The 288,358-nt window shown below is 40.5% G+C and overlaps 1 protein-coding gene across 10 annotated transcripts; it reads right to left on the bottom strand.

The window, feature by feature from the left end:
* Positions 1 to 135,787: 135,787 nt before the first annotated feature.
* LOC311203862 (transducin-like enhancer protein 4) lies at positions 135,788 to 234,434 on the bottom strand (the record flags this gene model as incomplete). Of its 10 annotated transcripts, none has more annotated exons than XM_084278633.1 (19): positions 234,333 to 234,434; positions 233,792 to 233,889; positions 232,454 to 232,517; positions 230,961 to 231,005; positions 202,928 to 202,990; positions 192,555 to 192,629; positions 178,075 to 178,296; positions 148,224 to 148,343; positions 147,605 to 147,658; positions 146,822 to 146,974; positions 145,418 to 145,554; positions 145,005 to 145,218; positions 144,744 to 144,820; positions 140,899 to 141,148; positions 139,568 to 139,815; positions 138,495 to 138,642; positions 137,739 to 137,889; positions 137,347 to 137,423; positions 135,788 to 135,895 (listed from the first exon to the last, which is right to left on the bottom strand). In XM_084278633.1, the coding sequence occupies exons 1-19, from the start codon at positions 234,375 to 234,377 to the stop codon at positions 135,788 to 135,790; spliced, it is 2,349 nt and encodes a 782-aa protein (XP_084134759.1). In that variant the 5' UTR covers positions 234,378 to 234,434. The 10 variants fall into 10 exon arrangements, with proteins under 10 accessions (XP_084134759.1, XP_084134762.1, XP_084134761.1 ...); XM_084278636.1 differs by having other exon boundaries at positions 145,005 to 145,198; positions 145,422 to 145,554; XM_084278635.1 differs by having other exon boundaries at positions 145,005 to 145,198; positions 145,422 to 145,554; positions 178,075 to 178,293.
* Between the last annotated feature and the right edge of the window lie 53,924 nt (positions 234,435 to 288,358).

The raw sequence follows: 288,358 nt of genomic DNA, 5'->3' as shown, positions 1-288,358 counted from the left end.
TATGTATCAAGAACTTTCCCATTTTCTGCCAACAGTCTCCACCCCAAGTTGAGAAAGCAGCTGTCAGGGTGGAAGGACATTCTAGTTTTTGAAATCTATTCTGTCCTCAGCAACATTACTGCTTATTTTGCTATTAAGAATATCAAAATTAAATAAAATTATTTTTTTACTTCTTGTGAAACCACATAAACCAAAAATATTTAATAGAATCATTGCACTTAATCTTTTTAAGTATTTCTTTACCTTGTGTCTTTGAGTTTACTTTATATGTATATGTAAATGAACAGTAATAAGAAAATTGGGAAAAGAATCCAAACAAAATTTTAAAATACTTACTGAAGAAAAGTTTAGATCTCATATATGACATATTATTCAAAATTGGATCTAACAGTGATGGTCATCCAATCAAACCACAAGTGATCCCATATGTCTGATCAAAGTAGCTTGAACATTGTCACAAACATTTGATAACAAAGACTCTAACCTCTGCCTGTAATAATACACCACAAATAAATACTTAGGTTTTCTTAAATGTTTTAAGTTTTGTTTTACAAATTCACAAATAAAGAACAAATCTTACAAACTATATTCCACTACGTTATGTCCCAAAACCTAGCAAGCTATTTATTTGTGATTAACATGCAAAACAAGGACACTTAATCTGTAGAAAGGAAATTTCTACTTTTTACCAACTGTGCCAAAAGTGGGCTGGATGAGAAAGTAAATGATCCTACTGCTTGCTACTGGCTCCCTTGACTAGCAGGTCTGTGTAACTCCAATTGTCCTTTCCTACTGGTAAACAAAAGATATTAATTGTATCTTTTACAAGTTATGGAGAATGTTGAAGAGTTCAAGAAATTAAAAGATTCAAATAATTAATTGTTATTGTCAAGCAAACACTCAAAAGATGTGTTCTGCACGAATTAATTCATGGCAAGGTTTAAATAATACTTCTTATTCAAAAATTATTATCATTAAAATATCTGTTATGTTTTGCTAACTGTGGTGGGTTCTGTTTCTGCCTCTTCTTCATGCTCTTGTGATGGTTTCAGTTCATCATCTTTCACTAAGCAAACTGATTTTTCTGAGTATTTGTTCTTCTGTATAGGGGCAATCGATACCCGTACTGGTTGGTTTTCTGGCTCAGTTACAGTGTTCTTCACTGGGGTTTGAGTAGCCACCATGCCTGTTGTAGAGGTTCACGTAGCCCCTGTGCCTTTCTGTTGGTTTCCCTCTTCCCTCTGGTGACACTTCCAACCATACAGCAGGGTTTGGTAGACAGTGGCCAGGGCCCAGACCAGTGCAGTAAGTCATGCTTCCTTGGAATAGCCACAGCATTTCCTTTGAAATCTTATATCACTTTTTCAGGGCTCTGTAGCTGTTTGGGGGCGAAGCTCCAAACCACCGGGGGTGAAAAGGTCTCTAGATAGCTGTCCATACTCTCCCACATGCCATGTATCCTCAACCATTCAACTCCAGGGAAGATCTCTGGATGATATTCTTAAAACTGGTTTTTGTGAGGCTGAATAGGACTTGAAAAATATCCAGGAGACCAAGCAACAGGAAAATACTTGCCTAAACATCCCAAGGGTATTCAAAATTATCAAAAGCAGTATAACAAGCCTGAAGGGAAAAGGGGAGGAGAAAGAGTGGGAGAAAGTATTTTCCCTCCCATTTCCACACCCCAACCACCCACCCCATCTTCCCAATGTGCAAGTGTTAAAAAATGCTGAGATGTTGTCCCAGATAAGGATATGACAGAAATGCCACATGCGAATACCAGCTAAGACTCGTGAACACTAACGATATCATGTCATAGGCTGATATTACACAGTACAACAGATTGACAATCCAAACTTCCTTCCCAGAGGTGATAAACAATAAGAAAAGGATTACATAAAGCAAGTGGGGGTTTACATACTACGTCCACGTGACCAAAAAAAACATCATTGTGATGAGCAACTGCTTAAATAAACTTTCTTTTTAATGCCTTTGGGACAGATCTATCATTATCCATTAACGTTATCATTATTGAGCTCCATGTTGGAAGACAGAATGCACTGTCATGACTTAGACCCAGCAAGCATCTGAGCACCATATAGCCACTCCCTCATGCCTCTCCCAGCAGGCCAAGGAGGAGAACAGGTAGACGAAGGCTGGGATAATGACATTTTATTGAGATAGCACAGGGAGAGGGCAACAGCAATAGGACTTACAATAGAATACACACAATGGTGATAACACAAGGCACATGCTCAACTCACTCTCAGACCATCTAGGAGACTTGTGGAGACACCCCTCCCTTCCAGATTAGCCGCCTTTCATGGGGAGGATGATGTCATGTGGTATGGAAAACACCCTTGGCCAACTCTGCTCACATGTACTGGCTCCTTGTGAAAATTAACTCTTATCATAGCCAAAACCAGGATGCTAACAAATTTCAGGCTTCTTATACTGCTCTATTACTAGCACCACTTTTAGACAGCATTAGACGTTGTTCACCATTTGCTAGTCATCAAGTCTATTACTAAAAAAACATGAAGCAGATGTGGCTCTCAAAGTGTGATTACTTGTAAAACCCTTCAAATCTAAACTCAGTTACCCAGTCTCCCTATAGTTTTACTCAATTGATTAACTTCAACGTGTTTATCACTAATCCACTCATTTAATTTAACAATCCATTAAAGCGTCAGTTAAAATGCATCATGTGTCCCTTCCTTGGGCCTTGAATAATTACCCATTTCTACTATGTCCTCTAATCTCTTTCTTAATGGATATCTCTAACCTTAATAACTTAAAAGGATGTCAAGATGAGTCTTAATAGAAAAATGGAATGGTTTAAAAGGCATAAACAATGGAAAATGTTTAGATAGTGGAAAAAGAACAGTTACTTTTCTGCTGTCAGACTAGTTACTATCAGCCATCAAAATTAAGAATGGAAAAAACTCATAAAGCAGGGGATTTAGTGCCAGATCTACTAAAGAATTTGGTTCCACAAGAAGTAACATTTCCAGAGCTCAGGGTAGACTGCAAAAACTGGCTTACATGCTGCAGTGCTGAGCATCACAAAATTTTGTGTGAGGTGGCTGGCTCCTAGATGGGATCTAATCTAATTGACTCATACCTAGTCATCCCAGTTTGGTAGCTTAAGATGGGATTAATAATAGCCAGCACATTGACCTCATTACAGAGATCTTAACTGGTCATGGTAGCAGTGCATGACTGGAGAGAGCTTACACTGAGGCCTGATAAGAGTCACGCAGAAAAACAACTATTTCTCGCTAATGATTGGACTAAAGCTGTTCAGTGTGTGAGACAAAAGTAGCTCTGGATATGTGCAGAGTGCACATTTCTAGGCATTTTTCCAGGCATCTAGATTATTTCTAAGGAAGAAGGAATATTTCTAAGGAAGAAGGAAGGTTTAGGGGTAAATTTTATGCATCTGAATGAGCATTTCCAGGACCACAGTTTGGCTGTAAGCACCATATTCTATATAAGTGCAAGCTTAAATATTTACTTTTATATTGTTCATTTTATTCCTCCTTCAGGAAGGAGGGAGTTTTTCAGAGAGATTAGAGAAAGATTTATTTGGGTTTTATTTGAGTTTTAATGCATTTGCTTAACAATGGAAGTTCATTCCTCTTATTGTACAAAGTGTTTTGCTCTTCAGAAAGTCTCATTGACTCCTTCTTCTCCATTTTTAAAATTTAATTATTCTTTTTGTATATCTAGACCCATCATCCTAAATAAATTACCTCCCTTTTTAGGGCCACATTGTGATCAACTCTTGCATTCTGTATAAGAAAAAGACATATTGAACATAAATGCTGCCATCTGTGGAATGTTCTTCAAAAGAGCTATAAGTACAAGCAGTTCTGCTTATCTTCACATCAGCTATCAGAGAAAGCCTAGTCATTGACAGTACACTGTTTTTCTAAAGGTCCTGGTTAAGGAGCAGGACACAAACTCCCTACTTTTGAGTGAGACCCTTAAGCTTCAGAGAGGTCTTAAAGGATCAAGATGGCCTGAAAGAAGTATGAACCATTTTAGTAACTATATTACTTACTGCAGGCCATTTCTGTCAGTATCATCCAAGTGGATTAGTGATCCTGGCAAGCTGGTATTTTTGTTTGAAGCAGTTTCTTTCTTGAAAGTATCCTTTGTTCTCAAAGCAGGAAAAACCTGCACAATGGTTCCTTTGTTTAGTTGGTTTTGTGCACATGAAGGAAAAAACACAGTCACTGCATTGCCTGAAGAAGATGCCAAAATGTGACCCAGTGGATATTTCAGTTTCCTCTTTGCTCACGTACTGCATATTGCACAGACTAGAAGTGCTTTGCTGTTTTAAAATGGCTAAATGTCTTGTGGGTTGCACAGAGATGCATTTGCTCCAGGTAGTGTGGGAAACAGCATTAAGAAGATGGTGAAATTGTAGCATTCCAAAACCTCCAGGCAATCCCTAAGAGGTAGGACCATCTCTTTGGATCACCTCAGCTGGAACTACAACTTTGGGAACCGAAACCAGAAAGCTGGAAAGGCATCTGGAAGTCTGTTACATTAGACTATCCCAGGATATGCAGGATTAGGCAGAGACAGCTCAAGCATTCAAACTCTTGTAAAAGTGTTCACATAGCACGTTTGAAAGTACGTTTTTAGTAAAAGATAATTAAATTGCAGTACACACTGAAACAATTATATTAATAGAAGTCAGAGGGGAAAAGAAGTTAAGGAACAACCCAAAGAACAGCAAGGTCATTGGAGAGAGAGGGAGGAGGTGCTACAGACAACAGAGAAGACATTCCCATGCAGCTTGTGGGAGAGACAACAGTGGAGAATGTATTTCCCTGTAGCTCATGATGCACTCCATCAAGAGGCAAGGAACAGCACAAGGGGGAACAACAGAGAGGAACTATTATGAACTGACCACAACCCTGCATTCTTCATTCCACCTTGCACTGCTTGGTGTATGGGGGCAGAAAGTAGAGGACTCGGGAGTGAAAGAGTGAAGTTGAGACTGGAAAGAGGAAAGCAGAAGAAGTTTTAGGTTTTATCTTTGTTTCTCAACATCAATAATAAATTAAAGTATTTTTCCCCAAGCTAAGTCTCTTTTGTCCAAGACGGTAATTGGTAAGTAATATACCTGTTTACATCTCAATTCGCGAATTTCTTCATCTGATTTTCTACCCTTCCTCCACCACCTTGAGGAGGAATAGTAAGAGTGGCTGAGTGGGTGCCTTGTAACTGTTATCAAAGCCCTAAAAAGCACTATCTAGATGGAACAGCTTCGGATCCTATCTGTGAGGAATAAGAAAATGGGCTAGCTGAAAATCTAGTGTGTTTCAATGAGACAATAACTAGGTAAAGACCTTGTATTTCAGCCTCACAATATAAGAATTACAAAACTTTCCGTGCTATTCTAGGGTATGCAAACCAGCAAACAACTCTGTTAAAGTTGTTGGACTTGTAGGGAGGTCCAGAAATTTTAAATACTGTTTGGAACTGACTGCGAAGGAGACTAGGTGACAAAAGATGAAAGCAGCTCAATAAACTGATGAAGGAGTATATTATGTCCTCACATTGGTATTCCTAAAGGAAGAAATACCCTGACTGAGGCTCAGGTTTTTATCTGAAGGTATTTCCCATCACATACCAATTTTTTCTGCATAGCATGGACCACTAAGGCACCACTCAAGAAAGCCCTGCACTGCCCCATTCGTCTTGCCCATGGACACAAGATCGATCTGAGAACCCAGTAAAGACAGCCAAAAGGTTGTCAAGAAAACAATCTAGATTAAATACAACGAAATTCTCTCCCCTCTTTTAATAAAATGCCTAAGTATTAAGTCACTCGACATTCATACATAACTCTTCAATAACTCATCCACAAGTACTTCCAAAGAAAGGAGAAAATAAATCAGTAAGGAAACAGATTTCAATGTCAAGCATTAAAGGGGTAATTATAAACAATAGCAAGCACTTTTTTAATTATTAAAAATACCATGACAGTATGCTCTTAAATTATATATAATGGAAAACAATACTCCTTTTGACACATAACAATCTTCATCAGCAATCTTCATCCTGCCCTCATGTCAAGACTGTATAAAGGGGGCAGGCTCCATGAAGTGTGTGAATATGCATCTAATCTAGTACACTGAAAATCCTTATATGCTCGCTCTCAAGAACTGCATCTTTTGAACTACTTGACTTACTGTAGAACAACTGCCAGATAAGATATTATAAAATATTCAATGAATATCTCTTAGTCTATTTAAGAAACTAGCATACAAGATTGAAGACCTCAGAGATAGAATACTTATGAAAAAATCCTAAAATCCTTTCAGATTTCGTCAAATCTAACCTGAGATAGCTGATGTTCAGTGTTCTTGTGCTCTGATTTTACATCCTGTAAAGTCATCTGTGGTTCAAGACAGAGTATTTACTTTAGGGTTAGGGATTTTTGTGTTGGTGCTTTGTTTCATTGTTGGAACATATTGTAAATTCCAATAAACACTTTTGTATAAATTCTTGTCCCAAACCCAAGTCTCCGATACAGGAGTGGATATTTGTTGTCTATCTTGAATTTTCCTTTCTTTTTTTTTATATATTCTTCTGCTAAACATGTATTGTAGCACAGGAGCTCAGATCTAAGAATGGAATTTGCTGAGAAATTTAAGACACAAAACCAAAAATGTATAACAAATGACCACCACTTTTTTGCAACATGCACAGCAAATCAGTAAAATATAAAAGCAGAGGAAATGGAACTAGGTTGCTTTTTATATTTCAGGAATGCTGTTTATTATGCAAAACTATCAGAATAATAACATTTTATTTTTCTGAATGCAACTCAGCTGATGGGTTGGTGGGTTTCTTTTTCCCTTTCCTGATAACTTAGATAACTGATATTTTTATAGCATAATGTTGCCAGAAAAGGCAACCAGTTACATTTTTCTACAACCATTAAACTGGACCAACTGAGGACTAGAAAAAATTCTAACATGTTTGTAAAAGGATCTTGGTGATTTTACTTGCTTTGAATGAGGCTTTAAGTCCTAGCCACACAACAAAAGTAGAGCCCATGAGCAGCACAGACACGATGTGATAACCTTAACCCATTCCCATTACAGGTTTAATATTTCTGATTATTGTGGGCTGCAATAGAGTGATAGAGATTAAATTAATAGAATTAAAGTAATTTTTTTCTTTTCCCTTTTTTTTGCTGTAGCTTCATGCTGAAAAGCAAAATAAAACATTTCCCTTACAACTGAGGTAACTATGAGAAATAAGCAAGGATGCTAAATAAAGTTACTTATATAGGTATAAAATGTGTCCTTGGGAGAACACAATTGTGTCTTTCTAAAATAATATTACTAAGGGCAGATCTTGATGTATTCAGAACCATATCAGTGTCAGTGTCTGAGAAACCATCTCAGAACTTAGAGATGAGATTGTCAATATAAGAAGAAACATTAAGCAAATGGATGTCATGAGGTGAAAGTCAAGGGACTCTGGAAACTGAAGGTCCTAAAGAGCAATTGCACCTTTCATTTCTGACTGGATTATGGTTTAATTGGGATGTCAGAATTTATTCAAAACCATAATTTTTTATAATACAGGATAATTCTTGGTCCTGATAAAAGAATCATATTTAGATAACTGGATGGACTAGTTTTTTTCATTAGATCATTGCTGTAAGCAGCGGTGAGCACTTTCTCCACAAATGAGGAAAGACCTTTGTCAAAGGAAAGATATAAGCCCCATGAGCTATGATTTCTGTAACTCGAAAAACTAAATTTTACAAAAGATTTTTCTAGAAAGGGTCATATTTGTGTCAGTTCCTTTTTTAAGAGTTTTAAAACCTGTTCAACAGTTTTGATCTTTTCTGGAAGGATTTTTTTTAGAAACACTGTCCTCACATTCCCTTCTTCATCCTTGTCCCACCTGCTGCAACTATCATAGAATTCCAAACACAGCAATTAAACTCCCAGATGAGTCAGATTTGCTTATTGTATTGTACTCACATATGTAAAAGAAATTGTCTTCTCTGTTCTCATTAGTTTTTAATGTCAAGAGATACAATTTACAATTCTTATACAATTTTTGTCTATGACTGTCAGAGAAAGTTTTTGGGGGTTTTGGGTTTGGGGAGGGTGGGGGGGGGGGTCCCTATAACTTAAAAAACATTCTAAGCACTAAGGCATAACAATTTCTGTCCTGTAGCTATTTAGAGAAATCATTCTGGCTTAGTATTTTATCACTTATTTCTGTCTTTTGGATAGGAAAAAAAATAAAGCTATATTCTGACCACAAGCAATTCTTACAACTTCCAGGTTATATTTCAGAGTAAAACCTTGCTGTATAATGCTATAAATATACCCATTTGTGACATTTTTTAATTTTAATTATCTTATATATTAAGTCAACACAATTTTGACATTGTCTAAATAATTTAGGATTCTAAATCCTACTTTCAAAATTACATTGACGCTAGTGTTACAAGGAGATTTAAACATTGCAATTGGGATTTAGCTCAGTGTGTGTCTATTGACACAAAAATCATGAAAGCAAGATAAATACAAACAAATTTTCTTAACTATTTCCGGTATAAATGAAGTTATGGAAAATCATGCGGTTAATCAGGGAGTGGAATTAAGAATGTGTATTCAAAACAGTTATGCCATTGGGTTAAATGGGATATACAATGTCCTGAAATCTGTTCTATTTTGGAGACAACTGAGTCTAAACAATGCACTCAGTCACATGCTCTGACTTCTCTGGCCCTGTGTGCAGCCAGGAGTTGGACTTCATGATCCTTATGGGTCCCTTCCAAATCAGGATATTCTATGATTCCATGATTCTATGTTCTGAAAGTTTCAGAGAAAGGGCAATAGTTGATTTTCAGCTGACATAGTATAATTTATAGAGATGTCCTTATATATGCTCTTACATCCCTCAGAATGCAGTTTTAGTACCTCCCAAAATGTTTGGCTGTAGTGATAATTAGAACTGTAAGCATTTACATTTTTCTATAATTTCAAAACCCTTTTAGATTTAATAAAAAATTGTTGTACACAGGAATGATGTGTGGACCACTGCATTCATAAATATGTATTAATGCTTTTAACTGACAATTTTTTTTTCTTGAATGATCCCTTGTTCTTGAGCTCTGCAATGGGGAACTGAATGTCCTCTGCTATTTCTTCTCTAATGTTTACTATTCTTTTCAATTTTTATCCTGTTTCCTCTTCTTCATTTCCTTTCTAAGATTAAAAAAAAATCCTTTTTCAGTCTCTCTGAAGTGTTTTTCAACTCCCTTAAGACTCCTCTTCATAATCATTTCCTTCATCTTTCACTGAACACTTTTAACTTTTGCAATATCCTTTTTGAGATGGGACACTCATGTTATTAGAAAAGTGGAATTTATAGTTGAGGGTCCTAGTGCTAATTTTTTACAACTATAAGATACTATCTATAACATCCCTATTACGAGACTGAAAAGGTTTTTAAGACAAAAGGTGGTTAGCAAGTGAAGTTTTTCCTTGGACTGTGGCTTCCTAATCACTGGGTTTACTCAGTACAATCAAATAAAGTTTCTCACTGTCCTTAAAGACACTTGAATTGTGCTGTTTCATTAATCACATTCACTTTTGACTGTGTATCTGCTTAAAGCATTGAAGTAGAAATCCTGAGGTGCTGTGCTATCAATACCCACTGTCAGTCTCCCTCTTTGCTTGCTTTCTTCGAGCTGACGTTGATCCATGATCTTGTATTGTTTTTCACATTGTGACTATTTAATTTCTACAACAGCCCTTTTGTGTGACATCTCTCAAATGTTTTCTTGCATATCTCACTAAATCATACCTGGTTATTGTTCCGTTCCAACACTTCAGAGAAATTTCCAAACAATTCAAATAAGGAACATGTAATTCTTATTGGCATGAAAAATAGTGTGCATTGCAATCCCCTAACAGAGGATAATTTCCAAAGTGTTGTTTGTATCACAATTAATATGTACAAGTATAAGAGAGGAGGGTAGAGAATTGCCACTGAATGGGACTTAACAGCACACATTTTAAGTACTTGGCTGGTTCAAGTAGCCAACAGAAACTACTCCTGATAAAACAGTCACAAATCTCATACTTCTGCAACTCTTACTCCATGTCAGTGGGCTTTATAGCACTAAATGCCCTTCCCAAGGAAAATACCTGAACTACAGATTTCAAGGATCAGGAAGGTCAAATCTCTCTAACAAAAGTTGGAAAAAGATGTGGTTCTCTACTCAATTGCTTGTTATTGAAAAGTTCAGGGAATATGTCAGGTTCCGAGATCTGGGAAAACTCTCTGGTGACATGTTGTAGGGAGACTAGTTTGAATGAGCAAAACGAGAACTGAACTAAAGGCAGTGTATTCATGTAACTCAGGAGACCTAGCACACATCTGGTATACTCAGATAGTCCACCAACCCTGAGCAGCACATAAACTTCAAGTCAAATAGGCAGATTCTGTGCTCTTGAAGCTCCAGTCTGGAGGGAGAATCTTAGTAACAAACAGAAAGTTCCAATTGAAGCAGGGAGTCTAACTAAGGCTAACAGATTATCTTCCTGTTAAGATTACCTCAGAACCTTAAATGCTTTTATAATTTGTCTTTTAGGAATGTAAAAATATGACTCTTTCTCTCAGACTACTTTCAGAAAACTCCTATAGTTCATTAGCTTTTTCTTTAAGCAATGTAATTTTGAAGCTAGGGGAGAGATATTACCAGAAGATGCTCAGAGTGCAGTCCAGTGAATCTGTCATTTTAAATAGTTTGAAAAATGTCTAGAAGAAGGGGAAAACAAACTTCCTCCAAACAAAGCTCAGCTCCATTCTATGACTTTCCTGCAGTACTAACTTTTCATTTGCTATACCGTAAGTTCTTTAGTTAATATAAATATTGCTTCAGGATTTGAGAGCAGATAAGGCTGACGTTGGAGAACAGTGCAGGAAGGAAGCACATAGGTATCCCAGAGACGTTTTGATTTGTGAATAATGATGATGATGATAATTAATAATTATTCTCTGCCATCAGAGAATTCCACTAATTGGTAATCTCCTGCTTTAAAAGTCCTAATATTTTATTTCTGCTTATTGCTAACTACCAAGTAGAATGCTAATGGAAATGTGGACGGCTGATATTCTAATAATCATAACTGTAATCACATGAACTCTTCTATAGCTAACCTTTAATTATAATACTAGAATGTAGAAAACTGGTTGCAGTCAAAAACATGTTATGATGGGAATTATTTTTCAATATAAAACTTGAGCTTCTAACATTTCAAAATGAGTAAGTGTTAAAAAATTTTATCATGAACTGAAATTAAAGTCCTTGGGATTTTGATAAAATTGGTGCTGTATTATTGCAAAACATAGGGTTTGAAGTGCATCAGGGGTTGGACACGATGATCTCTCGAGGTCCCTTCCAACCCCTATGATTCTATGATTGATTCTATGATGAGGAAGTAAATTATTACATTTACAGAAGTACACAATCCAATAAGCAAGTAACCGTAACCATTTACTCTTACTTTGTAATTTAAATAGCAATAGTTAAACCAATTAGGTGCTTTTGAAAATTTTACTCAAGTAGTTTTGTAAGTTAATTTCCTACTCAATTTCACTTAGGATCAGGTCTTCAAATAGAAATCATATTTGAGGATCTGAAAGACCTTTTGTCCTGTCTGCTTTCACACCAGTTGCATGAAACCCAGGCACCTCATGCACTCACTGTTGCAGAGATCATTACCTTCGCTGCTGTATTTAAACACAAAATTCAAGCCATTTATGTTAACTTTTCTATCCATTTTAGGAAATTTTTAAAACAGCATTTTTGTCCTTACAGCAGGGTGTTTGGAAAGTTTGGGTTTTTTCCTTGCAAAACTGTGATGCACATTGATTCTGTTACATAAATATTACAATAAGATTTCAGGGTCTGTATTTGTTGAAGTTTTCTTTATAAGTTTCAAATATTTGGGACCAATTACCCATGTCTGAAACAGCATGTTTAAGAGCATTTGCTAATCCTCGTAACAACATATGCCTTGTTGTATGTGACTTATTGATTAAAGACCACACACAAAGTGCCATAATGAGACAGGAAGGAGTGGAAATTAGGAAAGAATTGGAAAATTAGTGAAAACAAAAGTAACAATGACCTCTTAATCAAAATTTAGGGCATAAAATAAAACTGGCTGGATAGATGGGTGGAAATTTTTTAAACAGTGGCATCTTCACAAAGTCGCAATTTGTGTAAGTAGCTAAAAAAAAACATGTGTGAGGTTTTAATCTTCCTGCTCTCCTCACTCATACTGTCTCATTTTGAGGCAGCTCTTTATTTTTACCCTGGAGATCATGCTGAAATAAACTGCCAAACATCCCTTACACCTCCATGCCATCTAATTATAGCCTGTAACACTCGAGAATGCTGACAGTGCTGAGCTATTGACTCTTGACACTCTCTAAAGCACTTAATTATCTTTTCACACAAACCCCTTTCAGACCTGTCAACTTCTTTGTATTGTTTATGAAAAAAGTTGCATATTAAGATTTCAGGATTACGCACCTGAAGTCAAACTTGAGCATATACATGGACCATTAAAAGGAGAATTTAATAAATGACGGGGAGAGTTGAAAAAATTTGACTTGATAAGACTTCTCAAATAAGTCAAGGAAGAAAACCAGCACCTTTTATAAAGATTCCTGGTATAAATGGAATTTGAAGGTTTTGATTAATTTCACCAAAGACTAAAAGGGAAAAAAATATCACAATAGGCAAGTTTTTGTATCATTTATTCTTATTCTGTGATATTAGGATCCAGATATGGAACTTTGTCTCTTTCTACTGAAAACTGCATTTAAGTATCCCAGGAAAAAGTAGGTAAAAGGAGCTAAACTTGTCAAGAAACTCTGTTTCCCAGGGCCCTACAAAGTACTACTAAAATCTAAATAAAGATTCCCTAATGGAATTAAATTTTTGTGGTTAGTATATACCAGATTATGTAAGCAGTATAAGTGGTTTTAAGCATTTTGGAAGTTTTTCAGAACGTTTTCTATCTAAACCTGTTGAGGTTATGCCTCAAGTGTCACTGAGAAACAAGATGTCAACCATGATGTCTAAACTCATGTGAAACACTTCCTGTCCCATGAAATTGTGGTCACTTACACTGTATTTAAAATAAGACAGCCATTAGCTACAACAGTTTAATGACTAGATGTATGGAAGGCAGCATTTTCAACACTTGTATTTGCCTATAAAATTAGAAGATTTAAACTCAGCCTTGTGATACAGCATGATTCTATAGGAATACATAGAACTGACTTTTTGGCAACAACTGTGTGTTGCCTTTCTATAGCACATTATCTTGAAGACAGTTAAACACATGTCCCATTTAATAAGTCAAGTAGTCACCAGACTGGTGAGGTAATTAATCTAGTAGTGACAAGTCTCTGAACATCAAATATGTCTGCAATACTTATTAACTATCATTTGTTCTCCTATGTAGTAAACTAATTTTGAATAGTCAGCACACTTGTGTAAAAGCAGCTAGTTTGAAAGCATTTTCCAAATGATAAAAAAAAAAAATTCTCCCTAATTTATCAGATTCTAGATACAGGGAGTACTTTTGGAACATAGGAACTTATAAAGAACACAAAAATACAATTTTTAGTTTAAAGCCAAGAAAAATCTGTTCCAAAGATTCAGCAAGACACATTAGAATTCTCTTAGGTATAAATGGACTACTGATCCATTGGACATACACCCTTGAGAAGTTATTGCCTATCATACCATGCACATATCAGCTTCCTTTATCCCAAGACTTGTTAATCATGCTAATTATGTACGTGTGAAATGCTGTCTTATGACTGAATGTGGAGCACTTAAAAGTTGGCATTAAGAAGATTAACTAAAATAGCAGCTGCATACCTCACATGTAGGAGGTGTCAGGGCACCAAGGTTATCCTATGGTAGTGATGTGACTAAATGTGTGTGTGCAGACAATCAGATGGTCAATATCATTAAGATTTTCTCTAGGTGACACCACATAGGGCACCCTAAAGAGGAAGAGGTAGAGTACAACAGCTAAATCGCTTTTAGCTGTTTTTCATTACACTGGCTTAAATTCTGTATGTGTCAAGTGACCCCTTCTTTTAAGTATATTTGGAAAGCAAGCTACACAAAACCAAGCAAAGTTCTTAACTTCAAATACTGATCTCCAGAAAGAGGGAACCCAATGAACCTGAAGCATCAGAGTAACCATTTCTAGGTCAGATGCTCCTCCACATACTTTATGCTCATCTATTTATTTGCTCTGCACATAAAGCGAAAAGACAGGTAAGGATATAAGAAGCAATTTTATTAGGCTGTTCTAATAATACAACAGCATACGATTTGACATCCACAGCACCATCAGTAATTATGGTTTCTGCCTTTATAACTATTTTAATTTTGCTTTGATGGAATCACATGTACTCCGTAAAAATGATTCCATCTCTACATCTTACATCTGCCTCATTTCTGATCATGAACTCTCACAGAAGCTTTCTGTCTTTCCAGTCTAGTTTTCCCTCACATTTTGTGCAATCACTTCTTAAACTGCTTTGCTGACTTGGAAGGGTGCTCCTCTTACTGCTCTAATGACTGCTCGTTTGCACTGTTTCAGAGATACACTCCGCTGCTCCAGTGATTTTTCCCCCCCCTTAGCATCACTACCATGGCTTTGCCTTTTGCTCTGGCACCAGTGATTGCTTGAAACACATGCGGTAGCACACCACTGAACTATGAGATTTGCTTTACCTGGCTTGTCAAGCAGTGAGTGATATTTTGTCAATCAGAGCACCCGAATTTCTGGACGTTCCAAGTTATAACAAGCAACAGCCTGTACAGGGCATGGATATGTGTATTATACAAAACTGTCACGCTCATTTCTTTCATCAAACCTTTATCTCATCTAGCTGAAGCTTGCTTACCTGCCCAGGTAAACACAGAAATTAAGAGGGAGAGATCGGGTTGGCAAGGCTTCACCTAGTATACAAGGAGAGGTTTTTCTGTGGAAAAATTTAATTGTAGTATAATTATATGGTTCCTAGCTTTCCTTAGAATTAAATTATAAGATGTCTCTTATTTGTAGTCAAGCTAGGGGGGTGAGGAAAAGCTCAGCTTTGTTCTATGGTTTCCCAACCATTCACTAGGGTCTATATATCATAATTCAATTATAAGCAAGGACCACAGAACTACATATCACAAACATTTATTTTAGAGGGTTATACATCCTCCATAAATATCTGCAGTGGGTCAAACTTAAAACATTCTATTTAATTATTTTTTCTTCAGTAATTGCCACGTAAATTCATCCTGAATGTGAGCCTTAGGGAAAAAAATTGGTTACTTCTTTTCCTGTATTTTGAAAATATATTTAAAATATCTTTCCTCCACAATTAAACTATCACCTTTTTACTTTCCCATGCTCTGTAAGTTCTTCTAATTCTATTTGTAGAGTAAGCTGAAAAAGCAGGTAGTGACAATGTTCTTCCTTTTTGAGAGAGAAGCAGATTGCATTTGAGGCTATTCTGGTTTTTAGTAACCCAAATTAGAATTCTCAGTCTTCTGTGAAAGAACAAAAAGCTCTTTTCAACAACATTTCACATACAATTTGTTGATTTAGTTCTTGTGGTCATTTAAAAACAAAACCAAAATGTGTTCCCCATTCCTGAAAGACTCACTAATATTCTGAAAGACTCACTAACATAGATATTACATTAAGATTCTTACTATATTAGCTCATAAAGAGAAATACTTTCATAGGCACATACATCCTATAGTGCATTCTATCGCAGGTATGAGACAGAAGGGAAAGAATAAGAAATATAATAGTCTGCATATCTGTGTAAGTATTACATAAATTTAAAGGCAGAATTATATCAGAACAGTAATGACAAATGATCAGCTTTACCCATTTTTCCTAAAATTTAAAACTATCATTTATTTATAAAAATAAGATAATGTCAACATTGTAGACAAAATTTAACAAAAAGGCAAAGGACCACCTCGACCTAACATGCAACTGAGTTTTAACAAAAGCCATCACAAGGAAGCATTTCTTTTCGTTATGGTTTTCTCTAAGCAGCTCTCTGTCCTGTAGCACGCCTACTCTCACTTTTTCTGCTTTCTCATCACTTTTCTGAGCCCTTTTCTTCCTTTCAGCTGCAACCCATCTGGTGTAGAACAAGAAACACTGCACTCTGGTGTCAATCTTCAAGCCACAACTTGATCTGTATGTCAGGAGATCTTCAACTTTTTCATAGATTCATACACTGTCCTGTTTTTACTGTCTGTCATCCTCTGTTAGCCTGTTGAGCTGTTTGTACTTAGAAAAAAAAAAGAAAAGAAGCAAAGAGCAATCAAACAAAAAAACTATTTTGCTAGCAATCTGTAAAGAGTTAAAATAAATAAAAGATAGGGATAAATTTAGGACTATCTGTCTCACAATGAAACACTAGAGAAGCCTAATCAATTTAAGTTCATGACAAGTAGAAGTCTCAATTCAGCTCTGAATAATCAATAAGAAAAAATATAATTTTGTTTTAAAAAAAACACATAACTACCAAAGGCATAACAGGAAGTGGAAACTGGAAGCTAAAGCTACTATAGAGATAGCATTTCTATAGTGGAGGTAATTAAACAGCGGAACATTTCACTGTCTTTGTCAGATGATATCTTTATATTAAACCTTGATTCTTCTTCTAACAGCCATGCTCTGGTCCAACAGGAAATTACAAACCTGAAATAGAAACACTTGAGAAAATTCTCTAGTTTATCACTGTAGCATCTTCTGGCCTTGAAATCTATTACTTTACCTGCCATCTACTTCCCTTAACTATATTATGTTGCTATGTCTGGGACAGCTGAACAATACCTTTTATGATAATATTAGCAATGTATTAGATGCATTACACATATTTTGATGTAACCATGGGGAAAAGGAAAGAAGTTAGCAAATCTTGAACAGATATCTCATAGAAAATAAACAGGATTACCTTCCAATAGTCCACATGCAGTGATTATGACTATGCTGTGGAGTTTAGGAGAAACAACAGCAGACAGAGATACAGATGCTCGAGGTCTATATTTAGACCACCTCTTGCTCTACATGGTTAATATGTAGAGGTATGTGACCCTCAGCAGTTTCTGCAGTACATCTATCCCACAAATAGAAAGCATATGTCATAAGAAACTTTAGGTAGCCCAAATTAGGTTTCTTTTGACAACACTGACCTATTTTCACGTAAGTTTAAAAAAATAAAAGATTAATAGCTTAATATCCTTGCATGAACAGTAACTATGTATGTTTCTCTAATGTATTTTATTGCCTCTCTCTTCCTTGTATAACATTCTTCCTTTGATTTCCTTAAGCACTTGAAACAGCCCAAGAAAAACAAATAAAGATGAATACTAAAAGAAAGAAGACAAAGACCAGACACTAAGCATGGCCTTGGTTTGCGGTTTAATGCATTTATGAAGAACATAATTGTCTATTTCATCTGGGGTCTGCTGCTTTTATGTTATGTTTAAATTAATTACATATGGAAATACTGGGACTCCAAGGCACAACTGTGATTCTCCTAGAGCAAAGCTTGCTGAATAGAAACTCAAGCCTCATTACTACAGACATGGGGACAATTTTTTTGCAGCTTTTCCTCATTTTTACTCCAAATATTTGTCACAGAAAAGAAACACAATTCAGTTTTAAATAGAGGGGTAGGGGAGATGGGAGAGGGAATCTTCATGGAAGGTATTTGAATGCCATTTAAAAATGCAAAATAGGACCACAGACTTTATATTTTTGTTTGTGTAAACAAATTCATGATAGCATTAGTTTGAACCTTACATAAAATTTTGTTTTTCTTTTCATTTCTTAAGAATGTGTTTTGTCTAAACTTTGAATTATTGCTTATTGTATTAATTGATGCAGCTACACCAGGATAGAAAAATATGTAAACTTGTAATAAAAAGTTACTACCTAAAATTACTGCCAAAGAAAGCTGGAATTTATGACAGAGAATCCTCTCCCAATTGCAGTTAAGTTTGTATCAACACACCCGTACCTCTCTGAACTCGATTATTTTTAAATTTAAATAAAGGTTTCTGTAATATACTCAGCATTTACCTATTTTTACTCTTCAAATGAATGACAACTCACAAGATAACATAAGTAGATATCAAAAAAATTATATGCCTTTCCAATAAAAATTAAATGCATATTAGCCCATGCATCAGGTCATATATTCATTATATAGTTTGTGGCTGGGGTCTTTGAAAATTACATGTGGAGTAGTGTAAACTTTAACAGTGCAGTCATGCATTCTGAATGTAAAAATAAAGGAACAGCAAAAATCTTTCCCTGTCCTTGAGTCAATTGCAAATCCTAGAATTGACATGTTTCAAGGTAAAATACCCGGAGACTGTTTACTGCTGCAAATTCCAGTATGAGTTAATTCACTGAAACGCTGTGCTTCAAATGGAATTTGTAAAAGTAGGGAATGTTAGAATCTATGTAATTTATTTTTCCTTCTCCAGAAATGGAACATTCTAGAAATACTTCAGGAATGACCACTCCTGGTAAGAATTTCTTCTATGTGCAAAAGGCTACCACTACACTTAAACTTCAATAAAGCCTTCTAAATAAACTGCAAACAAGGAGAAGCAATGACCTCCTTTGTGCAAGAAAGTCAGATTCTTAAGCATGTGTTTGCACATCTATTGCTTTATAAAGGCTTCATTTTCCCAGTCTTGGTGTTTAGCAAGAAAATGAACTCAGCATGTTTTCTAGAATCATCTGTTTTCAATCTTCTAATTAGGTAATGACACTGCATAGGTTTGTTCTCGATTATAGTACAAAAAGAGCAAACTGAGGTTTTGGGTGTGCATGGACTAAGCAAGAATTCCTAGCATCAAGATGTTAGCAAAGAATGAAACTGTTAGATAGAGATAGAGTTGCACGCAATAGCAGTTTTCAAGGGGATTAAACATGCACTATGCTGATAGCACGCAAAGAAGTGAAGATCATTCTTATGTATTTTTTCTGTCAGTATATATATTTATCTCAATTGTAGTGAAACTGATTGAACATCTGAGAAAGGATTTGTATTAACTGGAGAGGATGCTTATTATTCTGTGATTTGCTAGGCCACTTGGGTAGCTTTGGCAATTCTTAAGAGCAAACAAGCGTTCTAACCATTCTTCCCTAGATCTGATATTTCAAAAATTCAGTTGTTGTCCATCAAAATAAGGTCTTCAGAGGGTCCAGAACAAATAAGGTAACATATTCCTGAAATCTCAAAATTTGTTTAAGAGATAAAAGCTTCATTTTCCAAAATATACCTTAAATTTTAAATACACTGATCTGTTATTAACAATATGATTTTAACATAGTAAGTGCAATAAATTGGAAGATAGACTGTTATGAATACCATATGTAGATGATATTAATAATCACAACTCACATTGTATTTTTAACACCACAACCCATCAAATGTAAATTAAAACCTCTATATATAAATAATTTTGTAACAAATCACCACAAAAAAATGCCATTTTAAAACCATCTGCTGTTGAAAACACTTTACATTAAATGTAAATTATTTACTGTCTTTAAATACTGTATTTACATTCAAACACCTCTGAAATACATACATACCGTTTTAAAAGTATCTTATATGGTCACTTTCTACAGAAGAACCAAGAACTACATTCACAGACATCTGTTCTACTCATAGTAGAAGTATAATGCAACTATTCTGAAATACATGCCACACAACTTTTAATTACATTTATTGGAGTAGTATTTGATAACATACATTACTTCAAGAATCAGTTTCACATTTTATTTGGAGGGAGCCAGCTTTATGGGTTTCAACAAGGCCAATTGACTGGTTCCTACACTTTGGTCATAATAGCCCCAGACAACGCTACAGGCTTGGGGCAGAGTGGCTGGAGAGGTCCCTGAAGGAGAAGGACGTGGAGGTGTTAGTTGACAGGTGGCAGAACATGAGCTGCAGTGTGCTCAGGTGGCAAAGGCGGCCAACAGCATCATGGCCTGTATCAGGAAGAGTGTGACCAGTAGGAGTAGGGAAGTGATAGTTCCATTGTACTCAGCTCTGGTGAGGCCACACCTCGAGTACTGTGTCCAGTTCTGGGCCTCTCGCTACAAGAAGAACATTAGATGTTGGAGTGTGTCCAGAAAAGGGTGATGAAGCTGGTGAAGGGTCTGGAGCACAAGTCCTGTGAGGAATGGCTGAGGGGAAACCTTATCACTCTCTACAACAAAGAGGGTGTAGAGAGTTGGGGGTCGGCCTCTTCTCTCAGGTAACAAGCAATAGGACATGAAGACATGTTTTCAAACTGCACCAGGGGAGATTTAGGTTAGATATCAGGAAGAATTTTTTACTGAAAGGATACTGTAGTACTGGAACAGGCTGCCCAGGAAATTGGTGGAGTCACCATCCCTGGAGGTATTTAAAAGGTGTGCAGATGTTGTGGTTGAGGATGTGGACTAGGCAGAGTTAGGTTGTGGTTGGACTCAATGATCTTGAAGGCCTCTTCCAACCCAAGTGATTCTATAATTATTTGAGTTGGATAATTTATACATGCAAGTGCTGTGGAATAGAAGGGAAGAAGATTTTTTCCAACAGAAATTTTGCAGCACTAGTGAAAACTGCTGCAGCAAATAGTTACTAACATTAAAAAGGCCTGATTCCTGTTTTGGTAGTAGGCCTTGCACACTGTTCTTACCAAAAGGCGTCTCCTCTTCAGTTTTAATGGCTCTGTGGCATTTAAAGCACAGAAAAATGGAACACAATACCCTGGTACTGCTCTTACTTCTCCATCTGTGTTCTGTGAATATATCCTACTATAAAAAATTTGCTGCTTTACTTCAACCTACAAAGCAGATAGTAGGAATTAAATAGTTGTTGAAAATGGTTATCCATAAGCAGAACATGCAACAGGGTGAGTTTTGATATGTAATTTATGTTCACTTATTCCAAATGACCTTTCTATCTCAATCATTCTGCCACTCATGAATTATGGAGTCATTAAAGCTTATGTAAATAAGATATTTTACATGCTACTCATATGTGGATTCAAATGGCAGCATAGGATTTAAATAACAAGGCCTGGAATCAAATTTCAACACTTCTATTTCTCATTAATTTCTTTGACCATGATTTTTTCTAGGGAAACTTAAAAATTTCATATCTGCTTGTGACTTAACCAACACTCCTTCCTATCCTGCCCATTCACTCAAGATACTAGAAACTGGTATCTATCAATGTGTACATGCTTATATGTGTGCAGAGGTATACTTAGATGGGTGTAAATTTATTTTTAAAATAGAAAAAAAAGACCTTTCAAGGCTTTGGACTACATCATTTTTACCTCCCCAGAATTTGCAACCCTGACAGTAGGAGTTCCCTGAGACCTCTTAAAGGGATAGAGTAAACCTTTCTTTCTTGATCTGTCTTTTGACTTGCAAGATTAGATGCTGCTCAAGACCTAATACATCCCATGTTTCAACTACCAAAGCATATCAGTATTACTTATTGTCTACTTTTATTTTTTTAAGTTTAGAAATCCAGTGGGCTTGGTGTTTTTTACCTATGAGTTCTAACTTGTATGTGTCAATGGAAATAAACTTCTATACTGCAGTGAGGGAGAGCAGAAAGTAAACACTTAGACATCCATTTATTTAGCTGAATTACTTCCAGATTGTCTGAGAAACAGTCAAAGGACTTCTTTATATTTATGATCCCATTTCCTGTTATTGTGTACATGCATCTAGATGATTCCATGATGATTGCAGAATAGGACCTTGAACAGTTTGTACTGATTATATTACACAAGAGAAGCAATTTATTATAACAAGAGTCCTTCAAGAGTTACTCTAGGTCTTGTTTCATTGATCAATATATGAATGAGCTTGATTTATATGGAGCCCTCAAAGCTCATTCCATTGCTATCCTTAAGAAGACATACCAGGTCATACAGTTGGGTAGTACCAAATTTATTTATAATAAAAAATACTATTTTTCTGTGTGTTTCCTCCCATTTGTGTTATTTTAGGTCACCGTTACATAACAGCAACATAAGCAAAAAAGTATCTCTGCCATTTTTGCACGTCTTTAATTCATATTGGTTTAAGTCCAAGGTTCTTTTTCATTTAAAATCAAAATTGAATAAAATATGTCAGCAGATAGTCATCCATCAGAACAGGTCTTTAATTGATTCTGCTTTGATCTTGGGCCAAAACAAAAATATCTCTGGAAATCTTGTAACTGTAATTTTGTTCAGAATATTTTCTTGATATATAAAGCCATGCAGCTAGAAGGAAATGTTGAAATACATCCATCTATTGCCTTCTTTGGGTTTTTCTCAGGAAATAGCCCTTGGTGTATTTAATTTAAAAAAAAAAAAAAAGTCAGGGGAAGAAAACAAAAACACTAAAGTAGGAAATCTCATGCAAATTAATGCTCCAGGGATTTAAGAACTTATTTATAAGAGTTGGAATGTTTGAGTGAGCACAGGAGAGGAAAAACATCCTGTTTCCTCTAGATAATTTAAGCATGGCTTTGCAACATGATAAAGTTACTATCTTGGTTTCCTTTGGCAGGTGAGAAGTGTTTAACTGCACCTGCCAAAAGTCCCACTTCTAAGACCTTAAGAAAAATCAAAAATATGTAATACACTTAATTAAATTCATACTTGAGTAAATTCCACTTCAAAAAAAAGCTCATGTCCAAATATTTTTGCCAAATTATGGCAATATCCCATTTAAAAGCAGCATGAAAAAATTACTTTCTAGTGCAACTGTGCTATAAAATTGTTTTAAAGAAGTTAGAATTGCTGGAAGCTACTCAAACTTAAGTATTTACATGTCACATTGAGCAAGGAATACGTATTATATTCTTCACAAAATACAGATACATTCAGGATGTTTTCTGGATTGCCATGACTAGATAATTAACAAAGAAAACTTCACTGCTATATATCCAATTTTATGTCATAACAATGGGAAAATACTTTCAATGGGAAGAACTCGAAGAAGCTTTTTACACCAAATTTATTTATACAGAGAATTTGTCTTCTTTGTTTAAAATACATGGCTGTACGTATTAAATAGCATGGACTAAGCACAGGAAGTTAGTTCAGTCCTGTACAGTCAAAGACATGCTCCCTTCATCCCTCTTTTGATTTTGACTTGATCTTATTCTTTCTGCCAGGATCTCATGAGAAACTTCTTAATTTATTATCAAGTTCTCTGATTTGAAGAGCTGAGTAGAAATAGTTAGTTGAAACTGCCATGAAGTGGCCATTCAAGACTGCAATGTATGAGGAGCAATCAGTTTATAAGGAACAACATGGCAGCAAGGATGCTATATGTATGTGATTATGAATGAACTTTTGCTAAATGCAGGATCTAGATTATGATTTTATAGATGAGAGGAAAACAGAGCTTTTTAAATGCCTGTTTAATGAAAATATTTAATCTTTTGAGCGTGAGAGCCTCTCAAAGACCAGTGATGAATGCTGGCAACAGACAGACTGGGCAAAAAAAAACCCCTATAGCAAGCAGCTTTAATTAAGCCTTCCATCAGCTTGAAACTACAGCATGCCTAGAGACCTTCTTTCTCATTTAATATTTTACCGTTTTTCAAGCAGATAAATAATATTATATCATAAATACATATAATAGAAATTACATAATGAACAATGTATGACAGATTGCTTGCTAAGATTTTCCCATCTCTCACAACTTAGTTTATCAGGCTTCATACTGACATGTTGGATAAGCCAAATAATTTCAGCACAATGCTTGCAAACCTCCTCCCTGCAATCACAGTCATGAGATGTCTTTTAAGAATAAGCAAATTCTTACAACAATCCTAAAAATACTTTTATTCATTTTCAATAACTCAGCTGAAGCCTCTCTTTCAGTATTTGTGCTAGACAGTGGGACCTGAAACCCAGCTGAGACCACTTGTGGTTGTAAACACCACCTTGTTTGGATGCTTGGTTACCAGTCGGGCCTATGAGCAAATTCAGCATGTAGCCCTGTCTCTCCATCTTTTTACCACCAGGTCCATTGTATTTGGAAGTATCTCAGCAGCCACTGTGTTTAGACTAGTGTATCATCCATCACTTGTTTGTTCAGGTGAGAATGTAAGTGGAGCTACACTCTTAGAGATAGCAGGGAGTAAATTAGTTTATTTACCTATGTGTATTTATTAGGTTGGTATATTCATTAGGCTGATTTTATACATGTATATTTCTTCTGAAGTAAAAAAAAAAATCATTCCATGTATATACTATTTTGCTGAGGAATAAAATAAGCATTTATAATAAAAAGGGTGAATCTTTGAATGGAATGATTACTGGTAGATTAAAAATATTTTTCCTATTGGCTACATATAAATGCAAGAAAGCTCTTCTAATTTATAGCAGCTCAAAAGTCAAGCTGCAACTGATGTTCAATGACAGCATTGCCTCCACAATTTTATTGATTTTACTATGCAGATTGACAACAGTAATCCTCGTGTGGCTACAGCAGAATTTATCTTGGAATAAGAACTGTATTATCTAATCGTTTTCACATAATTTACTAGAGTACATGAAAATCTGCAACAATAACTACATAAAGCTGTTAGCCCGAGCTTAGAAATAAGACAAGAAAATTCTTTTAAAATAATAAATAGAAATTAGAAAATATAGTTTATCCCAATGGCATTTGACTTAAAACACAAATAAAAAATCGACTTTTATTTGCTTTTTACTGAGAAACCCAAAATAATGTAAGAAGGGCTAGAACATAGGAAACCACATGGGAACACAGAAAATACATGTCTTTATTAATTCCACTTGCTTGTTTCACATGTTTAGACTAAAATCTGGCCTGTGAAAAACCTGTGAAGGTCTGATTAAATACTTTTTTCATGATGGAGCCACGGTGCTTACAAAGGTTTAGAGACTAGGCAGACAACTAGGTTCAGAAAACATGCATTGACCTAGCTGATTTCAATCAATTAAGAACAGCTTTGAAGCAGGCACATGAGCTAATAAACTTCAAAGAGTAGATAGAGGTGCACAGTAAAGAATAAAACCCCAAAGATAGCAGCATCAGTGATTGAAATCGTTTAACCAGAGTTGCTGTAATCAAGGGATTTTCACTGGGCTACCTCTTTGGGTAAGATACCATGTGCAGAAAGCCCGTGTGAGTCCTACAGATACTTCACCTAACTGGGTGAACGCACTGGATTGCTTAAAGTACTAGGTGACTTTTAACTACCTTGTTAATTTAAGATTCCAAATTCTACAAAGTATTTCTAAATACAAATCTATGCAAAGTAATCTCAGCTTCACAGCATGATAAGTTAATTTCAATTTGCTTATTTAACTACTTTGAATGTTTTGATTTATTGATTCGATTTTCAATTTTGGCTTTTAATTCTGTAGATTAATCACATATGTGTTTAATTGTCTACTTGCTTTTTAATAAATTCCTGGAAAACACATGCACTGATTTACTCCACCAAACCCCAGCAAACTCCAAAGGCACAAGTTCACTCAGATATTTGTATTCTTTTAGGCCCTGTTCCCAACCCAATACCAAAGTGAAAATGTAGCTAATTTAAGGAGAACTCAGGAAAATACACTACCAAAGGAACTGGAAAACCATCACCACATTTTCCTTCCTTAGCCAGTAGAAAAAAGCTGTTAATATTTTTAGACACTCATATCATCTCTGGACAAGCTGAGATGGTTTCTCATCCTAGAGAAAGACATGTGAGATTAGATTTACACATGTGGACTTTAAGTCTACTCTTACAGTACTGTAATGAATCTTTCCAAGGGTCTGAGTGTTGAACTTGCCTTAGTCTCGTGAAACACTACAGTAGATTTTCTTTGATGTTTAGTTATCTTTGGGAAACACCATGCTCTCAGGTGGAAGGTGTGAGAATTAGTGAGTGATCCACTCAGTTTTCCCATCTGAAAGCACCAGCTGACTTTGATGCTAGAGAACAGTGAAGAATTTGCTAATTTTTAGAAATATTTAGAGTCTTATGTCAAATGAGAAAGTCCCTATATGCCTCAAGCTTGTGCTTCCCTTCCCAATGCTGCTGCCCAGCTATTTGTGTTTAAGGAGGTAAGTAGTGATGCTGAATCCCATCAGCAGCTGCTGTCTGTGACACATGCCAGACTGGGGTGGCAAGAGTCTCTGCGATCTTCACAGGGCCAACCCAGCATCAGCCTTGGTCTCTGGCCAGCACTGCTAGAGAGAGGGGTCTTTGATTTTAAATCCCATCACCAAATGTCGCCTCTGGCACGTTTTGACTCTGGGCAATTGGATTACAGAACGAGGCCCAGCTCCAACCTTTGCTGCCATGCCATTTATTTAAACAGATTGAAACTGAGATAGAAGGCTAGGACAGAGCCTCACAAAATCTTATGTCCTTGGAAATTATTTCTTCCCTCCATCCTTCCACTTTTTCATACAGCAAAGAAGGTTAAAAAAAAAAAAATTAAACAAGTCAGTCGCTGTTATTAAAAGATAAAAGGGAACAACAGAATTTCTGAGCACTCCAGTAAGTTCTGGGACCAGGGTAGAGCAAAGGGCCTGAATGCGATCAAACGGTATTACAGAATTGTTGGCAGTAGCTGTCGGTAGCAAAAGCTTTGTCTTTTTCCCTTTGCCATCTGTTCCCAGTCCAGGGGAGGGCTGGCTGCTCCTCAGCTGCACCAGGGAGGAAGGTCGTGTTGCAAAGTGCTGCCTGTGGCGTCTTCTGCAGAACAGCAGTCATTTCTGCTAAGCTAAGTCCATCAATATCCTGTCTGATGGCAAGTCTGAGGCAGATGATTCCAAACATCTTTGGCCACAGTGGAGCTTTGGACAAACTGTGTTTTGGCTATAGTTCCCTCTTTTTTAATATTTCATTGTCCATTGTGAAATCTGATGGAAAACTGCTCAAAAATGAACAAGTCTATGAAGAATCACTGATGTACAACTTGCTTCCACTTGACCCAAAATGGCACTTCAAGGGAGACAGTGCATGTCTTGATTATCTGAAGCCACTAGGAGAAATCAAAATCTTAAAACAATTAAAACCTATTAAACACGCCAACAACTACTGCCACCTTAGGTGATGTGTAAGAAAAGTCTAGTCAAATAGACTAGCAAATAGTGGTGAGCAAAATAGGAAAGAAAGAAAATAAGAACTAAAGAAGTAAGATATTTATTGTAAGTTTCCACTTTACCATATCTGGAAATTAATGTTGGAATTGTAAAGTAGAGAGTAACTTCAGGATTCCTTACAGAGTGGAGAAGACAACACATTCAGAACCTTTTTTAATTCTATTTAAATATTTCTACATAAAGTATAGAAATTCTGCCTGATTTTTAATAGACTTTCACTATCCTCCAATTGTTCAAAATATCTCAGCAAGCTTACAGATCGGAAGCATATTGAATGATTGGGAGGTGACTTCTCTGAGAATGGAAAAGCTCCTGTGGAACTAAGACTAATTACGTTTGGAGTTTAGAGACTGAAAGAAATACCTAAAAGATTGTTGTCTTTCCAGACCTGCTCATATCTTTTAAAAACTATTCTATTGTTCTATTCTTTGTGAAAGTTTGTGTAGTTTCTTAAACATCTCCCTGAACCAGCCTCTTTAAAAATAAGCACAGAGACATGACATAACAACATAAACATAAAAACATTTAGAGGTTTCTATTTTTCTTTTTTCCTTTAAATGGCTCTCTATGAACTCAATAACATCCTTCAGGACACAGGAATCAAATCCTGAAGTGCCTGAGTTCCTCTTCATTTTTTGTTTTTCAACATATTATTTCTGTTAGCTTTCAAGATTTAATTTCATGTGGCCCAGCTAAGACGTAATTCAACTAGGAAGTTTTCCAACAAATATGTATAGTACCTTTACACTTTCAGCTATGATGTTTGAGGAAGACTGTGAACTGAATCTCATGATAATGGTGACATAATGTTTTTTCTGTATAATTGCTTATTCTCTCTATTGCCCAAGAAATGATAATTCATAACTCTTGTCCATTTCTAGATCTACTGATTTAATTAAATTTTCATATTTATTCTTTGGAAAGTTAGTTCTGAATGGAAAAACTTTATATTCTGTTAATTCAATTTGTTTCCACCTTACATTCTTCTTTTCAAATGTCTCTTTTGTCATTAAACTGTTATTGCACTCTTTAGTATGTAATTACCTAGATTGTTAACACAAAAATTGGGATGTGCCTATAACTCAAAGGAATGGAATAATCCAAGTGTTTTCTTTCTAGAGAGAAATTAAAATCCCAATCCATTCATTCTTGCACAACAATTACAATTACAACAGAAGTGTTTAAAGTGAACTGTTAAGTCTAATAAATTCTAAAGACTAGTGATACATTAAGATCGGAATTTGCAGTAGATCTCTGTTGTCCTCTTTCCTAACTACATCATAAAGCATTCTTCTTTCTTCTGATTTTTTCACATTTGCGTACATTTACACACCCAGGCTACGCTCTTCACAGCAATGCTTACCTAAAACAGAGAAAGTAGACATGGAAATTTACAGGATCAAGAGTTTCCAGATAAGAACAGCCATCTCTTGGATCAAAGCTCCACCTAGCCTAGCATCCAGACTCTATTGGTAACCAGGAGCAGACAACAGAGGAAAAAATAATATGAAACAAAGAAAACATGAATAATGTGATCCTTTTTCCTGGCATATATCTTAATGACAGGATGACTATGGTTTACACACTTGCTGATTCCTGCATTTAATAGCTGTGTGGGGCTTATCCTTCATGAATTTCTTTAGTCTTTTTTCATAAGTGTGTGCATTCTTAGCATCTATCAGAAGTGTTGAATTCCGCAGAATAATTCTCATGTCAATTATTTTAATAATTATTTAATTAAATTTTTCCAATTCATTTTTTTCAGAACTTCTATTTGCTAATGAGATTGGATTAATGTGTTTTACAAGTGTTCTTTTATGTCATTACCTTGTCATAAAACTGCTACCCCAACACCCCTGTCCACAAGCTCATTATTTTATTGAATAAATTTCTGTGAAAAAGTTAAAAACAGACATAACATTTGGACTCAGAGACAAGTATACGCAACAATTTTCATTTCCAGCAATGTTAGGACTTTCACTTGAACCTGTCTTTACTGAGTATAATACTTAGCAACAATATCATCCGAAGTACTGGACTAGTATCTCAGTCTAAAATATGCTGGTATTTCCCATGACTCAAAGGCATTGGAACTTCCTAAACCACTTCCTTTACTTTGATTCCTTTCTACCAAGAGGCAGTGTCATCACTACATCTTGAGAAGAAATTATGAGCCTTCACATAGACAGTTATAGTATCCACTGCTTTAACTAAGATTGAAGTAAAATTAGATAAGAATTAAAATATGAGACAAGCAGGGTTGCTGACCTAATTTGAAATTTTCTGAAGCCTCAAATATATATTTAGCAATAGAATATGAGTCATAATTAAGATTTTCTGAAGTGTCAAAAGGAAAAGAATACTCTAAACCATACATTTAACATATTAGTTCAGGTAGATTTTCCTTTTCTGAATTATGAAAAGCTACCAAAACTAATATAGTTTTAGGGATATTATTTTGTCAGTAGACTTCATAGAAAATATAAAAAGATAACACACACCTTTAGAACTACAGAGATAAGATGTATAAAAATATGTTATTTGCTTATTACTTCTGAGAAGTATCTTCAGAGGCCTTTCAGAGTAATGAATTATTAATTACGTAGACGCTGCAAGGAATCCATTTTATTATTCTTTCAAAAGTCCGCAACAACTCTTACTAAGTCATTTCATCTTATTGGGTCAAGGCCTGTTCTGAGAATCTTAAGCTTATGGATCACTGATTTGGCAGACTGTAATAGCTTCAGCCTGACAGGTCAAAATCAATGTATCATGCCCCTTTATATCCACCTCTAGGAAAAAAAACACCACTATGCCCAGGAACAGAAGCACTGATTTTATCTGGTTATGTTCTTCAAGTATTTAAACTGTGTTTTAGCTTGGAGCAATATTACTGCAGCTCATTTGGTGACGGTTCACCAGAAAGACATTTTATAAAAGGAAAAGCCAAATTTGGCATTACAGTGCTAGTATGCTAATGCCAATACAAGGACAATGATTTGTTTACAGAAGTGATGCCAAACAAATATGTTGCCTTTAAAAGAATAGATACAAGGCTTTGTTTAGTTAATGTCATATAAAGTTGTTTTGTTTATTTTGGTACTTACTGCTACAAATAATAAAATGTAATTTGGCCTTATAAATTACTTAGTGATAAATTACCTACTAATCAAGGAATGCATTTCCCACTCTCTACTGCAGACTTGGCATTCTTATTTGCTAAATGCAACAGTAATACAGCTGTTCTTCAAGGATCATGGCAAATATTTATCCATATCCACCCTTTGTAGTGATATACCAGAACAGTGACCTAATGCAGTTAGCAGCCACAAGACCTTTACATAGCTTGCTTTCCTCTCTCTTGGAATGTCACAAATTACTGGGTGTAAAACATGACTTTTAGAAGAACCTCTGACCCTTTCTGCCCAATCTGGCTAGCAGACAATCACCTTTGCAGAATATTGTCTTGCTTCTCAGTCCTGCAAATATCAGGACAGCTTTCAGCCCCTTGTTAAACATTTTACGAATGAACTGGCCTAGAAAACACGCATGCATACCCATTATATATGTTTGCCCTCTAAGCACGAATATGTATATAGCTGCATCTTCTGTGGATTCCCATGCTTTGCATTTAAGAAATGATGCCTGCATTGCTTTCTGATTTTCCTACCTGCATGAGACCATTTCTTGATACCACTGTGTATTTAAAGAAAAAAGAAAATATAAAATTAAGCATCATCATAAATCATTTAGCAAACACCCCAACTCTATTCATAGCCATACATATGTTGCCAGTAATACAGATAAATATAGAGCCATAGAAATATACACACAGACTTTGAGAAAATATGCCTCTAGACAGAAACATATTGTGCATATGCAAATAACTGTCTGGCACTGAAGCTTTGCCCTTTAGCATTCACTTAACGGTATCTCTTTCGTACGCCTGCACCCTCCCGTTTTTCCATCTGTTTATTTTTTTCAAACCTTCACTTAAGAATACGACACAATCTCTCAAAAATCAAGAAATATGGTCCTGCAAATATAACTGCCAGGTATAACATACAATATTGCTTGTGGGAGGGAAAAAAGAGATACAGAAGAGGCTACATTCAAATTTTTCTACAAAGGTTACTGGAAATGGGGTTTATCCATTTTATCCAAACAACATTCATTCCTGGTTAGATTTCAGGTCTGGTTGCTATACTTTAAAGAAATTGTATAATCCAGGCCTTGCGATCAGCTTTCTTAATTTATTTCCCGAAATGACAGGCCTGGCAAAGGCAGGCTGGCCTCTCAGATGTCTGGATTACACTGTAGCTATGGAAACAGGTGTTAAAGTGCTATGAATTTCAAGTTACACTGATATTCTGCACATCACGTTCTGTACTGATGACAGGTTATTTTACATGCTGACCAATACAACAGCATCAATCTTACTGATTTATAGGAGACCCTCAGGTAAGAGAGTCTCTGTGATGAACTAGGGTAGCTTTCTCTAGGTTTTACACTCAGTGTGCTCCTATGCACGTACAGGCTAACAAACACAGGATCAGTACCTGCTACCATACTCTTTCCAAAGTCTTCAGGCCAAGACGTACAGGTACCTGATGTTGTCTTACAGTAGCCTTCCCAGCTTAAAGAGTTTTTACTTTTCCACCCCCTACTATGACCTCAAAGGAAACCAGCTTGTGTTCCATGCTCACACAGAGCGCTGGCTCAGGGATGAAGCCCTGAAGTCCTTTCTGTGGGTTTGCATCAGACTTTATAGAACAAAAACCAAAGCTGGTATAAGGGAGAGGAACACAACCAAATAAATTCATTTTGCTTTGGTACAAAATTGTCAGTGCTAATAGTGGCCACCCTCCCTGTCACCCTCAATGACTTCTGTAGCAGCAGCAGCATGAGGGACCAGACAGGAGCCTACTACCTCTTCCCATTACCCTGAAGAAAATTCTATTTAGAAAAGCAGAATATTGCTCTACTAGCCTTCCTCAGCAAAAATGGTGAAGAAGTAGTTTCTGTATAATTTTGTATCTGGACACATAGCTGCCCAAGTCACAAGTTTCCAAAGAAATATGCCTGGCCTTCCCCGTGCTGGATATCACCATCTTTTATTTTGACGTGCTCTGTGCTGTCATTTACTTTTTCTCTCACAGTCATGTTGTTTTCATGATAAATGTATGATGCTTGTGCATGGACATTCCCCAAGCAGCTCAACACCTGCTTCTTCCTTTGTGGCATGTAGTCAGTCCAATCCCTCCTGAACTTACCTCTACTGTCTGCAGAGCCTTTTTTCCTTTGCCAGTAGAATTGTAGAATCATAGAATCAGAGAATATACTGAGTTGAGAGGGATCCATAAGGATCAACTCCTGGCTCCACACAGGACCAGCCAAGTCCGAGCATGGAACTGAGTGTATTGTCCAGATGCTTCTTGAACTCACTCAAGCTCAGGGTTGTGACCACTTCCCTGGGGAGCCTGTTCCAGTGCCTGACCACCCTCTCAGCAAAGAACCTCTTCCTAATATCCAACCTAAACGTCCTTTGTCTCAGCTTCATGCCATTCCCTCAGGTTCCATCACTTCTCACCAACAAGAGGAGATACTGACCCTTAGCAGTATTTTTCATGTTTTGATACCTCTTATTCATAGCACTACAAACAATGATAAAGTCAGATTTGGTGTCAGAGTGTGGTTTTTCTCCTCGAGGTTTTATAAACTGACTTTTTTTCTTCTTATAAGAACTAGAAAACCTCTTTAAAACTAAGATTATGTAGGTTAAAAATGTACACTATATTATTCATGTGAAAAGATCTTGTCGAAGTTTAGACTTAGACTTTTTTCTAAAGTATGATGAAGCAATAATCACCTTGAAGAATGCATGAAATGTGAAGATTTTGCTATGCAGTTTTAAAATTCCTATATCATCAATTTCTATAGCATTAGTGGGAAAATATAAGTGCAATTCATTCAAAGAAAAAAATGAGTGTTCCAGAAATAGGGTAGAAAAATGTGTAAACCACTTTGCTAAAGATGATATGAGCTGCAGTCTGAAATCCCCTATTGAAAACCCCGAAGAGAATACATAGCATGTAGAGCTATGAGTGTTTGTACCACTTCACACTGGTTCCAAGACTACATAGTGCTTTTGAGCAACACAATCCTGTAACAGCTCTCTTGTCTAGTTTACATAAACACAAATGAAATAACATAGAAGTAGCTTTTTGTAAAGTGGAAGCCTCTTCACAGAGAACTGAAATAATGCCAAAAACAGTCCCCAACCACATCCTTATCTCTAAATTGTAGAGAAGTGGATTTGATGGGTGGACCATCCACTGGATAAGAAACTGGTTAACAGACCGTAGCCAAAGGGTGGTGGTCAATGGGTCTATGTCCAGGTGGAGGCCGCTGACAAGCGGGGTCCCCCAGGGGACTGTCTTGGGACCGGTGCTCTTTAACATCTTTATCAATGACATCGATGATGGAATTGAGTGCACCCTCAGCAAGTTTGCGGATGACATCAAGCTGAGTGGTGTGGTCGACACCCTAGAAGGAAAGAAAGCCATCCAGAGGGATCTTGACAGGCTGGAAAGGTGGGCCCGGGGGAACCTAATGAGGTTCAACACTGCCAAGTGTAAGGTGTTGCACTTGGGCTGGAGGAATCCCAGCCATAGATACAGACTGGGAGAAGAGCTTCTTGAGAGTAGCCCTGCTGAGAAGGACTTGGGGATTGTGGTGGATGAGAAACTTAACATGAGCCAGCAGTGTGCTCTTGCAGCTCGTAGGGCGAATGGTATCCTGGGCTCCATCAGGAGAGGAGTGGCCAGCTGGGACAGGGAGGTGATTGTCCCTCTCTACTCTGCCCTCGTGAGGCCCCATCTGGAGTACTGTGTCCAGATCTGGGGTCCCCAATACAAGAAGGATGTGGAACTGTTGGAGAGGGTTCAGAGGAGGGCCACAAGGATGATTAGAGGGCTGGAGCACCTGCCCTACAAAGAGAGGCTGAGGGAACTGGGCTTGTTCAGCCTGGAGAAGAGAAGGCTGCTGGGGGACCTCATTGCAGCCTTCCAGTACCTGAAGGGAGCTTATAAGCAGGAGGGGATTCAACTTTTTAAAAGAGCAGATAATGGTAGGACAAGGGGGAATGGACTAAAGCTAAAGGAGGGAAGGTTTAGATTAGATATTAGGGGGAAGTTTTTTACAGAGAGAGTGGTGAGGTGCTGGAACAGGCTGCCCAGAGATATAGTAGATTCCCCGTCCCTAGAGGTGTTCAAGGCCGGGTTGGATGGGGCCCTGGGCAGCCCTGTGTAGATCCAGGCCTGGAGGTTGGAGTCCCTGCCTGTGGCAGGGGGGTTGGAGCTCTATGATCCTTGGGGTACCTTCCAACCCAGACCATTCTATGATTCTATGATTCAAAGACTTTCGTTTATGGTGTAGCTTTACTATTACATGAAAACATTTCCAGGTATTAGTGGTCTTGGACTTATTTCAAGGCAGAGGAAAAAGTCTCTGCACACCAATAGAGAATATCAGAGTTACCTAGCTCTCTGAATAAAATATTTTGTAAATTAAATGCAAGAAGGATTATTTGAAATACGTGTGCTGGGAAGTCAAAGTTAAGGTGAGGATAGTCATTATATTTCCCCCTCTAATTTTCAGAAGGATAATGTCTCAGCTAAAAGCAGAAAGAGAGAAAGAGAAGTTGGTCCCTCTTGCTCATGTAAGCAACATCATGCAAGCAAATTGAAGGTATAATTATTGAATTCCGACTCTGTTTATATTACCATTCGCATTATGAGATGAAAGATGCTTGAAGGCTTTTCTTGTTTTGCCTCACTTTTAACCCAACTCTGTTTTTACACGAACTGGGGTATCCACTTTAGTATAACAGAAATAGTATGAAGACTGCATTAACTAAAAGTAAGCTAGAGAAACACCAGTTTTCAGTAGTCACAGCCTTGTCTGGTGACATCTGTGAACTCTCTAAGCTAATGACACTGTTTTTTCTAAACTATTCAGATTTTAAAAAGCATTACCCACATGACACAGCAGGGCCTGCTTTGACTGATCGCAGCAGGAACAAGCATTTAAAGGCCAGTTCAGTTTTCAGATTCTTTCCCCCATGCAAGGTCTTAAGAGCTGATGTTTCAAAAGATTTCCGTCTGCAGACAAAAGATCTTAGATCCACTGCCTCTATGGCAACTGAAGTCTTAAAAAGCACTCATTTCTTCTAGACATAATCCATCTGAATGGCACTTTTTGCATATTATATCAAATTAGCCTATCCCTAAGGAAAACCTTATTCTGTTACATCCAGTCAAAATAACTACACCACATGACACATGGTTTGCTCCAATAATTCCCCATTAATCAGCCTGCATTGGTTTTAGGCGCAGGTCCCAGAGGCTAATGAATGAATCATTAAATCTACTGTGCAATCAGTCCCCCAGAGTATGCCCATTCTTTGCCACATCACTTGTTTAAGGAAGCATTCTGCTTAATGGCAAAGGCAGAAACGATAAGCTTGGGAGCAGATGATGCAAACAAATAGTCTGCTTTTTTTAAGAATCCCCTCTGCCAAGTATTTGGCAACAATATGAGAAGGGTGAGGAAAAAAATGTCAAGAAAGAATTGTTTTGAAAGCCGCATCATAATAAACAGGTTTAACTTTTTTTCTTTCTTCTTTTTTTTTTTTCCAAATGCGGTTATTTGATCTCCTTCAAACACTCACACCCATTCCCTGTAGGAAACTAGAGATGCCCATCTGGGTTGTGAGAGATCTAACACACACAAGAAGTGTTAAGTATCACTGGCTCCCGCACAGAAAATGTCATCATTCCCACCTCCCAGTTGGCATCTTTAAATAGCTCACTTTATTTATGGTGTACATAGTGTTAATGTCCTTCAGTTGCTCTATTTTCAAGGATGGAAAAGCAGTTGCTAAGCATTTCTAAATGACAGCCCCAGGGTTCATTAAAAATATGGCAAACATTTGCTAAGCTCATTAAGTGCAATTTTTTTGTGTGTGTGTATCAGATTCCTCCTCTGCATGTTATGCGTGACCAAACATCTATTAACCCTAATCCCATTGATGAGTCTGATACATTCAAACCAGCAATTAGACAAAACAAAAGGGATATTTATTGAGAAACTCATAAATGGGCTTTCATATTGGTCTAAGCTGTTGCAAAATGACAGTTTAATTCCCTTCTGTTAATCCCCACCTACTAGAGTACTCCCTTTGTTTGATTATAGGGTGTCAAATTTAGGGATTCTGATTGAATCAAAATTTGAAGTAAACTGGAAATACACAATAATTACGCTTGCTAAGCGCAGCTGCCCACTGTATAAGCAGAGTAGATGCAACACAAGTTTTAAAAAGAACCAAAGAAATATGGATTTCAAGAATCAGGCATTTATGGAAATAAATGTATATATTGTCTATACAGTAAAAAAGTCACTTCTAATTTCCTGTAACATAACACCTTTTGATACTGCTACCTGCTAAACGCAATTTTTCTAGAACCAACAGCATTTTTCCCACAGCTGCAGAGGAGGCATCTCACTGTCCTTAGACAGAATGACCTTTCTAGCCCACGGGTCTGTACTTCCCATGTGTAATTTCAGCCACTGTGAGGCACAGACATTATTGTGAACTCTGCAAAATATTTGCAGCATAAGCAGCCAAGTAAAGGGTCCTGTATAGAAAAACTCAGAAACATCTGTTAAGAAAACGTCTGCCTGTTGATTAAGCAGTTTTTACAAGAGTATTACAAGACTTGTCAGTAACATTTAAGAGGCCAGTAATTGGTGCTGGTCTATAAAGCACGAACTAGGCTGCTGTGAATTAGTAAGGAGGGAACATCCTGTGAAAAACTAATATGAACATTTTCACAGCACAATGACGATGTTTTGTAAGTGAAAACTTCTGAAACTTGCATAGTATAAAACAACAGCAAAGAAAAACTTATTCAGTAGCTTTTTCTTAAACTTTTTGTCGAGAAAAACCTGGCTTTCTACTGAAATGATTTTTCTTGAGGGCACAAATGTTATGGATGTATTTTATGTCTACAAAAAGAAAGATCATTAGTAATATGAATTGAATCTCAAATAATCTCTGATTTTCCAGGAATCCCAACTCTTACTAATCAAAGGCATCTAAAAAGTGATCTCACAAGCAATGTTCAGAGGGAAATACTCATATTCAGCAAAGATTTTTAAGTCTCATTAAAGCAGAAGGAAAGCAGCTCCTCATGTCAGAAGAACTATAATAATTATCTACAGAAAAAAATATTTTTTTATCTATATAAATAAACACAGAGGCAACTTCATTCAAGTATTTTCAATTGCGCCTTAAAATAACCTTTTTCCCAAAAAAGCTTGAATGGAAAGAAAAATAATTTGCTTTCCTCTAGAAGATGCTGTTTCGATAAGATTTAATGCTATGAAGTAGTCCTTTCAATCTACTATTATGCCGTACTGACCTAAATCTTCTATTTAGTTATTCAAAATATGTCTGACAGAAAAACACTTCCTGACACTTCTGTTACCCACTCTATACTGTGAAACTCATTGATCTATCTCCTTTTTATGCTAGTAGTTCTGTGATTTCAACAAATCACCCTATACAGGAACACCTTCCACATAAGTGGCCGGCATCTCTATCCTTCAATACAAACTGTATATCACTATTTCATCAGCATATTTCCAGTAAATATGATAAAACTTTCCTACACAGCAAAAAGGAAGCAGAAAGGTCCACAGTGTGAAGGAAGTCCCTGGTGCTGAAGTGTGAGTATGCATGGATATATTTCAGCTTTAAAAAAAATTGTAGCTTCAGATTGTCCCACTTCATAACTCAACAGGAAGGAAAACAAATCATCATGGATTTTTTAATAACGTAAAATCAATAAAATGCAGTGAGCATTAGTGCCTTAACATTTACTGTATTAAGTAGTAGTTCTTGTGGCAGAAGAGCACACTGCATTTATAGAGGCATATGATGAAGCAGTGATAAGTAAACAGCTCATTAAAAGCACAAGCAACAAACCTTTAAGCCCCAGATTTTTTAAATGTTGAAGGGATTTTTTTGGTGGGTTTTTCCATTAATTAAGGATTTTTATTGTTAACTTGTTCATTATTCCTTGCCTGAGGGTTTAAAAATTGTCTGGGAGTGCTTCTACTTAACAGGTACTAAGTTATATACAAATGAAAACACATCATGATTTTTAGGGCTGGAGAGTAAACCTGAACAAATTTGGGTCTAAAGATGAAGAGACTAATGCTGTTTTCTATTCTTGCAATACGCTATTGCTCCAAATCCACTGCTCAGAAAAATCTGTCTTTGACATAACTCCTAGTACAGAGAAAGAAATTCTGACTGGTCCACAGGAAAAGAGGTGTCAAGGGTGATCAAGGTCTCAAAAGCAGTGAAATTCTTTTTTTCTGGTACTTCTGGTTTTACACTTTTAGAGCATGGAAACAAAACTGGAACCAGAAACTTCCCTGCATATTCTTTACCATTCTTGACCAATGCTTTATGCTGATTTTACCTTAGGTAGAAGTTTCAAGCCAAAGTTGTTTACTAAGTGGATTATTGCAAAGTAATAGAGGTACGGTCACACAAGGTCATGTCAGTAGTACTGAGAACAGGATGCATAATTGTTTTAAGAGTTCAGATTACAGTTCAGATGTCTTCAGTTTGCAAGTCTAACTAGCCTTACCCACATCTCTTAGTTTTTTCTTTTTTTTCCAGTTTTGTCTTTTTATAATTTGAAGGAGGTGGGCTAAGAAGGAGGAAGCCCTCAGCCAAGCAAAATTGCTTAAGAGCAAAGTTCAAGTGACATAACAGCATCTGTATTTGTTTGAACAAGTACTTTTTCAAATTGATTACCTGTACAAATAAATGCATTACTATGCACCAAGGGATAAGCAAAGCTTCCAAAGGCTACACCCTAGCAGACAGAAAAGGAACTATTTTAAAATCAGAAACGATAGAATGCAGAGAATTTTTGTGTACAGAACTTTCCTTTCAACTTTTTAGCCACAAGCAAAACATTCCTGTAAGAAAAATGAAAAGCAGATTCTCTGTCTGTCTTTACCTGTAGAAATCTTGCAACCTTGGTTGTTTCTTCTGTCAAAAGCATAAAGAACGGAGACAATGTAATTAACAAACTTACTATCTGGAGGTAATAAATAATTAATGGGCCTAAATTATCTTACCAAGAGATTGTCCCACAAGGAGATGGCATATCTAATCAAATGTAACACAAAAAAATTAGTAAACTGCTTTTCTTCATTTTTACTACCTAGTTAGGTTAATATAGATATAAGATGCAGAAAGATTGGACCATAAGTTTGTTGTCTCCTGTACTTCAGAAGATTATTTATAAAATACAATCTTAAGAAAAATTGTTTACAGACACACTTTCTCCCAATTATGACATTTTAACAATTGGAAAAAACTTTTTTTAGTTGTTTATAAAGTCAGAGTTGGTTGGGGGTCTCTCTTGCCTCACTGTTTCATTCTTTCCTTTGTTTTTCTTACTATACATCATTCCCTTGAAGTATTTTCCGTGGGCATGACTCACAGAACTACCACATTAGACATTCCTTTCCACTGAGTTTGTCCTTAGACCCTTATCAAATTGCCAACACTATCACTTTATGGGCATTTTCAGAATCCAAATCATCAAAGTATATCACTTTGAAGCAGATAGCTTCTCAGAACTAAATATTTGAAAAGGTCTGGGTTAATGTGTTGGATATGTCCTCCTGTCCTACTGAAGATTTTATTTCCAAAAATTTTGTGAACTTGCTTTCAAATATTTTTGAAGTACGAGGCACTATTCCTAATCTTCTAACAGAAACAGGATTCAAAAATATGAGCAAGAATCTATTCTGATGTTTTCTACCTATACACAGGTGTAAGAATCACCACCTAGGATAAAAGAAAGAACTATTTCTGAATTCTTAAATTTATTTGAACACCAGTTTCTGTGCCAGAACAGTGTTCACTAGGCTACTATACAGGTTTCTCAAGAAAAATTCCCACATCGTGTAATATCATGTTTGACACTCTAACTCCATTATGTTTCAGTAATGGAAGCTTTTCAACAGGTTTTGTAAACTCTTAAGAGGTGGTCCAATACCAAGTGGAACTTCTGTACAGAAAGCGAGGTTTGGGAATGCTGCAACAGTAGGAGAACTCTCTCCATACATAACTCACTTGTTCAGCAAGTGCTGAATTCAAGCTCTCACTTCTACTGCCTATCATTTTCCTTCTTTCTTGCATGTATAAGACCCCACCTGGAGTACTGCATCCAGCTCTAGGGTTCCTAGTACATGAAAGGCGTGGAGCTGTTAGAGCAAGACCAGAGAGCCATCAAGATGATGAGAGAGCTGAGGCACCTCTCCTATGAAGACAGGATGACAGAGTTGGAGTTGTTCATCCTGGAGAAGAGAAGGCTCTGGAAAGACCTTATAGCAGCATTCCAGTACCTGAAGGGGCCTACAAGAAAGCTGGGGAGGCATTTTTTAGAAGGCCGTGTAGTGATAGGATGAGGAGGAATGGTTTTAAATTGGAAGGGGGTAGATTTACATTGGATATTAGGAAGAAATTCTTCATTCTGAGGGTGGTGAGGCACTGCAACAGGTTGCCCAGAGAAGCTGTGGCTGCCCCCTCCCTGGCAGTGTTCAAGGCCAGGTTGGATGGGGCTTTGGGCAACCTGGTCTAGTGGTGGGTGTCCCTGCCCGTGGCAAGATGTTGGAACTAGATGATCTTTGAGGTGCCTTACAACTCAAATCCTGTCTGTGATTCTATGAGTCTTCCCAGATAGATGTGGGAATATTACCTGAAAGTACCTCCATTAAGTGTTGTAATGGAAGAGGGCCTTACTTTTAATGGAATAAGTTGAAGGCTTCCGATACGTCTTTCTGCATTAGCAGTGAAGTTATATTAGAAATATATATGAAACAGATTTTTTTTTTGAGGGGCTAGTCATGACCTACTGAAATGACTTTACAATACTATTCATAAAACCAGTTAGAAATAACACAGCAGAAAGTAAAAGATCCAGATCAATTGTCTCTAGAGGGAACATACCCTGGAGCGGAAAAGTCCTGCTTTGTATCTCCATATTGATGTGTTGATAAAACACCATGTGAAGTCTAGCTAATAGAATTTCTTTTTTTGTCAAATATTAAAAAAAACAAAGCAAAACAAAATAAAAAACCGAACCCTGAACTCAAAAGTTATATTGATCTAAAATAGCAAAGATTGCCTAACCAATATTCCCATGTGTTTATTAAAATAACAGAATTTTACTTTCTTACATTGAGGCATGTAAGTTTTCCTTCCAAGAACTGTTTCTGTAATTGCTCCTCAGTAATCTAGTTTGTACCGAACTCTTTTAAATTCTCCTTGACATTAATAAGTTATAAGCTTCTCTTTCACAGCACCTCTCACACAGTGCTGCTTGTCTTGAGGCACTTTACAAACTCACAGTAAAAAAAAAAAAAAAACCCAAAACAAAAACCCAACCCAAAAAAACCCACTAGTTTACTAAGATTCACGAAGCATTCTGAGCATGTCTAACTTGATTACATGACAGAGTTAAGACATTTACTTTTTTCCTCCTTTCCAAGAAAAAATTCATTTCAGAGAAGAAAAAGAAAAAAAAAAAAGGAAAAAGAAAGAGACAGAGAGAAAAAGCTTCTTGAAAAATTCAGATTTACACACTGAATCCAAAGATAAAACAAGTAGTATTTCAAGAACTAAGCTGCACATGGAAATCCACTTTTTTATATACAATAAAACATTAATGATAATAATACAAAAAATCACTGAGAAAGGTGTCATCCAAGAACTGTTAAGCTTTAAACACAAACTTTGGAAATAATATCTTTCTGAAATCATAAGTGTGGAAATAATACGTTAGAAAGGAAGGAAAAATAATAGGATTTATTTGCAATGTTTTACTGCTTCTGGTGTGGCAGAAACAAAATATCTACATTAAATATAAAGTATTCTTTGCCAGCCTGCATCCAGCCTCTAAGCCCTTCAGGCTCATCCATTCAGGCAGGGTTTGCAGATTTTCCACTGCATTACTGAAAATGATGCTATCGTGAGTATCCTTCAGCCCACAGAGCTCTAATTTAAATGCATATCCTATTACAATGGAACAGCAAGTTTCTAGATCTCGACCATGTTGGCATTTGCTCTAGAGAAAGACAGAACAAAACGGTCCACAAAGGTCCCATTCATGTTAAACTGGCTTCTGCTAAAACCACAAGTGGCTTGTTAGTAACAGAGTTACGCCACGGGAAACACACAATGAGCTTAGACTGCATCAGTGTGTGTCAGGACCACAGCATTCAATCTTTAGCTACGTGTTCTAGAAGCCTCAGCTAATCTGGCCAACCTAATAAAATAAGATTTTTAAAAAAAATTAAAAAATAAATAGAATTAGATACACTCACGGAACAGGTCTGGAATGTGGTTGCTCTTCAGATACAGATGTAACACTTCAGACTTACACATCTCAGGTTAAATTTTGCTCAGAAGCGTGCACAGGGAGGGTTAGACATGAACAACCAGTCCCAGTTATTCCTAATGGGATTTACGCACCCTGCTTTGAAAATCCAGCCCTTTAGGCAGCTGTACAGTTAGCATATCAACTAGCTGCTACAAACAGCCAGGAAGACTGAATATGCAATTAAATAGCTGCGTTTTCTGAATCAATAAGAATTGATTGAAAAATAAACACTTGAGCTTAATCTATTACTGTCATATAAAGTTGACCTTCTTTCTAAGTAGCTTTATGAAATCTGGCCTGACTTTTTACATCTACGCAGGTAAGTGTCTTTCAAAAACAGGAAAATCTGCAAATTCTCTGTCTTCCAAAGTTGAACAACAACAAACTTTGCATCATTTGATTGGATTCAGGTATGTGTTACTAAGCATAGTGCATCCACTTTGTGGACTTCGATTAACTCTGAGCCGCAACAGTGTTTCACTGTGACCAGCATATTGTGGCTACCAACCTCCCACTGTCTGAAATTTGTATAGCCCATGCGCCGTACAAATATTTGTATGATGTTCAAACCTATCTTACAGAAACAATGGACATGCAACAATTAGCAAAGCAAACATTATAATTTTGCTTCATACAAGATAAAATACACGTAGAGAAGGAGAAAGAACCCCTAGATTCACTTAAACAGGCAGCAGTTTCTTTATGAGATTGAGAAAGTAGTAATTTTGTGCTCTTAACTGGTTTAAAACATCCAAAGCACATCCAAAATGAGCCTGGTATTTTTGAGGATGCAACAGAGGCAGGGAATCAAATATCTTCTCTTTCCTCAAGATTTAAAAAGAAAAAAAAGCTCTAATTACACTACATGACCAACTAGCTTTCTTTTATCTGTGTATATAAAATAAAAGGGAAATGATAGTGAATTAAATAGTGTCTGGCAACAGAGTCAAATGAGCACATCAGCATCCAGAAAAAAGAACTAATCCTACATTAGAAACATCTTGAGGAGAATAGAAATATCTCACAAAACAAAAAATTGTGTCAAAGCAAATGAAGGTGGAATAGCTCTAAGACACCTGTGAGACACATCAGTAGTAAGTAGCTGAAAGTCAGAGGATCTTTTTCATAGCTATGGGGTTAAGGTAGTACAAACAGGCTAGGGAATGAAAGCTTTGCAACCATGGACTGATGACAGCAAGCCCAGACCACAGTCCTTATGATGGCTGGTTAGAAAAATGTATTCTTCCTCCAAAAAGGGGCTTTTCACCTGTTCTCACAAGTCAGCGGCCACAAGAAAGTCTGCATCCCAGGCTGGGCAGCATTCGACTACCCATCGTACCTGTCAGCCAAAAGATTTGTTTTGTGGCATATGTTGCACAGAGCTCTCCCACTGGGTCAATAGGATTTCACAGCCACTGTAATACAATTGCTGAATTGAAGCCATAAAGTTAATTAAAGTAAAAATTATACTGTAGCTGTTGCTGGGGGTTTTTTTGCAGGGTTTGTTTGTTGTTTTTTTTTTTCTGAATAAGGGTGGTAGATTAGGTTTAGAAGGCAAATTACATTTTTTTTATTTTTCTATAAAATCATTCCAGCATTTTAAGCCTTTCTTGACTTAGGTGCCAGAGACTTAGGATTTCTCTGCTTGAGGCTTAGTAGCACAGATTTCCATCCTTATTTATACTTTACAGAAAAGAGATCCTACAGAGAGAAATTAATGCTTGATTTATTTTTAAAAACAAAAGAACCCTTGCTCATCCAATCCAGTGCACCTGTTTAAATGGAAACAAAAAGGCTGTCAGACTCAAACCTTCATCCAACACTGAATTTTAAATTATGGAAGCCTTTGTAACAGTTTGGGTTGTTTGTTTTGCAACTGGATAGGTGATTACAAAGCAGAGTAGTGGCCTATTATGTTTATTATGCTTACGTTTTTCAAAGTGGCTGACAGGCTTTAACGGCTTCATTACTTCCTTAACTCCACAAACTCCTATCTGCAAAGGGAGTTTCAGAAAATACAATAAATGTTTATTAATATGCATGCAGTTTTAATATAACATCTGAATTTGGATGAATGGCTAAAAATAGAGCAATAAGAAATATAAGTATGGATAATAAGAGGATGTTTTTCAGGCCTCATAGTGAGATTTTCATATATTTGTGTCAGTTATAAAGTGAGTCAACCTCAACATTTACGGTATAAAACTGAGCTATTTTTTTGATTCATCAGAGAGGTAGTAGGAAAGGCGGGGGGGGGGGGGGAGAAAGAAAGAAAAGGCAACTAAATTTAAGTCTGGACTGAATCAAATTACTTTTTTTTTTTTACCAGTGCCATCCCAGGAAACACGGTGCTCAATAACAACTCTTGTAAAAGCCTATGGAGCATGAAGCTGCATCTCCCAAAGAAAACTCTCTTTCCCTTCATGTTTGCACTTAAATATTTCCAAGTGGTCTTATATCATACAAGGAGATACTTGTGTAAGTATGAACTCTTATTGTATAAACACCAGACTTGAGTACAATTTTCTTTTAACTGTTCCTCTGCAACAATTCCTCCAGAGCCATTGACAAGCTTTCCCAGTGGATTGTGAGGAAGTGATCAGGGACAAGTACTAGCAGGCAGGCAACAAAATACAACAGTTAAACGGCTGCAAACCCTTGCACTTCCCCACAAGCAAATCTCCTGCAGTCCTTATTCAGATGAATTCCCATCAAAGCCGATTTGCATTTTGCAGATCAGAGATATAGCTGTACTGAGGTTAAAACAGAAAGGAAGCATCTTGTCTCTGCACTCTGAGACTACCAGACAGGAACTTTACCCTTCGTATAATCTCCTACATTGGTCTGTGTGATGTTGGAAAGAAGATGTGGAAGGAATGTCTGTGCCAGCTTTCCACATGGTGTCTCAGACTAACTGGAGAATGGAGCTTCAGGAATTTGTGACAACCTTTTTTTTTTTCTTTCTCCTTAGCAGCAAAATCCAAGTTGGTTTTGCAATCTTTTAAAGCTCAAGTAAATTTGAAGTATGCCAGAATCAGATGTGATTTACTACTTCACTGGGAGTAGTATGTGCCAATCTGAAAATAGAGAAGAATTATTGTTTAATTAGCAGAAAATGCAGAAAACTAGTGTTTTAAATGCTGGGCCGAAGTGTTATTATATTATATTATATTATATTATATTATATTATATTATATTATATTATATTATATTATATTATATTATATTATATTATATTATATTATATTATATTATATTATATTATATTATATTATATTATATTATATTATATTGCTGCTCATACCTATATGAAAGAAAAGGGCAGGAAAGGGTATGGTCAAGCCAGGGCTCATCTGGCATAATCATACAAAGCTGAGAAGCTGTAAGGGACAGTAGGATTGACCATAGTTTTTGGCAGGTGAGAGAAGGCTTCAGTAATGGTCCCAGGAGAGTGCAGGAGTGAAGTCAGGACTAGGGGCTCAGAGAAGCAATTTGGTGTTTTTTATATACACATGATCTTTCACAGTCAGCTGCTTTGTATTCCTGGCTTGCTATATGTGTAGTCTTCTTGCCAAACACTCTCTTCCCCTTCCAAATGTCTGAGGTTTTGGGCTCTTTTTGGCTTACCTCTTATATAGAGAGTTCCTCTGCATCCATTTCCAAAGCCCTACATGACAGAGTCCTTACTGTTAGTGACTCAACTATATATACCCTTATAAAGCAGTTATTTTGGAACAGATTTTACTAATTAAAACAGGATCACAAGAATTTATGCCATTTTATTACGTAACTAGAATCTAAGTTTTATTTACACATTGGCAAAGGTGTTGGACACTTGTATTCCCTGGACAAACAACATTCTCATGAATATTAAGATGTTTTTGGAATGTTTGGAATGTGTGTACTTAGAGACATTTTCAGGGAAGGTATGTTTCAAGGAGTAAGCAACTCACTGGTGAAAAACAAAAAAAAGAAAATGTGGAAAGACCACACACAAAAAAAGATTGGATTATTAGCATCATCAAAATATCAAAGACAATATTTTTATTTTATTTACAGAGGAAAATACAGATACAGTGCTAAATTGGTTCCCATACCAGATAAGTGTTAGTAACATAGTTTTCATAACTGTTGAGAAGAAATTTTCTAATGTAATAGTTTTTCTGATAGTCATTGTGGGACATATAGATAGAAATCATAATCAAGTATAATGATGATAACTTTTTACCATGACATATACATCCAAAGTATTGCTCATCCTTCATGACATAGGATTTTGCCTGATTCTACCAAGTCATAGAATGATAGGGTGATTTGGGTTGAAAGAAACTTTCAAAGACCTTCTAATCCAAGCCCTCTGCAATGGGCAGGGGCATGCTTCATCAGATTACGTTGCCCAAAGCCTCATCCAACTTGCTTTACAACACTTTCAGGGATGAGACACCCATAACTTACCTGGGCCACCTGTTCCCGTGCATCACCACCCATATTTAAAAAAAAAATACTTCCTTATGTCCAGTCTAAACCCATTCTTTTTCAGTTTAAAACTATTGTCACTAAAAGCCTCATAAAAAGTCTTTGTCCACCTTTCTTATAAGCAGCCTTTATATTTTGAAAAGCCGTGATAAGGTGTCCCTGGAGCCTCTCCAGGCTAAACAACCACAGCTGCTTCATCCTATCTTCACAGAACAGGTGCTCCAGCTCTCTGACCATCTTTGTGGTCCTCCTCTGGTCTCACTTCAATAGGTACATGTCTCCAACAGATCCTGTACTGGGGACCCCAGAACAGGTTGTCATAATCTAGGTGGGGTTTTACAAGAGCAGAAGGGGAGAATTGCCTCTCTTGACCTGCTTGTCGTGCTTCTCTTGATGCAGCCCTGAACACAGATGGATTTCTAGGCTGCAAGTGCATATTGCTAGCTCATGTCCAGCAGTATCCCCTGAGTCTTTCTCCACAGGGCTGCTTTCAGTCTATTCATCCCCAATCTATACTGATACTGGGAGTTGCTGCAACCCAGGTGCAGAACCTTGTAGTCATTGAACCTCATGAGGTTTGCATGGGCCTAATCCTGAAGCATGTCAAAGTCCACATGGGTGACATTCCTTCCCTGCAGCAAAGAACTGCATCGCTCAACTTGCTGTCATCTACAAACGTGCTGAGAGTGTGCTCAACCCCGATAGCTATGTCACTGATGAAGACATTAAAGTATATTGGTCGCAGTATGGACCCTTCAGAAACACCACTGGTTACTGGTTTCCACAGGGACACTGAGCCATTGACTGTAATTCTTTAGAAAAGGCCATTCAGATAATTCCTTAGGTGTCTCATACTCCATCCATCAAATCCACATCTTTTTAACATACAGGCAAGAATGTTGTGGGTGGGCAGTACCATAAGCCTTTCAGAATTCCAGGTAGGTGACATCAATTGCTCTTTCCTTCTCCAGTCACTCAATCATAGAAGCCCTAGTTTACTTTCAATGAAGCAATCATGGCTGTCTTTCTAATCACCTAACTGTCTTGCTTTTTTTTTTTTTAATGACTTTCAGGAAGATCTGCTCCATCATCTTGCCAGGCACAGAGGTGAACCTGATGGGTTGGTAATTCCCAGGGTCCTCCTTTTAACCATTTGTTGCAGTTTTGTGAGGCTGTGCTGCCGAGACTGGTTTTGTAAGCAGCAGTTACAGTTTTCTGCCAGCCTAAACTATAAACAATGAGCAATTCAAGGCCAAAGTCACAGCCCGAGAGACAGTCGAGTGCCTCTGAGAATCACATATAGGAGAAAACAATCCGGAAGTAGCTGCATTTTGCCACTGGAGAAGGGAGTGAGAAGTTGTACTGAGCTGTGCAGACACCAGGGCCAGGAAAGGGTGGGGGGAGGAGGCGCCCCAGGTGCTGGAGAGAAAGATGCCCCTTGCAGCCCATGGAGAAACCCATGGAAAAGGCTGAGAGCCCACCTGCAGCCTGTGGAGGGGCTCCACGCTGGATGGAGCAGGTGGAGACATAGAGAAGACACAGTGACCCTACGTTGGAGCAAGCCCCTGACAGCACTTGCAGCCATGCAGAGAATCAGAGACACAGAGATGAGACAGAAATATTTGCGTTGGAACAGGTTTGCTGGGGGGAGGCTTGGAATCCTGTGAAGGACTGGGACAGAGAGACATTGTGATAAAGAGATACAGCCCTGTGGGAAAGGATTCATGTTGGAGAAGTTTGTGGAGGACTGTCTCCTGTGGGTGGGACCCTAGGATGCAGCAGAGGGAGGGTGTGGAATGAATGTCCCCCACCTCACCCTGGCCAAGAGGGAAACCAACTTGCAAGGGACTGACCAGAGCCCCCATCTCCCAGTCTCTGCCCCCCTGTGCTGTGATGGGGGGAAGAAGGGAGTGAAATCACGACTAGAGTGAAGTCTGCTAAGAAGGGAGTGGGGGGAGGGGGGTGGGGGTGTTAGAGGTGTTTTAAGGTCTGGAAAAGGAAAACAGCTCATGAAGAAGTAACTCAGAAGCCCATTTTTTCCCCAGTCCCTGCCCCCCATGTACTGCAAGCTGGGGGAAGAAGGGAGCAAAATTCTGACTAAAGTCTGCTAAGAAGGGAGTGGTGGGGGGAAAGTGTTCTAAGATGTGGTTGTGTTTGTTTTAAGATCTGGTCACACTTTCAACTCCTGTTTTCACTGTTCTTTGTAGTGTAGTGTAATAAATGAGACAGTTTGTCTCTTCTTCACTGTGTTGAGTCTCTTTTGCCTATGTCGCTGATGACAGGATGATCTCTCCCTGTCCTTATTTTGACTCCTGAGCCTCTTAATATATATTTTCTCCCCTGTCCAACTACGAAGGGGAGTAATAGACTGATTTTGGTGGGCATCTGGCCTCCAGCCAGGGCTAAACCACCACACCATTTTTATAAATGAATGTGTTGTTTCCCTTTTTCCAGTCACTGGGTACTTTGCCTGGCTGTCACTTTTCAAATGTGGTAAAGAGTGTCTTGGGAACTATGTCAGCCAATTTTCTCAGGGGCCTAGGAGGCATCTTATCAGTTTCCATTTCTTGAGTGTGTTCAGGTTCCTCAGGTGATCTTGAACTTGATCTTCTCTAATGATGCCAGAGGCTTCATTCCCACAGTCTTTGTCTTGAGTTTCAGAAGCTTAAGAGATGTGGGAAGAGAGATTATCATTAAAAGTTAGCATAAAAACTTTTTATTATCTCAGCTTTCTCCATGTCAGTTGTCAACAGCTCTTCTGTCTTGTCTACTTGCTGGGGACAAATTTTCTCCAATCTTCCTTTCCTGGTCAACATATCTGTAAAATCATCATCATCATTTAGCTCCAACTGTGCCTTAGTTTTGTTAATCCCATTCCTGCACACGCAGGCAGTCCCCCAATATTCTTCACAGTTCACACGTCTTTGGTGCATTTCCTTCTTAGACTTGAGTTTGACTAGAAGGTCCTTACTGACTCATGCTGGTCTCCTACCTACCTTGCCTGATTTCTTACATGGGGATATCAAGACCTCCTGTGGTCTAAGAAAAATGTCCTTAAAAGAGGTACTAGTTCTGTTCATTTCCTGTGCTCCTGGAGGCAATTTCCCAGAGGGTCCTAATCCACTAATTCCTTAAAAAATGGAAGTATGCTTTCCTAAAATCTAACACATTGGCTGTACTCTTCAACTGGCCCATTTCACTCAAGACTGTGAATTTCACCGGTGCGTGATCACAACAGCCCAGGGTACCACCAATCTTTTCATCCCTTGTTCTTCTACGCTGGTGACCAACAGCTCCAGTAACATTTTTCCTCTGGTCAGGCCAGGTTGAGGTCTTCAAATTTGAGGTCTTCATTACTAAAAATTTTATGAAAGCACTTAAAGGTATTATTTTAGGCAGATTTTTGATGAGCCATTTTTTACAGTAGTTTGTAACATGAGGTAGATAAGGACAGATTTGGGGGATTTTGTCAGTAAAAATCGATGTACAAAATCACTTGCAAAAGGTTATATTGAATTATTGTCTGCACTTTTAATTTCCCTTTTCAAGTTAATTGAATTTATAAATCTGAATTTTAGGATTTTTGCATTTTCCTGATCTTACAGCAGCTACTAGGCACAGAAATCACAGGCCTTTTGTGCTGACTGACATCTGACTTGCTGATTTACAGTGCCTTTTCCAAGAGCCTTGCTGCTACAGAGTCCTCCTGGAAAGTATGGCCTCAGGGCATATACCCTAGATGTTTCACTCCTGTAAAAGATGGAAATGCTACCACCTTCAAATTAACAACCTTCTGGCAACAGAATCAAGATAAAGGCCAACATTTTGTTTCACTGGGATTTTTTTTTTTTTTCTGGTGGCAGTGCAAGTGCTTTCATGAACAATAAAAGCACAGTCAAAGTGAAGTTCAGTCAGCTTACAAGAATAAGGTATTTTACAGTTTCACAGTGAGTTTTCTTATTTTTTGATGTTTGCTTGGTGCAAAACTGCACTATATGAGGTCTCATACACATGAGAATTGGTGTTGCAGCGACAGGAAGGCAGACTGTGACTTCAGGAAGAGTGCAAGGGTATAAGGACAACAGCTACAAAACAGTCTTTGGAGACTGTTGAGAAATTGAGACAACTTCTAGAAGGGAAGCCTTTCACCAATGTCTAAAGTCCCACCTACAGGACTTCACAGACCTGTTGAACAAGAGTAATAGTTAATCTTCTCTCCACAGAACTCGACTGACAATAGAGTGGCAAGATAGATCAAGATTTAGGCTAGAAGAATTAAAAGTTTGTTCTCATTTGCATTATTTATGTTTTTTTCCTTGTCTTGAAAATATTCTTGCTTTCACTCAGCTTGTTTATTTCTACAGTAAATATCCAGGCATATGCATTTTGAAAATTATGAACATATGTGTTTGGAGTTAAATGAGAAAAAGAGAAAAAAGAAAATATATAAAATAGCGGTTATTGTAGGATCTACCTCATCATGTTTGCCAGCTTCTCAAGTCTGGGAGAGCTTCCCATTTCTGTGCCTACTGGATATTCTCCAAATAGGCAATTTCAGCACACACTCATTTGAGAGCAGCAAGTCATCCAAAAATGGGAGGATGTTATTAAGTCTGACAATCACATGTACAATGCTCTCAGTTAAAAAGAAATGCATACCAAGTCCTTTTGTTTCCCAATGTTTTCCCCACTTCAAATAATTTCTAGGAAAATCAACTGTAGAAAGCATTGCTACGGATCAGGTCTCCTTCCTCTTTCTCTTTCTTTCATGGTGCCATTTGGAGGTTTACCTGCTGTTCCATGCCAAGGGTTGGGAGCAGCTGCAGCCATGGAGCAGAGGTGGCTGGGATAGTTCTGCACGCCTGGGATGGATGGCAACAAGATGCTTTGCAGGAGGATCAGAGAGGGTGTGACTCCTGCACTTTCTCTCCCTTCATAAGGTACACAGCAGCCGTCAGTTGTTAGGGGAACATGTCTCCAGAGGTCAGGGACCTCAATTTCACTCTGAGAGAGTTTTACTTTTCCAAGGCATGGGGAAAGTGCAATGTCTGCCCATGGCCAGTAGTGCAGGAGCTGAAGAGGAGGCAAGACTCTGGGAGCCCTGCACATTCCCTTCTTCATCATGTCATACAGGAGAGTTTTCTTGGAAGTATCTTTTTGCATGTATCCTGCTTTTCTTTTTTCAGTAGGAGGAATTAGCTGTAATTTGAATTGATCATTTAGACAAAAGGAATTTATATTGAATTTTGCCCTGAGCTTTAGTAGCTTCAGGAAAAAAAACCACAACAAAACAAGAAAGAAGAGACTATGTGTTAGATCACCGTTATTATATTTTCTAAGAAAAACATTTCTATTTAAGTTTGAAGCTAGTTTTCAAAGTCAGATTAGATTTTCTTTTAAGAAGTGTTAAAATTGCAGAAATACAATGCCTTATTTTATTTCATATTAAACAAAACATTCCTATTGGGTGATTAAATTTCTCTTTGGCCTCATTTGTTTGTTTATATTTCATTCAGTCTACTTCACAAATAATAACTCAATAAATAAACAACTGAATTTGCATGGGTCTTGAATTCTCCATGACTAATTTGGTTAAGAAAATAACTATTTGGCAACTTTCTTGGAAAGAAGGCACGCTAAATGCCACCACGCATGGACACCAGCTTGTATCTGATTCGAATCAGGAAAAAACATATAGTATGTAATAATAATAAAAGGACTTGCTATAGGTGTGATTGTCTAAGTATAAAAATGAGAATGGGTTTACAGCATCAGGGACAGAGGTGGAGAAGGAATGGATTTACAGCATCAGGGACAGAGGTGGAGAAGGATTGGGCATAGTCCTCTTCCCTGCCCACTCCCTCCACAGCCTAAGAAGCCCCCCCCAAAACCACAGCCTGACCCAGGGACCACAGAAGCCTGGGTACCTTTGAAAGCAACCACCAAGGCTGGGGGCCTGGGCAGCCTTTGGGCAGGTGAAATGCTGATGCCTGGCTGAGACTCGCCTGCATGGCAGCCCGTGATGCTGAGCCTCACCAGAGCACCTTCATTTTGGAAGCCCCCAGTACTACTTGCCCCCTACCAAGATTCTCTCATTGCAATTTTAAGTTCAGCAATAAATCTGTTTTTCATTAATGAGAGAATTAACAAGAGAGAAAGATCTCATTTCAGACCTATTAAAAACAAAATTAGGTATATTAAACAAGGTATATAAAGTGCTGTGGGAAACTTTTTTCACCTATAACTATGACTGAACCCGGAGTAATCCAATCTAAATTGCTATTGAAAAACTGCATCCCACAGTTTTCCTATTTCTGAAGGTCACTGGCTCCCCCCGCCTAGCTTTACCTTAATTTCACTTGCACTAGTTTTACAACAGCACAAGTGAATGGCCTTTGAGAGCGTTACTTCTTTTGTAAACTCATTTTAACACAATCAGGATCTGGTTAAGTAGGTTTAATCACACAGACTCAGTTCTTGTCACATTGACTCGGGTAGAAGTTAGTGGTGTAAAGCAATGCAAGAAAAATCAGAATCAGCACCGCTGCTTGCACCGTGGTGTACGGAGTGTCTGGTTATGCTGAAAGGACTTGTAGTTTAGGTAAAATATGCTAGATTGCGAGCGGAATCTTACGTCTAAACATGACATATAATTCATTGCACTTTCCCGTATCTCACCTACATCTATAGTCAGCTTCTTTTTTTTTTTTTTCTTTTCAATTTTCCTAGTTAAAAAAAAGAAATGAAAATGTGGTAAAAGTCAAAAGGTTGAATTTTAAACTTACAGTTCTTATGCAGATGTGCTCATTTGTTAAAGCTTAGCATTTAACCACAGGCCATGACTGGAATTTATTAACTCACTAAAAAATGATAGTATTGGGTCCTCAGCTATTGTGTAGCGACTGCTTGCTTAATTATCCATATCTAAAGAGTTAAAATGGTGGCTTTTGCTGATTTGATATTCTTCCAGCTTTCTGCTAGTGTGCAGTGTACTGTATATTAACAACACAGGTCATTGAGTACCCACTGAAAGCTCACTCTGGAAATACCTGAAGGACACATTGAACTCTTCAGAAACTGTGTCATAATACTTCATGTGTTAACAGAATATGTGGCACAGTGATGCATAGCAAAGGATCAGCCTGGGGTGGGCATCTAAAGTGCTCTGTCTTGCTGCTGAATGCTAGAGTGAAGCATTGTAATTTTATTCCAATTATACTTTTAGTGCCATGATGTCACAGCATAAATTTGTACTTTTGCATGCAGCTCATGCTGGTGTGATGACAGCTCTTAAAATATTGAGTGATTGTGGGCCCGTCAGCATAAAATTATTCTAACATGGTGCCTTTATTAGTGCTTCAATAAATGCCTTTCTTCTTGTGTTCCAAGGTGGCATTTGCAAATGAGCTAATTTCTCGGCAGTAAAATAATTGTGTTGCATTTATTTTGCAAGGTGGGGGTGGAGGAGGGAGAAGAAAAATGCTGTTACATAAAAGGGGCTCTTTTGCCATCAAAACTACATTCACCGTAGTTAGGCAAGTTTAAAAAAGAACACATTAACTAAATGACTGTACAATTATTTAAATGAGCTTGGTGCTTTATAAAGCCATAGAAGGGTATAAACACTTTTTCAAGCCATATAACAAAAGATGTGACAGCCCTCTCACAAGAAACGTTTCCTGAAAGTCAAGCGCAAACTATGTTTGCTGACTGATGGCAGATATTTTGGGGTTCAGAATGCATCTCTTTCAACAAACTAAATCCAAATCAAATGTCAGCACACCTAATTCACAGGGCAAAACAGATAAGAAGTTAAGATAAAGGGAAAAGCAGGTTTTAAATTGTACCTGTTGGCTTTTACTGTCTGTGTCATCTAGAAAATAGACAAAATGATGTGGAGAAATGATGCATAAGTGGAGCTGTGCAATCATGGTGCTAACTTAACAGAAAAGCCTTGTATTCACTGTTTCCTTGATGTACACATCCAACAAGTTATTTGATAAGATTTTGTGACATGTTATACACTCACTTTTTCTTATTTAGCCTCAAAAAAGAACTTACTTCCCTAAGTGGTGCTCAGTATGCATCGCTTATTGTTCACAAACCTGAAATCAGTACAATCATTAAAACTATTTAAATTTAAACATATCACACAAAAGATCTCACCACATGCACGTTTAACTTAGTTATTCCAGAAGATAAGCTACAACTTTTTTCAGTACCATAAGCCCCCCTTTCTTTCTTTCTTTCTTTCTTTCTTTCCTCCATCCCCAACCAAAAATAAAAATAGTTGTTAAACTTAGAATTTCTTCAAAGTCAACAAGATCTCTTACCAAATATAAGTTAAAGGGTTTTGAAAAACCTTTACTAGAAACAGACTGTTATCCAGCTTCTGAAAACTAATTATTTAATATCTGTTCCATTGTCCTAAGTGTGTGAATTTCAAGGATCTCAGGGGTTTCAAGACACAGATTCTCTGTACTACATAGTAGTATGTGTAGTACACAGCCACATCTGCAGTAAATGCACAACAAACGTTTAAAATGGAATACATCTTAAAAATAAAACCAAAACTAACTTAGAGAAGAAAGCGGAAGCTCAACAAGCAAGATCTCCTATTTCTCTTAGTGAGGCTTAAGGTGTATCTTTGCTTAAAGCATCCAGTGGTGAATAAGGTTGGATTTAACCAAAGTATAAGACAGTGGGTTTTGCTCTATGAGAGTCACGTATGTTTAGACACAACCAAGCACAGGCATAAAAAGCAGATAAATGGGAAGAAAACCAACACAGTGCATCTATTGCGTAATCCCAAAACTGCAGCAGGCCTTTTGTGAAGGAACATAGCAGTTAGCTAGCACATTTTATTTCTTTAGCTGCATGGTATATCTAGCTACAGCAAGGTATCAGAGTGATTTGCACACTGTAAATACCTGTGTACTATAAACATAAAAGCAAACCAATCAGAAACTTATATTACTGTTTAATTAAATTGTGAGGCTTTTCTACTAAATCTGAAATAACACAGGATGTTGATGACATCTTTTACAAAGAATTTAGCTTTCAAATTAGTGTATCTGTTTCATAAATAGCTAAAGTATTTCAGTTGCTGGTAACAGTAGTCTGAATGGCTCCATAGGATACAACAACTGGCCTTGAAACAGTTTTTCAAAACTGTTGATTTGTGACTGATATGGACCTAAAAGTCTTCTAGACAGTAGCAGAAATATCAATAAAGAGTGACCTTTCTATTAAATATGAGTAAAAATACATAGGTAACTATCAGTCAGCCCAAATAAATCTGTCAGAGTTACTATAGCATTGGTGATATTCCCTCCACCAAAAGGGTAAATCTTACTGATTAAATTGTAAGGAACCAGGCTATATTAAAAAATCACTCAGAAATTTTCTGTCTACAAACTAATGCAATACCAGACTGTCTCGCCTCTATGATCTTGGTTTAGATGCCTCCTAAACTATTTTTGTTTATTTCTCTCTGCACTTAACAATATTATAGAGCTGAGTTTACATACAGGTTTTTTCGTATCCAGACTGATGAACAATTTGAATAGTGAGTAAATTGCTATTTTACTACCTGGTGAAAAGATCAGAATAGGTATTGTTACCTTCCATAGCTGAGCAAAACTTGGAGATGAGGGTACCTGGGACATGCAAAAAAACAAAGCAAAGACAGGCTACCTCTCAGGGCATAGAATTACATTAGAGCCGTTTCTGATCTTGTTATTCATACACTCTGTTCTGCAAACTACTTAAAAACAGGTGAGGCAGCATTAAGGTCATCAAAGAAACATAGATAGGGAGAGCTTCAGTCAACAGCTTTTTGTAGATAGGGAGCAGGGAACAACGAAGAAAACAAACATAGAATATACAATTGGCAAGGTGGAAGTATAGAATATCAACACAGTTAATAATAATAATACAGTAACACAAAACTTATGTGTAGTGCATAATGATGGTGTATATAGAACTAGTTAATACATTACTTTAAAAAAAAAAAGAAAATCAATAAAAATTAACATTTTACTTGGAGTTAGAAGGAAAATATGAAAAAAATATTCTTCAGATGAAACTAGATATTTTAATCAACTCATAAAGAAAAATTTAATTTAGCTTTCCTTTTTTAAACTCCTTATTTACAATTAATTCCTTCTCAAATTTTGTTTGAAAAACTGTGACAGGCTTGAAGTTGTAGATGCTAAAATGAGATCTTCTGGCCTTTTGAAAAGAAAGTCAGAGCAATTAGAACTATATGCATTGATTTATACACCTTTGGGCCATATTTTCAATGGAGTTGAATCTATGTTTTTTTGTTAAATACACTGTCCTCCTGAAAATGTTAGTGAGCCTTGATTCACAGAAAAATCACACCTTTCAGGACAAAGGTAAGGGGAGGAGCAGCCTTAGGGAACACAGCCTCAGCTATGTAACCTTTATCACAAGAGCCACAGAGACATTGTCCATTTTGAAGGCAATATGATACCATCAAACTAAATTTAGCTTTAATGAGTATTGTAGGCCATTTTTCCAGCAAAATACAATTTTTTTTTTTTTTTTAAAAAAGAGCTCTGTATTGTAAGTAGTAGGAAGAGAGCAGGAAGCTGGTTCTCAATCAAATTCTTAGTCTCATCTTCTCAACTGAACATCTTAGGTACCCACAAGTCTCTCCTGACCTTAGCGGATATAATCCTTACACCATTTCTCATTTTACTGCCACTTATTCCCCTCTAGTACAGCTATGAAGGATTGTCTTCACAGCAGAGTTGCACTTTTCTAAAGTTTTCTCCCACCCAACACGCAGAACTTGCACACCCCTTTTACAGGTTGGATGGAAGAATGTCTGCTACCAAACTACACTCCATTCACTGAGCACATAAACAGAGACACCTGAATACTGACATCTTCCAGAGTTTTTTCCTTCAATCTTGCCCCAGGAAGAACGAAACTATTCTCCCAAGACTCTAGGTAAAGAAGTATAGGAGCCATTGAAACAGGTTCTTCAAGCCCAGTAACATGTCTCTGACAACAACCAATACTGGATGTTCAAGGAGAAGTAAAATAATGGGGTAAATAATAACAATAATCCCCCAATTCACACTTACTTTGTAATCTCAAACCTTCATGAGCCAGTGGTGGTGTCCTACTCTTTCATAACAGAGATTTTTTTTTTTGTGGACTAGTAGTGCAGACGTAGTCAACTTACTAGATCAGCAAGATTCATGAGGTAGGACCCTCAAAAAATCACAAAAATAATCCCCCCACAAAAAAAAAAAAAAACAGCAAAAGACAAACCCACAAGACATGGGAGCATGGGGTCACTGAGAAAAATGCAATTAAGATATGGTTTCTTATATCCATGTTAAGTTATTTTGACAGCTGACTGCTTATCTTAAGCCTGCAAGGTAGATACACTCTTTTGGCAGCCACCGTTAAGCAAACAAATTGTGACATTCAAAATAGACTGTGGCATCTATTTAAGGTTTGATTTGCAAATGTAGAACGTTCATAAATATCATCCAAAGCAGTATGATCTACAGTTGTTGATAATTTACAAAATAGAAGTGTCCCTACCCCTGCAGACTTTCATACCAGCCTTCAAAAAACAAGCAGAGAAAATGCAGACAACAGAGTGCAGAAGAACAGTTGAAAAAGTGAGGATCAGCAGCAGGCAGAGAGGAACTTGACTATTAATTTACTAATGAAAGCCTTTGATGTGCTACCTCAGAATCCATTCCAGTCTTGTATGTGGACCAGTTTTCCTTTTTCCTATCTACCAAGTGGCCTCCGCCTTCTTTTTCAAATTTCTTCTAACACGTACCTCTTTGTGCCATTCTTCCTCCTTAATTTAAATCATGAATAATAATCCTTACATGCTGCCTTTCCTGAACTGTTGTCCTGTGTTTTGCTGTGAATTTCTCATATCTCATTTAGACCATAAGCTTTTCAGATAGGGCATGCATCTTGTAAATTTATGGTTCTGCATGTGTGTTTAATGCTAATAATGTGCAGTGACAGGGCAGGGCAGATTCATAAGCAATGCCCTGAAAAAGAGGCAGCTATTGAATTCATAATCTGGCACTTCATATTCACAAGAGAGGAAAAAGCTGTCATTTCAGAATAGGGGATCTGCTATAAAAGGAATGTTTTTTTGCACTAATGGTTATCAAGAATTCAAACACTCCACTTCATTATCATTTCCATATAGTAGTGACTATTTCCTAATGTTCCTCATACCAGAAAGCTGTTGTTTAAGTCCATTTGATCACCTCTATTTGTTAAAAGAAAGGTTTCCCAAATAAAAAATAAATTAGACTTAAGGCATATGAACATAACGCCCACACACTCCTGCCCATCAAACTTCATAGTGCAGGGAACAAAACAACTTGATATGTAAAATGAGGTAGACAAGTACCTCAGTGACACTTAAGAAACAGCATTTGAGTCATACAAGGAGGGAGAAAGGAAGCAGAGTGCTGGGTGGGCTAAGCAAGGGAAATGCTTGGGAGATGTAGTTTTGGAAGTAAGATGAAAGATTCCATCAAACAGAAGGAGGACTTGTAGAAAAAGTAATCTCTATACAAAATTGTTGAGGGCCACAATACAATTTTCAAAAAGCGCATTTAATTACAGCTCTGATCTTACAGTAAGCTGAGTACTCTTGGCAAAGCATTCACAGTTTTGCTCATTTGGCAGTGGGGTTGGCAGCATTAGGGGACTGCTTTTTCTAAGGGCAATCTAAGAATTTACTTCAGGATACTGGGATGCCTTGCTGAGTGTGCTCAGATGCTTCTTAAAAGCAGTAACTAAAAGTAGCATTAAAACAAATGACTCCCAGAAAAAACATGATGAAAAAAGGCTTGCATTGATCCAGAATAACATAAACCACAGACAGAATTTACGTGGGGTCTCCATTGCAAAGAACATGGAATTTGGTATCAAAAACATCCCCAGATACTCTCTGTTTCTTGCTTCTGCAGAAGCACGGCGGGCTTTCTTACTGGGGCTCCAGGAGGAGCAGATACAGCAAAACCCTCATCTGCCAGCTTGGGCACCTGCTTGCAAGCCCAAGGGAAACCTTCCTCCAGGTTTCTCACTCACACCACCATATCAAGCTGCTTCTCGAAGGAGAAGGTCCCCATAGCCTACACTTCCCTCAGTCCTTCTCCCTGTTCATGTCATAACACGGATCCTGAGACCGAATTTGCCAGTAGGCAAAGCTGTGGTAATTGTATTGAACATCACATCTGTGGGCTTAATGTAATCTTTTCTTTTAATTCCTTTCCACTTGTGGCGGTTTGGCCCTGGCTGGAGACCAGATGCCCACCAAAGCTGTTCTGACACTCCCTTTTCAGTTAGACAGGGAAGAAAATCTATAGAGAGAGACTTAGGAGTCTGGATAAGGACCGAAAGAGATCATTCAGCAATTAACACCATGGACAAAACAGACTCAACATGGAATAAAATACATCTAATTTATTAATCAAAACATAGTAAGTTAACAAGAAATAAAATCAAACCTCAAAACACTTCGCCCACCCCTCCCTTTTTCGCAGGCTCGACCTAATTCATGATTTCTCTTCCTCCTTTCCCCTCAAGTGACACAGGGGGCTACAAGGAATGGGGGTTTTGGTCACTTCATCAGGAGCTGTCTGCCATTGCTTCCTTCTCAGGGGCAGGACTCCTCACTCTTTTCCTGCTCCAGTGTAGGGTCTCACTCTGGGGAGACAGTCCTCCATGAACTTCTTGAAGAAGAAGTTGTTATCTATGAAGGTCTACAGATGCTAGGGTTAGCGCCACACAGGCTAGAACCCTTTTCTTATCTAACTCTGGCAAAACTGAAGATGTACTAATAGATAGCTTGTGCTTGATGCTACTCTAGGAACACTTGTCTTCCAGTTCAGCACAACCAGCCTGTACTCTTGAGCATAACCAGAGGAAATTTAAAAGGCAGCATAAGCATAGCTAAAGAATGAGGTAAAAAAGAGCGACTCTGTTCAAGAGTAGAAAAGTCATAAAAGATACTTATTTTAAAATGAGAGATCAATATTTCCTTCTTTGGGAGTTTAGAGGAGGCCAATGAAATGCTTTGTGAGCAGAAAAAATCCAGCAGGCAGTGGACAAATCCCATCTTATGAGACAGGTTTCTTTAAAAGGGGGAGAGCTTAAGGACGTGTTTTAGAGCATGTTTAGGAACTGCACTAGGATAAGTCTGTAGCATTGGCAAAGAAAGGCTTGTGGTCTGAAATATAAATCAAGTAGAAGGCTCTTGACATCCTAACTCTCTTATTTTGAAGAATAAATGGAGACAAAACAGCTGAGGTTTAGTATATGTGACAACAACTATAGGCATTTTTACTGCAGAAAATTTCATGTGAAAGTTTTATGACCCTATTCACACTAAAGATTTTTTTTTTCAAGGCTGTGGTAAGAAATTAACCACGGAGTTTCAGTCAATGCCAGTGGAAGCGGAGCAGCTGCTAGTAATTTCCAGTTAGTCCTCACTAAATGTTCCTTCTGTAGGAGCCACTTCCATCTGCAGGAGACCACAGAATTAACCAGTTCCTTTTATACTGCAACAGAGCAGGAAACATTGATTTGTTTTCTTCTTTTCAAGGAAAGGACTTCTCTCAGAAAGTTAAAAAAGGAGCGAAGGTTTCTTGGCAGTGTGTTTTCTTGCTCTGTTAATAGTCACCATGTTAAACAGCCTATAGAAAACTATTACAGAAAGGCTTCTAAAGAGCTAAACCAGCCCAGTACAGATTTCAGCAACATAAAGTTCTCTTAATAGCAGAAACTCAAAGGAGGGGGTAGATTAAAAGTCCTCTGAAGCAGCTCAGCAGTACAGCACAGTCTGTGCTACTCCTTCTAACTGTCCCAGACCCCACTCCATGCCACTGCAGCTTTCTGAGTTACATTTCACAGGGAACACCTTCTCCAATCTCTCTCCTTTATGGTAAGGAACCTTCCACTCTGATAGCCTCTGTAGACTAGCCCACATACTCAGTTATTTAATAATTAGAAATATAGACCAAAAAACCTCCTAAAGTAGGCAGATGGAGTGTTGAAATGCAAACTTTGCTACTTGTAATGATGTGATTGTTTATGCCTTCATAGGAGGATACCTTCATGAGTGCAGTAGGGTTAAATAACTTTTTTGTATCATTTTTCCTTTCTTTTAGTATTTTGTCTCTTCTTTGTAGTCCTACCTGCATCTATTTTAACATAAGATATGCAACCATGAGCTCATTGTGGGAATAAGACTGCACCATTGTAAATATTTGGGAATCAGCATAGCTTACAGAACTCATATTAACAGTTATTTGAAATCAGTGTTGAACTAAGCTCTAAACTTTTCCCTGCAGCCCTGACTACAGCACTCCTGTGTGTCCCACAGGAAATGGCATTGTATTTCTCATCTAGCTAATTTCATGTCATGTTAAAGGGTGGTTTAGTAACCTGCTGATGGAGATGAACCGTGTAATAAGACGACAATGATGCACCAGCCTAAAGAGATGCCATACTGTAAACTTTCGCCTGAAGTCATTCATAAGGATTGTGCTGGCAGTGAAACTGCCCCAGAGATGCTCTGCTGCCCTGGCACAGCAAAACTTGAGCCACGGATTCAGGGCATAAACTTCAGCTCAACCCCACTGAAGTTCCTATTTGCTGTCATCATGGAGGGTTATGATTGCTATGAGGTCACCTCACCAACACTGAAAAAGTGTCTCTTTCTTTTTCAGTCTTCTCACAAATGGACTAAAAATAATAAAAAATAAATAAAAGTGTTCAACTACCTGGAAAGTAAACGTGTTTCCAGTGCAGCGGAGTATATGGCACTTGGGATTATATCTGAACTGAAAGTGGGAGTTGGGCCTTGACAAAGTGAAGCTTCTATTCTGCCATTTGCCACCCACCTCTTTTTTATCCTGTTTGAGTGATGGGGTTAGTATTGAAATGCGTCATCTCACACTATTATGAGCTCCATGATGGAGTATTTCACTAAATTCTTAATTGCTAAAAACTTACATTTCAGTCCCTCATAAATACAGCCTAAAATCAATTTGTTGTCAGGCAACAGCTACAACATTCACTGTAACTATTTCCCAGAAAAATAGTTAATTCTGAAAAATGTTAATAGCTTTAGCCTTCAATTGAAAGATTTAATAATCAAAATTTTAATTTACTCCCCCTTTCTCCCCCCAAAAAAGTTTTAAGTCATGTTAACCTGTCAAGAGCAGCATCACTACTGATACAAGTGAGACAGAGAAGGAGGTTGTACATCCTCATTATTACCATAATTGGCATCTGGAATCTATTCAAAAATTCTGACTTACTTTGTAACAGAGGATTATGGCTGAATTTGGAGTTCTTTATGGTCTGCAGAGGCTTGTGAAATTCAAATATAAAAACTGTCAGTTAAGCATTTCATGAAAAGCCCTACCTTATACTAATCCAAAGAAACATGAACAAGTGCTTGAGGGGATGAAAATCCACAATATGTTTTGGTAGCTAACCACTTACGGAAACATTAACATTCTTGGGCAGGGTCACCCTTGTGAGCTTCTGAAGTAACTTAGGAGCCAGAAGGATTCAGTTCACAGCAGACTTCCAATACCCTGAAAAAAAAAGTCAGTCAGAAGCCTCTAGTATTTATGAATTATTAATGCTGGCTTTCTTGGGTTTTTTCCTTAGTTTTGCTTTTGTATGTATGTTCAGCTGAGTAATTCAGTAGACTGATAGAGACATGAATAGATATGCTAACTAGTATGAAGCACTAACCTTTAAAGTTCGTTAAAGCTGTCAGCTTTCAATGAAATATTTTCATTTTTTTTCTTCTGAACTGGAATACAAACATTATTTGTACACTTGGTGCCAGCAGGGGTGCCCCTAGGAATCAGCTTTTAAGATACCTTTTTTCAATGTAGAAAGTATGTTCAAGAAGGGTGTCAGTTTTACAATCCTCATTTACAGTCCCTGTCACAGGAGTGTGTTCATGTTGTGCCACTAGCTTCTCTCGGTTCTCATTACAATCACTGTCATCAAAAGGAGCTACTAAGATTTGAATACCTAACACATTGTCTTCCTGAAATCGCAAGATCTGAGGGCATAAAAAAGAGAGGGAAAGAGGAAGGTTGGGGACCTCAGGATGCTACACTAGTATTTGTGTTGGAAGTGGAAGAAAAATTTCTGACATTTGAACAGTTCAAGACTATTTTTGACCAACTAAAGAGAAGGCAGATTCACTTTAGAGTTCCCACTTTACTCTTCTGATAAGTTGATCCTTTCAAAGATTTTAATGTGTGAGAAAAAGATAAGGATCTTGGCAATCCAGAAGTTACTGTGTTGCATCCTTACTAATCATTGCTAAACTATAAAAATAGCTACCCATGAAGCCAAGTATTTGAACCTAGAATATAAATGGATACTATGACACTAAATTCACTACCTGCTTCAAAATTTGAAGTCACTCAGTCCTGTGAGGGACTCAGACCCATCTGTTTTGATGATGTCTATACTTCAGAGCCATCTCAAATTGCAATTGCAACACTTGGAAGGAAGACTGAATTTTTGTTATAAACCTGTGCTTCTGATCAGGTTCACAAATAGGCTTCCTAAAGCAGCTAAAATTTGGATCTCTGTTGCTTGATTTTGGCATGACAATTTAATATTTGCAAAATGGGGAGTTCGTACTCAATCTCAGTGATAAAAATTATGGTGGCCCTTTTCTTTTTTTTTTTTTTTCAATAGAAATTAATATTATCCTAGCAGGGTAACCACACCAGAAAACTGATTACTACTTCAAATGCAATAGTCAGATTTTCAAAGTATAGCTTACTTGATTTTGATCATAGTTAGGCACAGCAATCAAACTTCCTAGGGTCAGGTACTATAAAGACCTCAGATACCGACACATCGGGCAAGGACTAAGACCTGAAGTAACAAGTAAATAGACAGACTGGCATAGTGGGAAAACAGCAAGCCTTCATTGACTCATTATAGTCTGTGTGCAGCTTTCCTGTTGCAAATGTTTTTATGTTGGTTTCTGAGAAAATGGCTCAAAATTGAATGTCAGTCCTGGCTATCTTGTAATTTGATGACCAACTAGCATGTTTTACAGAAATCAAAAAGGCAGTCATTACACACTGTGTGGCACAATGTTCTCATCCTGAACAAGTCTTTCAATCAATGAACTGTGCTATAAAATGGAAATGCAAAATGTGCATACTATATCACATAGAAAAAAAATCTTAGGAAAAAAATGTGTGATACCAAACATATTAAATATATCCTCCAACCCTGAATTTCTTTGTATTCAAGAAAAAGCAGTGGGGCAGACCCCAAAGAAATGAAGGTTCTGCTGATGCTCAGGTCATGAATCAATGTTATTCCTACTGCTATTCACTACAAAATTACTATTGCAGTGAAGTGAAGGTTTGTAAATTAAAGTTACGCGATACTCAGCTAGTTGGTTGTTTGGTTTTGGTTTTTGTTTTAGGTTTTGGGAGGTTTTTCAACATTATTAGTATCACAAAGACTCCTCTTGCTCAGCACAGTTTGCACTTTATCTAACTGCCACTCAAGTCAAGTTTGGCTAGTAATTGATTCTTGACCTTTCCTCCAAAACAATTTTAAAAGTTCTTTCCTCATTTTGCCAGATGCAGGGCAGTAGCTTCTGACTACTTGTTTGTAAAGGATTTCCAGTTTGCTTGCATTTAATGTGGTTAAGTGAACTGAGCTGAAAGAATCTCAAAAAAATACCTTTCATTTCATAAGTGATGTCCAGTGAACAGCATGTCTGTCTGCACATATCTCTGATCAGTCAGCTGGTTCAGCAGACAAATTTTCCTCTCTTCTTCCCACATATTTCCTCTACATCTGAAGGAACAATTCGGTCCAGAACAGTAAACCCCAACCTATTTTGACTGCAATTGACATACACACTTAGGAACTAAGCTTGGGTAGCACCAATCAAGCTTTCTAGAGATACTCTGCTGATGTATGAATCCTTTTTTGTTCTTTTTGTGAAATTAATATGATTTAATCTACTCTCCCTGCCACCATAAGTAATATCTAAACATACTTTATATTATTGGATCAGCTAACTGATTTATAAAAGTTTCTAGGCAATTATTTCTTATTATGCCTTTATTTAATTTTCTTCTTTTACACACAGAGGGAAAAAAAAAAGGGGGGGTGTGCAGGACACCAAACAAAAAAACCTAACAAACCTAACAAAGAACAAGAATATTTTCAGTAACTCTAACGTACATTTTGCTATTTTTATAATAATCTTCAGAGCATCTCAGGGGTTTGGCAAATTTTGTCTCTGAAATTTATGTATTAGTAATATTTCCAACAAATAAATGACTTGTTGAATTATATTCTTTCATCCAAACAGTCACACCAGGCTAGGAAAAAATATTATTCTTTGAAAGCTGATAGAATCTTCTACAAATCCCACATTGCGCCAAAGACCCGACAAGGTCTTTAAAACTCCTTCATGCCCCTGGTATGAGAGATGAGGCCAGAAGTGGAAAGACAAAGAGCTGTCACAGTGCAACTTACTTTGGTGCACAGGGACAATATAAACACATTTGAAACTAAAGGAGACAACTTTTTTTATCCCAATAAATTCACAACATTAGAAGTGACTGACAAAACTCATAAGAGAAAACTTGCACAAGAACGGAAAAAGAGTTTGATCAAGACCACACACTAGCCAATGGCAAAGCCAGAAACACACTGAACAAGCTTGAAATCAAACTTGCAAACATTTCAAACCACTACTCCAAACAGACAGTTGTGAAATATGTCTAAAACTTTCACACTGCCCTTCCCAATGAAAAGAGTAAGACTATGCACTTCCTTTACAAAATAACAAACATAGCCTCTTCATGTAAAGTTATAAAGTTCCAAAGTTAGAAAGTATTAGTTGCCATTTTTCTAAGTAAGATCAGACACTAGATTATGTCCCCACTTACTATACTATTTAACTGCTATGGTATCTACTATGAATTTACACAGATCACAGGAACTTCTGTTTTTGAACAAGAAATAATCATTTATCTGTGTGCTATACTTACATGTAAATCTTAACATTTTTATGATAGCATGTTTTTTGGAGAAAAGGTCCCACATCCACAGTCAGACATGTAAAGTCATTGCTGATTGTCTAATATGGCATGAACTCTTGGCCCTCCAGAGGCCATCCAAAGCTATATGAGTTAGGAAGTAGGCAACAGTGAATGACTAAGAGTTGTAAAGTCACAAAATCCAATACTGGTGTGGAATATTGGAAAGTTGCATAGATATATGTAGGTTTCACAGAATCACGTATTCACAGAATGTTAAGTATTCACTCCCCTGAACTGCTGCATTTCTGGAAGTCTGTAGACCATGTTGGTTACCAAAGATGTAATTTTTAAGGGCTACAGTCCTTTGAACAATGAGTCTGTCCAACCTGATCCTTCTCTTGGCCAACACAGAATAATTCGCTCTGTTCCATAGAATTTACACAAGACATTATGTCAATGAAGAGCAAGTTGAGGATGGATTTGTCAAGAACGAATAATCACTTCCCACTTTCTTTTTCTCAACCTTTGCATATCTACTCATGTCTGGGAGGATGCATCGTTTGTTTTGATATATGGTTTCTCATCTCCCAGAGAAGCACTGTGCTTTGGGTGTTTGTTTTTTTCTGATAGAAATGTTATCAAAGGGAAATTAAAGAGTTCACCTCTGTCATTTGTGGCCAGGAACTTGTGTTCAAGCAGAATCATTTGAAATAGAAATTGCTAGTTTACTATGCATAGTTTTGAGCAATAATTTTCAGACCCCACAGTAATCTTCTTCTACAAGTTCCAGATGGGCACACAATATTGGAACACTATGACTCTAATACAGAATTTGCCAGGTCTGTAAATCATCATAAAACCCTATACATACTTAGTTCTATGAAAATATACTGCATTAGGGGTAAGGCAATGTATAAATAAATATATTACACTTAAACTCCATCACAGCTGTGACACTTCACATCGCAAGTCATAAGAATGAGCAAAAATGCTTGATTGCTAGAATGCTGCTAGCATTTGACTTATCCAAGAAACTGCATATTCACACATCTCTCTGGTTAACTCTGACCTTCCAGATATTTGTTTCAAAACAAATTGTGTTGTTCTGATCAGGCTATCAACATCATTATAAAGAAAAGTCATTAGTCTGACAAATTCTCAACATTAAGATCTCAAATCACACATGCTTTGTACCTCTCTTGTGTGTTAAACAGTATTATTTATTATCATTCATATCATATACTACAGTTATACTTTACAGTTGATATGGACATGGTAGCAACAGACAAGATGGGTAAGATTAAAGGATGAAAGCGTTCCGGTATCAGTAACAGAACAAAAATTGCAATGGAAAAAATGTTACTTCCCCTTCCCCCAAACCTACAGGCTAATTATCCTTTGCTTAATGAAACTTTCTGTTGCCTGTAGCATCCAGTCATGGAACAGGGTGGTGTTTATGTGGGTAACAGACTACCAATAGAGAAAATGTATGGACTTTTTTGTCCAAGGAGGGCTGTATTGGCAAGACAAGTTTTGGACTGGTATGTTAGAGGTAGGCATTTTCACAAAAGAACAATCTATTTGAGAAAGAGTAATCTGGGCTTCAGTAATGAAAGGGGAACTTCTGCTAATCAAGCTAAAAGGGCTTTCTCCCTGAAAAAGGATATACAAAATGCACTGAAGTCTTCGCATATCTTCTTGTGATTTGCACTGGTAGGTAGATAAATTTCCTAGGTAGGTAGATAAATCTGAACAATTACCTTCTGTCTTTCTGAAGCCCTCAAGAGTAGTTTCACTTAAATACAGCAGGAATCTTCCTGGCCTGTCTCCGGGAAAAGAGTGCATAGGTGAACAGCTACTCTGTTCCACCCAAGCAGTGGTTGCACTTCACCAATCAGTAAAGCAAATTGCTGAACGTTCCTAATTTTCTAACATTTAGTTTTGTCTTGGAAATTGCTTTAAAATCCTACATACAAAACATGCTGCTTTAATGTACAGGAAAACAGGAGTGTACTGGGTACATACAACCTATGACTACAGGTCCCTTTAAGCAGAAAAACACTATACAATGTATACATTAATGCATATTACTCAGTTTCAAAATCCTATGTGGAAAGAAAAAAAATAATAAATGAAAATTAGATAATAACAACTTTTAATTAAAGTTACATATCTAATTATCCCAGTGTATTTATCCATAGAAATCTCTCTGTAAACTAGTAAACTGGAACAAAATACTGCCTAACAAGAACAGCATAGTTTATGCATATTTCTGTTCCTAGATTATCTTTTTTTCACACTCCTTTTGCATAGGGCAACAAGAAATGGAATGTACAGAGATTAATTTAGGTAACAATTACCAGAATTCACAATTGCATTAGCACCTATTAAGATTCATTGTTCTGTGGAAATTTTAATGATACATTCCTGAGTGAATAAAAGCAGAAGATGATTAGAAATAAAATTGTTTCTATGTATGCTGACAGGACTGCTGAGTGTAATTATACATTTCTAGGGCGACCTGTTTGGAGTTTACTCCATAATTTTATGTAAATTTTAATAACTTCATTTTTTCAGGTTAAATGCTAATATGTTATTTCATTGCACAGTTGAGTTGTATGAGTACTAATGGACACATATTGCAATTGATGGAGCTGGCATCAGATAAAAGTCTAGAGCATTTCGGAATGATGGACTTTTAATTCATTGTTTCTTCTGCCACATTCTTGCTCCTGAACGAGCTGCCAACAATTTCAATCGGTTACTCAATATTAGCAATATTATCTGTATTCAGAACAAAAATCCATTCAAATAAAAATATTCTTTAGTGGGGTTTTTAGGGTGGGTTGATTTGTTGATTGGGTTGTTGTTTTTTTTCTCCTTGTTTTCCTCATTTATTCACTGCATGATGCAGGCTTAAATCAGCTTACACAGCTCCTTGTAATACACTTGTAGTAAGCAGAAAAAAAAAATCAAATACACTGAAGCTAAATATATGGGATCAGGGCTGTATAAAATCTGCCTGCTTAGATTTGTCCTGGTTTCAACGAACCATACACCAGAAATCCTCGGAGAAGTGGTTGATTCTCTTGCAGGTTCATATTGGAAGCCAAAACTAAATCAAACTACAAGAAACTTGCAGGGATAGGGAAAGAGGAAGGGAAGGGAAGGGAAGGGAAGGGAAGGGAAGGGAAGGGAAGGGAAGGGAAGGGAAGGGAAGGGAAGGGAAGGGAAGGGAAGGGAAGGGAAGGGAAGGGAAGGGAAGGGAAGGGAAGGGAAGGGAAGGGAAGGGAAGGGAAGGGAAGGGAAGGGAAGGGAAGGGAAGGGAAGGGAAGGGAAGGGAAGGGAAGGGAAGGGAAGGGAAGGGAAGGGAAGGGAAGGGAAGGGAAGGGAAGGGAAGGGAAGGGAAGGGAAGGGAAGGGAAGGGAAGGGAAGGGAAGGGAAGGGAAGGGAAGGGAAAACATCCCACTTTGCAGCTATTTTCTGTGTTAACTCCTGACCCTATCTTCACACTTTTGTTCAATCTCCTCCACACCAGGATTAAATCTGCTTGAACTGAGCATTGATGCTCACTGTCAAGGAAGATCACACTCTCATCTGCCACCAGGAGATATGTGCAAATTTTTTTATGATCATGTATCATTCTTGTTTGTCCATATCCACGACAATTTGCTCATCTTGTGCAACTGCTTTCATGGATGGAGAGGGAAGAGAAAATGTGCAGTAGCAGATTTAAATTTCCCCATTATTATTTGATCTTAAGAAGTTCCAGTCCAAGTGCAACAGCATAGCTCAGATCCCCTGTAACCTGAATTCTTTATTGGATATTATTAATTAACACACAAGCCTTTCAGCAATATAAATTTTACTACAATGAACAAACATAAGGGAACTGAGTTATACCTTGACAAAAAGATACTGTAAAGAAAATAAGAATTTAAAAACTGTCAAATATTAGACTACAAAAGGACACCATGTGAAGTTTCCACAGTAGATGTTGGAAAGGAAAGATCAGTCAGCTGTTCTTTAGTCCTTCATGAAAAAAGGCTTGATCAAAGTCACTGGACAAGGAGGCTGCTGGGAAGTGGGCTTGTGCTGAAACTCAGTGATTTCTTTGCAAGATTTTACCTTACAAGCTGTAGGCTTCTGATGTCTCCCAATTATGTGCTTGTCTTTTCTTTCCCCTTTTGCTACAAATGAATCCCAGAAGCTTATCTGTCCCAGTAGCAAATAGGCAATGGTTGTGGTTTTTTAAGACTCTCCAGCTTGGATTACATATTTTACTGGAAGAGATAAGAAGACATGAAACTAGTCTGATAAATTGTATGTGTGAATAAATAAGTGTAAGAGTGTAAATATGATACCTACTAGAGAAATCTATTTCCCCCTAGCAAAGGTTAAAAAAACCCCAACTATCAGCTTAGTCATTAATGGCTACAACTGCTCAGTAAATGGGAAAACAATTTTGCTTCCTTACACCATATTTTTTGCCTTGTGACACAGGATGGCTCTGCATCCAACATTCAAAGTTGAAATCTATCTTTCTCTAGCAATTAGATTTTAACCCATCAACTATTCACATGATCATAGAGTTTATCTTCACAAGTGCTGAACATGACTAAGACAGTTCAGTTGAAAACCGAAAAAGGAAAATATATAAAATGAGACTGAAGTTTTCTGTTCTTGACCCAATTCTTGTTAAAGAAATTTTCAATGTAAGATATGCTAGGTAGAGGACAAAATTGCTCCATACACAAAGCCTGTTTCAAGGGAATTCATTTCAGATCAATCACTAAATTTTTAATAATTTCTCATTCTGAAAATTATGTGTTCTGATATCACAACAGTCCCATAACAGGAATTTCTAGCTAATATTCCTACCTCTACCTCTTAGTGGTATCCATATGTACCTATCCCCTTTCTTTAATTCTGCTTCTACTGTACTCCATAGAGTACTTTATTCTAAGTAGTGAAACATGTTTACTAGCTCTGATGATTTTTAGTGATAATTAGATTTTACATTTAGTCACAAACAGAACAGCTTTATTGGTATGACAGTTATTATGGACCATAAAAAAAACCCTAGTTCATGGAATCATAGAATCTTCTGAGTTGGAAGGGATCCAGAAAGATCATCGAGTCCAACTCCTGGCTTCACACAAGGCCAGCTAAGTCAGAGCATGTAACTGAGGGCATCCTCCAGACGTTTCTTGAACTCAGCCAAGCTCGGTGCTGTGACCACTTCCCTGGGGAGCCTGTGCCAGTGCTTGACCGCCAGTCAAGTCTCTCAGTGAAGAACCTCTTCCTATCTAACTTAAACCTCCCGTCTCATCTTCATGCCATTCCCTCGGATTCTATGACTGGTAACCAGAGAGAGGAGATTTGTGCCTGCCTCTTCACTCCCTCTCATCAGTAAGCCACAGAGTGTGGTGAGGTCTCCCATCAGCCTCCTCTTCTCCATAGCTGAACGAGTGTAAGAGGAACACACAAATTGATGTAACTGTCCAATTGGTTTGAAGCCTGAGGACACATATTAGAAGAAGCTAAGGTTTCTAGGACTTTAAAAGCCAGAAATAACTTTTTTAATTATTTAACAAGTATTTCATCTCAGTAAGAAAAGAAAAAAATCCAAATACAATAGCCTGAATGCCCATCACAAGCCTGATAAACAGGCTTTTTTCTTCCCTTTACCACCTCACTCCTGAACTGCTATGACAATACAAATTAAAATAAAGCTCTTGGTTCCATTTTATATCCATAAACCATTTCCCTGTATTTGCCACTTTGATCAACCCATCTTCGCACTTTTTTTGGCCTCTAGGCACAGAGTCATCAGACAATCCTAGTGTGAAAACCTCCATAATTTTCTAGTCCATCCCTTTTCCTGGTGATAGAATCAACTATACCAGTGTTCTCCCTGAGAGACTTTATTTAATCTATTTAAGAGTAGTCAGCGAAACTTCAGTTTCTCTGGGATGTAGTTTGGTCTTTTCTGACATCCAACCTGAATCTTCCTTGTTTTCAATTCAATTCAATTTTCAATTCACTACAGTGCTAGTCTACTGTTTCTGAGTCTGCCTTTCCTATACATTGCTAACAGATTATTCAGCCTCAGGAATATAAAGACTATTGTCACATCTTCCCTCAGCCTTCTCCTCTGTGGGCTAAACAGACCACCTCTATGGGCAACTTGTTACAGTGTCTGATCACCATCTCAGTAAAAAAAAAATCTTATGTTTAAATTGAATTTCTTCTATTCAACTTGTACCTATTGTCTTGTGTCCTGACACTGGACAGCACTGAGAAAAGCCTTGATACATTTCCTTTAAACCCTCCTACCAGAGGTTTATGCACTCTGTCAAGATCCCCCTGAGCCTTCTCCAGGCTGAAAAGCCCCAGCTCTCTTGACTTCACTGCAGAACGTCCATATCTTTCTTGTATTGGTAAGCTAAGACCTGGAGAGAGCACTCAGACATGTCTCACCAGTGCTGAGGAGAGGAGGGATCGCCCACCACCTGCTGATGAGGCTTATCCTAATGGAGACCAGGAGGCTATTGGCTTTCCTTGCCACAAGGGTGCATTGCTGGCTCATGGTTCACTTATCCACCTAGATCCCAAGGTCTTTTTTGGTGAGCTCCTTACCATACAATTTCCCCCAAGCTTGTATGGGGGCATATTTCTCTGCAGGGGCAGGACTTTGTTTTTTCTTTTGTTGAATTCCATGAGGTTCTTGTACAGCCTGTTAATATCCTTCTGGATGGCAGAAAAACCATCTGGTGTATCAGTCACTCTTTCTAGTTCTGTGTCATCTGCAGACTTTCTAAGGATGTACTCTGCATCAGCATCCAGCATATTAATGTAAATGTAAAACAGTATTGGATCCAGTACTGACATCTGGGCCACATCACTGGTGCCTGGCTTCCAGCTGGTGTTTGGGCCACGGATTGCAGCCCTTTGAGCCTCACAATTCATCCAGTTTTCAGTGTACCTCACTGTCCACTTATCTTATCAATACCTCAATATGAGACACAGTGTTGAAAGTCCTCATTTCAACTTCTGATCAGCTATAATCGCTACCCTTCTTCTGTTTAATAATTGCACTATACAGCTTTTCTATTTTGTCTATGTACAGTTGACCATTCCTGCCCATTGTTTGGCACCTTATATTTTCTACCTGTTCATCCACATCGACAGCAGTGGATTGTCTCAGGTCCATGGTTTAACTGCAGTTTACATCTCTTTTCACTAGTGTCATCTAGGCCATATGTACCCAACTTTTTTATTAAAATGTGATGTAATGTGTCCAAAGTCTTACCATTTCATTTTATATGTGGATTTAAGAGTACTTCTTTGTAGGTTTGATCATTACTGACTCCAGATAGACAGAGTCAAAGACTAGCAACTCTGTTTCTCTGTAGGATGATCTAAAACACAGAGTCAAGCTCATTTTGGTAAGACAGTTAAATTGCAACTTTAAAGACAAGCAAAAAGTAGGTCAAGAAGAAGGAAAGTGGGTAAAATATTACACAATAGAAGTGAATACAAATTATGGGATGACAGTGTGGGTTTTTTTCATTGAGAAAAGATAATGTGGATAGTTAGAAACTGTTTGCTTTCATAAAGATTTATCTCATATTATATTTCTTACCTTGATGAGATGACGTGTTGGCAAGATGCAGCATAAATGGGACGTAAGAGAGGCACAAGCCTGCCCTTCAGATGCAACTTTTGAAAAATAAATAGAAATAGATGAACCCTCAGGAATATTCAGATGCACTAAGATAAAGCCACTACTGCTAAGTGCTGTAAAACAAATGAGGACAGCTGCAGACACAGTCATTGCTGTCATTCTGAGCCTACCTGCCTTTCTACATGGTTTGGTTGTGCCACAACGCCAGAGCTGAAACATGGCACACAGATTGCCAGCCAGGACAATATTTTCTTTGAACAGGTCAAGTGGATTTATTACAATGGACTTGCCTAGGGCCAAGCTCTGTTAACAGTGCAGAGTTAAGAAGTGTTCACTCATGGGTGTAGATTAGGAAAAAGATTACTACCAAGTAAAACGTAGTGGAAGGAACAGAGTGACTGAGGATCTCAGTGACACAAAGTTGTGTGTAGCAGCTCATCATTGCCTGGGAACACTTGTCTTTGTACCACGTCTGCTTGGGCTGTATACAAGAGATGAGGTGCTAGAGACTGGGTGAAGGACCATCTGCAAGCCTCTGATTGTTGTATAGGTTCAGCTTACACATACCCAAATTTATCAGTGTCAGAAGTCAAACTAACTTCAACACTTCCAAGTGGAAGGGAAGAAAGTTTGTCTCAAGTTTCTCAAAAATGTGTTTTCCAGTTTTTTGACAGAAGACAAACAAACCAACCAACCAACCAACCCAAACCCTGAATTTGTTAATTTAGTCAATATGATGATTCAGGCAAAGGAGGAAGGTGTGATGTTTTCCAGTAACATTTACAACAGTACAGCCCTGAGCACGTGTTCATGAAAAGGACTACGGAATTGTTTATAGTGATGACATTTATTGCAGAGGAAAAATGTTGCAAAGTAGTTCAGTGGATTTAGACACAGGTAGCTGCAGCACATCTGTGTACTGACACTGTGGAAATTTCACCAAAATTCAACCTCTGGTGATTTCAGGAATTTCTATAAGCAGGCTTACTCCTATATCTATACAGATTGTATAAACCTGCACAGTTCTGAGTAGAGACCATCCTACCTCTGATGAGGAGACAGGCATTTGTTGTTCTTGACAAAGAGCCTTATAATATCATCATGCTTTGTAACATTTTTTCAGGCTGCCTATGGACCAAAATGTTTGATTCTAACGAATTACACTTCACAGGCCGTTAGGCCACAGAGTAAAGCAAACACCACCTAGTATTACACTACATATTCAAATAGCCATTTCATCTGAAACACAACTATACATAGAAACTGATGTTTGTCAAATGTAATGCACATAAATCCGTGAGGGCATGAAGGAATAATGAGCAGAGGAAATCAAGGCAGATCACTCTACCTTCTATCAACTCCACTTGCACTAAAAGGCATGAGATACCGTTGTGGAAACAAGACCCTCCAAACAATAAATACAAGTTGTCCAAGTTTGTCCACCTCACTTTGCAAAGAGGCTTAATGGGTAACCCTCAAATATAAACTAGCAAGGAAGCCTTAACACCGATATCATTACCTCATGTGACCAGTGCTAACTACTCAGCTGTTTAAAGCATGATGGGGAAAAGGCCAGCATTATATCGTCACTTATGGAAAAACTACAACAGGCAGGTTGTAGAGAAGAGTGGGGAGATATAAATTATGCTGACTAGAGCCCAAGTGACGTAACAGTGAACTGCCTGGGTGTAAGGGAAGAACAGCTTCACTTTTCTCAAGCTGGAGGAGAGGAATCAGCTTTCAAGCCTTGGGAAACACTAAGGATATATTTGAGGTAACTTCAGACAGGACAGGACAGCATGCCCTGCCCTGCACAACCTCAGAGCTAGCAGTTTCTGGTGCTCAAGACAGCATTTCGGGTATATATTCTTCCACAAGTTTGTATGTGGGAGGTGATTCACCTCCTGGTCATGGAAGCAGAGCAACTAAAACAATTTAATGAAAACTGCAAACACACTGTTTAGCAGCTCAAGCATTATGATTTCTTCAGAAAAGTGTGGGGAACACTGACTGAACTTCTATTTCCCTGTGGCACAAGCCAGCTGAGGCTCTTGGCAGTAAACTGGTGGTATTTGCACTTCAGTCTAATTTACATTCCCTGGCAACTGAGCCTTGTAAGAGCCCAAGAAAACATTATAGCTTGACCTTGCTCACACCAGAGCTCAGAGTGCACAACCTGAAGAAAGAAAGGGCTCAGCTGGGCTGTAGCTTAGTGTAGAGAGCCAAGGGACCAGTATCTGCCTCATGCTTTCACAGTGTCACTTAAACTTCTCCTTAAGAAAGCATTCCTGGGAGAAATGAGTGAAATGTCTGTTCTCAGTGTTTGCAACCCTGATATTATTCCAGACCCTGAGCAGTCCAGCTTTGGTCCCTTTCCCATACTGTTCTCTTTACAGCCTGATGAAAGGGAGAGGGCTATCCCATTCATGAATCAGGGCAGTGTCCTTCACTCCATTTTCCCTGCCCTTGCCTGCACAGGCACTGGGCAATCTAAAATGCTAAAAAGAAGGGGGAAAAAAAATCAAACAAGTATGACCACATTTCCTTACCAGTTATCAGGGTACTCAGGCTGGCCAACATTGGCTGCGCTTAGGGAAGAGGATGGAAAGACTAGGCTGACAGAGGATGCCGGAGCAGGCAGCCTTTGCTGTAGATGGTGTGAGTTGGCAGCAGCAGCAGCTGATCACTCTTTCAGCAATGGAAAAGGGGGGGAGGGGGGTTGGGAAGAAGTGCCATATCAGATTTCTTTCTACAGGCTCTTTAATAAACAGACATGTCTTTGTTGTCAACCAGCAGTAAACATCCACTTTCACTGCTTCATAAAGGGCCTTATTATGTTAAAATAATTTAAGCAAAGGTTTTTGCTTTGGTTTGGTTTGGTTTGTGAGGGATTGTTTTGTTGTTGTTGTTTTGTTTTGTTTCGTTGAACAATGCTTAACAAAACAAAAACAGAACAGGAAAGTGTGAGTGAGAGGAGAGCTTTGCTGCAGGCACGGGAGCAGCGCAAAACACAGCTAGAATAGCAAAGATCCACCCATTTCAAACAGTGCTATCTTTTGTCTGCATAAGGATTACGTGTTATTTTAAGGTTAGCCTCACACAGAGGATAGGTAACAAATTCGTTCATCCTCTCACCAGACTGGTGCGCCTGAGTGCATATTCTATGAGGAAGTTTTATTGAGGTTAGACTCAGGATCCCCTGGTAAAAATAAGTAATTAAGTAGTTAAATAAATAAGGAAATAACATAAACAAATAAAAAATAGTGTTATGCCTTTTTTTTTCTTGGGAGATTAGTTTCGCGGAAGTGGAAATTAAACTGTCATTTACGTGTGGGTGCATGGGGGGAGCAAAATGCAAAGCAGGCAAACAAAAAATAAAAAACAATTGATCAGATTTTATCGGTATGCCTCCGTAATTGCCTGACCTCACTTCTGTTGTGCATATCTTCCCCATGTTATGCCTTCTATTTTTATTATCAATATGTTATACACAAAATATTATATGCAGTCCAATTTGAGCTTCTAAATGTGTGCTTGGGTACGATGACTGTGTCTATTGAGACTCCTAGATTACTACTATTAGGGGGTGAATGTCATGCTATTTGTCATCCAAAAGGTAATTTTCCCTAGACTTATATTAAGGTCTCATATTTTATGATAACCTCTGTATTATGTTGATCTGGGCATTTTTCATGAACCCATTCATCAGACAGGTATCTCCAGTGGTAACTGCAGCCTTGCAAAATTTTACTCACTTTCTGGGTGAATAATTTTTTTATTATTATTATTATTGATACTTTTTCTTCAGCTTCATCAGTGGTACCAAAAGAGCGTTTGAGTCCCTGTGAGCATGCCAGTAAAATTCCAGGACAAGCTTTGCACATATTAAGAAATATGTGTGTGTGTGTGTGTGTATGAGATAATTTATTGATCTTAGAAAATACTGTATCAGAAGGGAACCAAATTCAGCCTGGACTGAATGTTATTATCTGGCATCTGTCTTGTCAATGATCTCAGTCACAGAATTCAACACCAATACTGCAAAAGAGTTAAGAAGTGCAGTGTCTGGGATTTTTTATGCCATTCACTATGATAAATTTGTACATGGATGTAATAGGCAACTGTGTGAGAAGGATGACTGGGTTTGAATTAACTGCAAATTCTGCTTTAGACCTGGCATAGCATGAGAAGGAGACCCATTGAAAGATAATAGTGTGCATTTTCTAATTAATAAGCATTAAAACAATTTGCAAGACGCCATATATTGTTTAGAAATTGTACCAAAAACATCTCAGGATAAGGGTCAGGGACTGGCTCCAAGGATGGCATACTCAATGATAATTAACCTTTCAGATTCCTCTTAGGTTTCAGAGCAACTTGTGATCCTAATTGAAATTAAATTGGGGGAGGCAGAGAGAGATGGCTCTTGCTAAACTATAAACTGCAATAAAATGCAGCAGATTTAGCTGTGTGTGTTAATTTCTTCTTGTGGAGCACTCTGAGGAGCTGATACAGACACTAAATCAAATCCACAGCTTTATCTGACTAGGTGAGGCCTCAGCACTCCAGTCAAGAAGCAAAACAGATGCAGATCCTTTTGCCAACAGCATGCATTTCCCGTGGATAAAGGGAGCAATTTTCTATTCCCTCAGGTGCTGCTCTACACTAGCATTCAGTGAGCCTAACAAAAAATCCCAGCTGCTCTCACCTCGGAGGAAGAAAACACAAACAACTCTAAACAAATCAATCTAACATTTCCTATAGCCTCTAATGTGGAGCACAGGCAATTCTTTTCTGCCTCCTCTCCTTTTTTACATAATAAAAATCTACCGTTCCAGTCGTCCCAAATATGTCAGAAGCCAGCAACTGTAAATGCAGCCATTTGTATAATTTGAATGATAATCGAAAATAAGCGGAAAAGGAGGATAAATTTATCAAACTTGTGTGAATATTCCAGGAAAAAAAGGAATTTCCTGAGGTAACTGTCCTTGACCTGGCTCTTTAATCGAGTGAAATTTCATCACTTTATCTAATATCATGCTTCATGCTTCAGGCTCCCAGCAATTCTATTTTAGTGTGGTCTAATGGGCAGCTGACACATCCACTCAGCACCAGACTGCATAATATGTGCTGACACACTGTGTGGTGAGCACCCTATTGAGAGCTGTTTATTTGTGCCTGGCAAGGAAAAATTTCATCCAGTAAAGTCGCTTCATAACAATTTCAGTCTCAGTTTTCAGGGCCTCCATGGACTCCACATTTCGAGAGGTTCAGAAGCACTCATAGGGAAATTCAGTAGCTTATTTGGGTGGTTGTACATTATCTGACTTTAGGTGAGAGGTTGTGAAAGCACTGGTTATGGTTGTCTGAAACCTGAATCTAGATAGTGTAATGAAGAGTGTCATTCTAACTGCTTTGGAGCCAGCTCTTCTCAGAACCCCTGATTCAATTTGATATTCTGAGGTTAACGCACTGTATTGGGACTGAAAATAGGAATGCACATGAAAAGCTTTTATATTTATTCAGTTCAGTAAGCATGGCAAACTCATCAACAGCTATTTGTACACTGTAGCATGGTGGGACTTACTTGGATGTTCTGATTTATGCTTTCTATTTTTCCTGCAGAGTAGAAATGGACTGAAGAAAAAAAAAAAGGGGAAAAAAAAAAGCTGACGTGGCTCTCAGCATAATAGCAAAGGGCATTATCATAAACAATGCAACACGAGAAAATAAAGGAATGACACAGCCACAGATATTCCATCCTTGCAACTTCACATAGCAATCAAATTCTCTTTTTGAGAACAAAGATTATACATTTCCTAGACATGCACAAAGAGCTAACATATTAAGACAGTTCCTTTACTTATTAGCTATGGAGAACATAGGTAGTCTGTAAAGCAAGCTATATCCACACATGGATAACAAAAGAATAGGTGTACATGAATTGAACTGATTAAAATCTATGCCTCGTCAACCCACCCAGACTGAAAGGTATACCCAAATTATATCTAGACATACAATTACTGATCACCTTAGTACTTGGAGTGGAAATAAAATTCATTTCAGAAAGATCGGGGGGAAATGATTCTGTGATTCTAAGAAAAGTTATTTCTGATCTTCTATCTAGCCTTAACAGGTATTACATAACACATGCATTTTCTGAAAGGAAATACATGACATGAGCACATAGCGAATCAGTGTGTACCATCCTCAAGTGTATCTTGCAGTAAGTGTGTTTTGACCTTGATACTGTTAGAAAACTAACCTTGGCTTTTTCAGTTTCTTACTTCAGAATATTCAAAGTCAGAATTTTTAACAACTGTCTCTTTAGGGAAAAAATCACCAAAAGAATTCTGCAAACGGGAAAAAAACTTAGAGGCATCAGTTATATTTGCCATTGATACATACAGATCTATAGATTTAGAATTGTTGGGTTTAAAAAGTGCTTTCCTAGAGACTGTCCAGAGACTTTTGGTGAAAAATCTGTGTACATTAATAATGCTTTACATTTGCAGCTACCAAGGAGCCAAATACAGAAAGACTGGTGGGGGTTTTTTGTAGTTTGGGTAGGGTTTTTTTTCCAAGAAAATGAAACTCTGAAGGGCCAAACCCAATTTTCAGTGTTTCAGATTGTATCAGATTCAGGTTCATTATTATCAGTTCCAATTTTTGTTTGTTTGTTCCACATAATTGAGCACTTTCTTGAAATACTTAACTTTAATTCTTCCTTTTCCCCCAAGAAAAAACAGGAGCCAAGAAAATAATTTGTGCCAGCACAGTGTTTGTTCCAGTTTCCACTCTCTCAAACTTATTGACATGTAAGAAAAGATAACATAACTAACTAAAGACAGGCTTTTCTTTTAAAAGATAATACTATGTATCACTTCCTACCAGCATAGTTGATTTAAGCACCTAGTAATATATGCTTATTTGCATCTACGCACCTTCATGCATATAAACACACAAGTGTGTGTTAATCTACCAACCTGTGTACAGCCTAGTACATGTACAAATGTGAATGTCTCCATTATGAAAAAGTAAAATTAATCTCTTAAAAAAAAGGAAAGCATTGGAAATGCAGTAGTTTCAGTCCCTACAGGAGCATTAACTTTTCCATCTTGTACAGACTAGGAGCTGCAATTTCAGTGCATGCAAAATGCTTGCCAGTCTTCATCAAAAACTAGATAGGATGCACCATGAGCCAAATAATATTATCAAGAAGAATGTAAGCCTCTTAATTTCTAGACATTTTATTTTACCTGTGTAAGTTTCCTTGCAAATTAATATAATTTCATTTCAGTGTGATCTCCAATTATAGAGAGAAACCTTTCAGGGGAACTGGAGGAAGGAAGACCTAGCTTTTAATGAAGATTGAAGCCATATGCCATGAGGTCTGCAGCAGTTTTTCTGTATGTGCTCTGGAGATAAGCTGCCTCTTTTGCTACCGTCCTTGGTCTCACCTTTACTTCACAGTTGTCATGCACAAACTACTGCAGCATCAGTGTGGCAACTAGTATATGGTGGAGATAGTAAGGTGACGTGAGGGAAAAAAAAGATAATCAGCCAGAAAAGATTCTGGACCATTTCTAAGAACTGTCCCTTCTTCCAAGCAATCACCTCCTTATCTGTAAGATATGGAGATGGTTTAGCTCAGTCTTGGGGGTCAGACCATCCTTTCACGTTAGTGGAATTTTTGTTCCAGTTCATCAGCTTCAGGACAGCAGCATGGGATTTCACATGCCCATGCAGCAAGACCACTTCCCAGAGACTATTCCCAAACACTGTGATAAATCTCATGAAGATGCAGCAGCTGAACACAAGGCAGCAGTACATAGGTTCAGCATTAAGCAAGGAGGCTGACCTTGAGGTTACTGGGTGGACCCATTTAGCCATGAATAACTTCCTATAAAGAGAAAGATTAGGAGCAAGCACTATCCATGCGCAGTTTCAGCTCTACAAAGCAGCCACCAGTGATATCAAACTAGTATCTCTTCCAGTCTTTAAAAAAGGGCAAGAAGGAGGATCCTAGCAACTATAGGCCAGTCAGCCTCACTTCTGTCCCTGGAAAGGTTACGGAACAATTTGTCCTGGATGCCATCACTAAGCAACTGGAAGAGAAGAAGGTCATGAGGAGTAGTCAGCATGGATTCACCAAGGGGGGATTATGCTCGACCAATCTCATAGCCTTCTATGATCCCATCACCGGCTGGGTGGATGGAGGGAGAGCAGTGGATGTCATCTACCTTGACTGCAGCAAGGCCTTTGGTACTGTCTCCCATGACATCCTGATAGCAAAGCTGAGACACCATGGGATAGATGAGTGGACAGTGAGGTGGGTTGAGAATTGGCTGTCGGACCGAGCTCAGAGAGTGGTGATCAGTGGAGCAGAGTCTGACTGGAGACCTGTGACCAGCGGTGTTCCCCAGGGCTCAGTGTTGGGTCCAGTCCTGTTTAATATCTTCATTGGCAACCTTGATGAGGGAATAGCATCCACCCTCAGCAAGTACCCGATGATACAAAGCTGGGAGGAGTGGCTGACACGCAGGAACACTGCGCTGCCATCCAGAGAGACCTGGACAGGCTGGAGAGCTGGACAGGGAAAAGCAGATGAGATTCAACAAAAGCAAGTGTAAAGTCTTGCACCTGGGGAGGAATAACCGCTTGTATCAGTACAGGCTGGGGTATGACCTGCTGGAGAAGAGCTCTGTGGAGAAGGACTGGGGGTCCTGGTTGATGACAGGTTGGCCATGAGCCAGCAGTGTGCCCTGGTGGCTAAGAGAGCCAATGGGATCCTGGGATGCATCAGGAAGAGTGTGGCCTGCAGGTCAAAGGAGGTGATCCTCTGCCTCTACTCTGCCCTGGTCAGGCCCCACCTAGAGTATTGTGTCCAGTTCTGGGCTCCCTGGTATAAAAAAGACAGGGATCTCCTGGAGAGAGTCCAGAGAAGGGCTACAAAGATGATTAAGGGCTTGGAGCATCTCCCCTATGAGGAAAGACTGAGTGAGCTGGGACTGTTCAGCCTAGAGAAAAGAAGACTAAGGGGAGGACCTTATTAATGTTTGTAAATATCTTACGTATGGGATGCAGGGGGAATTGGCCAGCCCATTCTCAGTGGTCTGTGGAGACAGGACAAGAGGCAATGGCTGCAAGTTGGAGCACAGGAAGTTCCACAACAACATGTGGAAGGACTTTACACAGTGAGGGTGACAGAGCCCTGGGACAGGCTGCCCAGGGAGGTGGTGGAGTCTCCTTCTCTGGAGATATTCAAGACCCGTCTGGACGCCTCTCTGTGCAATATGAGCTGGGGAGCTGCTTTGGCAGGGGGGTTGGACCCAATGATCTCTCGAGGTCCCTTCCAACCCCTACGATTCTGTGATTCTGTGAAGCAAGGTTTGCCTTTCCACCTGCACATGCTCAGGAGCAGCCTTCTGCACTGTACTTCAGGTTCTCAGGAGGCATGAGCTACACTGGAACTATTTTTCTCTCTGAAGTAATCATTCCACAATTGTTCAGACTTACATGAACTGAGAAAATCCTACCAGGAGAAGACACACAGAAACTTTCAGAAGATTCCTCAATAACCTTCCACTAGAAGAAAGGTACATTTGTTTCAGACTTCTTCATATGTAAAGGTGAGTCACAGCATGCTTCAGCCTCTAGTCAGATAATGTATTGATCTTTGCCACTCAGCCAGAGTAAGTATTTAGCAATAAATCACAGTTTTCAAGGTAGAGAACAGTAATTGTGGACATGTGGTGTGATCTTTGGAGGATGAGGTAATGCAGAGAGGTCTTTTAATGAGGTTGGAGAAGGAAAGAGGAACTCCAAGAAAATAAATGTGTTGTTATAGTTCAACAGTAAGCTCTATTCATGCACAGAATCCTAATAAAACCTACATGCTATTTATCCAAGTGCAAAACCAAGAAACATATTAAGCTGTGGAAGAAGAGCCAAACCAACAAAACAGTCAGCATCCAAATAAAAAAAAGAAAAAAGACAGAAAATTCTAAGACAGAAATTTCTAATAGTATCTTCACATGAGATTGTACATGAGAAAAAGTGGAAAGACTGTATAGAATTAATAAGCTTAGAACTACCAGGAGAGCTTGCATAGAAATCTATTTTTATGTATGTATATGGGTGTATATAAGTGCATATATATAGAGATATATCTATTTATATACATTTTTTATAGATGGATGGATGGATGGATGGATGGATGGATGGATGGATGGATGGATGTTCATATTTCTTTTGTTAGGTTAAATACTTGCTAGCTTTGAATTTTACATAAACCTTGTAATTTGAAATGTGTTATACAGAGCAATTTCTAATGTCTGATTAACCTTGAAATTATAATAATTCTCTTGCCCTTGCTATGGAAGTTATAAGCAGCATATGGTTTGGACTGCAGTCTCTGAATTCGAGTCATAAAAAGACTCATGGATTATTTGCAAAGCTACATCTATTTCCTCCAAGAATAATTAATAATGCAAAAACCTTGAATAATGCAAATAGGACCTTCCTAAAGGAACATACAGCTTAACAAGGGCCAGCGAAAAATTCATTTATTTGGCGTTGAAAGCATGTTTCATAGCAACACACACACATTATATTGCTCTGCTTTTTGGCTAACTAATTCCATAAATAATGAATTTAAATTACACAATTAATTAACGAGGCCTAGGGTTCAATGTGGAATCAATAACAATCTTTCCTCTGTAATGCTTTAGGTTAAGATCCCCAAATAAACATTTAATTTAGATTTTCATAAGGGAGTTACTGTGTATATACCAAACGATTATTAAATGCTTTTACAGAATGAGAGATTAACTATATAATAGATGTAACATCTGTTAAACAGGTTTTAATTCCAATACCCATTCCTCTCCATTTTTAATTCTAAAATCTATTTCAAGGTACTAAACGTATTTTACAGGAGCTGTATTAATATATTTCACATGGTATGTGATTGTAAAGAGCTATTTTACTGTATAGTTAGTAGCATTCTTACACAAACGAAGCTGTGTGAATGGATATGGTCCACACACAGAAGCACCAGGCACTCATACGAAGTACACAAGAGGATGGTGTAAGGGTTTCTGCTCTGCTCTACATGGGACAGACTGGAGAGAAGTCTACAGATGCTTATCCCCTTGGGATGTTGCCAGGGGCTGTGCAGAAGGAGCAAGAGACATGGCGTTTGGCCAGCCTGTTGCAGAGCACAACCACTTCACAGGTTGCTTCAGCCCTTTGCTCTTCCACTTGAGACAGGCAGCTCTGAATAGCGGGACTGTTTGCAAAGGCAAAAGAAATTGAACAGAAATATAACTGTACCTTTCTCTAGGTGGTGAAGAAAACTGTGTTTTGGTAACTACACCCCCACGCTCGTCCCGCACTGCCCCAGCCTTGTCTTTTAAGAAGCACCACCACCATTGCTTTGGCCCCAACAATAAGAATATGCCTGTTGAAAGTTTTTTAATATTACTGGTAAATGATGAAACAGTAACTAAACAAAATATTACCCGAGTTAACAACTAAACAGAAGTGTTTGTTTGATGTGGAAAGAGAAGGAACAAACAAGCTTCCTGGTCCTTTATCAGGCAGGTGCATTTAAACAATGCAAGAATCAGGCTACAGATCTCCAGGACAAGTTTAACTTTGTCTTGTAGTTAAACGTACTGCTAAAGCTGTGGAAGTAATTTGTGTTAAACGAAAACACTTGGACATGGGTGATGGGTCTGACTGCCCTAGCCAAATGGTTATTTCTGAATTGTCCACTGTGGGATTTCTTGCAGTTTCACTGAAGCTTCTGGGACTAGCATTGTCTAGTGTAGAATGCAGGGTTGGATGGAGCCAATATTCTTGTCAGGTATGGGTACTTTCCTGTGCTAACTGAAATTATCTTTTAATTAAAAATAATTTCAATCCTTTACCTCCATCTACACCCAAATTTTTCTCAGCTTTTCTGAACAGTTCGGTACATCCCACTGGCTCAGGCAAGGTTTTAGAGATAGAAATCTCTGAAGCATTGTGGATAAGCAAACAATTCACCAGCATGAATATTGCTGACAGTCCAGAAAGGTATCATTTTTTTTATATATATATGTATAAGAAAACTTAGCTCCTCTTTTAACGTAAGTGCATTTTTCGGACATAAAACCCTAACCCAGAGAAATGCAACAGAATTTTGTCACTTACTTCATCACAGTATCTTCAGGATTTATTCAGGGAAAACAAACTATTTGCCTAAGACATTACAGTGAACCCATGACATGGACCCGAATGGTGCCCAGTTACATGAAGTCCCAGTGCAATGCTTGAATGACAAGGACACATTTCCTAGTGCAGCTGCTCCCTGGCTCTGGGTGAAGTCCTGGTGCTTTAGGTTTTCTTTTACGTCGGATCAGCAAAACTCACCTATATTTCAGGGGCTTGATGGACACAATTAATAAAAGTTCATAAAGCACTGCAAGTACCTTTAAAGAAAGGTAGTAGAGAAGCATAAAGAATTACTGTTTCCCACATGCATTGTGAATTAACTCAAATGCTTTAGTGGAAATTTTCATCTTCACTGAAATTATTGGAAAAAAATCCCTACTTCATTGTATAAAATATTTAGCGGGTATTTCCCCTCTCCCTCCTCTCCTCCTTAGAATTCAGTACCACAAAAGCATTTCTATTAATTTTTTACAGATAGTTACCATATTGAAAGAGACAATGGAAAGGGTGAAGGTCCAAGGAAAAAGCAACCTTTTCCCTAAGATAAGCTCTGTAAGTGACAGTATTCTAAAACTAACAGGAGTTTTGTTCCTCAGTAGTTATGCTCATGAGTTCATCTGTAAGCCATATACTAATAGGGTTTTATGGAAAATAACATATTACACCCAAATTTAGCAACTCAAAACCTGTGGGAATAAAGAGGAACTGCCAATGTTTGAGACTTCAATCCTGTTTATGTTTGCCAGTATAATAGCAACTGCACAGAATTTGACCACAGGCTACTTCATAACATGCAAGTGCTCTGAAGACAATTCTCTGTACTGAGATATATTGTTATAGGTTGTCATCCTTTCTTTTTTCAGGATATAAAATATATCTTATCCTATCACCTAGGAAGGGGCATCTCCTTTGAAATTTTGCTTAAATCTAAGTCTGATGGGGTTTTGGGGATAGGAGTGAGCGAGGGCCCTTGGAGCACCTATAATTTATTTCTGCTTCTAGCATACACTTTGTGATTCAAAGCATAGACTTCCTTTCCTTATATTACCATATGTAAACCTCCACTTACCTGAAACAAGATCTTCAGAGCAAGCACACAACTGATACATTCTTTACACCCATATAAAGTGACTGGGAGAAATAATTAATTTGTACACTGCCATTCATTGTAAGGTTTTACTTTTTTACCATGTTCTCACCAGTTACAACCAGATATACTCTGAAGATGTCTAAAAGGTATAGTCAAGCACAAATATTACACTGTGCAATTTGAGTGCACCCTCTTTATCTTCAGGGAGCTGCTCATTTTAAGCTGTCTTCAACTTTACTGTGTTTTATGATAATTTTAATTTGGAGATACATCAACAAAATTACCTAAGATGTATCCCACAATCTTAACATATATTTAGCAAAATAGAGAGAAGGCAAAAAAATACAGGTTCAAATCCCTTGTCTGCCTAAAAGATTCAAATTACGTCTGCCATATAAGCTCCTAACAAGCATACATTGTGATTCGGTGACTGCTTGTTACCTCCAGGTATCACATGTCTGGGTTTTCATGAATATACTATGTTTTAGAGGAAGATGAACAAGCCAAAGTAGATCATCAAGACCAACCAGTCAGAAATTTGAGTTAGGGCAATGTCTTGGGAAAAGGTAGGTATCTAAATCCCCTCAAGTCAAGGAGTGACTCATCCTGCATCTCATCCCAAAAGCTGCTGTCACTTTTTTCATTCTTAATTCAATGTTGAACTTCACCTGTTTGCTAATAATTTGAGGACAGCTAAACTACCTTCTTTTTCCTTTCCAGTGAAAAAAATGTAAAGGTTCAAAAACATAACCACTGATATAAATTACACTGAAAAGTAACTATGATGCAGTTCATTTAAAAAATCAAGACAATCTGGTTAACTAGACTATGAAGCTAGAAAGCAATTTCTCAGTCTGGATCCATTCTTCTCATGTATCAAGAGTGAAAGAAAAAAGGCTCAGTTAACTTTGCGATCTTCCCAAAGCCCTTCTTAAGTTTCTTAGCTATCCTCATTGTGCTTGTTGAGGGTTGTTGAGCAGCTAGAGCTAATTCTAAAGGGCCTGACACAGAAAAGGGACTTGCAAGAGATGCTTGTAGGGCCACAAAGAGAAACTGAACCACAGGCAGCTTTCCATGCTTCTGTGTTCTGTGGTCAGGGACATCTTTGCTGAAGGCCTTGAAGAGATGTCCTGTAATAAGTAGGATATCCAAATTTATATTTAAAAGTGGAGAAATTACATTACCATAACATTTGTTAACCTGGAATATTTCTCTTTCAGAAATGATAAGGCTCCTTGGACTGGTCCAGGTTTATGTCTATTACTGTATCTTACCCAGAACATCTTAATTTTTGGATGTGAAGAGAGACAACTTGACCTACAAAAATCAGAAAAATGTGTGAAGTTTTAGAAAGGATAGGTTGTGAAGAAGTGGAGGAGGAAAGTTGATGCCAAGAAATGAATGTTCATGTTCTGAGAGCTCCTCATGTGCAAATGTTCAATGTGATGGGGGAAGATGTGAAGAGGCATAAAAGAGACTTCAACCTTTACGCTTGAGGTCACTTAAAAAAAATGGAGTAAAACACCCCAGTGGTCATACCACGAGGACTGGAATTCATAGGAAGTTTAAGAATTCTTTAGACAAATTATTAGAAATTTCTGTTGCCTTTTAAACCATTAGATTCACCATGGGTAACAGTCTGAAATCTTTAATCCTGGCAAATTACAAACCACGAAAGATACTGATAATATCCAGCAGGGCTGAATAAAGGAAAAATAAAGGATCTTTGTTCTACAAAATGTATGCAAGAGCTATAGGATTTGGTAGATACACAGTATCCCTGTATCAAACTTCATAGGTGGGACTAAGACAGGTTACTGGGACAGCAAAGAGAGGCAGAAATAACAAAAACAGGACTTCATAGCAAAATACACAAAACTGGTGATAGTGTCTCACCAAACCGTACAACTCAGTCAGTGAGCTCAGAGCAGTCCCAAAGCCAGGCCACCCCAAACCCACGTGCCCTGGAGCCCTGCCACCCCTCCCTGCCTGCCCCTCCTTTTATACCGAGCATGATATCATACGGTATGGAATACCCCCTTTGGTTAGTTTGTGTCACCTCCTGCCTGTGTCCCACCCCAACTTCTGGTGAAAATTAACCCTGCTCTAGCTGAATCCAGGACACCCTGCTCTCATCCTTTTTCTCTCATAAAATGCTTCAGCACTCATCATGGCTCTTTTCATGTTAAAATAGTAACAATAGACACAAAGCATGATCAGCTACAGTGGCATTTCACACCACCCATCAGTTACAGAGCCTGGAACAGGAAGCACCATTTTCCAAATTGAAAATGTTTGAATGGGCTGTCAAAAAGCCTCTCAGTAAATGTGTTCCATCCAACAGAAACAAACCCTGTGCAAACAAATCAAGTGGTGCAGAAATCCTTTGCACAAGATGATAGGCGAGGCCTCCATGCTGACACTGTATGCAAGCCAAGTTTTCATGTACTTTGATGGCTGACCTCCAACTTCTGACATATTCATTATATTCCAGCATGTTGGGCGCAGATTGCATTGAAGTGATGACAGCTACAAGACAGCCAACGAGGAATATGGGCATTCTGGCAACAGGTGGCCTTTCATTTGTACTGGGAAAGTTAATCTAGTTTATCATCAAAGTATATTATGTTCAAGGAGTGTCATGTTTTGAGAAGTCTAGTGACAGATCAAACAGAGGAAGCATTCTTCCATAGACTGTGACATTTTTGTAGACCAAACCTTTCAAACTGCTCTATTGTTTATGCTTGATTTAGGTCAGTTAAAAGTTATTCCATTGTCTCGGGGTTTACACTGCTGACTCCAAATTACACTTTCTGTCCTGTGTCAAAGGCTGATGGAGGCATGCCATAAAGTATGCAGCTCTGGGACCACCATCAGCCACATGCTGGGGAGTACTTGATTACCTTGCAAAAGGTGATTTTAGAAAGACGATACTCCTCAAGGAAAAATAACAGACAGAAGTACTTCTGGGAATGTGCGTGTCTTTAGCTCTGACAACCACATTAGCTGCAAATCCAGTCCTGAAAAATCTTACCCCCCTGCCCACTTTGCTTATCTATTTCAACAGACTGAGGAAAATGATGTGTAAAATTGAAATCATGTCAAAGTCTCATAACTCAAGTGGTTGATAGGAACTCCTGGTTTAATTTCACTTCTGCTTTTGGAGGTAGGTCAGAGAAATACTGCACTACGGTTAAAGCAAACCATTGATTTTACATGTGAGAATATAGCCACTGAGCTGGCACCAATTTTTCTATCAAAACTATTTTGGGGTAACAAAGTATTTTTAACTGAAAATTTTTCAAAAAAATAAATCCACTCGCAATGAAGGTTAAAAAGAAGTATACTGAAGAGATACAAACAAGCAGAATAGGCCCCAACACCAAAACACTGAAAGAGGAAATAGAAATGTGGAATTCCTGGTGCAATCTCCAAATATCACAGGTTTAATAGCCTAAATCTTTTTTTTTTTTCTTCTCTCTTCCTGGGAGACAGGCTTACCTGAGGATCTTGGAAGTGAAACTAAGCACATCAAGAGAAATGTGATCTAACCAGGGAAACTGAGTCACCAGGAGAACTGGCAGACCAGCAAGGCTCAAGCTACAGTTGTTGTAAGGGTACCATGACAACATTTCCAAATCAAAATATCAGGCTTTCAGGTCAAATATTTTTTAATTAATTTCCGTAAAAAAAAAAAAAAGGAAAATGTAAATCGGTGGCTTCACTTCATAACATAAAATTTGCCAAATAGAGAAAAAAAAAAAATCTTAATTTTATACTTTTTGTTGCTAGCAGTGTAGCTAATCTTAAAGTATAGCTAAATAATATCCAAATGTGGTTTGACCGAAGAGCATTCTGAATAATCCAGGCATGTATGTAAATATTATTTTTGTAAAGGTAAATGTTAATCAGGAATCTCATAAGAATATTTGGCTTTTGCATTCATTGAACATAATATTTGAAAGATTTGAATCAATACAGGTACATTAATCTTTTATCTGAGGCAAATGTGTTCCCTGAAGTCATCCCCATCTCTGGCACTCTGGCTGTGTTTGAGTACATAAACCAAACTAATGTGAGGTGCAACTTTATGAGAAAACATGTTCCAGAAAAACACAGGTCAGTTAGATCCGTGCAACCAGACCAGAGCTAGACCAATGAGGTTTGTCAACAGTTTCAAGCTTTCCAATAAAATAATTTACTGTCATATAAGTTTTTTTTAACTGAAAGATGCTAAGGAAAAGATTTCTCAGATGACCATACCTTTAAGACATCTCAGTAATGTCCAGAAACTGTGACAGAGCTGTATAATATTTATGACATTACTAATAAGAAAACTGAGTCACTTTCTCATATACTTGCTAACAAAGTAAAATATTTTAATATGAGTCCTGGGAAAATATTGGAGTCTGACAAACAAGGAGTCCTCTTTCAAGTTAGAAGAAGCAAAAATACACATCAGTTTGAAAGCTAAAGCTAGGTAAGAAAAAGAAGTGTGGGAAATAAATGACATGAGTTTGCAGAAAGTGACAGATGAAATGGAGCTCAGGGTGTTATCTAATAAGGAAAAGCAGACAAATGAACAGCAAGCATTCTGCCTTTCATAGATGAATACACCCAGATCACCACCTCTCCCTGTTACTATGGCCATTGACACCCATTAGTTGACAGCTGTGAACATCTTTACTTCTCTAAGAACTTCCTTAAGTCCTTTCCTGCATACATCAGTGGCTCGTGGTTCGTCAGCTGCTTGCCACAACCTGTCTAGTGGATTTATAGCTTCTGATTATGATCATCTTTACAATGTTGTATGGTTAATTAAGATATATGTGCATTCTACTCCTTGTGTGACTGAGAGCAGAATCATGCCCACGGGCTCTGATTTCTTTCACATTACTACAAAACATGTTTCTATCATCTTTGAGCAGAGATGCCTGGTTTTGCCTCATGTTGTGTGCCTCTTGCTCATGTTGGACTAGCTCCTTACAACTGATTTTATAAACGGCTTTTAATTAAAAAAGATATTATGCAGTTCCTTGTGCTGCTCTCTTATCATTCCCCTGTGATCCTAGAGACAGAATGTTTTGGAATTTTAATTTAATTTTATTGCAAAATTCTTCCCAATTTTGTCCTTAATCCCTGTAGCCAGTTATTGAGTATCTGGAAGATGGAAATAACATGTAACTTGATTAATCAGATGATTTTGAAAGTCTCCTGCCTCAGATTGCAGTTATGCCCTATAGTGTTCACTGAGATAAAAGTTAAATAACAACCATTTGAAATAATTTTTTGCCTACATTTTCTTATGGAGACACTTCCTCTTCTCTGCTTGGTTATCTGGGAAAGCAGGTATCTAGCCAGTAAGTTTTATAATGGCTTTCTGCTTCCTGGAAAGAAATGTGTGCATAAGTATGAAGCTTTAGTGTCTCAAGCTCAGCTTGCTTGTTCTGAAAGAACATTGCAGACATAATAAACTTAATTTGATGTATGTTCCTCCTTCATATGAAAGAAAGGTTTGAGTCTTGATGCACAATATTTTAAGAAGACACTTAAAGGCAAAATTTGCTTCCTTCATCACAGCCATCTTTTCTCTGAACCTCTGGATGCTTAGTTCAAGGTGAAAAAACATTAAACCATGTTTTGCCATCTCACAAGATGTAGGAGCAGTACTGCATGACTTTCAGTGTTGCATAGAAGCATATTAGCTTTCCGTGCATGACTAGGCTTTTCTGAGTATTTACCTTTGCAAAGCATTCCACCAGCAGAAACAAGACTCACAGAAGTAAATTGTGTCATACACATCACATAACGTTACGACTTAATGCTTTTATACGTAGACTAACAGAATAGGGTTCTGATTCACAGAGAAGGCTTGTTGACATCATTCTAATAAAGCAATAACCAATAACATTAAAAGACAGAGGTACATTGGCTGCAGACAGACAAAATAATCATTGTGAATTCTCAAAAGTGCCTCTAGAATAAATACAGTTGTTTCTGTCGCCTTTTATCAAAAAATTTATTCTCAACCCAAGTTATAATTTCTTAATTCATCATTATTTTTCCTAAATCATAATTTCTAAGAATAACAATTAAGTCTGAAATAGATCAGAGTGGCTCACTCAGAGCATTTGAAAACTGAGAAATCCTGGTTAACAGGACAAAGGAGTCATGGTCTTTAATTATGGGAATTAAGGGAAGTAACTCTTAACCACAGGCTTCTAGTATAAACTCTAAGGATCAATAACTATGTTTCTAAGTGTTCTTTTTTTTCATTGAACATTACATGCATTTTTTTAAAAATCACTTTCAGAGCAATTGTTTCAACAAGTGAATTCCTTTGAGAGCAAATTGTAAATGCAAACACTGCTCACTTTTCTGCAACTAAATAACATAAAACCCCAACCAACCAACCTAAACTAAATAACCAACCTAAATAACCAACTAAACCAAACCAACCAACCTAAACTAAATAACCAATCTAAACTAAATAACAAAAAAACCCCAACCAACCAACCTAATGTTACCTCACTCAAGAATCCCAACAGCAGGAAAAATCTTTTCACTGTTTCCTGTGAAGTACCCAAGTGAAGTCAGATCTGTACCCTACCCCTGCAGTTGACCTCATCTGATGGATCTTGTGCTAACTCTGAGAATGCTCTGTTTATGCTGTATTTTTCACACAAATCATTTAGTACCTAGCAGCTATCTCTGTGCAAAAGACTTCTTTGCCAGGAAAGATAACCACTGAAAAAGGGAGCCTACAGGACTCATCAAGTTAGAGATGCCATCAGACTGCCCCAAGAGCAAAGAATATGTGTTAGACAATGGTACTTGCCTGTCCCCTTATGCTGATGCTATAAAGCGGTGTCAACAGAAACAACTGATGGCAAGACTAATATAGTGGCACCTGTAACAGCAAACTCCTCTGACATCACTGTGGGGAATGAATCACAGAACCACAGAACCACACGGGTTGGAAGACACCCTTTAGATCATTGAATCCAAACCACAGCCTAACCCTGACTAGTCCACCTCTAGATCATGTCCTTAGAGACTTCATCTACACGCCTTTTAAATACCTCCAAGGATGGTGACTCCACCACCTCCCTGGGCAGCCTGTTCCATTGCTTGACAACCCTTTCAGTAAAGAAATTCTTCCTGATATCCAAAGTGTGTTGCCTCCCGCAGTCATCCACAGAAGTGAAAACAATGCAAACTATGGAGAAATAATTTCTTTTCCCTGCAGATATTTGGGACATGTTTAGCTGACATTCTCTCATTGCCTACACTACCTGGCCTACATTTAGGCTATGGTAGATATTCATTCTCTAGAAAGGTGTTTCAGATGCTCACACACATGTAACAAACATCCCAAAAGCTTATATTGCAGCCTTCTCCCGATGCTGTCACACATCAAGTAGTTAAGACTCTGAAGACATCAACAAAACATATATCAAGTAACTAAAATTCATTATAAGGTATTGTCTTTTACAGAATAGGAGTGCAGAAAAAGAGAAGCAATAACCTTTTCACGGCAAAGTGTGTGTACATCCTGTTTGTAAAATGCAATTCAGGTATCAAAATGCGTGTTAATATGTCAAATGTCTGCAGTAATTTCATGGCATGAGATTCCAATGAGCTTCTGTGACATTGCCACTAATTTTTCTTATTAAGAAAAATTACTTCTACATTCCATCCTGCCAATTTCTGGAGGTATTCACTACAGAACTACTGTACAGTAACTCAAATTAGATACAGCATGTCTCTGCTTAATTTACTTCATGCTGTTAATTACCCATCTAGAGAGATTTTAATGATGCCACATTTAATAATCCAGATCTGTCTATGTATAAGCACACATTTAAATGGAGTAGAACTTATTTTGGTTTTGTACATGACCGGCAACAATAACCTGGGAATTTCATTTAAGAGGATGTTGAATAAGCTGGTATTTACTAGTCCTGCTGCATGTAACAGATTGATAGTGTAGAAGCCTTCCTTAGAAGGCACTTTTTCTTGCTGAGACTCTTCTGTGGAGAGCAACATCACTTAATTCTTAGGTCCTTTTCATTTTGCAGTTCAAAACAAAAGGTCCAGTCACATTTAGTCATGGACTTAATATGTACTCTACAAAGACCTATAATGCAGAGGCAGTTCCTACGCTTTTCTCACCACCCACCCTGAGCTGCATTTCATCATCCTTTGCTGGAAAATAATGTTGAGTGATCAGATTAAAAGGTGCCTCCTGTTAAAGGAGTACTGGCAAGCTACAGGGGATCTGTCTGGGGTGAGAATCCCCTGCCTAAACACCACAGCTGAAGCAGGATAGATGTCAAAATTTTTAAACCATGTTTCAATATGACAGTGCAGTTCTAGGTGGACCATCTCCATGTTTCAAGTTAAATTCATGTTCTAATTCCTGCTGAATTGGAGCCGAGGATTTTTGTCTGTCTATAAGATATTTTGCAAATTCACATTGGTGATGATTTCACTCATCTTTCAGGTTGTTTACTTACACTTGGTGCTCTACTGGCAGCCCTGAGGGTGCAGTAGAGCACCCTGCTTCAGTCTACCCTCTCCACATTCAAGAACTGCAACCCAGAACACATTTCTTCAGCCAGCCAGTCATGTTCAACATGGCCTATTGCCCTCCTTACGTCCTGTAGACCACAGACACTTGGTGAAGTGACAATTCCTGCTGCTTTCTATCATATTGCAAGATATCATCATGTAGGGATATTTTTCAAAGATCATAGAATCATAGAACCTTAGAATGGCATGGGTTGGAAGGGATCCCAAGGATGACAGAGTTCCAACCCCCCTGCCACAGGCAGGACCAACAACCTCCAGGCCAGGATCTACACAAGGTTGCCCAGGGCCCCATCCAACCTGGCCTTGAACACCTCCAGGGATGGGGCATCCACCACCTCTCTGGGAAGCGTGTTCCAGCACCTCACCACTCTTTCTGTAAAAAACTTCCCCCTAATATCTAATTTTAAACTTCCTTCCTTTAGCTTTAATCCGTTCCCCATCTCTTGACATTGTCTACCCTTTCAAAAGGTTGATTCCCCTCCTGTTTGGATGCTCCCTTCAGGTACTGGAAGGCTGCAATGAGGTCCCCCCACAGCCTTCTCTTCTCTAGGCTGAACAAGCCCAGCTCCTCCAGTCTCTCTTCGTAGGGGAGGTGCTCCAGCCCTCTAATCCTCTTTGTGGCCCTCCTCTGAAGCCTCTCCAACAGTTCTACATCTTTCTTGTATTGGGGGGGGCCCAGATCTTAGGGTATTATTCATAAAATAATGCCTTTTAAAATACAGATAAGCTGCGCTGAATTGAGGAAGATAGTTGTTCGCTTGTGGTTTTAGAGGCTTAGCCTGGCAGGGCAGGAAACTTGCTGCCTTTCATCAGTCATAAAGATGAAGGTGAAGACTATGCAGGGAGGAGTATTTTAACTGCTGCGTGAGGAAAAGTGCTCAGCTTTGTATTTAAATGCAAATAAGCAAACAGTAGGAAGACTTGAAATTAATTTTTAAAATTTCACAAATAACTTCACAATAGTGCTAATCTATCAAGTTTTCCTTTCTTCATGCCCTGTACTTTAGAGTCCTATTTAATATACTGAGATCGATCCACAGGGATAGAGAAGTGTTTGGACAAGGAAAATAAAAAGGTTAGGAGTTTAAACTGAAATGATGCCAGTATACAAGAGGGTTTTGCAAAATACCAAGAAATCATTGTCACTTCTTTATCCAGAGTATTGACACTGCAAACATCTTGCAGTACAAACTGCTCAACTGGCACTTTTTGAAAGCAATAAGAATTATTATTATTTGGAACTTACTTCAAAAATCTTATTAATCATGATAAACTGACCACAGAAACTGTTAAAGAGAATGCAGCTGTTCACACAAAAATCTTTCACAACACTCAAAAAATAAGACTATAGTCTAATAAGTCTTACAACCACTTAGATTTCCCAGTTCCTTTACCTATCAGTTAGGAGAAAAGTTTCTGCTCTTTCATTATTAAGTAATCTTCAACTGCTTTGATTTTAAATTTCTAAGGTAACAATTTAGCTTGCATCAATTTTGAGACATTTAATTTTTCCTTTTACATTAGTTGGAACATCTCCCTTTTAATTCCTCCGCAATGACATCTTTTTGGATCTCCTGAGGACATGAAATAGAATTTTTGTTCACATACTTCCTCTTTGAAAGGATATGCCTGTCTTTATGTTTCTTATCTGTGAACACTCTGTAACCTGTTCCTAATAAACTCGACTCGTTTTCACATGTAACAATAGTCCATTGTGTCCAGTTCTGTTTTTCTTGACCTTGCCTACTGAAGTGTACCTTAAAAGTGCAAATGAAATTTAAATAGTCAATGAATAAGGTTCTGTTCTATCCTCTGTGGTCTTTTCTTTTTAAGGTTTTAATTCAGCATTTATTTCAGGACCCTTTTGTTACATTCAGACATTCTACTTGTTTAGTCATCCATTTGTATTTGAGGAGAAAAAAAAAAGAAAGAAAAAGTCCTTTTATGGATTGTACCACTTATAGTCAAGAGGTTCTCTGACTTTCAGGAGGTCAGTAGGAACTCATTGCCTCTTAGGTGCTCTGATGACCTTTTATTTCCAGGGGAGGAGCAGAACCAAACCCAACCAAAAAACCTCATACCACTAAGTAGGAAACTATGTGACCACTTCCATGCTAGAGAAGATTGGTCTGTGTATTTTAGAACTAGTCTCCTCCAGAGTAATGATAGAGTCAAGTTCTTAGACTGAAATATATCCAAACATATTCATAGTTACTTTCTTATTCAAAAGTGTTTGTATCAAAAACAGTGTGGCCAGTAGGTCTATGGAGGTAATTGTGCCCCTGTACTCGGCATTGGTGAGGCCACACCTTGAGTACTGTGTGCAGTTCTGGGCTCCTCACCATAAGATGGACATTGAGGTGCTCGAGCAAGTGCAGAGAAGGGCAACCAGGCTGGTGAAGGGTCTAGAGGGCAAATCATATGAGGAGCGGCTGAGGGAGCTGGGGTTGTTTAGCCTGGAGAAGAGGAGGCTGAGGGGAGACCTTATCACCACCTACAACTACCTGAAGGGAGCTTGTAGAGAGGTGGGCGATGGTCTCTTCAGCCAGGTGACAGGAGATAGGACAAGGGGAAATGGCATGAAGCTGTGCCAGGGCAGGTTTAGATTGGATATTAGAAAAAAAAAATACTGAAAGAGTTGTCGGGGCCTGGAACAGGCTGCCCAGGGAGGGGGTTGAGTCACCTTCCCTTGATGTGTTCAAAAAAAGGGTTGATGAGGTACTTAGGGATATGGTGTAGCATAGGATGGGAATGGTTGGACTTGATCTTCAAAGGTCTCTTCCAACTTTGTGATTCTGTGATTCTGTGATTCTGTGAAAGTACCATAAATGGTACAATGTTCTCTTTTAACATTTATTTTGTTAAACAAAATAGTCAAATTGTGTTACTAGGTCTTGCAATAGCTTGGTATTATGATTCTTTTCCTATGTAGAAAGATGAGACTCAGTGATATTACACAACTGTGAAGACAGGGAAAAGATCCATATTTTATTGGCAAGAAAGAGCTTGACATACAACCTCAATCTTGAATTAATCAAACATCATTAAGCAACCGAAAACACTTTTGTACAATTAGTACAGATGTGAAGCCTGTTTCCAATCTCATTCTCTGGTGTAAAACTCAAATTCAGTAACCAAGGTGGGAAGTTTGGTTGATGTCTATCCTTAGCAGTACCTTATACACAAAGGGCAAAATTTTAACGCAAAACTTAGGCAAAACTTCCTTTACATTTACTGTGGGCACATTTACACATAAAAAGTACCACCAAGGAATCTCCTAATTTTTGCAATTGTTTATTTTATACACAGACTACACTTAACTAATAGGAATAGGCCTTTACCATGTGTCTGTCTCTTTTCTAATAATTTATTCTTCAGCATCTGAAGGGCTTGACTAAATTAAGATGTAATGTCCCAGACGTTGTGCAAAGATATGTTAAATGAGAGTCCCTGACAAGAAAAACTTAACCTTGTACATCAGAGGTTCAAAAGAGCCTGCAACATTGAATAGTCTGAGTTTTGTACAACATTCAGCTAAAGATACCTGATTCTGTGTGGACTATACACACAGAAGATTTGATCCGTCTGCCTCTTACAGCTGGCAGAAACTAACTTATTCTGATAAATGCAAATATGTAAGCTTTTTAAGTCTTCAAGGCTACACCACTATCAGGTCTTTGACCCAAGATTAAGATACCTGTTCTGAAGAGCAGCACAATTTCATGATTTATTCATACTTTACTCTCTCCTTTTCCCAGCAAAGGGCTGCTAAGAAAGTATACATAAGTCTTTTTGGAGAAGGGAAGGCCTTCCGTGCTTTGAATGTGGTGAAATACCACTCATGGTTCTTCTAAATGCATGCAGTCTGAGAGAGAGGGGACATCACTGTGAGAATGTTCGCATCGACTGTCTACACCCATAGCAATTGATAGACTACCCTGAATGACAGGAGATGCTCGATACCTTGCAGTGTCAGGACATACAGGCAGCATTTCAAAAAGGCACCTGTACCAAACTTAGTTGTTTGCCATGGTTGGCACAGAAGAGAGAGAGAAAGAAAGGTGAAGCAGTTCCAGCCCTGTGATTATGTGAAACAGATCTCTGCTTTTCTGCTTTCACATTCTGCTCTGCTGACAGACCCTCTCAAACTGTGTTGCGGGGAATAAAGACCTTCATATTTTCTAAACAATGATGAAATGAGTGATTAAGAGTGAAGCTTTGCCTTTCCTCGTGCAGTGCCACCTGTTGTATAAATGAAGGTCAGAAGACATTTAATAAAACTTTCCTTATGCAGGAATTTCTCTCCTTGTAGCCTGACTATTACCTTATTCTGCAAAACTGATGAAATATTTTGCCTTTTCCCCCCACCCCTTTCAAAACAAAAAAGCTCCCACAGAAATAAACACATCTTAGCAGAATATGGAAGATTTGTATCGCTTATTTTTGCCATATGAGGTGGGGGGGTTTTGAGTGGAAACAAATAAAAGTTATTTGCAATCATGGTATACAAAAGTCTTAAAGAAAATAATAAACTTTCTCACAGCATGCAAAAAAACCCATGAAAATCACTGGGTTTATGGCTTGTTACAAGCTTCTCAGATGTTTCAGATATGAGAGCCACTAACCTGACCTATGATTTCATGCTGACATCATACAGATACAACAGTTTCCCGTGAATGGGAACACAGATAAAACTCAGCACTGGCAGACCTGACATTCAACGTGCAAGATGTGGGAAAGAAAATCCGTTTCTCCATAAATCAAAGAAAATGTTTGCAACAATGTTTGGGTCATGAAGCTTCTGAGTTATGCCTAGGCTGATTCAAAAGTCCATTACTTCTTTCATGTCAACCCCACTTACAGTTTTGATTCACCACTGCTGTCATGGAGAATATGTCATTCACACATCTTCCCTTTTCAGTCACCTATTTAAAATAGCATGCAGAATGTTTTTTTTAAATGGATGTTGAATCCCAGTTCTAGCAGTAATCTGGGGACAGGTCACTTATTTTAACAAAACAAACAAACAAAACCCACTATCCTTGTGGTAGTAGAATGGGAAAAGGGTGTTCCCAACAGGTAAAGTGAAACAGAATGAATGGTACTGGGGAACACAAGGCAGGTTACTTTCCAGCCTCTCAAAGCTTTCAAGATTTCCCGCTCCATGAAGCAGAAGCAGTCTCATTCCACCACCCCCTGGAAATCTCCTTGGTGATCCTACCACAAAAGACCTGGGGAAAAGTTTGCCTACACTGACATGAGTTCTACCTGACCAGACAGAGGGGCCCTAAAAATGAGAATACCCCTCTGCCGCCCCGGTTTTTCAAAAGGAGGGTCTTCTCTCCTCTGCTTATTTGCTCTCTGACAGATGATGCCTTGCCCTCCCTGTGAGCTGCTCACACCACAGCAACTTTGCTGGGTGAGCTGCAGAAATGGGACAGGTGAAAGAAATTTGAAACACAGGGACCAGGGCTGAATCAACACCCATCAGCATTTCTCAACTCTTTCTACACATGCAATTTACAGATCCCAAACTGCCCTTTGAGCTACCCAATTAACAGTCAAGACGAGTCAAACATCTCATTCATGCTTGGTGCAGATGTAAATGAACTTTCCACTATGAAGAAAAACACGGCATTCAAGCTAAGCAAAAGCAGATCAGACAACCTATGTAAGGAGCAATTTCAGCAAACCAGACCAAAAAATTCTATTCATGATGAGGCAATAAATTAAACTAAATGAAATAATGCAATTACAATTTTGCTGGCTATGTAGAAAGAGGTTTTCAGTCCCGATTGTTTTATTCATGTGTTCGACTATCTGGAGAGTGTAGTACCACCATGTACCCTTTGAAAGCCTGTGAACAGTTAAACCTGACTAATTTTCAGAGACATATATGTCAACATATTGCAACCATATTTTCAAACTCAGTTTAATTCTTCAGCACAGATGTCAGACTTCATCTGGTATATCAGATGATTTTCACATTTAGATGTTTTTATCGTTATTTGCCAAATAAAAGTGATGACCCCACGATACAGTTGTCTGAAATGCAACTGATCAGTTGCATCTTGGACAACCCTCAAAAATAGAGTGATATTTTCCCAAATTTGAAAGAGTGTTCTACAGTCCTGCTGAGATTCTGCCACAGATTTTTAACTTATTTTTTTGCCTATAATCAAACAGAAATAAAAACCTGTAATTTTCTAAGTTCTTGTAATTTTATCATTTACAAAATGCAAGTGGTTCACATCAGTTTCTGATGATAGATGTTTTGAGGGAACCTTTAATGTTGAGAATCTTAATTATCAGTGGAGAAAGAGAAAAGAAATTCATAGTTCATAGCTGTGTTTTATTTCTTTTCTTTTACAGTTAATGAGGAGCATAAGTCCAGCCAGAAAACTATTTTGAACTGAAGAGTGAACAATGACTCACAGACCATAACTTGAGCTTCTGTGACAGTTTTCATGTCACCTTGACCTAAAAACCTAACGTAACTTTTGAAAGTCATTCCTCCTTTATTGTTACAGAATCCTGAATCTTATTCTTTGGCCTACAACAAATTCAAGCTTCATGCCCTTGTGTGGTTTTTAAGTGCTCAGTTTAGAGAATAGGTTTTCCACATTATTAAAAAAAATTTTTACAAGTTTTTCTGGAAATTGTTTTTCTATTGAAGAGAAGAACTTACTTCATACTCCTATGGATTTAAATTAAAAAAAAAAAAAACACACACCTTTTTCTGTGGCAACTAAAATACCAGTTTTGTGTACAAACACATGCTTATAAACGACCGTAACACCTTGGAAGGGCAAAAATGAATATTCCGTATACAGTAGTTAAGGTTGAACCCATGCCACAAATTGCCACTTCTGAGGATTATTTTTTAATATTTTAATTCAGAACATTGCAGTTTAACAAGTTTATTTATTTGTTAGGAATTTGAAACTGAGGTATATTGAGAACAAGCAAATTCATTGGCTGTTTGTAAGAATTTAAGCTGAATGCTTCTTGTTGCAATCAGACACCTGACTTCAGAGCTCAGCTCCCTCAATGCAGCATGAGGTCTTTATCTTAATTATGGCTGTGTTTGTATTAATTGATTATTTAGGGATGTCAATGAAAAAAAAATAGTTAAAATTAAAAAATTCGTAAACATCAGACTTACTCTGAAAAACATATAAGGCACTAGCAGTGAAATAAAATTGTTCACGAGAGGATTTTATTTTATTTTTTTAAGCAAATAAAACCCCAAAACACTTTTTTTTAGCATAAAACAGTCCACTCAGCTGAAGTAGTTACACTTTTGAATACAGCAAATCCTTAGATTTTCCAAAATAATGAAGAAACCCAAATTTAACAACTCATTCTCCTGAAACATAGAAAATATGGCTAGATTATTTCTCTAATATTCAGTTGGTCTTGATGCATAAATGTAAGGTTAAGTGTTTCCATTTATGCTAAAAATAGCACAAAAGAGTTTTTATATATTGTCATTCATTGTCCCTGTGGTCTGTTTTTAAGGCATTTCTGCAAATTGGTATAGCTTTCATCTTGTTTTTTCACCACATTCTTACAAATCTGTAAGGCTAACATTACCAGAATACCTGAAGGAACATATTTCCTGAAGCTCGTCTCCTACTTATTAGTAGTTAGAAAATTCAATACTTGGGTTTGTTTTAATGGTGGGTTGGGTTTTTTTTCATGAAGTTAAATACTCAGTAACGTAATTTAAGTGATAAATTAAGTTTATGTATCTCTTTGCCCAGTTATTGTACCTCATTTAGTGATTTCACTGATGACTTGGTATTTCCTGAGAGAGCAAAAGAACTCTGACCAAATTTCAACTATTGGATCGCAAATCACTTATCTCACCAAAACTACCTGTATGGATTAATCCACATAATAAAGTTAATATACCTGTCGGTCCTTTCTTGAAGACTATACAGTTTCAGACAGAAATGGTGATATTCTGCCATAACATCCTCCATCAGGTCAAAGACTTCATCATATTCAAAAGTAACTTAGTCCATGGAACCCTAGGCTAAAAGCACTGGTCCTTTGGATCCTAAGCTGTGAAGAACCATTCCAATCTGCAAGCAATGAGCTGTGGTATGTTCCAGTGACTCAGAAAATTCAGCTTCCAAGGGTAGAAAAGTAACGAGAGTGTTACAGGATACATGGAGAAAGACGAATATATGAACAAAGGCTTCCAACACAGTACAGAAAAGGAGGAATTCCTGTTGCATTCAATAACAGTGAAACAAGTATTGCAGTGAGGAGGTGAGTCTGTTTGCACTGCACAATCAATGCTGTGGGATTTTTGCACACTCCAGAGAGAGGTCTTATTCTGAATCACTCAGTGAGGTTTGTTCACCAAACTGCTGACTTTATTTGGTATAATATAAAATTCCATATTCTAATTTCATGATGGTTATAGACCAAAAAACATAGGTTAAGTGTTCATCTGCATGCTCACATCTGTTATTTTTCTACACATATTTGAATGAAGGGATAAATAAAATGGCAAGACTAACACCTTAAATACTTTGCTATTAAAATGCTGTGCTGCAGTACAGGATTTACAATCTGTGGCAATTAGTGGTTGACCAAAAAGATTAACAACAGTCATTTTTTTTCCAATGTTTATTGGATGGAACTTAACACTAATATTGATTTTGAATAAGCATGGCAATGTAGTAACTGTAAAAATACTGAAAGGAAATTTATTAGCAAATGATTCAATGAAGTGACTACCTGTTTGCAAGCATTTCTTTTCTAAGTATTTTTTGAGAAGTTTATAAATGGGTCATATGAAGCATGTTTCTGATGGAACTCAGAGTGCCGAAATTGTCTAATAAATTCTAATGATACATCTGATAATGTTGATCATTATTGTTAATATGTTTCATATTTTTATGTAAAGACACAGTGCAAAAGTGTTCTTTATACATAGACATACATCACACACAGACACACTGATGCTTCAGGATTGTTTTGAAGTTTTGATTAATGAATACTTACCTCCAAAAAATAAACAGCAATTTTTGCAATATCTATTAATGAAAGGAAATTATTTTTGTAGTGTTACTGTGTAGAAAGCTGGTCTCTTTTTTTTTCCTGGAAATATAGGGTGTTTATTTTATTTGGTAAGAAGCAATTATACCTCTATATAAATTTTTGGAAATTTAACAGATGAACACAATGCTTTCCCCATGTAATGCCAGCATTTTTTGGCAGAACTACATAAGTCAATATTTTTCTTGAAGTTTCAGGTTTTTTACAGTCTTGCAGAGATTACCTGAAAGCTTAAAAATAAAATTACTTTCTCATAAACATGTAGGAATGCTGATGGAAAGCTAAGCAGCATATAAAAGTAGTTTATATGTACTGTTGTTAAAACCATGATGAATATTTTAATCTGGTGTGAAATAATATTACAAATTAAAATAAAACCCAACCAAAAAAACCCAAAACAAACCCACCCAAAGCAAACCCAACCTAAAAACCCTAATCAAAACCAAAACCTTTTTGCTAGAAAAAGGGAAAATCCAACCTTTTTGGAGCCATATGGGAAGTAGACAATGTTCTGTCCATTTGAGAGGCTTTGAGGGATGTACAACAGTGGGATAAGCATCCAGCAGAGAAAATCTGCAGAATGTACTGCTCCAGGCACACAGCTGCATCCTCAAAAGGTGGGCATTAGCTATGCCATTGACTATGCATCTCTGAGGCCAGCAGCTCTGGAGGCACCTGGCCTCTTTTTTGCCCATTTCCCTGCAGCCCTGATAGAGACCAGTGCCTTTGCACGACGGTGCTTTGTTCGCTCTCTTTCTCTCTCCACAGTCCCATGCTGGGGTTGGTTAGATCTGGAAAGAAAATGGTCAGCACCAGAAAACATATGCCATGTCCTGTTTACAGTCACATACTGCAAGCCTGACCTCATGCTTCAATCCATATAGCAGCAGTGACCCCACCTCAGCCACCAACCATCCCTCCTGTGCTAGAAAGGGGACTGGATCATACATTCCTACCAAGTCTGCTGCCTACTGTTTTAAGGACAGCCTGTAAGGATTTGTCTATAATGAGAATTTCTGTACAAGTTATGTAATATTGGTGAAATACATATCCCTGTGGCTAAGGTGGAAACCATATTCTCACAATCAAAAGTCACAGCATGACGACAAGACCTGTCCTTCCTTAACAAAAGTATTTGTGAAAAAGATGAATGTTTTACAGGGGGGACCCAAGCAAATGAGGGTTGGGGAGCTATAAAAAACATGCATTGAAGAAGATTCTTCGTTAAATAAACATATTAATGGGTGTGTATCATGAACCAGATCCAATAAACACTGGAGCACAAGTTTAAATTTAAGCACTGACTGCAAAGTGTCGTAGGTGCGTGCTTAAGTGCTATGCTGAACAGAGATCTCGCAAATGAAGTTGTCCTTGCCCGCTTCACTGAACCACAACCTGTTATATTTTCTGCAAAGAACAAGAATATCTCGCTAATGTTTTACACTCAGATATTTTTCTTATTGCCATCATTCATTTTTAACAGTGGAAATGGACAATTAGAAAGGAATCCTTGGCATAGATACAATGTTGGGCCCATGAAACCTTTAAAAACATCCTGTCGTGCTGCTTGGGAAGAAAACCTAAATGAGGACAGTAACGGTAATACTATACTATTCTGCAATGATTAACAAGGCTAAAAGGATTAAAATCTAGTATTTATTTTATGAGGGACACAATGGTATTCTGAAAGATCACATAGAGAAATCACTTGCAAAAAATCTGGATTTTTTGACGAATGAAGGTTTTCATTAGCACTATTTGTAATTTCAGAGAGTATGGCTGCTGGCAACTATTGAAAAATGACATCATCTCTGACCCCAGAAATACAAGTGATAAGAGGATTATAAACCATTTTCCATAGAGCTTTAATGCTACTTCCTAGCTTGTCAGAAATTATTGCCTTAGAAGCAAAGTAGTAAATATTTAAAAGTCTCCATTGTTGACAGACTTAGCTTGTTAACTGTGAAGACAACATTAGTGTAAATATCTTCTAAACAGTACCACTACTTCTCTCTGGCTGTTCATATGACCAGGCCAGAGCTGAACTGATCTTGCCACCACTGACCACTGGGAGAGGGCTTGTTATACATTTTTGAAACCACTTTGCAGTGGTTGTGGCTTACCCCCAAAGCTTACTTTTTCTCCAGGCTACCATTCCCATCCTTTCATGTCCAAAGTCTCATGGCTATGGTGCAGTATACTCTTAATGCCTGTCAAACACAGACCTCCGTTCATTCAAAGGCCATAATCCGGATTGCCCCCGGAGGCACAATGCCACCATGGAGCCATGCTTTGCACACACTGGTTTGCCAATGCAAAGCTCTTTATCTCTATGCATGATGAGCATTAAGGAAGAGATTAATATCTTTATCGTCCATCTTAAAGCATTTTGAGAAAGTAGGCATTGGGGGTTTTGCCCCATCCAGAATGCCTGGCCTTTCTTCCACCTCCTATAAGCTGCAGAGAGCAAATGGCAGCAGCATTAGAAGAAAGCAGGTGTCTGACAAAGTTTATGGCTTTTGTGAACTGTGCAAAGCATTTGCCATTGACGTCCTGCATGGCATTGTTGTTGCTAAGTTGGATGCAATGGATGGACTGCTTGGTGGATAAGGCATTACTAGATAGTCACACTCAAAGAATTGCAGTTAACGATTCAGTCTCCAAGTGGAGACCAGTGATGAGTGCCATTCCTCAGTGGTCAATACTGAGACCAGTGCTGTTTAACATCTTCATCAGTAACATGGACAGTGGGATAGAGTGCACCCCCAGCAAGTTTCACGATGACATTAAGCTCTGTGGTGCAGATGACATGCTGGAGGGAAGGGATGCCATCAAGAGGTACCTTGACAGACAGGGTTGAAAGGTGAGCCCATGTGTACTGCGTGACATTCTGCAGGCCAACTGCAAGGTCCTGCATAGGGTTGGTGCAATCCCAAGCACAACTACAGCCTCAGCAGAGAACGGATTAAGAGAAGCCCTTAGGAGAAGGATATGGGGAAGTTGGTGGACAAGAAGCTCAACATGAGCCAGCAGTGTGTGCTCTCAGCCCAGAAAGACAGCAGCTTCCTGGGCTGCATCCAGAAGAATTGTGACCAGCAGGTCAAGGGAGGTTGTTTTGTCCCTTTAGTTTGCTTTTGTGAAATCCCACCTGGAGTACTGTGTCCAGCTCTGGGGTCCCCAATATAAGAAGGACAACGCCCTGTTAAAGAATGTCCAGAAACAGACTATGAAGATGATCAGAGGGCAGCAGAACCTCTCTTATAAAAACAGGCTGAGAGAGTGCAACCTGGAGAAGAGAAGGTTCTGGGGAGAGCTCATCGCAGCCTTCCAGTACCTAAAATGGAACTACAATAAAGCTAGAGATGGACTTTTCACAAGGGTCATGAGGCACTGGGAGAGGTTGCTCAGACAAGCTGTGCATGTCTCCTCCCTGGAAATATTCAAGGCCATGTTGAATGGGACATTGAGTAAACAGGTTTAGTGGAGGGTGTCCCTGCCCGTGTGTGGTAGGTTGACCTTGGCTGGAGGCCAGCTGCCCACCAAAGCCGCACTGTCACTCTCCTTCTCAGTTGGACAGGGGAGAGAAGATAAAATTAAAGGCTCGTGGGTTGAGATAAGGACAGGGAGAGGTCATTCATCACGGGCAAAACAGACACAACTTAGAAAAAAATTAACCCAATTTATTTCCCAAACAAAACAAAGCAGAGCAATGAGAAATAAAACCAAACCTCAGAACACCTCCTCCCATCACTCTCTTCTTCCTGGACTTAAGTTTACTCCCAAATTCTCTACCTCCTCTCCTCCAGTTGCACAGGGAGATGGAGAATGGGGGTTATGGTCAGTTCATTAGACATTTACTCTGGCACTCCTTCTTCCTCAGGGGGAGCACTCTTCACACTCTTTCCCTGCTCCACTGTGGGGTCCTTCTCATGGGAGACAATCCTCCACCAACTTCTCCAATATGAGTCCTTCCTATAGGCTGCAGTTCTTCACAAGCTGCTCCAGTGTGGGTGCCTTCCACAAGATTCAATCCTTCAGGACCAGACTGTGCCAGTGTGTGTTCCCCACCAGGTCACAACCTCCTTTGGGAATCTACCTTCTCTGGTGTGGAGTCCTCCACAGGCTGCAGGTGGAACCTCTACTCCCCATCATCTTCCATGGACTGCAGAGGGACAATTCGCTCCTCCATGGTCTTCTCCATGGGCTGAAGAGGAATCTCTTCTCTGGTGCCTGGAGTACCTCCTCCCCCTGCTCTTTACTGACCTTGGTGTCTGCGAAGTTTCTTATATTTTCTCGCTTCTTTCTCTGGTGGCAAAAAGCTGCTGCTAGTTTGTTGGGTTTTTTTTTTCTCCTTCCTAAAGGAAGGACTATGTTGTGACAGCCACCGACTGGCTCAGCCTTGGTCAGTAGGAGGTCTGTCTTGGAGCCACCTGGTGTTGGCTTTGTCAGACCTAGAGGAAGTTTCTGGCACCTTGTTGCAGAAACCACACCTGCAGCCCCCTCCTGCTACTAAAACTTTGACACACAAACCTAAAACACCATGGCAGGGAGGAAGGAACTAGGTGATATTTAAGGTGCCTTCCAACCCAAACCATTTTCATGATTCTAGAATTTTACATTTCTAAAATTAATGCTGTCCCATGAAATGTTATGCCAGAGTATTAGATATATGAAAAAAACCAACACAATGAATGAAAATAAAAAAGTACATTTAATATGTTTTTATGTATAAAATATATATAAATCTCTCATTTATTTTCCTTTTCCATAGGCTGTTAGAATTAAAAGCAGAGGGTTTTTTTAAAAATTTAACAGCAGGATATTTACATTAGAAACATTTTCTCTCCAGGGAAAAGGAGAGAAAGCCTAATACATTCCTTCATTCTTGTATAACCTTGCTCTGATTATTTATTTATTTATTTTATTTCACATGTATTATCAAGCAACCTAGTATCTGCAATAGCATAGTTTTGGTGTCTAAAATTTCAAGCATGTAACATTTTGTTCTGCAGTCCTATGTGTAGGAGAAGAGCCGTGGAATCAAACCTCCAGGATTATCTACTATATTTGGGCACTACACCACATTTCATTAGCTATGTGGCTGCCCTGTGCAGAGAATTTGAATGAAACCAGGGTATCTATTATACACTGCAATTGTTGAGCACTGAAAAGAGTCACTCTTACAAGGCACACATACTCATTTTGAGTTTAAAGAAAGAGCCTTATAACACTGACACCACTTACATGAAAGCAACAGCAGGATCAAGCCTCGTATCAGGAGAAATCTAAGTGATGTGGTTGTACATCTGCTCAGACACATTCATGGTGCCCCTGAATTCAGAACTAATATATCACAGAATCACAGAATCATTAGGTTGGAAAAGACCTTTGAGATCATCCAGTCCAACCATGCCTGTTCAGTACTAAACCATATCCCGAAGCACCTCATCTACCCATCTTTTAGATACATCCAGGGTCAGTGACTCAATTGCCTCTCTGGGCAGCCTGTTCCAATGCCCGATAACCCTTTCAGTGAAGACCTTTTTTCCCAATGTCCGATCTGAACCTGCCCTGATGCAGCTTGAGGCCATTCCCCCTCATCCTATTACTTGTTGCTTGGCGAAAAGACCAACAGCCATCCATCCACAACCTCCTTTCAAGTAATTGTAGGCGGTGATAAAGTCCCCCCTCAGCCTCCTCTTCTCCAGGCTAAACAATCCCAGTTCATAGAATCATAGAATGATCTGGGTTGGAAGGGACCCCAAGGACCATAGAGCTCCAACTCCCCTGCCACAGGCAGGGACACCAACCTCCAGGCCCCAGGACTGGGGTCCCCCGAGAGCACTGCCAAGAGGGGGACTCCTGTACGCCACATGGCCTGCATCTTACCATGGGGCAGGGACTTGGCACTGGGCTGGTGTATAAAGCATCTCTGCAGAACAGGAATTGCATGGGGTGGACTTTACAAACTAAAACCATCTGCTTTGTGTCTGTCCCTGTTTAAGGATAACTTGTACAGGTAAGGCAGCAGAAGGCTGAATAGCTATAAACCCAAGACATCAAAGTATGCACCCACACTTCCCAGGAGAAACAGAGGACCAGTAGCTGACCTTTATATTCCTACAAAGTCAGTTCAAAATAAAGCAACTCACTAGCATTGAATGAAAGGAGCTTCCATAAAGATTAATTTTAAGTAGGAACCATACTGCTCAAAATGCAATTTCAGGTGAAGACAATTTGAAATAATTAATTTTCTCACATTTTGTGTTTGAAACTGGGAAGGTATTGCTGGTTTTCACTGAATTATTTTAAATAATTGATGATTGTTTACCAGTGTCAGCTTACCCTTTGATGTTTGTCGTATTATTTCTCTTTTAGAAAGCACTTACAGCTGCATAGAAGGATTGTTTTATTGTCAGTAAACTGACATATCATAGATTATTGCTTACACAGAGCTCCACTCCTGATTTCACCAGATCAACAGGAAATATCACATTAAATTTAATAACACTGAGATGAACATTTTCAGCTTCTTTCAACTTTTTGGCCAGAAAGCATACAGAATCCCCATACCCACCTGCACACAGCTCTGGGAAATTAAAACACTTTTTACTAACTAACTCACACAATCAACTATATGTCCCTCTATCTGTGAAAGGGAAGAGAAATCTTACACTGTTGGAATCACCATTGTTATACTATTGATTATACCTATACCAAATAAACTGGTGACTCAGATGTCAGGATGTTAGGCAATCAATTGCCCTGTGTCTCTGCCTTTCCTACCAAAGGAATGCAGACTGGAAAATGCTTTGATAATCAGGGGCTTTTTGCTTTGTTTTCTTTTCATTTTTAAGTCAGCATACCTAAGCACCACTTGCTGGATTAAAACCTGTCTCAAATTCAAGAGAAATACGTATTTTGTAATCATTTTTTCGCAAGGGACCAAGAGTGTCCTAAAAAGAAAATGCTCAAGCCCAAACAGCACAATGCAGAAACCAGAAAGGAAATAAAAAGAAGTCAGTACTGACTGCTCAATATTTATCACATGGTATTTTGGGGTCTAACTTATTAATTTCTTTAACCTTTGAGAAACTCAGTGTACAGTTTTTATCTGAAGCACTCCTTGACACTTAAATTCTTCTCTTTTTTCTTTTTTTTTTTTTTTTTGAAACTTGTTGGAATTTGTGGAAATTACAAAAATGCCAAACAATAACACTGCTTCAATGAGGTTGCCTTTTCTCAGAAGAGAGATGACCAAGTTACAAGACCCAGCCGCACTGAAGGGAAAGCTGCTGTGCTCATCTTCCCCTGGCTGATCCTCACCTCCTCCTGCTGAGAGCTACCATCCCTCCAAATTTTCCAGGTGAGCTTCCTAACACGTCATTTCCAAAATGAATCAGATTTTTGTACTGTTCTGGCTAACCTGATGCATTTGGGCTGGAGCATTTTAAAGAACATTCAGATAAACAGCTTTTCCATCAGTATAGGAGGTGTGAACCTCCAGATGGAGGTAAAGGAAAGACACAACGCTCAGTACAGGCAAGGGGACAACTTTGTCGGTCCCTGTTAGGACTGCTCATAGAGCACATTTGTCTTTCTCTGTCTTTCACTTTTATCACAATCTATGTACAGACTCTTTGGAAAAAAAAAGATATTTTTACGTTGGAGTAACTGTTTCTCTAGATAAGAAAAGATGGTGATACATTAAAGAAAACAACAAATGTTTCAATTCAAGGGTCTGAAATTATATTTGACATGAAAATAACTTTCATTAATATCTGTCAAGTTAGTTTCCAGAAAATATATACATATGTGAATATTTAGATGATTGAAAATGATCCATTATTATAGATACAACACTTTCAACTGGAGCAGATCCTTCTTCATGCCTGTCTGTGATGTACACATGCAAGCTTGAACATTTGACTACGTGTTTGCATCTCCATGATCAGCCATTATGATACGGAGGCGCTTCAGACTAGAATAGACAGGAATCAGCCATATGAGGAGGAAGAGCTAAAGGATCTGAAATTAGCATATGCTACATCGTGTAAGGGTTTGGAAACTTCACAAAGAACCACAGATGATGCAAAATATAGTGCATGTTTGAAAGAATTAAAATTAAAAGTTATCCCCTCAAAGCTAAAAAAAAAAATAGTGTATGTGTATGTCTGTACACAAGTGGTAACTGTAAGAAAGCCAAAAATTGTAAACGGGAATAAGCTAAGAACAAGATCAACTGTCAGGAAGATTTAAACAAAACCAAACCCCAACAGCAAAGAATGCATTGAGACAAGTGAGAAATATCTGATGCGGTTGCCTGATTTAAACTAAAAACTAAACTGAAAACGTGCAACAGCAATGCCTTGTCAACACTAAAACAGAACATGGAGCAAAATGCACAAAGATAATTAGAGGTTTTCAACACCTCTTGCCTAAAGATGATTTTCAGTTGGCAATACCAAAAAGGCTGTGGTGATAGCCAACCAGGCCTATGTATAGATCACCATCTGGAATGCTAAGGCTTGTGGGAAACTTGAGAGCAGATGATTACGCTCAGATCTTACATAGCAACTTTATAAGCATGAAACAAGACTGTTACGGACCTTGTCTATTATAAGCTCAAAAAACATCAGCAATCTTCAAACCAATTCCTGTGAAGAGCTTCAGCTGAAGAATGAGATGGACTGTTTCAGGACAGATAGAATGAATGAAAGAAGCTGAGCGCGACCCATCTATTCCCCACACCTCCTAGACATCTATCATTCCCATCTCAAAAATAAGAACACAAATATGAAGAGCATGTCACTGTAATAAGGACTGTTTATGGGTTGAGGTCTTCTTCATGCTGCATCTGGCTTTCCTGAGTTTTCAGAACATAATTATGCAACTTTGCTTTGCTCATATATATTTTCTGAGTTACATTTTTTAATGGTAACATAGAAAGCTAGTGAGAATGAAAATGTAATATTGCTGTCTTGGAAAAGGGATTGGCAGCTTCAGTCATGAAAATAAAATTCTAGCATTTCTGACATTTTTATTTTGATTGACTGACAAATAACTTCTTATGGCTTTAAAGCAAAAATTATATGTATGTATTTGAGATATAAAATATTCTGGCTAAGTGTTTGAAAGAATAAACATGTGACTCTGCCAGAATCTCATGTGACCAACTATAAGGTCTTCTGTAAACAAACAAACAAAAATTCCCATTCAAATGTAAGAAAAAAAAAATAGAGATTTCATAAATGGCCAAGTGGTTAGACAGTTGCCTGGCAGAGAAGGACCTGGGGGTTGTTGGTTGACTGCAGACTGAATATGAGCCAGCAGTGTGCCCAGGTGGCCAGGAAAGCCAATGGCATCTTGGCTTGTTTCAGAAACAGCATAGCCAGCAGGTCCAGGGAAGTGAATGTGCCCCTGTACTTGGCATTGGTGGGGCCACACATCAAGTACTGTGTCCAGTTCCGGGTTCCTCACTACAAGAAAAACATCAAGGTCCTGAAGTGTGTCCAGAGAAGGGCAACCAGGCTGGTGAAGGGGCTGGAGGGCAAATCATATGAGGAACAGCTGAGGGAGCTGGGGATGTTTAGCCTGGAGAAGAGGAGGCTGAGGGGAGACCTTATCACCACCTACAACTACCTGAAGGGAGGTTGTAGAGAGGTGGGTGTTGGTCTCTTTGCCCAGGTGATAGAACGGGCCAGGGCGAGGGGTGGGGGGGGAGGGGTTGACGGGGGAGCGACTGACCTCAGGCTGCAGCAGGGCAGGTTCAGATTAGACATTGGGAAAACGTTCTTCATTGAAAGGGTTATTGGGCACTGGAACAGGCAGCCCAGGAAGGTGGTTGAGTCACTGACCTGGATGTTTTTAAAAAATGGTTAGACAAGGTGCTTCAGGATATGGTTGAATAGAGGATGGGTATGGCTGGACTCAATTATCTCAAAGGTCATTTCCAAACTTCTGATTCTGTGATAAATACTACAAATAAAACTAAGAACAATTTACTCATCTAATGACAGAACAGCAATAAGAGAAGAAAGGATGACAGGCTTTTATATGGCTGTACTATTTGAGGAACCCTTTACAAAGAGCTGCACTGTGTTTATCCTGCTTGTAAGAGAGCTCTGGACCTACAAAACATGATGGCTGGGCCAGTAGAAGATGCAGCTACTTCCTGCTTCTCAGTACTACATTTTGCCAGATGACATTGTTGCTCCTGGATGACCATCTCATCTGAGCCTAAATGACATAAATTAGCTGCCAAAACCAGGATCTATAGTAGGTCTTTCTGTCATTTGGCTGAAACAAGTTAGAGAATATGCACCGAAACAGCTGTGCCAAGAAATTTCAGGGAAAAGTCACTGCTGCTAGGGAGCTGGCAATGACAGTTGATAGGATGAACCAATTCACCTGACAGAGATGCATTACAAAGAGGATGTATTTCTACAGAAAGAAAATACTTGTCTTGGAAAGCTGGCAACGCAAGCAGACCACACAGAAAAAAAAGGGGATAGAAAAGGATTGGTATATTTTTCCTCATTTTTTAATGTGAGAGGTTAAGTAGCAGCGGGAACATTCTCTCTGCTCCAAAAAAACACATGTCTTGTCATTACTGGGACATAAATCTGTGCTCAAGCTTTTTGCCAAAATGTGACCAGAGCAATCTGCTTGAGGTTATCCCTGGCATGGAGAGAGCAAATGCTGTGTCCCAAACCTCATATCAGTGTCTTACTGGAAACAAAGAGCTCCTCTCGCCAAAGAAGTAGCTGAGCATTGTGCTAAACATCTTCTAATTTGACTATCCATACTCAAGATCTTGTTAACTGCTAACACAGGCACTGGTGGGCTTTACCATTCTTTAGAAATGTTGGCCTCCTTTAGACCAATCTTCACTTGGAGAAAAGAACTGGAGTAATTACTGCAGGACATGTCCCTCCTTTCCCCCCCTATCCCTTCCTCCCTGCCTCAGCATTCATCTCTGGTACAGCACGTTAATCTACCTTACTTTATTCTCGAAATACTGCAATTTTAACAAAGCAGGGATACCATGCTCACAGGGGCAGCCTTTTTCCAAAACAGGGTGAATAACAAAAAAGAGGCTATTCAAAGAATATTCCCATCTGAATCCATATTAAGATTCACAAAGTCTATTTATCTAAATATTTAAAAGTCTTTTCTCAAGATCCAATCCACACTCTTTTCATTCAGAAATAACACAGTATCTATGGGGATTTGACAAGCTTATATTCAGTGTTAGACAATTCTTGGTCTTGCAGGCATAAGTAACATCTGCTTCATGGCCATATTTTTCATTCTTGTTTCAACAGTCATGAACACTTTCTCGAACTGAAAAAGAACAGGGCTGCACTTCCGATAAATTAAGATTTCTGAACTCTGAACTGTACTTATAGTTATTCACCAAATCAGGAGAAAATTGATCTTATTCCCAGAATGTCACACTCTATACAAGTACTAGAGAAGGTTTCAGCAGTTTTGCTCATCCATTTGCTTTTGAGTTTTGCAATCCCAAGAACAGCAGTGATGATAAGCATTCAGGACTACACAGTTTAATCACCTCAGCCATCTGTGCCACATAAACACTCAAAAGACCTGTTGAAATCCAAGAATTCTTCATACTAAAAAAACCCCAAAGCCCCCAAAAAACCCCAATAGTAAGTTTATCAATGATGTCTCAGGTATACAGGACCTTTGGGAAACTAGTCCTGAGCATATCTTCTCTGGATACTCACACTATGGAATATTATATTACCAAATATAAATGAACAAATTACTATCTCCCTTTTCAGTTTCAGGAGATTGTTATCTCTCAGGTGCTCCCACCCTAAGAAAGGGATTACATATATATTTACATATCATATACAAGCACTGCAATACAGTATCAAGGAACAAATATAATTGCCAGGCAAATTAAGTGATGTGTAAAAGGACAAGTTCTGTAGAACATATAAAATCTTCCTTCACATATAAGTACAGATCTTCTGGACAGAAAGGGATCAAAATAAATACTTGTGTGATTTTCTGAAGCTGTTCCTTGTATGACTCCTATTAAGAAAAAGTGTACAAACCTTTCTCTATTATAAGAGATACAAAACCAAAGCCACTTCTTTTTTCCAACTTAAAGAAATCTCTTCTCTCCTTTATCCAACATAAAGAAAGAAAGGAAAAAATCCTGATACTTAACTTTTCTCATTAATATCAGACTTTTGTTTTAAGAACTGTTATCACATCAGGCTCACCTGAACTTCAAGTGACACTACTTTACAGGACTTAGATATCTAAGACACAGTTCTTCTCTGAAATGTTTCACTTCCTCTTCCATTTTGCAACAGATGGAGCAAAAAGATTGAACCAGAGAACCAGGCAAAAGTCTCAGGAAAGCTAAAAATCTTCAAATTAGACCTCAACCAGTATAGAAATGTATCCTGCAACAGACCCTTCTAAGCAACTAGAGAATTTGGATTGTGGTCAATTCAGAAACCCCAACTAGAACGTGACTGACAAACAGAAATTCGTCCCAGACCCATCTCCTTCACACACCCCCAGTTTACCTGCTGTAAAGCAACCTAAACTTCAAGACTGCAATCAGACTTCTTCTGAACTAGTATTTAGGAACTTCACCTACTGTAGGTGCTCCTTCTTGTTAATTTAACCAGTTTGATTATCAGGTTTTCTGAAGAGTAATCTGGCTGCTAGAAGAGAAAGCTCTGGAAGCTTCCAAAGATTCAAAGAGAGTGATAGGATGGGAAGAGTGAAGGAAAAAAAAATTCATTTCATACACAAGTTATATTATTCTCACAAGACAATAAAATTACATCATTACATACATGAGTTGTCTGAGTGAGAGCTAGGTTGTAGAAATAAATCATCTCAGCAAGGTCATACCTTAAAAAAACCTTTGATGACTTTTGCCAATAGTCAAAAGCAAAAAGCAGCCATCAGAAACCCTAAAAATGTGTATAAAAGTTGACAAACACACACACACACACACACACAAAAGGTCAAAACTTTTAGGCAGTCACAGAAGACTGGGAACATGCCTGGCATGAGATACCCCCAAAGAGCACTAAGCCTCCTATGATTTGAGAAATCCAAGGTATCTAACCTATCCTTTAAGAAAGCAGTCAGAAGGAGTATCACTGCCACCAAGAATTGCACACAGCTTTATTTATCACATGCAGCCTGTATCTGTAATGCATCTTACTTGACATCTCTGTTAAGCAGTTAAAGACACTTACTAACTTCTCATGGAAACATGGTTTCAGACCACACAACTGGCCTGGTACAGTTCAGCTTTCCAAAGAAAACCAAGTCAGCGTCTGTCAACTTTACCCAAATGTCTAATAATTCTCTTCCAGACTGCAAGAACAATTCAATAATGCGATATAGCAACACAGCATACGGCTCTGGAAAAAAAAAAAAACCCAACAACCAACAACCCAAGCAAAACTAACAAACTGAAAATAAAAAGAAAATAAAACCAAACAAACATCCCCCCATTCCCCCACCCCACACTCCCCCAAGCCCAATCATAATGAGTAAAGAAATCTGTTGCCCAGAGTAAATCCAGACCCTAGGGCATACTGGAAGTCCATCCAGACTGGGATCTCTTGTATCTCTAAAGACCAAAAGGTTGGAAAAGTTCAAGTGAAGCCATTCAACCTTCCACTCTTTTCCTGATATGGGAGAAGGAGTGAGGGATACACTCTCAAAGCACAGTTTAGTAAGGTACTCCAACTGCCAAGTTATCCATTGTAAACTGATGGGACTGAGGTGGCCGAGTGCCTTTGAAACTATTCCCACTAATTGCTTTCTTTTAATTAAGTCTTACCGTGAGTAATACTTCTTATGTCTTATAAGTGACTAATACTTTTTAAAAAACTAGTAACAATCCAAACTCAGGTAAAAGAGTATTTATTTCATTTCCAGAGTATATTGTAAATATTTTTAGACAGTATGAACAGCATAAAACAGTGCATGACCACAGTTAAGTCTGAAGAATCTCATTCTTTCTCATCAGCAAAAATAAAGTTTTTACACTTTGAAATGTTGTTAATGGAATCCATGAAAAATTAAAATAAAATAAAATAAAATAAAATAAAATAAAATAAAATAAAATAAAATAAAATAAAATAAAATAAAATAAAATATAAAATAAAAAAAAAAAACAAGCCAAAAACACTAAAAGGACTCAGTGACTGTATTTAATTGGTTTTCCACAAACTAGGATATATTTCCAGGGGCAAGTGCTAGTCTTTCTTGTGGTAACAGATTTCCTTTTGTGGATCCTTTTCCTGAGCTGCCAAAAACATTTGCCCCTTGGCAGGCAGCCAGCACTGATTTTAAGCCCATAGCAGGAGCTCTTCTCTAACATGGTTGCTTCCGCTGAGAAGAGCTTTCTCAGCGTTGTCCTGGTGGTTTCTGCAACAGTCAGCGCATTCTTGGAAACATGCTTTAGCTCTAAATTAGGGATGAGACGCTGTAATACATTGCTCTAAATTTTGCACACCTGTCAGCAGTAGCTTTTGAAGCTTTGAAAGTGCTGCAAGATGATCCTCCTTCTCCATTGCCTTCTTGCAGTTTAAAGTCTCCTTGAAAGTGGCAGCAAATGGCACCAGAGCCAGGTACCACTCACCCAGTTGGCCTCTTCTTGCTCTCACGTTGCATTTCCCCTAACAGTCAGTCCCAGCCAGAAATACTGGCTGAAAATCAAAACCCCAAGTGATTTTCACACCCACTGTGGATTAGTAAGGAATAGACTTCATCAGAATAATTTCTTTCTTTTTTTTTTTAGTGCAGAAAAGAGGTTCTTTCCATTATGGTGAAGAGCAAACTGAGATAGAAAATTACCTTTTACACTTGTTTATTGCTCTTGCAATGGACAGATTAGTGCTGCAACACATGAGCCAGTTACATGCTCGTAACTCGTGATTTCAAGCAGCTAGGTTTACCAGGATTCCAGTGTGACTTCTAAAGCATGCCTCTGTATATTTGGGAAGATTGCTTAGCGTTTCTTCACAACCACTCAAGCTCACCTAATCACTCATCACTAGCAACCACTAGGTCCCTATTGTCCCAACACAAGAAAAGGACAACAAAAATTATGAAATACCCTTTTTAAAATAAGTGTAGTGTGGCCAAATTCAATCCTCATAAGCTCCAGCCACTTGTACCACAAGTGTGGCTTTGCATGACTTAGCTCTTGATCTTCTGCTGTTTCTGAGAATTACTTGATTTGACCTAAAAGCATTTCAGGTTAAGTATCTTGGTGAGTGCACGCAACAAAACACCGTATCATAATCAATAAGTAGATGTCTGAATGCTGAGATAAACCTCAAACTACGCTCTTTAAGACCTTTGGCAGGAATTCTCAGGGAACAAGATCAGATAAGTGGCATTTATCCTTTCTCCTTCTGCTGAAGTAAAGAACACCTCCATGAAAACTGTTAGAGAAGAGCTATTTAAGTTCCTCTTTTTCTTCCTCTCTTTCCATCACCACGCACAAAAAAAAACCAAAACCAAAGAGCAACAACAAAGTGACAGTAAAATAGCCTATTAAAACATGACTGTTGACAATACTGCAGGGAGAAGTGACCAAATGAGGTCTTTATCTACTTAAGCTTTTCTGCAGTATTATTTTCTTTAAGCACAGATGCTTAGGAAAGAAAGGCAGCTTCGAAGCCACACTTGTCTGACAGTTTTCTTTGGACATTTGAAAGGGAAGAGCAGAAAAACAGAAAAATCATATTCCAGCCTTTTTTGACTTAAACAAAGAACTCCTTCTTTAACTGTGTCTCCTTTTGTAATCTGTATTTCAAGTATTTCCTGACAAATTGTACAGATGGAGCTATCTTGAAGACTGTTGGCCACCTTACAACTGGTTCAGTCGTAGTAATATTTTATTTGTAGTATCAGGAATCTATCCTGGCTGTTGATCGCAATTAAATGTTCACCTATTTTCTGGAGAGCACAGCCCTAGCTTTTTGTGTACTGGTTTTAGTCTCCAGATCCATCTCTTTGCATTTCCAGATACATATTTACTTAACACATGGATTGTGTTTTTGAGCATACCTTTCAGCAGCATACTGTTCATAAGAGAAAAAGGGGGTTTTATTATCATCTTTCCCACCTATGCTGTACTTCACATATGACTTATTTTAAAGAAAATAAATCAAAGCTCAGAGTATTTTTCTACCATTTTTTGTTTGGTGAAGATGAAAACAAGTTGGGTCATGTTGGAAGGGGTGGGCTGACTGTTCGTATTGCAATTCAAAGGAGGTGCTTTTCAAAAGCATTCTCTTACCTCAGGTATTAGTTGCAGAGCCGTAGAAGCTAAGTTGTTAAAAAGTACAACTACAAAGCCTAACTGTACAAACTCATCTTGGCTCTAGACCTGAGGTTTTCTCCTGAAGCAAAAATACATGGAAGTAAAAGGTAATTTGCCCATGCCAAGGCTAGATGAAAATCAAGGGACTGTCCCTTTAAGAAAAATATATCATCCTTTATCACTCTGAATGGTTGCATTACAGCTCTGCTACTTTTGTGCTTCAGTTGAGCAAGTTACAGATATTAAACAGAATGGCACATCACAATAGGACATGAAATGAATTATAGCATAATGAGTGAACACATCTACTGCATTATTATACATAGTCACCTTTTATGTGTTATGTAAAAGAACCCAACTTGAGAGATCTAGCTCATTTTTCATTTCAAAAGAATTTTGTTGAGAACAGTTACCATGTCAATTACATCAGTATCAAATAGCAGCTTTTTTTTTCTTTTTTTTTTTTTTTTTCCTAAAGCTGCAAAGTGCAGGAGAGTCCAAGCAGAGGTAAGTACATCACCAGTCACTGGGGCAATGCTGGTCTTAAGGCACGATGACAAAAAGCCGCCACAGCAAATACCAGCACCGTTTTTCTATCTGGCAGCGTTAATTGCTCTGCTTGGGATAAATGGCAAAGTGGTGTCAGGACTCTTCACAAGCTACCCAGTGGTCTTACTGGTGCCTTGGGAGGTTCTTCACAGTTATATTCACCATTCCATTTTGCAGGTAGCTAGCTGCTTGCACTGGTGAAGGGGTTTTATTCAGTAAAACTGATGTCCCGTGGAAAATAAGGCAAAGCAAAGTGGAACAAAATGTTCTTTTCCGGAAGAAAATACTATTCCTGGCAGTAGCTTGCAAAAATAAGGTTGCCTGCAGCAAAGAGGGAGGCAGGTTAAAAACCTATTGCATCTTCAAAAAGAGATGACAACATTTTCAGGATTTTGCTACTTCTTCTCAGAACAAAGGAGCATCATGTTCTTCGACTGTCAGACACATGTACAAACTAATGGCTGGGACACACATAGACCATCCTTGCACAAGCTCAAACCTATATCCATCAAAATTAACAGATGCTCATACAGAAAATAATTTTATTTGGCTTTAGCTTTGTGAATTACCTTGTGGTGTTTCAGTTGTTAAAAAAAAAAAATAAAATAAAATGAATTTGTCCTTAAACAGGCCATCAGAAAAAAGACAACAGACAACGGAGGCTCTACACGTGGAGCCTCCAAATTGAAATGATACCTTTTTCTTTTGTTGTTCAAGATAAACTGTTTGGCTTATGCGTGTCATTCATGTGTAGCTTATCTGCATGCAACTGAAAGGACAACCGGATAGGTGAAACACTAAAAGAGGCTAACGGGTTTTATACAGCTGATAGCGGTTTAACAACTGCAAGAAATATAGTCCTCTTTAGAGGAATAACTTCATAATCTTTTCTCTACTGAAAACCAAATACGTTTTAGGGAAATTATAAATATTCCTTTTATCTTACCATGATGAAGAGATTTACTGCAAACATTAACATACCTACCCACCACACATAATTTATAACAGACGAAGAGCTTGAAATGCTTTTATGTAAACAATCATAGATTTTTCTATGGTTACTAAAAGGCTGTTTAAAACTCTTTAGTAGCAGGGGACCTTGAAAAACACTGTTTCTAGTAAATCTCAGGGTTTCCTTTAACTTTTGCAAAATATTTACCTCGCCGACACCATTTTTGTCTGAAATCCTTACATAAACAATGTGTGTAATAAAAGCAAATATATTTTTACTGGTTTCATAGAAAGCGAGCTTTGGAATAGAAATGCAAACAGAGGCACTGGTGTAAATTAATGGAAACATCTCCTAGCTCCTAGACCTCATCAAGTACCTCCAGCCACCACCATTCACTGAAAATGGCATGTGTATCCTAACCAACGGAACAAGAAAATGCACAGGGCTTCAAATCCCATACAGCAACCACACTTCCACAACTACCACCACCTGTTATTGTAACTGATGAGCAAGGATGCACTTGAAAGATAAAGAGAGACATGGTTACGCACTTGCTCTATGCCCTCTATTCACATAACAATGTCTAGAGAAGGCTTTCAACTGCGACACAGTCTTTTGTCAAAGTTCACCCATCCAGAAACTGGGTTCGGAAAAGGAGAAATAAGACTCCAGTTGTGATAATCTATTTATTAGAAGGATGTTTAGAGGCTCAGAGTGAGCTTAATATTTTAGGTTTCTAGCTCTGCCTGGGAAACTCCTGCAAGCCTCCCGGTTACATTAAGTCCTCCTCAGATTCTAGTACCTCCAAGAGTAACATCACAGTGTGCAGCAAACAGCAACTGACAAACATTATGATACCCCTCAGGGACATTCCTCATTTTATACATGATTCTGCATAATGAGACACAATGTGTAAGCATTCTGGATTTTGGAATATCTATAGACGTGTCAGGCTTTCACACTAGCTTGTCTTTCGATCTCAGATTTCCTGAAGCAGACCAGTTAAAAACATGTTTCTGGCCTTTATGTAATCTTTAGCAGAAATAATGTTTCATGGTTTATAAATGAATGTCTAAATAAAAGGTAATAGTTGCACTTCCTACTTCTAATCCATAGGTATCAAAGTGTCTCATAAAGAAGCATATTTATCAACTGTATTTTAATAAGGGGCAAAAGCTAAGTTAAAGCATCTTCATAGAAAAATTTCCAAGGTTTCAAAGGAGGACATTATCTGAATATTTGATTAGGAGCAACTGTGGAATAATTGATCCGTTATGGCCATTACAGAAAAAAAAAGAGACATGATTTACATCATAGTATAAAATCCCATATTCCAACTGAAGTCACAGTTGTAGTTAATGCAATAGAAAGCAACATCAAATATGCTTTTAAGATCTTCTAGCTTGACCAGAATAGGATTGTCAGAGTTGATATTATGCCTCCTAACCACCAAGACAACAAAAAAGAGTCCCAGGCCCACCATAAACAATTGATGTGAAAGTTTACTGTAACAATCAACTGTAAAACAGATTTTTAGATCTCTAGAACCAGCAACTAGGACACAACTTATTTATGTTCTGGTAAAGCACAAGGATCTCAGAGAGTCCCAGGCAGTGCATACACAGAAGAGAAGGCAATCCTCACACTGGAAGAGGCTGCAGCCTAGGAAACAAGATAGGAAAAGAAGAGACACATGGGGATGTATCTGATGGCTAGTGTTACTAGCCTGCAACAACGGCAACAGCCAGCAGACAACTCCCAGTAAAGCAGAACAGGGGACTGGATGTGTGCCACCCACCTCAACCAGGGTGATGCCCAGAGTGCCCTTCATGTGGGAAGGAAGCTAGTCATTTCAGCACAGAGCTCCGAGTCATGAGAAAGCTCCCTGACGAGAATTTGTCTAACATCAAATTTTCTGCATAAACAGTGAATTATCATCCATTATCTGAGGTTTTTCTGTCTCCCCTGCTTCTCTTCCAACACCAGGATAAAAGTGAAAGGGTGGATGGCTTCACTTTTCCATGAAGAAAACGCATAACACTTTTCTTGCAACACTTTTAGTTTGCTTGGGGTCCTTTATTTTTTTTTTTTTTTTAAAGTTTTTAACTAGCTGTAATTTAGAGTCAGAGAATCATAGCATATCTGAGTCAGACGGACCCACGAGAATCATCAAGTCCAACTCCTGACTCCATACCAGGCAACCTAAAAGTCAAACCATGTACCTAAGAGTGGTGTCCTAGCATCCTCTAAACACTCTCAGGCTTGGGGCCACGGCCACTTACCTGAGGAGTTTTTTTCCAGGGCTTGACCACCCTCTCAGTGAAAAAACCCTTTTCCTAATATCCAATATGAACTTCCCCTGATGAGCTTTAAGCTGTTTCCTCATGACCTACCAGTGGGCAACGGAGAGGACATCAGGCATCTTCCACCCCACTCTGCCTCTGCTAATAGCTGCCTCATGCCAGTCCAGCAACGGCTGCAACTCAGGGACAAGTGAGTTTTCCCTGGACTCCACCTATGGTTTGTCAAGTGCGCTGGCAAAGGTGCTATATAAATGTCACTGGTTATTTTAGGCGACTGCCTAAGGGAAAGCTGCTATAAATGATGTCAGGAGTGAGTGTTACCACATAGTGAGCAGTAGCCATGTATCCTTTTAGGTCCTCAAGAAACTCTTCAGCAGTCTCCTCTCACAAACCATTGCAACAGTGTGATGAAATGTTACACAGGTGGGACAAAGCACCTGGGTCTGGAAAATGGGGTTGATTTCTTGGGTGCTTTTTTAATGGGGCACGTACAGTCAGCCTCACGACTGTCTTCTGCTTAAAAAAATCCAGCTATCCATTTGTTTTCATTTTTTTCCTGGGTGTTCCCCTTCTGACCTGGTGCGTTCCAGTTGGGTACAATTCCAGGGACTTCAATTGCATCACATTGCTTTTTTTTTTTTCATACCTAGAACTGGTGTGAGGCTGCACAAAACTCAGTTCACATATGGTGTTTGTTGGTAAATTAGCTGGGTTCTTTGAAATGTCTGCAGGTGGATGGGTGTTCAGCTTCAGGAAAAAGGAAGGGAAAAGGGAAGGGAAGGGAAGGGAAGGGAAGGGAAGGGAAGGGAAGGGAAGGGAAGGGAAGGGAAGGGAAGGGAAGGGAAGGGAAGGGAAGGGAAGGGAAGGGAAGGGAAGGGAAGGGAAGGGAAGGGAAGGGAAGGGAAGGGAAAAGGGAAGGGAAAAGGGAAGGGAAAAGGGAAGAGAAAAGGGAAGGGAAAAGGGAAGGGAAAAGGGAAGGGAAAAGGGAAGGGAAAAGGGAAGGGAAAAGGGAAGGGAAAAGGGAAGGGAAAAGGGAAGGGAAAAGGGAAGGGAAAAGGGAAGGGAAAAGGGAAGGGAAAAGGGAAGGGAAAAGGGAAGGGAAAAGGGAAGGGAAAAGGGAAGGGAAAAGGGAAGGGAAAAGGGAAGGGAAAAGGGAAGGGAAAAGGGAAGGGAAAAGGGAAGGGAAAAGGGAAGGGAAAAGGGAAGGGAAAAGGGAAGGGAAAAGGGAAGGGAAAAGGGAAGGGAAAAGGGAAGGGAAAAGGGAAGGGAAAAGGGAAGGGAAAAGGGAAGGGAAAAGGGAAGGGATTAGTTGATATGAAGCAATTCCACAACTCTCATGGTAATCCAAGCCTGTAAAGGCACGCTCACACTCTTCCAACTGCAGACTGGCCCAGGCCAATGTATACAAGTTTGTGTGAGAGGATCAGAAATTTTCCTCTCGCTAGGCATGGAAAAAAGGAATGCCTGATCTAGAAGGCAAAGTTGATAAAATTTAGTGTGGTGTGAGAAGGCTGCCTATGTTTCACTTGCAACAATTTGGCTTCTAATACTATTTTCCCTTCCCCTCCTGACATGGTAAATAAAGGGACTCTCAACAATCCTTGTCCTCAAGCCACATCTCTCACAGCAGTGCACAGTAGCAGCCAGTACAACTGACTATGCTGAGCTGTAATCATCTTGCCTCCCTCCTGTGCAGTCAAAATCATACCCCCTCCTCTTGCCTCGCTGTTACTCTGAGCAGCTTACAGCTATCAGTCTGTAGAGCTGCCGTCTGGGATACTCCATTGATCCCAAGTGCTACCAACACAACCACTGACAGACATGGAGGAAAAGCATTGGCCGGCTGTATCTCCGAGCTCAAAACAAATCCAAACACTTTGACTTATGAAGGAAACCATGCCACCTGCCACAGCTGCTGGAGTACAAACCCAGTGCCTCTAAGTAGGCTGGAACACGCTGCATTAGAGCTTGAATAATGCGACATTTTCTTTTTAACTATTGTTTTTAGATAAGCAGTGTCATAATAAATAGACCTAGGGAGAAGCGCTCATTTTTCAGCTGCAGAGAAACACTCCAAATGAGTGTTTTCTGTTTGACAGCCCTTCTCTCCCACTCTCTTCACTCACCTTCCTCTTTTCCCTCCCTCACACCAAACCTTTTTTTTTTTTTTCCCAAATAAACATTCCTTAATTCCATCAGCATTATACACCCTTTTTAAATGCAGGTCAATCACGTAGGAAGGACTGGAAGAGACCTTATGGGCTGTGGATGCCCATGCATGGTGCTCAATCTTACAAGCAGCCCGTTTTCTCAGCAGGCTCTGGATTACAAACCCAGTCCAGAGGCCCCTCTGCCCCAACGTGAGCCTCTTAAATTCCAGGCTACACTGTTTTGCCTCACTTGTTTTTTGTGCTAGTACTTTCTTTCAGTTGCAATACCTTTTCACCCTTAATAGGCATTTGCAGCTTTTTTTTATATGATGTCTGTGTCTACTCTAGGTCTGACACTTCGCTAGATTTAAAAGTTGTAGGCTTTTCCCTACGTGACATGTCCTCCATCCCCTTGGTTTTCCAGTCTGCCCAGTAGACCCTTCTCCCTGTCAGTCCTGTTACCGATTAGTTCTTTTGAACACGGGTGGCCAGGTCTGTACTCGCTATTCCAGGCAAGGTCTTGCCCGTGCCTTGTATAATGGCAGCAGTGCTTCCCTATCTCTGCTGCAAATGCCTCTCCTGACACTTCCGAGATCACATTTGTCTTTTTCATGGCTGTCTCCAGCTGGCACTCTGAGCCCAGCTAGGACTCTCAGCTCCTTCTCCTCCTCTGGCATTTCCAGCTGATAAGCACCTGTGAAACTTGGTAAAGCAGAAGGGTCAGCTAGGCAGAGGACTGTTCCAACTGCAACTCTTTATTTAAGACTGCTCAGAGAAAGAAAGGGGTATAAATGAGCCTGTAACAGCTGTCACAGCAGTTGTTACAGCCAGCCAAACCCTGAGAATGCTTTCCATTCCTGTTTGCCGAGCAGCTCCCGAGATCAAGACCACGCCACAAGCAACAGCATCTCTCAAGCTCTCAACACCAGGTTCTCTGTCAGGGAGGAAGGAGTGAGAAAGTAACAACAGTGTTACACGCAACCCCCAACCCCCCTGGAACTGACACGATGTAGAGAAGCTCTTCTGATAGTTTCTCAGAAGTCTGAATGAAACGCGCTGATTTGCAATGTTGGAGGGGGGTGGGGGGTGAGGGGTGGAATTTATTCTACTCAGGCCAGGCCGTGTGCACAGGTAAACTGGAGGATGACATTAATATTGCTTTGGAAAAAGTATTTTAGTTAAAAAATTAACATCACTGTCCACACTTAGATTAGTGTAAAATGAGCAGACTTTGTGTGTGTGTGTGTGTGTGTGTAATATGACTTCATGTGTTGGAGAGGAGAAAAGCTTGTAGAAGCCCTCATTCTTGTTATGTCACGGTTTCTTGTAAGGTCACTAGCCACACCATCATTAGTATCACAAGCTGATTTGCATCTGTTTATTCTAAAATGAAAGCAAATTGGACTTCATGCTCAATACCTTAGAGCCATGCTGGCACAAAAGAGGCCCATTATCTTTGTACCATCTTTGTAATTTGGGATTTTTTTTCCTCCCCACTCCAGCAGAAGGATGACAGTTCACAGCACAGCAGCGGAACCACCTCGTTTGTGCACTTGTAGTGCTTGACGAGGGGCTGAAACATTTGATTCCCCAGAGGTCCTCCTTGTTCCTTCCCCAACAGAAAATGCCTCCCTGTATTTCAAGACGGCTGCAAGAAATTCTTCTGAATAACGCTCAGCCAGCCTTCTGACAGTGCTTTTCATACCAGAGAATGTAAAAACACTTTACCTAGGGCTCATGCACGTCATTTCGCTGCAGAATCAGAAGGGCCTGTTCCACATGGCACTTCCTGCACACGGCCCTGGGACCCAACTCATCCCTGTGCACCATTTCAGGCATCAAATGCATCCTATGTTAATATAAAATGATGAAGACAGAACTGCTGAATCCCCTTGAAGGTTCCCTATACCATGCCAGACAAAAATTCGTGCTGTTCTTGCTCAGGAAATAAGGTTCCCACCTTGGACCCCCAAGTGACATTTTATTAATGTGAGCAGCACGGTCTAAAATGTGGCTTTTAATAGCAGCTGTATCACCTGTCCCCATTTATACAGTCACTGCGGATTGCACTGCAGCACATTTCCTACAAAATTCTTCAGGAATAATGACAATAAAACCAACACAATTACTCCTCCAAGCACTAGCATTGGGGTATTTTTTCAAAGAACAGATTTGATTGAAAGGTAAGGATTAGCTTTAAATTCCTCCACCCCTTCTTTTATTTGAATATGAAAAGAAGGTGTAATACAGATGCTTACCTTGATATGACATTAAAAGACAGTTTGGGTCAATATAATTACCGTAGAAGAGCAGAATTTAAAAAAAAATCCTTAAATATTTGTACTTGCTGATTTTTACCCTTCAGATGCATTGTAGCATTCTGGGGTAAATCAGCCAAGTCCAAACCACAGATGCAGAAGTGACTACTAGGCAGACCCTTGCTTAATGCATAGATGATGCATACAATATCACAGGTCAATGCTGCCCCAAACTGCAAAACCCCACTATTTCTGCCAACAACATTTTAGGACATAACCATGTGAGTCAAAGTGACCCCCCAGAAGAGCTTCTTTGCGCTTGACAGCAGGTTTATGGACATGTTGTAAATGTCAGGCTACACCATTTTTAATAATAAAAAAAGACACTATAATACTGTTTCCTTGTATCCAGGACAGAAAATCATTTGGTAAGAGTAAGAACATTTATTGGTTTTGACATAAAAATTTCTTGCTGTGAGGTGGAAACGCTGTACTCCAAATACCGGAAGAAACGTGAACTCTCAAGGGTTATGTTCAGTAACTCCTGGTTCAAAAGCAGACGCTGCAGGTGCATTATTTAAGAGCTTGTCAGAGATGTTCTTCTGCAGCACACTGCTCCAGGATTCATCTCCTGCTATGGCTGAGAAGGGGATTCTCATGTAAATATACAGCGGAACTGGCTAGCTGCAGGTCACACCCACACTGCCCAACCCTCCCCAGCACCCATGTGGTCACTGCGAAACCCTCGTGTCAGCAAAGGTCCTCGGTACCGAGAGGCCACCGCTCCTCCCACGCACGCCACTGCGGAGCGGCTCTTTGGCTGAGCCCTTCAGCGTCTGTTTGCACTGGGGAAAACGCAGAGCGACACGTTTCATCTTTCTCAGTAGCCGCCCCTGAGGTTCTACAGCGCGTTTTGTGCTGCCGCGTTCAGTGCCAGCTGGGTGACACACGGGCCCAGCACGCTCAACACAAACGAGAAGCACTTGCAGCCCAAACCACAGTTCTGAAATTCCCGACTCCTGCACACAGAGAAACTCCAGCATATTTTATTTACCGATTCCTTGGCTTTTTTTCTTTCTTTTCATTCTGTCAGAGCATAAAACCTTGAGTAGAAGGTGGTCACATCAGGATTTCAGTAGGGATGACCACAAATATCCTGGTAGAAGAAACAGAAGAGGCTCGAAGGACCAAACTATTCAAAACAAAACAAAACAAGAAAACCCAATCCAAATGGGTGGATCGGGTGCTCTATGCCTATAGCACTATGCTAGACTTTCACCTGCCTGAGCCATGGGAACATCGTCTTCAGCACAGGTGAGCTCATCTGCCGAAAGGATCTGACCTGTGTTTCTGAAGAAGATACTCCAGAGGCAGACCTGCATAGCTACCTGCCCATCTCTCTCACACACCCGTCAACATTTCAGGAAGAAGGAATTTCCTATGTCTTTTGGGTGCCAGAGTGAAGACAAACAAAAAAACCATTTTGAACTATTCCACTACAGACTTAAAAATCCCTCATAGCAGAAAATCACGGCTGGGAAAATATTTCTTTTTTTTTTTTTTTTTTTTTTTTTTTATGGAACCGAGTAGCTTAAAAAGAAATAAGAGAGAAAAATCACTTTCAGCCAGGAACAAGCAGCAGAAACACAATTTTAAATCGCATATTTTTAGAAAATACTGTTTTGATGGAAAGTGCTCCCCTTAAACGTGTCTATACCAGCTGGTCAGAAAGGATACAAAGATTAGAGAAATGGCTTTCCTAATGTATCATTGCACCAAACATTTGAGAGGGCAAGAGCACAGGGAAAGCAGTGGCGGTGTGTTGCATATGGAGTATGCTGGCCACGTTTGTGGCACAAAAACACCTGTAACAAACCATTTTGCACAAAATTGTGCTCTACAGCGGCAAGGGAAACTCAAAATGAAGAAAGGTCACCCTATGTGTGCTTAACTGAAAGCCAGAAAGTAGCTCTGTACCATCTCTCACTTGCACTGAACCCTGAAGGGGGAAAAAAAATTAGGATGATTACACATTTAACTGCACTAATCCTGGATTAAAGCATTTAATTCCTAGGCTGTTTACAAGCCATCAATACAAACATTAATAAGCAGATATATGGCAGGCTGCTTTAAAAGTATATTACTCTGCTGTCAAAACTAGCTGCGGTACAAATTCAGGAGTATGCAATGTTTTATTCCTAGAGAAAGGGTTTATCTAAGGGGTTTTAAGTAATCTCTTATGCCTGAACTACCAAATAAAAATATTACATCCTCTGCAAACACTAAGTAGGTGTTTTCTCTTTTGTTAGCAAATGGAGTACACCCTAGCCTTTTAAATTTTTGAATGGCTTTGAAAATAAAAGGTGTCTCCAATATAATATTTATAACAGGTAAATTATATCTCTTCAGACAAGAGTAACAATTAACGGAAAGCATCTGTGCCGTGTTTACCTTTATGAAGCGTTACTGTACTTAGTAGCACAGAGCCTGAATACAAGCGAACACTTGCGTTGTTCTGGGGGGCACCCAGGAAGCCCTTCACCATTCGCTCGAAGGGAACTGACAGCTCCAAGGGGAAACTCGCCCCAATTCGCCTCTACGCTCTTCTCCATCAGCAGGTACCACAGGTGAATGACCTCACCAGCGTAAGCCTTGTTTTAGCGTTTAAACCAAAAAACAACCCACAACGAAATCATCCTCCTCAGCCTGTGTTGGTGCCCTGTCAGTCACCACGGGCTGGCACATCACAGCCGGACAGGCTTACGTGCCTGGGAGTTTCCAACATGCACAAAGCCGCTTTTCAGAAACGGGTTATGGGATAAAGATTTATTTCCAGTTTCTTCTCACATTTTTTTCTATTTCCATTTATCCGGCTGTGAAAAGCACAACTCCTCCCATCAAATCCCACCCCCCCCCCCGGCCCAGTAGCGTATAAATTAGTTTCCCCTAGTTCTTTTTAGCTTGTGTCTTAACTCAGTGGAAGCTGGGTTCAATTCTGGATCTAAACCCAACTGTAGCCAAGGGAAGCCTTTCCACAGGCATGCACAGGTTTTAGCTCTGCACAGGGAAGCCTAGGTACATTGTTCAGTGCAACACCACTGAACCCCGTGTCCTTCAGCAGGTGTGGGAGCAGGGATTGTACCCAGTTTAACTCTCCCCGAGGTTTGGGATAACACAAAGCCTTGTATCAGGATGGAAACTACACAAACAGGAGGTGTCAGTGACTCCTGGGTGGCATGGCCAAGTGTCTTGTGGCTGATACCTGAAGAGTTCAGAATCATTGCAGTCAGCTAGCTTGGGAAACAATAAATTCACCCATTTTGCTAGCTCAGGGAAATTTTGTGAAACTTTACCTTGCCACTCAGTGACAAAACCATAAAGCACCTGCAGTGGCACGCTCTGTGCCTGAATGCCTGCTGTCCTCACAGACGGCGTTCTGCACGCGTCACCGGACTACTGCACGCAAAAAGAATGAGGGAGGGTAAAAAATAGGAAAAAAATCATCTTAGAAGTTACTTATGTTTAATGCTTAAAAGTCTGAATGCACAAACAATAATCTACCATTATAGAAGTACTGGTGGTCAATACAATGCATTAGAACTATGTACAATGACACAGTTTAGTATCAAAATCTTTCTACAATGTAGAGTATTACGAAACTGTTAATGACATCAAACACTAAGCACTTAAGACACCATTATTTGCTACCACATTTGGAACTTCAATGAACAGTCCATTTTAACTTGCAGCATCAATCCATTTCTAGTATGAAATTAAGTAATTTTCTACTTATACAATAAGATTTATCTACACGGGTCTTTTGATTTTGATCCATAGCAGCAAAGGCACTGTACATCAGCAGATCCACAGACTTAAAGATTTTTTTTTAAAGCATTCAAAAAAAAAAAAAAAAGTCACAGATCATAGTTTAACAGCAACAACAACAACATAAAAAGATAACACGTTGTCTCTGGCACAATGGCTCAGTCTGCGTCCGTTTTAGGGACATCCAATCAAGACTTGGATTGAACTGCTGGCGAACAAAGCAAGTCCTTATCCCAATGAGAATCCATTCCTTTTTGTATGTCGGAATGAGTACTCTTGTAAATCCTACCTTGGAGGTCATTGCTTTTGTAGTTTGTATATTGGTAGGCATCCATTCTTATTTCAGTGCAGTTTCCAAAGAACATATCAAATATTTTTCATAATCTCTTGTAATTGAAAAATTGCCCAAAGACACATATCCCCATTTTCAAGGAAACATTGCAAAAGTTTCCAGAAGTAACAAAGGTGATTCTTTGAGGCAACTTATTGTACTCTCTACAATATAACAAAGAGAGGTGTTTATATTAAAAAACCTAGCTTGACACCAAAATGCTTTATGTTTATCAACAGGAAAGCATTGAGAACAAATCTGTACACAAGATGCAATATTAACATTGCAAATATATAAATTAGCACATTCTTACTTAAAGTGAATTTAATTTAGATGTGAACTGAATTCGCCATTCATCACAGGTATGTAGATTACTGGCTACAGTTTGCGATTTCCTAATGTTTCCAAGACTGTCTAAAATAGTTAAGATACAGCATCTTCCCACCAAATAATTATACTGTAATAACACTTAGAGGTCTCATCCAAGAACAGGACTAAAAAATATAACAAAGTTTATTTTTTTAAATAGAAACTACAAGTCTATTTAGTGTAACTTTTAGCTATCTCCTGAACATCCTTCTCCAAGATCCCCAATTAATCCACCTGCAGAAACACAAAAGTATACAATGCGCTTTTCAAACTAAAGCCGGGCCAGACAGCTTTATTTAGTCAGTTCATTGTTAGAAAGCCTTCTTTAAACAAAATAAATACATTACAGCTATAATACATAATTAAAGAGTCAAGTTCACTGTTAGGTATGCTAATCTGATCTTCTTCCAAGTGGATAACTGACAATTTGGTATCACAAGTTCTTAATGAGCATTCACAAGTCAACAGCAAGTTAAGAAGGTAAAAATAAATTCCACAACTGTGATGAGCATTTATGTTCTCAGTTTAGAAAGAAAGAAAAAAAAAAAAGAAAGAAAAGAAAAAAAAAAGAAGAAACAAAAAGAAAAAGAAAGGAATATACAGCAAAGTGCTAGGAGAAGGAGTTCTGCCTGCATTCAGATTTGTCTCTAATAAATAACTTCATAGACTGTAGCTTTCTTGTCCCCAGAGCCAGTGACAATGTATTTGTCATCCACAGAGATATCACAGCTAAGCACAGATGAGGATTCTTTGGACTACAAGAAGAAAAAAGAAAAAAAAAAAGAGAAAATTACGTCTTTCCAACCTGTCAATCGAGAATGACTCGAAGATTAATTAGAAGAGTTTATTGAAATATACCAAAAGATCATTTGAAATATCAGTACTGTAGACAGCTTTGGTTACCAGAGTGTTACTCCAAGCTTACTGCACCCAAAGCACTATGGCAACAAAACCAGCAGCAGAAAGGGAAGTGAATGCTATGGACCTAGGCCTAGAGATAACCTATCAAACACAAAGCAGCGGTCTTTTCCATATAACGTACAAGCAATGAGCACTTACTAATAATTTATTCCTCAGTTTTCACATAAAAATGGATGAAAATTCATGTTCTTTCTCTCCTTTTCTGCCTTTTTTGTTGTAAACCAGAAATCCATATGGAGAAGCCCTACCCAGCGACAGGTATGAAACAAAGAGACTCTACAGAAGTACCTGTATCTCCTCTCCTGTAATCCACATCACAGACAACTAAAGCCTCCCACAAAGGAATTTACATTATCCAGGAGGATGCAAAAATGAAAAACCTGTGGTGGAACAGGATGCAAAGCAGCATACAGGAGATGAATGGGAGACAGGATACACCAGGATGCAGTAGCTCTAGCTCTCCCAGCTTTTCTGACTTTTCTGAGATGATGTTTACATCTCACACACTGTTTTGGTGTCAGTTTACACGACGTTTGTCCACATTCTTTTTCTGCCTGTCACTGCCAGGGACAAGCACTTCCCAATCACGTGACAGCTTTGCCAAGAAACCTCTGGTGCACTGCACAGGAAGTTCCTTTCTCCACCCCCTTCATAAAGTTTCACAGGGGTTTTAACACCACCTGTGTTCTTGATTTGGGCTTTCAGGTGAGACCTGATCATTTCAACCATAACAACAGTTAGAATAATTACAAAATTCCCAGCCTAAAGGTACCTGGAGGTAAAAGAGGAGAGGGCATGCCAAAAAAATCCCACTTTTCTTAAATGGCACTGAAGTGCCACTAAAACTGGGCACTGAGGGTTTAAAGACTACAGAAAGGTTACAACTTCCAGTTGCACCAGCCTTCAGGTCCGTCCACTGCCTTCAGGCATCTCATCCAAGACAAATACACTTGTTGAATAGGACTTTCACTGTTTTGGCTACATTTTGCACCTTCACCTAACAACATGACTCAGGTACTGTATTACAGCAATATGCACAAGGTGAGAAAGAAGGGTATTAAAAACAATTTAGGATTAAAGGGTTCCTTCATTCTAAGAGCTAAATTGCTCAAATGTTAAAGGACAAAAGCGTGTATCTCTTTAATTACAGACAAAGTCTTAAAGAAACATAGCAATTAGCCATGAATTTCCATTTAAAAACTCCTTAAGCTAATGACAGACCCTGAGATGTGCAGCTCTACTGCGCTGTAATGTATGTGGAAAACAGCTTTTAAGAGATTATTACCTGGAATATACTGGCTCCATAAGGTGTTCTCCAGGCATTAAGAAGATTATCTTTTCCAGTGCTTACAAACCATTTGCCTGCAACAGATTGTTTAAATATTACTGTTGCATTTTCCTGCCAAGGACTGCACCCCAAGAAACAGATTAATGATAAGAACAATGCATTCACACATTAATGGAAAACAGAATAGTCACATTTTCATCAGGTTGCACTGTGGTGTTTGATCACAGTATAAGCAGTCCACACAAAAAAACAGCCATATAAAATTCTAAAACTGATTTTAATACTTAAATGTAAGATCTGATTTTTAACTGTACCCCTAATTTCATTTAAAGGTAATCTTGTACAAATTTCTCAGGAAGGAAAACAGTGGCACAGAAAGATTTGCTTACCACAGTGAGCAAATTTGAGTGACAACACACAGCTCTCATGAAGATGCAGCTGGTACTTGTCCGGCTTAGTAACATGCAGCACCTCGACATTGCTGTTCTCCATTCCTACTGCCAGCCACTCACCCGTTGGACAGTAGCCCAGTGAGAAGATCTGGAATCAGCACAGCACATGTCTCAATCATTAAAGGAACGAGCTTGAGATATTCAAACCTGACTCTTGCCACACTGTTCACACTAGGCAAAAACACATTTTGGTCGTCTAAAGTTTTAAAAACATGATGATTCAATTACTACAGTAATCAAGATGAATTTGTAAACAAAGCTCAATTAAAAGTGTAACAGTAAAGCACTGAGTCAAGCTATAAAAGTTAACGTCCTTGCTTATCTGACAGCATTTAAAAATATTTTCAGAAAATATTTTTGAACAAGAATCTACAGAAATGGGAACAGACTGCACACAGGAACACTTTCATTTGGCAATTCTTTTATAAAAAGGGTTCTCCAGCTGCTCTCAAGGGAGAAGTATTAATCCATCAAATTGTCATAATCCAGAAAGATGTTTATCTGCTCCATCAAAAAAAGAAGAAAAAACAGAAAAAAAAAGAAAACGAAGAAAAAAAGGTGAGGCTAAGTGAAAAGTTCTTTGGAGTTCTCTTTGAGTCTGCTTTTTTTACTATTAACCCCCCACCCCAAAACTGAAAGTGCTTGTTCCAGAAAACCATTTTTCTTAAGATGCCAAAACTTTTGAGACTGAACCTGTGATGTGAAATCATGTTGCTGTAGCTGTCTCCCTTCTCTGAGATCCCAGGATCTCACTGTATTGTCCAAGCCTCCCGTCCATAGTTTTGTGCCATCATTAGAAATGTCGATACAGCTCGCTCCATCTGTGTGGCCCTGGAATTGCCTGAAAGTATTGAAAGAAGATACACATGTTCTCACACGGGAAAGAGTTGGTCCAGAGCACATATACAAAATACCTCCTTTTTGTTTCAGCTCCTGACATGCAGCCATCGCAGACAACAGAAATGTGGGTTCCAACAGCAATCTGAGATTAACGGAACCTCTGGGACAACTAGGTGAACTCTGTGACAAACCAATGAAGCCATCAGTCCAGACATCCAAGTGCAAATCTGACTTCAAAAAGCATGCTTTATGAGTCACACAGTCTGGGGATCTTTGCTGCTGCCTGTGTGATGCCCACTACTCAATTGAAAATACCCTGCTCCCTCTGAAAAAATACAGCACGATCATCAAAATTCATGTAGTTTAAGAAGAACCTGCAGGTCAGCAACCATTTTAGAAAATAAAGAGCAGTCTAAATGGTAACATGAGGGAGTAAAAGGCTGTCTTTACATGCAAAAATAAAGTATTACACATAATCACACACAGTACAGTGCACAGAGAAGCTCTGTATGATTGGTTGAGCAGCAACCCATACTCCTAAGAAGCTAAGTTTGCAATGCAGTAATTTACACACATCTTTACCCAAGACATATTTGCTAGAGCACTGATTAAAGAGATTGGAGTGTGAGCACAGTGTATTGCATGGAAACAAAGAAAACCATCTGTTCAAAGAACCTACAGCAATGTCAACACCAGCTGATCTTAAGAAATTACAGTTATTGGGGCTGCTCAACAGGCCTGGAATTCTGAAATTCTCAAAACCTATAAACAATTATACAGACTTTTTTCGAGGTATTACCATGGCTATTGCCTAGCAATGAAATACTGGAAGCAGCTATGCAGACACCATGGAGAAAACAGCATACGTACGCAGAAGAGCACGTAAGGCCTCGTCTAATTAATTCTTCACAACCTGATGAGCCTACCTTACTAAAGTCTGGTTATGCAGATCCCACACTGCGATGTTCCCATCACTACAGCAAGAGAAGCAGACCTTGGAATCAGGGCTGATAGCTAGGGCATAGCAAGCCGGAGCAGAAGATGTCAGCTCTGCTTTGATGCGAGGAGTTGGAGCTGCCAGGTCCCAAATGGATAACGTGCTGGCTTCCCCACCAACAATCAGGGTGCGGCCGTCGGGGAGCAATCTGCAGGAACGGATGTAGTTATCTCTGTTCTGTGGAGACAGAAGCCATCAAGAGATTACTCATGAGGAAAGGAAAACAGCATTAACATGAGAGCAGAAATCCATAAAAGTATTGTATTCCCTCCTGGTTTTAATGAGCCATTTATACTTATGACAATGATAAAGTGTATTAATGCCAGAAAATTACATGACATTAGGGAAGTACTTAAACTTGATCTACAAAATTCAGTAGTGAGAGATATTTAATCTTAATTAGCATCAAAACGCAAAGACCTGAACCCAGCCCAAAACAATTCAAGATAGCTGTATTCGACAGCTTGTGCAGAAAGTTACATTTTCATACTCTGTTTATTTCAGCACATTAACCTCTCGGCATGGGAGAGTAACAAATTCCCTGCACGCTCCCCCCCCTCTGTTCCAGTGAGACTTGCTGCCACCGTCTAGAAGATGTCAGAGGAAAATATTTGGGCAATTTTCTTCATTTGTGTAGCAACTTGTGTAGCAATTCATTATATGTCTACATGTGCTGCACAGTTCTCATTTTACTGCCTCTGTAACAAGAAGCAACATTTTACCAAGAACTGGTAAATGACACTAGAAAAGCTGCTAACAATGGTTCATCTTGTTAGCACATACAGATAATTTGTGAATAACACTCTGGGATATTTTTAATTGTCACATTAAGACAGGGTAATGCATTCACACACATACACAGACACAAAGTAAGTGACACAACCTTCAAATATTCTCAGAGAATACAGCTGCAAGACAGCAATTTTTAGCATGATAGGATATCAAGCTTTAAGATTGCCAACAAATGTCAAAGTTTATAAACCATATTTGCTCTACTGTCTTTGATCTTTCTCCCTTCCAATATAATTTTGGGATATTAAAGATTTTTTGCTTTACTGGGGGGAGAAAACCACAAGTACAACCAAGAAAATACTTCAAACTCAGCTCTAAAAGAAACAACAAAATTGCAAATGAAATATCAAGCTTTGATACCAAGGACAGTACTCAAATAGCCACTGTTTTTTGTATCTTAATGGTATCACTTCAATCTTAACATGATCTGGTATCTTCTTCTAACGTCCTATGCCCCTGTTCACCTACCAGGCAGTCCAGCTGAGAGACAGGGCTCTTGTTGCCAGGGTGGCTGATGTCCCAGACTTTGACGCACCCCTTTCCACCCGTGTACACGTGTCTCGTGGGGTTGCTGATGGTTACTGCACACACAACTTCCCCGTGGTTCAGGGTGTTGATCTGCCGGGCATGGCGGGGGATTCCTGGACCGATGAGGGCATCAGGAGGGAAAGGAACTGGCTGCATTTGACCATCTGCACTTACATGAAATGAATATGCTCTGAGGGGGAAAAAACAAAATGGGGTGGGATTTAAGAAGTTTTTCTACAAGCCTATTTAGAAACCAGAATTAACGGTGTCCTTCATTCAGGTTGTGCAATCAGCTCTTTATGATGTGAAGAAGTTATTTATTAATCTATAGCATGGCCCTCACAGCATAAACTTAGGTACTCTAACCATGGAAAGGCAAGTACCATCCACTGATCAAATGAGCTTTTACAACTCATGTCATGATAATCACTGGCATGAGTGAGGATACAGGATGCTAAACTTGGGGCACAGGGAGTCCACCATGTGCAGAGAAGGGAAGGAAGGTCATGTCAGGGCCCCCTGGAAGGCAGCAGCAGTTGGCTGGCTGCTGCAGAGCACAGTGGGTAGCTGAATGCCTGAGGACACACTTGTATTTGGTTGCTCCCTTACAGACCAATGTGCAAATCTCAGCCTGACTGCTGACAAGCTGCCCCAAATGCACCAGGGGTCCCACGCCCCTCAAGTTAAACAAAAGGAATACTTCCTGACACATGACATGACAAACCAACAAAAATGCACTGGAATTTTTTTCCTTCTTTTGGGCTTGCTGTCTTTTTTCCTTTTTTTTTTGCTCCCCCCCTTTTTTTGTGTGGACTTGACACAACAACTAGAAATCCCATTTTTTCTTGCCAGAATCAGGGCTCTCACTGAGAAAGAATGTGTTGTGTGACTGCCAGCTATGCCACCTGTGAATAACCTATCAACAGCTTCATCTCAAAATATTTTCCAGGGAGAACAGTTAAGTTGCAAAATTGTCTTGTTCTGAGATGCTACCTGACACATCACATCTATTACAAGAGCACAAACTTTGTAAGAGGGTTCACATACACATACCGAGCTATGCTTAATGGAAAGCTTTAATTTCCTTAGGCCTTAAAAATCATCATAGTACTGATGACAAATCCACTGTCACAATGGTGGGATGAGAAGAGTTCACCAAAAAGAAATCATTTCATGAGAATACTTAGGGAGATCACCTGATTAATTGTTGCTTCAAAGTCACTGAAGAAGGCAGTCTTCAGGACTCAACTACTAAATTTAAGATTCGTAGTGCATTAACACTAGAACAATAATTTTCAGTGGGACAAAATGGCAATTGCATTTTCACCTTTCTGTCCTATTCCCAGAGCTTTACACACTCCTCTCATCCTGCACTCTGTTTCTTGTGCTGGCAGGTCTGAGTGACAGATCATATCATCATTCTCCATTTTTTGACATTAAACACATTCAGAAAAGGGTAGGACAGATTCCTGTGGTTGTCAGGAGCAGCAAACTGCCAGTATGAGTAGAATTAGGGTTTGATTATCACCGCAGAAATTGGAAATACCTTCTTTCTTATCACCCCTAATTCCTGTTTGCTGCAGTACGGTAATGAAAAAAGCATCTGAAATCTCTAACAAAACAAGTGCAACTTCATCATCGCTCTTCTGACTTCTGTATGCAGTCACTCTCTGCAGAGAGAGGACAGCACTGAGTGCAAGATGCTTTTATCAACCAAAGTGATTTTTAGCAGGCTTGCAACATACGCTGGGAACACATGTAACAATTACAGAAACACCACTTAGCTTTGCAGTGTTCAGTGACTACATTATTCTCACTCTATCCCTTACTCCATAGCAGCATGTGTGATTAAACTGTTGCTTTGCTATTTGGTTTTGTGGTGCTTGAGTGTTTTCGGGGGGTTTTTTCCCCACTCTGAGAACTAACACTGCATGCCGCTCACTTGAAGTACTCTAAATATCTTACAAATACCTGACACTATAAACACCTGGTGAGCACTTTTTTTCTTCTTTTCACATTAGCTACCTTCTTCTATTTATACATCGCACAACCCTCAGCGTTTTGATGTATCTCCAAAGTAAAAAGAGAGTTATTAGGGTCCAGATCCCTGATGTCCCACAGGCTGCCGGCTTCATTTCAATAGACACTCAACAGTGCAGAGAATTTATACAACTTTTGCTCCAAGGAAAAAGGAAGAGTAAACGAGAAAGCAACAATCCTGAATGATAGCTGTGGAAAGCACCGCACTTAAGATGAAGAAAAATCAATATAATCATACTAAAACAACCACAGTTTTCAAAGGTTTTAGGCCCTACGGCAGACAAATGACAGTTACATTTAAATGTTTAAAACAGTCATCAATACATCAACAACAGTCAAAAACCTTGAGATGCACGACAATTCAACCTGTTTGATTTCAGTTTGCCTCATATTCTATTCCCTCATCACATCTAACACAAGTGAGATGTAAGCAGAGAGGTCTCTATAGGTACTGCCATTTCTCAGACAACAGCAAGAAAAGCCTGGTAGAACTACTCATCCTTCCTTCCTTCCAGGTGACCAACTCCATCAAGGACGAACTTGTAACCAGTGAACATCTGAACATTATGTAAAGCCATTTCTAAGTGCTGCTGCATGTTGTAGGATAAAGATCTGCACCCCACAGAATTTTTAATGCAAGCAGTTGGTCCAGAAGCCACTGCTCACCCATTTCCAAACTTGCCTTACGCAGCCACATAATAACTACCAGAAGAGTCACCATGAGGCGGTAAACCAGTGTGTGAGGTCTGAAAGAGATGGGCATGGTTTATGATACACATGACGCAGACAGAAGAGGACTTACAGGCACTAGCACTGATTGCTTGTCACCATATGTAATGTTATTAATCCTCCATGTCCACAAGCTCACTAGCAGGTAAGCACATGCATTTACTCGCATGCATGCAAGTGTGTGACTAACCCCAAACACCCCTCTGCAAACACATTTACGTATGCGAGAACAAGAGAAGAATGGCACAAACACCCCTGCCCTTCAAACTCTTCAGTATTAACTGGTCACAGTTTCCTGTAAGTGTCACGCAAGAAGTGGAACTGGAGGACCCTTACATAAAATCTGGATCAATATGGTTTGCATCGCTGTTTTTTTCCCCTCTCTAACTCAAGAGGGATGTGAGCACAGAGTTCTTCATATCTGTGTAATTCCTTTTCTCAGACTCACAATAAGCAAAGCCTGGTAGCGCAGGTCACCTTTTACGGTCAGTTCCATCAAGGATGAATTTGAACATTATGATACAATAATTCTTTCCAGTATTTTCAATCAAACAAAACATTCCAGTGTTCCTTTCTCTGCACACAGCTGTTCATAGCAGCTGATAAGTTTGCAAGTAATTGCAAGGCTTTTGTGAACAAAGAAATCATTTTTTAAAAACTGAGAAGCAGAGTACAGTGAAGATGGAAAGCTGAGATGCCATTCTGGGTTTCATTTCCATGTAAGACCAACCAGTCAGATTCAGCCTGTAATGCCTCAAAGTTCAGCTCCTTTTTTTTTCCATTTATTTCTGTCTCTTTTACTCTGTATCACCAGTCCTTGTCAGCTGCTATTAGTCTTCAAAACGAATTTACAAATGCAATGTTAAGATTAAACAGTGGTTTTCATGCCCTTGCTAAATAGCTATATTTATTTCTATCCTCACAATAGTTTTCAATAGCTAAGGGGAATTCCAACTGGCAAGGGAACACAACCTCAACAGAAGACTGGCTTTTAAAGTTGAATGTTTTATACTCACGGTTTTCCTCCTGGGATGCCTGTGAGATTGGGAGGGATGCCTGGGACTCGCATGTGATGATGTGGATCAAATCCAACCTACAGTTTTCCCCAGGTAAAAGAAAAAGGTGTATTAAAGATGGAATTATGCAAAGGAAGTAATTCATGTTCTCCATAGCACACTCCCCAAATTACAAAGAGACTGAACTAGATTTAACTTTGTTGATCTTACAGTTAATATGAACTGCTCCCAACACAGAATGCACCGGCAGCAAACACTTACCACTGGAGATCTCCCATAAGCTGCTGCTGCTGCTGCTGCTGCAGCTGCCGCACTCATTTGAGGGGAAATATTGTGCAGACCGGCATAGGCAGCTCCAGGGCTGGTCAGCTCCCCATTCATACCAGCATGGGGCACGATGCCAAATGGAGTAGGGTAAGGACATGGCACTGCCATAGGTGTCCTTAAACCTGAAGCTATTGAGTGGAAAAGAACAGAGAAGTCACATGGCCAGCCCAGAACCATCAGGTGTAATATGGGTTTATGTGTATATATATATATATATATATATATACACACACACACACACACACACAGATACACACACACACACACTGCCTTATTACTGTAAATTTAAGGGGAGCCTTGTTAGGGACAAATGACCACTGTTTCACACCACTGAAATACATGGACACTAACCTAGCGGGTCCACACCTGGGGGTTTGCCAGGCACTGGCCTCAGCCCGGGAGTGGAGTTGCTGCCTGGAGTTGGGGCATCAGTCCGTGGAGTTGGCGTATTTGATTTAGACACAGGAGTGGTAGATTTCTCATTCTAATCAACAGGGGAAAAAAAAAAAAAAAGGAAGACAGTTTATTAGTTATTTTAATTTTTAGCTAGCCATTGGAAAGAGAGTCGTCAACAACAACCAGAGTGTTTGTGATTACTGGTATTTAGCTTTTGGGTTTCTACAGTCCCTGGCAATGAAGAGAAGCTGCAGAGACACTGAAAAAAGGCAGACTGGAACTCGGAATTAATCACAACCTTCACAGCTTTCCATGTTGGGGCCATCCATATGATTCAGAATGAGGTCAATGACTGAAAATCATTGCCATCTGACAATCACATTAGCAATGTATGTGAAATCTGTTGGTGGTCTCACTCTGCTCAGGGAGGACTTGCTCCCATTACAATTACGAGTTTCTGTGAGAGGCTGCTGCCGGGTGGACAAAAAAAAGGGAAAAAAACCCACCACCACTGACCAACAACTCATGCCCAAATGAGGTGCTGGAAACACAAGACAGAGACAGTGATGGGTATGAAGTCAGGAACTGTGTTGTGCTTTTCTTGTGACAAGCTTGTTCATCAGACCAACCACTGACTCCTGGGCCTGAACCTGTCATTCCATCACCTTTCCTGAGCACTACATTCACTTCAAGCTCTCTTCTTATTTATTTTATTTCTTTAAATAATCGCGTACCCTGACCTGTGAAGAACTGAGAAGGGAGTACTGTGCTGCTCAGGAAGGTGATTAACTGTGGTCACAAACAGGAAAGGAAAGAACATCTCCCGACTTGCAGGCAGCTCTTTTTTCTGCATTGTGATTTGCGATGCAAGTCAAGGAAGGCTCTTGTAAATGACAGATTACTTTTTAGATAGAAAATAAAAATTATTGTTGTTGTATATGGCCTGGTAATTCAAACAAAGCTAACAACCAAATCACATCCAAGCAGGGAACTGAATTTGCTGTAAAGCACAGCACAGGAAAACAGCTCAAGGAACCCCTGTGTACTTTTATTTATTCTCAGAATGACAGTTTTTCATATGGGGGAGGAGGAAAACATCTCTTGGCACAGCACATCTATCATCTACCCACACCACAACTGAAAATAACCTCTTCCTATCCCAAAAAAAGGCTGTGGACTTTCTCCTTACTATTTTATCGAATTTCCTTGAAGAGACAAATTAAACAATATTTTAAACTGATGCTTCATAGTGCTTTACTGATAGCTGTGGAAATCCAAATTATGTCCAGACAGAAATCCAGTAAGCCTGTGTTTCAGCATATAATCATGGGTCAGGAGCATTCTGAAGCACTTACAAGGCTAAGTTCTTTGGATTTGGAGGAAGGAGTACTGCTGGAGGATGCAATAGATGCCGGACTAATTGGTGCATCTTTCTTCAGCAGTCGAGTCTTGTCCAAGCCATTCTCTCGTGGAGAGTGTGCTGGGCTCCCCCGAGGAGAGGAAGGATCCTAAACATGAGCAACGTGGTTTAGTTTAAAAACTTCATACTAGCCACTAAGGCTTGTCTTGAGCAATTTTCACTTTGAAATGAAGATGTGTCCTGAAAAGTGACATCTTCCTACAGTTCTTAATTGATTTAGCTGATAAAATTGTAAAATTGCGATGGGTAATAAAAGAAAACCTTTTTTTTAAAGAAAGTTTTAGAATTTGATGACATTGACCAGGAAAAAAATATTTAAAATCTATGGATATTAAAATAGGCAAGTAAATCATATTTTTCAGGTAACAGATTGGAACGGTTTGAACCTGATAAAGTTCACAAATGAAGTCACGGCCAGAGTGACAGAAAACAGACACCATTACAAGCTGCATCCTATTGCTGTGCTGGACTGGCTTCAAGTATCTCAAGCAGACTTTTGGTTCATACAAGAAACAAAAAGGTGCTTTGTAGAAATAAGTGTTACAGATCTGATTTCCATTCAAAAGAAAGACAATCTGACTGGGTTCCCTCAGGCATTTCAAGCTCCTTTACAAAGATGAAGGATGTAATCTTTTTCATATACCCAACAAGCACAGAAACCACTGAAGACACCCCCACCCCCACCACTATAATACACAAAAACCACCATTGTGTTTACCTCATTGGAAACATCAACCACTAAGTTGTCATCACTCTTTTCACCATCGCTGTCCTGCAATGACAAATCACAATGTGTTAAAAAACATTTATTTAATATTCTAATGTCTCTTAAGTACTACAAAAAAACCCCAAACCAATTAAATTGAAGGCTGCTCGTAACTATGCAACAAAGCACATACGTTAACCAAGATTTATGTGGTAATACAATTACAATATTTACATCAACTACAGGGATTCTGCTTAACAGGTCATCAGATCTGAAACATTCTTCCCAGTTTTCACATTCATGAATGAGGATACAGGATGAAGATCCTCACACAGAGTTGCACTGCACTGAGAAGTGGAGCCAAGCTACAGGCCAGATCTACTAAGTCTCAGCCTAACTAATGGTCAGTACTCTTCTCACACACCTTCCACTGCTCTGTATTTATATTGTTAAAAACACTATCAAACCTATACAGCAAAGCCTTCCATGCAGCACAGATGTTAGACACAGGCAGTAAGAACCTGTTAAAAATTTGACTCTCAATTTTAAAATTAGTTACACAGCAGGAATCAGGTGAAATTACAGAGAAAGACTTAAGTTTGACAATGCACCATATAGACAATTTACTCACATAACGAGCTGCTATTTCCTTCTCTTCTGTTTTTTGTTTTTTACTATCTGAAGAATAATCTGTTGAATTTCTGTGCTTTTCTGCTGTTCTGAAACTGGCTGAGGGAGATACAGAAGAGCTCTGCAGTCAAAAAAGAAGAAAACATCATTAGATGCTCATTCAAAACAGTAGTTCATTTGTCACTATCCCTCAATACAACATAACCAGGTAATATGGTTTTAACCCAATAATATGATTTGGAACTATTCTCACAAAGAACACTTTGGGTTTTAATCAGTTATAGCTACCAAGCAAGTGTCTTGTATTAAAAGTGTACGAAGCATTGCAAGATACAGGTAAAGGCAATCGGCCAACGGATCACAGTTGCTATCTGTAACACCAACAGTATGAATGCAGATCTACGTTGTAGTTTTGCATGGCTGGGTTCTGGTGGAGAAAGGGGGCGGCTGCAGGGGTGGCTTCTGCAAGAAGCAGCCAGAAGCTGTCTGCAGGCCTGAAAGACAGTAAACACAAGCAGCTGCTTTTGGGCACCAGAGAAGGGAATGAGAAGATGTAAGGAACTGTGCAGCTACCAAGGTCAGTAAAGGGGCGGGGAGAGGTGCTTCAGGTTCCAGAGAGATTCCTGTGAAGGCTGTGGAGAAACCCATGGTGGAGCAGGTTGTTCCCTTGCAGCCCATGGATGATGACAGGGAGCAGAGATCCCATCTATACAGCCTGTAGAGGACCCCACGCTGGAGAGTGTGGAAACGTTTGAAGGATGCTGTGACCCGATGGGAAGCCCGCATTGGAGCAAGCTGTTGTCAGGACCTGCAGCTTGTGGAGAGAGGGGCCCCTGGCAGAGCGGGTTTGCTGGGGGATGTGGGGGACTAGGCTGGAGCAGTCTGGGCCTGAGAGACATTCTATGATTTATGACTGCACCCCACAGAAGTGACCCACGCTGGTGCAGCTGGTGAAGAGCTTAAGCCCTGTGGGAAAGGACTCACAATGGAGAATTTCACAGAGGACTGTCTCCTGTGGGTGGGATCCCATGCTGGAGCAGGGGACGAGTGTGAGAAATGCTCCACCCATCACCCACCCCCAGATAAGAAGTAAAACAACCTGGGCGGAACTGTTCGAAACCCCCATTCCACACTACAGTGTGTGTGTTGTGGGAGGGAAGAAGGGAGTGAAATCATGACTGAAGTGAAGCCTGCTAAGAAGGGAGGGGTGGGGGGAGATGTTTTAAGATGTGGCCGTGCTCCTCATTACGCGACTGGTGTCACTGGGTGTGCAGTGAGTGCAGTGTAATAAATTAGAGTTTTCTTTCCTTTATTCTGTGCTGAGTCTGTTTTGCCCGTGGCGCTGATTGTGGGATGATCTCTCCCCATCCTTATCTCGACTCCCGAGCCTCTCAATAAATATTTTTTCCCCTGTCCAGCTGAAAAGGGGAGTGATAGAGCAACTTTGGTGGGCATCTGGCCTTCAGCCAGTGCCAAATCACCACAAGCTACTTTGGACGATTTCATGAGCACTGTGCATTGGCCTGGTTTTAGTTTGTTTCCTCTAAACACAGGCAGGGTTAAATCAATACTCCCAGAAGAGAGGGGTGGGTGTGTATGCATGAGTGCTTGCTTGTGCAAATCAAGAATAACCAAGTGGCTAAAGGGAAGTCACACTTCAGAAAATATTTGAATGAAAATCTCTAGCAAAGAAAAAAACAAGCTTCTTAGCAGTCATACAGCAAGAAAGAACATGGGGAAAAACACCTAAAATAATTTCATTTTGGCACATTTTACAATTACAGGCTGTGCCTGCAGTAGACGGAAACTCAAGGCAATGGCTCAGGAGTCTCTTGCCATTCTGCAGCCCTCTTAGTAATCATCATTAAAGAGCCTGCATATGGGGCAGGAGAGAAGTAAGATACTATATACTATCATCCAACTATCCTTCTTTGCTCCTTTAAACATGGCAGGAACATTTATCAACGACGCCCATATTTCCAAAGCTTGGTGGAGCCTATACCTACAAAAAAGGAAGTAATGAAAGATGCGAAGTTCCCTCTAGGACTGACTTTAGCTGCAGCAGCAGCTCCTGGCCCTGGTTCAAGAAAGCATTTAAGCATGCGCTAAACTTTATCTCTCACTGAAGTCAACAGTTGAACGTACTTAAGTAAGGATGCGTTCAGGCATTTTGCAGAATTGGACCTGACAGGAATGAAGCTGAAAGTAATTCTCAGGTGAAACCCTGCTGACTTGTTTCCAGCTCTCTTACATAAGGAGGTGGAAGGAACAGCAATCAAAGAAGGCCTTACTGCTGGATTTTAGATCCTCCCATTCATCCAGAAACGGTGGGTTTGGGGTTTTCCTCCACACGCTATGGACAACACTGTTGTTTGCTTTGGGGGGTTTTAGTGTGCACCTCCTCCCTAGGTTTTTTTTTATAGCTACTACCAGGAATTTCAACCAAGAAATGGTGCAACTTCTATTCCATCACTATTACCAATTTTTTTTTCTTCTAAACTTGTTACACTACAAACTTCTGGTAAGTATTAAGAACACTTAACCACAGAAGTTAGGCTGTGCTTTTTGCCCAAGTCACATGAGAGAACATTTCTCCCTGCTGAGACAGTCAGGTCCTCCTTTCCACTTCTCTAAAATTTCCAATTTGTGTCTACAGCAGCTCAGATTAATGAGTGGTAGAACTTGCAAAACTCTTCCATCTTTTTGAATAGTAATTCTTAATTGCCCTCCAAGTACACTGAGTGGAAATAAAAATGTTAAAACTAAACTAGTGCTGAACACAGTCTCTGCCTTTCCCATTTGCCTGCCTGCCTCTCCCTTTCTCCCTGACAGTATCACACAGGTAGGCAAGGATTTCCCACCCTGACCAAACAAAATACTTTCGCTGATTTAGCCTTAAAGAAAACCATTAATCACCTACTATAGTAAAAGACACAAACTAACGTTATTTTTTTGCTCTGAAGAGACAACATATGTTAAGGCATTTGGAGAGAGTAGTGGCAGTAGGAACATAAGCTGCTAAAATAAAGGCCAAGTAGAAATGCAACATTAAATGATGGCTTCAAAAATGTTATTTGTTTGCTGCAACGATAGAGCACAGTCTTTTGTAAAATATTTTAATAGTATGTTCCTATTACATTTATATTCATTTACAATTTGGGAGGCTGTAGCTTGAAATGTGAATTCAATTCATTATTTCTCAACTTCACCCTACAGAAAGCAATTTGCTTTAAAACGAAGAAAAATAATCACCAGTAAACTACAAATTAGAATGGTGTCTAAAGAATTAAACTAGTGCACTTATTTAAATAGAAATGTTTATTTTCATAAATTTGAACCCATATAGATTCATTTTTCACAATCTAGTTAGCTATGTGCTATAGATACTATTTTAATCTTTGATTTCACTGCTTAATAAAGTAATAAATTAAAGCTCCCTACTAGAATGATAAAGTAGCTAATTATCACTAGCATATAAAGGATGAGCACTGCATTGGAGCAATGCACACTGCTTAATGGGTTTATTGCTTCAAAGATGGATCAGACCTGATACCAATACGAAAAGACCTTGCTGTATGTAGTACCTGACCTGACATTAGCAGACTCCCCTATTGACAGCAGGCAGATTCTCATTTCCCAAATTGAAATTTGGCAAGTGTACTAGGACTAACATTACTTTTCCTCAAAAGTCAATTAAAACAGAACAAATCTAACCAGCCTCACTTTTAACTGTCCTACCCCTTTATTTGAATGGAGCCAGTGAATCAACACCCTTGCCGTACTAGCTTCTGTTCACTTCGACACGTAGAGCACCTGCTACAAAAAGATCTCTGACTTCATGGGATCTCTGGTCCTGGTGCTGATAGACCTAAATTTATCTCTTTACGCTAGTAATAAAGATGTGCCACGTATGAAGCTATGATCTAGATATTCCTATGGACTTAACAGTATTCTCAGTGTGCAAGAGACAACATTATTATACTACTACTGTTTGCAATAGTTTTTCAGCCTATAAACATTTGTAAGGATCGATCTTCAGCAAGAAATGCCGGGACGTAACAACGTCCTCGTGGTTTCCACTGAATTTGGATTTCTACATATAACCCTGTACGCACCATGCCTTGCTTCCCGCACGTGCAAGTCTACACACTCCAAGAGAGGACCCTGTATTTACAGACTGTGCAAGAAAGTCTCCATCAAAGCACGCTCTTTAGTTGTCAGACTCTGCCTTGTTCCTTGAATAAAACATTGGTGCTCTCCTAACAGCTGCCTTTAAGAAGCTGGAGTAGGATAGCTACTTAGAGAAATTAAGTGATTCAGCATTATGACTTGGCAGGCTGTAACTTAATGGGCTGGAGTCCTCATTTTAGTAACTATTAAAATTTATAGAGAAATAAAGCCTTTTCACACTACTGTTTTCTTCAATCAAATGCGTTAATCTACTAGAGAGTAGCACTTTCCTAACCAACACCGAGCTTGCTCACATATAATAATTAGATCAGACATCGGAAAAAATACTCTTTGGTGAAAGTAGGTTATATTTAGTTTCTGATTTAGCAAAATGTACAGGTTTTTCACATTCTGCTTAGGTAGAACATTTTTATTCGTGTTAAATACACCACAAAATGCTGACAAAAAACAAGTGAACACATACATTTACTGAAAGGCTGAGAACCTCGCCTTGTTCGCATAATTTGTTTAAGAAGTGGAACGGCACATTTCTAGTGCTGGACCCACAGCGTATTTTGCATTAGGCTGCGAAGCATGGCATGCTATTCTTCAGTCTCTGTTTTGGGCAGTGAAGAGCACAGTGCTTAGCAAGAACATCTCTCACCAGTAGGACGACTCTGCTTTCTCTCCAGCACTGGCAGGGTGCTGCTGCTGGTGGAGTGCCAGTGCCACACAGGTGCTACATGAACATGAAGTTAATGAACGCAAAGAGGGCCACACAAGCCTCTTAGGCAGCTGCAAAAGTCACACCAGTAAAAGAGCAAATATTGGGGTCTTCACTGTCTATCTGGGAAAACTGATACTTCAAATTGCTAGTAAAAGGGAAAAAAAAAAGTTTACCCATTTACCCTCAACTTCCACCGAAAGTTACTTGCATGAACACAGATGACTCACATTGTAACATGACAGAAAATAAATCAATACAGTCAGATTGCACAGCCATCTCACTGCTCTCAAATCCTGCTTCCCAGCCCCCCATAGGCTAACTCCCACAGATGAAGACCTGGCCTAAGCAGACTATGTGATAATTAAATGAAATCAGTGTTAAAAGTAATGACTAGAGATGACAGGATGAAAAGCTCTCCCACATGATAAAGCTGGTAACTCTAAAGCATTCATGAGTATGACCATTCCCCAGTGTACCCTTACTACTTTGCCAAAATGATGTATTTGGAGTGTAATAATTAAAACAATAATTCCCAACAAAGTGGGAATTACGAGATAATTGACCATCCTGAAGTATTAAGCAAACTGCAGTAAAAGCCAAGGATGCTCAACGCTAAGGTCAATTACGGTATAATTATCTGAATGACATTACTGCTATTATAAAGTCTGCTGAAAGTATAAAAGAAACTATAAAAATGGATACAATATGCATCGCAGAGAAACGACCAGGCAGTACTGCCGCTTGGTTGGCTGATGCCAATGTTATAGATGGATGTACCTGAGCAAGAGCTCAGCTCCCCATGAGAAGTCCGTATGCTTAGATTAGTAAGTAGAAAAAAAAAAACAGAAAGAAAACTCAACACAAAAAAAACCATGCTGCAACTTCTGACATGCCAGGGATGAGACTGAGACCACTCTAGTGAGCAATGAGTGGTATAAGGTAGAAGTCCCACGGGAAAGGTGGTAGGACAGGGTGTAAGAATTACTCACGAGAGAGTGACGGGCAGTCTAGCACAACCCAGTGAGACCACGTCCCTGGGAAAAAAACCTGCAACCATGAGCTCTCACGCAGCAAACCTTCTGCAAGGCTCCTAACTATAAGGTAACAACCCACTCGTCTCAAAAAACACATTAATTTACATACACCCATAGGCACAGGTACATTGCTTTTATTAAACTGAGGGAGATTGTATGAAATGCTGTGGGCTGTTCTACAGACAACATATGGAGTGCTGTGCTCTTGAGGTCACCCACACCTACACTGCTGCTATGGCTTTTTGTTGTTACTACTATTGCTATTACTACATGCCAGTATTCACTCCAGCCTCACAGATTTTATGTTCTTTTCTTTAATTTTCCAACATCCTCCCTTTTTTTTGTACTTAGGCAAGCAGGTACTCCTTACCATTCTGTACCTTTCATGTATATGCAGTGGGTCATGATCAGGCTGACACAGATCAGGCTGACACAGCCCAGAGTGCACCTCTTCAGGAATGGCTTGCCAAAGGCGGGGGGGCAGCAGCTAAGTATTGTTCCCACATAAGTATTGTCGGTCATGGTGAACCTTTAAGATATTTTCACCACCCCCTCTTCCAACTCATTTCTCTATATAACCAAATTGAAATAAAACTTCCACTCAGCCATACCACGAACGATTTTTTTTGGTGTGTGCCTCATTCACTGCTTTTTTCCCTGTAGCAGCATTTTCACATACCAAAGTCTCAGTAATTGTTAGTGAAAAATGCTACTAACTAGCTTGGAAAGATACACAACAAAGCTGGTTTTAGTATCACATGACCCTGCCTGAGCTAACTGGATTGCGCTTAGTAATCAAGCGTGTGATAATTATTTTTAATACAAACTATGATTAGAATGCAAACTTTGAAGTTTTATATAGCATTTTTACCCACTAATTAACTTCATTAATTGCAAAATTAATGAAGTTAATTAGTGGATAAGAGTGTCATAAAAAACTTCAAAGTCTAGATGTGCAGTGCTGCTGCAAGAGCAATGAGACAGTCATAGAGAAGTCCAGAATAAAGCGTGTACGCAGGCTCAGCAGACTGTATCTGAAATACAAGTGTTCTCAAAAGTCTCTGTGAACAGAAGGATAGAAGTGTGCATACACTACTGTGTGTCACTTCTTTAAAAATATCCATGTAACTTTGTACACTGGTGATCTGCTTTGCCCTGGTGGTGCTACTGCAATATTTACTCTAAGCTAATTGAAAGCATCAAAAAGTCTAGATGTTATGAAATGGGTGATAAAATGAACAATAAACTGTTACGGTTGTACATGTTAATTCCAGTCATGTATTTCAACATACTCTTATCAAATTGCTGGAAAAGCTAAGCGGGCCACACAGCAGAAGTTGGAGATACCTAGCAATTTTGATGTCTAATCCTATCAGCATGTGCTGTTGTTTCTCCAGCCCCTCCTGGTGTAGAGGTGCACGGTGACGGCAAGAAAAATAGGTGTTTAGAGCAATGGTGAGGTCTGCTGGCTAGCCTTTCGCAGATGGATTTTTGCAATAAATCCTTTAAAATATAGCTTCTCCAGTAATCACTGGCTGAGGGACATAACACACATAAGGCCTAATCACTACTGACACTGTGAGGGTCAAAGGATGGTGAGAAGAACCGATGCAGCTTAAGTACAAGCAGTGAAGCAGCAGAGGAACACAGCTGTGAGGCAAAAAGGAAAGACAGGTTTAGGTTAAAGTATATCTTAGCACAGGCACATGAAGGTAGTGAAATCAACGAGTGTGGCAAGAATAACAAGCACCCTTTGGTAAGCAAGACAGTTTGAACAAAGGACCTCGTTTCAGCAGGGAACAAAAGAAAAAGAAACAGATGGGCAGGAAAAGGAGTTAAACACTTCCGATAGGTTTACAGAAGCTTCAAAGTTCACAGATTACATTTACCATCAAGTCTGTTCTTGTCCACATCTGCCAACTCGTAAATATTGAATTTAATTGATGGTAACACAACTCAGGCATTGTCAAACATCTTCCCCTTTAATCCACAGGGCAATTCACCTGATCCATTCTCCATTCACAGCCCCCAGCTTCAATCTCCTCCCCTTTGAACAGACCCCAAACTAAGACCATATGCTTCAGCAGGCAGCAGAGCAGGTAATTCAGACGGAGGGAGAAGATTTGCGGGAAGGTGTTAAAGCACTAATTGCGACTGGTATAGGCAGTACAGCGGGTGAGCCTCAGGGCATACGCAGGCTGCAAAGGAGTTCTGTCCCTAACGACACCAGAAAAGATACCTGCTCTAACTGCAGAAGAGTGCAAATGCTACCAGACAGAGAAAACCACACAGCTGGCATTTTAGAGAATAAATGTCAAAATCTGGGACAAACCTGCACGTTGGTCATCTCAGCATGCAAACCCCTAAATGTTGCTTCAACCAAAACCAGACACGCTGAAACGGAGGGTGAAAGGCCACTGAGTTACATAGAGTGATTCAGAAGGACCGAGGGCAAATACACAATCATCTTTAGAAATCTGAGGAACACAGCAGTGCCAAGGAAACGCAGAACTACAGCTCTCCCGCTCCTCAAATATTTATTTGGGGTTCCAATTACTGATCTTTCATGCTATTTCCTTCAGCAGAGACCTGAAACAGTTTGAGCGGCTCTAGCAAAATAGAAACAGAGAGGAGAGTACTGGGAGTTGGCGAAGGAGAAGGAGCGAGGCAGAGCACGCAATCACAGGATAAGAGAAAAAGCTCAACCAGCCGGAGCATTCAATGCAACAATTTAATTGTGGGCTCACCACCATGAAAAGGAGAGAGCAGGATAACCACCAGCCTGCAGTTAAGGGCTTTGATTCAGTGGCGTGCCAGGATGCAAGGGAAAGCAGCAGCAGCGCTCCGTGAGCCTTCTTCAAAAGCCGATGACAGACGAGCACAGAAAATTCCCAGCATACAACGTATCTCCAGAATATTAACACTAATTACATTTTCATAACGACTGAATTTAAACGGAACATGCAAGTTAATTCGTTAAGTTTTTAGAATAGGAAGAAAACGCTGAAGAGGGAATGTTTTATGACATTAAAGCCATTAAAGGCCTGTGTCAGTATGCTTTACACTTTGTTAAAGAAATATCTGCAAGAATCATGAAATCCCTCTGCAGAGTAACCGGCTTTTGCTCAGAGCCCTCTTTGCAGACCGCGCACCACAGTAAAAGTGTTACCCTTTCACTTTGCACAGTGATTAAAATGGACTGTGCGGCACTGAGCCAAGCTGAACGCAAACACTTTCCTGCAGCGGCTCAAGCCACAGGGGTTATAAAAATCTCGTCAGTACCAGCAACAGAGGTTAGGAGGTAAAAAATACACACACCTACGCCCCCCAGATTTTTCATGTTGAAGTAGTAATGATCAGGCTTTAAGCATTGGCTTCTCCAGGGATAGCTAAGTGGATTCAGTTTTCACGTGACAGGTCCTAACAACTTTCTCCTGGGATTTATGTTTCCTATCTAATTCTTCATTTTGACCAGAAGGATATAACCTAGTACTAATTAGCCTTTTTTTTGTTGTTGTCACTTTAAAACCACGGAGATTATGTCTGAAGACAGTCCCATGAGACACTCCACTTAGCTACTTCCAGTCAGGTACTGTGCCCCAGTGCCCCACATTTTTAGTTTTGGTTACGTTTAAGGTAGGCTACATTCATGGCAAAAGCACCAGTTCTGAGTTTTCACATTTCTGTTCCTTTCCAATCTATCCATATGTATCAACCCTACAGGGAAAACCACTTTCATTTTCCTTCCTTCTGCCTGTTTGTCTCTGAAGGATTTTATAGTTGTTTTGCTGCAGAGATGACCTAGGAGACGATAAGAAAACAAAGCGAATTATTGCTTTAACTGAATACTTCACAGATAGAGCTGATGATCTCTTTCCACACTTTCTGATTTGTTCCCTCCCTCCCCCTCATTTTTAATCCTATTTGTTCCTGACTTGATCAGTAGAGAAGCGACGGCAAAAAGAGGTAGCCTTCGAGAGACTACCACAATTACAAAAACACCCTAAAATTCAATAGAAACATTCGCTCCAAATCTCAGCTGCTTCAACAAGCAGAAATATGTTCACATGTTTTTCTCGGGTATTAACTAAGAGACTGGCAATTCTCTCGTCTCCTCCCCTAGCAGATCTTGTGTGGCTTCTGAAGACTCGGTGTTATTTTATGTTTTTCTAGTACCCTGCATGATTTAGGAAGCCAGATCCACTAAGCACACAGTGAAAACAGAATTCTTTATCCAACCAGCCTCTTAATTGGGCAGGTGGATAAACCATGGCCAGGTGCTATAAAATACTTGCAAATTCCAGTTCATGCTGATTCTGAAGGAAAACATTCTCTCAACCATCTATAAAAATATTTTCCAGAAAGAAACCTTTGAGCACTACTGTTCGCCTCTCTGCCCAAATAACATCCAAGCCCATTATATCTGCCTCACTTCATCTACACTCACTTACTTGTGTTCCCAAGACCCTTGTTCAGGAAATTATCCCATTTCCTATTCAGGAAAGCACTCAAGCAGATGCCAGATTTGAGGCACATACTTTGATCTCAGGAAAGTCACAAGGCAGATAAAGAAATCAGAGGAACGTACATATGTGCTGAACTTTAGATGCCTACGGCACACTACTCTGAATCTGGACCTCAGCCTGCTGCAAAAATAATTGTCCCCAGTCTCATTCTTCAAATCAAAGACTCTGGTAAGTGGAATGGATGGAGGAGCGGTGGGAACACAGATCCTGCAGTTTGCCTTAAAGCAGTAACATCAGTATATAATAGCACATTATATGTACAACACCTACTTTGATGACTGGAAAAATAAAACACACAGTCCTTTCTGCCAGATTTTTAGATGCATTACAACTCCTGAACATCCTAGAGCTTTGCCAAGAGAAGCAGCAGCAGCTTTTACTTTTCTGGGCCTTTCATTATTTATATTAGACAGGTCACGCTGTTAATTTTTTAAACGTTAAAAGCACAATCAAATACTAACTTCAGGCTAGCTGGAAATGTTTTGATGTCAGCAATGAGCAGCCAATACATTTTTAATTCAGGCTAGAGGAGAGGAAAAGCAAAAATCTCCCTCTTGTACTCTCCCTGCACTTTGCCAAGTAGTTAAGTGTGATAACTGGCATGCACATGCATGACCTTCTGTTCTATTCAAATGAGTTATCTTAGATAATTTGTGAAGACTGTTCTCTCTCATTTAAGTACTACATCATACAATCCATCTTTTCCTTTGCTTTTGTTAAGGGAAGACTACAGTAATCCCCCTAAACCAGCATACTGGCAAATGCTCCTAAATGATGTAATTCACCAGGTTCAACTCTACTGTTACAATCATTTTCAAGGAAGACGGGTATAATACATTATCATTATAGCTATACAACCCCGAGTTGAATTTTCCTTGGCTGAATTCCTAACCCTTTAATGCTGAAATTGATCTGTTTTAAAAACATCATGTGAAAGGTTTTTTAAATACCATGCATGCTCAAGCTCTTTATTTTAAATGGTTTAGAAATGAGCTGGTGGAAACAGAAGGAAAAAAAAAAAAAAAAAAAGAGAAGTCTTATGTTCTCTAATCTAGCATTAAGTACATTTAAAAAAATAACAGGCATGTTTCCAAACAAACTATTGCAGTGTACAAATTACCCAGCAGGGATGGAGATAACAATACCTATGGTGTGGGTTTAGATCTGAGAAGAAGTTGACATTTCATCAAGGTTGTCTAGGAAACCATTTTTAAAATTTATTTATAAAACAAAATGAAAGATGTTTATTTCCATTTGGGATGCCTCTAGAGAAGCTGGCAAGCAAGAAGTTTATTAAAATGACAAGTTCAAGGTACTTTTCTTGTTGACAGTAAATAACCTCCCTGTGAGTCAATTAAGAGTGTGGAGATCAAAGGCCCAAGCTCCACTACAAACCCAGGAGTTATGGAGTTAAGGGAAAGCCTCCCCAAGCTTCCTCAATAGGGAAAATTTCCTCCAACCACCATTTACTCTGCAACAGCAAAGACAAACATTTTTAGACTTTATTCGGTGTATTTTGAAAAACAACCACCATATTTTAATGGACACTTAACCAAGCATCTTTATTTTATGCACGATCAGGAATTATTTTAGCTGTAAAGGCTGACTCAGATGAGACTGAAGCAGCTAGGTAGTGAGAAGGCAAAAAAGGAGTTGGGAAGGATGCATGGGATAACTCATCAAATGGATTCCTCAGTTGGGAAGGGTTATTAAATTCCAGATTGCAGCTGTTTGTCAGGGCATTTCTTCTCCTTAGGAGCTGTCAAGACAGTGACTTTTCAAGGCAGAAGTCAGAATAGCTAGAAATGTGTCTTCTAATGCAAGGCTTGACTACTATCATGATCTCTGCACACACCATTTTAAAATTTGACATCAACGTAGGGCATTCTTGTCCTGATGAGTGAGTTTGAGGATCTTACATGGAGTACACAATGCACTGCCAGCAAGTATCCAGTTATAATCTAAGAGGCTGAATTATAAATTACACTGCTAGTTACTAACTAACATCTGGGCTGCTTGAATAACAGCACATTCTGTTTCCTTGCAATGCCACTTTGCTTGCTCTCAGTCACAAGTTAAATCCTGCCCTGAGATACACAAAGTCTTTAAAATTAAAGTGGGCCTTCATTACTGCTTCCAAGTACAATAGGGTCCATCCTCCTCTCTTTCACTTTCCTTTCCTGCCCCTTGTATTACAGGGTGGGAGGTGAAGGAAAGACCTTCAGCATTTGCTGTGACTTCAAAGCCCATCAGACTGCTCATTGTGCATAGGCTTCAGCTCTGACACTAAACGTAAATTTCCATTTAAAGACACCTAGAGCACCAGATGGAGCCCTTACAGTGAGAAAGTGTAACAAGCTCTTTCACAGCAGGCACAATTGTATCAGGAGCTCCAGCCCGCAGACGGAAATCCTTCTTCCCTGCCTACACGCTCTCCCCACAGGGCACTTTCACTGCTGACAAAAATCACATTCTCTATCCACCTCTGGGGCTGTCCCCTCCACAGCAGCACCCGAGGAAACCAGGGAGCACCCTCCAGCCGCGCAGCAGCCCGCACTGGACACCTTGCTAGGCTGGAAGTGGAGCACTGTGCCGACAATCCCAATCTGTAGCTGAGTAATTGCACTCCAAGCCCTGCTAGCATGGCCCGGGGGCCAGCGGTACGGTGATGGGGAACAGCTCAGGCACAGTGCTGGGCTGTCGGAGACACGGGTGGTGTGCTACCAAGACAGGTTAGCGTTAGCCCCCGGGTTTCAGCGGTGTGTTTCGTGGCAGGGTGTATATATGCTGTGTGACAGCTGGTTAGCCCATGGGGGACGTGGTGCACGTGTTCCCCTTGCTGTGACCCTCCCAACAGCGCAAGTGGGCTTCCAGCGATGCTGCTACAGCTACAACCCTGTGTGGTATTGAAGGATCCGTACCACACACAAGAACAACGTAATCAAACCCCAAGGAAGGATGAAAATTCACCCAAAGCTTCTCTTCTGAAAAAAAAAAAGAAAAAAAAGGAACTGGAATCAGCCCAAAAGGACTGAGCTGGCAAACCAGCCCACACAAACTACCACCAGAAAGAAGCATGAACAGGGCTTTACTGAGGGGTTTCAAAAGGAGCAATTAGGTAAAACCGGAGCTCAATGTAACGCTGATGCCTGAGCAAAAAAACCCTAAAACTGGGAAGGATGGAAAACTATGTTTATATTTGGGAAATCTGCTCTTTTATCTGATTGTGCAAAGTCAATTAAGCCTCTTCTTGCCTCAGTTCATTATCTATAAAATAGGGATAACTTCAGAAGCCTAGAGAGCGTTTGTTTCCCTTGCAGGGTTATTGTGAGGATTAATGTATTGAAGATTTGGAGGTACTCCAGTACAAGAGGGATGGATCCACTGAATATACTAGACTGAAATGGAAAAAATAAAGGGGGGGCGGGGGGGAGAACCCAAAATTCGGTCTTCCTTGTGTCAGCAAAAATACAACTAGGTAACTAGAGCAACCCAAGTACTGTATATAACAGAATGCAGGCCTATACCGAACTGCAGAAACTACAAATAACAACTTTGTCCCGTTCTCAGTTTGCATAAATCTGTATCACACAGACAGAGACAATGTGGAAGAGGAAACACCTCTTCATTGTATGTAAAACTGTCATCAGCTAAACTCACGAGAACCAGAAGCCACTACATCTGAGATGTAACTAGCTTAATACTCTGAACAAAAATTGAGGAACAAAATACCACGAGTGGTTGTTGTTTTTTTAAATTACCCATGGGTAACAGAATTAACCAAGAAATGTGCTACCTGCAGGCTTGTCTCTGAAATTATTTTTCTCAAATTAACCTTATGTATTTGAAATGAGAACAAAGCCAAACTTGCAGCTGCCTAATAAACTCAAACCTGTACTTCAGAATGTGTAAGGCCTTCTCAAAGACAGCCAGATGTCAGATAAACCTCCCTGATTTCAAAAATGCAGAGCCAGTCTTCCCATCATCACTCCTCTTACTATAACCCAGCAAGTACACAGTCTTTTATTGCTTTGTGCTATGCAGTGTTTGCACTTACAGCACTCCATAAATAAGAAAAACAAACAGGGTGTGTGCTTATCTGATTAAAATCCAATGTAAATTATATGCAAAAGAGGTGCAGCCCACTGGCTCATGGCAACTTGCCAGCAAAGACATTCTGTGCTGAAGGTTGTGCACCACTGATTTAGGGCATCATCTCTCTGTCATACTTCTACTTCTGCCTCATTATTTTACAATTTCCTATGCTATGTTATTGAATGCTCTTTCCCACCTCCGCTCCTATCCAGCCAGTTTAGAACTCCATTTTCTTACCATCTCACATTAGACTATGCAAAAAAATCTTGCACCGTGATGCATAATCACTTTGTGATCTGGGAAGTCCAATCCAATCTCAGACTGTGTAGTATGCCACTTCTCTCTCTCTCTCTCCTCTTAATCACTCCAAACTATTGTTACTCCAATGCAAATTCTTTCCAGAATCACTTGCCTACTTCCAGGTTTTGGCTTCCTGAAACTCTGCCTTCTCCTGGAAAAGCACAGCTTGGGGCCTCCTCACAGGTCTGTAAGCAAAGCAGAATACCCTAAAGAGCTGACTCTGTGTGACCAAGTACAGAGGAAAGTGCATTTCACATGAAATCAGGAAACTATCCAAGCTTGATTAAAAAGCATTCAGGCAATGCCGCAGAACACTCATGAGTTATTTTTTCTGAATTCTCAAACAATTTAGATGATCCGAAACTGGTTTTCCCAAATGCTGTGCAGACATGATTATGGACTATATTTGTTTTGCTTGGGCTTTAAGTCCCTACTTTTCAGAGATTTCACATTTTTCCTTCATTCAAGGTTGAAATTTGCTAGGAGAATTTCTTTAGCCCCCTGTAGAATTCTTCACGATATTCCCCAAAGAGGGAGACAAAAAGAACTGGGGATTCAACATGCACAAGCTGATATTTACAGTAACACCACTCCCAGTACATGTTTGCTGGAAATAGCTTGATATTTCTTCACTTTCTTTTAATATTTGTGGGATTAATAACAAATTCAGGCTCTTATCCCACAGCATTTAACATCTGGGCAAAACGTTTCTTGCTGACGTCCACAGGGCTGTGGCTCGGCACAACAAATGTGCTGCATGTTACAAGAAACCTTAGCAATGGCAGCAGTAAAAGGCAATTTCTTCCTTATCTCTTTTTGTGCTTCCCTCCTTATTGTGAAGAGACTGGGAACAATATGGCAACCGTAACAAAGGGGAATAAAGAAAACACTCACGCATGATTGCTCAAAGTGGGTCCATAATCGCCACGATTACTTTGCTTCTGCAGCGTTTAGTTTTAGGACAACTGAAAGCTACGTGAAAGCAGGTGACAAAAAAATACCTGCATATGACAACTTTGGTGTTCCAGAATCCTCTGTGCACCTCAGATACCACCAGAGGCACAAGCTACAGAAAAGACAAGGAGTATCTTCCTACGCCTGCTAGACAAAACGGTGTCTTCTCCTTCCATCTCAGCGGTGTCTTCACCCCTGTGAACTCTTATTTGCTACTATTCTAGTTGACCTGCACCAAATTTGGGAGGTTGATTGCTACAAGAAAACTGTAGCAAGAGTAACAAATACGAAGCATCTCTCCAAGTCGTAAAGACCTTCCAGATCATACACCAACTTCCTCCACGACTGGGAAGGTAACCGTATTTCATGACACATAAAATGCATTAAGGGTCCCAAGCAAACAATGCTCAGGCACAAAGCGCAAGAGCCAGAAATGGCTAGAACAAACCTGCAACTCCTCCAGGGTCAAAACTGCCTTTTCAGCAAATATATCCTAATGCAACTCTATTCTTCTGCCTCTATGCTCTGCCATCCCTCAAGACAGACTTGAAAAGAAAGGACAGCTGGCAAAAAAGAAGCAGTGACAAAGCCGTGAGTCAGACAGAGGTAAAAAGGTTAGTCTCCAGGAGCCAGAAACCACAAGGATAGGCATCTTAGACACGTATTTTTAAATGTTTTCTTTCTCCCTCCTTCTTCTGCTCCTGAAAGACTAAATGCAAAATGAAATAATCTTACAGAAGGACAGCCGCTTCCCCCTGTGCTCAATCATTCCAGTCACACTATGTTGTCCAGTAACCTGCATTGATAATTCCTCATGAATAAAATGCCAACATTATCATCCACAGCTATGTTGTTGACATGCTTTTGCTATTTCACTAAAAATACCATTAATTTTCTGGCTTCACAACAGCTGAGCTACTCCCCATTTGAATATACAAAAGAGTATTTTGTTTAAACCAAATTAAAAGCGTTCCAGTAAATGACTTCAATTTTGCTGGCTATACTACTTAGTGTATACTGTTCTATTTAATCCTCTCTTTTCTCAACTCTACCCCTTCTACCTCCCCTCCTTTTCTTTTTTTTTCTTTCCTTCTTCCCCCTCTCCCCTTCCCTTTTTATACTTAATCCTTTCATGCTAGGAACTGGATTTGCCCAGCAAGACATCCCACAGTCAGATAGAGCTTCAAGAACGTGGTGCCAAAGAGTTAAGGCAATAGTGAAATTGCCTCCACTCTTTTTATTCACCTGTGTTTGCCGAAACGTATTTAGCAGTAAGGAAAAGATGGGAAAGGGGAGGGGGGAAGCACACAAATGCTGAACACACCTTCCATTTCCATCCTGATAAGTGCCGACATTCCCCATTTAAGTCGGAACGAAAACCACCATTACTGCCAAGCCCTCCTGGCATCTCACCACTTTATTTGTTCCCATTTGTATCTAATGCTTTTGTCAACAGTTCAACAAAAGTCAAAGCAAACAACTCACTACAAACACTAGGGGTAACAGCAACAAGCATGAATCCTTCACAATTATCCAGCCCAGCTGCTCAGTGCCTGTCCAGGCTGCTTTCATTTACAACAGTGTCAACAGAAGGCTGAAACCCAATAACTAGGTGGGTCAATACTACCACTGTAAACCCTCCGGAGAAGGAAATGCAGTTCTCCTGCTCTACTGCTTCAGCAAACATGCAGAATAATTCAGTTAGATAGACAAGTGCTTGCCTAATCATTTGTTGTGTGAATTATTCAAGGCTTTCCCCGTAAACTACTAAACGATGGCTCTACAAATATTTCCGAGGAACCACCAGATGTCCGACAGGAGAAAAGGAAACATTAGGCAAATTCTGACATAACAGAGGACAACGGTAACCTATGATCTTGGAAAGCGTTAATGTTCAGAGGATTAACGCCTTCCTACGCCTTGCTTCTGGTGTCACTGCATAGAGAGCAAACAGCTTTTAACATACAAGCGCTAGGCACGTATCAGTCTACTAGCTGCCTGATCTTTATACAAGCACAATCAAGGCTGCTGCCTACGATTTTTCTTCTCCCGCCCCTTCCTACGAGTGGTAAAAGAGTTCTCTCCAGAGAATATGTAAAATGTGGATAAAAATAGGCACAGTTAGTTAGTCAAGTGGATGCAGAGAGGAAACATGCGTTTATTCCCACATCTCTCTCCCCGCCCCGTGCTCATTTGATCTCTTCTTAATCACCCACCTTCGCGTTTCTCTCTGCGCAGCCACGAGGCAAATGCTCAGGTGCTTTTCTCCAGAGGTTTCACGAGGGTTCACGTTTAGCCTTTCAAAGAGCTGCGCAAACCAGGCACACAGCACAGAACCAAGTGCTAAGCATTACATCTTTTACTTCAATTGCCTCTTTAGTGTGGGAAACAGCCACCTCCAGATGTCTGCTTCCTTGTTTTTGTTGGCTTTTGTCACAACCGTATCATTAAATTAACATATTCTTTTTAAACTTTAAGTAAACTTTAAGAAAACGGGCAAATTAGACCACAAGTGGTGCTTGTTTTCATTTAATCTCACTATTGGCAAGAACAGCCCTGGATATGAACAAATGTTTTTCCTCGAGACCAGTTTACATATACACGGCGCGGTGCTGCACGGATACATACACTGAGCCAGAACGCAGTATCAAATACACTCATAAATATTTTATTTTTGACATCTACAGTAGCAGTTGTGCGCGCTGACTAACTAGTATTTCCGAGAGGATCTCTGGCAGTTTCAAGAGCTAGGAGAACAGTAAGAGAAATCCTGCCTGTATGTCAAATTAAAGCACATATTTTTGTTTTTATAATTAGATTCTGCAACGTATTCTGTTTGTAAAACAAGCGGTTTTACAGCAATTTAGCTGTAGCAATCTCTGGAGTTGTGTGCTTTCGACATAAAGAGCCTTCTTCAATCAAGTAAAGTATTCTTCCTCTTTCTGTCCAAAACAATTACGAAACACTTGTCTACTAAGTGGCCGCAGCTCCGTCACTTCGCGATCGCTGCAGCTGCCGGTACCCGTTTCAGCCCCACTCCGCTTGGTGGGAAACTTCAGTTAAATTCACTATCGTAAATCAACTCACTGCTATTTGCAATGCTAAATCTGTTTATCGGCATTAGCTGGACTGTTGCAGTCATTAGCAGTATTTGCAAAATGTTTTAGGGTTCCATGGCGACTGAAGGCACAACAGAGAGGTACTACAGCACAGAAATGATTTGATAACAAAAGGGTTCCAACTGGCACAGACCAACCGGGAAAAACCTGCACCGTTTGATGCTAGGCACTCTAAAAGGGGAGAGAGACAACACAACGCAAAAATCTCTCTTCTTCCTCATCCCCTGGAGCTGAAAGAAGGGTCCAAAAATGGCACCTCCAGCCTTTGCCAAGGCTGAGAGCGATGCAGAGAACCTTCACGAAGCACACAAGAGTCCTGCAGAAGGTCTGCTAAATACTTAATTGCTTTCAAATACCTGCGGTGTATAAAGCTTTTAGGCTACCTAGGTGATGAGCGTACAGTGCTTTTTATAAAGGCACCAAACTGACCCTGGACAGGCTGCCTTTATGCTGAAAGCAGGGTGCCTTTGCTACTCTAATGCCAATTATGCATCCTGACAGGGCACTTCGAAAGATACTGTACTTCAAGGGAATGGTGGAAAACGGGTTTCTCTCACCCCACAAGGTTTACTGTAATTGATTTTAAAAGGATTATTTCACAATTATTCAGACATTGAATTCCTCACATATTTTGCAGTACGGGACAGCAAAGCTTATTACAGAACAGTATTTGCAGGTCATTGCAAGGCGTTCTCTACTTGAAGCAGGGGAGGAAAAGCAAAGCATGCATTTCCTTGAGGGCTAAAGTAAATTGCGGATTAGTATTTTTAAAAGAAATAGGTGGGACAGAAACAGAGCATCAACAGGTATGGTTTCAGCAAACACATGAGGGAGAGACAAGAAATATAAAAACACACAGCTGTAATTACTGCTAGCCAAATACAATGATTTCTTAATGTCTCGTGGTGTAACATCACAATGCAAAGCTTAGCGTTATTTAGGTCAGCACTGGCTTTTTAACTCAATGCAAGCAATTATTTTTGTACAATCTGGTCACTTTCTTATTAAAATGAGCAAAGGACTCAGGAATACGTTGCAGTAGCTGCCAAGCTTTGTGCTGGTGTGGTCTGTGCCAAACTCATACCACACACACCTTCGGACAGCCCTTCTTCTTGGGGTGGCTGTGATCCGGAGACACCTCTCTCAGCCCTTCTTCCCCACACCCGCTGCAGAGGTGCAGGGTACACCAGTCTGACAAAAGATGGGACGGCCAGCAAAATCAGCGCTATTATTTACTTTGACCCAGAAAGATTATTATAGCAAAGAAAATACTATATGCCCTCTTTAAAAATAAAATAATACAGAGAGCGGCTTGAAACGTGCCACCTTCGCCGCACGGAGAAGCTGCAATAGACCGCTCACCCTGCCTACGACAGAGAGAAGAAGCCGTGTCGAAATTTTTTTCCCTTCTCCCTCCCCTTCACCCCACTTACGCTAAGTACGCATTAAGGAAACTCCCACAGCTGCATTCACCGCCTCTCGAGTAGCAAGAAAAACCGAGGTACAGCTGAGCCTGCTAATACTCGTACGCAAACAAGCAGCGTCCGACTGGCTGCAATACCTCACTTAAAAGCACCTCGGTACTCTTTGATAAGCTTTGCAGCTCAAAAAGGAGTGATACAGAGCAATCTGCCGTCCTCTTAATGCAATTAGCAGATTAAAGCGGCATTTCACTTCCAATACTTCATTAAAACACTGATTGCCTCCAGCGTTAGCTGATGATACGGCATACACAGTGTTCCCCCTACAGTCCTCCAGGAGACTCGGTGGAGAGCGGCGCCCGCAGCCAGCACCCAGACCCAAACCCTGCACCCTGCAGCGCCCGGCCGAGGGCGGGAAGGGGGCGGGCGAAGGGAACGAAAACCCCCGGGGGTCGTTCGCGCCCCGGCAGCACCCTTGCAGATGCTGCGTAACTGTGCCGGGATGCAGCGGGAACCACCGTCCCTACGGTTCTGCATCTCTCCAGCGCAGCCGAGGCCGGGTCGGCTGTCACACCGTTGTTTTTTGTTACGTGTCTCCATTTTGCGGTCTGCGCGAGACCTGCTACCCCTCGACGTCTGCTGCCGCTACGGTCCTGTGAGAGCCAAGCGCGGGAGTGGTGAAGTCCAGGACACGGTGTTGCGGACACGGGTCCTTATTTCAATTCTCTCCTCACATCATCACTTTTTTTTTTTTTTTTCTTTCTTCCCCCTCCCCCGGTAGACAAGACCAATAACACCTCAAATTAGGAAGAAAAGGTGGGGGGGGGGGGGGGAAGTGTATTCGCTCCCCCGTGCAGCCAAAAGCCAGCGGCATCCCAGTGAGAGCGCCGTCAGGCCGAGCCCCTCCACCGCGGAAAGGAGGGACCCGGCTTCACCCCCTCTGCCAGGCGCTGGGGGCATCCCTGGAGTCCCTCCAACTCAGCCCCCGCCGCTGCCAGCCAGCGCGGCCCCGCCGGTGCCAAGGAAAGAACCAACTAAAAAAGATTAATTCGCAGATGTTCATGCATTTCACACACAGGGTGCCCTGTGGTCCGTTGCCAGGGCAACGGGAGACCACCGGCGCGCGCTTTATTGGCTTTATGAAGTGCGTCTCGGGGGCTATAGTCCGAGAAATGCTGCATGATAATCGTCAGGCTTTTCAGAAGCCTTGTTTTGTGTTTATCCACATTTAACCCTCCGAGTGTTATTAAGAGCATCACTATGCACGTCTGGCGCTCGGAGGAAAGCGGAGACGTGGAGATGAGATGGAGGGGGCGGGGGGGGGGGGCGTGTTGCGGACGAGGGGAGTGACGGACACGCAGACGGCCTCCGCTTCCAGCCTAGAAACCCTGGAAAACGGGTCCTCGGCGACGGTTCCTGCCTGCCCGGCGTGGAAGTTTTCGCCCACAGGCAGGCTGGTCCCGGGGCCGAGGCAGTGCAGGGCTCAGCGGGGTCCGCGGAGAAAAACTCAGGCAGCCAAACGCAAAGGCAGCACAAGTGCCGGCATGAGACAGGCAGGATACTGACGGCAGGCACAATGTGTTTTCTCAGCAACTTCGAAAGAAGAAAAAAAACCAAAAAAAAAACCAAACCAAAACAAAAAAAGGCACAGCAACTTCCTAGGCACATTACGAGAAAAAAAATACATTCTCATTTTCAATCCCCACATGAGACCCGAAGAAGCAGCCCGGAGACCTTTACTACAGCCCCCTCCAATGCTGCGGTCCCTGTGAGGAAGGAAAACCCCGCGTCCAGACGACGCTGGGTCTCTCCGCGCCAAGGGCTACAGCATAGTCTATAAATTCACACAAACGAGCCGGAGCAATAAGCCGCCCAGGACTCGGCTGCTCCGCCTCCCCCATCGCCCGCTTCCCATCCTCTCCTCGCTCCAGGCCGGCGTCGGGCCGCTCACCGGCCGAGGCAGGGCCGGGGACGGAGGGACGGGGGTTAAAATCACAAATGCCACAACGCCCCAAGCAGCAGCCGCCGCCGCCATCAAGCGCTAATCCATCAGGGGAGGAGAGGGAGAAAGCGAGGGTGGCGGAGGGGATCAATAGAAGAAACGGCTTGCATTCAGCCTCGCAGGAGAAAGAGCACGCAGAGACAATCATTTCCTGGGAAAAGCTAAAGCCTAACGAGAATTTACTCTGCCTCCTTTATTCAGACAGCCAACCCTTTTGTGGCAGGGGCTTCCTGAGTGACAGGAACCCAGGGCCCCTTAATAGGATTTCCATATTATTTCCAACACCTGCCTAGAAGTTATTTGTTTACATTGAAGGAGGCGAGATTTCCAAATCAGACATCTGCTTCTGGTTCAGGCATATCTTAGGAAACCATCTAGAAAGAAGCTTTGTTGCTATGGAGACATTTTTATTTTCTTCCCTTAGTTGGCTGAAAAAAATTAGCATTTCCAATTTTTTGTTCTTCAAAAGGCCAAATGTCGCTCAAGAAAACACAGAACTTTTCACATTGCCATGCAGAATAGGCTAATCGAGCTTTAGATATTTAATTAATTATTGGGCTCAATTAGAGCCGTACTGGAGAGAGGCGGGAGAGACACCGTGTAGCTTTCCTGCAAATTCCCCTCAATGGCCGATTCCTGCTGGCCAGCCTAATTGCTTCTTCCCTCAAAGCACAGCTAAAACTTTGTAATTCATGATGCACTCAACAATCTTGCATACTAACTTGGGAATCAGTCAGACTACTCGTTTCCTTCAAGTTCTAAAATCAGCCTAAGAGACTGACAACTCTCTTGGCTAGGAATGTGCTTCTTTCCCAGTGCCAGGGAAGAGATAGGAAGCAAATACTACTACAAATAACAACCTTCCACTAGCATTTGGTGACTTCAGCCAGAGGACACAAACTCCCAATGCGTATCATCCATGTTTCAGATACCAGAGGGTAATCTGTCGTACTTTCCTCCCTTCAGCAGACAATCAGCATGCCCAAGGAACCCACTGTTTTGCATAAAAGTAAGGGACGTTTCGTGTTACTTTTGATCTAAGAGCTTTAAAGATAGCTCAAAATCAAAACGATAAGTGCTCAATACCATAACAAAAAATGGATCAAGAACAACAAAAAAATGTATCAGAGCCCCCAGAAATCTATAAAACAAAAGCAGCCATCTCTCCTATTACTTTAACACACACCTGTTTTACCCAACCTGCAAACATGTTCATTCCAGACACGTTCACCATGAGTAACCTGGTGTAAGCTGTGAATGCCAGCATCCAAAGTATGATTTTAATTGCACACTTACAAAGAAGAGAACTTCAAAAGAGATAATAAACAAATTCATTCCCTCCCTTTACTTCTTCTACCCCAGCTATTACACTGTCAAAGCCTTTGCGCTGGAGAAGACCTTTCCACCCACCTCCTCACCCCAGCAAACTTCCTCTTCCTACTCTACAATGTGAAGTCATAATCCTGTGTTATCAACATCACAGTCTGTTGCCATGGCAATAATTAGACATGACTGCTCAGGTTAGGAATTACAGCCCATGTAAGTGTTTGCCTCCTGGGTGAAGAGAGCACCTGGAGAGAGAACATTTGAGTTACCCGAAATCACCAAGTGGCAAAATGAAATTTCTGAGTGAGAAGCAGCACAGGAGTTTGTCCAAATGTGGACACACCATCAAGTAAGAGTCACCCTGTGGTAACTGTCAAAAGCATGCAAGGTAAGAGGCCAGCGTATGGTTAACATACAGAAGCTGGGGGAAAACCAACACAATGTTTGGTATAGGAGGTGTAGCAAATAAACATGGCAGCAGCAGCAGCTAACTGTTTGATACTGGAGTGCGTGCTGTCGCTTTCATACAAACACTCTACACTAAATTCAAATTCCCAGATGACCACTTTAAAAGGCAAATAATGTCACACTGAATGAAAGAAAGAAATGTAAACCTCTGTTCAGAGGGGGAGAAGAACAAAAAGAAGGAAAAGTTGCATCAGGGAGGTAACAAATACCTGAGGTTCAGTATCGTGTTCTAAAAATCCGTTAAAAACCACAGGGCTTGAATGATGTGCTACACTTCTAGCCACGAAAAGGTTATTAAGAAAAAAAAAAAACAGTGCCAAAAATCCGCTCCATAAGATAGACCGAGACAACAAACAGGACCCTGCTAATTAATATTTGTTCTGCTTCAGCAGACAGTTACTGGACGAGACTGCAACAAACAAGCTTGTCTCACCCAATCACATCATTAATCCATTCACGTTCACCACCTGAGGACCAGCTATGCCCCACAGATATTTATTCATCTGTTCCACAAACAAACAATTACAACACATTTTCTGGAATTAGGGCACCTGTTACATTCGGCACAGCTTACATGCCCAGAGGCAGATATCAATTAATACTGAAAAAATTACTGTATCGCAAGCCAACAGAAGTTACTCATTGTATTTCGATAGCGCTACCCCCAAGACACCAGTAAAGATCAAAACCACAACTCTCGTGGAGCAAAGTTTAGTTCGAATGTACCCAGCTTAAAACTACCACTTCATCATTCAGGGAAGCGAAAGACACACGACAGACACCTTGTTTCCGAACAGAGAAAGGCAGGAGCAGAATCCATGACACGAGTGTGAAATGCCTGGATTTTAACAAGCTTGTGAAGTGCTTTTCAGCTGAATGGTATTAAAGTGACAAAATAACAAAATGATCAGTAAATAAATTCTGTGAATTTCTTTAGGCGTGTAACAGATAATTAGGTTTCTTTGGCTCATTAAATGCGCACTGAATACAAAGACATTTGGCGGGGCACTCACGCCACCGGAGGAAGTCTCAGCTAGGAGACACGTGACAAGACAAAGTCCACAGAGTAGTGAACATCACGGCAGTTTATGTGGAGCTCCTCTACCAGCAGCAGAACAAAGTCTGAGCAAAGTAATTACACTTAGTAATATCCAAAAGCCTTATATCCTACGTTGGGCATTTTGATGTTAAACCACCTTGTTCCTTCCAGAAGCACTGCACTCATACACCTCTTTTTTTTAAAAAAAAAAAACCCATAAAACTACAGCTGCAGGAGTAAGCAGCTTACCCTTACTTACACAGTAAATGAACAGACGTCTAAAATTTAATAGTGGCTAACAGCTCAAGAAGCTAAACTGAAGCACTGGAGCACCTGCCACCACAAATGTAAATGGGACGTGGGAATCTCACCCGTCCACTTTCTCTGTATCTGCCACACATGTAATTACAAGCCTTCATGCAGATTAAGGCAAAAGTAATCTTACTGCTAAACACACTTCAGTTTGCCTGGACAGACTTCTCCTAGTTCACGAGCATGTTGGACAGAAATGCACCCCAAACCTGTATCTGATGTGTTACTTCAGATCCTTTAAAATCCCACCCCCAGGAATTTCAAACAAGCTATTTTATTCCTGCCACAAAACTGCACCTTATAATTACTGGCACTTGTTGCTGCTGAAACAGTATCTCCCAGCTTCAAAATGAACAGTCTTCACTGTGTTGGCAAGTCTTACTATAGGCATGGTATCTGACCCAACAATTCAGGTAAAAAAAAAATAAAAAAGGCACTACACCACATTAATATACAGAGCAACAGATCTGGATTAACAGAAGATGCAGTAAAACATTAACATTTGGCAGCAATTCAGGAGATCAAGACTCCTGAAGACCCTGCTCAGGGACACGCTCGCTATCTCTGGCAGGCCCACAACCCATCTGAGGGCTCCTTCACTCCAGCTGCCGCAGCCAGCGTCACCACAAGAGACGGCTACTTTCTGCCAGGTGGTGCTTTTGCACACAAAATGCTTCCTTCCCTTCCTCACAAGGAATGCTTTACAGAGGGGACTTTGTTAGGTACCAGAGAAACTTTTGCCCCATTTGTCCCAGAGAGAATACCAGGGCTGGGAAGCACAGCATGCCTCCTACACTGCGGGTTCCTGCAGGTGGAAACATCCTTGCAGGGTGCAATAAGCAAGTGAGAATCCACTGCATTATCTATTTCCTTTTTTTAAAAAGTAATTTTTACTACTTCGAAAAGGGGACACACCAAGTCCTCTGTGAAAAGCTGCTCGGTTAACTGCAGAGCTGCTTGTCTTTCTGTCTGAACACATTATATTCCCTCAGAGCCCTTAAGCCAGGGCTGCACTTTGAGCACAGCCCTGGCGCTTGCCACCCTTCCCTTCCCTTTGTCTGCTCCTCAGCCTTGCTGCTGCACAAAGACTGCTCCCCTGACCCAGTTTACTGCATCTAGAGTTTTCCCACACTTCGAACTTTGCGAAGGATTTGGAAGGACTGAATCCAACATAAAATCAAAGAGCTCCCAGAGCCGCCCTTCTCCACAGTGCTTGCTTTGCCAGTGGTGATGGATTATTTAGGAGCAGCTCCTGGACAACCTCATGTTATCTGGAAGGTGACTACTCAGTTTAAGCAGTGAACTGCTTGCTCTGGGGAAGTGCTGGGCAAGACGAGAGCTTGGTCTGGCTTACCAAGTCACTTTTACAAGAGTGATGCCTTTCCCTTTCCCAGGCCTGAACCAGGAGGAGTGCTGGGACCATCACACCTAGAGACAGCGAGTTTCACAAGGACAGCTGCCCATTAAATCCGAAGTGCTGGAAGTGGTGGCAAGGAGTGGGGCACTGCGGCCAAACTCCTTTCTTTGTAGAAACGGGTAGGGTACCTTCATGATCTGAATTGTACACTAAAGCATAAATTTACACTTTATGAGCTATTCTAAAATCTGCCCTGCTTAATAATCTGTATCAGCAAGAAAACACTTTAAAGTGTCTCTCACAATTAAACCCAGGCACAACCTTGTATAAATCAAAATTTTGCTACCATATCAAAACGTTACACTGGGGCTGTATAACATTGCCCATATCCTCATTACATGCTACACTAATTACTACCAGCAGATTCAGAATTTTCTGCACATTAGAGGCTTTTAGAGGAGCTATAAAAAATTTCAGGCACCATTAATTTAAATTTGTATTGAAATTTCCTTTTGACAGATGGCCAAAAATTACTTACTATTTAGAGTACCAGAGCTGCCTGTTTGCACATTAGAAGAGGAAAGGGAAAAATTAAAAGCAAGAAGGAAATTTATGTCACGTTCATTACCTGTTAAATGTTAAGGAGCATTATCCTGCATGAATAAATTATTTCATACAAGCACACAGACTCCAGCTGCTGGCAACTGGCACGTTCTGGCTGACAAAAACCATCTCAAGTCACACAGCAGACAATCATAAAAAGCCTCTCTTAACCAGGAGCCACTTAAGGGAGGACAGATCGATCGAACAAGCGACTAACTGCTACTCTGGGCATCACTGAAAACATTTAAGGAAATTAGCAAACTGTTTCACCTTGCAAAGCTGGCAGCAAGCCCCATAATGCTGACACACAAGCCAACTCACAACCTGAACACCATGCAAGACAAACATCTACTTATCATTTCAAAGTAAATTGGCTCAAAGTAGTGACACCCTCCTCTCCCTCTTGAAGCTGTATGAATAACAGCAACTTTGAATCATTCCCAGACAAAGTCAGCCTTTTTGGTATAAACACTCCCCGTAATACCCATGCCAACAAACACACCAATATCCCACAGACATTACAGAAACATGACTTGCCTACTTTGTTTAAAAACAAAGATTGGCATATAGTAACAGTTCTCCTCGTTTACATTCTTGAACTGAAACATTCGTGGTTTCACCTGTACAGGTATGTAGACTTGCTAAAGAAACCAGGTGGGTTTGTATTCCCACGTCCAGGTTTCTGCCCTGGTTGTACTTGTTTGTTTGGGTGCAGGGAAAAACAAAGTGGACTAAACCCCTTCACAGCGAACAGTGGGTTTTCAAGGGAAATTATCATTAATCTGTCCCCAGCCTCACTGCATAAAACAGTAATCCCAGTTTCTAGGTCTCATGACAAGGAAGCTGAAGTGAAATCCGACGCGCTGTTGTCCTGTGTCGACAGACAGACAGCTTCAGTGCCTTTGCTGCTCACAGTAAAAACTGACAGTTCCTGTCAGCTCCTGGTTGTTATGCAGAGCCATGTGGGTAACAGCAAAACTGACAACCATCGGCTCAGTTGCACTCATCTGGGACGTGGCAGAGTTGCCAGTGGCAGAATGGGCACGCTGGGGAAGGCTGTGGGACACTTCCCTGCCTGGAGCTGCCAGAGAAGCAAAGGCACAGACCCTTGCAGGGCAGCTTTGGCCAGAAAGGCTCCTGGTGGGTGCAAAGCCTGTGCCTGGCACCCTGCTCCTCCCAATGCTGTCTGGAGCACACAGGTAACACCTCCCTGACAAGCTCCTGGTAATCTCATCTAATGCACCCAAGACTCGTGCCATGAACACCTCTCCTGCCATTTGGTCAAGCCCACAAATGTATTACACTTCCCTGAAAAAAGCACCACTAAAACCTTGGCAAACTGTTTTTAAGTGCTTAATAAGGTGGGCACAGACCACAGACTGAGCTGCAAAATGTGTATGAGATCTACTTAGAAACCCTACCATGCACAAGATGATGCACACTTGTTGTGTCACTCAGAGCCTGAAAATTCTCTTTGGGAAAGGAAGGCATGATCACCAGTGCAAGCACCACCTTTGTAGGGGTAAGGAATGGCACAGCAGTTTGCTCATTTCCAACTGCTTCAGCAAGGACAGCAGGCAGCACCCTACCTCTACCCTCAGAGTGACAGAGCTCTCTTTCCTTAGCTGCATTATTAGGCTATATCAGAATTAGTTCACAGCTTCCAAATGACTTAAAATTCCTGGGTATTTTTTTCCGTCTTGTAAGCTTGGGCAAAGACCCTGGGCAGCCCTTTTCCTATGTCCAGCAAAAGTCTCAGTGCCGTTCCACCAAACTCACTTAACAGCACATCACCTGCAACACTGTCTGCCCCACTGCCAACCACTTTCTAAGTGGAATACACACTCTGCACAGAGGTCTGCTGGTCAACACTAGCATCACAATCACGTCACTTTGTGACTTTTTTCCACCACTCTGGGCCATACTTCAGAAAAACACGGTGTGCAGCTCTTTTGAGCCACCCCTTACAACCACAAAATGTGAGTCCTACCTTGATGGAGTCTCTGTCTGCTTGCAGAGCAGTCCCCATGTGCAAGGAGGGGAGGAGGCGGTGGCAGGGGATGGGGATAGAAGGGGAAGAGAGAAAAAGAAAAGTACTAGTTAGTTTACATAAAATTATACATTTATCATACTTGGAATAAAGAATCGTGATGTCTGTTAAATAATAAATTGCACAGATGTTAACTTTTCTGTACAGTTAATTATTAATACTATACAGCCAGATTTATAAAAACAGATTTCTAGCATTTAAAAAAAAAATTCTGGCTACCACTAAGTAATAAACACTGAAGCAATCAGTTAGGAATTCTTCCAAAAATGCCTTTTTTTATGTGTGCCCTCCTCTTTTTTGTTTTTGAAGAGGAGAGGTTGAAAAAAAAAAAAATGAAACAAAGCAGCACTTTCTGGCAGCACCTACCTCTTTGGTGATCATTATCATGGTGCTTCTTCTCATCCTTAATTGGAAGGTGGGACTGCCCCCCCAGTGCACTGGACAGTGCCAGGAGACCAGCACTGCTGCCAATGGGTGGGATGGCTGGAGGCTGCAGGCCGGAGGGGTGCGGAGTGAGTGGCACGGGAAGACCATGTCCATGTGACAAATGCTGGGCCTGGAGTTGTTGCTGCTGTGAAAAACGAAACACAGATATTGAATTTGTTCAGGGACCCAGGGGCTCTCTGATTGATCACGTACATCATACGTGATTGATGAGATCAACTAATGCATCTGATCAATCCAGATATCAACTGCCACAAACATCCTGGTGTTTTGAAAACGTCCATATGTTTGGATGCAACACAATCAGTAACATTCAAGCTGAAGTAAAAGAACAACAAAAAACAATTTAAAAAAAAGAAAAGGAATTTTACAGTTTTGGTAAAATTTTTTATTGCTCTGACAGAGGTATTACATTTTACTCTTTCTAGCAGAAAAGCGCCACATAGACATCTAATCAGAACATATGTAATTATAAAAGCAGTTATATAATGCAAAAAAAAAAAAAGCTGAAAATTGAGAAAATTAGTGTTAAACAGTTCTCCCAGCGCTACTGCACAGCATGCAGTGAGAGTTAATTTGAAAGAGAAAACCTGAATTAACAATCCAGAAAAGGAAACTGGTTGCAGCCACCGTTTTAAGCCCTTTAAGTGTCCTCAGCGGTACTTGAGCAAATTACTAAAGAAAATCTAATGTAGCAAGGCTGGGGTCCTCCTGTAGGCTTGCTCAATAATGCTGAAATAATTGGGCACTCTGTGCACGTTTAGTGATGCTCGAATGAAAAGCTAGAGGCCTGCCCTTGTACTCTTCTCTAGCTGCTGACTCTGTGTTGTGACAGGTTTATTTGAGTGGGACTGTGATGCATGCACCAGTAACTGCGCTGACAAGAGTTTAAAGTCATTTTTACCAGTACACTGGCAACACATAGAGAAAGCCCTTGAGAGGTTCGAATTGGAGTGCTTGACCTCAACCAGGGCTGCATCGAGCTCTGTGCTATACTAACCATTGTGGGGTAGGTAGAGTGTTTGTTTCTACTCAAGAGGAAGGCAGAGTGGGGGGAAACACAAACAGATGAAAAAGTTATGCTGGATATATCCCAAAGGAGATCTCTTCAGGTAAGGCTTGGCCACTAACCATCTAACTAATCTCTCTTCATAGAGAAGGTAGATTAGCTCTGAAATTTTCGTTTTAAAGCAGTCACTCAGGGTAAACTGAATCCTAAGTCCCCTAGAATTGCTCTCTCCTCCCTGGACATCTGTATATAGGATTTTGGAAGAAGAAATAAAAATTTAACTCAGCATGCATAAAAATCTTCAGTACTAAATTCCTAGTTGCCAAGATCAAGTCCTACTTTTGTCTGTACCTAAATTCACTTCCTACCCTGCAACCCATCTTTTTACTCAATCAGAAGACAACATGCTGTTCACTTGATTTTTCCCTTCCTAGCATGAATCTTTATGTAAGGGCAAGCTGAAAGTAGAGGACTGCGAGCCACATACAGCACACTAGGTAACCTGTGCAGCACGCTGCATGCACACCTTCATGGAACCCCCCACTGTGAAAGTACAGAACCTTCTCTGACTCTTGGAAATACAACCCAGGCGGTGGAATCAAACCAGCAGTGGCATGCACATGTCATCCGACCCAGATCAATGCCAGGTAAAGGAGAGGTATGATCCAAAAGGAAAGTAAGAATTTAAAAATAAAAAAAACCCCAACCCAAAACCAAAAGAAAAAATGGGGGGAGGAGGAAAGGCACCAAAAAAAAAAAAAAAGAAGTTTCCAGGTGGAAGGCTCAGTCTTTACCCTGGTTGTGTGCCTCTGTCATTTCATCAGATGCCCCTTCCTGTAGAAAGTATCAAACACGTGTTGCTTGCCTATGCAAGGATGCTCCATTTCTTTTTATTTTAAATTAACCACAACGCAACGAAGCAAGAGCCAACAGAGTACTGTCTAGCTTCAGGGTTTGAAAGGGGCAGCCTTACAGCAAGGGAACAACCTGGCATGTCTGATTTGGGGAGGGAGGAGGAGAGTGAGGGAAAGAAAAGGCATAGACAAAATAATCTGTGTCCTGAAGTCTCATTTCAAACCAGGAATTTCCCATTCCTACAAACTGCTGGAAGAAGATATCTGCCTGTATCTTGCCAGTGGCTTGAAGCAGAGGTCTCGAAAAGAGCCTGAGAATTTCAACAGTGACAGGGCTTTTCCCTTAACTATTTCACTGTTGACCAAAGTGTACAACAGGTAAGGGGGAGTCACTGCACAGTACTGTACAACCCCTACAGATCTGCCTACTGACATGCCCAATTTGCATTATATGACTTCCTTTATGGATACAGGATGGTTTACAAAAAGCTTGAAGGAAACTGTGCTGGGAAAGTGATCCCCTTTTTTACTGCTTTTTGCTGGGAACCTCTCTACACAGCTGAGTAAGATAGCACCGCAGACTCCACCTTGAATGTACCAAACACTGTTAGTGCCTCCCAGACATAGTACAGGCACAAAGAGTAGTAAGGGCAATGATATCTCAGTGCCTACCGGCTTGAGATCACCCAGAACAGTGTGGATGGCCCAGCACCTCTTGGCCAAGAACCAACCTGTTTTCACTGCAAGCTGAATTGCAGAGGGCTCTGAGAATAACCCACAGGCCCACAACCTTTCCACCACACAGAAGTCTTCTAAAGAGATCAAACTGTTTTATGTAAAATGATGGCAACATGAAATCTGCAAAGAACACAGCCCCCTTAGTCACAAAAGTGTCATCCACTGACACCGCTGAAATTTGGTGCAATTTTGCTTCACTGTAATGGCAACAAAGAAAACACTTTGATATGAAAACCAGGCTGTTAAACACATCTAAGCTTAGACACAAAATTTCATTATAGCCCCCCTTGCCTGTGCCATACAGTCATGGGTGATGTTGTGCCTGCTGTTGGACTGGAGTGGGACTAGCGGTTCAAGAACAGGAGGAGGATCATGGAGTAGGATTGCAGGGGTACAAGAAAGGACCATGAGCTCCTCAAAATGTGACAAGTGAGGCACTGGCCCCAAACCAGAAATTACAAGAATTTAAGCAAAACTCTGGGCAGGCGTTTGCCCTCAGAATATGAAAGAACAAAAGGAAAAAAAAAAAGCCACCAAAAAACTATGATCATGTAATTAAGTGCTGTCTGCTAACAGGCACACCCAAGAAAGTGACAGTGCCTCTCTAACTGCCAGCTCCAGACCTCTGTTATCTAATACTATACTCCAATGACCAGGACATTCACAGCTTGGTTTTGCCCATGAATTTCACTGGTGAGCATCGGCTTCCCGGTGGCCTGTAGAGAGCTGCTTGGTTACAGGGGAAGATACAAAAAACACAGGGAATTCCTTAACCCACTGGACATCAGGTTAGTGCTACAGAGTGGCAAAAAAAGAAGATGGCCTCCTTTAGTCATCAAAATGCCAAAGATACAGAGGAGTAAGACAACTGGCAGATATTCTTCCTGCACAGAAATACTCCACTATGGAAGAAAGTTTACGTTTGTTTCTGCCTATACCATGAATTTAGATCATAAAATCTGACACAATTAAAAAACTTGCGAGGAAAGCCTGAAAATGAGCCAACTGAGCAACCACATAATTTTTTTTTTGATGCTTGCTGAAATGCTTTCACTTCCCACTCCTCCATCTTCTCTTTAATTTGTTATCCTTAGTCATGCTATTTATGAACTCTTAGCATGTGTTTAACTTTAGACAATCTTATCACAGTTGACTACAGTATGCGTAAAGTCAAGAATACATTTTCAGCATCAATGCATAATAGGAGAAAACTTGCAAAGGCAGTACACCAGGCTTTATTATGCTCTAAATTTTCCAGAAATATTTAAAAATAAAGCCAGCAACAGTTAGCTACTAAGAAACATGCCCTAAAGAGCTGCAAAGTAGATTCGGTGCTTTTTAAGAAACATCCAACACACAAAAAATATACTGGCAAGGGTAAAGCCAGCCATCAGAAAGGAGTCAAAAAAGAAGAGTGCATCTTTTTTAGTAATAATTTTAGGAAGACAGTAATTTGAATCAGCTCAGTAGAAAGAAACAAGTGAAACTTTCAAGACATATTAACACATGTCATATAAAGGTAACATCTGGTTGCCATGAATCTGTTTTGTCTTTTTTTTTTTAATTAATTTTTTGTATATTCTTCTAGGCAGTCTGCAATAAGGAGTAACACAACTCCAAAGCCACGTCACAAAGCCATGGGTAAAAAGGCTTTGCAAAAGGTTCTTATCTGAGTATCACTATTTTTAACAACTGTGATTCTAAATATTGATGCTTAGCTTACTTCTTTTCCCAACACATCTTCAGAGATCAAAATTGAAGTAAAATGTGATAATAAACTCACTAACAAATTAGCTTCTAATGCTCTCTTGTTATAGTCAGCACATTCAAAGCCTATTTTCCTGGAAAAGGTTCAAGTTTTCACTGGATACTTTCCAAGCAGCTCTGTGTAGCTGTAATCTACTACTTTTCCTCTCACAGACCCTGAAAGCCTACAGTCATTATCCAAACAACCTGAACACACTCCTCTAACCTGGAGACATTTCTCATGTTTTCAAACTAACGTCTCAAAAAGATGTATCTATAAACAAGCATGCACTACCTATACCTGCAATACTACTGGGAGGGCACCTCAAAAAAAAATCTGGATAAAATAGCTTCATTGTTTGTTTGAAATTTGTTAGATGAAGTGATTGATTGCCCAGAGTGACTCATTAGTAAGAGAGCGTACAGATAAAACAGTAACCAAGATGAAGAGGAAATAAAGATATAAAAACAACGGCTGGAGAGTACACAGTACCAATGTCAGTGGTTTAAAGACCACTAGAAAAGGAAGTCCTTTGGCACACACAGTTACGAGTGTCCTTAGAACGATACGAACCTTTTTTGATCATGCCTGTCTGCATCTGACATGATGTGCAGTGTTTGTACTCCCTTTACACAGTTCTCTCTCTGCTGGCATACCATTAAAAAAAAAGATTTCTCTGATGTTAAGATACAATGCAGCAAAACAGCCTAGAGAGAGAGTCATGCAGCAGTTCCTCCAGGGTGATGGTCTTGGAGCGACATGCACTTGTATCACGACTGGTTTGCCATACAGAAGCTGCAGTACAGATGTATGGATAGAGCAACTCACTACCCTCAGTCTTTGAGGGAAGAGTGATCCTTTTACAAATGACCATGTCCGGTGTGAAAGAAAAGTGTCAGAGACTGAAGGTAACTCTAAACCCTCATACGCTGCTGATCTGGAAAACACAGATGATGTTTCTGTTCACAGAGGGGAATGAGTGCACAGATTAGACAAAATCCAGGAAAAACACTGAAAAACAATAAAAAAGAAGAGGTAGTAAGGAGAAGACTAGTAATAAAACTAAAAACTAGGGAGGAAAAAAAAAAGGGAAATACCAGGCTTCTTAACACTCTTAGAATCAGTGATTTCTGCCTTTGAGGAAGCAGAATCTACAGAAGCAAATATGGGGGCAAGGAAAAAAATCAATAGCTGCCATTAATCAAGAGGGGAGCATTTAGAACTCCTACATAAATAACAAAGAAACTATCAGAATCATATCTCTACAAATTGCCTCTAAGATCTTTTAAGTGATCTAGGAACAAAAAGTCATCTCCCGAATCATATTGTAGGATGAAAGGCAATATATGAAGAGCACATTTCCGTTCTTAATCATATATATAGGAACATCTGTCAGGATACATGTTTCACCATTTGTCCTCCCTTCCCCCCATGCCCATTTTTCACTCAGTGGAACATCACCGACAGAGGACAAAAGCTAAAAAAAAAAAATACAGCCCACTATCAAACAAGAGTTTTGGTTAAAAAAACCCCTGCATTTTAAAAAAGGAAAAACCTAGACCCCTGCTAAAGGCCAAGTTCACCTTCTACCAGAACCTTGGATTACAGTAGTTTCTTCTTCTTGCTTGCAGCAGTCCATCCCAATTTCACATGGGGGATGGAGGGAGGAAAAATTAGGCGTTTTAGAATCACTCCCTATTACCCTTTAAAATAAAATTCTTGCATAGATCATGCCACTTCAGCTCTTCTCCTTCCTTTTCCCCCATAAATGGCTATGTAAGGAAAAGAAAATGCACATCTCCTCCAAGAGAAGGCAGAAAGCACCAAATACAAGTAAGCTCAAGGTCTTACCACACAGAGCACCAGTTGCATGAGAAGTACCACACATACCAAACCTCCACCTCAAAACCTTGCCACAAAGACCAATGCAGAGAAAAGAGTAATGATGGCAGCCACTGGATGTCTTCTGTTACAGATGAACAGATGGCAACCATCAGTTCTGGACAGGTAGGGACACACTGGTTGAAGTACCTTATTTACCAAGTGCTCCACTCGTGTCCTACCCAGGGACACTAAGAAGGTATTTTTTCTCCCCTGGGCTGACAGTAGGAAAATTATGTCCCTGTTGTGACCTTGTGAAACTTGGTCCTTTTTTTTTATTAACAACTAGAAAACAAGAGTGATGCCTATGCTTTTCCCAGACGAGTCCTAAATAACCTTGTTCTAGGGTCTTCACACAAAGGAGTTTCTGAAACCCTAGGCTACATAAACATAGCTGAAAAGTGAAAAAAGTACCATCTGAGAGGCATAATGAATCAAGCAATAAAAGCTAGAAGAAAAGTTATGTAATGCCATGGTCATAGAGACCTGATTTGCTAAATCCATACGCAATTCTATCAGAGCTTTTAATGTGGTAACTAATTCATTCCTAGGCTTCCTCACAATGCACTGTCTGAGCACCATGTAGTCTTAGCATAAAGAATATGCATGTTACACATCTCACAAGTCAAATTTCTGGACAGCAGTTACTGAGAAGCACAGGCTCCATAACTCAAAGTGCTAACAGTTTGTTTCATCATGCTTACAACACACACGCTGTCTTGGACTTCACTGAGTGCTCTTTGCTTGGGATAAGAACCTGGGTTGCTTAGATCAATCAATTCTTTCCAACCCATTCTGTGTCTTTAAAGCCTGCCATTTCTGGTGCAGCTCCAGTACCATGCCCAGAACTCTAACATTTGCTTTTCTCCATGGTGAGCAGCCTTTACACCAGAGGTCAACCTTAGGTGCTAGGACACATAGATACCATTACCTCTTTCCAAGCAGGTTTCATTGAGAGATGTAGTGTTCTCTTCAATTTAGCATCTAATAGCCAAAGAAAAACTTAAAAGTTTTTCAGGGTTTTTTTTTTTTTTTTTTGCTCTAGTGTAGTTTCCCATTTAAAGCAACTTTGATAAAGGAAGGTCTTGACAAAGATTAAACCTGGATTTAAATTGCAGCTCTGAGACAGTGGAAGGACTACTTCGCCTTAGCCTCTTCCAAAGGTAGAACAAGGAAAGCAGTACTTGTTTTAGAAACATTACTGGAGCAAGTTCATAAGTTCTTGTGATGCATTAATGTATGGAAGAAGTGTTTGTGAAATGTTTGAAGACTAAGCAAGGAACTGCCTCACTAACGGAAGTCAAACATTCTGAAATACCAGACAACTTAAAAATTTAAGACACCTTAAATTCCTTCTTCGCAGATAAAATTTAACATCTGGAAATACTTTCTTTGTAGAGTACTTCAGTGAGCATGGCAGTTGAATGCTAAAGCCCTCACTTTAGCCTACATTTAAGACTGAAAGCAGCAAAAGTACTACACACATACCCGAAGAAAAGCAAGTGTTAAGCTGATCCACTCTATAGAGTCCTGGGCCTCACTCACAGCTGTAGGTAACCGTCCACAGGGTTGGGAAGAAGTCGAGATGACAAAGATGTACCCCTGTTTAGGGGCAATATCAGAACTCTGTGGCAGGAAACCATGACACAGTAATAACTGTCTTTAACCTATACTGTACAGAAATGATACATATTTAAACGGGCTGCATCTCCATTGAGTATATAAACATTGCCAATTTTGCAATTAAGGATTTTTTGGGAACCCCCTGCTTGCCCAATACTCCAAAACCAAGCACATCCTTTATACACTTTTTATTCTTTTCCAAAGCACCGGTACAAGGGTATCACTGAAGGTAGTATGTAGCACATAATTGTCTGACAGCCTATAGCAAATCTGTATTTGGTTGCTCCATACACTAGAGCACAGACCACCTTGGCAACACTGTTTTTTCCTTTCCACTGTGTGTGAAGTGACAGCATAAAAAAATAAGTCATAAATGAAACATTGCATATGTTCATGCTGTAGAATATAAACAAAATTCTCTGTAGGACTCCTCATATGTGCACTGATTAATCCTAATTCACAAAAAGGACACGTTGATCACATAGCTTTGCTGCCAAGGTCTGGAAAACCTTGAGAAACATGGAGGCAGAAGTCAGCTCTCCTGCCCGATCAGATGCAGTATGTGAGGCGTAACACTCATGTCATATGCACTTACTTAAGCATAACGAGCAGGGCCTCTGGCATCAGCATATTGGCAGTGAGATGTAGTAAGTGGTCCACACTTCACATTGCAACACTACTGACTGCTCATATAGTGGTAGACCAATATAAATTCAGTAGTTATCACAGCTACTGAAAATAGGAGGAAAAGAGGAAAACAGTGGTAGCCCGTTCCAAATGTAGCAACACTATATAAAATCCACCCTTGGGAAGAGTTTGGGTTTTTTTTTTTCAGGAAGTATGGAACCTGGAATTATTTACATTCTAATTAATTCCCTCAAAAATCCCTAAAAAGACCCTGTACCTCCTTTAACTCAGGATAATGCTGCATATGGAAGAGATTCATGTAAATTAGGCTTCACCTGCAAGGCAGTCTCTGAAACTGGCGCCTGGGAATAAGGGGAAAAAGAAAAATCTGTAGAAAACACCTCTTTGTCCCTCAAACACAAGGCGCCTTTAACCAAGCCAGACTTCAGATGAAAAATTCAAAAGTAAAGAAGTACTCACCCCAAAGTCTTCTATATCTACAATTCCATTTCATGAAAAAATTCGCAGGACCATATCATCACAAATCCTCAACATACAAACAAGTTTAATTAGCTGGGGAGGAATGAACTTCAACATTTCTTTAGGGTACTCAAATAAACGATTCCACACACATGCCCATTGTAAGCTCCTCTAACACCTTCCCACTGTAGTAACCCATATACAACACACAGTGGGTTTCCACCTTGTTTTACAGAATTTCAGCTCCAACCACCACTTAGAATCATACAATGGTTTTGGTTGGAAAAGACATTTAAGACCATCAAGTCCAACCACCTATCCAGCCCTACTAGGTCTAACACTAGACCATGTCAACAAGTAGAACATCTACTCTTCTTTTAAACATCTCCAGGGCTGGTGATTCAACCACCTACCTGGACAGTCTGTTCCAGTATCTGACAACCTTTTCAGTAAGGAATTTTTTCCTAATATCCAACCTGAAGTTCCCCTGACACAATTTCAGACCGTTTATGTCAGGGGAAGTTTAGGTTGGATATTACAAAAAATTTCTCATCACTAGAAGAATTTCTAAATCACTTAATACACCTTTGAACAAGCAATACAGAAGAGACAAGCGACTTTTGTCCCCATGCTATGACACACTTGGTCATTCTACCACCCTTCCCAATCATCCCTGAAGCTGCCATTTCTGTCCACAAGCACTTGGCAGGAACGGCTTTGCCACATGAACTGGAACCAAAACGTTCCCCCTCTCAGCCACACTGCTTCAACCAAAAATCCCCTCGCTCTTCCCCAGAGCACAAGCACACTCAAGAGGCAGAAGGAACCCACCCTTGGTGAGGAGTGGGGGATGCCCCTGTACGTTAGTTGCCAACACAAAAAAAATGCTTCAGGATTTGGCGGCAGGAGCCCCGGACCATCAGCGCCACAGCCATGATCGCGTCCGCTGATGCCAAGTTTTCATTACAGCTGGTGTGCACTTACCCGCACCGCGCTGCTTTCAAAGGTTTCCGTGCCTGTGATGGCATACTGTTATTTTTTAAACAGGCGTTGTTCCCCACAGCTGTAAAATGGACTACTTGCTTGAAAGCAACCAAAAATTACACACCTTTCGAGATGGGTCAAACAAGCACCTCAGCCTTAAACACAGGGTAGAAATTGTGACAAGCAGTGTGTTAAGGAAGGAACTTTATAGCTTGATGGTTGTGTGTGACAATACAGAAGAAGGACTCCTTTCTTCCAGTAACTGCCATTTGCTTATTTTTGAAGAAGATAATAGAAGTGACATAATAAAACAAAATGCTTAAAAATTAAACCACAGCCACTCTTTTTTTCACTCAGATGTATAGAATGGTAAAGGAAAAATAATTTAAATAATTTCCTTAGTAATACAAGTAATATTTAAATAGATTTAATAGTGCTGCTCCAAACCAATGAATTATGAGTTTAAAACCTATTAAAATGTAATGTTTTTTTCCTGAGCTGAGGGGAGAGAGATTTAAATCCACTGAATTTTAATATTTCAGCTTGAGCTGCGGGAGGTAGAGAAAGTCCAAATGAACTATTCCATCAGCACCATTCAAGCATGAACATTTTAATCAGTTTTACTTCCTTGGAGTTCTCCAACACAGTTTACGCTGTCATTCTGAAAGCACTTAACACAGAGGGTGTGAAAAACCACCAAGGCTTGTTATTGCCTTCACAATTGATGGCAAATAATTTTGCAGACTTCCTATCATTAAAATGTCACTGCTAAAAATTGAGGTTCAGCATTTCTTGTGCTAAACTGCATTTTCTTTGAACACCATCACATACCTGTTCTTAACTTTTTGGTACATTTATCTCTCTCCATGTGATAAACAGGCACATAAGCGTTAGCCTCCATTTCTGCCTTACTACCCAACAGCAGTTGAAACAGAGGAAAAAAAACCCCAGACTCAGATAAAATTCTTATAAAGTTACAAGTTAATTCCCTGGTTCCCTTATTAAAGCGTAACCACATTCACACAGCATGTTCTGATTATATAGCATAATGGATTAAAAAAAAATTAAAAAACCCAAACAACCCCCCCCCAAAAAACCCCATCAACCCCAACCAGAAAACAACAACAAAAAAACCCCAAACATTTTAAGAGTTAGACAACTCAATTTAATAACACAGGAAATGAAAACATCATTCCTAATTAGATCATATTACTGATTTAAGGCTACAATTTGCGTGTTGTTCCAACAGTGTGATCTTGCAGATTATAATTTAAAAGCACAGCAGCTATGACACATGACAACTTCAACTGGATACACCACACTGCTCATCCTGAAACACCCAACCTGGAAAAGAGCCCTGGACATGCACTACAGATTGCTCTGACCAAGCACAGGGTACCACACCATCCACGGCACACACCAGATGCAGAGCCTGGGTGCCAGCAGACTTATCGTGCAACATGCCTACGATACCCAGGTTTCTTGTCTATTTTTTTTCTCCCTGCTTTTCTCCAGAAGAAGATAGATGATATTTAACTTATTTCAGCCCGTCAACAGTTTTAAACTGAACATGACCTGTGAAAGAAGTCATTATAACTGTGTTTCATTCCATTAAACACAACTAGTTTATTGTCAGGAGAACAAGCAGTCTCTCTGGGTTCCAGGCTCACTTCAGTATTTTGCATTTAAACTGCACGGATCAGTGATTTGGTTCATTTACCAATGAAGATAGAATAATATTGCAAAGTTAAAAGGTGCTTCATCAGATTCCATTAAATTGGAGCACACTCATACAAAAATATATACATGTGAAACACAAAGAGAGACATGATTTGTGCACATTCAATTTTTTCCTTGTGCCACCCTCCACTGTCGTAAAATCTATTTGAAACTCAAACCCTGGGTTTCTCCCTCCGAACCTAAGGGGTTTAGCACAAGGGAGGGGGACCGAAGAGGGCCGCCCCACAAAGCACAGAGAACTTAAGTTACAATTGCATTTCAAAAACTCTCATACTGCTTTTGTCTTCATCTGATACACAGCTCAATGGGTAACTAAGATACATTTTTAAAATTGTAAAAAGCAAAGGAATGTCAGAAGCTTTTAAAGTATCACTGAATTACAAGAACACAAACTCTGCCAGACTTACCACATAGCAAAATAATGCAAGACAACTCAAGAGGTATGAAAAGCCATGATTTCTCATTAAATTATTTGTTTTATTTTTAATCGTGTTCACTTTGCAAAGTATGCCTTTTTTAGTCCCATATTACATTGTCAGACTAAATCTCTTGAAGTGCAGACATAACATGGGTATTCATGCAACTAAGAGGTGAGCTTTTTTGGTAACTTGCTATCCTATTTATTCCATTTTTTAAACTAATCTCTTAAAGATTGGATTAGATTACTTCTTTCTAAACACGATGAACAAAAAATTTTCAGTCTGTATTGCTCCTACTTCTCTAAAACTAACGAGAGGGCCCACAGCACATTTCCTAAGTCAGCACAAAACAGAGTGAAAAAAGGCAGTGAAGCAAGGTAAAAGTCAGTCTTGTGAGGGAGATGAGAGCTGTCCCATTTTAATGTACAAAACCGAAATTCAGATACGACGAAAGTTTGAGGCAATGGAGTTTCAACTGACTTAAAAAGATAAAATTCAGACAGGAACAAACAAAACAGAAAATCTACTTCTGTCTACTGAGGGAAGACCAACAGAAGTTACTGCCAGGCTCCCAGACAAGTGTCTAGTCTGTTTATATATATTCTGTGTGGTTTGCTGGTTCATGAAAGCAGGATAAACTTAAATAACGAGTGCAATAGCCAGTATTTATAACATCACATGTTGTACATCAATCAACTTATTCTTTACTAGAAAGCAAATTGTTTTTTGCGGTCTCCTTCATTCATACAAAGGGGAATGGCAAAAATACACGTAAGTGGGCTGTGAAATACTTGTAAGCATGCATGTGCACCTACACATAAAACAGTATGGGCACATACAGGCACACTCTTACGGTACGCACATGCAGCACGCACATATAAAAACTTCTTTTACAAAGAAGCCAACCTTTAGCTACTTACTTTATGCAAAGAATGTTAATAGAAGGCAATATTTTCGGTTAGGTAATGAAAACTAATTGGGAAATTATTCATCTCCCACTCTCCCCACTGGAGCGTAAAAGACATACAACAAATGTTATTCATGATTCTACATGACTCGCTCCGATTCACCTCCTTCTTCCTAACGGGCACTTCAGAGGAAATAAAGGTTACTCTTTTCCATTTATATCTTCTAATTGACTACCAGTGTTTTCTTGTGGTCAGAGGGATACAAAATAGAGTTAGGAACAGCCTATTAAAAACAAGCTACAATCAGAGGGCTGCTCTACACTACCGTCAGCAATGATCAGAGAGTCCTGATTTCCTTGTTAAAAGACAGAGGCATAATTGAAGCAATATCTTCACTTCAGATTGATTATTTGGCGACCCTTATCCACATCTTCACTCAGCAATTTGAATTTTAATGAAAGTAAATGGAATAATTAGCATTTCAAAGTGTGTTTGATACACTGAATAAAAAAAAGGAAAAGACTTTTATGTATAATCTATACACAAAAGAAAAAGCATTTGGGAGGGCACAGAAGATGGGAAGTACAGTTGTAGTGTCTTCATTAGAATAACTTAAACAACTGCTTGCACCAGCTGCATAATTATACATGTGAATAACGTGCTACTAAACTATGACTTCTCACCTTTATTTTATGTACTGTGAACTGCCACAACTTTCATTGTTATGCCTTTCCTCTCCAGTTGTAAAATGTAAACACTGTGGCTGCTCACGCCCATAAAATACTCAGAGGACTGTTATACCAGGTTAGTACTGCTGGCAGTAAAGCTTTTACAAGATGGGCTCCCCACAAAGGTATTTTCAGATGACTAGAAGCAAGGTGCCAATGAGCACATTGGTGATAAGCCATTTTGCCAGTGATTTTGGTTGGTTGGTTGTGTATTTTTTTTTTTTTTTTAAATAACCTCTACTTTTTTAATGTAAAAATAAAAAGCCTGGTGAATCTTCATAGTCTTGAGCCACCAAAAAGGTGTCAGGAGCAGGAATGGGTAAAACCCTCCTGAAGCACAGGGTGTCATACAAAGGCTACCTGTTACAGCGGCTGCAGGAGCAGACATATGCAAAGGACGCCAAAAAAACAGGTACTGACCTAGCACGGGGAAGGGATACACCACAGACTCTAGTTACTCCATTAGTCTTCTCAGCACAGCACAAGCAAAAGTTTTCAGGTAGTAACCTGCTATTACGAAGATCAAGCTACTGAACTTAACTGCCCACAACTTTTTGCCCACCCGATGGAAATGAGTTCATATGAAAGAGAAAGACAAAGCTATTTGTAGCTTTTAGTATTAGAGCTAAAACAGAAAGACCACATACCCCAATGATTGCGTTCAGTTCTGCCATGGTCACTTGCTTGGCACGCTCCACAGCCTGCACCACTTGCTGCTGGTGCTATAAATGAAGATCAGAAACAGAATAAAATTATTGTTTTCTAAATTATTAAGCACAGGGTTTTTTTCCTTTTATCTTATTTCTTTGCTTTTTAAACACATGCAGGGCTTGAAATAACTCTGACAGAGAGTCACATTCTGTGTTGAACTGCAAGAGTACCAGGTAAGGGGAGGATTTTATTTATGCTGTTACTTGCCAGGAATTACACTCCTGCTCCCCAAAAGAGCTATTTTACAACCAGGCTAAATGGAGAACTGTTTTCCTTTCGTTCATCAGCACAGCATGCTCTTGAATTTACATGCCAGCTACTTTCCTCACAGTCACAGAAACTTTTTGATTTAAAAAAAAAAAAAAAAAGAAGACAAACTGAAAAAGAAAGGTATGTCTTTTCCACAGTGCAAGGCACCCACATCACTGAAGAATATACAAATTCTCCTTCTTGGTACATTTCAAAGCAGCTCAACCGTAAGAAAGAAATTTAAAATGCCATTCACAATTCTGTCAAACATGTGAAAGAGAACTAATTATTTCAATCCCCAACATGTAAATTTTAATAGCTTTAAAAAGTCCATCAAAAACACATGGTCTAATTAACAACACAGTTTACAAGCTTCAGTGGTTATATTATCTCAGTTTGAGTGATACTGTATTCCTGCAGTAAATTCAAAATTGCTGTATGTTGAAAACTGATTGATATTTATTTGAAAACATCAACTACAAATAAAATAAGGTCCTCATATTGTAACCAGATCCACGCCTGTTCAGAGCTACACCAGTGGCAAATTCATCTGCACAAGGCAGCCTCGCAGAACCGTGATTACACGCAACGGATTGGTGCAAGGCATGGGGGGTGGGGGGTTGAGGGGGGTGTCCGGGAGAATTGCAAGCAGGCTGTGCAGTCTGCACTGGGAGTGAGTCATCTTTGATTTGCAGCTCACGAGGAGCGAGCTTTTGCCGATCTGGAGGTGCTGAAATGGTAACAGTGAAACGTCAGCTCTTCATCAAAGCACCTCTTCACCAGCACCTGGATGCTGCTTGAGACAAGGTTTCAGGAAAGGTTTGAGGGGGCCTCTAGTTTTCCCCCCATGGTTGTGTATAGGGGACGAGCAGAGACAAGGTACAGCACATATGGCAACACCTGCCATGCATCCTCTCCATGGCAGAAAGCTCTGCAAAATAAGGTGGGGACCCAACTCCACAAGACTTCCTCCAACACAAGAGTGGTTGAAGAGCATCCGAAAGGCTCCCTAGGCAGCACCCTGAGCCCCACTGGGAAAGGGGGCCATAAGGGAGGGCTCGGCTATCTCTGACTTTGTAACTCTCAAATTTGCCAGTTCTCAGCACAATGCACAAACAAAAATGGGATTTTCACTTACAAACTCTCTCCCATAAAAGCCCTCAGGGAGAAGAAAAGCAAGCCTAAAAATCCACCCGCAAATGTAGGAAATGCTGACCTCAACTACAAAAAAATGGATAAATGCAAATAACGAAGGAGGTAATTTAGAAACACTCCTGGAAGGAAGTAAATGGGTTTAAGGTTTGTTTGTTTTTAAGTAAAGAAGAATTAAATGAAGGAAATGCCAGGAGAGCAAATAACATACTGTTGCAAACAGAATCACAGCAGTACCATTTAGAGTTTTGTAAAGCTACTCTGCCAACATAAACCAAATCTGTCACTTTGAAGCAGACGACGTAAAGAACAAAATACAGGGCGAACACAAGCAAATGTGTTCTTGGCATTCAGAAAAAATAATAACAAAACGCAACTGGGTGACCATAAAAATGACACCACCATTTTATGGTGGAGGTCAGCCACACCACAAATGGGTCATGGCGTTTTTCATCAAGTAATCAAAATACCCAAAACAACAACCAACAAAAAAAAACAGGGGGTGGGAGGTGGGGGTTAAATGTCCTTTTTTTTTTTTTAAAGAAATAAAATAATTTACTGAGGTTTATAGTCATCTTTGGTTTCCTACCACCTCCTAGGCAATTCTTTTTGCACTGAAGTAAATAAAGGGACCTAGCTCTTGATTTGTATGTATTAGCACTCAATTCCAAGACCCATTTACTTAAATCTTATTCCCAGGGCCAGGGTCAGAAAAGAAAAAACTTCTGAGCTAGCCTAAATCCACCAGAGTTATTGGAAAAATTATTGTAATTTTCATCCATGTTTTGGAAACATATGTCAACCCTAAAAGAAATTTAAATGGTTTCCTTTCCTTTACAGCAAACATAACAAAGAATATGTCTCTGAGACGTATTTGGGAAAAACATTATTTCGTTCTCAGGTGATGGGAAGAGACAGAAAGGTAGAGTACCAAAATCTCACTTTAAGATTTCTGCTGGAAAACACCGTAAGACAAGAATTCCCTAAGCAACCACACAAGGTATCTTCCTTTCATTGATTCTAACAGGTTTGGGATCAAACCTTCAGAGAGAGGAGAAAACCCACAGACCTTGTAATGCTGAACCTAAATTAGGTATGGTAGAGACAATGAAAACTCTATTACTAGCTGCTTTAACATTGATTTAATTTTTAGTGGTGTAGTATGCAGCAGACCCAAAATAGATGATCTGCATTAGCCTCTCCATCACTTCCACCTTGTCAGAGGAACCAAGTAGACTCCTGCTCAGCTCCCCAAAAGCCCATGGGGGCTCTGCCCCAAGTGACCCTGGGGCTACTTCAGGTCACAGGCACAAACCACACACTCCAATGCATAAAAATAGGAAAAGGAAAGAGGAGTCATCCTGCGGTATGGCAGAGCAGCATGCACGGTTTCAAGAGACCACTGTCTGTCCCCAGGGTTTCTGAGTCTGGGGCGCGTGGGGGATGCCACATTACCAACCTAAATTCTGGTGATGGGTAGAGATTGCTACATACAAAGAAGGGGCCTAACCAGGCTACAGGGACCCACTGCAACCCAAAACCAAGTTGAGGATCAAGCAGCCCAGAAGTCTGCTGAGTGGGATGGCAGCTGGCTGACCCTGTGGATCCCCAAGGACGGATGGCTGAAGTGCTTACCGCATGCTTGGATGCCTTCCCTGGCCAGCATGCTGGTAACAAGCAGCACTATGTTAAAATCAAGCAGTACACATTAGCCTGCCCATCAAGTGATCCCACAGCGATTTACAGCCAAGTGAAATCAGCAACAAGAAAAACCAGGCTACTTTTTCCCAACCAAATGCAGACACGGGGTTGCAGCTTTCATGCACATTTAATGTTAACTTTCCTTTGTGCACACAAGAAAATGACAGACACATTTTCTTCAGTTATGGGAAAACAGTATTTTGCATTGCATTTAACAGGCCAGAGCAATGAACCCAACACCCTGCTCTGCCTGTCAGGCAGGCTTGTATCGTTTCTCCATTTCAATTTCTTCCCCATCCCTTCACCCCTTCTTCGCTTTCTCTATTGAGCTGTGTTTCTTCACTTGCCTCATGTGGGCAGATCACCTCATTTCGGTCTCAGAGTAGGCAGCAATAACAGAGACCACAAGAAGGCTGTAGGCTTTTTCACCATCACTTTGCCTCACCACGCTGTCCTGCCACTTAGCCCTGGCTTATGCACAGGCACTGCAGCATGGTGGAAAATATCTGGGCTCCCTGTGGCTCCCAGTGACAGGGAAGTCATGCTGACAGCAACTGAGAGGCCAAAATTTCCCCTGGTGCGCAGACACAAATTCCAGCCTGCCTCCAGCACTGCCAACAGCATCCAAAGCAAAACTCGCTGAACAATTCACTTTGCAGAAGCAAGCAGGCTCTGTTTTATTTTATTACTTTGTTGTTGTATTATCTGCTCAGAGCAAGCACAGACAAGGTCTTGCTTAAGAACTGCAGCGGTGCCAGTCTGAAGAAGCCTGACCCAGAGATGGCACGATGAGACAAGGTTACACCAAAAACACTAGTGAGAAACAGTACTATTTATTAGCATAAATTACTAATAAAGATGCCCTCCTGGTAGAAGGATTACAGCTTCCTCGTACTTAGTGTTTCAGCTGTAGTCTAGGGCAAGTCTAAGATGGAGAAAAACAATTTTGTGTTTCAGCCTCTAACATCACAGACCAACAACTACGTTGAACAGCAGGAAAGGACTCCTGCTCTGCTTCCATAAATGCATCTCACACTCTTCATCCAAACTTACTGAACTTCAAAAGCATCTCTAAGGAATGTTAGTGCAGAGACGAGCTAGTATATTACGGCCTATATCTAACTTGTAAAAGGAAAACAACTAGTATTAAAGTGTTTCAAAGGCAAAGACTGCACACAGCGTTTCGTTTTTGTATGTCTGTTGACATGCTGCATTGGCATTTATGGTACATCTAAGAAGACCACCTTATCGTGCACAGGGACCTGAAGATGCCCATTAAAGAGCAATCCTTCTAGCTTGTTATTGGCTATCTCACTGGCAGTTGGGAGGGAAAGGTCACCTTCCAAAAAAGTTTATTGTAGCTTCCGTCAGCCTACGTAATGCTTTGCAGTGGGGTGGGAGCTGATGGGGAACAACACTGGTAACGTCCGTCTGGCTTCTCAAGCAGCTCGCGCAGGTTGTGCTGAGCTCCAGGCTGCCACCAGTACATTGTTAGCTGTAAATCAGCCAGCCTGCACGTGTCTTATGAATATAAACACAGTCAATATTTACTCAAAAGAAGGTAACGACGCTATGAGTATCCCCAGCCGCACTGAACAAATACCACTATCCAGCACATGGTGCTGTTCAGCACTCGATAGCCGACAGGGTGCCACGGTGATAGCCAGAGGTTGCAGCCTGCCACACATACCACCTTGACCCGACAGGAACCAGCCCCAACTTGAAAGCCGCAGGGTTGTGCAAGTGTCACACTGTGCTGCAGCTCGGAAATTCAGTTGAGAAAAAGCATTAATTAGCAGAGGAATGATCTACGGTTTTAAATCCAAAATACATCGCATCTTACTGGCTAAGATCATTCACAGAACAGTAAGGGTTGGAAGGGGACCTCTGGAGATCACCTAGACCAAATTCCCCTGGCAAAGCAGGATCACCCAGAGCAGGTTGCATAGGGTTGCGTCCAAGTGGGTTTTAAATACCTCTAGAGGAGACTCCACAACCTCTCTGGGCAGCCTGTGCCAGTGCTCTGTCACCCTCACAGTGAAGAAGATTTTCCTCATGTTCAGAAGGAATTTCCCGTGTTCCAGTTTGTGCTTATTGCCCCTTGTCTACTAGGCACCACTGAAAAGAATGTGGCCCCCTTCTTTTAACACCCGCCCTTTAAATAAGTGTTGATGAGATACCCTTTCAGTCTACTCCAGGCTAAACAGACCCAGCTCTCTCAGCTTTTCCTCATAACAGAGATGCTTCAGTCCCCTCAACATCTTTGTAGACCTCTGCTGCCTCACCAGGGCAGAACTGAGGAGAAGAGCCTCACTCAACGTGCTGGCCAAGCTTTTCTATTTGCACTCCAGGCTACCTCTGAACCTCCTGGCCACAAGGACACACTGATGGCTCACAGAGAGCTTGTCCACGAGGACTCCCACGTCCTTCTCTGAAGAGCTGACTCCCAGCAAGTCAACCCTAACCTGTACTGGTGCATGGGTTTATTCCTCCCTAGGTGTAGGATCCTACATTTGCCCTTGTTGAATTTCATTTGGTTCCTCTTCATGTAATTCTCCACCCTGTCCAGGTCTCACTGGATGGCAGTGCAGCCTTCTGGCATGTTGGTCACTCCTCCCAATTTTGCATCATCAGCAGGCTTGCTGAGAGTACACTCTGTCCCCTTGTCCAGGTCATTGATGAATACATTGAATAAGAATAAACCCAGTACCCACCTCTGGGGCACACCACTGGCTACAGGCTTTCAAGTAGTCTCTGCACCACTTACCATGACCCTCTGAGCTCTGCCATTTTGCCAGTTCTCAACCCACCTGACTGTCCACTCATCTAATCCACACTCTCTAAACTTGCTTATGAGGATGTTACAAGAGACAGTGTCAAAAACCTTGCTGAAGTCAAGGCAGACATCTACTGCTCTCCCTTCACTGACTCAGCCAGTCATGCCATTATAGAAGGTTCTTAGATTGGTCAGTCATGATTTCCCCTTGTTGAATCCATGCTGATCACTCCCACTAATCTTCTTTTCCTGCATATCCTTAGAAATGACTCCCAAAATGATCTGTTCCATCGCCTTTCCAGGGATGGAAGTGAGGCTGACTAGGGTCCTCCTTCTTGCCTTTTTCAAAGACCAGAGTGACACTGGCTTTCCTCCAGTCCTCAGGCACCTCTCCTGTTCCCTCTTAAAGAGATGGCTTAGCAATATCTTCAGTAGAGTGCCCCCTCAGCACTCATGGGTACATAGATCTGTGGATGTCGACTGCGTAAATGATGTCTAAGCCAGTTCTCCTCAACCAAGGGAAGGTCTTCCTTTCTCCAGACTTTCTCTCCTCCCTCCAGGGTCTGGGATTCCTGAGAGACAGCCTTAGCAGTACAGTCTGAAGAAAAGAAAGCACTGAGTAACTCCACCTTCCCTATATCCCCTGTCCCCAGGGAACCCACCTCATTCAGCAGCAGACTATGAACACGGAACTATCTATACCAGTTGCAGCACATCAAAATTATAACAAAACCTGTAAGTATCTACCTACAACCTTGCAGACACCCCCTTCACCTTATGCAACAGGAACTACTTTGAGCATACTGGTATCTCACAACATCACAGGGAGATGGAAAATGACTGTTGCAACACAGGAAGCTTGCAACCGCAGCAGAAACTGAACACACATTGCACCTGAGGTCCACCTCATGCCTCGACCACAAAGTCACTCTTTCCTATCAAAATGGGAAGCTAGTATTTCTTGTTGCTGTTTTTTTTACAGTCTGCCAGAATCAACATAAAAACAAGGTATCACTTGACTGCATATTTAGGCAGGTTGGGGACTTTATTTTCAATACATGCTTGGATGATGTACAGCACAGTAAAACTGACTGAAGCCTGGATAACTTCCTGAATACTTTACTGGATTGCCCACTGAAACAAAGCAGGCACTAGTACACAGTAGGGTGATGTATTATAATTGCATCCTTCTCATGAGATCTCTAGCGATTTTGGCCACGATTTCTTACTTCTAAGTGAGTTATCGCAAGCCATTGATTCCTTACAAAGTTAACAAGCAATAAGACAAGTTAACCTGGTGCTATTATGAGGCAATAATATTGCCATCAGTGCATGTAACCACTGTATTTTGTTCATTTTTCCCTCAGGCACAATACAAAGGAGCCTGATCACATTTTTCAGCCACTATTCTACAATTAGACTGTATGCAAAATGCATAAACAGCAAAAGCACACTGCAATTCAATTCTCTATTAATCTAGAAGATGAAATAAAGAAACTTCCATTAAGACACTCACTTTTTAAAGACACAAATTAGATAGAAACCAAGACTAGCAGAATATTCAAATCTGGAGACCAGTTCTCTTTTGCCTCATCAGCATGTGCCAATCTAAACTGATTTAAGTAACTGTTTCTGCTAACAGAGGTCAAGCGATTACCAGGATTTTCCTAACCCCAATATGAAAACTATCACAATCAACGGTACTGTCAAGACACATAAGTCTTTTTGTGCTTCCCCTTTCAATGCCTCTCTGTTGTCTAGTCCCCCTTCTCTCTTGTTCAGTGAACTGAAAACACCTCCACACAAGGTGTACAGTGGCTTTTTTAAAGTGCTCCCTTCAGTCTTCATCAATGTGTGTAAAACTGCTTAAGTTGTGAATTTTCTGACTCCTCTCCTCTGTAGCCCTAATGGCTTTGACACAGTGCAAAACGCACAGAGAAGAAGCTGTAAGACTTGGAAAAGTTAGACATGCAAACAGGTGAAGGAAACTTTATGGTCCACAAATTTAGAAAGCAGAAAGTCTCACTAGTACAGAAGCCATATGAAAGCCTCCTTCCAGATCCAAAACTGCTTAACTCAAATCTCTGATCTACAACCAAAGAGAGGAAATAGCAGTCATTAAGCACCAGTGTGCTTAAGACCTCACTGGGTGGTACTGTACCTGAGACAGAAGTGGGTTGACATTATTTTCTGCATTTACCATCTGGATCCTCTTGGTTGTCTACCTACATACTTCTTGCAACTAGCACACTGATGACAAGCCACTGCAATAGCTAAGATTAAGTCCAGAATTAAAACTGCTCTCCATGCTTAGCTGTTCAACAGTGGTCAATGCCCCTGGCTCATAGTTTGCAAGTTACTGCACATGAGCATCAGATGGGAGATTGTCCTTGATGGAAAAAAAAGAAGGAAGCACAACATGCAACCTTCACAGTGCCTCCTCCCTCTAAAGGAGGCAGGGACTTAAAACTCCAGCTTCCAGGAGAATGACTCCAGGGAGATGTAGCTCCAAGGACAGGTGAGCATGATGCATATGGAGCACAGAAAAAAGAAAGAGCTTGTGCTTACTAGAGTCGGTGCTTGGAAACCTGCAGCCTTTTTTTTTTTTTTTCTTTCTCCTCCTTCATTTTACTTGAGATACAAAGGGGGTGGAGGCTAGGATCTCCAGACTCAAAGGCCAAAATCTATCAGTCACTGTGACTCAACACCCATCTTCTTCAAATGTATTCTAAGCTCATCTAATCCTTTTGCTTGTCTATTGGTGAGAAACAGGCACTGCAAAAAAGCACATGGGCTGGGTTTGTGGAAGTGGAGCAAGCAGGGCAGTGTGACTCACTTATGCACGGCAATAAAGTTGTGGGGTTTTTGCATTTCATTGGAAAACAGCAGTACTGGTACCTGCAGTACCATACGGGTATGAAGTTTCTAAACACAGTGTCACATACTCTGGAGAAGACGACTCTGCCACAAAATGCTGATGCCATGTCTTTGCCAAGTTCACAGCTTTGCCTGCCAAGTACTCACCCCTGCTTTTGTTTCCAAATTGTGTCATTTTACTGTTCACTTTAGCAGGAGCATGAATCAGCTTTACACCTCATTTTTATAGGCTGTGCTATTCCTGCACAGCAAATAAAACCCCGTAACTAGATGCATAGAGGCTCTGTAGCAGTCAAAGTACAAAATCAACAGCTACTCATGTTAGATCCACGCAGGACTTGAATTCTGGTCCCCCAGCGATATAACTAGATCATTACACATCATTTAGTTTCCACAAATCCATCTTTACAAGCAGAGGGTACAGCGGCCTCACGAACGCTGTCAGGTTCTAGTTTTGACAGCGTTATTCTCATTTAAAACACACGGAGACGCACACGCGCGTGCACACACACAGCGCATCAGCTGAATGCTGATGCTGAGCACACAGCCTCTTGTTTGCAGCAGCATGAGCAGCGCTCTTGAAAAGCAATTGCACTTTATGGAACAACTGAAAAGGTAAGAAAAAGAGTTGCTGCGTGTTCTCAGGCACCATGCCTTATGGATGCAGTGCAGAGAAAATACTCCTTCCAGCTTTGACTTCTCATTTGCCAGCTCTACTGAAATGAAACCATGTGTTAAATAGACGCATGCCAGCCTGTGCCAGCAGACCCCAGTCTTCAGCCCCTCTCCTCCAGCGGGGTGGGCAGTGGAAGTCATTATGCACCCAACGTCGCCGTTCATGAACCACACTTTCATTTTACTTCACACCTGCCTGTGGCTCCAAGGGTTCCTCTCTAGCTCCCAGCAACTCTCCCAAATCCCAGTGCCTCTCAAAGTATCTACAATGCACTCAAGATAATACCAGCAAATCATAATTTGGAGAAAATTAGTGCTTAGAGAAATTAGCTCACAGTGAGTTTCAATCTTCTGTATATATTCCCCAAATACAGAGAAAACATAAAAGGATTTAAGGTAATAAGTAATCTGGGATGCAGAGAGAAAAAAGGCAGGAAAAAACCCTGCATTTGTATGCCTACTGTGTTGGGCATCAGTACTTGGTATAGCAAAATAGAAGTTTCTGATGAACTTTAATGCCTGCCACCAAGAATGTAGCATGAATTGGGCCTTCCTAGCAGTTTTGCAAGCCACCCTCTGATTTCAGACCCACAAAGCTGGAACTGTGAGGAAAAACTGCACTGTACATGGCAGCAAAATATTTAAACAACGTAAATTTTGCTTAGCACATTACAACACATTACATTAAATAAATATATTTAGATTATATTAAAATGGACTTGGAGATTATAATGAAGTTACAGTTATAAAACACAGTGCAAAGTCATCTACAAGCACCAAGAGATTCATAAGAAAACAGCCCCAACATAAAGTCCCACTTTTTTAGTAGATATGATGAGGCAATCATTTAGATCAGCACCAGTACAAACCACTACATACCTCTTGGGACAGGAAGGGAATGACTTGTGCACATATAGCATTCAGCCTCTTGACAATTTCTGCCTGCAAGTGACAAGAAGAAAGAAGCTCAATTATGTAAATTCTCAGATGTGATCATCACCCATGAACATAGAAGATACATTTGTTTGTTTGGGGTTTTTTTTCCATCTCTAGTGATCCTCTGGCTAGGACAGATTATCAAAATGACAAAAGTATTTGTACACCAGTTCAATGGTCCCTGGGATCCTAATAATTTCTGACTAAAAGCTTTCCTTAAAGAACACAGTTCAGAACTGAAACAAAGAAAAGATTAATTCTGATTAGGCAATCATAAGCATGTAAAGTAAAAATCTTCAGATGTAACATAAAAGAAATAAACAAAATACTGTGTATCAAACTAAACTCTCTCCTAAGAGGCAAAAAGAAGGATTATTGCAAGTTACAGCAATGCCACTGAAAGCAAATGGAACAAACAAACTGATTCCTTCTGTGCTAACACTGGATATCACAACATTAGCAACACGTTATACAACTTCAGTGATTGTCCTTCTACCACATATTTTAGGAAGGGATAATACAGGTTTGCATCATATTCATGCTGTTATCAATCCCAAAATTAGTAGCAGTTACTTTCATGTTGCAATTGTGCAGAAATGGGTAACATACAATGTTTTATTTCCATACTGAAGACCAATTCTTATTCTGTGCATTTAATCTGAGTATCGCAATAGAGACCAAGGGGATTTGGAAAGACAACACAAAAAATATAGCTCCAGAAAAAGAATATTTAAAGCCACACCAACTTTCTTAGAAGAAATCGTAGCTTTCTTATAATAAATTGTAACCTGGGTCAGTTCCTCATTATACATTAGAGGACAGAATGCTCTTCCTCCTTCAAAATTACTAATGGTATGACGAAGACATACAAACTTGCTCAACTTAGGCTTCCTTTTCACAGTAACCCTCCCAGCCTTTTTGCTTTGCTGTCTTTTTAAACTGCAGATGCTTAAGAGCCTATCAAACAGAAAGGCCGAGAACTAGCTGTGAAAAAAGACATAGCCACATACATTCCTGGGTGCAAGGAAGATTACAGTTACACAGGTACATAAGCAGAGGTGGGGGTACACGTGACCCTAACTCTGCCCCTCTGTGCACACTGTGATACACCCAAGGGAACACACACTACTCTGCCATGCAATTTCTTCATTCTTCTGAAATCCATCTAAACTCCCGCAGGTTATTTATACAGCAATTCCTATGCTACACTGTACCGGTATCTTCTCATTGGTCTTCACTGTTTGTGCAAGTCCTGATCATGTTAAAGCTAAGCATTTCAAAACAGGTTCTGCGTTCACCTACTCGACCTTTTCTGTTTATTCAGCAGCATGGGTGCCTTAAAGGACACTTGAGAACATGTTCTGCTCACCACAAAACTAAACTACCTGCTAATTTCAAGGGTCTGTATGTGCCTGCAGTATCAGTTATCTGACAATGTAAAACTTAAATACCCCATTAAATAGCGTTCACTATACTAGCTGATGCAGAGATTTACGAACTGCTTGTTACACAGAGCAGTACAGGGAGTGACAAGATGTGTGCATCTACACTTCAGCCAGAGAGACTGTACGATCTAACACAGCATTACTTGAGAAACAATATTTGATTAAGGAATCCTAGACTGTAGTATAATGCACAGCTGCGAAGTACCTGTGCTGTAGTGGTTCAAGCACCATTAATTTAATCATTTCCAAATTTTGGGTCCTAGCCACGCTGTTTTGTGGTTTGTGGGTTTGGGTTTTTTTAAATAAGGAATCTCATGAGTGCCTTAAGACCAGAGAGAAAAAAAAACACACATCCTGCTCTTTGCGGCTTTTACGTATGAAAACTCCAAAATACCACATTACTGGCTTGAGCTGAAGCTACTCTGACCTGCCACTTAACATATGCATGCCTTAATAAAAAAAGGCACATGCCACTTTCCTCCACAGCAAAATAACTCTTTCTATCCAACTTCAAAAGGCTGATGCAGCCGTACCCATCTCCCCCACAGCTCCTGGGGAGAGTCTTTGCCTCGGCTGCACTCAGCAGATGACCATTCTTCCACTGCAGCTACGTCAGCTGGACACCTCTACCACACCACTGAGGAAGAGAGAATAAAACTGGCTCCAAGAGCCATGATGAAGCTTAGTGTGCAGTTTTTAAAAGCTTATAGAATCATACGATTTTTAAGGCCAGAAGGGGCTGTTACAATTGTCTTATTCGACCTCCTCAGTAATGCAGGCTGTAAAACTTGACTGACTTTTCCGTCAATCCTGTAAATTCTAGTTCAGCTGGAATATAGCTTAGTCAACAAAAATAATTTTATTCAACTCACTTTGAGGCATTTCTTCTCAATTAAGGCACGCAACCCCAGCTATTTCAAGCTATTTTGGCCGTGATGCTTTTCTTTTGATCACTTTCCTCCTCCCCGCCCAACAAAAGAAGTACATCTCTCTTCTACTGCTCTTCTGGCCAAAAAAAGTAGTTGAAACATTATTTGCTCAGTATTTATACAAAAATTCACCTCCGGCAGATTCAGAGCCTAAGAAACAGCAAAAAAGTGTCTTCCAAAAAACTCTAAGTGAAAGCAGGTGACTGAATATGAGCGGTTACACAACCGTAATAAAACTCTTGACATCAATGCCAGTGGAGTGCAGAGGAGCAAGCCCTTTCATGCTGTGCACAGGAAAGTGAGCTGATTGAGACAGCACCCAGCTCAATCTACAGAGAAGGAAAAGAGCTCACTGACAGCTCAGGGAAATGCCGGGACCTCCCCTGGCAGCACTTCCCAGCCAGGCAAGGGGCCCGAAAGGTCAGTCACAGCAAAGCTGAGAAGCCCCTGCTAGGCCAAACCAGGCCTCCACGTTCTTTCCATGCTCTTTCCTTACTGGAACAGTCTTCACTCTTCCTAACAAGGAGAGTGCCCCCACAAGTGCGTGGCTGTGTGTGCAGTTAGGTTGTATCGCTCCCACACCTGGGCAGCAAGCAAATGGCCCAAGCAAGCAGCAGTGGACCGCAGAGGAACAGCATGGCTGAAGCGCAGCCTGCCCACCTCAGGAGACCGCGTGAAGGGAAAAAAAGCTCTAGTTCCTCACATGGAAAGCTGAAGTTGCCTCAGAAGCACGTTTGCTTCTGCAGTTATCTGATCTTGCCTCTTTTGTCCTGTGGAACCAGGGCTTAGAGAGGCATCGCTTATTTACAGGCCTTTCCACTGGGCGCCAGTTATCGGCCAGCAATACTGTGGGCACACACACACTTCTAATGGCCTATGTTTTGAAACCAAGTCTAATCTGATGGCGCAGCGCCCAAAATCCTTTTCCAGCATAGCCATTAAAGGATGTAGGTTATTGCTGTTGTCACCATTGATATTTGTCATTGTAATGTAATTAGGGCCCTAAAATGATGCATTACAGCCCTTGGCACAGCTTCTATTAAAATCTTTTCTTCTGCTCACTGAACTGCGACCTGCTTTCTGATGAATAACAGACAGACAGCTTTAGGGTGAGGAGCAGATTCATCAAAGAAGTATTTTTCAGCTCTGGAAATAAAATAAATAAATAACAGAGGGCAAACTAGGAAGAAAAGCACAAGGAAGGAACAGAGGGGGGAAAAAAAAAAGAAAGACACACACAGTGCATTTGAATTTCATCTGACCACTTGAAATTCTGATTGCATCTGATGAATCTTTCTTAGGACAATATATTCCCGGCCTGTGAATCACATGGTTAATCAGGGCTCTAATCTGCTATCCATCAGCCTATGCCAGCACTGTAACTTCCAATCAAATTTATAGGTTATGTGGGTCACGCATCCCTGAACAACTACATTCACGGATATCCCATTTAAACCAGCACAGACTCTGAAATGCTGTTGTTAGGGTTACTGAATGTTATAATACTATTCAAAGCTTTATGAAAGCTCCTGATAAACAGCTGCTAAATTATTGCCCGTGGATACAGCGCGATGCTCTGAAATAGCATTAATGGCCCAATAAAAGGGCGATTGTTCATGCCAAAATATAAAAAGGATAGCTTTTGCTGCCATGGTTTGTCAAATATGTTAACAAACACCGACACTTCTATTACTCCTTTCCCTAAACACAAAGGATGTTTGGTTTTGCGTAAAAACACACCAGCATGGAACCAGAAACATGAGGGAAAGGCAGGCAGGGAAGGCTCATGCTGGAATTATCTTTTTACTTATCTAACGAAAGTTTGTACTGTTTCCATCTTTTGGGAGACACCTAAAAATGACACTTATTTTAACAGCTTTGAGCTTTTTTCCTAGCCATGTACGTGGTATATCTTTTAAGATGAGAAAGCTTTTGTATTTATTAACTACAAAGTCAATAATGTTCTCGTTTTGTTAGGCATATAAAGAGACAGCCATAAAATCACAGAATCACAGAATCGTAGGGGTTGGAAGGGACCTCAAGATACCATTGGGTCCAACCCCCAATGTGTCAGAATCAGACACAAGTAAAGGAATGAAGACTAGTACCAGTCAACAGTCCCTCAGTATCACTGCAGGGATACCACACAAGAGCAACAGTTTAGCTGCCCAATTCAGCCAACAAAACCCAATAGTTACATGGTACCTAAGTGCCTAAACGTGCCTAAAACCCTGACGTTTAAAAGTATTCAGAAGAAGAGAAGCCTTCAGGGAAGGCTACATCTCAGGTTCCTGAGGTAAGTCAGCCCATGTAAGGGGCTGAGCAAAGCTGGTCCTTGGGGTACAACCACAGTCTCACAGCTACCAGCTGTACTCAGAAGGGAGCATGTGATGGACCATTAGACTCCTAAATCCCTTTGAGGATGGCGACGTAAGGGTTTAATTCAATTTACCCTTGCCACACACAGCTAAAATAGGGCATAAGCACATGGTAAAATATGGGAATGTGTTTAAGTGCCTTGGTAAGTATTTTAGCATATGTCCAAATTCTTAGCACAGATGGGGACTAAAAGAGAAGCAAGAGTCATATAACCTCCAGATATTAAAATACTCAGCAATGTTCTAATACATAGGGAGTTCAGAATCAATCTGTTGCTTAAAAATCTCCATTTGCATTCTTTTTTGGTGAAGGGAAAAAAAAGAGAATTGGGATTTTATTTATAGTATATAAACTTCAGGAAAATATTTCCACTATATTTCACAAAGTTCCATAGTTATTACAATTATAAAAAATTGCTGGTAAAGAATTACTACTGGAGGCTGTAGGTCTGTCAGTGGAATGGAAACAAAACTACTATATATGTATTATTGAAATAAAACAGAATAATAAAACACTATTGGGAAACCCATTTCAGCAGCCAGTAGGAAAAAGAATATATGCAATTACACTTTCAGAAAAATAATCTGAAACAACTGTTATTTCAGGTTTAATTTGTTCTACACAATGCAGGCTTTGCCAAAAAGATCAATCTAGTTTATTAAGTGCTTACCAAGAACACATGCACACACCCATAATATCTAAACAAGCATTTCACAAATTAGCGAGAACAAAAAACATTATGACATCGTAGGAGACATATCACGACTCTGAATAAAGCACACAAAAAAGCTAATCTTAGTATTTCATAGAAAATTAACTCTTCTTTCATAAAGAAGAATGTGTTTTGTTTTAATCACAGACTGTTGTCTGGAAGTGCTTACTCCATTTCTACAGAACTGGAAGAAATACTGCAAGCGCTGAATATAAAATTTCTCTCCAGCCCTAAAGGAATGGCATTTGGAAACTGAGCCACAAAGAGTCTAGTCTTGTAGTCAAAGAGAGTGGAGGGAAATGTTCTCTGGTGAGGAGGATACTAAACAGGAAACAACTTCTGCACTAAGCCAATTGCTCAAGTTCAGGAGCTTTAATTTGAGAAATGCATGTACAAGTTGAACACAAGCAGCACCACCAGACTTTGCTGAATAATCACTGGTATGTTCTCCACCTCACTTTCCTATCCTTTACAAACATCCCACCTAAGCTCATGAAGTACTGTAAACTTGATACCTACCCTTTGTAAGTTAATTTAGGTGCTTATTTTGCACAAAATACTGCAGACAGCAACATAAGCAATAAACTTGAGTGGCAGACTTTTCAGAATCAATTTTCTAATGTACATCCCGATCCGTGGGCTGCTGAAGTGAACTGGTAAGACATGGCTTTTATTTAATGTCTCAAGAACCATGTGGAGCTCAACTGAGTAAAAAAAGGATACATATTGAATCACTCATGATTAAGACAATAAAAAGCAAGTCAAGTAAGGTGACATATAAACATGCTTCAAGCCTGACACTTGAGAAAGTCGGTGTTTTTCATTAATACCGACTTCTGCCAGCAAACGGGAACAGAAATGCACAGCCTGGAGATCCCGATCATCCTTCAGTTGTTGAGGCTGCCAGCAGGTAGCAAGCTGCTTCCTGCCCTGCCCTGCCAGAAGCACCTGCACAGCATCCAGAAAAAAGCCTGCAAGTGACACTTGTAGTGGCAGAAACACTTAAATTTCCCTTACTCCAAGGCAGCAGGAAATACTTGCTGAAAAAGCAGACAGAAATAAGAGGAGGACATGCCCAAGGGAGGTGCTGTTTCCATCAGTAGAGCCCTGAAGTCCTCCATAAGGTACTATTCCCTCACACATCACCAATCCTCAGCAATATTTGTTTTATGAAAAAAGGCCTCATAATACAGGGATGAGAAGTTTCCACGACTCTCCACTAACTGAAGGAATGTGAAAAAAATACCCCAAATAAACCCAACAAACCCGCTCTTTTTTCAAGTCCCATGGCATTGCACTAAGACAGCTTCAGCTCCCGATTCAGACTTTTGCATATCACAGAATCACCAGGTTGGAAAAGACCTTGATATCATCAAGTCCAACCATGCTTGTTCACTACTAAACCATATCCATAAGCACCTCGTCTACTGTCTTTTAAATACATCCAGGGTCAGTGACTCAACTGCCTCCCTGGGCAGCCTGTTCCAGTGCCGGACAACCCTTTTGGTGAGGAGTAAGGTCCCCCCTCAGCCTCCACCTCTCCAGGCTGAACAACCCCAGCTCCCTGAGCTGCTCCTCAGAAAGCTTGCTCTCCAGACCTTTCACCAGCCTGGTTGCCCTTCTCTGGACACATTCTAGGACCTCAATGTCTTGTAGTGAGGGCCCCAAAACTGAACACAGTATTCAAGGTCTCCTAGATGCAATCAGGTCAGAATTTTTCTGGTCTGAGCCTCTTCTTGCAACTGTAAGTGTACAGTGGTTGTAGAGCCCAGTTTTGATTTAAATAGATGAAGAAAGTCCTCTATTTATTTACAACACTATTTCATACTCTCTCAGGCGTAGCAGGAAAAGCAGATAGAAATAAATAGTGCAGATCAGTAGTTCCAGTGTATACATTTTGAAAAAGTAAAAAAAAAAAAAAAAAAGAAGAAAAAAAAGAGGTGAGAGACAAAAACTTGTTCTCAGTAGGCTTATGTTTCATTGGGGGTGTCCTTAACTGCCCTGGAAAAGTATTAAGAAGGCAAGATTTGAGGAAAAAGCTGAAAACCTCTAGCAGGTTAATCTAAAAGAAACCATGCTTTTAAAGTTACATATCTAGCACATAGGAAATGGGGTTCTGCTGCTCTTTCTAAGTGTTACCACAAAATAAACACCAAAATCATTTTTCCTCTACGAAGTAGAGCTGTCAGTGCCCACTTCTGATCCTCACCAGCACTTACCTTTCATTTGGAAATACACACACAAAAATCTGGAGTAGCTATAGGCACCCGCTAACCCTACACCCACTGTCTGTATAATGGCTACAGGGCTTGCTGTGGAGCTGCGTGCCTCAAATGTTAACCAGCTGCTGATACGCTATCATGGCTGGGAACTGCAAAGGCTGTGCCAGAGTTCCAGCTACATCTACAAGGTTGTACTGTTAAGTCTTGGAGCTCACAGAAAAGACTGTGTCCAATGATGTAACATCTCAGAGTCTGACAAAAAGAAAAATAAAATTTTGTTTCTTCCTTAAGTGTAGCAATGTTCCGGGTTTTAAGGAACCCCATAAAGCTCATCATTAAACTTATAAAAATAGCAATCAGAAGTCCTGCATTAAAAAACCAACCAACCAACCAACCAAACACCACCCCCCCGCCCCCCCGAAAAGCAACGTGACTCCTGAACTCCATTTATTTGCTTCCAGATTCATCTGGAGGCCAGGAATCAGCCTTTCTGTGTCAGGAGCAACGTTAGTTCTCTTCCAGCCCTGGTTTCCTTTGCCTCAGACCTGCAGGTTATGAAAGATGGAGCCCACCTGTCTGATTCATTGATAATCTCACTTTATTATGTTTGCTTCCAGAAAAAATAAATATTAGGAATCAGCACGCTGATCCATTCAGTGGATTTGTTAGGTCTGCTTACAAGAATTCTTAACAGTGTTTGAAAACTTTGTCGTGTTTTGCCTTCAATCCCTCATCTCTTCTTCCTACCCAGCAATTTCACACCATGTGGTGAATAGCTATCAATTAGCTTAAGAAACCCAGCAAAAAACCCCAGGTATTTATTTCAAGGAAAAGTAGTCTACACAAAGGAAACAACATTTTAACTCCTTTTCCATTGCGACTTCCTGTTGTACTATGAAAATGTACTCAGATACAATTTCCACAGATTAAGGCAACAGATTTTTGTATTTGACATAAAAGACAAAAAATATCCTGCCCTTTTTAGGCCAGTACACAAAAGTGTTATTTAAACAACACCCCGGAAGACAGAATACTGCAGTGGATTTTATAACAATCCTGTAATAAAGCTTCAGTTTTGGATCCTTGCAACAATACGAAATGAAGTGAGGCATGTTACTATCTCAACATTTAAACCAAGTGGAAGTATGATACCTGTTAATTCTTTCTGAAAGTAAATAAATGTTTCATATGCCTTAGTGGTATCAGTAAAGTCCTGATGATCAGATGATCAGTAAAGTTCTTCCAGTTCCTGGAAGAAAGTGATCACCTGAGAATCAGATTACACATAAGACACTTTTCATGCTTCCCCAACTGGAGAGCTTCTTTTCTTAAAATCGATCCCCAACATGTGAAAGTTATCTAAAACACAAAATGTGCCTAAGTAGGGCACATTTTCTTTCACACTGAATTTAAATGGAAGTTCCAGCTTCAGGTGCTGACTAATGATTTCTTTATGCTTTGAGATGGCAATGTCACATTCCTACAGAAGCACAGGCTACCAGCTTCCATCCTGCAGCACCCTATGGATAGGATGGGCAAGCCAGGATGAACTGTCACCAGCCTCCTAGCTTGTGTCTTACACTGCACCACATGGTGTAACACAGCCAGTCAGGATCCCAGTTCCCTTTGTCTGGAACAGGTGGGCCTGGGACTAAAAGGCACATCAGCGAGGAGCTGGACAGCTGAGTGGATTCATCCAACAAGGAACGACTGGAAGTTCCAGCATTTCACACACCTCTGCTTATACTTGAGAGTATATTGATTCATATTTATATTTTTTAACTAAAACACTTGCTGCGACAACTACTCAAGAGAAAGGGATTGTTGATGCGGCAGAATCCTGCTTGCCTGAGATCAACAACAATAAATCCCCCACTCTGCAGCTTGATTCCTATTGAGAAGAAAATATTGATATGAATTGTCATTGCTCATAATTTCAGTCACCATGGATCGTAACTACCTCTGCTGAAAGTAGCTCGATTTGGATTTCAGCATTTCTGGGTTTCTTCCTATTTTTCTGCTAACTGAAGGAGGACTAGGGAAGAACAGGTCATTGGAGCCTTCGACTTGGGAATATCTCCCAAGTGGTAGTTTCACCAGCAAAGTACACCTAAAATCACCAGACAGTTTACAATTACCTTTTTAACCTTCCTAAAAAGACACATTTGCAAAGCAAATGCTGAGACACTTGTAAGACATGCATGCTTAGCATGTTCGGGAAATTCACTTGTCCGAGACAACTGGGTATGTTGAGTACATCTTGATGTTCAATTCATTTGAATGGTATTCCCCCAGTAAGACTCCTGCCAGGACAGACTCAGAGTCAAGCAACACTAAATGACATTTATCTTTAAACTACATCAGCATTATTGAGGTTTTCAAATACGCTTCACCCAAGAGGGATTTTAACGTAAAATAACTTTTTAAAGAAACACAAAGTTTGATCAAATGCCATAAAAAGAACAGGAGTCATGGAGTGAAGGAGAATTCTCTGGCTCGTAAATGTAGATTTCCTGAAACCTTTTCCAGGTCTGTAACTCCCTGTGAGATCACACTTTATGTGGAGAGCTACTATGAACTGCATTAATTTCAGACAAATGCTCAAGATGCACCATATGTTAAGTGCGCTCTTCGTCATGCTGTACCTACAGACTTTAATAAAAACATCTAGAACGTGGAAAGTAGGTCAAATGTAAGCAAATGAAAGGGGTAAATAATCAACCCTATAAACAGATTAACCGTGTGACAATAATAGCAACGCACTTCTCTTTAAATATGTTCTTATCAGGAAAGGCATCAGTCAAACAGGATCCCTTCCTGAAGTTGGTCCAGTTTCGCAGCCATGATTCCCTTATGAAGGTGCCTGGGCCAGAAACAGAGATCACACACCCACCAATTACCCTGTAGCTTCACATGGTCTTTGAACTGGCAGAGAAACAGGAACTGAAGAAGCTCTCCCCTAATCCAACTACTTCTGCTCACCCCACCCTTGTGCTGCTACCAGCATTTTTGCTGGTATGTGGTGAACTAAGCACCGAACTTATCCAAGTTAAAACCCAGACAACCCTCTGCCCACCCCTTTTTAATTTTGAATACAAACCCCATCCCAGACCCAGTTTACCATGGAGTTAACCCAAAGGCGGGCTAACCCCTTTCATTAGCAATGCCAGCTTCTCACCCACCTCAAGCGCACATAAAACTTCAGTCTCAGGCACACAAAAACCTCTAAGCTGAGACTTTTTGTGAACACTCCTCTGAGTCAGAAAACAAGAGCACAGCTAAGAGAGAGAACCACACAGCAGCACTCCTGGCTCATCTCGCTACAAGGACCGATACTTCTCCCAGCACACGAAGGCACTCTGTTTCACTTCCTCCACTACCCTGCAACCAAGGCATACTGCTGTAACCACAACCTAAACTTTTCACCTCTCGGGTTAGCATCACAATCTGGTTTAGCTGCAAGTTTCAACTTGTCTTTAGAGCCTCCTGTTACATCATCCGGTAAACCAAATCACCAATACCCAACTGCACAGTGAATTCAAAGCAATAAATAAATAAAAGCTAGTGAACATTTGTGGTGGACATCCTAGCTCGGCAGCGGTCAGATGAAGAAATTAAATGCTGTGGTCAAAACTGTGGAAAAAAAAAATAAAACCCACTCATAAAACAACGTAGGGGTGTTTTTTTCATTTATAGCAGACAGCACAACAGACAGCGAAACCACATTTCCATGCCCGGCTGTTGGTTTTTGTTGTGTGTGTGTGTGGTGGTGTTTTTTTAATGGATCGCTGGCTTTTTGCCATGGAGTAATTCTATGGTTTACCAAAATGCAGTCTCTGGGCTTGTTAATTTCATATTTAGTTAGCTAGGTCTGTAATCGTGCCACCCTTTTAATCAAAAAGGTTTCAGGCAAGCATTTATATGAAAAATACTCATGCAAATGCTAACATTTTTACCCACAAAAATACACAGAGGTTGTATCTATTTTGGTTTATGAGAATCTGTTTTGCACAAGCTATTATAATTATTTCTTTTCATAACAGCAGTTTCCCATGACAATTAGAGACTAAGTTGTGTTATTCTGTTTGCATTAGAAATTTGCCAAAATACAAGAAAGGAGACCTTAAAATCATTGAACTACCTACTGACTGTTTGCAAACCTGTTTGTGTGTAATCACTATCTGTTTTTCACAAAGATGACAGAAAAAGCCGGGGGGGGGGGAGGAGGAAGGGAGGTAAATTCGATGACTAGTGGATAGCTCAGACTGCATTTCCTTTGTGTGAGCCTCAGTGAAGATAAAAGAGTAACTTGGAAAATATTAACCTTTACTATAAAGGGAAGGCAGTTCAAAATGACTGATTGCTTTACTGAAATAAGTCAGCTTTCACTACTTTAACATACCACACTTCATAGGTGAAAGCAAAGGAAAGAGGAGCGAGGAAAAAAGTTTACTTTTATCAACAAGGGATATATAGTGAGTTCACCATTGCAAGCGTAACTTCAGCTCAGGAACACAAGACCTGCAGTTGCCTTTGAACTGGCCACAGGTCTGCTCATGAAGCTGGAGAAATACTCAGCACGCACAGTAAAACCCTGCCAACTTCTCAGTTAGCAGGACCCAAGCAAGTCGGTGTGGTTAAAGCACACCTGTGGGTATTCCAGTCACACCGCTGACACCATCCACATGCTGCAAAAGGACTTTATCTTAACTCCGTCCCTCTAAGCAAAGTTTTAGAAATACATGCCATTTCCCACCAATGCAGCCCAGAGCAATACAAAATCACTCTCAATACGCACCAGAGAGCCTGCATAGAGTTCACTTGATCTGGCTGTAAATTAGAATTTCTCCAGCTCTGTTGACTAAGTTAGGCTGTACACCGAGAGATATTATAGTCTTGCTAAATTCATAGCTGCTCTGCCTCCAAAATTGGCACCCTTGTGAGGAAGGGTAACCAGAAAGGTAGCGGCAAAGAGATGCCTGGACAGATAAAGTGACCTACTTTACCATCTAAATCCCGCTGCTTCTCCAAAGTGGAAAAGCACAGCAGTGTTTCAGTGGAGAGCACCAGGTATCAAACCTTCCTCCTACATTATGCTGAATACAGCCCTCAGACTAGTACTTCTTTTTCAAAGTCCAACTTGCATTTATGCTCAAAACTAGATTTAGAGCTTCTCACACGTGTGGGGTAGTCACATGCTGAGGAGTGAAGATTCAGGGGAAGCTGTGATCCTCACTGTTGAATACTAAGCTGGTTTGCCTAATCTTTTGACAACTCACACGGTCCTTATCTTTCTTCAATCTCTGCAACAATGTATCAAGAAAGAGCCTTGTACAGATTCGTTGTCTAATGGGCAGGTAGAAATTCAAATGAGTATAAAAAGAGACTGGGAAAATAGTTACTTGAGATGTACACCAAGAGCCTACCTCAGACTAATTCTGCATGGAACCAGGCACAGAAAGATTTAACAAACCCTGTATTTTCCCTAACTTTGTAATACAATTGCTCGTACCAGAGAATCAAGGTCCCACGGTGCTGCAACGACTGCACATGTAAAAAGTTCCACCTCCAACATTTGCCAAGGTTTGGGCACGCAGGAAGAAAGTAGTGACAAAAATCAAAGCATTGGCTACATTACTGCTGAAAGGTACATCACTGGAGCATGCTAATTGCAGCTGGGATGGAACAGACAGCAGAATTCACATGGGAGGCGAAATGGGGACAAAACTGTCTTGGGAAAGAGCATCCTGCCCCAAGCATCTTACAATCTAGAGAGATAAACACAGCCACTTCTAAGCGAATCCCATGTAGTATCACCTCACCTCCCATTCCTTAATGTATTGCTGTCCAAAAACTCCTTTGTGGTAAGGGTTATGCTTCAGGAAATAGTATTACTTCCACTTCCCAGAGAGAGAACTGAAGCAGTGAAAGCCAGAGGTGAAGTCTCCAGAAGATATGTAATGGGATTTTTAAAAATGCCTAAGCTGACTAGACATGTAATTCGGGCAGAAAGTCAGCAACAGACAAATGCTTAAGACTGCCCAGAGCTCTTAGGCACAAGTGGGGGCTCCTACCCATACCTACAGATACATAAATCTACCTTTGCATCTTTAAAAAAAAGGCACATCACATACAAATGCTGGAGCACCACAAGAATTTAGGCATTAAAATCCCAAACTACAGTCTTCAGCTCTTTTCCTCCCCGCTCAGGAATCACAAAGCATTGAAGTTTCCAGAAGTGTACAGGAGTTTCCACCTGCAGCACTGAAGCTCCCTATCAACCCTGCTCAGTCCCCTTCCTAGACATGTTCAGAACAGTCTTCAGCTCAGCAAGACCAAGCTCTTTGGCATCCAGCTGACAACTAAGCCTTGCAAACACCCTCCTCCTGCAACTCCCCCAACTCAAGGCTTCTCCACCTATACCCCCCCCAGGGAACTGAGAGACGCTGCCAGAATTATTCCCACATAAAATACTGTAGCAGCACATTAAAAAAAAAAAAAAAAAAGGGGTGGGGGTGGGCGGGGAAGAGACTGACTTCTGTGTAACAGATTAGTAGTTAAAGAGTTTAATTAGTGCATTATGCACATGACTTTAATTCTTTCTTTACTTCTCGTTCCCACCTCTTAGCAGAACACCCTAATAGGCTTCACCTGGGAAAGAAATACTCCCAACGTTTCCCCTGGAGAAGTCCCTTTTCCAGTTCCTGCTCAGAATCATCATACATGAAAAAACACCATGGGCTAAAACATGTAAATAGGTTTGGGGCAGGGACTGAAACCCAGCCCAACTCCTTCCAGCTGGCCAGTCTTTCCAGGGCGACAGCACAGCACGCATCTCTCCTCTTTCAGCTCTACTGAACCATTAAGGATCTCATGCAAACCAGACAGCTTTCTGCTGGGTATCCTGGTCATTCTCCTGGGAGAGAGGATGCGTGGGTCTCACTGGTAGACAGAAAAGTAGCTGAACTCAGATGATCCAAGAGCGTTGCCTTCTCCAGCTTTTTGTTTGGATTTTGTTGGGATTTTTGTGGGGTTTTTTAAGAAAAATGCATACCATGCTTACATTTCAAAAAAAAAAAAAAAAGTTTAGGTGTCACTCTTCAAAAAGTGTTTCTGAAGCTCCTAAGCCAAGACAGCATGTCCCAGCAGCACCAACCCTCACACCTCAGCCTTCAAGCCGCGAGAGGCTTCAGACACACCCGTGCAGCGTTTCCCTGTGCACTACCCTCTGCACAGGCTGCATTTCCCTGGCTCTGTGCCGAATCGCTGAACTCATCCCACGGGCTGCAAGTGTCGCTCTGCCCACCTTCAGCCGGCCCAGCAGCCCAGTGGTGCCGAAGCGCCCGCAGCATGACTCTTGTCTTGCTGCAGACAGCGGTCAAGACGGCTTATCTGAGGTCTGACCGGTAGCCCTGGACAGCACAACCCAGAAACCTGCACTTCCCGCTCAAGCCTCAGACCTTGGCAGCTGCATCTCATTCACCTGGGAGCTCTCTGCTTTGCTGCACATTAATACAGAGGGGTATTTCCTGTGTCTACAGATTTTCAGGCTCTCCAGGTTCTGTCGCAGGCTTAAACAAACCTCATGACCCTTAATACAGTGCATACTTACAGCGGCATTCTTCTTTGAAAATGTGTAAACTAAGATTATCCCAGGATCCTTCTCATCCACACAAAAAGACTTGTTAAAAATCAATGCTGTAGAAGAAATACACACCTGAGTGCCAGGCAGAACACAGAGCTAAGTAAATAGGAACTAAACAAAGGACAAAGTCAATTTCTTACGTTCACAAGGCCTGCATGTCCATTTGGCTGAAGGCATATTTGAAAAAAAAAAATAAAGTGTTGCATATGCAAAGAAGCTGGACATTTGTATCTGCAAAGGAAAATCTTACTAAGAGCTAAGTTTTGAAGGTATTAACAAAGCTACTAACAGCAGTTTGAAAATACACCTTGTACATGCTTTACAAAACTCATCTTCAAGCAGAAACCTCCAACCTCAGAAAAAAAAAAACCCAAACCACCACACAGGTACAATCAGGGAGGATTCTCTTCTTGTACAATCTCGTGATGCTGTTGCTCTTCACATCTCTATCTACATGATCAAACCAACGAACAATTGTTATCCTCAGTCAACTGTGGGTTTAGATAAAAAAAAAGTCAGAAACAAACCATTCCCCAGAAATTTCCAGGATGCCACAGGCACAGAACTGTAATACTTGCTCTGATGCTGCCAACAAGTGAAACAGGACATTTTGGTGTCACTGGTCTGTAGAGGTAAACTGGGGAAAGTTGTGAAAGGAGAAAGGAACTATTTGTCTTGTAGAGATCCATCAGAAGTGTCTTTCTCCTCTATATTCAAGACCATCATTAGCTTTATATTTCTTAGATCTACCTCTAAAAGCACGTGGAAGCGGAGAGATGCAAAGGAAACAGGATGTCATTAATTAACTGAATTCATTTCACCAAGAGCTTACATGTGAGTTACTTCTCAAGAGTAACACCTCCACAGTTAAGTATCCGTCCGTATGTAAGAAGAAACTTGGACATAAAAAGACCTTTGATGTTTGGAGATGGCGTCTCTTCCACAGATAATGTTTCAGAGGAAGAAGTAAGCGAGAGACTCTCATCAGTGCTTGGATTTTGTTGTTGTTGTAGTTGTTGTTTAGACTGAGAAAGCAAGAGTGCAGCTTGTCCCCAGAAATTAAGGAGAACCGATGAACACTGTAAATAAGGAACATGCTCGGACTGTGACAGCTTTCCACAATGAGGACAGAAAGCCTACTGGTAAGGCCAAGCGTAAGAATACACAATCCACCCTTTGTTAATACGCTGACACAAACATACGGCGTGTATTTTACGCACAAAGTCTTCCCAATCTTCTTGTGTTATTCAAACACTAAGGACTGATGTTTTAAGAAGAGGCACCTACTTTGTATCCATCCAGTCACATGCTTTACAGAATTACAGAGAGCAGACAGTGGCAGTGTTGTAGCTGACTCTCTCACACACAACAGCACAGTGCCATCTTTCAAAGGGGGCACTGTGAAAGTGGATGGTGGTCATACAGAGTGAATGGTACTGCAGGGAAATTGGAGACGTGAGAAGAAAAACAATTAATGAGCTTCCTCCAACTATTCCTAGTTCTTGTTCTAGTTCTTGTTCTCTGCCTCCTACCTCAAACACAAAATCCAGCACAAGCCTTTTGACCAATTTTGGCCTTACTCTCTTTGCCTTCCTTCTTCAAACACTAGCACAAGATCAGAGATCCCTACTTCCAACTTTTATCTCCAGAGACAATTAACAGAGTAGCAGGCAAGAGGACAACTCTAGCATCTCTTGTGTTATCTCCTTTGGGCCATGAAGGACAATTGAAACCCCACAGCAGTTAAGGCACTGCTGGACCTAGTTTCACAGCAGACAGGGGTTTGGAAGGAGTCCTCTTCCCTTCGCATCAAATATGTATTCCTTCAATATTCCGTGATCCTCTAGAGCCTCTCATCCAATAATGGACGTTAAGAAATTAAATCTTACATCACTCCCCATCATGACAGTATCATCACCATTTCAGAGAGGAAGATGGAGCTACAGAAATGTTAAGATACTTTCACAAAGTGCTCCAGAGCACAAGCTCTCAGCCACAACTGCCCATTTTTCCCATGCTTTAAAATAAAAATGGCCTCCTCCCCAGGTCTAAGGCAGCCAAGGCCCTGGGTAGCCACCTGCAGGTATCCAGAACAGGCCACAGAACTGATCTCAACACCGACGTTTCTCTGCAGACCCACAGTGCTTCACAGAGGATGAGTACTGACCTCACACCCCGCCATCCTGCAGCCACCATAAAATTCCAGCAAAGCCCCACATCCCTCTCAAAGCCAAAACCACAACGTAGCTTGGCTCAACTGCTGGCGTGAAATGACCAGGCAGAGCTCATGCTGCCACTGGCAGACAGGATGGCAGCAGAAGCACTGACAGAGCTATCAGGAGTAACCTGGCCCTGCACAGCCCCAGGAGAAGCAGCTCTCACAAAAACACATGGACAAGTGTTGCCAGGTCTGAGCGTGCCCCCTTTCCCCAACCTTTAGCTGGGCTGCACTGCCATTCGTCTCCCTTGCATATATTAATAGCAAAGCTTAATAGGTTAACACCACTGTGCTTTCAAAACAAAGGCCAGAAGTGTTTCAGCTGTGAGGCATGGCTGAAAACTCCCCATTCATTCATTTGAAAGGTCAGAAACGGGAAAAAGGGGTTGTCAAACATAAAAACTTTCCTCAGTGACTGCTCTACTTTCCCCATGCTTTTAAAAGGCAAAATTTGAATCAAATGCTAAATAGAGAGCCACTGGTTGACCACTAAACAGAAGTTACTGAGATAGGTTAACTGGGTATCAAAACATGTTAACCTAGAAGCCCTCAGCTATCTTCGTTGCAAAGGATGAGCAAAAATGGAGTTCCACCTCTCCAGCCAAGAAGCAGAGGCATAGGGAGCAAAACAAGTGATCAAAATGCTGCCTTTTCCCTCGATCCCCAGATAAAAATTCACTCCAATTTGCCTTACGATTGATTTAAATAACGCTGTCACGTTGACATGGAAAATGATGACGGCTGCAGCCACCAAGCAGCTGTCAAGAACACCTTACAACCCTGACTTTCCCAATGCAAGCTTCCACCCAGCTGCTGCACGGGGGGACCGAGAGAACACATGCCTGTGGCAGCTCAGTGGGCTTCAGGTTACCTTCTTTTCCCTCACTCCTTGCCGAGTCGTAACCGCACAGGCATCCCGTAATTCATTTTAAGGAAGTTCCCTGCCTTGAGGACACAGCAGACCCAGTCTACATCTATTTGCTGCTGCTCTTGGGTTTAAGATTTTCAGAGTTAAATTTCGGTATCAATTGCTGTCACTCCCTGCAAGTATCGCAGTGCTTTATTAAGTATTTGCAGAGTGCATGTGTTGGCCCTGCTGTGTTTTGATTTGTTGATTTTGGGTTCAAAGTCGGAAAAAGCAGGAGGAAAGGGGCTCCTTTGCTTTCCAAAGCACACTTCTGCCACAGTAAATCTGCATCGCTCGCTCTGCCTGTAATTGAAACCCAGGTGATGTCTCAGCAGCAGCCTCACCATGCCCTCTATTACAGTGCTACTCCATCACCAGCTACCCGGGACAGGGTCAGAGGGGTTTTTTTGCATTTGCAAATTCTCCAAAAGACCAAGGTACTAAGAGAAGCCAGGCACATAAGCAAAGTAAACATGAGGCAAGTTTATTGTATTTAAGATGGAAGAAAGAGCAGGTTTTTTAAAAAAAACCTTAAAATTAAACGCTCTCTGATCATACACAACACACACCAAACAAAATCTAGTGGTAGTACCTATTGTTATGCAGATTCTTTATGGCATGAAGAGGGCAGATTTTGACTTCTGTTCAACTGTGAGATGCTCTGCTGAGGTTTTTAAGCAAACACAAGAAAAAAGAAAAGCACACATTCTCATTGCCAGCGTTCCACATCCCAAACATAACAGTGAGAGGTTTTTCTCCTTTGAAGAAGTTGAAACTCATCCAGAAAATGTCAGAAACCTCTGGCAGTATGAGATCCTGCAGAGAAACCATTTATGCAGACCAAAAGAGGTTAGAAGATTTCTACTTAAAACTATGTCCCGTGTTCCCTCAGAGAAAGGGGAATTGCCACCAGCCTATCTGTGCCATCTTATGATATATAACCCACAAAAACTTAAAAAGCAATTCCAGAAGAAACCATGGTTTTCTGTTATGTGGGCTTGTTTGTTTGTTTGGTTTTTTTTTCCTTAGGAGCATACACCTCACACAGTCTCTGAGAATAGGAAACTATGACAAAATTTGCCAGCTGTATCTCATACCCAGCTCCCTTGTCTTTATCATGAATCTTGGGACTTTCTGCTCCTTACTTGGGAAAAACGATTACAGAAGAATACTGGAGGGAAAACGAAGAAGCATGAGCCAAGTGCAGTTTGACAGCTTAGAATTTGAAAGAAAATAAAAAGAACCCCAAATTTATTATTTTTATATCATGATTAATTTTAAGCCAATCTCATAATTTTCTGGGGACTGGCATGATTTAACATTTGGAGCTGGCAATACAGCACACCTTACAAATACATAACCATAAAGAGACCAATTCAAGTTTACTGTGGGGACTATAACTTTGACCAGCCTGACATCTGCACATTTAAACGTCTCTGCCATAACCTCCCAGTGTTCACTACCAGAGCATTACGTTCCTGTGCTAGCCTAGGGAAGATGATTCCTTACATCTAAATCCTATCCACACAGGCAAAGACAGCACTCTTCAGAGTTCTGTTTAGTATTTGTGACGTATTTCAGTTACATTTATAAAAGCATTATTAGAAAAACATGTTATGGACACCTGCATTTGACATTATGCCAAAATGCCTCCTGCTACACTGAACTAGGGAGTGTGTGCCACCACAAAGTTGAACAATACTGAGGGAAAAAAATTACAGAAGTAGTATTTCAAGGTGCCAGTGGAACTGCAAAAACAGCATTCTGAACCAAGACAAAACCTGTAGAATTACACAGATGAACTGAGACACAAATAGGCATTCTTAAAACCACTTTGCATTTTTGTACTTCAAAATAAAGATTTCTAATTCAAACTCTCATAGCATTTCTCCAGTATAGGCAGGTTCAGTTTCAAGCATACTGTCGTCTGTTACTTAATGCAAGTATCATTTTATACATCCTGTGTTTCACATTATCTTTGTTCTGCTCCTGCTGTGCCTTGTGGCTAAATAGGTTTTCTGAAAGTCAGTGGCAACAGATGTGCTCAATCTGCAGACAGTGAAAGAAGCGACTTCTGTATCAATTATAATCACACTGTTCAAAAAACTGGCCCACGTCTGTGATAAACTCACTCCTCTATTGCATCCACAAATAGTAAACCGTATCTCTTCATCCAAAAAAATTTTTTTAAAAAGGAAAAACCCACCCAAAAACCCCCATCAAACAAGAAAAGACTAAATTGATAGCTCGGAAGTCTCAAGGCTTGCAGCCTCGGGTAAAAGAGTCGCAAAATACACCTCCCAGCTTTAATACACCGAGTCCAGGGTACACATGGTTGTTGCGATCTCCCATGTCCAAAATCCAGGGTTTGGAATATAAGTTATAACCAAGGCCCCAGAAGTGCAGAAAGGCGCTTGGATCAGACTATACACCAATATGGTTAAAAGTAATCAGCTCACTTTATTCATATACATACATCTGAGGGTTACATAACTAGGAGCCAGAATACAGGGTGGGGGGGGGTGGCGGGGAGGGAAAGGCCATCTGCCCAGTATCAGGTCTTTATCACCACAATGAAATGTCGAAGTACCATAAGACCTCGTTACAGGTTCTCATTCCCAGGCTTTTCAGCCCCTTGTTAGTGAATTCTTAAGGCTGTTTTTGCAAGCGCAACTAGCTGTGGCCTTGGTCAGCTAACCAGGCTCCCACATGTGGGGACTGAAGTCAATACTCATCCTGCATGAGCACCCCCTTAACTTTCTGTAACATAAACCGAAATCAGAATCCCTGCCTCGTGGAGCTTACAATCGCAATTATTCCACATGCCTGAATCCTTATGTTTAAAGTTATTTCAGTTGCCGAGCCAAGCACCCAAACATTTTAAAGCCAGATTTACAATCGCCTCTGCAGCCTTAATTCTACTTTCCTAATGTCTACTTTGTGCACTGAAAGAGGTCCTTTAGGAAAACTGGTAATGAGATCAGCAAGTGCATAACTAAAAACTGCACCACGAGGCACATACACAATGGGGCAGGATCAAGCTTGGCCATCCCAGCATCCAGACACCACACGTTGAAACCTATCTGCTAATTAATGTTTCTTCCAGTGGTGAAAGACCCTCCCCCCCCCAAAAATGGAAGGCAAATCTCACCACATAAAATGGTGCAAAAGTTATTAGACACAAAATGGTGACACAGCTTCCCTCTCCTGGAGGGCAGCAAGTCCTGGCTGTTCAGCAGGAGAAACTCATGCCAGAGTCGTATTTCCAGCCGTGCTGGCTGGCCCGAAGAGCCAGCGCGGTGCCAGGCAGGAGAGGGTGGGGTGCCTCCTGCTGCAGAGGTCCACATCACCTCTGCCTTCCCCCACAGCTGCCCAAAAGGGGATGGGGGTTCTCTTCTCACCAGAACGGTGCCCGTTACTGCAAACGTGATGGAGCTTTCCACATTTAAAAAAAAAAACCAACCCCAAAGCCGAGGGACAAGTTGTTTGGGTTTTTTATATGGAAAGGTGTTAGGCAGCCCTAACCACATGGTCACCGCTGGCCCCCTCTGTAATTACAAGTGGGCCCATAAACTAACACTGTCAGTGTGGCAGCATCACGGCAATTAGCATCTTTCAAAGGCAAAAAAATGCTTTTATGTTTAAGCGCCGTAGAGCACAGCCTTTTGCCAGTAAAAACAGAGCGTATGTCTTAATTTAAAAGTTTGCTCAGCATGTTTTGTGTTACTTCCTGTGTCTTAAGCATCTGTCTGAACTGCCAAAACAAGTGGGGGGGAAATGATGCTTTCCTTTGCTTAGGAATGAATGGCAAAACCAGGATGAAATAAAAGTTCTTGTCCTCACACATGTTACCCTGTGGATGTGGGGAAGGGCTGTGGGAGGGGAAAGGTTATTTCAGCAGTAACTGGCAGAGAAGTGGCAAATACCAATGTCCCAGTAATTAACAGGCCCTCTCCACAGAAAGGGTGTCTAACATCCATGTAACGAGGACAAGAAAACAGTCTTGTTTCAGAACCTTCCAGTTATTACCAAGTAAAAGGTTTCTGGTTTAACAGCAGAATAATAACATTTTCTAACTTTTCATAAGCTTCTAAGCTTTTCTGCTGGCTTCAGAGGCTAAATAACCTAAAACTGGGACAAACAAGCCTCAGTTGTCAAACTGATTTGACAGCCTATTTTTTACATTTTTCGACTTTGATGGAAAAGCCACTTGTTTTTCTCTTCCTCCTTAATAGTCCTGTGTGAACTGCAGTCTTCCAAATTTCACTTCCAATCTTTCTCATTTTGAAGTTTTCCAGTGCAGCTCTGACTACCCACTGCCTGTATCTCTATTAAATCTTTCCTACTGTTTATAATGGACAACAAATTCAGCTGGTATAATTTGAGCTGGCTCTCCAGCTATTCTCCAAATGGAAGACAATACACACTCATCTACAGGTTAAAGAAAAAACCCACAAACGTGCAAAAATGTGCACACATGCATATGCACGCACGTCCACGACGAGCCCACACCACTGACAGAAAAAAAAAGAGAAAGAAAACCGAGAGTATTTTTCCATTATACAAGTAGCGCGTATACAAACCAATTCCCTGTGATATATGCGTTTTATGGCCGTGAAGATGAAAAACGGTCAAAACTCTGCCCTAAATTAAACAAATTGATTTCCATTTTTACCCCTTTACCAAAATAATTTACTAAGGCTTAAGAAGCAAGCAGACTCAAGGCTGAGATGTCGTACAGCCCATATATTAACTCAGTCGGCAATAAATCTCCCCTTACTCTCCATACTACTTTCTTAAATAGCTCACTATAAAGCGCCAACCTAATTAAAAACAGCTTTCTCGGCAACACTGGCCTTGATTTCACTTATTTACACATTAACTGCAGCCTCCGTTTGGCCAATCCAGTCTATTCCCTGTACCACGCAGGGCCTTTTATCTGCCCTGGACAGCATTTTCTCCAGCAGATGAAGTAGATGCCAATTGATTTGCTGTCGAGCATGGTAAATTAATAGCAACAAATTGCTGAGGGCCCCATCTCGCTGCTCCACCATGCTTCGGCAGTTTTGCTTTATTTGCTCCATGATGGGCAGCAGTCAGGCCTCTTCAAGTCAATTTCTTCTTAACAACCTGCAATACTTTTCAATGGTGAAAATAGAGCCGTTCCTTGTAAGTCAGAAATCAATATCCTATTGCCCTTAGAAAATGCTAAACAAGCAGTATTGGCAATCCACTTGGTACTAGAGGGTATCAGATATAATGCAAATCCATACTGCTTCCCTCCTCGTAGTTATTACAGTTTGCTAAAAGGTTCCTAATGCCATTTATCATCATTTACCATCGACTACTGCAGCTATGATTATGATATCCTATCAGCTAGCAGAGCCCTTTCATTTCTATCCAATTAATATTTTAGCAGCACTCAAATGGTTGTTGCCCAAGTCTTGTAATAAAATTTACATGGATTGGACTGATTTTTTTTTTCTTTTACTGTGATCTTAAAAAGTCATTTCATTTATTTTTTAATACCCAGCTTCTTAAAAGACCTGAATTTTCTTTCAAAAATGCTGAAATCCGACATGCTAGCATGTGAATTAGTTCAAAGACGGAGGTCTAACCAAAAAAAGCAGCTCAGAATTTATGCACTGCCACCTCCAAAACACATAATCGAAGTAAAAAGCGAATGCTGTATCCTATTTATGTTTTCCATCAGTCTCATTCACAAATATCTGTTGTCTGAAGCCAAATGCAGACATTTATTTCAAGTGATAATTACGATTCTGAATTAAAACCTTCGGCAAGCATGTTTGATTACAGCAATTTAAATAAACTGTTTACCATAACATTAAAACGGCCTAATTTCAGAAATTAAACCAAATGACCACCACCATCACCAAGGATCAACAGTATAGTAGAAACACAGAGCAGCACATCAACTATTCATTCACATACCACCAGCTGACCCTCTTAAAAACAAATGTTAGAAAAAGCAGCTGAGTAGGAAATGGAACATCTTCGGACCACACTCAAACGTTCATATTTATTCTGATATTGGAAGTTTAAAACCGTGGGAAATTATCTGCTCATGCTGCAACCCAAAAACCCCCAGCTCAATGCCTGGGGTTTTGTTTTGTTTTGGTTTTTTTCTGGAATGTTTATTTTGAAGCTTTATTGATCCTAGTATGGAATGTAAAAAAATTAGTGCAGTATTTTAGGCAATAACACTGCATGTCACAACATACCCCACACTTGTCTTAAAAAAAAAAAAAAAAACCAAAAAACAAATGACTAATTCTACTAGTCTAATGCTATTTACTCAGTTACCAAAATTTAAATTAATTATGTTCTCAAACATAATTGTTAAAAATTGGCAACATTATGCAGGCTTAATTAAGATTAAATCCAATTTACTAAATGTACTTTAATTGGTACTAATTACATTAGCTTTCCTTTCAGAATGACAAATTCCCCATAGGTTTCACTTTAATAGTCTTCTATCAAAATCAACACAGGATGACTGATGATGAGCATCACACGAGGGGTGGGAAAAGAAATGCTCTTCCCCCCTCTCTCCCCCTCCAGACACACAGGCACACTCACTACCGCTGCTCTCTGCGCGTTTATCCTTTTATCAATTTGCTAAGTCACAGAGTCATGACTCCATCACAGCCATCATTTTCTGTTCCAGTGAAAAATTTCTCTAAAAATAAATACTCTGTGGCTGGGAGCAGCCAAGAAGAACAGAAGCTTTAACAGAAAAATACACAAAGGTTTCAAATATCAGGGCCACCAATTACTAGGGTACTTCCAAGGACTCCAGGGAGTCCTGCTCTTGAACCCTTTGAGAAGCAAATCTAATAAGTGAATAAGCCTAACCTGATCTTGAGAACTAGGCCCAATTACGCCGAAGGGCAACTTCACTGCATTATTGCCTGCTTTCCATTACAAGGGCATCCAGCGAGTACATCTGGAAAAGAACCTGAGAGGAACCAAGGCTGTCTGCCCAGAAAAACAAATAAAGACAGATATGCCTCCGCGCTAAAGCGAAAAAAAGAAAGAAAATATAATAAGTAGGTGGTTTGCAGGGCTGTCTGTATTTCATAATGTGATAAACTGCCCTCAGGATTTTTGATATGATTGAATTTAGAAAGCTGGAAAGGGGGGGGGAAGGGAAAAAAAAAAAAGGAGAAGAAAAAAAAGGTGAATCGCTCAATTTCAGCTGAGTAAAATTCAAAGATGTGAAAGGAAGAAAAGGGAATTTAAGGTGGAAGACTAAAAAAAAGCATGGCACACATCAAATGAAGCAATCAACACTATTTGTAGAATAAACTGATACCGAACTGGACCCTAACGCTGAGATCATACAGCAAGAGGTGAAACATTTTTCAGGTGCTAAAGGAAGAGGAAAAAGGAGGAAAAAAAAACCCAAAAAACCAACCCCAAAACAAAACCCAGCTGTGGCAGTGGACGGAGAGGCATGATAGATATGAAATTGGTATCAGATTTAAGAATGATAGCAAACAAGTTTCTTAGCTGCAGGTAATTTGAATCAACATCTGACAAAATATTTAAGTGTTTTGCATGAGAGTACGATACTTAAACTACTAATTTGAACAAATTGAGCAGTAATGGGAAAAGGTGTTTAATTAAAACCCAGTTCATCCGTAATCCCCACACTTAGTTGCAACTAAGCATTTAATTTCCCCAGAATATCACTGAGGGCTCCATTCCCGTAACTATATACGATTTCTGAAGCAAACCCTTCAGAAACTGAAAGCTTAGAGGGCTTTCACTGTTTTTTCCCTTCCTAATTGCACTTGCGAGCTGATTTTGTCCCACTGAGTTCTGTGCAGTTGCTGCACATCTGCATACCCCCTGTAAAAACAGGGTAAACCCAGGAATATAAACAAGTTTGGCGGCAGCACTTGCTTTCAAACGCCTGTAAGAATCTGCTACGTAGATGGCCTGTAAGGACTCTGGTCTTTGCAAGCCGTTCTCATACCGGCTACTTTACTGCCTGGGATGGGTTTTTCGTTTGGTTTTTTGGGGTGCTTTTGTCATTGGTTGTTTTGTTGTGGGTTTTTTTTGTTTTCTAGGGTTTTTTGACGTGTCCCGAAACAAGCTGTCTGTCCATTTAAGAACAGACCCAATACCTCTGGGAGTCAGTTAACCAGTCTTTCCATCAGCACCCACAAACTGAATCGGGTGCAGAGAGCCACCACGTTCGTACGTGACCAGCTGCCACCACAGACTTTTCCTCTCAACCCTCTGTTAAACGCACTTGTTGAGTGCTCGCGCTACCTGCGTGGACAACACTTGAATTCAACAAGTCCACATATATATGTCTTTAAGTAACATGTATGTAACAAGGCGCCCTAAGTTTGGAGCTGCAGATGCACAACACTTTGAGGCATGAAATCCCAGCGTCTTCGTATTTGTATGCCGCCCAGCACAAACGGCCCTAATCAGTACTGCGGCACTGGGATGCTAATGGAATACAAAATATAATAAATAACGTGAAAAAACATTTGACTTCTATGTCTGCTCTCAACAAGATAAAGAAATCCTATTTCCACAACCCAGAGAAGTTCCAAATCCCTAACTTTGAACAGAAATGCATACAAACCAATTTTCAGATGGTCTTTCTTCTCCCATCCAACCATTCCTTTATTTCTGCAGTTTACACTCCCCAGCAAGGCTGGCAGATTGCTCAACCGTTTGCTAAAATGAGTTGTCAGTATTAAACTCCACCATAAAAAGTTCCCTCACTGGAAAAGAGGTCAGATGTTTAATTCATTCTCCTCTAGAGAAGGTTAAAAACATGCATTACCGAATAAGAAACTCTGATTTACACTACCATGCTCCATCTGACTAATCTCCTGCTAATCTTGGCCTAAGTGCTAGACTTCAAGGCACAAAACTGAGCATGCTAACATCCTTGCTGAAAGCTCATTTACTCTTTCGTGTTTGAGATGCTAAGACACTAGTTTTGGACAAAGGTCCAAGTCAGCAGCCTGAGGGAAACAGGAACATGGCTGTGCATCAATTGTTTTTGTAGCTCCAGCTTAAATCAGTCCAGGTTACCCGAAGAATATGCAAATACAAATCCCTCAATGCCTATTATGTGTTCGTGATATAGCCATCATCCCGAAGAAGAGTAAACCCCGAAGGTTCGAGGTTGGACAGACCTGAAGCTACAACCCACACCCCCAACTCGACTCGCATACATCCTGCCCGTGCAGTACAGAGGACTGCTTGGCATGTGCCGAGACTGCGTGTGGAAAGCCAAACGAGTCATGCACAACCGGTGGCCAAGACCGTAACCTGCTCGGAGCCCACGTACCACACACAAGACACAAGTTTCAGGGCCGGGTTAAGTACAAAAAAAAACCCCACAAAAAATTTCCAATGCACTCGAGCACACAATTAAAAGCAAGTCACGCAGAATGCACATCTGTTTTAAGACTGATGGGAGAAATCATACAGAGTATTCTTACACAAAATATATTATCTACCTACCTGTTTGTGCATCTCTATATTCAGCCCGTAGGACATCTCATAATACTAAGAAAGAAGAAAATTACTCTATTAGACCTTGCAATTGTGAAAGCCATCCCAAAATTCACCTTGACTCAAACATCACCCATACAAAAACATACAGACCTAAAATCATTTATTGGCCTTGAAGAGCTCCTGGAATGTGAAACAGCATTTCACAGAAACAGGTTTGGATTCTTTTTTGCTTTATATACATTGCTTTGTGTCAAATTTACAAAGAGCAGTCATAAAACAAGGAAAAATTCAGACAACAAAAAACCCCCCACAAAAAGTAATCACAATCAGAGTTAAATATTAAAAGCTGGAAAAAAAAAAAGCCACACAGAAAATGCTCAAGATTTTATTCCCTAGCACACATAAAAGATGCCAAAAAAACCGCCCGAAGTGCTTGAAGCCAGACACACATATAAATCAACAACGTCTAACAGACCAGTTATTCAATATTTTAAATTAAAAACACAAAAAAGCTGCAATTAAGTTGCAGGGATGCAAAAAATGAAAGAGCGTGGAAATTCAGAGCCAAAGCATATACACCAATCTGAGCAAGTCCTGCTGTGCCCGAGTATTGCGGGGAACTCAGTTCAGTGTGTAACGTTAGTACCAAACAATCTCCAAGACTTAGGAGGCACACCAGGCATGAAAAGGACAACCGTGAGCCTCAACGTTTGCTGGTGCTCTGGGTTAAGAATTTTTCAAGGTTATTTACTCATCTTTTTTTTTTTTTTCTTCTGTAAATACATGAGTGCAATTTGTCACGTACATATGGAAAACGGCTAATTCTTCATAGACGTACAAGAGAACTGATGGCAAGACCTCCTCTGGAGTTATCATGATCCATCATGCAATTATGTATTTAGAGATATCCTCCTACGCACGTTACTCAGCCGGGCAGACCACAACCGTGTAGGTAATCCCTTTCACAGCTGAGATCCCTGCCATTCTGAATTTAGTGGAACAATGAACTGGCTGCCCAGGTGCAACACTTCTTCTAGGAAGTAGGCTTTGGGTTTGCACGCGTAAGCGTACAAGTTTGGCTTAGACCCATCGCAGGAAAATGAGAAACAACAAAAAAACCCCAAAAAATGATCCCGAATTGTTTCACGTAGATGCAATCATTGGGAGAAAAGTCAGCAAAAAAAGCCAAAACACCATCCCCAGGTATGCTATGAAAGTTGTACACGGCTTTAAAAAGGGCTGGCGAGTAATCTGCTAGCATTTGGAAGAAATATCCCCAGTTGCCTAAAAGGTTGAAAAGCAGGTTTTGCGCGGAAACGAGCCGCTGCAAACAAGTTATAAACCCCTGAAACTAAGGGGTTGTAACGGAAGCACTGATGCAACCTCAACAACAGCAGCGCTACTGTAATCTTTCTGTTTGCCTCCAGCAATTCAAGCTTATTTCGGTCTCGGTATACCAAGATAATAGACATTTTGAATTTGTTATGCAGCTTGCTTACCATGACATAATGTCGCTGCATCTCTGTCTTCTCACTGGCCAGTTTTTCACATTCTAGCTTCAAACTGTTCAAAGACATAAAAAAAAAAAGGAAAAAGCACGGATACTTCGTAACACACAACTGACATTTTCCCAGTACAGGTTAATCCCCTTTTCAAGCATTTCTCCAACACACAAATAGAAATGCGCATTCCAGATCTTGCTGGGGAGTTCAGGGTGGGGTTTGTACTTTTCCTCTTTCAAGACACACTGTGCAACATCCTTATCTCCTGAAGTGAAGTGCATACAGTACACAGGAGAGTATTTTTCCCTGGCACACACACAAAAAAAAAAACCCTAAACAACCCCAAAACCAACAAAAACCAAACCAACAGAAAGAGCACACAGGGGTTCATTCCTATAATGCTTCAGCTTGACAAGCCACCTTAAGATCCACAATTTGGGTTTGGGGAGTTTTTACTTAAAGGAGTTTCAGAAACACCTCTCACTTTCACTCAACCCAGAGAGGAATCAAACACATTATCACCACTTCAATGAGCAGAAAGTTGCTGGATTTTATAAGAGGGTTTTTTTGGCTGTTACTGATGACAACACTGCAAGGGAAATACCGCAGGTAATTCGAGGACCACCGTGGTAAACACAAACACCTCCGCTTTTCCTTTTTGCTTTTTGTGTTTTTTTGTGTGTGTGTTGTGTTGTGTTTTGGTTTGTTTGTTGTCAGAAGCCCTCCAAGCTATCCTGCCAGGAGTCACTTGTCACTCTGAGGACACGGCACTCTTCCACCTAAGGATAATGAAATGGCTCGCCGCCTCACTTCCAGGTTATCAGCACTTGACATGTCAATGAAAGGCGCGAGGGGGCCGAGCCAAGACAAGATGCGTGTCCTGGGCGGCATTTTGAAGAAAAGCAGAGGACGAGCCCCGCCAGCCACCTTTTCTTTTTTTTTTTTTTTTTTCCACCAGCCCCCATCTTACCCCCGTCTCCCCTCTCAAAAAACACAAAACAAAAACAAGAAAACACCCAACCACAACAAGAAGAAACCCCAACCTAAAACCACAGCCCGGAGCCTGGGGAAAACCAGACAACCCGCTTGCAGCCTTGGGTGCGGGGTCCCCGTGAACGCCCCAACCCAACCCCCCCCACCCCCCCCATTCCCCCCGCCTCAAGGCGCCGGCGGGATGCGGAGGGGCCGGCGGAGTAGCGCCCGGGCTGGGGTGGGTCCGCTCCGCACCGGGGCTCTGCCGAAAGATGCCGGCGCTCCCCCTCCGCCGACCCCACGGGCGACGGCGATGGAAAGCGGTGCGAGGCGAGCCCGCTCGGGGAAAGCGGGCAACGTTACCTGTGGTACTGAGCCTGCAAAAACTGAAACTCCTCCTTAATCCGATCGCAGGACTCGGAAATGGTGAATTTAAAGGGCTGCGCTGGCTGGTGAGGAGCCTGCAAGCAAGCAACAGCGGGTCTTTTAATCGCCCCCTCTCGCCCTCCCCGCGGCTCTCCTCGCCCGGCCGCCACCCCCACCCCCTCCCCAGTCCGCCGCCGCCCCCCGCCGCGGCCCTCGCACCCGGGCTCCGCGAAGGCGCAGCTCCCTGGACCCCCGCCCGCCCGGGGCGCCACGGGCTGCTGCCCCGACGGGGCCCGCCGGCGGTGCGGATCCGCCGCGGGGGCAGGCGTCGCCCGCTCGGACCCCCCGCGCCGGCCGTAGCCGCGGGACGCGGGGCGGGCGCCGGGACCGCCGCGCACCGGGCGGCGGCAACTCGGAGGAGCCAACCCCAGCCCGGGGCGGCGGCGGCGGCGCGGCGGACAACAATAAGAAAATGGCTCCAACAACTCCGCGGTGCCCGCGCCGAAGCGCTGCCCGCGGGGCCGCCGCCGCCACTCACCGGGTGCCGGGTCTGCGGGTACATCTTGCTCAGGTCGCGGATCATCCACGCCGCTTCGGGGGGCGCTGACGGCCGGAGCGGCGGGGATCAGGGCAGCAGGCGCGGCGGCGGCGACGGCGGGCAGGGACGCCGCGGCCCCGCCGCCCCGGGGCTGGCGGGGCACCGCCGGCAGCAGCGAGGCGCGGCGGCGACGGCGGCGTCCGCGGCGCGCGGGAGCCGCTGCCACATCCCCCGGGGGCGGTCAGCGGGCGGCGCCGACCGGCTTTCCCGAGCGCCGCCGCTCCGCGGGCTCCGAGCCCTGTGCGGCGACGGGCGAAGAGAAGGAGGAGGAGGGCGGGGAAAGCCCCTCCGCCGGCGCCGGTGCGCGCTCCGCCAGAGATTCCCCGCCGGCAGTTTTCTCCCCTTCTGCAAACTTTTACCGCTGCCGGCGGCTCTCCCGCCCCCGGCGCCGAGTGGAGCGGGGCGTGGAGCGAGCGGAGCGCCCCGGCGGAGAGGGCGGGCGGCTGCCCCGCCGAGGTGCGGTGCGGTGCGGTGCCCTTTTGTGTGGCGGGCTGGTCCTCGCTCCTACCGGCCGGACCGCATCTGCCCCGCTGGCAGCGCTGCTCGGCCGCCCCCTTTCTCGTTCTTTTTGTTGGCTTTTGGCTGTTGTTGGCTTTTTGGTTGGTTGGTTGGTTGTTGTTTGTTTGGTTGGTTGGTTGTTTTTTTTTTTTAATTAAAAAAATTAAAAAGAGAGCGGTGAAGACAAAAAAGAAGATACGGTCCGGGCTGCTTTATTTGTGTCTTTTTTTTTTCCTCCTCTCTTCCCCCCTCCTCGCCTCTCCAAACTCCGAGAAGTGGCAGCGGCAGCGGCGGCGGCAGCAGCGCCGCGCGGAGCGAAGCTCCGTGCCTAACCCGGCAGCTTGGCTTGGCTTGGCTTGGCTCGGCCCAGCCTGGCCCAGCCCGGCCCAGCCCGCCGCTCCGCGCCGCTCCCACAGCACGCTCTGGCGAGGTGACTCCTTTGACCAAATTTAGCAGCGGCTGGTCATTAACATTCTGATACATATTCACGCCAGCCGGAAGGCCGCCGCCCGCGGGGCACCCTGGGAGCCGCAGTCCTCCCGGCGCCACCCTCGCTCCGCCTTGCCCGCGCGGCGCCGCGCCCGGGACTTCTCCTCCCGTCGGGCACCGCGCCGCCGCCCGCTCCCCCCTCCTCGCGCGCCCCCGCCGCCGCTCCGCCCATGAAGGGCGTAGCCGGCGACCAATCGGTGGCGGCCGCACATTAATCGCCGTTCTGTATTAATGCCCATCATTTCGCCGCTGACAAATGGGCATACGGGCCCGGGGAAGGAGGGAGGAGGGAAGGGGGGAGCGGCCCCCGGGCTCAGCCCCCACGTGGGAGCCTGACGCCGCGCGGGCCCGCAGCCAATCAGGCTGCTCCCCCTGCCTCTCAGCTCCTGTTTGCCCGCCGCCCGAGGTGGAGCCTTGAGATCGCTGGCGTTCCGCGGCGCCGGCGTTCGAACAGGGGAAACATTTGTTCAGCCGTCAATCAAAGTAACGTGGGCCGGTGTCGGCTGTCGCTGCCGCCGCTGCCGCTCCCGCCGCCTCCTGCGCGCGGGGCGGTGGCGCGGCGGGAGCGAGGGGCGGCGGGGGGGCGCCCGCCCCCGCCTCCCGCCCCGCCCGCGGCCACAGCCGGCCGCCCGCGCCGCCGGGGACGCGCGCTAATTAGAGGGCAACGGCTCCTTAAAGAGACAGGCGCGGCGTGCCCCTACCTACATCCCCCTCCCCCCCGCCCCAAATCCTGGCGGCCGCGCCGGGCGCGCCGCCGTTTCTGGGCTCCCCGTTCCTTCTCCCGCCGTGCGGCTCGTCGGAAGGAGCGGCGGTGCCGTGTGGCGGGCGGGGGAGGCACGCCCGCTCCTGCACGCTGTAAGGGACGGGCGATCCCCGAGAACCGCCGCCCGGGCAGGCGCCGTCCCACCCTCGCCTCGCCGTGCCTCGCCAGCCGCGCGCTTTGACCCCCTCACGCAGGGCAGGCGCCGGCCGCTTCGCGCCGCATCCCCCCGCCGTCCTGCCCCGGTGGCCGGGCGGAGCGGTGCCGTGTGACAGGCGCTGAGCTCGGCGTGGTTTGAGGCCCCGGTTTTTATTAATGACTGTAATCATTACCCCTGCCGGCTGCACTTAAGGGGCTCGGCCTTTGCTCTGGGAAAAGCCGCTGCGAGGCGAAGTTGCTGCTCGCGGCGTGACGAGGCGCCCCGTGCGCACCGCACCCGCACGTCAGCGTCCCGCCGCCGCCGCCTCTTCGGGCAGGAGCGGAGGGCGGCGGGGCCCCGCGGCCCCCGGCTTCGGGAGGCGCAGTAAGCGCGCCTGGAGGCGGCCCGCGGAAAGAAGGGAAGGGACCGGGTAGCCGCGGCCGCTCGGCTCTCGGGAGCGGCTTGGCTTCGGCTGCCGCGGCTTCCGTGGTCTGCAGGCTGGGCACCAGGCTCCGGGAAATGTCTTCCCGGGCCTGCACGTCGCACGCCTGCTGCGCTGCTGCCCCTGGCGAGCTGCAACGTGAACACCTGAAAACTCCGCCACACAACCACCCCCACCACCCCCTAAAAAAAAAGCCACCCCACCCCAGTTCTGCACGTAGCGGTCATGTGTCCTAAAAAGACCCCAGAACCTTTTATTTCCCCCCCCCCCCGCAAGCGACCCCCAGCGCAGCCACGGCCGTGCGGCGGCGCAGGCGTGAGGCACAGGTTCAGACCTTCCCCGCACACAACACCCCCCGCACCCTCCCCGCCTGTCGTGCCTGGATTTGCCTTCAAGCAGTTTGTATTCCTGATGAGCCGCAGTTTAAACCCGCATGCAAAATAGATGCGGCTCAGCCGCGTCACTACTGATGCCAGTGTTCCGAGGGTGTAGTCCGAGAAGCTTGCGTTTCGGCTGTTAGTGCCCTAACCGTGAGCCAGGCTTGGGTTTTGGGTCGTAATTTCCCTTTTCTGCCCACGCATCTCCGCCTGAGGCCTGCCGCTGCCAAGCACCTTGGTGGCTGCCTCAGTGGGACGCACCACCCGGCCTTTGCCTTGCTGCTTGTGACCTCCGAGGGCTCACCCAGTAGTCAAAGAGCCCAGGACTCCGACGCGGAATAGTCGAGGTGCTGATGGAGGTGGGGATGCCATCCATCTTCCGCCACTGCCTAAGGCTAGGAGCTGCCAGCAGGAGCCGAGGGATGGAAATTCCTTCTCTTTCTGAAGTAGTTTGTAACCAAAACCTGCTGCTTCCACCGCGGAGTGCTAGCAACCACTGGAGCAGTTTGTGGCAGCTGATGCTGAATCCTTTTGAAGCAAGTTGTTTGGTTTTCTTTTTTCCCTGCCTAAAATGGAAAATGGTCCACTGGGAAGTGGCCCGAAGCATGTCCTCCTCAACCTCCTGCTTTTATACCACCAAAAATGTCTACTTGCATTATTTCATTTCCGCTGGAATTTCCGTATTTACTAAGTTCATGATCAATGTTCCAACAGGATTCAGACTTCCAAATGTGGTTTAAAGATCTGGAAATAAACCACCTGCCTAATGACAAAAACCACTGCTTGTCATGTGTCTCAATCTCCCAGCACCAAAAATGCTTTTTAAAGATTGGTCATGAACACCCTTCAGTAAGCAGTGGAGCAATTCCAACTCCTTTGAAATAGAGGACTTTCACCATGTGCCAGGATCAAGTCTTGACATTCAGAAGTATGGCTGCCAAATCTGCAAACGCTTAAATGCCTGTCATCCAAGTGCTTGAAAGCTGGGTAAGAACAGAACAGCGCACTCTCAGAGCTGTAAGCGTCTCTAGAAACGTGATGGGTTGAGCTCATCAAATCCACAACCCGGAGAAGGGGGAGTCCAAGTGGAAAATAAAACACTGTATCCAAAGAAGTTGGACTCTGAAAATAACAGCAGGATTCCTTGTTCCTTGTCGCCCTGCATGAGTTTGGCATGAGGTACAAAGCCCCAAATGGAGAAGGTATTCAGCACCTCAGAAGGCAAATGTGTACGCCGCCGTGGTCAAGGCAGTCCCTCTTCTTTTTGAGGGCAGTTTCCCAGCAGTGTTCATCGCAACTTTAGCACGGTTCGGTCTTGCTTGCCTGTCAAGTCTTCAGTGAATTTGTGCACCTAGAAGTAGGGCAGAGTTTGGTTTGCTAAACTTTAGCAAGACTTACATGTCTGTCTGCTTAACTCTTTATGTAACCATTCGCTGTATTCTCGCACAGTTCTGCAGCCTTCTGGCAAGATCCACAAAACCCAGAAGTTTAAGAGAAAGTGCAGTGCAACTTGCCACTTTTCAATTATGTGAATTAAGATCAGAATGTCAATGTCATTCTATTTTTCTATCTTTTGTCACTTTTGACACAGCCTTGATGGGTCTTTAAATATAGGCTGTTTTGTATTTAAAGTTCCTTGTTTTTTCCTTCTTTTACGAAAAATCTTTTATGGTAGGTTATATAACCTGTACTATTATCTAGCAAGTGGAGAAGGTAGCTTTTAAATGTTTTACACTTCCTGCTAAAGATTTCTCCTAAGTGAATCGACTGCAAGAAATATTTAGGCAGTTTTATATGCACAGTAAGTGTGCTGGGTTTTGACTGGTGTAGAAAAAACCCTTGTGAAATATCACAGAGGAGCCTGGGGCTGCAAAACATCGCATCCATTTTTTTTTTCTCCTGTTATCAAGAAAAGCAACTGGTGCTTTTGGTCCTGTTAATTCAGAATTAGTGTGCTTCCCCCCCGCTCCCCCCCGCCCCCATTTATCTTCTGAGTTCTGAAATGAACAGAACAAGATGTGATTACAAATCAGGATAGGTGAAACTCTTGTTTTCCCGCTCGGATTTTCAAACTGACTTTCAGACTCTGGTGATTTTATTTTATTTTTTTTTTATGGTTGAGTCATAACCTTAATACAGAGATTTATCAGTGCCAGAGGACCTTTAATAAAGGGTCCAGTCCTGAGGCCATTTTGTATGTAACCCCACAGGTTTCTTGTCCAGAATGAATGTAGCTGAAGACCGAGAGAGTTGCACCTAGCATTGCATCGTATTGTGGTTTATTTTGGCACCAGGTTACTAGGTCACCATGCTCTGTCAGCTGTGTGCTCACACACACACAGACATACATGTGTGTTAACTTGATAATCAGTTCAAAATGTCTCTGAGGAGATCTTACATCAGTATATATATTTAAGCACGACCATGTAACAAGTGTGCTTCTTATCTTTCACAAAGATAAACTCAGTGAGTTTTTTGGTTGATTTGGCACCCAGTTCTCTCTCCTTAATAAAACACTTAATTATGGTGTTAAGGCAGGCTTAACCGGTAGAAGAATGTAACAGCGTGACACACAGTTTAAATTCCTGTGTTTTACAAGTGCTATCAAGTGACCCCGTCTCCTTACCTCCAACTTTGCAAATTAGTCATTAGTGATGTTAGAGATATGGTGTGGCTCGTAAGCACATTAAGATAATTTATTAAATGTAGCGATTTATATGTCAATGTACATGTAGGTTTATCACGAAACGAGTTTTGCGTGTTCCAAACTATTTTTCTTAACATTGCATTCTTCTTTAGCATTGCCGAAGTCCCATTTTATTGAGTTCTTTCGTAGACACTGGTGGTTTGGATTCATGGTCTACTTTGTTAGTTTCTGCTTGATTCATTGCATGCAAACTTCTTGCAATGACACAGTTCCACTTACAGGGGATTCACTTGGGATGTGGCAGGAAAACCTGTTAAAGTCCACAGAAGTTTTTCTTTTTCTGCAGGAGGGATAGCTCCTCAGGACCTGTTATATACTGGAAGCTGGGTTTGCAACCTAATGCAGTGAAGAATGGCTTAGGCAGGAATTTGAAATTAATTTTTCCCAGACAATGGTCCCTTTCTCATCTCTATGAACTAGCAGCAGGGAATCTTTTTTTTTTTTTTTCCATGGCGAATCCATGCCAAATTCTTTGGGAAGAAAATTCCCTCTCATAAAGTCCTATACCATCATGAAGTTTGACTCAAGATTTCTTAGCTGCAATAAATACCGTTCCACATTTTTCCAACCTTCAGCTTTTCAGAAGTAAGTATTAAGTTACAAGGGGATTTTTGTTGCAGTTTTGATAAAAGCGAAGGTGTCACTCTTTGGAAATTAAAATTGTCAAATTATTTATATTTCATCGTGCAAGGACATTATATAAACCAATTTAATTTTACAAGTTCAAGATGCATTAAAGTGGGATAAGGAAAGATGTACTGAAGGGTGGGAGGCATTTAAAATACATGTGATATATCTTTAGTTTATAACGTTCTTTATATTGACCCTGTTGTCATTTCGGTACTTTTCGAGGGAAAAAACCTAACAAACACCACAAAAGCAAACAAAAAACCAACACCCTAAACTTACTTTCAGAGTGTAAATAAGATTTTGAACTTCTCATTTTCACATCTTATACTGCTGACTTCCTGGTTGCTCTGAAAGGGTAAAGATAGCATTTCTCTTTTAATCTTCAATTATATATTGAAGTTGACTCGCATGCTGTCATTGTACTGCAGAGTCAGCAAGCACAGGGAATCAGATGTTTAGATACTGTGTTCTGTGAAATGGTTTTATTTTCTTTACACCTTCCTTAGAAGCAACATTCGTGATTAAGATGTAAACACTTCTTTTAGTAGCTATGGAATTACTGTATAAAAAGACTGATGTGTTTAGCAGAGACCAGTTTCAACAAATAGCTGATGTATATATACTTCTAAAACAAGGGAAAACTCTTAATTTGACAGCAATGTGTTTTCCTCTGATGAACAACCAGGTTTTCTCTCTAAAGATACTTTTCCTTCCTAAGGAATGGGGAAGGATAATCCCTCTCTGGTTATTATTCAGAATGTAAATTTATTAGTTGCAGTGTAAACTTCCTGCTGTCTTACAGAAGTCCAGGCAGTTTTGGACTTTGAGTGTATTTCAGCACAGAAACCTTTGGACAGCAAATGGATTTTGAGAACCATTGAATATATTCTTCCTCTATTTCTGTGTTTAGTTGATTCATGTACAGTGACCCTCTATATGGGCATGAACATATTAATGGAGTCAGCAATCCTTTCTTTCAGAAAATGGTCAACATTAGGCTTTTTGTAGATTATACAGGTATTTTGGGGTTACGTGGAAAATATTGCCAAGTCATCAGATGATGTCAAAGCAGCATGTGAGATTACCTTTCTCTTATCCTTGGTAGTCAACGTCTGGAGAGCTACGAATTCATGGTTTCCTAGCAAGAATTACATTACCATGTTGCAGGCTAGCCTTTCTTGCCCATGACATATGTTTCTTCCCCGCCCCCAATACCTGAGGGGAGACCAGTGCATAGTCCAGAGTATATTTTATGGGGTGGAGCGCTACCATCAGTTTCCTTGTGTGGAGCAAAATGGATTCTGGAAGTGTGAGACTCTGGTCTCTGTTCTAGGTATGATTTACGGTAGGGGTCACAGTCTGGTCTCTATGAAAACCAAGTGCAAAGAATGCAGTTCTCTTCATTCTCTGGATGCTGACGAATGGACCTTCACAGTCCACAGTTAAAGGGGAAATGATTGTTATTTGAAGGACTGTTTTTATCTCTGTTCCTGAGTATATATGCAGTAATCCTCACCCCAGGTACTCCAGGTATCAGCTAGTCCTTTAACCCACACCTGCCTCAAAGGTAAACAGTTTTGTTCCTGATAACTAATCCTTACGATGAGGCAGTATCATGAAGTAAAGTTTACTTAAGGAAAACACTGAACAGGGGTTTGCTCCCTTGTCGCTTCTGGCTCTGGTGACTCTGTCAGGTTTAATGACACTGCTCTGGATGAACCCTGGTATGAAAGGGAGAAGGGATACAATGCATAGTGTCAAAGTGACTGAGAAATAAACTTGAGGGGCAATCAAATCGCTTGTTTTCTGAGCAACCTGCAAGACATATTGGGTTGAACTTGATGTGAGCTGGCTGAGAACAAAACAGGGAGTAGTTTGCTAGACAAACAATTTTTTCCCCCTGTTTTTAATTTCTTTCAGTAATTGAAATGGTGCCTGCCATAACAGAGTCCCTATCAGAAAAAGGAAGGATAGAATAAAGCTGAAGATAGCAAATGACTAGTACCCCCTTTAACAAGTCAGTCGCTTCCTGCAATCAAAACTGTGCTAGCATGTGGCCTGTTCAAATAAAAATTACTGGACCAGAGCCAAACACAAAAAAATAATTGATAATGTGGTTTTTCAGAACCCACCCATCCATCAAATGTGTCACTCCTTCATAATACTTTATTGCCCCTTCTGAAGAAAGATCTTTAAAATTCATTGTGTGCACTTAAAAACAAAGTGTCCTTGTCCTGGTTTATAATGATTCTCTTTTAGTTTGGGTTTGTTTTCTTATTTAATTACATTCTCTTCTATCGTGCATTTTTGTACAGATAGTTGCTGGAAATTTCTGCTGCTCTTAAACAAAGAATCTTTTGTGCTGTTTCAGCTTGCATTTTCCTTGGATTGTGTTGTGCTGGTGTCTTTTCACTGACTTCAGCACTGGAGTATTGTAGTCATAGCTTCACTAAGTAGACTGTAACAAACAGATTCATTGGCCCTTTCTCTGTGCTGCATCTTATTAACTGATCTGTGGGAAACGCTCTTTACATTGTTAAGGCATATGCGCTAATACAAACAATAAATTAACCTTAACTGGAGGAAGCTTTGAGACTCCTAATACAGTAACCTAGCAGAAACCAGAGTTTATAAAAGCTTTCTACCTACCAAATTTCATGGATATTTTTGTCAAAATGCGATATACCTTTTTTCTACATAAACCTTTTGCTGTTGCCTTTACCAAATAGATACTGCGAATAATGCTCTATAATTTCTTAATATGAGATAGCAAGGGAGAGAGAAATACTAGATTCATTCATTTTAATTGATACATTTCTTTTTCCCCACAGCTAAAGAACAACAATGAACACAGTTGTAGGAATATTATTACTCTGAATTAGAGGGCAGTGTTCACAGATCTATTGTACCAGTTTTATAAAGGCTACTAATGATAACCCTCAAATTACCAACCACAATCTAGTTAAGAGGTCAAGTACTGTGCTGCTAATTAATCCATAAAGAAGTGCATTGGATTCTAATGTTTAGACTTTTTTTCTTTTTTTTTTTCATATTATAAAGTGTTAGAGCTCACAACTTGTGTACTGAGAACAGTGATTCCAGGAGTAACAGCATCTTGAGCAGGCAGGCAGAGATAAGGACCGATGTGCAGTTCTGGTAATGGAGAAGAACTAGGGGCATACTTGAATGGAGAGAGGTCCTTCCCATCCCCATCGAAGGAGATGTGCATGGTGTCTGGATCCAAAAGTGAGGAGATTGTACTCACACACTGTCTCTAATCTGTCTTTTCACTGTAGGGAATTCTTCAGCTATAAATTTGACGCTGTCCTGCCTAATATTTTTGTCTCTAAGTTTGAGACAACTGGATTTGATGGATAGACCACTTGGTGGGTAAGGAGTGATTGCACTCAGGGTTGAGATCAACAGCTCAGTGTCCAAGTGAAGATCAGTGGTGAGTGGTGTTCTTCAGGGGCCTGTACTGGGACCAGCACTGACATCTTTCTCAGCAACATGGACAGTGTGATCAAGTGCACCCTCAGCAAGTTTGCTGAAACAACCAAGCTGTGTGGTGCAATTGGCATGCTGAAGGAAGGCATGACATCCAGAGGGACCTTGACAAGCTTCAGAGCTGGGCCTGTGCAAACCTTGTGGAGTTCAACAAGGCCAAGTGCAAGCTCCTAAATGTGGGTCAGCACAGTCCCAAAAACAACTACAGGCTGGGTGGTGAATGCATTAAGAGCAATCTTGACATGTGAGACTTGGGAGTGTTGGTGGAGAGAAGCTTGACATGAGCCAGCAGTGTGCACTTGCAGCCCAGAAAGCCAACTACATCCTGGTCTGAATCACAAACAGCATGACCAGCAGGCCATGGGAGTGGATTCTGCCCCTCTACTCTGCTCTGGTGAGACCCCACCTGGATTTCTGTGTCCAGCTCTGGGGTCCCAAACAAAGAAAGGACAAGGAGCTGCTGCATCTCACCTATGAAGACAGGCTGGGAGAGTTTGGCTTGTTCAGCCTGGAGAAGAGAAGGCTCTGAGACCTAATTGCGGCCAACCAATACTTAAAGGGGGTCCTACAGTAAAGTGGAAGAGGGACCATTCACCAGGGAGTGTAGTGCTAGGACAAGAGGGAATGCCTGTAAACTGAAAGAGGGGAGATTTAGATACAGATTTAAGGAAGAACTTCTTCCCTGTTGACAGTGGTAAGGCCCTGGTACAGGTTGCCCGGAGAAGCTGTGGCTGCCCCCTCCCTGGCAGTGTTCAAGGCTTTGGGCAACCCAACCTAGTGAAGGGTGTCCCTGCCCATGGCAGAGGGGTTGGAACTAGAGGGTCTTTGAAAGGTCCCTTCCAACAGAAAGCATTCCGTGAAATGTATACCATGTTTCTAAATGTAAAAGCAGCACATCTCCTTCTCCCCTTCCTGGAAACTAAAGGCCCAAAACGAGTAAGAATTTTACAGCTACTCCACCCAGGACTGATTAGCTAAAATTCAATAACCTCAGCCCAAAGTCTGATTTGTCAGGCAGATTCTAGATCTTTGAATCGGTTATCAAATCAAAGTAGGGAGCAAATAAATAGGCATTAGAAGTGTGTTACCAACTCCACCACTCACTGCCCGGCTTTAGACAATTTATTTTCAGTTTTGCTAAGGAAGTCTGATAAGATTTGCTGTAATTAATATTTGTACAGGGCTGTGGATCTGTAAATTATTTATTACATTTCGGGAAGAGGCTCCAAGGTTAGTACATGTAAATTAAGGAACCCCTGTGAAGACATGCAATTTGTGTGCCCCTTGGCTTTTACAGAATTGCAGGGGTTTCCTTGACATCAACACTTGTTCTAGTCTCACACTTACTCCAAATCTGACAGTGTTTGAGAAGCAGCCCCAAGAAACGGCAATCTAATAGTTGTTACCGAGTCAATAAAATGCTTTATGCATTTGCTTAACTTTGAGCCTGTGAGTTGTGCTGTTAATTCAGTGGAGCTAAGTCACTAGATTAAAATTAAGCTCATGCCTTAATGCCCTGCTGGACTTTTAGCAGATTGTAAGGTTTACGATTTAGGTATCTTAAAGTTGCTGAGATTAGATCTCCTGATTTAAGAATTTCTGGTCCAGGTGAAAATGGTGGCAGGCTTAGGTTTCAATGCAAGTCAGTCTAGGGCAAGAGACCTCTTGATATTCGCAGGTACTTTTACTTAGCCAAACATTGGATAATTTCTGTTCACTTATCTAAACTCTCCAGTGCCACTGTGTATGACTCATGCTCTTGTAGCTCTTACTTAGTCATTTCATTTCTCTCAACACAAGGCTAAAACCTGTAGTGCTATAAACTGTCTCGCCTCAAGCAACTGCTGTAAGGCTACTACCGTTTACATATTTGAAGATCTCAGTACTGCTGCTCAGTACTACTTTTAATGTCAGTGTTGCCATTCGTAGGACGGTACTTCAGCAAGGCGTGTAGAAATACATGCTGAATGTTTCACTTATGGAGCAGGCTCAGTTAATTGTAAGGAGCCTTTTGCAGGTAATGGGCACTACTGAGCAGTGCATATTACCTTGTGGTATCAGGCTTGTAATCTCTATTTTAAAGCTGAAAAACGAGGCGCTTACTCATTTACTCTGCATAGCTGCAAGGTTCCAAGGTGTAATTTAAAACAATATAAGGTAATAAGTAGCAAAAAGTGGGGGGTTTTAGTTAAAAAAAAAAGTTGAAAAATCATCCTTTTGTGTTTTACCCAGCACTGCTCCAAGCAGTGGTTTGAAATATACTATCACAGGTCAATATTCAAAAGATGAGAGATGCATTCGCACGATGGGTTGTTTTGTTTCCTGTTGAATAGGTAAAGCTGTAGAGCTTTCAATGTCTGTGATACAGGAATATTTGTACTGGAAAGGTGCCGCTTTTTTTTAATTACCATGTTAAAAAATCGGTCACTTGGTATGCTGTAGGCAGTTTCTACTTCTTTCTGATTAGCTTGCGGGAATACATTATTTACATTTGATATGACAATTTAGTTTTTAAGAGATGCGCAGTATGGCAACAATGAATAGAATTTGTTTCAGCCTTTTGGGATAAAGGGGTTTATTATTATCCTAAACAATAGAATTTCAGTTAAAAACAGAATAAATTTTTTTCCAATAGTAATCTCATTTGAATGTTTTGATTTATCAAAGCGCTTCATGTTTACTTAAAAAACACATTTCCTGCTCCCTGGAGAAGTCCGTAATGCACTCAGTAAAGATTAAGCATCAGAAAGAATGTGCTCAAGTGACAGAGTATAATTCAGAAAAAACTGTTCTGGTTTTGCTTTCGTAGATATGCATGTTGCTGAACACTAACAATAGACATTTTGTGCACATATTACACATTTCCTTTTGTGGTCAGCTGAATAAAGTACTTGCTTTTATTAAAAGTATAGCTTGCACACTCTCTCATTCAAAGATACTACTGCTGTGTAATATTAAATATTAACATCTTAGATATTTCAACCCAAGAGAAGAAGTACAACTTTGGGGAACCATAATTCTTTCCACTGGTGAAACTACCTGAGAAGTTACATGTGACTAAACTGGGCATTTTCTTAATAGTTAATTTGATAAAATCCAGGTAGTTTATGTATGACTTAAGCTTTGCCTGCCTGGAAAATAGCATTGTTCAGTAATGAATAGGAAATCTACACAACAGCTTAGGACAGGAATTGAAGAATTCTCTACCTATATGAAATTACAGAGGAATTTAGAAAGCTAAAACGCAATTATTAGAACTGGACTATGGCCAAGATCCTTGGGTTAACTTCCCTGCTCTTATTAGAAGCTGTATATTAGATCCCACTTCTTGTCTTTCTTTGTTGTACATTTGCTGTATTTTTTTAGAAAATTATCAATATTTTTTTTTCTCTTTTTTTTTTTTAAAGAGTATTCCAGCTTCAGTGACTGGACATTAAAATTTAAAACACGTAGGTCTGCTTGGTCTTCAGCAGTTTAACAACCTGTATTTAAATGGTGGTGCCAGTTTAAAAACAGTGTCACTGAGGATTTTCCAGGGCTCTAGTAGGCAGGCTTAATTGAATGGATGTGGTCAAGGCTTAGATAGTTTCATATTGCATCTACAAACATAGCATGAAGTCCTTAGCCTGTCAGATCCTCAGTAAAACCTTAGTGAAGAGCGGAATTTCAGAATGACACCATCGGTGCGTACAATTTTAGCACTAACCTTGCAGGACTTGGTTTGTTGTTTTTTTTTTTTTTTAATTATATTTGCAGCTCTAAGTCTTGATCCTTATGAAACTCAACTTCATTATTATAAAGTTTAGTGGTAGAGTCAAATCTATCAAGTAGCGCTGACTCCTGGTTCAGCTGAAAGGTTTGGTGCTCTGTGAAGATGCATCTGTGGGTCTTGATTTTAGACAGCCACACCTTGTAGCTTGCTCCCCCATTAGTTTCTAAGTCCACACTTGCAATTAGATGAGCACTTAGCTAGAGCAGGAGGCACCTCGGGTCCCCAGCTCACCTCGACCGTGGTGTGCATGCTGTGAGTGCTCTCTCTCTGCTCGTAGTTTTGCCCCAGATGCACCACCTCTGTCACGACAGATCTAGACAAGCTGATATGCACCCTCCATCTAAACTTGAATGTTCCTGAAGTAACTAGAGCTGTAACCAAGAGAAGCTAAAATTTAGGATATTTGGGGCATTTCCCACTAGCTTGGTTTTTGTTTTGTTGGGTTTTTTTAAACAGCTTTGTCATACTGGCTGTTGTGAACATCATCATGGACAAAACACACATCTACTGTAGACACAGAGACAGCTGCCCTGCCAAGCCAGAAGTAGAAAAACATAGGGAACATAGTACAAATTCAGCTCTGGAAATGCTTCAAAAGTGTGCTGACCTGTGCTGAGTGCACAGACAAGTGGAGCTTGGTGTGAACTCAGGATCCCCTCCAGGCTCATGCTCCCTTCCTGTAACCCTCTCCACATACTGGAGACTAGGGGACGGATCCAGAGCTGTGGATCTGCTCAAGTGCCTGCAATTTTGTTATGGATTAACCTTTGATTCTCTAGTTGCAGAGAAGAAGTTTTCACACAGGCTCTTAAGAAAGAAGCTTGCAAGGAATCTGAAAAGAACCTAAACGCTGCATTTGAACAAACCTCCTCCTCGCCCCCATCTCATTATATTTAACATAGGTAGGTAACTTTTTTGCCCATCTCAGGATTTTTCCATGCGTAACATGCAAAATATGGCAGATGGTTACCTCCATGAGGATGATCCTTCTCCCCACACAGAAGGTAGATGTGTTCCAGTGCGAACTGTCTATAATGAGTATCATGGGCAGTAAGCATCCCTAAGAAGGTTTCCCTCTTGGTACAGACAATCTGCTGAGATTTCGCAGGATCAGGAGAAAGTTGGTACAGTATGTCCGGCGGCTGCGTATTTACTGCACCAAATTCTACTTCTGGCGCTTGGGAACACCGGGAGATTCTGGCATCCCTGTTGCCAGTCCTTGAAAAAAACAAAAAGAAAGTTGCTTTCATCTCGATGCGCTATTGTGCAGCCCAGCCCTGTGGCAGAAAAGCACAAGCCCACATAGTAACGCAGATGTCCAGTCACTAATGAAAGCCCAGAATACGCACGGGAATTATATTACAGGTTCGGTTCCCCAGGCTAGTATTAGTTGCTTCCATTTAAACCAGTTGTCTGTGTATGTATTTTTTCCTGCAGTAATCACTAGAGCACTGAGCCTGAGTGTTTCTGTGATAACTGAGAGTATCTCCCTGGAGTGCAATCAGGTTCCTGCCATTGATATGCATATCTGAAAGGTCCCAAAGTTTTAGCTTTCCTGTGGTAAATAGTTCACTTTTAATTGATACGCATCTCAGTCACGAGAACGCTCTTAAGTTGCTTGTTTAAAGAACAGACAAAAACGAAGGACTGAAAACTAAAGAAAAATAGAAGCACAGATTTCTTTATACCTTATTTGAGTGAATGTGTATGGTTCTTTGATCATATCAAAAGAAAACTGTTGATGACATGTGCTGAAAAATAAAACAACATAACATATGGCTGAAAGCATATCAGCGTAGTACTTCTGTTTTTACACCAATTCCTACTGATTTTTCCTGAAGCACATTTGCTAATATTTTACAAAATATATTGAACTGTTCTGATTTTTGCTATTTACTGTTACGACAACTTTGGAAAGAACTAATTCCTTTAAGTAGCGTACTGTTGTCATACAGGTCTTTTTAAAACTTTGCTTGCTGGGTTAATTGTGGAAAGCACTAAATGTAAACCAACATTTGTCAAATACAATGTACGGGTTCTAAAACAAAGTACATATCCTGTACCATGTTCCCAGGAGTCACTGACTGCAAAAGTACAAGATAAACTCAGACACAGCAATACTTCTTTCTGTGCAATCTCTAGGAAGGTTTATGTGTAAAACATCATATGATGAGCTGGGGTGTTTCCCACGCAGATGCTGGAGATACTAATTCCTATGGAAATGAGAAGTAGCCTGTTCCCAGTCGTGGTGGTTTAAGGAGATCTTTACCTGCTCAGGTTGAAAGACATGGCAGGAGTCTCTAAACTCTGTGTATGGTGCCTTGGCCTGTGACTCTTTTAAAGGCTTTAGGTTTTTTTCATTTTAATGTTGTTCTCCTGAGTCTAAAGACCTTAATATATAATGCACAGGGTGAAGATCACAATCATACTGTATTAACAGGCACTTTTTAGAATCCATCACCACACTAGTGGTATTTCAGACACGTGGCTTTCAGCAACAGGAGCACGTTTAGATGATCACAGAATTGTAGGGTTTGGAAGGGACCTCAAGTGATCATCAGGTCCAACCCCCCTGCCAAAGCAGCTCCCCAGCTCATATTGCACAGATAGGTGTCCAGACGGGTCTTGAATATCTCCAGAGAAGGGGACTCCACAACCCCTCTGGGCAGCCTGTCCCAGGGCTCTGTCACCCTCACTGTGAAAAAGTTCTTCTGTGTATTGGTGCGGGGCTTAACTTAATTTAGCTTTACCATTAAATTTAAGTAAACTTAGGTCGCATATGTCTGTTACACACTTAAGTGTGTATTCTACCACACTTGAGTGTGGTGATCTAAATAACTTGTACATAGTGGTCTGCATTTAAATTCTTACTAGCAGTAACGTTGTATATTGTGTTCCAGTATAAGTACACTTGTGGATTTCTGTCTTAAATTTCAGAATCAGCCTAAGTTTTTTGCAAGTAAATCCAAGTTTAATTCCTCAGAAGATTTTAAAACATGGACGAGTGGTGTTGTAGCTATTTGCATAGCAGGGAGCTAGCAGTAGCCAAACGGAATGACCTGCTTGTGGCAACATGGGGAGCTAATGGCATAGCCTGGAAAAGAAATGGAGCATCCCGAAGATACGTATCCTGCCCTATGGACTCTGCAGTCTTTCATTGTTGTATTTTCCACCTATGAAAACTGTTGGGTTTTTTTTTCCTGATTGTCGGGTTAAGTAGTAGTCAAGAGTTATTAAAGAAGCAAGGAGATTAGAAAGAGGGAGAGTTTAAATTTTACAATGGTTGCACTGAAAGGCTGTGTGTGGAGGAAACACATCTATTTCATACTCTGCATTTTAAAAAGCCACTGTACAATGACAGCTTGTACATTTGTGCAATGCAAGAAAACTAATAATGGAAAACCTCTGAAGGGCTCATGTCATGTTTTTAATGTATTCCTGTTCAGTGTTCTGAGTAGAAGTTTTGTTGTTGCTATGGGTAGGGGATAGATTGAACTGATTACATACTGTGTTATAAATAAGTGTATTTTGTTCCCCGAGAAATGATTCTTCCTTCAGTAATAGGAAAAATAAACAAAGGAAAAAGGGTACATTTAAGGTTGCTATTCCTAGACTTTGAGATTTCTGTTCTTGCCTACAAGGTTCTAAGTAGAAAAATTTTAGTTTTAAATCCAATTTCTAAATGGTTTAAGAAGGGACTTCTCCAAGTTAATCTGCTGCTATACAATTGCTGGATAAGCCCTTTGTCTGCCTGCACCGTGACAAAAAGTGGGAACAAGGTGGCTTGGATCTACCTTTGCACTCCTGTGATTTGGGGACTGGCAGGACCCAGGTTGGGTTTGGCATAAATTAGAGGCATCTGAGGCTGTTGTGTCATTGCTGACTGCCTGAGATTCCGCGGGATCACTAACAACTGAAGGTCAGGTATGGTGGGCCGCGCTCTGGCAAAGTGCTTTAACAAACAGGGACTCCTCAGCAACCCAGCTAGATTAGTTTTCCAGATGGCTTGTACCACTTGAAAAAAGGCAAAAAATGTCACACTGCAGGTGTGACAGCAACATTTGCAGAAACACAGAGTTCTGCTTTGAATAAACTTGCTTGGGGAGCAATTAGTGTTTTAGTGGTTCTCTGGAGTTCAGCACAAGGTGCAAACCCCGGGCAAATGAATCCGGTTAATGCGTTTAACCGATTGAAGTTCACACTGCTGCAGCTACACTGCCATCGAGACCAGAGTTAATTTAAGTCTAGCTTAACTGTGTTGATGCAAATTGCAGTTACATAGAATCATGTCTTGTCCTGTGGTATAGACTCAGCACTGGTCAGGCAATATCCACTGACTTTGAAATTATTTCTTTTTTTTTTTTTTTTTTCCTGGACCACTCTTGTCTCTTCAGTTGAAATGAGCAATTGATATTGTTATCTATTCTGCCACTAAGAGATACATCACAGCTCACATAGTGGCTGGTAATGACCGTGTCAATTCGTGTGACAACCTTACAGTTAGATCTTAGCTGCAGTCATTGCTAATTATCAGGGGAATTTCTTGGTGTCTTTTCTCTTATTCAGAATTTTTAGCCTTGCTTTCTATGTGAACAGCATCTTCCAAGCTGCCAGTGACAATAATGAGTAAGAGAAAGCTGAATTTTTGCAGCCCAATTGTCTCAGTGGGCTTTTAAATGTGCACGGTGTTTCAGGGAAACCAAACCAAACCAAGCCAAACCCGAATCCAGAAAAGCATGGAGGGATATTGCTAGTCTTTAATTTATTCACAGAAGTGCAAGCACATGTAGCCCAAGACAAGGTGCAGTAATTATTAGACCACACAGAGGTGCACTACATGGCCATCCAGGAGAGAAAAGGAAGCAAAGAACAGCATCAGGCAAACCACATGGGGAAGTTCAGGCAGACCTCAGTACCCAAGCTGCAATTTAGCAGCAACACTGACTTTCACAAACATCTCTTTGTAACATGTCACGGTGTCTTTAGTGACCACAAACACCTGTAAGTTTTCTCTCAGCTTAAAGGCAGTGCAACCAGAGCAACTGTTAAGATGTTGTACAAAGGCACTGTTCACATGGCCAGCGATAGCATTTCCTGCAGTATTCCAGTTTCTATTCAAAGTTCCTTAAAGGATTATGTTTATCAAGATGAAAAATGGTAGCTGCATTATTTCATTATAAAGAGGTAAACTTCTGTATCTGAGTTCATACTAACCTGTTCCTCAAAGAAGAGAAAGAGATACCACTTGCTCTCTGCTATGTATTTGTTTCATGTGCTCTCGCACGTGCTATGGCAGTGCACAACACATCACAGACAGCGTGAAACTTAATGGTGTTTTTTTAAGCACTCAGGCATTTCCTTCATAGTATTTTCCTCAGTGGATCCTATGTGGCATTAATATGATGCATTCTCTGCCTCTCTCTTCTCTTCCCCTTTGAATGTTGTGTTATTTTCTTACACACACTGCCAAAATTGCCTAGTTCTAATGCAGGATCATACTTTGCTTCCCCACTCACCCGTTTGTCCACTTTGGGCTAATGTTAGTAAACATCCCTTAAAGACAATCGCTTTTAATCTTGTCATAGATGCCTGTGTTGTGAGGGTGAAAATTAGTTATTAGCTTAGCTTTTCATCCATGCATAATAGGATGTTAAAATCAGAGATGTTTGCTTGGGGCCATGAGAAGCAACCCACTCCGAGCTTACAAGTTCTGAATATATAAAATGCAACATACTTAAAATAAGCAGAAGGCAAATGCCAGTTTTAAATGAGAAAAAAAAGAAAAAAAAGAGTCTGTTTTATATATATTAGTGTTTGTGTAAAGAGTTTAAAGCATCTTCTTGACTGTGGTAAAAGAAGAAAAATATGCTGAATCTTTGCCAATTTTCCTCCCTCCCCCCCCCCACCTTTGCTAGAATAGCTGATCAACACATAAAAAATATGCCATTCTTTCCTTACATTGAGGACTTTCCCCTGAATGGGGTTGTCCTCAGCTTGGTCCCTGCAGCATTAAGTATCCTCAGTCCTTGTGCTGTACTTTGTCAAATTATGCTCTGGGAACAAATGAAACCCATCCCTCACAAAAGAGTTGCAAAGCCACTCTTTGCACCTGTGTTGCAAGGTAAGGCTGACATTGCTTGGAGAACGTACAGCCTGAAGGGCCTTCTCATCCCTCTGCACAGGCACAGGCTGTCTCTCTGCAAATACCCACAGAGCACTGACAACTTCCCATTTTCCCTCACTCTTATTCCACTTTAGTTAAATCAGCCGGAGCAAAGGATGTAGAGTAGGTGATAGTTCCCTTGGGAATGTCTATGTTAGAATCGTAGTAATTGGCAATGAAAGCAATCAGCGAGTTCAGACGCTTTCAGAGAGACCTCTGAATGTCTCAGTGCTCTCCTTTGTCATCCCCAGTACATGCATAATAAAAATGGCTACTGAAGAAACACGGGAAGGCATCCTGGCTCTAAACGGGTGTATAATATAAAATGCAGAGTTGTACACCAGCCTGCTGGATGACAGGCTTGAGTATTTGGATTGCCTACCAAGTGTTGATGAAAAGCCACACAGATTTTTAATTCAGAAACTCCAATTTTTCCTCTGTTCCTGTGTTCATTTTCTTTATCAGCAGGGGATGACTTACACTTTCAAAACTGATTAACATTTTAAAACTGTGGGAGCACTTTGTGTGGCATTTCAAATTATTTTAACCCTTTGCTGGAGCCTCTCTTTGGTTTTGTGGGTTGGAAGGTTGGGTTTTTTTTCTCTCTTTTTCCTTTTTTTCTGTCACTGGAATACAGGTTGTGCCAGCCTGTCAGCACTTCCAGAAAGTAAGCATTTTGTACTATTCAGAATGCACATCAGTTGCATCACCTAAATTTTGCCAATGCAAACAGGTAGAGGTTTTCCAGGTTTCACCTTTGTCTCAACCTTCCCACATGGGTGAAGGAGACAGCCTTGCCCTAAGACTTTCAGAAACCCAATGGGTTCCTTAATCCTTTGTCATATCCTGTTTGTCTTCAAAATAGTGTCTCTGATAGGACTGCTTAAAGTCAACAGGACTTATCCTTTTTAGCACGTTTTCTGTTATGCCCTCTGTTATGTACAGCCAAAGCAGGGACTTGCTGGTACCCAACGATCCATCTTCCAACTGTGCTCAGCTTTTCTCTCAGGCAGCTGAAGCTTGTTCTAAATCATTGCTGAGGAATACTATTCACTTAAAAATAAATATGATACTTGAAGGCATTTTTCCCATGTCCATAGACATAGATGTAGCTGCAGTGTACGTAGCATCATTTTCAGCTGAGGAAAACTATTAAGCAGCGTCTGGAACTGTCTTTGGTCCACTCACAAGTGCTCCTACCTGCAAATTAAAAAGGTCAACATCTGTTCAAGTCCACTAACTGGGTGGATAACATCTCTAAAGATATGTAGAAAGGATCCAGTTCCAATGTTGAGTAAGGACAGCCCTCATTGAACTTGGTGGGACTTGCATTTGAGTCACTTTGGGCCTAGTCACTTCGTCTTGTGGGTGAAAATATGACAAGGACACTGCTCACCAGCTGCTGATCTGCAGTGATGCTTAAGATGCAAATATTACTTTATTTTGCTTCTTGCAGGTTTTCATAAAACGTAAGTCCAGTAAAAGAGGAGAGTTTTCCTGCTGTCTTATAGTTATGACTGTAGGAACAGAACTACTTTCCTGTTTTTCTGCAAGCTAGGGTGATGAAAAGCAGGGCACAGACCTCGTCTTCTACAGCTTGTCGGTTTTAGGAATTCAGAAAAGTTGTGCATGGTCCAGCAGTCAAGGACAGGAGAGGAGAAAAGACAGGAAAGGCACATTACATCTGCATCCAAAGATGAAGCATCCATTTCTCAACTTACATGTCTTTTAAACCTTTCCTGCATTCACTTCACAACTCTGCTTCAGCTTGCTGTTAACCCAGTCCCTGCACTCAGTGATGGGGACAGTGGGTTTAGTATGTGAGTAACTCCTTTGGTAATGACCCTCTACCACTCTTCAGTTAACCAATGCATATGGTAAACAGAAGTTCTTTACAGTCATGCCAGTAGAACAAAGGAAGAACGGAAAATGCGAAACATTGTGTAGAACCAACCAGGGACCCACATATTATTCTCAAAGTTCACATATTCTTTCTGTAAATGTAACTTTTGGCAATTAGTTTTAAAAACAAAACTGTTTAGGTTTTACTCTTTTCCTTGTTAGAATGTACAGCGCATGACATTTCAACAAGTTTATCTTTGTTTCATTAAACAGAGCCAGGCAGGAATGGAAGGAAGTAGAAAATCATGCTTGTAGCATGGGAAAAGCTAGTGCCTTAATCTATGAAAACCTTGAGCCTTTCCCCAACAGGCTATTTGTTATTTTATCACAAAACTTGTATTGGGGAATACTAGTTGCTTTGCAAAAATTAGTAGCTTTTTTTGACATACGGTTAACAGGTGCAAACAGCACTTTTTCTGGTTCAGAGGCAGGAAATTTACAGCTTATTGTAGGGGAAAAGGAGCAAGAGGAAGGGAAAATAGGAGTACTTCATCTACATTTCTTCCTGCTTTCTTGGAAGAGTTTCATGTTAACATTCAGGAACAATTTCCCCTCTGTAATGTTCATCCACTGGTCGTATTTTAGTTAATTATCTTGGTTGTCCATTGTAAATGAAAAGTAAGAAACCTGCCAGTTCCCTTTGATCATCGTTCTGTTCTTTCCCCCAACAAAACTCACACACAGAGTTTTTTCTTTTCCTTTCCTTCAGAGGTGAAAAGCGTTCCTCATTAGGAAGAGCAGATGCATCCCATAGTAGAGGAATGAGGGTTATAGATTCTTTCAAGCAGTTGCCTTCCTCTCCAGGTACGAATTGTTTAATTCCCAGCATTGTCAGTGCTCTGAGTGTTCACATATGTAGAATACAGTGTCATTGGAAGCTCAAGGCTAACCATGTGTAAGAATAAAAACAAAACAAAAAAAGAAATCATGAAAGCTAATGAGAACATAGTGCAAATACTCCTCATAACCGTTGCCCAGCCTGAGTTCCTCAAGGGAGTTAAACTAAACTAGTTACATCAGGAAAACAGGCACACTACAGGTGGGTACCAATATTCTCCGTCTTTCGTTCCTGCATAAAGTAGTCAAAAAGAGAAATACAAAAGCCAACAGCAACAACAAAAAAATCTTCCTGCACCTTTTTTTGGTAATTTTAATTTATTTGAAAGAAGATTTTGAGCTATATTCGTTTTGACGCTCATTCATATTTTTAAAGCTTGTTCTAAAGTGCTTTTCAAATTAAACACATTTCCTGGGGACATAGTTATCAATTATTTTGTAACTCCACAAAAGCTGACAGTACAAATATTACATGTGTTTAATAAACACATGGCTGAAGCGATATTCTGAAATTATTCATCACCTGCACAACTTGTCATCTAAGATCTTGAAACAAGGGAAGAGTTATGCTCTATTCAGAAAACATTCTCTTGAAGTTTGCATATATCCCCTTTTATTTCCTTGTGAAGTTTCGAAGTTCCCCACACACATACACTTGCTTGGAGCCTTATGAAACTGAAATGTCAAGTGAGAGTTGCTTTATATCATGTTCTGTCAATCAAAGTAAGCGAGGCTTTATGCATCTGTTGCTAGTATATTGGCACTTTTTGAAGAGTGTTTCGGAGGGAGCGAGAATAAATAAAGATCCTTCAGGCACTTTCTCATTTATGGATGAGGAATCAAAGCAGTCTGAAACTTCATTTTCAGCCTGATACCCTGAAGATTGTTGGCTGATAATTCTGGATGGAACAGCTTATCTGGGAGGATTAGGGAGAACATGGGCTTCCTATTACTGCTGGCTTCAGCCTATTCAGCTGGGCAGACTCTGTCACACATTATCTGTGCCTTTACATATGTCACTAATCTTATCTATATCTTTTCAGCTCCTTCTGTTGGAGCTGTGGTTTCCTGTACCTAAACCTCCCATTTCTTCATTACACCAGCTGTATAGGCATTAGCCTTCTCTAACAGCCTTTCTGCACCGTGTCATTCAGTAATGGCTAGTAATGCAAAGGTATGAGAAGGTAATGGTAGTGCTTTATCTCAGATCTTACAGGCCTCACATCAATATATTAAATGTATACCTCCCTTCCCACCCGCGTCCTCAATCCTCCCCCCACCATTTCTGACCAAATCCGCTTAACAAAATAAAATCACCTCAACAATAGAGTATCTCCACAATCATTAAAAATAACGGAAGCAAGCGATTTGGGGGCAGGTGTATATATGCTGGAAGGGTCAAAGTGGTTTGTAACCAGCAGAACAAAAACAACAGCACCAGAACTAATCTGGAGCTTCTGCCATTCTCTCCTGGGTTGCTAATTGGTCTTAAAAATTTAGTGGTGTTGGTCATGAGGACAAAGTAGCTCAGAAGAAAGGAAGAAAGAAGAAAGAAAGATTAAACTCTCTGAGAGTCACCGCCCTCTTTAAATTTTTGGGGGAAACCCCTTCCCCACACCTACTCTCAAATACTTCCCCAGCTCCAGCTGGCACCTTGCCTGCTGAGCTAAGCTCCATCCTTTCTCTCCTGTTCTGCCTTTTCCTTTCAGTCTTCCTGCCACACCACTACTCCGGTGTCCCCTTTCCTTCCTAATTAATTTTCTCCTGATTCTTCACCTCTCTCAGCCATTTTTGACTTAAGCTCATTCCCCGTTACTGTAATAAAAATGACAATAAATGAATTTTTAAAAGTAGAGGAAATGGAACTAATGAGATAACACTTTGCCCATTTATTTTCCCTCTAACACTGTTTTTGACTGTGAGGTCTCTTGGGTAGGGACTGCTTTTCATGTGTGTTTTCATTGTGCCTAGTACAATGCACATCAGGGAAAAGAAAAAAAGAAAAAAAAAAAGAAAAACTATCATTTGGTCTTTATCTTGACAGCTTTTTTGGGTACCACCACAATGCAAACCAGAAGAAAAATATCACTGATTTCTGACTAACAACTCAGTAGTACTACCTGGCACTTTATTTGCAATTAGTAATTCAGCCAGTTCTACATATGATTGATTTTAAATACATTTAAATGCAATTTTAATAATTTTAAAAGCGGGGAAATTTTCCTTCCTGTTTTTTACTGCCTTCACATTTAGTTTTACTTTAAGTTGCCAGATTATTAGGGGATCTGTATCTTGTCTGTTCTCTCAAGGTTGAAACAATAAGCTTTATCTGAACCTGACAAACATAATTTCTCTTCTTCATAAATGAATGCCTTGAATGTCATGGTTTCCCCACCCTGCAACCACAAGCCCAGTCAGGGCCATGTCATTTAACTCAGACCCATTTTTTATTCTGTGACAAGCAGGAGCAACAAGAAGTGTAACCTATATCCCAGAGCTATACAAATGCGGCTGAATTATATAGGCGAGACAGCCACAGAGGGTTGTGTCTGCTCCAGCAGCGCTGGCAACTGCAGGAAATCGTGTGTTGCAGCACGGGAAGATTTCCTTGACTACTTGCAGCCTTTCAGAAATTTGGAAAAGCTTCTTGCTGCCGACCCTGCAAGAACTGCTGTTTTTCAGCACACACAGGACATTTGTGATCACTCAAGGGTGTAAGAACGAACTTAATTCCAGACGCTCCCCAGGAAATTGTTTTCACTCTTCTAAGAAATCCGGCTGATTTGTTCTTCCCTAGGCTCCTGCACATGGGCTCTTTCAACAAGCACTGGGATAAACTGAGCGTTCGGTATAGAGTTCACTTTGCCCGGGCAGCTATGCATGTTGCCGACTAAAAAGCGTAGACCTGAAAAGGGCAAGGCTAATTCTCAGTATGAGAGCAGAATCCAGTGTTTCACCAGGTGCACCTGAACCCCTTTATGATATGTACAGTATAAGGAGATATATAAAGAATCTCTTAAAGGCTTAATTTATAGTCAGCCCTTGTCTGAGTATGTGTCATTTATGAAAGGATAACACGTGGCATGTGGACTCATCATTAGCCCAAGGTAACAGAGGTTATGACTTCTAATTCTGTTCTCAGCCCTGCTACAGAGTTACTACATGACCTTGCACAAATCACTTAACCTTTATGTGACTAATTTTATCCATCTATAAAATGGGGATAATAAAATTTTTAGCTACACACAGCAGGATGATGAGAATTAATTAATGCTGTAAAACTCCCTGAGAAAGAAGGCTTAATATACAGGGCCTAATTCCACTAGTATTCACTCTCTGGCTCTGTGTCCTGAGCGGTTACTTCTAGCAGAGCAAAATCAGTGTAAAAAGCTACCGCCTGGATTTGTTAGCATTATTGAGATTCACTGTGCTTAGATATGGAGCTCCCACAAAACACTAGAGAATCACTCCAGGAGAAAGATGAAGTGAACCATCATTAACATTAGTTGTATATCCCCATATACAAAGTATGGTAAACAACGCTTTAGCATGGAGAATTTCGTAGCAGGGGCTCTGATCTAGCTCATGTGAGAACAGACACCTGATGGAAAGAAAGCACCTCCCTGTGTTACGGGAACTGCAAGCACCCTTTGAGTGGCCAGATGCCCCATGCGCATTGTTCATGTAGCTCTTTAGCTTAAGGTGGGTTTGTTTGGGTTTTTTTAATTTGACCCTAAAACTTTGTTTCTTCTGGATTATGGAACATTTTTTTAAAAAAAATAAGCCATATATAATTTTTGTTAGAAAACTCAAGTGGGAAATGTCGTAGCATGACACCTACTAACCTGTTGTGTTTTTATGGGATTTGACTTCATTCACCCTAAGTTTATAAAATACACAGCACGAAGAGCTAGATAATATCAATGTCTGGTAGTTGGAATGAGGGGGGAAATGGTAGGCCGAAAATGACTGTGCTCTCTTCATTCTGCTACTGGCATGCTGTTTTAAAGTGAGCAGTCCGAATCTGTCCTAATCAAATTTCCATTCCTGTATGTCAAGACATAAAAAAAAATATAATTAAAAAAATCCCTACATGGAATGGAATGGAACAACCAGTCTTCAGAATCCTAATCTGTTGCTTTACCTAAAGTATGCATGGACTGATGCTCAAAACAATCGCTTGCTTTCTGCCACTAAAGGAATATTTTCAAGTTACTGTGATGATTAACAATATAAATGCACTCAAAACAGAAGATCAGTCCAAAGTTATGAAACAGCCAGGAAAGCAGGAAGCACTGGTCTTGTCTGTAGCTATCAGGAATACAACTGCCTTACCCAGCACTATCTGCAAACCAGCTGATTAATGGTTCAAGATCATGTCTGGTGTAACTTGAAGTACTCCGCGGCAGGCCCTACCTCAAGTGCCCTTTCAAATTAACCTCAGAAGATTCTTCATCATACGGAAAAATTAAATCTTTATGCAATGGAAGTGATTAACCTTGAACCTTCAAAGTCAAGATGATCGGAAGGTGTATGCGTATGTGGATTCTGCAGTCTCCAAGATGTTCTAAAACTGATACCTCAGGGAGAAAACAAACACGATAAATATCTCTCTCTCCTTAGTTTGCTTTTGCAAAGCATTCCGGCATATTTTGCTGGAAAAACCTTTTCTCTTTTAAATGATCAAAGCAGCATGTGATCCAGTCAGCTAAGGAACAGCAACAAGCCAGAACAACTCAAATATACTAAATGTCCTGTTTACCGAAGATGTTCATTGAAGATAATGATGCACAGGTCCCAAGAGATTCAGAGAAAAATAAGCAAATCGAAAGTAAAACTGGCTTGATGTTGTCTAGGATAAGATGTGTGGAGTGGAAGGGGGGTTGGTGCTGTCATTTTTCTCTTCTGTGTTTTATTAGGACTGTGAAATTTAGGGCAGAGGGGCTTTTTCTTCTATATCTTCTACTTCTGAGGGATGACTTGCTGTTATGGAAGTCTGAGGACTAGATTAGTTGCGATTGTAGAAATCTCTGTTGTGAGCCAAGAAAACTTTATTTGCATGCTACTAAAATACCTCTGCAGCTTACATACTTATGTTAATATCAGCAGAGTCGAAGAATATAGCAGAAGGGGCTAAACTGCCAAGATAGCTTACCTCTAAGCATGCTCTCCCCTGGATCAGACAAAATAAATGTGCTGTTCCTGGAAAAAAAAAAAAAGATAATAAACTAGCAATAATGATAATGCAGCACAGACTATTTCTGTAAAAAAACTAGCAAAAGCTAACCCATGAAGAATTAATGTAAGGTATTTTTTAGCATGTTTTGATTTGGTATGTTTGCTTTGATAAAAACAACCAAACCATATAATTGCGCTGAATAATTTCTTCTCTGTCTTCTCAATTTATTCTCTGGCTGGCATCCTTTATTCCCTGTATCCCCTGACCCATTTCAAGAGGGGACTTAGGGAGGTGCTGATTATTAAAGCAGATGATTTTTCCCCTGACTCACATAAAACATACACAGCAGCTTTTCTGATGTGGGGCATGTCGCCTGCGAGGCCACCCCAAGGAGGCACCCACCTGCCGGCCTTGCATTAAATTCTCCTGCTCCCATTCATGCCTCAGCCTGAGCTAGTTTTCTTCATCGCTCATACAGATTCAATCAAGCTCAAGGAAGCAGCTGATTTTATGTCTTTGTCTGGTCTTATCCTCAAACTCTACTGCCCCTGAGCAGGGTCCTGCAGCTCTAGAAATTCCCTTTTCCTCCAAAATGCAGAGGAAGCTGTCCATCTCTTCTTGCCCATCCCTTGCTCAGGCTGGCTTGCAGCCCCCACATACTGCACTAGCCAGACTTATACAACATGGTCTTTAAATGGCAGGGAACTCAACAAATCTGTTCACACAGGTAGAGATCAAGAGATGTACCATATTGTGCAGCCTACAGCATGGACGTGGCTTGCCTCTCCTTGGGTCAGGTTTACTTTTAAAACTTCACTTTTAAAATGTCTAACCATTTTAAGGGCATTTTCCTGTTTGCCTGGGTACTGATGTAATCTCTGCAGCAAGTCTTTTCTAGTGCATGAACATGCAATTGGTGGGAGGGTATGTGGTTTGTAACAGCCTGAGGTATATTCCAAGGTGCTTGCCATGTTATGCGGTGAGCCAGAGAATACAGGTGATGCGCAGTGCACCATTCAGCTTTTTACTTTTATCTTTAAGCAACATTTTCTGAAGTTACTACCAGCCAGCCTTAGTGAAAATGAGTCTGGAATGACCATTCACATATGTGCGTGTGCCTTGAATCAAAAATTAGTAAGACACATTCCTGTATCGTTGGGGGCCCATTTTCAATTGCCTCATTTTGATAATTGGGGTTTATTTTTCTTATTGTGAGTCAAATAGCAGAATCACTGAAGACCACACAGGGTAAAGGTGACTCATCCTACCTGAGGTCTCTACATGCACTTGGTAAGCACTTGTTTTTTATAGATGACAGTAATGAAATAAATATATCTGAATGCATGGGTGAGTAAGAGACCAATCCACTCTGCACTCAAGTGCCTGGAAACACTGCGGCTGGCACTTAACTGTGATGGTTAGGAAAGATGCCTTTTCACTGCTTAGAGAGCCTGGATGTATCTAGGAATGTGGCCTGCATCTGTCCTAATAACTGCAAACATTGCTAGGGTGATCCCAGATGCCTGGATGCTGTTGTCATTGCCAATGAAATGTTAGAAAACCTTCAGCAGCCACTAGGGAAGGGAATAACAAAACACCCAACACAACAGATCAAGCCTTGTAAATCCTCTTCTCGTACCCCCATCTGCCAAGTTACTTACTGTTTGTTTAGGGTTTGTGTGCACAAAAAAAGTTTTTGCCTTCCCAAAAAACTTAGCTAGAGGTTTTTTCCCTGCTTCTTCTTCTTAATGTGTGTACTTCATCACCACATTTCTGAAGAACTGGGGTGGAGGAAAGGAAAGGGGAGGAGAGAGTGTCTGAAAAATTCTGTCTGTTCGCAGCAGATTCACTTAAAAATGCATTTCCATATTCTGTAGCACATTTTATTTACTATTTACTAATATCAGAGGACAAACAGTATGATTCTTTTGCATGTTTTACAAGAGAAGGGTGGTATTATTCTGTTGAATCCATGCTGTATTTGCTATCAGTATTTCACCATGTGCAGGATTTCTTATTAAAGAAGTAATCTTTAAAGTGATCTGCTGGACTTTTTCTCTAAAGAAACCCATCTAAGAAGACTATCTAACCCCTCATAAACCTTTTTCTAGCCTATCATAAACTACAGTCACTTCCTATAAAGAGCTCAGGAAATTATGTAGCCAGACTTTTTGTGGTGAAACTTCTGCTACAGAAAACAATCTGAGTGCTGTTTTAGATCTGAAATGTCAATGATTGAATATTCCACTACTTAGATATTAAAAAAAGTGACCAAAAAATAGCTATTCTACTTATTACGGTGCACCTGAGTTGCTTGTGGTAGGGGTTATCTGTGTAGTGGGGTTGTTACACTGTTAGATTCTGTAGGAAAGTTCCCAGCTGTCCTTTTCTATTTAAATCATAGCCAGTCGGGTAAAGTTTTGCCCAAAGCAAATGGCCAAATGCCCTGCATGAGCACAGGTCATACCCTCAAAGTGGGCCCTGGTACGATTCACAAACCTTCACTATATCTGCCTTGGAATTGTCTTGTCAAATAAAAGACCAAATTAATACTGAAAAAAAAACCCTTAAAAGTATTATTAAATAAAATTAATACTTATGTAATATTTCCTCCTACTTGCATTTCTTTATACTGAATAGCAGAAGAGATGGATAGTTTTCTCCTTCACTGTTGGAATGATGCGTATTAGGAAGAAAGGAAGCTATGTGTTCTGTGAGGTATTAAGCTGTGTGCAACACTGAGTCATCTCTGAAGTGAAGCAATAAAACAGAAGAGCACAGATCTATTGGTAATATAGATTTGCTTTAACCGCTAAACAGTTGTTAATTCAGAAAGTAAACATAAAGTCTGTAGAATCTTTCAGATTCATGAATATATTTTCATAGACAGAAATGCCATGACCAAAAAAAAAAAAAAAAAGAAGAAGACATAGCAGGCTTGGTGGCTTGGTGAATTTTGTTGAATGCTTGATGAGTTTACAAATCTTTTATCTTAACACTTACTACAGTTTGAGACTGGTGAATAATTCGCAATGAATATTTCATCAGACACATGTTGCCATCTTTTTGCAAACAGAACATCTGCAAATAGATCATAGTTTTCCAGATTCATTTGTTATTTGAAATTACTTTTTTTAAAAAAAAGTAACCATATAGATTAATCCGAAACCGTTATCTGCAAATATTTGACAACTCAGTTGGGCTGGTTAGTTGTGATGAGCCAGATAAGTCACATGGTATTTTTTCTATTCACGCACTGGAACAACAAGCATATACTTCTGGAAGAAATATTTACACATCCGAGTATGACATTTAGTTTCAGTGAATACCCCTGCATGTGATAGGGGAGCATGTGTTCTGTGACCATTTGTGCCAGTAAAAGGCAATCTTTCAAATGTCTGTAGAAAGCAAACACAAAAGGGGATTGTGATTATCACGTAGCCAACACAAAATACAATCCCATTTTTAAACAGGGGAATGAATTAACAATATGCTGTTGGTACGGCAGATAAGTGACAGTGAGGACACAAAGACAATCCCAGTGGCAAATATTTGCATGCTATTTGTCTGTCTCCCCTTTTTGTAATTGTTTTATGCTCTTGGGTACCTTTTGTTAGGATGAAAAATAGTTCCTAGGCAGTAACAAATAGGCCGATGACAGTAGCAACAGATACCCAATAGTCGTCCTCAAAATTGATTTTGTTCCATGCTGTGCTGGCAAACCATTGTCCTCGGGGTTGCTTGAGGAGGCGGAAATCACTTCTCACTTTCTAATATACTTCTTCTGTGACAAAGGCTAAAAGGAGCTGGGTCAGAGGAGCTGCTGTGGGGTCCTTAAGTAAGTGGAGGATCCTTCAAGGCAAGGAAATCTCCCAAAACTGGATCCAATCAATTTATAACTATTTAACCTATTAGGTGCAAAATGACTGTAATCCACTTTAGAAACTGGCATCTGTTTCCATAGAACAATAACACACCACAACTGGCACCAGATTTGAAGTTTCTCCCTGCTTGCCACACGTACTTTTTCCAGGTAACTGATCCAAAAAGGAGCAATCGTCGTTGTTGTCTTCTCTTTACACGGATGGGCTTCTCACCCAAACAGTCACGCTTAACACCTAACTGCTCACGTGTTTTGTCTGTGATGGAAATGATGAACCCCACGGAGTATGCTGTAATATGCCAGCTGTGCATAAACAGAGATTAGGAAGACAGAGACACCACAGTCAGCTGTGCCTGAGTTTTATCTAGAGGCTCATCAAAACTGGTTTTGCTGGTGATGCTTCCTCCACATTGTACTAAAAGCATATGACCTTCGCGTATGCTCAGTCCAGATGGAGAAGAAAGGTATGGTAATAGTAGGTACTAGTATTATCACATTTCAAAGGTACATTTTTTAAGGCAGAAGCATGAGCATGTTGATTTACAGACGTATTTGAAGAACTGTCATTTGATTTCAGTGGGAATTAAGTACCCAGCCTATTTAGGCATTTAGGTAAATCTTACTAAACACCCATCCTTACCTCTAGGTGGCTAAATATTTCCATGTGTTTGATTTACAGCATTTAAAAGAGGTTGCTGAGGCTTTAACTCAACTCTGTCAGCATTTTAAAGACAGATCCTAGCCTGCGTAAGACTCTGCAAATTCATTAGTTAGGAAGTATTAGCTAGCATGGGCTATTACCTTAAATCTTTAATTTCATGGGTTCTTGGAGGGAATTTGCCAGCTCAATAGTGGTGACAAAACCATACTTATTTAGATTGTCCATTAGAAAGAAACAGAAACCACAAAATCTTTTCTCAGCCGCACCAAAACCCACGATTCTCTTGCCTGTAACTGAATTCCGCTATAAAGCATGTGGTTGAATAAACCCCAGCCAAACTTGAGCATTTTATACTTATTCGGGGATTCCTCATTAATGACTATTGTGTGGACCACCCAGCTGCATAGACAAAGTGTGCAGATCTGAAAATATTCCCGTGTATAGTGAAATAGCAGTCATTAGGACCACAAGGGAATACCATTTCCCTTGCACTGACTACACTCCCAGTGAGTCCCTTGTTCCCTGTGGTAAAGAGAATGGCTTTCAATGAATTCCTTAAAAACGAAAAAAGAAAACCCAACAAAAAACTCAACAAAAAAAAAAAAGATAAAGAAAAAAGAGAAGAAAAAAAAGAAAATTAAAAAAGCAGCTGCGGTGTGCACATGGCATAAGCAGTTTACTAAGGCATTACAGTACAGTGTCATGCAGGCTGTTAAAGAAAATCTGGTACTCTGGTGATAATGTGTATATTCATTCAGTATAAATGACTAAGTTCAAAAAACCATACAATGAATCATGGTTGCAAGGCCAGACTTACTTTGATTAACTACACTGGTATAATGAAATCCAACAGAGCAATCACTGAAACATTTAGCTGCAAATGTAAATCTTCTTGAACTCTGAAAAAAAGCATGTTAGGCAATGCGAGGTGGTATATAATACAGCCATATTTCATATAATGAAAGCGGAGGCAGTTGTAAAGAAAAGGGAATGTTAAAAAGTTGTTATGCTGTGTTTGGCAAGAATGAGTCATTTTGAATGTGTCAATCATGATAATCCAACATATTTTTAATCTAAAGGTCAATAGAAGCAGTTTCTATAGTGGTACAATAGTTACGCCAAATATGAAAGCAAGCATTTATAAGACAATTTCAAGTATTAATACAGTACCATAATGTGTCTTGAAGAATTAATCTCAGCTTTAAATTGAAGGGCACAGATTGATCAAGGTAAGAGAATTTTATTAAAAATGTACTGGTATAACCCATGACACTTTCATTTCAGCGAGACTGCTGTGTTCACTTCCCACATCTCAGGCATGTCTTAGCTGCATTGATGAAGGGCATCTTTCCTACCAAAAGGCAGAACTTGCTCTGTCTAGGGGAAACCTGGGATCTACTGTTAAACTACGTCTGGTGAGGATTTCCTAATATGGCTACTGGTCATGCATCTGGACACAAAAGTATGTATTTCTTCCTAGGAAGACTAGACTATGTTAACACTGATAGAAGATTACCTGCGTGAGGAGAAATCTAGTCCTGGGGAATACTTCTCAATAATGCACTTCAACTTAAACATCTCAGGTTTTCCTTAAGTCATCAGTTCCCTGCTGTTCTGTCCCTTTTGTCCCCTCAGTTGACTACAATCCTCGAGGACTGTTTTTTCAGCAGTCAGTAGAATTGTTGCAAACACAGAACGCAGAGCATGGGCAAATAAACACAGCGAAGCCACGCAACTCTTGACTTTGGGTTGTCCAAACAACACAAACAGAAAGAAAATCTTTCTCTTCTGCTTTTGCTTGCCCAGAGTATTTACTGGGGTGAGGGCAAAGAGCAAAAAGTGTGGTAAAGAGCTCTCTGTCATAGAGAAGGAAACAAAGGTTGTGGGCAGCACTGCTGACGTTGAGGCTCTGTGTGTCCAGGGGTAAACTAGGGGACAGGCCACAGAAATGTAGAAGTGGGGAAACATCTTAGTGGTTGTCTGGCACTTCTCTCTGTGTTAAGTGAGGGAGCAGGTGAGTTCCTCTACCTCTCCCTTCCAGCCATTCCACCACCAACCTAAAATAGTGGGCTTGCTGTAGAATAAATGTGGTTTATTGCATAGACACTCTAGATTATCTGACATAAATAGATGTGCTGTTACCATTATGTACCATGACCAGGTTTGGTGTGAGCAGAAGCAATCTCCTCCAAGCCACTGAAGCTCTGCCCACTTACACTGGATCTGAATAGGTACTACAGGATTCACCACCCCTGTATTTAAATTAACGTTGAGCCTGATAGGCTGAAAATGCTTACATAAAAGCAGTCACAAAGAACATTACAACAGTCACTGCAAAATCCATGCAGTAAACCTTGGTGTTTCAGACTACTTTTGTAAGAGTGTTAACAGTCCTTGCTTTAAAGCAGGCCTCACAACCTACACAAGATTAATAAAAACGTGGTTTCATCAGTAAAATACAGCATTTTGTGCAACAAACCATAACTTTCACAGCTGCTGTGAAGACTACAAGTGAGTCAATTAATTTGAGGGCGGATGTGCGTACTAACTTGCAAGATTCAATAGCCTTTGTGTTGGTCCAAAGGCCTTAACATAAAATCAACAGGAGGCCTCACAGACTGGGCAGAATGTGAGCTGGGGCAGAGTGAAAATTGCTAACACCTTGCAGTGCTTAAAAGCTCACGAGACTCTACTGGAAAAGAAAGGGAAGTTTTCAGAATTATTGTTTTCTTAAGACTGATTCATCTTTGCACATGAAATATCGTAATGGACTCAAGGTACAAATAATACGTTTTAACTTGTTTGCAAATCAGTCAGCTGCCAAGCCCTAGTTTCCATAGACAGTCACTAAAATACATATTCCAACACCAACATATATGTCCTCATCAAAGTTTGCTTGTTCACTGTTTCTTTCAAAACACTGAGTAGTAAATGCAAAATGTGCCATTTAGTGCTCCTAAAATATTTTCTGTTATGCTTGTAAACTTCACATCAGGTTTTTCTTCTCATCAATTCCTCTGGTCAATAGGGAGCTTAAGAATGAAGAGGAGAACGCAGCTCTTTCATTTCCCCATCTCTTCCCCCAAGCCTCTGCAGAGAGACTTGTTCAGTTCTGCAGCTCAAAAGGAGAAACACGATCTTCATTTGAAAATGTATTTTCCTTAAACAAATTTTGTAAAATTACACTGGCTACTAAAATGACCTGCACCTGTATGCAAAGTTCAGCCCCCATCACTAACTGCAAAACGTGGCAACTTAAACACAAACAACAGGTTTGTTGCATACTTTGACAGATATTCCACATCACGTGGAGTCTGCAGCTTTCTAAGGTACACGCTGTAGAGCTTCACTCACCAGACAGAGGTTTCCTTGTGCCCCGCAAACACCCTCTAACCTGTGGCAGTGCTGTGTGTGCGCGGGTGTGGAAGCAGATTCCCCAGCACGTGGAAAAACAAGGTTACCCCTGGTATCCTCCTTAACACAGGCTGAGTGACGTACAGCTCTGCTCAATAAAACATTTAAGCATATATAGAAGTAGGAGATTAAAGCATAGGTGTAAGTGCCGTGCATAATTAGGCAGCGCTACAAATGAGAACCCTAGGAAGATGTGCAGCTTTTTCACTCCACTGTTCCTTGCGGCACGTGATTGTTATTTATTAGAAATGAAGCAAACCTACTCAGCCAGCCTGTCTTAACAACTTGATTAGTCTGTTTCTAAACACTGAAGGATTTCTTCACCTGCCTCTAATTTGTATAAATGGTAGCTTGTAATGAAACAGCTGCCTACGAGCTAAAGATAGAGTTGTTTTGGAGCATGTATCATGGGCGTGCTTTTTCCCTCTGGCGAGGCGCAGTGGGCGAGGCTGGGACCACACGAAGGGGGCCGCCCGGCACCTCCTGCAGTAGTGAGTCCTGCAGAGACCTCTCCTGGTAGACCTCAGGAAGTCATGCCTAGCCAACTCGCCTTGGCCGCTGCGAGCCTTTACCAACCGTCTTCTGCTTCCTGAAAGACAGGCGATACTGAAAACTTCTTTATTTTTCTTTTCTCCTCCCCCCCCCCCCTTTTTCCTTCTTTTTTTCTTTCCAATGGCCTTTACCCCCAGCCCCCCACCAGCTGTCTTGCGGACCTACTTCCACAAAATCCCAATGGTTCCTTTAGTTGTGGTGGTAATGGGCAGGTCTAGATGGCAAGTTTTCATAAATCACATGCTGTGGTGTGGGGTAGGTAGATTACACCTATTGCACATTCTTTGCCATGTGCCCAGAAGGGGGTGGGGGGGGGAGCAGTGAAAATTTGCCCACAGTTGAAAATTAAAAAAAATACATTAAGAAGATTAGATCAGAGGATTGTGGCAGGTAGAGCACAGCCACATGAATTGCTGCTTCCCCATTTTATAGTGGCAGCAGATTAAAGCAGTGGGGGGAAAAAAACCCCAATCCTAAAAAAAATCCCAGCAGAATAACACACCTGTGGCAAACCTCTAAGAGCCCCAATGGTGGAATAATCTCAGATCAGGCACCAATTTCTGGGGTAAGTTTGAGAAGCCTTAGAGTCCATAGTAGGGGAAAAAAATTCAGCATGAGACGTATTTAAGTAGGTAACACTTTCTTCTGCCAGTATTACTGCTGTGTGTAAGTCCCTCAAGTCCCTTGAGTGATTATGCCAATATCTGCAGCATTAGGATTGGACACCTATTAATCATGATGAGCAAACCTTCACATCTCTTCTGTGAAGAATCATGAACTGGGGGACTAAATACAGGCAAACAGATCCAATAACTTTATCCTTACAGGAGAGTGACATAAGCAAATATAAATCCCACTAGTGTTATTATAATGCCTGCTAAGCTAATTGAGAATGTATTCGTTTCTTCAACTAAATAAATTACTGTTACAATTATATGACCCCAAGGTCACGTCCTTTAGGAGATGCCTAGCACTTGAATTAACTATTCAACTCTTCACAGTAAGTGGCCTCAGCCAATCAATGCCAAATAAATACTGCTGAAATATGCATTTAATTATCCTAACACTTTAGCTTCTAAAACCTTTTCTTTGCCAGCATTTTTTTTTCCCTAATTTATTCTGGAAGGGTGAGAGATTTCTGAGTCTAATCTGAGCCTGCTCTTTGTAGACTCTGGTCCCAAAAAGAGATCTCAGACAACCCTCACATAAAAACCTGGTTACAAACAGACCATTTTTTTGATACAGTGGAGCAACAATTTTTTTATCAATGTTCTTTGTTTTGTTGATTACAAGAAGCAAACACAACTAGCTAACTTTTACAAAGTTTCAAAAGTATGCCCCTCCAACCTGCTTTGCCAGGTTAGCCAAGGACAAAATGCCTCCTGTAATGAAGAATCCATGTTTTGCCAAACTCAGAGTTACTACTGCTGAATTAAAACTGACATGTAAAATGTCAGCGAGCTCACTACAAATTGCTTTATTTTAGAAATGATGTGGTTCAATTTATACATCAACGAAAGCCTGCTACAAAACCATTAAAATATAAGTTCTTCTGAAAGCTAAAAGCTGTTTTCCATCTCCCTGACTTGCTAAAATTAATCCTAATCAGTCTAGGTATTGTAAAACCTATGCCCCATATCTATAAACCCAGACTAAGCCCTGTGCAAAGGCATTGCATGGGACTCCTACGCTGGAGCACATCTTCCCTCGAGGAACACACAGTAAGTCATAATTTAGGCTACTAACATAATGTATTAGTCCCTGGAAGTAAGAAAGCTCCTAACCACTCTGCCGTAAATTGGAACAGAATTAAATTTGCCATTTACTTGCACCAGTGTAAAGAAGAGCACAACTTGTTCCTGTGTACAAAATAATTCCTTCATAGCTAAAAATGACTTCATTTTATTCTTGTATCTTTTTTTATTTTATATGGTTTTCCATGTAAATAAACAAACATATCCAAATTGCAGTATAAAAAAGACTCTCATTTTGCGATTATTTGGAATCTAATTTTCATGAATATTAATTCTTCTAAAGAGGAAAATAAAAATGATGACACGCTGCAGACTAGTAGACTTCATACCTTCAGAAAAAAAAAGTTTCATTAATTTTTAAACAAGAGACATTTGTTATTATGCTTTCTGTGACAAGACTGATTTTTTTGTAAATGATGACCATAATTAAGCCTCTCATAGTGAACATTGCTATTACTAAACAGTACAATTTATATAATGTCTCCACTCTAGGAGACTTTGCTTTTTTACTGAGGAGAAAAATCAGATAATGACTGAGATTTTAGTATAATACTATTATAGTTAAGGATATTGCACAAAACATATATAGGCTATATTAATCTTTAAGCAAAACTTAATCAGACTGTGGCTGTTTCGCCAGAAAAAGAACTGAAGGATTTGTCATGACTCTAATGCAATGTTGATGTTTCTCCTATTTCTAGAGAAATGTACAAATTAAGTTATACCCAAGTGACATTTTTACGCACTGTAAAACATTTCCATGTCGTTCATGTACTTTATCCGGGGCTGGCAGAACTCTGCCTAGACCAAAATTACTTGAATCTGCCCTAGCCAAATGAGGAACGTCTCCACGATTACTTGTAGTTCTCTGAAGCCTTTTATTCAGCTGCAGATACAGACTATTTTCAGCTTTGCCTGTGGAGATTTTTGGGGATGGCCTGGTCTGGCAGTCAAACACATATTTGCTATCAAAGACAGGTATTTATTTGATATACACCCTTGTTTTTCAAGCAGAGGAGAAAAAGCAAACATGACATAGGTGACCACTGTAAAAAAACTTGAATTCTGAACACCAGCACCTGAGACCTCATGGGAAAAGATACCTAGAGAACACCGATGATTTGATTACAGTATTTCCTGAGTATTTTCATCTGGGTTGAGAAGTGATTCATGAAACAAAAAAAAATAAAGCAGCAAAATTTGCCGAGTTTAAATACTGCCCAGACAATGATAGTTCCTAGGAAAATGCTGATTTAGCCCCAGCTCACACATGACACGTTCTCTTGCTGGTTCTCTGCTTAGATATGTGGCTGCATATTCCTGTTTACATTGTAAAACATGTTATAGAATTACACACATTAAGGGTGTTGTGTTTTGGGAGAATTTTTTTGTAGTGACTAGGTGACTTTGGAACAAAAGTGTTTCTTGTATTGCAAGGAATCTATCCTCCTAAGTTATCTTAAGGGCAAGGATTTTGGAAATCCTGCTGGAGGTATTTGTACTGCAGCTGTATTACCTTTTTTTTTTTTTTAAACTGCAATTTTAGTGAAGAACGACACTATTATCAAGCCTGCTTTGAAGAACAAAGCAGTGTGATTTGGGGAGGACCTTCTGGTACATGGATTTGATTCAAAGTGGCATTTCAAAGTTATACCCCAGGCCTGCTGAGCTTTTGGTCAAGCTGTGCAGGTCAGATTATGTTCTGTGGCATCAGAAAGTCAGAGAGGGCAGAGGAGAGGGCGTTCCATCATCTCCAGAGGGCTTTCCATCATTTGCAGTCTAAAAGTATGTCTTAGGATGATGTTAGTCAGACATTTTAAATATTAATAAAAACCTGGAGGTGGCCAGGTATTTTCTATATGACTGACTCTTTGCAGGTGATAGAAAACAGGCTCAGTAAATATCCACAGCAAAAAAAAGCCAACTCCAACCCCCCAAAAAACCAACCCAGAAGCTGTCATGGGAAGTGGAGAGATTGTTTGTTTTTGAATGTGAAAAATTAGAACAGAATGTTTTGTTTCAGGCCAGCTCAGCCCAAATCAAAAAGTCATGATCTGACAAACTGAAAAGAAGCTTTTCATTTCACATCAGTTTGACATTAATCGACGTCTGTCTGACGTGCTGTTATGTACCGTGAGATTTGTGGTGCTTTGTGCTGGGGACCTGAAAGCATGTTTCAGCTGCCAAAACCAAGTACATGTCCTAGCCCTGTCCTAATAGAGCTTGGCTGTACATCATTCACCTCCCGCTTCCCCACCCCACCCCCCCACCCATCCCTCTTTTTTGCTGTCCTTTCTCCAGCAAGGAAATGGCGCTCACGGAGAGAAAACCGTGACACAAAACCACCGGTCCTCTCATCTTGCCAGCTGTGGGAACAGGACTGCAGACTGTGCTATGGAGAAAATGTGCCCTTTGGTCAGAGCCATAACCTCACCAGCTAAGCAGTGCTCTGCTTTGCCCTATCTCCACTCAACAAAAAAGGATCTCTTTGGGAAACAGGGTCATTTTCAATGTAGCAGAAGACAGCCTACTTGTTTATAAAGGGCAGTGTTCTGTTGTTCATTTCTTAACTTGTCAGTAACTCTGAAGAAGTTTGTAGGACTGCTGTGAGACAGGAAGTTCATGAACTGTGTGTAATGACAGAAAAATAGACTTCACCATCTCCTATCTCAGTGATGTATTTTGTATGTTAACTGCTGAATTCATAATACATCCTTGCCATACCTAAAGCGCTTTAGAAGTCAAATCACTAACTCAAAAAAACAATTCCCCCAAACTGTAAAAATACCCCGACAAGATATTCGGATATGTGAACCTGAGTGTTAAAGATTAAATCTAAGAAGAGATTAACTGGCATTGATGGCAACACATTTTTGTGTTACCTGTGTCTGCGGAAAAGCACACACACAGCTAGAATAAAAGATTCTTCTTGAAAAATATTTTCAAAACTATTTTACATTTTGTGTAACAGGAACCACTTTTACAGGGAGTCTGAGGAGGCTGTAGATCTTCTCCCACTAGTGCCCCTTGTTATGGAGCATGCACACCAAGTTACTCGAAGGAAAATGAACATGCAGCCTCATTGCCCCCGAATCCTGCTTGTGGCTGCACTTTTGTACGTGTTTCCTGATCAACCTTGGTTCAACTCAACAGATCTTGCTCGTCTCTGGCAGGATAAGTTGAACATCTTTTATTATCACCTAGACACATCCAAAATATACTCTTGTGTGTGTTATAAAATTATGAGAGTACGTGACAATATTTTTAGGTGAAAAAAAGATCTAGAATGCATTATATATCATACTGAATACTTGCTGCTCCTTGCCAATGAAATATGAGCACACTTTGCAGGGGCTGTCCTCTGCTAGGATTTAAACCCAGGCAGAGAGCTACAGCCCATCTGGGCTGTAGACTTTTTCCTTTTTGATAGGAAACAAACTTGTGCCACAACAGGGCAGGGCCCTTGCTGGGGGCTGCAGTGTTCATGGAGGCACGATGGCCATAAGCACGGATGGTACAGGCAGGAAAGCTGTGCGTTGATGCCATGTGTCATTGACTCAAGTCATCTATCTGTGGGCTGAAGCACAGTTTCCACAGGGTGGCCTAAGAAGTCCTCTTATTCCTCTGGAATTAGGAAGCAGTGGAGCAGAGTCCCTCTGGGGTTACCTTTTCCTAAGGGACGGGTTGACAGGGCTTCTCCACAGCAGCAGATATGGCTGAGCCAGGGCTGCACAGCGGTGTGCTCAGTGTGCAGGGCTCACCCCAAGCTGTGGGCAAACATAAAAAATGCAGAGTGACCCCTATCTGCACTGTCCCCTTTTTAGGGCTGAGAACAAAGTCATGGTTTTCCCCTTGGGGATCAGTAGCACTGGAGATGCTGCTGCTTCTTAATTGTTCTGTTTAGGAAACTGAAGGTGGCTCATTGGGAGAGTCAGAGGGCATAGCAGAAGAATGATCTGCTGGAATCAGACAATGAAACATTGGCAATGGAAGGTTTTTTTCAGTGGGAAAATGGAAGACTTTGTAATTCTCAGAACATGATGCTCTGGGGGTAGTTTGGGGTGAAGGGGGGAGGAGACATAGGGTGGAAAGAAAATATTTCAAAATTTGGCTTGATTGATTAAAAACTAAATAAAAAGGTAAGACAGACCTAAGGACCAAAACCAAAAGACTATCTTCCTTACATTCACCCAGAAGTGCTCAGCAACCTTTTTTGCACTTGCTTGGCATGACTGCCATAATGGTAACAGCTTAAATGAAACATTTAGAATGAAATAAAAGGCAAGCAAAACCATCCTTTTATAGTGCCATTATAGATAGCAAGCTCAGAAACAGTGGTCGACGACCACACTTGTTCATGCCTTGAAAACCAGGACATATTTGCTTGCAGCACTCTATTTTCGTGGAACAATTGCCTAGATAAAAGTTCTAGTCTCAAACATCTTTTGGTTTTGGTTTTGGTTTTGGTTTTTGGGTTTTTTCTAGTGACAGCACGACTTTCTACAGTGTTAATTCTGCGACAAATTTCCCCTTTCTGAAATTCATTTTTTTATTATCATTATTATTATTATGGAGGATGTTTCTTTGGTAACAGAAAACCAATGAAATTATACTTACATGCAAGACCTAGCCAGTTGTTGGAAAGTCATTAATACAAAAATCAGCCATCAAAGTTCTGATATTCTGGTATGGACATATTCTACTACCCCAAAGAAACTAGTCCGAACCACTGCCGACAGACCTGCACTTGAAGATCAATGTGGAAATACCACAGCATTACAGTCAATGGTACAAGGATACAAAGACCAATGAAAACACTGGTGGCCCAGAAACTGGAACTACTCTTTCTCATAGCAGATGATCTGACTTGAATTACATTATTTTGGAAAAAATTCAGCCTCAATTACGTTTTACAGTTGATAATGTTGATGTTGTTGTGACAGCCCATGCTGAACAAAACAACAAATTGGTATTAGAAAGCAGATAGATAGTTCTAGGGGAGAATGCCAAATTTACTTTTGCAAGGAGGAAATAAAGCATTCGCACTTCATATCACCTGAGTAGCTAGGTTTTGCTTTTGGGGGACTAACAGTGATGATGAAGATTGCAGTTCCAAGTGGTGTAGGGCTCTGTATAAAGGTTTCCGTGAAATAGCTCTTTCAAAGCTTAGGGCACCTTAAAAAAAACCTCTTTACCCCTAACTCTTTCTTGCTGTTACCCTCAAATCCTCCCACAAAACTGCGTTTGAGGGCAGCAACCCATCAAAAAATATGATGAAACATTTAGCAAAATAGCTTTTCGGTGGAAAAATACCCAATACTCACACAAAGATCTTTCTAAGAGTGTAGTGGTCTCAGTTGTACTTTTCGCTAAGTTCTTCAGGTTTAGTATAGCATTTGGGAGCTAGTCATGAGTTAACCTACATCTCTAAATCAAACAAAGATGTTTTAACACACCAAGAGCCAGACTGAGAGTTCTGGATACCACCGTTGTCATGTATGGGTAACCAGGATGTATTCTGTGGCCCAGTGTCTGGGAAGTAAAAGGTGTAGGCATGAGTTCTGCCTGTTGAAAAAAATCCTTCTTGACTTTGGGCTACTTCTTGGAATAAACAACCTGTCAAAGATGCTAGTGTTACAGAACAGAAGCTGCTGCCCAAATAAGGTGCACAGGAGGGCAAGTTGTTTCCAGTCCAGTTTACCTTCAATGTTTTACATAGATTGTAAGCTTCACATTTGCTGGGATATTCAGACTTATCCGTTAGCTAAAAGGGGTGGGGACAATTTGTGAAGACATCAGGTAAACATCACTAAACAGAAAGATAATGAAAAGTTTAATAGCAAAATAATAGCCAGGAACCTTCCAGTAGAAAAGCTGCACCACTGGATAAAAGTAATTATACAATCTAACATATTACACAGCTGAAGATAAAATAAACTGATATGGGCTTTGCTTTTTCCTGTATTTCTGATGAGAAGGTGCAAAATGCCAGGAGTGTAAAAATTTAATTTGAATTCTTACAACACCGAGGGAGGTACAGTAGCTTGTGAAACCAGTGCTTTCCAAACAATGGGCTTTCATTTCAAATGCCTGTGTCACTGTCAGAGCTATGAAGTGCACACTGCTGAAGAGCAGCACTATTACCTCTTGCCAGGTCGGAAAGCCCTTTGCATAGGACATTACCTATTTAAGCTGTGATACCAGAAGATTCCAGACAACAGCTAATCTCCAAAGACAAAATGAAAACCTTCAGATGTCTCTCTGGTTTTAAGAAAGGACAATTACTGCTAGCCCCAGATCTGAATGCCTCACTGATGCAGCACTTCCAGCACCCTCCATGCAGGGCATCTCCAGTAGTTGAAAGGGGAGCAAAAGCCAGAGGAAATGGCCAGAGAGGAAGGCATAGGGAATTACAGTGCTGCAAGGCTTGCTATGGAGCATGCTATGTTCTCTCTCTGCACCTAAATATCCCTTCTTAACCTCTGATTTTTCACCACAGGCTTCTCAGTGAAGCAGAGCCTTTCCCTGCTTATTTACTTTCTTTTCTTTTTTTTTTTTCCTTACTTCTCTTTCTTAACTCAGATTTTCCTTCCTTAAACTCATCTTTGAGCTCACTGGAAGGGGAAAGAGGAGGACCAACCATTCCCAGCTTGGTGCCCTTCATTTGGCTCAGGTACAGTGTGGTCAGCAATAGCTCTAGGACCCCAGCTCTCTGTCTAGGAATTGCAGGCTATGTATAAGGGAAGAGGAAAGATACTGTGAAAAGAATCAGAAAACTGTCTTCTTGGGTTCTGACTTCTTCCTTTAACCTTGTCTCACCCTTCTTTTACAACCCCTCTGCTCCCCCTTTTTTCTTTTCCCACCTAGGCATGTATAGAAGTGTAGTACTTATTTTGAGGTGCGGGAGATGAGGTCTAAGCAATCACAGGCTCAGGTGTGGCTCAAGGTGTGTTCTGTGCATACAAGTGCCCTGTCTGTATGAGCCCAGCTTGCCTCCCCTCTTCTGCACAGCAACATCCAAGGGCTGAGCTGGGGTGGGAAAGAAGGGAAGAAGGTGTTGGGTAATCATCTTCATGGAGGTAAGGGTGTGCTGCCCCTTCCCACGGGAGTCCTTGCTCATGGGAAGGAAAGGCTACACCAGGGAAATGGGCATCAGTGGGAAAGACTGGGTTTAGGGAAAGCTCTGGGAGCACCAGGACATGGAGTAGGGTGTCACGCAGGGAGTTCTAGCTAAAATGTGCAAGATGCAAGAGGGCAGTGTGGCCCTAAGAGGAAAGGGAAGGAGAAACTGCTAGCAGCAAGAGGGTAAAATTGTAGCTCTCTCCTTGACCTTTACAAAAGAGTTTGTTGGGGGACAAAGGGAATAGTAGAGAATATTTTGCACTGAATAACCTCAGACACTTCCTTTGCTGTCTTTTATCCCTCCAAAGATTAAAGGGAAAAAGGATAGATCAAACAAGCATTTGGAATCATAGAATCATAGAATATCTCAAGTTGAAAGGGATGCATAAGTATCATCAAGTCCAACTCTCTGCTCCTTGCAGGAAAACCTAAACTAAACCATATGAATAAATAATTTAATTGAGAAATCCCAGCGATTAGCCTGGAAATGACCACAAACTTACATAAATCTGTTTTCCAAGATCAAAACAAAAAAAAAAGAAAGTGTAAAAAATATTCTGTTGGGCACAAGAGGGAAACACATTTTGCACTTACAAGTGTGAAGTTATGGCTGAAGATGTCAGAGACTGCCTTTCATTTTAGAGGCTATGAGCTGCTTTCAGCTCTTGTGTCATGAAGACAAAAGTATCCGTTAAGGAAAGTTAGAGTGCTGTTAGAATGGTATCTTTAAGGCAAATGGCTCTACAAAATTAGTCTCACATTCAACTACTTTAGAAGTATTTAAAATTAATGAAAGGGACTATTAAACTTAGGTTTCAATGGCCCATAAAATACCTTTTTTTTCTATATTTTTTTATTTTCAGGTAGGCTGATACTTTCAGGTGGTTGACATTTTTATTGTTAGTTTTCTACACACCAAGTTAACATCACAGTCAAGCCAATAGATGCACATCCTTCAGGAGAATGCTTTCCTCCTTCACAAGAGAAGTTAACTATGAAGAGAATCCAATGCTGATGTTAAATTAAGGCTTCATCCACTGAGTGTTCAATTACTGAGTAAATATGCACTAGGCGTATGCTTTGAATACTGAAGTAGTGAATTGCTTCCTAAGGTGAGATACTTCTGTGCTGTCCCTATTAGCATATTGTTGCTTGGTTTTGTGTATTCTGCAACCTCGAGCTCTTTTTCAAAGTATGTTATAAAAATCTCAAAAGATCTGGGTTGTATATAGAATCTTTTAATGAAGAAATAACTTTAAACTCTCCTGACAGATACTTCAGGAACTGCTTTTAGAAAAGCCCTCTTAGATAAAATATGCTAAAGACACTATACAAAATTGGAGAAACATCAATGGATGTAGAAATAGCTCACAGTGTTGGCAATTTTCAGTGTACCAGACAGAAAATTATAAACAGACACAGCCCAATACAGTACTAAGGAAACTCCCACGTGCCAGGTCTACACTCCAGCAAAACTTACTGACTCAGTAAAAAGGGGATTGTAGGCTTGGATCCATATAAAGATGAGCTGAACCTTTCCCAGAGAAGCACCTATGTGTTTCTGTTGCATCATTTGTGAATTTGACTTTGTGGTTATCTAAACTAAGACATGATAAATTCTCAGGTCATATAACCATTCTCCTGTGAAAAGAAAGCAGGCATGTGTAAATTTGTAGATCATTAAAGTTAAAATTCTTGCTTTTACAGTGCAGGGGCATGTGGGGGGAGGAGGTGGGCAGTGGAAGATAGAAGTATTTTACTGACTTAAGGTTAGAGTTCTCAAACAGTGGTACCTGCATTGCTTGTGATTCATGAAGACTTCTTTGTTGATCCCTGGAATGAAGCATGCATCAAAAATAAATGGCAGTTTGGGTCAGGAAAGGAGACCTTCTTCCAACATCTCCTATTATAATTCTGTCAGACTAGAGGAAAAAGGGTCAATTAGTGAAAAAAAAAAAGAAACCAAATTAAGTTGATCCTGAAAATAAACAAAAAGGGACAGTAATCTATGTGAAGTGTGTATTAAACTAAAATGAATGATAGTTTATTAATTTATTGTTTATCATGAATTGTAACATTCTATTAGTTGGTTAAAACTACTGTTTTGTCGACAACTGTAGCATTCTGAACCAATTGAAGCTTTCACATCTCAGTCTGGACCCATTTCAAAGTTTGCACCACAATCATGATATAAACAGAGAGAAATCTTCAGCCAAAACCTCGGTGCTTTTCTTAAAAGTTCATGGAGCTTTGGAACCATATACCAAAATTTCCCTTCAAATAAGGCACACCAGAGAGGAAAAATAAAGGATGAAACAGATCACCGAAGAATGTATTCCAAATGCATGATAATGTAGTTTCCCTTACCTTTCCCTTCCTTTCCCTTTCCTTTCCTTCCTTCTGAAGGAAGAAACAGTATGTAACTAAACAGGGTATGGAAAGATGAAGAGCGGCTGAGAAATACATGGGCTGTCTCTGTAGCTGTTGATTACCATTTAAGTTAAAACCAAATAGGTGTCCTCAAGAGAGAAGCCAGATGGTTTTAATTTGAAGACACTGAAATGTTTCAGGCTCTTAAGCAAAAATGTGATCTGATTCTGCTGCCTTCTGTCTTCCTGAAAGTTCTGTAGGTATGGACCCATGCTGTTGGAGGACCTGAGTCAATATGTAACTTGCACAGAGAGAACTAGACTTGCTTGCCATTCTATATAGCAACAGGATAGATGATTTTATTAATGGTATCTATGGTCCCTGATAAAACAGACCAGATTATGCCCTGGTTGCACACTCAGATCTATACTGCTGCTGGCAAGCCTATCTAGTGAATAAATTTGACCCAATGTTTTCAGTTACTTCACAGTAAAAAAAAACAACAACCCCAAAACAAAACAAAAAAAATCCCTCTGAATTGTATGAGTAACTGTTCATTCACTTTCCTTATTCTGCTCTTGAGATAACTTGTTAAATTAATCCTGTCTTCATTTATTTTATGGTGTCTTCATGTTTAAATGCTGATTTTGTGAACATCTGTTTCCATCACAGTTGCAAACCCATTACTTTTATGAGCCTTACATATTTTAGATAGATTTACTGTTGACCTTTGTTGGGAAATTGAATGTTTTTGTTGTTACTAACATTTCTATAATTGATATTGTTGTTAGTGCCACCAGGGTACTTCCTTTAAATGAAATACTGTTGTCTTGGCTGATAATCTTGCTTAACCATACTAAATCAGATAAATATTATTTAACTTTTCTTGGCTTAGAAACAAGAAGTATCATTAAAACCTTCAGTAATAGACAACTATAAATTGCTACTCATTCAAATGCACCACTGGCATAGTTTTAATGTTTCTTATTTTCTTGTTTCCTGTTGTTTCCTCACTTTCACTTGCCATCAAATAATCCAAATCAGACAATTATACTGTTTAAGAAACAGCTATATGACTGCTGAGAAATCCAACTCTTAGTCTAAGATGGATGAGGAACTATTTACTACCTCTGGAAAAAAAAAAAAAAGAGCTTTCTGGTACAGAAAAGTGTTATGGATTAATTTGATTTCCAGTGCACAGAGAAATTACTGGAACTGGAGGAAGTTTCTGCTGAAAAATTTTGTTCCATGGCATATACAGCTTGGCATATACTGTCTGTAAGGCACTCTTTTGTTTTCTGTAAAGCACAGGCCATTTGTACTAGGTATCCATTTTGTTGTAAATCCAGGTTCAAGTGCATAGCTTCAGAGAAACTGTATGAGCCTGTGGTAGTTTGGCCCTGGCTGGAGGCTACATGCCCACCAAAGCCATTCTGTCACTCCGCTTTTCAGCTGGGCAGGGTAGAAAACATATATTGAGAGGCTCAAGAATCGAGATAAGGACAGGGAGAGATCATTCTGCAATTAGTGTCACGGGCAAAACAGACTCAACACAGAATTAAAAAGAAGTCATCTTTTTTGTTACACTACACACCACACACAGAAACCTGAGTTGGATAATGAGAAGTACAACCAAATCTTAAAGCATCTCCTCCCACCCCTCCCTTCTTAGCAGACTTTATTAATAATAATTTTGCTCCCTTCTTCAATCCCCCAAGGTGTCACAGGAGGAACAGGGAGTGGGTTTCGGTCAGCTCCTCACAAGCTGTTTTCCTTCTTAGCGGGGGGGAGTGGGACATCCTTCACACCCTTCCCCTGCTGCACCATGTGGTCCCACGCACAGGAGACAGTCCTCCATGAACATCTCCAACAAGAATCCTTTCCCACAGGGCTTGAGCTCTTCACCAGCTGCCCCAGCGTGGGTCACTTCTGTGGGTTGCAGTCATAGAATCATAGAATGTCTCTCAGTCTCTCAGGCCCAGACTGCTCCAGCCTGGTCACCCACATGCCCCAGCAAAACTGCTTTGCCAGGGGCTCCTCTTTTCACAGTTCTGCAGGTCCTGACAGGAGCTTGTTCTAATGCTGGCTTCCCATGAGGTCACAGCATCCCTTAGGTGTTTCCACATTTTCCAGCATGGGGTCCTCCACAGGCTGTAGATGGCATCTCTTCTCCCTGTCATCATTCATGGGCTGAAGGGGGACAGCATGCTTCACCCTGGCCTTCTCCACCAGCTGGAGAGCAATCTCTCTGTCCAGCACGTGGGGCACCTCCTCCCTGCCTTCTTCATTAACCTTGGTGCCTGCACAGTTTCATACATCTTCTCACTCCCTTCCCTGATGGCAAAAAGTGTCTGCTTGCAGGTTTTTCTCCTAAGTGTGATTCCCAGAGGTGCTGTGACCGTCACTGATGGGCTCGGCCTTGATCAACAACAACACCGGCTTTGAGCCGGCTGGTGTTTGCTCTGTCGGGCCTGCATAGAGCTTCTGGCTGCTTCTTGTAGAAGCCACCCCTGCAGCCCCCCCTTCACCAGACCCCCACCACGCAAAACGTCAACATAGTCATTGACAATTTTCAACCTGAGGCTGAGTTCTATTCAGTCATCCTTAAAGACAACATAAACTAAATGTCCAGTGAATGTAGAGAAAATTTTAATGCTCTCAATTTAATGAACATGTGGGATGAATTCTATTTTGCACTCTACAGCAGGCAATCCTAGTTTAGGACATGGGCTAGTGCATCCCTTTGGTGGTCAGTGTAGACTGTTCCATTTAAACCATTTCAGACTGAGCAAATGCCAGCCTGGTGATAGTCCCCTTTACCCAGCTGCCTCATCCTTCCAGTTTCTTTCACTAAGGATCACATCACAAGGATGATATGAAACAGTCATAGTGCTCTTACTACGGTTTCCTATTGTTAGAGTTGCTTAATAGTTCTGATTATAAAACCATGTTGATAATATCATCCGACATGGGGCTGAATTTCTAATTCAACTTTAACCATCTCATGATGAATTTGCAGGCAAGCAAGATTAGACAAAATGCTTTGGGTGATTCTGCAGAATTATTTTGCTTGTGTTAAAAATACTGACAATTCTTATTTTAACAAGTTCTAAAGCATCAATTCTTTGAGCCAGATACTTGAAATATGGTAGGTGAAAGTGTCTGCACTGAAAACACTCTTTCTAGCATCTGCAGAAAAAATTGTTACATATTTAGTCAACATATAGGGCTTTGAAAAAATGATCTTACATGTGCACATAAGAGATTTTTTTCCAATGTCAGAAGTTGGAATTCCCAAAACATGTAGCATTTACCATTTACTCAGGATGCTCAAGGCTCTCACAGCTCAACATCCTAGCATAAAAAAACAGAGTCAAATTAAATAAAGAAGAGACTTAATGGTGAACTATAGAAAGGGACTCAGCACTGTTAGCTGGCCAGGATGGAACAAAGGAACAACATCAACAATGCATATGAGAAAGGAGTTTTGGGGGGAAATATGCAGGACTGTCACTAGAGACCATTCAGAGGAAATGAGTGTGACTAGAGCTGTGAGTATGAGCACAGGCCTGCAATGAGGAGGAATATTCATAGGATTTGAGAGAAACTAGGACAACAAAAGAGAATGTGGCAGTGCTAGTTAAGTGATAGGACTGAAAGAAACAAACTGGAGCAGCTGTGACAGAATTCAATGGGCCAAGGAGGTTGCAGAAGAAACTGCCTGCTCATGCCATCTGAAGCCCGAAACAGACCCAAGATACCATTGCTGCCAGCAAGTACAACCGTCATGTAGGTCCAGTAAGGCAATGGTCTTCATTCCGCACTTTGATATCATGTGTTTTTAGGGACTGGAGGTGCAGAGGAATCAACTCTTTAGGATATTTCTTAAGACTTCAGAAAATTGCATATTCCGTAACTCTCTTAAAGAATAATTAGTGGGATTATTATATTAAAGTTACCAAGGTAATTTCCATTTGTTTCACTCAAGCATAGTTGTTATTAAATGACCATATATTTATTTTCACCTCATTCTCACTTAATAAAAAGGAAAAGCTAGGTCTGGGCATATCACTCTAGTTGCAAGTAACAGAGGGGATGTCGATCAGACCTTTGTCTCACCTATTGCAGGAGTTTGAGGCTCCACTGAATGGAGATAGGGCCAGTGGAAGACTAAAAGCAGTGCTTTGACATATCTACATTTCCAATGTGTCCTATCTCTGCTGCAGCATCTTTGCTTTTCCATACAGGTTATAAACCAAAGTTTTTATAGGCAGCCTCTAATTGTGCCTTGCTATTTTATATGTAGCAATTTAAGACGGTACTGAATAAACTTCAAAGTACTGAGGATTCACAGCGGTGAGTGAGGTCAGTGATCCAATCCTCTGAATCTATTCAATGAAAGAAAATGATAATCATGTTGAAAAAGCTATCCGGATAGCTTAAAATGGGATACCTGAAATGAATGCACATTTTATAACAGTATTCCCATTCCTCAGTTGGACATCTGAGGGTAGTATTGATAAGCTTTCTAAATGGGGAAGTCAGCAGTGAAGCCTGGACACCTACATCCTTTTGGCCATTTTGAAACAATCAGCATGTAAGTGGTTGACAGGGGTGGTGTAGAAAGTTTTGCTGTGACTTTCAAAAGGTAAGTATGCAATAATATAAAAAATGAGAAGCATGGGCAGAGGTGCCCAACTTGAAGTCTACAGGGGGCTTGTCTCCACAGCTAGAACATGTCTAATTACATGGGGTAGACTTCTCAACTGCCTCAAAATAAGCTAAAGATAGGCAAAGCCACAGTCATTCCATTGCTATTACCAGTGTTTTACATAAGCGGTCACTGCACTTGCTACTCTCAACATTGAGTGTGCAGGTATAGAAAGAGAAGTGTCAGACCTATCTCTCTGGTAAACCAAGATTCCTTTTTTTTTACAAAATGCTTTGAAAACTTTCGATTCTCTGGGCTCAAGCCTGAGAAATGCTGAACAGCCTCTGCTATAGAATAGCATGTAATTCAAGCCTACAATTCACTTTGCGTCCTTAAAATGAAATACATGCCCTGAAAGAATTTTCTCTCACTTCTACGAATTGCATGAGAATTTATTTTTGAAACATACAGACCAAATGAAAACCACCATGCTACCAAAAGCTTTCTGTGGACAGGGGAGGCACTGCAAATGTGACAGAGTTCTACCAGTATGGAGCACTTCGCTGCATCCAAATATATTGGCACATCATAAAGTATTCTGCCAATTAATTCTGCCTGCAAGCAGGAATTCTTTGTAAGATACCTACAAATGTCTTCATTTCTTTAATTATTTTTTCTGTTAGAAAAACACAACAAAATTTTTATATCACATACATCAATCTGGATTTTACTGCCTTAGTTTTATTAAATCAAAATATATTGGTGTTAGAATGAGTTCCTTCATACTTTTGAGTAATGGCCAAGCTGCATACCTGCAACAATGATAACACTAGAGAGAAAACACATGCAGGCATACTCTAGTTAATACTGCAGTGCTGAAACTTCCTGTCTGACTAATATATCAACATAGCTTTGAGAAATGAAGCTAGGACTAGAAGCAGTATCACCCTTTAAAATCGTACACACACAAACACACACACACGCAAAAGAGACAGATAAAATGGTAATATTCATCTACCTTCAGTAGTTTCAGGAGATTGGGTGTTCAATACCCAAATCAAATGCCTGCATATAGCTCTGCGCAGACAAGCCTTACCTGATCACAGTAGAAATAATCAGTATGGCCAAATAACCCCAATTTTTCACTGATAACTTTATTATGGATTTCAGTGGGGCACAGTAATTCTCATATGGTGTTTTGTCTATAGGTACTCACCATAGGGCTTTTTGACAAATTGATTTATTTACAGAAAGCTCTTTCTAGCTTTAAGGATAAAAGTTACTGCAGCTCTTCAATTAAATAAAGCTACTATTCTTCATTATTTTTCTTCCCATTGCACTTTGGAAATAATAGACCATAGCCCAGCAGAGACATTTTCTCTGCAAAGTACTAAAGTGTGTTTCTGAAATTCAAGAGGTATTCTCTTGTACTCTTTATGCTATTACGTGTAGTTAAATACCCAGGCAGACTTAGGAAGAAGACGTAAGAAAATCTCACACAGTGGAGCCAATGTACCTCTGAAGCCTTAACACAGTTGCTTCCAGAGAGGATAGAAAGGTAAACACAGTGCAGAAGAAGGGAGAAAACCTGGTTACACTCAGATATATTAACAATCCCACCCACAAGAGGAGAGAAAATGTTGCCCTAGGGACCAGAATACCTTGCCATGACTTCGCTTATGTATTTATTTTGATTCAAGGTTCAGTTTGGTTCTGCTGGTGCCTTTGGCTCCAAATACATGAACCTTCCAAGACACAATTAAAGTCTTTTACATTTCAGTGGGAGCCATCCATGGATTTTAATGGGCTGTTGTAGAGGGAATGTGGGTGAAGCTGTTGACCATCTGACTCTGAGCCAAAAGAAAGTTTGGTATGGGTTTACTATTACTTCAGATACAATACGGGTTTACAATTACTGCAAATAAAATGGTGTGAAAAAATAATGACAAATTACTTTTAATATTTGTTATTTCTGTTGAAGTTATAGTATTTGAAAGAACACCCAGATAGGTGAATGAGGTTTTGGCTACTACAAAGGCTACATAAGTCAATATTTATGCTGTCCTTGATGCAGGAAGGATCCCTGCGGTATATTTTCTAGTATTTTCTCCTAACTAGTTTTAAAAATCTTATGATAAATGATTGAAGCTCCATTGG

Source organism: Gallinula chloropus, assembly GCF_964237585.1.
Source record: "Gallinula chloropus genome assembly, chromosome: Z".
Taxonomy (NCBI): domain Eukaryota; kingdom Metazoa; phylum Chordata; class Aves; order Gruiformes; family Rallidae; genus Gallinula; species Gallinula chloropus.
The sequence above is the reverse complement of the archived record's forward strand: the minus strand, read 5'-3'. Positions and strand labels throughout refer to the sequence as shown.